The 272,689-nt window shown below is 42.6% G+C and overlaps 40 protein-coding genes and 2 non-coding genes across 75 annotated transcripts; 19 read left to right on the top strand and 23 right to left on the bottom strand.

Annotated features, from left to right (window-relative positions):
• The first annotated feature begins 2,476 nt into the window (after nucleotides 1–2,476).
• LOC108038291 (modular serine protease) lies at nucleotides 2,477–6,562 on the top strand. The gene is made up of 6 exons (XM_044456948.1): nucleotides 2,477–2,700; nucleotides 3,968–4,271; nucleotides 4,713–5,188; nucleotides 5,256–5,559; nucleotides 5,616–5,837; nucleotides 5,895–6,562. The coding sequence occupies exons 1-6, from the start codon at nucleotides 2,634–2,636 to the stop codon at nucleotides 6,400–6,402; spliced, it is 1,881 nt and encodes a 626-aa protein (XP_044312883.1). The 5' UTR covers nucleotides 2,477–2,633; the 3' UTR covers nucleotides 6,403–6,562.
• A 294-nt stretch (nucleotides 6,563–6,856) lies between these two features.
• Nucleotides 6,857–8,867, bottom strand: LOC108043546 (coiled-coil domain-containing protein 63). The gene is made up of 5 exons (XM_044457070.1): nucleotides 8,614–8,867; nucleotides 8,262–8,557; nucleotides 7,368–7,876; nucleotides 7,129–7,303; nucleotides 6,857–7,073 (listed from the first exon to the last, which is right to left on the bottom strand). Exons 1-5 carry the CDS (start codon nucleotides 8,836–8,838, stop codon nucleotides 6,857–6,859), a joined length of 1,422 nt encoding a protein of 473 aa, XP_044313005.1. The 5' UTR covers nucleotides 8,839–8,867.
• A 1,154-nt stretch (nucleotides 8,868–10,021) lies between these two features.
• Nucleotides 10,022–11,453, top strand: LOC108043548 (N(6)-adenine-specific methyltransferase METTL4). The gene has a single exon (XM_044457198.1). The coding sequence runs from the start codon at nucleotides 10,022–10,024 to the stop codon at nucleotides 11,099–11,101; it is 1,080 nt and encodes a 359-aa protein (XP_044313133.1). The 3' UTR covers nucleotides 11,102–11,453.
• Nucleotides 11,454–11,522: 69 nt separating this feature from the next.
• Nucleotides 11,523–14,232, bottom strand: LOC108043557 (T-complex protein 1 subunit gamma). Its single transcript, XM_017122319.2, has 5 exons — nucleotides 14,214–14,232; nucleotides 13,982–14,075; nucleotides 13,862–13,923; nucleotides 13,282–13,781; nucleotides 11,523–12,804 (listed from the first exon to the last, which is right to left on the bottom strand). The coding sequence occupies exons 2-5, from the start codon at nucleotides 14,013–14,015 to the stop codon at nucleotides 11,766–11,768; spliced, it is 1,635 nt and encodes a 544-aa protein (XP_016977808.1). The 5' UTR covers nucleotides 14,016–14,075; nucleotides 14,214–14,232; the 3' UTR covers nucleotides 11,523–11,765.
• A 524-nt stretch (nucleotides 14,233–14,756) lies between these two features.
• LOC108043558 (splicing regulatory glutamine/lysine-rich protein 1) lies at nucleotides 14,757–16,760 on the top strand. The gene is made up of 3 exons (XM_017122320.2): nucleotides 14,757–14,976; nucleotides 15,040–15,761; nucleotides 15,828–16,760. The coding sequence occupies exons 1-3, from the start codon at nucleotides 14,840–14,842 to the stop codon at nucleotides 16,745–16,747; spliced, it is 1,779 nt and encodes a 592-aa protein (XP_016977809.2). The 5' UTR covers nucleotides 14,757–14,839; the 3' UTR covers nucleotides 16,748–16,760.
• A 2-nt stretch (nucleotides 16,761–16,762) lies between these two features.
• Nucleotides 16,763–18,472, bottom strand: LOC108043559 (ADP-ribosylation factor-like protein 6-interacting protein 1). Its single transcript, XM_017122321.2, has 3 exons — nucleotides 18,264–18,472; nucleotides 17,796–18,161; nucleotides 16,763–17,408 (listed from the first exon to the last, which is right to left on the bottom strand). Exons 1-3 carry the CDS (start codon nucleotides 18,285–18,287, stop codon nucleotides 17,205–17,207), a joined length of 594 nt encoding a protein of 197 aa, XP_016977810.1. The 5' UTR covers nucleotides 18,288–18,472; the 3' UTR covers nucleotides 16,763–17,204.
• Nucleotides 18,473–19,461: 989 nt separating this feature from the next.
• LOC108043556 (protein no-on-transient A) lies at nucleotides 19,462–22,278 on the bottom strand. The gene has a single exon (XM_017122318.2). It carries the CDS (start codon nucleotides 22,187–22,189, stop codon nucleotides 19,904–19,906), a length of 2,286 nt encoding a protein of 761 aa, XP_016977807.1. The 5' UTR covers nucleotides 22,190–22,278; the 3' UTR covers nucleotides 19,462–19,903.
• Nucleotides 22,279–23,222: 944 nt separating this feature from the next.
• LOC108043554 (fasciclin-1) lies at nucleotides 23,223–38,611 on the bottom strand. 11 transcript variants are annotated; one of them, XM_017122315.2, is made up of 17 exons: nucleotides 38,471–38,582; nucleotides 37,673–37,913; nucleotides 31,317–31,449; nucleotides 31,073–31,239; nucleotides 30,775–31,005; nucleotides 30,550–30,718; nucleotides 30,120–30,280; nucleotides 28,525–28,533; nucleotides 27,718–27,726; nucleotides 27,102–27,256; nucleotides 26,948–27,038; nucleotides 26,662–26,882; nucleotides 26,440–26,602; nucleotides 26,233–26,380; nucleotides 26,001–26,036; nucleotides 25,694–25,819; nucleotides 23,223–24,198 (listed from the first exon to the last, which is right to left on the bottom strand). In XM_017122315.2, exons 2-17 carry the CDS (start codon nucleotides 37,772–37,774, stop codon nucleotides 24,194–24,196), a joined length of 1,926 nt encoding a protein of 641 aa, XP_016977804.1. In that variant the 5' UTR covers nucleotides 37,775–37,913; nucleotides 38,471–38,582; the 3' UTR covers nucleotides 23,223–24,193. The 11 variants fall into 11 exon arrangements, with proteins under 11 accessions (XP_016977804.1, XP_016977796.1, XP_016977795.1 ...); XM_017122307.2 differs by lacking the exon at nucleotides 23,223–24,198 and having other exon boundaries at nucleotides 24,774–25,819; nucleotides 38,510–38,611; XM_017122306.2 differs by lacking the exon at nucleotides 23,223–24,198 and having other exon boundaries at nucleotides 24,774–25,819.
• Nucleotides 38,612–41,257: 2,646 nt separating this feature from the next.
• Nucleotides 41,258–43,211, bottom strand: LOC108043552 (fatty acyl-CoA reductase wat). The gene is made up of 5 exons (XM_017122301.2): nucleotides 43,017–43,211; nucleotides 42,829–42,941; nucleotides 42,259–42,769; nucleotides 41,484–42,195; nucleotides 41,258–41,422 (listed from the first exon to the last, which is right to left on the bottom strand). The coding sequence occupies exons 1-5, from the start codon at nucleotides 43,087–43,089 to the stop codon at nucleotides 41,335–41,337; spliced, it is 1,497 nt and encodes a 498-aa protein (XP_016977790.2). The 5' UTR covers nucleotides 43,090–43,211; the 3' UTR covers nucleotides 41,258–41,334.
• A 2,459-nt stretch (nucleotides 43,212–45,670) lies between these two features.
• On the bottom strand, nucleotides 45,671–47,521 carry LOC108043553 (fatty acyl-CoA reductase wat). Of its 3 annotated transcripts, XM_017122303.2 has the most exons (5): nucleotides 47,422–47,521; nucleotides 47,255–47,367; nucleotides 46,686–47,196; nucleotides 45,920–46,631; nucleotides 45,671–45,864 (listed from the first exon to the last, which is right to left on the bottom strand). In XM_017122303.2, exons 1-5 carry the CDS (start codon nucleotides 47,495–47,497, stop codon nucleotides 45,777–45,779), a joined length of 1,500 nt encoding a protein of 499 aa, XP_016977792.2. In that variant the 5' UTR covers nucleotides 47,498–47,521; the 3' UTR covers nucleotides 45,671–45,776. The 3 variants fall into 3 exon arrangements, with proteins under 3 accessions (XP_016977792.2, XP_016977794.2, XP_016977793.2); XM_017122304.2 differs by lacking the exon at nucleotides 45,671–45,864 and having other exon boundaries at nucleotides 46,400–46,614; nucleotides 47,422–47,514; XM_017122305.2 differs by lacking the exons at nucleotides 47,255–47,367; nucleotides 47,422–47,521 and having other exon boundaries at nucleotides 45,920–46,614; nucleotides 46,686–46,748.
• Nucleotides 47,522–48,492: 971 nt separating this feature from the next.
• LOC108043549 (fatty acyl-CoA reductase wat) lies at nucleotides 48,493–50,435 on the bottom strand. Its single transcript, XM_017122298.2, has 5 exons — nucleotides 50,274–50,435; nucleotides 50,077–50,189; nucleotides 49,506–50,016; nucleotides 48,734–49,445; nucleotides 48,493–48,676 (listed from the first exon to the last, which is right to left on the bottom strand). Exons 1-5 carry the CDS (start codon nucleotides 50,347–50,349, stop codon nucleotides 48,589–48,591), a joined length of 1,500 nt encoding a protein of 499 aa, XP_016977787.2. The 5' UTR covers nucleotides 50,350–50,435; the 3' UTR covers nucleotides 48,493–48,588.
• A 1,454-nt stretch (nucleotides 50,436–51,889) lies between these two features.
• LOC108043551 (ATP synthase mitochondrial F1 complex assembly factor 1) lies at nucleotides 51,890–52,915 on the top strand. The gene is made up of 2 exons (XM_017122299.2): nucleotides 51,890–52,191; nucleotides 52,254–52,915. The coding sequence occupies exons 1-2, from the start codon at nucleotides 51,947–51,949 to the stop codon at nucleotides 52,843–52,845; spliced, it is 837 nt and encodes a 278-aa protein (XP_016977788.2). The 5' UTR covers nucleotides 51,890–51,946; the 3' UTR covers nucleotides 52,846–52,915.
• On the top strand, nucleotides 52,860–55,106 carry LOC108043479 (synaptic vesicle glycoprotein 2A). Its single transcript, XM_044456957.1, has 6 exons — nucleotides 52,860–52,981; nucleotides 53,040–53,364; nucleotides 53,762–54,298; nucleotides 54,354–54,498; nucleotides 54,549–54,954; nucleotides 55,020–55,106. The coding sequence occupies exons 1-6, from the start codon at nucleotides 52,948–52,950 to the stop codon at nucleotides 55,052–55,054; spliced, it is 1,482 nt and encodes a 493-aa protein (XP_044312892.1). The 5' UTR covers nucleotides 52,860–52,947; the 3' UTR covers nucleotides 55,055–55,106.
• Nucleotides 55,107–55,807: 701 nt separating this feature from the next.
• On the bottom strand, nucleotides 55,808–58,890 carry LOC108043480 (neuropeptide F). Of its 2 annotated transcripts, none has more exons than XM_017122206.2 (3): nucleotides 58,788–58,890; nucleotides 56,126–56,405; nucleotides 55,808–56,073 (listed from the first exon to the last, which is right to left on the bottom strand). In XM_017122206.2, exons 2-3 carry the CDS (start codon nucleotides 56,399–56,401, stop codon nucleotides 56,041–56,043), a joined length of 309 nt encoding a protein of 102 aa, XP_016977695.1. In that variant the 5' UTR covers nucleotides 56,402–56,405; nucleotides 58,788–58,890; the 3' UTR covers nucleotides 55,808–56,040. The 2 variants fall into 2 exon arrangements, with proteins under 2 accessions (XP_016977695.1, XP_016977696.1); XM_017122207.2 differs by having other exon boundaries at nucleotides 55,808–56,052.
• Nucleotides 58,891–63,659: 4,769 nt separating this feature from the next.
• Nucleotides 63,660–72,225, top strand: LOC108043481 (lysosome membrane protein 2). The gene is made up of 7 exons (XM_017122208.2): nucleotides 63,660–64,159; nucleotides 68,691–68,782; nucleotides 69,518–70,030; nucleotides 70,792–70,952; nucleotides 71,015–71,295; nucleotides 71,359–71,477; nucleotides 71,537–72,225. The coding sequence occupies exons 1-7, from the start codon at nucleotides 64,123–64,125 to the stop codon at nucleotides 71,990–71,992; spliced, it is 1,659 nt and encodes a 552-aa protein (XP_016977697.1). The 5' UTR covers nucleotides 63,660–64,122; the 3' UTR covers nucleotides 71,993–72,225.
• On the bottom strand, nucleotides 72,047–75,422 carry LOC108043482 (transmembrane protease serine 3). Its single transcript, XM_017122210.2, has 4 exons — nucleotides 74,623–75,422; nucleotides 73,780–73,966; nucleotides 73,036–73,719; nucleotides 72,047–72,489 (listed from the first exon to the last, which is right to left on the bottom strand). Exons 1-4 carry the CDS (start codon nucleotides 74,789–74,791, stop codon nucleotides 72,234–72,236), a joined length of 1,296 nt encoding a protein of 431 aa, XP_016977699.2. The 5' UTR covers nucleotides 74,792–75,422; the 3' UTR covers nucleotides 72,047–72,233.
• Nucleotides 75,423–86,507: 11,085 nt separating this feature from the next.
• On the top strand, nucleotides 86,508–96,607 carry LOC108053538 (calexcitin-2). Its single transcript, XM_017136233.2, has 5 exons — nucleotides 86,508–86,608; nucleotides 92,299–92,437; nucleotides 93,907–93,959; nucleotides 94,172–94,291; nucleotides 95,752–96,607. The coding sequence occupies exons 2-5, from the start codon at nucleotides 92,380–92,382 to the stop codon at nucleotides 96,073–96,075; spliced, it is 555 nt and encodes a 184-aa protein (XP_016991722.1). The 5' UTR covers nucleotides 86,508–86,608; nucleotides 92,299–92,379; the 3' UTR covers nucleotides 96,076–96,607.
• Nucleotides 96,608–97,900: 1,293 nt separating this feature from the next.
• Nucleotides 97,901–98,636, top strand: LOC108053537 (putative peptidyl-tRNA hydrolase PTRHD1). Its single transcript, XM_017136232.2, has 2 exons — nucleotides 97,901–98,158; nucleotides 98,351–98,636. The coding sequence occupies exons 1-2, from the start codon at nucleotides 97,973–97,975 to the stop codon at nucleotides 98,522–98,524; spliced, it is 360 nt and encodes a 119-aa protein (XP_016991721.1). The 5' UTR covers nucleotides 97,901–97,972; the 3' UTR covers nucleotides 98,525–98,636.
• Nucleotides 98,637–98,746: 110 nt separating this feature from the next.
• Nucleotides 98,747–100,434, bottom strand: LOC108053535. The gene is given in 3 exon segments (XM_017136230.2): nucleotides 98,747–99,871; nucleotides 99,874–100,355; nucleotides 100,413–100,434. Coding segments are annotated over 2 exon segments (1,545 nt in total). The 5' UTR covers nucleotides 100,307–100,355; nucleotides 100,413–100,434; the 3' UTR covers nucleotides 98,747–98,759.
• Nucleotides 100,435–100,575: 141 nt separating this feature from the next.
• On the bottom strand, nucleotides 100,576–174,300 carry LOC108053534 (collagen alpha chain CG42342). 10 transcript variants are annotated; one of them, XM_044457328.1, is made up of 18 exons: nucleotides 173,768–174,300; nucleotides 161,999–163,171; nucleotides 122,501–122,580; nucleotides 121,859–121,966; nucleotides 121,686–121,754; nucleotides 120,977–121,030; nucleotides 120,677–120,847; nucleotides 120,209–120,314; nucleotides 115,795–115,892; nucleotides 106,620–106,982; nucleotides 106,410–106,478; nucleotides 106,249–106,344; nucleotides 106,131–106,175; nucleotides 106,011–106,073; nucleotides 103,009–103,035; nucleotides 102,883–102,936; nucleotides 102,404–102,601; nucleotides 100,948–101,702 (listed from the first exon to the last, which is right to left on the bottom strand). In XM_044457328.1, exons 2-18 carry the CDS (start codon nucleotides 162,690–162,692, stop codon nucleotides 101,535–101,537), a joined length of 2,463 nt encoding a protein of 820 aa, XP_044313263.1. In that variant the 5' UTR covers nucleotides 162,693–163,171; nucleotides 173,768–174,300; the 3' UTR covers nucleotides 100,948–101,534. The 10 variants fall into 10 exon arrangements, with proteins under 10 accessions (XP_044313269.1, XP_044313270.1, XP_044313263.1 ...); XM_044457329.1 differs by lacking the exon at nucleotides 103,009–103,035; XM_044457330.1 differs by lacking the exon at nucleotides 120,977–121,030.
• Nucleotides 174,301–177,787: 3,487 nt separating this feature from the next.
• LOC108047069 (caspase-3) lies at nucleotides 177,788–180,157 on the top strand. The gene is made up of 3 exons (XM_044456984.1): nucleotides 177,788–178,142; nucleotides 178,742–179,074; nucleotides 179,748–180,157. Exons 1-3 carry the CDS (start codon nucleotides 177,812–177,814, stop codon nucleotides 180,008–180,010), a joined length of 927 nt encoding a protein of 308 aa, XP_044312919.1. The 5' UTR covers nucleotides 177,788–177,811; the 3' UTR covers nucleotides 180,011–180,157.
• A 91-nt stretch (nucleotides 180,158–180,248) lies between these two features.
• LOC108047070 (putative gustatory receptor 89a) lies at nucleotides 180,249–181,396 on the top strand. The gene is made up of 2 exons (XM_017127128.2): nucleotides 180,249–181,157; nucleotides 181,217–181,396. The coding sequence occupies exons 1-2, from the start codon at nucleotides 180,249–180,251 to the stop codon at nucleotides 181,394–181,396; spliced, it is 1,089 nt and encodes a 362-aa protein (XP_016982617.2).
• Nucleotides 181,397–184,757: 3,361 nt separating this feature from the next.
• LOC108040434 (cadherin-89D) lies at nucleotides 184,758–197,952 on the top strand. Its single transcript, XM_044457220.1, has 12 exons — nucleotides 184,758–184,992; nucleotides 187,529–187,848; nucleotides 188,662–189,371; nucleotides 189,438–190,398; nucleotides 190,464–190,630; nucleotides 190,890–194,006; nucleotides 194,913–194,981; nucleotides 195,098–195,334; nucleotides 196,134–196,442; nucleotides 196,531–196,698; nucleotides 197,258–197,467; nucleotides 197,534–197,952. Exons 1-12 carry the CDS (start codon nucleotides 184,905–184,907, stop codon nucleotides 197,856–197,858), a joined length of 6,681 nt encoding a protein of 2,226 aa, XP_044313155.1. The 5' UTR covers nucleotides 184,758–184,904; the 3' UTR covers nucleotides 197,859–197,952.
• A 462-nt stretch (nucleotides 197,953–198,414) lies between these two features.
• Nucleotides 198,415–199,959, top strand: LOC108040435 (derlin-2). Its single transcript, XM_017117915.2, is given in 4 exon segments — nucleotides 198,415–198,780; nucleotides 198,861–199,381; nucleotides 199,438–199,499; nucleotides 199,502–199,959. Coding segments are annotated over 4 exon segments (783 nt in total). The 5' UTR covers nucleotides 198,415–198,693; the 3' UTR covers nucleotides 199,615–199,959.
• Nucleotides 199,960–200,221: 262 nt separating this feature from the next.
• On the top strand, nucleotides 200,222–200,869 carry LOC108040450 (succinate dehydrogenase assembly factor 3, mitochondrial). The gene is made up of 3 exons (XM_017117932.2): nucleotides 200,222–200,437; nucleotides 200,494–200,603; nucleotides 200,658–200,869. The coding sequence occupies exons 1-3, from the start codon at nucleotides 200,356–200,358 to the stop codon at nucleotides 200,847–200,849; spliced, it is 384 nt and encodes a 127-aa protein (XP_016973421.1). The 5' UTR covers nucleotides 200,222–200,355; the 3' UTR covers nucleotides 200,850–200,869.
• LOC108040449 (dihydrofolate reductase) lies at nucleotides 200,847–201,551 on the bottom strand. Its single transcript, XM_017117931.2, has 2 exons — nucleotides 201,388–201,551; nucleotides 200,847–201,335 (listed from the first exon to the last, which is right to left on the bottom strand). The coding sequence occupies exons 1-2, from the start codon at nucleotides 201,465–201,467 to the stop codon at nucleotides 200,867–200,869; spliced, it is 549 nt and encodes a 182-aa protein (XP_016973420.1). The 5' UTR covers nucleotides 201,468–201,551; the 3' UTR covers nucleotides 200,847–200,866.
• A 102-nt stretch (nucleotides 201,552–201,653) lies between these two features.
• On the bottom strand, nucleotides 201,654–205,623 carry LOC108040446 (soluble guanylate cyclase 89Db). The gene is made up of 2 exons (XM_017117927.2): nucleotides 205,369–205,623; nucleotides 201,654–204,136 (listed from the first exon to the last, which is right to left on the bottom strand). The coding sequence occupies exon 2, from the start codon at nucleotides 204,057–204,059 to the stop codon at nucleotides 202,050–202,052; it is 2,010 nt and encodes a 669-aa protein (XP_016973416.1). The 5' UTR covers nucleotides 204,060–204,136; nucleotides 205,369–205,623; the 3' UTR covers nucleotides 201,654–202,049.
• A 2,449-nt stretch (nucleotides 205,624–208,072) lies between these two features.
• On the bottom strand, nucleotides 208,073–210,881 carry LOC108040447 (soluble guanylate cyclase 89Da). The gene is made up of 2 exons (XM_017117928.2): nucleotides 210,527–210,881; nucleotides 208,073–210,115 (listed from the first exon to the last, which is right to left on the bottom strand). The coding sequence occupies exon 2, from the start codon at nucleotides 210,102–210,104 to the stop codon at nucleotides 208,101–208,103; it is 2,004 nt and encodes a 667-aa protein (XP_016973417.1). The 5' UTR covers nucleotides 210,105–210,115; nucleotides 210,527–210,881; the 3' UTR covers nucleotides 208,073–208,100.
• A 1,807-nt stretch (nucleotides 210,882–212,688) lies between these two features.
• LOC108040448 (COP9 signalosome complex subunit 5) lies at nucleotides 212,689–214,019 on the bottom strand. Of its 2 annotated transcripts, none has more exons than XM_017117930.2 (3): nucleotides 213,655–214,019; nucleotides 213,031–213,601; nucleotides 212,689–212,965 (listed from the first exon to the last, which is right to left on the bottom strand). In XM_017117930.2, exons 1-3 carry the CDS (start codon nucleotides 213,913–213,915, stop codon nucleotides 212,820–212,822), a joined length of 978 nt encoding a protein of 325 aa, XP_016973419.1. In that variant the 5' UTR covers nucleotides 213,916–214,019; the 3' UTR covers nucleotides 212,689–212,819. The 2 variants fall into 2 exon arrangements, with proteins under 2 accessions (XP_016973419.1, XP_016973418.1); XM_017117929.2 differs by having other exon boundaries at nucleotides 213,025–213,601; nucleotides 213,655–214,016.
• A 707-nt stretch (nucleotides 214,020–214,726) lies between these two features.
• LOC108040443 lies at nucleotides 214,727–230,361 on the top strand. Its single transcript, XM_044457327.1, has 7 exons — nucleotides 214,727–215,155; nucleotides 215,222–215,449; nucleotides 215,529–215,572; nucleotides 215,738–217,350; nucleotides 217,433–217,495; nucleotides 217,555–217,929; nucleotides 220,092–230,361. Exons 1-7 carry the CDS (start codon nucleotides 214,982–214,984, stop codon nucleotides 230,054–230,056), a joined length of 12,462 nt encoding a protein of 4,153 aa, XP_044313262.1. The 5' UTR covers nucleotides 214,727–214,981; the 3' UTR covers nucleotides 230,057–230,361.
• Nucleotides 230,362–230,395: 34 nt separating this feature from the next.
• Nucleotides 230,396–232,936, bottom strand: LOC108040442 (glycerophosphodiester phosphodiesterase 1). The gene is made up of 6 exons (XM_017117923.2): nucleotides 232,689–232,936; nucleotides 232,295–232,614; nucleotides 232,072–232,220; nucleotides 231,807–232,011; nucleotides 231,565–231,740; nucleotides 230,396–231,128 (listed from the first exon to the last, which is right to left on the bottom strand). The coding sequence occupies exons 2-6, from the start codon at nucleotides 232,601–232,603 to the stop codon at nucleotides 230,975–230,977; spliced, it is 993 nt and encodes a 330-aa protein (XP_016973412.2). The 5' UTR covers nucleotides 232,604–232,614; nucleotides 232,689–232,936; the 3' UTR covers nucleotides 230,396–230,974.
• Nucleotides 232,937–233,442: 506 nt separating this feature from the next.
• Nucleotides 233,443–234,919, bottom strand: LOC108040440 (trypsin-4). Of its 2 annotated transcripts, XM_017117921.2 has the most exons (3): nucleotides 233,986–234,919; nucleotides 233,779–233,819; nucleotides 233,443–233,713 (listed from the first exon to the last, which is right to left on the bottom strand). In XM_017117921.2, exons 1-3 carry the CDS (start codon nucleotides 234,597–234,599, stop codon nucleotides 233,562–233,564), a joined length of 807 nt encoding a protein of 268 aa, XP_016973410.2. In that variant the 5' UTR covers nucleotides 234,600–234,919; the 3' UTR covers nucleotides 233,443–233,561. The 2 variants fall into 2 exon arrangements, with proteins under 2 accessions (XP_016973410.2, XP_044312969.1); XM_044457034.1 differs by lacking the exon at nucleotides 233,443–233,713 and having other exon boundaries at nucleotides 233,807–233,916.
• Nucleotides 234,920–235,698: 779 nt separating this feature from the next.
• LOC108040444 (serine/threonine-protein kinase PAK 2) lies at nucleotides 235,699–244,912 on the top strand. Its single transcript, XM_017117925.2, has 2 exons — nucleotides 235,699–238,533; nucleotides 242,761–244,912. The coding sequence occupies exon 1, from the start codon at nucleotides 236,611–236,613 to the stop codon at nucleotides 238,309–238,311; it is 1,701 nt and encodes a 566-aa protein (XP_016973414.1). The 5' UTR covers nucleotides 235,699–236,610; the 3' UTR covers nucleotides 238,312–238,533; nucleotides 242,761–244,912.
• Nucleotides 244,842–246,736, bottom strand: LOC108040445 (methionine synthase reductase). Its single transcript, XM_017117926.2, has 2 exons — nucleotides 246,580–246,736; nucleotides 244,842–246,530 (listed from the first exon to the last, which is right to left on the bottom strand). Exons 1-2 carry the CDS (start codon nucleotides 246,667–246,669, stop codon nucleotides 245,256–245,258), a joined length of 1,365 nt encoding a protein of 454 aa, XP_016973415.2. The 5' UTR covers nucleotides 246,670–246,736; the 3' UTR covers nucleotides 244,842–245,255.
• A 404-nt stretch (nucleotides 246,737–247,140) lies between these two features.
• LOC108040439 (tetratricopeptide repeat protein 1) lies at nucleotides 247,141–248,424 on the top strand. The gene is made up of 2 exons (XM_017117920.2): nucleotides 247,141–247,769; nucleotides 247,831–248,424. Exons 1-2 carry the CDS (start codon nucleotides 247,255–247,257, stop codon nucleotides 248,117–248,119), a joined length of 804 nt encoding a protein of 267 aa, XP_016973409.2. The 5' UTR covers nucleotides 247,141–247,254; the 3' UTR covers nucleotides 248,120–248,424.
• A 143-nt stretch (nucleotides 248,425–248,567) lies between these two features.
• LOC108040451 (protein CLEC16A homolog) lies at nucleotides 248,568–253,522 on the top strand. Of its 4 annotated transcripts, XM_017117933.2 has the most exons (12): nucleotides 248,568–249,023; nucleotides 249,083–249,222; nucleotides 249,282–249,430; nucleotides 249,489–249,631; nucleotides 249,691–249,777; nucleotides 249,840–250,630; nucleotides 250,797–250,799; nucleotides 250,890–251,006; nucleotides 251,096–251,557; nucleotides 251,617–252,199; nucleotides 252,265–252,471; nucleotides 253,058–253,522. In XM_017117933.2, exons 1-12 carry the CDS (start codon nucleotides 248,818–248,820, stop codon nucleotides 253,371–253,373), a joined length of 3,204 nt encoding a protein of 1,067 aa, XP_016973422.2. In that variant the 5' UTR covers nucleotides 248,568–248,817; the 3' UTR covers nucleotides 253,374–253,522. The 4 variants fall into 4 exon arrangements, with proteins under 4 accessions (XP_016973422.2, XP_016973423.2, XP_016973424.2 ...); XM_017117934.2 differs by lacking the exon at nucleotides 250,797–250,799; XM_017117935.2 differs by lacking the exon at nucleotides 252,265–252,471.
• A 396-nt stretch (nucleotides 253,523–253,918) lies between these two features.
• LOC108040438 (28S ribosomal protein S33, mitochondrial) lies at nucleotides 253,919–254,458 on the top strand. The gene is made up of 2 exons (XM_017117919.2): nucleotides 253,919–254,139; nucleotides 254,199–254,458. The coding sequence occupies exons 1-2, from the start codon at nucleotides 254,020–254,022 to the stop codon at nucleotides 254,418–254,420; spliced, it is 342 nt and encodes a 113-aa protein (XP_016973408.1). The 5' UTR covers nucleotides 253,919–254,019; the 3' UTR covers nucleotides 254,421–254,458.
• On the bottom strand, nucleotides 254,430–255,560 carry LOC108040437 (armadillo repeat-containing protein 7). Of its 2 annotated transcripts, XM_017117918.2 has the most exons (4): nucleotides 255,420–255,560; nucleotides 255,194–255,361; nucleotides 254,929–255,137; nucleotides 254,430–254,840 (listed from the first exon to the last, which is right to left on the bottom strand). In XM_017117918.2, exons 1-4 carry the CDS (start codon nucleotides 255,526–255,528, stop codon nucleotides 254,469–254,471), a joined length of 858 nt encoding a protein of 285 aa, XP_016973407.2. In that variant the 5' UTR covers nucleotides 255,529–255,560; the 3' UTR covers nucleotides 254,430–254,468. The 2 variants fall into 2 exon arrangements, with proteins under 2 accessions (XP_016973407.2, XP_016973406.2); XM_017117917.2 differs by having other exon boundaries at nucleotides 254,679–255,125.
• Nucleotides 255,561–255,819: 259 nt separating this feature from the next.
• Nucleotides 255,820–257,536, bottom strand: LOC108040436 (protein farnesyltransferase subunit beta). Its single transcript, XM_017117916.2, has 4 exons — nucleotides 257,335–257,536; nucleotides 257,025–257,281; nucleotides 256,287–256,958; nucleotides 255,820–256,227 (listed from the first exon to the last, which is right to left on the bottom strand). The coding sequence occupies exons 1-4, from the start codon at nucleotides 257,431–257,433 to the stop codon at nucleotides 255,999–256,001; spliced, it is 1,257 nt and encodes a 418-aa protein (XP_016973405.2). The 5' UTR covers nucleotides 257,434–257,536; the 3' UTR covers nucleotides 255,820–255,998.
• A 369-nt stretch (nucleotides 257,537–257,905) lies between these two features.
• LOC108040441 lies at nucleotides 257,906–260,482 on the bottom strand. Of its 6 annotated transcripts, none has more exons than XM_044457096.1 (5): nucleotides 260,353–260,482; nucleotides 260,106–260,299; nucleotides 259,399–259,827; nucleotides 258,183–258,605; nucleotides 257,906–258,123 (listed from the first exon to the last, which is right to left on the bottom strand). In XM_044457096.1, exons 1-5 carry the CDS (start codon nucleotides 260,471–260,473, stop codon nucleotides 257,926–257,928), a joined length of 1,365 nt encoding a protein of 454 aa, XP_044313031.1. In that variant the 5' UTR covers nucleotides 260,474–260,482; the 3' UTR covers nucleotides 257,906–257,925. The 6 variants fall into 6 exon arrangements, with proteins under 6 accessions (XP_044313031.1, XP_044313027.1, XP_044313029.1 ...); XM_044457092.1 differs by having other exon boundaries at nucleotides 257,906–258,099; nucleotides 260,353–260,473; XM_044457094.1 differs by having other exon boundaries at nucleotides 260,365–260,420.
• On the bottom strand, nucleotides 258,892–258,965 carry Trnat-agu. The gene has a single exon. It is a non-coding gene; the product is annotated as a tRNA-Thr (tRNA).
• A 7,121-nt stretch (nucleotides 260,483–267,603) lies between the features above and the next one.
• On the top strand, nucleotides 267,604–267,677 carry Trnat-agu. The gene has a single exon. It is a non-coding gene; the product is annotated as a tRNA-Thr (tRNA).
• Nucleotides 267,678–272,689: the final 5,012 nt, after the last annotated feature.

Genomic DNA, 272,689 nt, shown 5'->3' with positions numbered 1-272,689 from the left:
TCAGATATACGTAAATAGAGACCGATTCGGAGGAGTCTTGCATATAGTACTGCATCCTACCACTTACCTACTACTAACTTACGTAATACCAGTGCATTCGTAGTAATAATAATCGCTACATACGTGTACATTGCTAGTGGCTTTTACTTTAAGCTCTGCGACCCGCTCCAGATCGAGACTACTACTTTTCCTAACTACATACGTATTTCCATCAGATCAGTCAGACCTACAGATACTTTGCAGCTACATTTTCTACTCGTACTTCCCTCCCCGCGATCGCCGATTGGACCCGCAGGCTCCGTTTATACTTAATCTATGTAACTCTAATTTAAAGCCATTCTATGTTAGCTCCGTAAGTTGTAAATTATCAATATAAACTATACGTAAAAAGAACAAACACAAAACAAACAGCAACCAGTGAGAATGTGGAAAATGAAACAAATAAATTAAACAAAACGATTTAAACAAATTATGAAACGCCCTTGGGTTTTTATTGACAAGCAGTGGGATTAATTTTGGCAATGAATTTGGAAAATTACATAAAATCCCTTATAGGAAAAAATAATGGAACAAACTTTCGGTTGCTCAGGGATTGGATAGCCACCAACTCGATTTCTTGCTCATCCACTTTCTGGTTCTTCATCCATCAGCGTTAACTTGGTAGGGATAAAAAGGTTTATATCGTCCCGTTCTATCCAGGGATTCCTCGATGGTCAGAATGGGCTTAATGGCCAGACTGGTCAACTGGGCATCTAGCCCGGCCATTGACAACTTGATTGGAATCGCCTACATTGGCTCCTTGCAAGATTAAATTACATTTAATAAGAATACTACAAGACTTTAAAATAACCTACCTTAAGTTCTTCTTCTGATCTGGACCTCCAAAGAACTTCTTTTATGGAAAATAACGGTTTATCTCTTATAGCATTACCTCCTCTATTTACCTGGTGTCCCGAAATTTTCAAAAATGTCTTTAATTTAAACAATTTTGGTTTTTGCAAGCTTTACAGTAAAGTGTTTAGTCACGCCCCTCTTGGACTGCCAGGAAAGTGGCTCGTCCAGGTCCAGCGGTTGGTTGCCACGTCGGCACGCTGGTGCAGCAAGGCAAAATACTACAGCTTCACAAGGTCCCTAGTTAAACAAAAAAGACAATTAAAAGAAAAACTTTAAAAATGAGTAGTATTATCGATTTCGAGAAGACTTCTACATTTGCGTTCAGTCCAAAGGTGGTAGCACTGCCCCTATCTGAACCCTGTGTGTCGCAAAATTCCCGTTCCGCACATTTTCCGCGAAATCGTTTCGCGGTTTTTCCCAAATTTGTCAGTTTTTCGACCTCGCCCCCCGCTGACAGACCCCTCATAAGTTGCATCCCGATCCCCCGCTGACGCCACGATCCTGGGCCCCGTGCAAAAGTGCGTAGGAGGAGCTCCCAAGCCGCAAGACCGCTTTCATACCCTCACGACTGCCAGCATTGCCAACCTCAACAGATCAACATGTTATGCGTGTGAGTATAGTGTGGACTACAACCAATTTGGGAACACTGTAGCTAAGTCACCAACCACCGATAAGTGGTGTACAAAACTAAAAAATACCATCATAATGTTCAAAATTAATATTCTAGCCATGTTCGCAACCACGTACTTAAATGCATCACGGACTCAGCCCATTTAACGCCAAACGTCTCCAGCGCAAAATTAAAAAAAAAATTGCTCATCACGATATATTTTATTTGTTAAACATAAGTTATAATATTGCAAAAATACCTTAGACTAATGGTTATAAACGTTTTTTTCCAATAAATCGGTCTTGTCTCATACTGTCACTAATTTATTCGAAATCAGGACTCCAAAATCGGATGTCGGAGCTTTTTGTAAATATACAACTCCGCATTTAATTGTTATAGCTGAAACATATATTTAATCTATTTGGATAGACTTATGACGATCCTTTTGATTTTATTCGATTTGCATTAATAAAATGACTTAAATTATGGAAAAGAAGATAAACATGTGTACATGGAATAGCATGGTATAAACATGTGTATGGGTCAAAAAAAGAAGCCTATTTAATATATTCAATAATTTTTGAGATTTTAAAAGAACATCCATGTCGCTGGCCCACAAGATATCGATTCAACTTGAAAACTATTCGTCTTTCCAAATTAAATGTAAAAATAATAATTTTAATTATATGTTACTTGAAAAAATTTAAAGAAATTAATTCATTTGAATATAGTTAAGTAAAAAGTTTAAAAGCACCTAGTTTAAAATCAAATTAGCTTTTTTTATGCCATATTGACTGATAAGCTCAAACATTAATTTTCAAAAGACACTATTCATTTGGCCATCAGTGTGGAATCAGGCACATTAGACTCTTTGCAGTCAAATCGATTTTGATGGGGTGCTCTTAAAACGTGTTTTGTGATTATTATTATAAGATTCAGCTTGAACATACCTCAGATCAGTTCCCTTTGTGAGCTCGGTCGCACTCGTTCTAAGCTCGGCGGCACGTGCCCCTCCAATCGACACTATCAGTACGCACTTATTTTAACCAAACCCAATTCCTATGTGAGTGTTTTGTGCTCGCGAGTGCATTACTAGTGCATCAGAAAGATATATTTAAACCCCGAGACTATGCATCTTAAATCGATCCTATCAAATCTACTGTTCTTTTGCGCCGTCTCTTTGAGGCTCAAACCAAGTGAGTAAAGTTCAAAATGATAATACAAACCGAACGGCAATAAACCTTTTCCGTACATATATGCGAGCGTGTGCTGTACAGTGTACACATACTGGCGTGTACAAATTGGTTTACAAAACAAAGTTCTCTCGGAGAGAAAGTCTCAAAACAAGATTTCAGCCGGTTCATCTTGAAATCGCGCGTTGCATTCCCATCAGTCATCTTTGTTTATCTCATATTTTTAATTTGTTCAGTATAGACCAGAGAGTACTTTGAATTTGAATCAAAAGAGAGTTTTTGCGGAAATATGTAATACCAAAAACCGGATATTTAAGCTAATGCCGGCAGTTTTATAGTTTTAACGAGAAATTCGCGATTAAAATATCATATTCTTAAGAACAGTTCAAGTAATCACAGTTAGGTTGATTTATTTATATATAATATTACAATTGACTACAAATTTATAGAAAATTATTTATTTCTAGGTACATAGGCTTATTAGTTACTTATATAATTATTACAATCTATTTTTATACCCGTTACTCGTAGAGTAAAAGGGTATATTGTATTCGTGCAAAAGTATGTAACAGCTAGAAGGAAGCGTTTCCGACCCTATAAAGTATATATATTCTTGATCAGGGTCACTAGCCGAGTCGATATAGCCATGTCCGTCTGTCCGTCTGTCCGTCTGTCCGTCTGTCTGTCCGTCTGTCTGTCTGTCTGTCTGTCCGTATGAACGCTGAGATCTCGGAAACTATAAAAGCTAGAAGATTGGCATTTTGCATGTAGATTTTAGAAGTTCCTACGCAGCGCAAGTTTGTTTCAAAATGGTGCCACGCCCCCTTTAACGCCCACAATCGCTTATATACGATTTAAAAAATTTAAATATTTCGGAAAAGTAAAAATGCAGTTTTATTGTGTTTATCAATACCTATCGAAATGTAGAAGAAATTTTTCAAATCGGACCATTCGTTAAAAAGTTATGCGTGATCAAAGTTTCTATCTCCATCTCCCTCACACTTCCTTTACGTGAGTAACGGGTATCTGATAGTCGTGGCTCCCGACTATAGCGTTCTCTCTTGTTTTATTTAAATATTTGCACATACTGATGTTGATTATAATGATTGATTTCAAACTCTTTAATATTCGTTAAAAATTGCTGAAAATATTTGATTTAAGTTATTGTTAACACCATTTAAAATTTAAATTTGTGTTATTTAAAACCGAAGCATAAAGGCAGGTCTCATAATATAGTTAGGTACAAAATAATTGACGATCTTTATTGCAGTATTTGCGGAATGTGAGAACTCCCAGTTTGAGTGCGACAACGGCAGCTGCATATCGCAGTTTGATGTCTGCAATGGCGACAAGAACTGCCCGGATGGCTCTGATGAGACGGCCCTGACTTGCGTCTCCCAGAGGAGGCACTGCTCCAAGCCCTACTTCCAGTGCACCTACGGGGCATGTGTGATCGGGACGGCGGCCTGCAATAAAATAAATGAATGCGCCGATGGCTCGGACGAAACCAAGTTGCGTTGTGGAAACGAGGACGATATACGGCAGCACGATCGGCTTCTTCAGGGAAATTGCCAGTAAGTACTACAGCATAGAGAATAGCTAAAAAGAAATAGACATTCATTTAGAAGGTTTGTCTTTTAGAGCGAGGATAAAATTAATAATAAATTAATAATTAAGTATCTAACGACAGTATCCCAGCCGCACAAATTACTTACTAAATAAAATCCAAGAAGGAGTCTAATATGAGGTTATTTCAAGATGTACCACCAGAATGATATTGTCTTAAAATCAAAAGCTTTTGTATATAACTTTCTTAATAAGGTTAATTTGGATTACGACCTCCTAAATAAACCTAACATTACATTAATCGAATTTGTTCTGTCCGATGTTTATTTTTAAGAAGACTTTAAAAACTCCATAAAAATACCCATTGTTTCTTTCCTAAGCTTCTTGGAGATCAGAGATCTTTAGCTGTTTTCGATATTTCTCTCTTTTAAACAAATTAATTTTTCTAGGGATAATGAGTTCAAGTGTCCCTCCGGAATTTGCCTGGACAAGGGGAAATTCCTGTGCGATGGCAAGGACGACTGTGCGGATGGCTTCGACGAGTCGGTGAATCTGTGCGGTCACATGGAGTGTCCGGCGTACTCCTTCAAGTGCGGGACGGGTGGCTGCATCTCGGGAACCCTGTCCTGCAACGGGGCGAACGACTGCTTCGATGGTTCGGACGAGGCCCCGTTGCTCTGTAACACGACCAAGAAGGTGACCACTCCCGCCGTGGTTGAGACTCCGCTGGAGCTGGTGGGCTGCCCCCTGCCCTTGAGCGACGAACGGCCCATCGTGACGGGCGCTGGCAGCCGCATCCTGACCGGACCCATTACCCGCGGAACCGTGCGCTTCTCCTGCAAGCAGGGCTTTGTGCTGGAGGGCGAGGAGACCAGCTACTGCGCCAACACTAAATGGGGTACTTCTACGATCCCGAAATGCGTGAGTGAGTGGCTCAGTCATGGCTGTTTGCCCTGCATCATTTTTGATTCGCGCTCCTTGTTTTTTCGTAGAATACTGCAGCAGCTCCGGCGAGTTCGATGGGTACTCCACCAAGGCGCTGTGCACCCACAACGGGCAGCAGGTGGACTGCCGCAAGCCGTTCCATCCGCCCGGCACCGAGGTGAAGTTCGTCTGCGCCACCGGGTTTAAGACTCTGAGCAGCCTGCCGGAAATGAGGTGCATGAAGGGCGGCTACTGGAACCGCGGACGTCAGCGGTGCGAGCAGGACTGCGGCCAGATAGCCACGCCCACCAAGAGCTTCTCGGCCAACGGCTATACGATCAACAACACGGTGGTGCCCTGGCATGTGGGCCTGTAAGTGTGTCCCATCCGGACGGTATTAACCAGAGGTGCTAAAGATCCCTTTGTAGGTACGTGTGGCACAACGAGAAGGACTACCACTTCCAGTGCGGAGGATCGCTGCTCACCCCAGACCTCGTCATCACGGCCGCCCATTGCGTATACGACGAGGGCACCCGGCTGGCCTACAGCTACGACACATTCCGGGTGATTGCGGCCAAGTTCTACCGCAACTACGGGGAGACCACGCCGGATGACAAGCAGCGAGATGTGAGGCTCATCGAAATAGCGCCGTAAGTTGGGAAAAACAAAGCTATACATATTCCAAGCCATTTGTTTATCCTCCGCAGTGACTACAAGGGTCGAACGGAGAACTACTACCAGGATCTGGCCCTGCTGACACTCGACGAACCCTTCGAGCTGAGCCACGTGATCCGGCCCATTTGTGTGAGCTTCGAGAGCTTCGCGGAGAAGGAGAGCGTCACGGATGGGGTGGAGGGCCAGTTCGCGGGATGGAGCATCGAGAACAAGCACGAGCTGCAATTCGTGCCGGCTGTGTCCAAGTCGAACTCCGTGTGCCGGCCGAAACTGCGCGACATCCAGTCGGACAAGTTCTGCATCTTCACGCAGGGCAAATCGCTGGCCTGCCAGGGCGACAGTGGCGGAGGATTCACCGGCAAGCGCGAGACCGATGCCAACTCCGCCCGGAAAATCCAACGCCACTTCCTCTACGGGGTGATCAGCAACGCGCCCAACGCAGACCAGTGCGCCCACAGCCTGACCGTGATGACCAACATCCAGTACTTCGAGGACATGATCCTGAACGCGATGCACAGAAGCGTGGAGACCAGGTCCTAAATACGGAAACTTATTAAGCCCCTTTGTGATTAGAATAGATTTAAATGCAGAGATTCGGCGGCCATAGTCTTTTGTTCCCCAGACAATGCGAACTTAAACTAAGTAAAAAATAAATATCGAATAAAACTAGTCTCAAGTAGAGCAGACTGTATCAATGTAAGCCAAATAACAACTGAGAAAGTCTAACGATTAACTCATTCATGAAAGTGGATTGGTTAACTATTAAATAGCGTTACTCTTATTTCATAATACCAAATATATCTTCAGATATGTAGTATATTTGAAGAACTTCAAAACTAGTTAGGTTTAATTTATGAATGTATTTTTTTAAACATTTTAGAAGAAAAACTATTATTTTGGGTATATTCCTTTATTTATTTGAATACGAATAGGTAAAGCGACGCCCACAAAATTCGGTTAAAGCTTATTAATGTCGAGCAAGCCGTTGTTATCTTCAAGTTTTAGTCTTGGCCGATTCCCGTATGTTAAACTTGGGAACTCGATCTTTTCTGGCCAGTATTTTATTGGAATTATCCTCGATATTAATGGCACTGATGATTAGATTGACGCGTCGCTCAATAACGCCAATAAATAGCTTCACGTTGTGCACCGTTAAAAAAGTCTTCGTGCTAAGCACATTCAGGATTGGGGCATCGTCGCAGGCTAGTTGTCTGTAAAGCATTTAGCCATTAGTTTATACAAAAGTCAAATCCTACAAGGTCTCACCTGAATATATCCTCGATGCCCTTGAGAAGCTGGTCTAGTCTGATGATCAGGGTGCGCTTCTTTTCCCTAGTCTCTTCAGCAAGTTGCTCGATCCGCTCCTTTTCGGCATTCAAATAGTCCAGCGCCTCAGTCTTGAGCTTCAACTCCTTTTCTGTCTGCTCCGATTTCTGACGTTCTGTGGATTAGAGTTTCTATAAATCGGTTCTATGATATCCAGGATATCCCTTCTGTAAGCCCACCAATTTCATCCTGGAGCTCTTGTGTGGAATCGTTCAACACCTCCACCTCGTGGCTCAGTTCGTTCACATAATTGAAGAGGGCAAAGTTTTCGTCCTCCTGGCGCTTGAACTGGGCCACCAGTCGCTCCGCATCCTCCTCGCCGTAGAGCAGCTTGATCTTCTCGATAATCTCCTTGTATTCCAGGAGCTGCCGCTCGTAGGTCTCCTTCTGGCTCTGCTTTTTGTCCAGCTCTCGCTGTTCCAGCTCTGGATTGAGTCGCTTCTGGCCTTTTATGTCGAAGAACTTCTGCAACTTGGCATCGTGCTCCAGGCGACGCTGCATCTCGCGCATCTCCTGGATGTGCATCACCTTGTCGTTCTCGTTGCGGTCCTTCAGTACGGACAGCTTGTTGCAGAGTTCCTCCCGCTGGTCAAAGGCCAGCGTCGACTGGTCGATAAGGTCCATAATGAACTTCTTTCCCTCGTTGAACTGAGTGACCATCAGCTGCCACATGTCATTAAAGTTTGCCCTGGAGTTGTGCAATATAGGGTTAATTAAAATACTTTATAGCAGTTGATAAATATATTCATATTTAAGTAACAATTAAAATAACAGTAAACTAAGGGAAGTTACGCAAGAACATTAATGGTAAACCAGTTCAGATTGCGTTTGGTGACCCTATTTTCATACCTCGCAACACCTATAACTATAATATTTATGGAGTGTACCGAGAAACATATTAGGAAACAATCAAAACAAAGCACCCTAGTGGTAGACCAGACCAGTTTTCGTTTGGTGACCCCGTTTACATACCTACCAACAACTATAACATATTCGTTTATAGAGAATAACTTGAAATCCTTACAAATGAAAATTGTTAAGCCCGATTTCTTCGTATTCTGAATCTTTCTCACCGATCCTGCAGCATGTGGTTAATTGCGTCACGCATCTTGCTGTTTTCTGTCAGGACATCGCTGCACTTTTTGTTTACCACATCCAAGCGATTCTCCAATTTAACCACACTCTTCTGGACCTTGCAAATGGTGTCCTTGTAGCAGTTGTCTGGAACTTCATTGCGACGCAGGGCATCGATCTCCTTCTCCATTTTTCGGATGTGCCCCTCAAGCTCCCAAAGATTGGTGCGCTCATTTTGGAGCACTCTTTGAAGGTCCGCCTGTTGTCCCTGCAATGCTCCCAGGTGCTTCTCCCTCTGAAAATGTTTTAGACTATGGATTAAACTTGTCAAAATCCTAAATGGCCACCCACATTTGTGTTCTTGCGGGCGTGGGTGCCTCCCTCAAGGGTCTTTATCTCGTCCTTTAGCTTCTGGTGTTCCACTTGCAGAACGTTAATCATGTGGTTTTGCTTCTTTAGTCGCTTGGCCTTCTCCTCGAGGAGGCCTCGAAGGTCCAGTTGGAGACCCCGATGTTGGCGTTGGAGCCTCAGAAGCTCGGCAGTGGCCAATTGGTCAAGCTCGCTTTGGTCAGCCATTATGGTAGTTAAGTGATTTCAATCCAGGAATGAAGCTCTTTTATTAAGATATTTTATTGATTTCACGTATAAACAACGTTGCTGGTGACAGGTTGCTTGGTAACGGACTTTTGGAATTCGAATGAGTCTTTTTTGATCTTCATCTATAGCAGGGTAAAAATTAATTAAATTGATCATAATGTTACGAATTTTTATAAGCCATAGATTAACTAGTAATTTATTAGTATAGAAAGTAATGTCAAATGCATGCCTTTATTTTATATCTGCTTTTGCAATAAATATATTCCAATTTAACGTTTCAATTCTGTTTTGTATCGATATTTTAGCAAATGGAGCCCACAGCTATTTATATAGAATTACTATCACTAACCAACTGTTGAATCGTCGGTTCATTTTACTTGCCAGTGCAATCGAATTTAGTAAACATGTCCTGGGAAGAGGAGCCTTCCAACTTCAAGACCTTTTTTCCGGAGAAGTATAAGGACCGACTGAAGCGTTTTCCCTAGATAACCACACACAGAAAGCCCAAAGTGGAGGATATTGACTTGTCCAGCTGGAACGAACTAATATACGCCTCCGTTTAAGATATACTAGTCTAATGATAAATTTAGATCGGGTGGCCGAAAAACGGAAGTAGAAGTCAGTATATCTATACAAAATGGACACTCTTGGAGTGTTTCAGTAGTTTCTGTACCCGCATTTTTCGTCCTGCAAGAAGCCCAAAAATATAATCCACTGCGATGCAAATATGAGCTGCGATTATGGACAGTGGTTCGATTTGTAACCGAAAATTCAAGCGTGTAGCTGAACTACTATAAGCGTCGGGGACATTGAAGCTGCATGCGAAATTACTTACCCAAATGAAGGATTTCTTCAGTTTGAGCAACAACAAGTGAAAGTAAAAAATGTTTATAATTATTTAAACTGTAGTAGAAGGATTTATTATGGATGATTTGTTTCGCAGTGGAAAGTTAATTGTTCATATTATTATTAAAATTAAGATCTTACAAAATAAAAAAAATAGTGTTAGTCAATTTATTTCTGAATTTGATTTCATCTCTTTTAATTAAAAACAATGTATAGTAGTTGTACTACCTTTTTTAATTTGGCGTCTTAGACCACTATCGATAAATGCAGGGATGATTTTTTAGCTATGGAATATCTAATGTTTCAATTCTGGAATATGTTGAGATTGCAAAGCAAAACAGACGATAAGCAATCAGCGGTTTTCTTGAATCACAGGAAACTAATAAACGAGGCATATGGCGAATTCCAGCTCAAGTCTGAGCTCTTCCAGTTTCAAGCCAAGAAGACGCCTCAGGAGAATGGTGGAAAGCAGCCCAAGAAGCGGAAGAAGAATGCCGGCGATGGGGGGACATCCTCCTCGGAAGATTTGCATATGGTGAATGGATATCTCGAGCTTCTGACCAAGCCCAACGCATCGGCTGATACTCCTCCAATAGCCAGGCACTGGGAGGACGCCTACATCGTGCCCCAACTTTATGGAGCCAACGAAAGCGGTCGGATGCAGAAGTTCCAGAGTCAGGATGACGCGCCCAGCGTATACTTAATTCCCAATCGATGCAAGTTCTTCAACCACAACGTGGACAATTTGACAGCACTGCTCCACCAACTCCTGCCCGCCTACGATCTCATCGTGCTGGATCCTCCCTGGCGCAACAAGTACATCCGTAGGTTGAAGCGTGCCAAGCAGGAGCTGGGATACTCCATGCTCAGCAATGACCAACTGTCGCTCATCTCGCTCTCCAGGCTCACACACCCACGATCCATAGTGGCCATCTGGTGCACCAATTCAACGCAGCACCAGGTGGCGCTGGAGCAGCAGTTGCTGCCCAGCTGGCAACTCCGGTTGGTCCACAAACTGAGGTGGTACAAACTCAACACGGACCACCAACTGATTGCTCCTCCTCTGGGGGACCTTACCCAGAAGCAGCCCTACGAGATGCTCTACGTGGCCTGTCGCTCAGATGCTCGTGAGGATTACGGGAAGGACATCTTGAACACCGATCTGCTTCTCAGCGTGCCCAGCATTGTTCACTCCCACAAGCCACCACTGCTGTCGTGGCTCAGGGATTACTTGCAGCTGGAGAATGACCAGAAGGAACCGAAATGCCTGGAGCTGTTTGCCCGATATCTGCAGCCCAACTTCACTTCCATTGGCTTGGAGGTGCTCAAATTGATGGACGAAAGGTTATATGATGTGGGCCAAGAAGGCAACCACTCCAAATTGGAAAATACGTAACCCTGGTCGCCAAGTAATATTTGGAAAACTTTTGTTTTATTTAAGACCCTTTATACAATAAGTAGAAAACCCTGAGCCTATTTGTTATTTACTTCTGAGTAATTGTTATTGACATACTCATCAAATAGTCACTCGTATAATTGTCAAATGAATTTAAATATTGGGCTTTGATTTCGTAAATTACACTGAATTCGTTTCCAATACTATAGATAAATGCTTATTTAATTTATATTGAGTGTATTTAATATTAGAAAGACTGGCATGGAATACAAAAAAATTAAAAAAGCTTTATTAATTATGTAAAAGGAATATTATTGTTTTATTCTGTAAGTTAGCAACGTTGCAATAGGTAAAATTTGTGTTTATTTTAAAAACGTACTAAATCAACCTCCACAAATATCCAAACTGTAAACAAAACAACTATGAGTTTTAACAATTTTATTTGTGTTCTGTTAATGAGAGCAAATGCAGCAGAATTTGTGTGTAGACGGCCTGCGGATGCGTTTCCTCCATCCAGAGAAGACTGCATCGCCTGGCCCAAACTAAATGTTAAACATTTGGGGTGGCGTGTGTGTGGATTTTGTGTTTTTTTTTTCTTTTGAGTGTTAAATTAAGTATTAAAGGATAGTAAGCATTATTAATACACGTGGTTGATCGCAGGCTACTACTCCTGGCCCTGGGCCATGGCGGCCGGGTTGGTGGGCTCGTTGCCGCCGCGCTTCTTGGATCCAGACACGATGTCGTCGATGCGCAGCAGCAGGATGGCCGTCTCCACGGCGGTCTTGTAGGTCTGCAGCTTGACGGCCAGTGGCTCCCAGATGTTCTTCACGTTCATGTCCACGATCTCGCCGGACTCGCCGTCGATGCCCCAGGCGCAGACGCCCTCGCCGGTGTGGGAGGCGTGCTTGGCGCGCAGGGCAGTCAGGGCGCGGATTGTATTGGCTCCACAGTTCTGGGCCAGCGTGCGCGGTATGATCTCCAGGGCGTGGGCCACCGCTGTGTATGGTCCCTTGACCTGTTTGCGCGTTAGCAGTTGGGAGGCAGCCATCTCCACGGCTCCGCCACCGGCAACCACACGCGGCTCCAAAACCAAGTTGCGGGCCACATGCAGGGCGTCCTGCAAGTTACGCTCCGTCTCGTTCAAGATGTCCTTGCTGGCGCCACGCAGCAGGATGGTGCAGGCCTTGGGCTCCTTGCACTCTGTCACAAAGGTAAAGTACTCATCGCCAATCTTCTTGACCTCGAACAGGCCAGCTCCCGTGCCCACATCCTTCTCTGTCAGCTCCTCAGTGCGGTTCACAATGGTGGCACCGCAGGCGCGAGCAATGCGCAGATTGTCAGTCTTGCGCAGCCGGCGGATGGCAGTGATGCCAGCCTTCAGCAGATAGTGCTGCGCCAGATCGGAGACACCCTTTTCGGTGAAGACCAGGTCCGGCTTCACAGCAATGATATCAGCGCAGATGCGCTCAACAAACTCCTCCTCGATCTGCAACATGCGGGTGAAGTCCTGCTCCCCGATGATCTCCACGTTGGTCTGGCTCTCGCCCTTCTTGTATTCCAGCGAGCAGTCCAGCAGCACGATGCGGGGATTCTCGATGTGGCGGCGCATCTTGGCGTGCGTCACGTCCTTGTTGATCATAACGCCCTTCAGCACGCACGACTCCTCAATGGCACCGCCGGGAATCTTCTCCACTTTGGCATAGCTATGGAAATATAAAAAGAATTGCATTTAAATACCAATCTAGTTTGAAATCTTATTAAAATAGTAGTGATATAATATAAATCCCTACTCTAAGCTGCAATAAGTTAAAAATATATATATAAAAGAAGTTACGGTTTTACAGTCTAATAAAAATGTTTCACTTGTTTTCAAAAATTATATATTTTTAACTATAATATAGATAAGCTGCAAATGTTGAACCTACATTATTTTTGTATAATTAAAAAACTTTAATAACTAAACAGTGTTTAAAGCAACAACAATTATTCTATCAACAGATTGAATCATCTTAAATTAGAATAAAATAAATTAAATTAAAGGAAAACAGTCTACACAATGATTGTAAAAAGTTATAAAACCCTCGGAGGCCATTCAATTAATTCCTACCTAAATCATCATTTGATTTGGCAAAGATAATAAAACTACGTGAAATCGGACTAAAAAGGTCCACAAATCTTACCGCTTGATGTCCACCTCCAGACGGCCATTCTCGCTCAGCGTCACCGTCTCGACGGCGTCCAGGGCGATCTTGACGGCCAGGTCCGACCACTTGCCGATGAATTTGGTGCCCACGCAGGCTTTGACCACCTCGGCCATCTTGACCTTGTCCTTGACGTCCAGTTGGACACTCAGCTGCGACTGCAGGTGGCCGACAATGTCCTCGAGTGCCTCGCGGTAGGCGCGGATGATCACAGTGGGGTGGATCTGTTGCTGGAGGAAGGGCTCGGCGGCGGCCAGCATCTCTCCGGCCAGGACGATGACCGACGTGGTTCCGTCGCCAACCTCCTCGTCCTGTGTGCGGGCGATTTCAATCATGCTTTTGGCCGCCGGGTGCTGCACAGTGATCTCGCGCAGGATGGCGTTACCGTCGTTGGTCATCACGATGCCGCCCATCGGGTCCATCAGCATCTTCAGCATGGCCTGAGGCCCCAGGCAGGTGCGGATTACATCGGCGATGGCCTGAAAAAGGAGTTTCAATCAGCAGATGGCCGGGAAAACGCGAAAAACCGAGACCCAAGTCCCAGACATGTGAGTCATACCTTTCCGGCTTGGATATTCTCCAACTGCACTTTGCGGCCCGATTCTCTCTTTGTGTTTTGACCTGCCGGCGGGTAAATTGATTGCTATGGGGCTCTACGAGGCGCAAATTTCATACTCACTCAACACGAGTATTGGCTGCTGTCCACCGAACATGTTTCTGGATTTTTAATTTATTTCTGCGTGAAAACAATTGAACTCGTGCTGGCGCTGCCGCTGTTTGAAAGAGAATGATTGAGGTTAGACCCGCCGATGACACACTATTCCAGAAGGTTCGAAAAAAAACTGAGCGGACCAGCTTGATAATTACTTCTGGCAATCCCTGTAGCTAATTTATACTAACTTTTCACTTACTTTGAGTTAATTTTCTTTAAATTTGAATAGTTTAATTCAAATTTTGTACAATTCGAAGCAGCAGCACTTTTAAATATCGATAGCTTTAAACATTATGTTTACACCGGACGGCATTTCTTATCAATGGGAAGCTTTCAGTAGAATACAGTGACAGTGATCACCGAATTTGTATTGTACAATTTTCAACGCTCTATTCAGCTGGAACTTTTCTACTTGTCTTGCATCTATATGTTATTATTTTTTTGTCTTAATGGAAAAACCTTAAAAATTAAATAATCCTTCGGCATTTACATTTAATTATTCGTTTTAAAACAAAACATAAAACTTTTAACTTATAATAAACAATTGTATGGTTTTAATATTATAAAACATTTTGTTATTTTTAACAATCCTTTAAAACAAAAAAAATATATATAATTGTATCAAAATTTATCAAAATCACTGTTGCATCCAAACAATACATACTTTTTATTAGTGTGGCGATACCAATAACAAATCAAAATACACCCCTTTTCGAAACAGCTGTTGCGTTTTGTTTACAAACGATTCCAGGCGGCATTCTTCATATTTCATCATAAATTAGGTTTTAATTTATTAATTAGTTAGAAAGAACCCTGGTAAGAGCCATGGATGCCAAGAAGATATCTTTTGGCTTCAGTAAGGTGGCCAAAAAACCGAATATTCTGCCCAGCAAGCAGGCAAAAGAGGAAACCAAAGTAGAGCTGATCAAATGTTTGGAGGGAAAGGAAATCATGCTGGTGGCGTAAGTTTAAATATCAATATTTTGTTAAATTCGTACATTATTAGGGTTATTTCGTGTCTACAGAGAAAAAGTGGAAGATGCCCCTCTGGTCATCGAAATGCAGGGCAGCCAGAAGACTTCCTCCGCTCTGGCCAGCCTGATGAAGCGGCGGGCAGTTCTGCTAGGCGAGGAGGAGCCAGATCCGGAGGAGGTGACTCCAGCAGCACAGTCCATTGCAGAGGTCACTGCATGTGGTCCAAAGGAAAGTCTGGAACAGCGTGCTGCTCGGGAATTGCTGGCTGCAAGTGAAAATAATGGTACCGAAGGGCTAGATGGTCAAAAACTCGTCCTGCCTGCTGTCAAAGCAGACGAGCTGCCTCTCGATGGAGCCAAGGAGGCTACCCTTGATGACTACGACAACATACCAATCCAGCAATTTGGCCTGGCTATGCTGCGCGGCATGGGTTGGAAGGATCCGCCACCCAAAAAGAAGGGTTCGGGGCCCATTGACGATGCTCCCTTTCTACGACCCAAGGGCATGGGTCTGGGAGCTGATAAGGCACTCAAACCTAAGGCACTGCTGGTGCAGCCAGAAAAGAACGAGGTGCTGGAGATTAAGAAGCAGGCGTACGTTCGTATCCTGGGTGGCAAGCAGAAGGATCAGTACGGGCAAATCGAGGGATTTGACGATCATGCTGGGCGAGTTATTGTCAAAATGGCCATTGGGGGTTCCAAGGAGGCGTTCAACGAGTTTCTCTGTCAGCCTGTATCCCGAAAGGAGTACGCTCAGTACGGAAAGTGCATAAGTAAGTCGGGAATCGGAAAAGTTATTGTCTGCTATACTAAATTATGAACTAATTTCCTATTTTCAGACTCCGCGAAGTATGAAGAGTTTAAAAAACAGGAAAACGAGCACGGTCAAATTATTGTAAAGCAGGATAAGTCAACCGACAGAAGAGACAGAGACCGCAGGGACGATGATCGAGAACGCAAGAGTTATATAGCGGAGGAACCGAGATCGGGCAAAGACGAAAATCGAAGGCGGCACAAAGATGAAGATAAAAAGCAATACAAAGTTGAAGATAAAAAATCGTACAAGGATGAAGATAAAAGATCTTACAAGGATGAAGACAATAGATCTTATAAGAATGAACATAAAAGATCTTACAAGGATGAAGACAATAGATCTTATAAGCATGAAGACAAAAAATCCTACAGAGATGAAAATCACATATCATACATAGACGAGAACCGAAAAGCACATAAAACAGAGCACCGCAGCGAAAGGACTTTCAAAGAAGAGTCGCATTCCCTCAAGGAAGAGGACCGTGATAGAAGAAGGTATGTACAGGATTCTCGCAGTAATAGCTCCTCCACATCTAAACGCGAGGAGCGTGATCGGAGGCGTTCGCCAAGTCCGAGGAGCAACAGCTCTTCCTTATCCAAGCGCGAGGAGCGTGACCGGCGCCGATCGCCGAGTCCCAGGAGCAGCAGGAGGGCAAAGAGCAGTTCAGACGAGGCGGACGATACGGGAGAGTCCACCGAGAGTGACTCGGACTCAGCATATGAGCGCAGAAAGCACAAGAAAAAATCATCCAGCCGAAAGTCCAGAAAACACTCGAAAAGGTCCAAAGGTAAATCGAAGCGGGCGGACAACGACTCTAGCATGGAGAGCGATGACAGCCTGGATGAGCAGCATCGACGGCACCCCAGCAAGCACAAAAAGAAGACCAAGAAGAGCAAGCACGCCAGATCCCGCACGCGATCCAGATCAAGGGGAAGGGGCAGATAGATAGGGTCGCAATTATTTGATCTATTCAGTTGAAATCTTTATTTAAATATAGTTTATTAGACGCTTAAGTTCTTTTGTATCTTACTCGGGATTATCATAAATTTCAATTTAACTCACAAAATAATCACAAAAATGTCTTGTCTTGTCTTTTGTTGCGCGTTCTTTTTCTCTCTCCGTACGCCTTGCTTCGAGATTCCTTCGCTCTTACATGTTACAAACTTATAGTGATGTGATGGGGCGAAGACCACGACGGGATTTGCTAGTTATCCGATGACAATACTTTCATTATGCTGCTGCACTTATCTATTAAGATATTTATAGTTCAAATTCAATGCTCGATGGTGTAGTTAGTGACAGTTGCGATGTGTGCATGATGGCAAGTAGATGACTTAGGCTTGTTTAATATTTTTGGTCAAATGGTGATGAGTGTATCTGCTTGTTTGAGATGAGATTTTCTTTACTGCAGCTTCCTCTTTCCGCACTGGATCTTATCGTTGAAAATCTTCGAGGCCTTCTGGGTGATGCCTTTGAAGACGTCCTTGTCTTGTAGCCCAGGCCACATGGCAATGAGCAGGGTGGCTAGGTACATTAGAAGAAGATTGTTGATTATGGCCCCAATCCAAGCAAGAGCCAGGAGTCCCAGACTGATGATGATTACGAACTGGAAGAAGAAAAATTGTGAGCAAAATTGTCAAATTAAATTTTGTTTTGCTATCGCATTTAAAACATAACACGTAAGTTGTAATATGTTTGTGAAAATAAAAATTAGTTTAAAAAGAGGTAGTTGTAATTACAATTCATTTAATTAGAATAATTACCAAAACAGAAATAAATAAGAATGCATTTTATGACGTGACCAACTTCATATGTACAGTTGCGAACCAAACCACTATCCTTTAAAGTTACCGTGCAAGTTTTCAGTAGTGTTTTTAAGAATGGTTTTCATTTTAAAAACTTTTTCTGAATTTTGCGTAAACTAAATAACTATGAATACTTATGTTTCCAGATTAAAATCTTGATGTTTTAGAATCTTGCTAGTGGTACTCACCACTGTGGACTTTCGCTCCTTAAATAAGTACTCGTACCAGAGCACCAGGTTGCCCTTGACGGCGCACACCTGGCCGCAGACGTCCTCGAACTTGGCCTCCTGGTCGCCGTCCCAGTTGGCGCCCCCGAAAAGGAGGCGCGAGACCGTGGGGAATACGTAGTCCAGTACTAGGCTAAGCAGACCCAGCAGTGACAACAGAGTGATCAGCGAGAGGTCCAGATACCAGAGCACCAGGAACAGGACGCTGATGGCGCCGAACACCACTCCGGCGTAGTATTGCTTCTCCCAGGTGAGGACGCCGTAGGCTCCCACGATGGCCGTCCGGAAGGGCTCCAAGTCGTGCTTCAGCTTGTTAAGGGCACGTTTCTGCGGGGAGAAAAGGCAAATCTCACAGTCCTCGAGTTTTCCTTACAATGGCGACGCCGTTTTCCGGCCGGAAAGCTTTCGCGAATTCCGCCCTCTGCTCACCTGGTCAACCTGCGATGCTGTCATCTTGGCTTTTCTTTGTCTCTATTTATCCGCCAGACGAAGTTAGTTTCCGAGAAATGTAATTGTAGACCAAGGTGTTGCTTTCCGTTTGAGCGAAAAATCAATTTTCCTAGGTGTTGGGTTTTTTAAGCCAACGCCAAAGTTTAAGTGTGACCGTGGTTCACTGTTAAAAAAGGGAAAAATTAGAGGTGGATGTTTTTTGTATTTTAAAACATCGGTTGTTGCGATTGTCGATATTTAGCTGACACTGTCTTGAAATAATGGAGCTTACAAAAGCGTTTCAAACATTTTCTTGAAATCCGCCTACTTTAGAAACTTTAATATTAATTCAAATTAAGTAAATATTACATAATATTAGCAGAGCACATTTTTTTAAAATCTAGTCAAGTCAAATCATTGTGCTTTTTTATACGTTATTTTTTAGGCAAAGAACCCGAATTTTTAGAAAAGTTAGTTATGTTTTCTTTATTCCAGAAAGGAATCAATAAATCTGCATAATTTTAAGTTTTTTTTTTTGGTCTAGATGACATTTAGATTTAATATTTTTGAATGTAGAAAGAAGCGTAGACTGCAAACTATCTTGAGAAAGATAATGTGTGATTGGCGAATTATTTTTCGTTTGGGGGATAGCAGTATGAAAATTTATTGTGATTTCGACTAAACTTGAACAAACAACAAATGGATGTCGTTCATATAATTGAGTAATCTTCGAGGTAGGAGGAGAGGAAGACAAATGATTACTCCTGCGAACCAAATGAATTTTTGTTTGAACAATTGATTACATGTTGACGTAATATATGGACAGCCCCTTGGGTCTAAAGACACAAGCAGACATGCTGGTTTTATTTTTATGTTCTTGGTCTTTTCCCTTTTCAGCTTTGAATGAATAATACCAATAAATAAATAAAACCATTTCAAAGCAATTAAAGCTAATGAGAGATGCTGTAATTTTACAACTAATGCTGCTTCAACAAATATCTATCGAAAATTGAAAAAAGGCAATAAAATCATTGAGTATCAGAGCCGTTTTTATTAAAATTAATTCAGTAGGCATAGGTATAGATAAAATTACACTGAAATGTGGGAGGTAAAATAATCAAAGCCAAATAAACTTTGCCTACCCCCTATTCTTGTTAATACCCCTTATTTTAATTCTGCACCGAATAGACATTTATAATTTCAGTCATATCTTCATATATTTAATTTGAATGATAGACAAAAAGTAATCATGTTACTGGAGATAGTTACTACATATATCTAAAATTATCGTTATGATTAAATTGATGTAGGTAATGGTTAAAAGATGATTGGAAATTTTGTTTTTCTTTGCAATACTGCACAATATGTTAGCATGCCATTTTGCGTTTGGATTGTTTATTTCTTAAGGTTTTTGTCCGTTCCTTATTTTTACTTCATGGTGGATTTCTTGTTGAGACCGATAGGCGAATACATATTTTAAAATATTAATTCAAATGATATTATAAATGTGGATGGATCGCTCACACGATCCCTTTGTATTATTTCATGTTGTTTACTCGAAACCGAGCAAAAAGTCAAATGTGGAGCGTAACCAATAAGATTACGTTATGATTTATCATTACGTATAGTGTCTTTAGGGTCTAAAAGCGTCGGCGTCCCCATGGGGCATTATTTCCGCCGGCATTATTGCCGCGTTGATTTCCGCCTGCTCCGAATTCGAAGGCGTCCAGCTTATCCTGTCCTCCAGGTCCAGAATTGTTTCCAACCATTGTGGAATTGTTGCTGTTATTGTTTCTAAAAACTTCAAATGGTGAGTCTGGCCCGAAATTGTCAAAGCCGGAGTTGCTGCCGCCTCCGAATCCCTCTTGCTGATCGATCAGCGAGTTGAGCTGCGAGTTGAGGTGCTGTGCCTGCCTAAGCATCTCCTCCTCCTGGCGAATCATGTGGTTCTGGATCTCGCCCTGGTGCCGTCGCATAGTCTCCTCGTCGCGCTTGCGCATCTCCTCGGCCTGCTTCTCGCGCATCTCCCACTCCATTTTCTTGCGCTCGTTGTCCACCTCACGCTTCCTCAACTCCTGACGCAACAGTTCGGTTTCCTGTTCATAGCGAGCATACTCCATCTGGGCCTCCAGCTTGTCCTCCTCCATTTTCAGCTCACGCTTGAGGGCGTCCTGTTTGCTCTTGAACAGGCCGTGCAACTGCTTCCAGCGCGATCCATACTCGTGCTCGAAAGAATTAATGTCGGCGAATCGCGGCCCGATGCTGCGCTCCTGGCAGAAGTCCGGCATTTTCTTGTTTAACGCCTTCTCCGGCAGGCCGTCATTGTCGTCGTTCACCTCCATCGGCTCCACCAGGCACGGACGCAACGAAGAAGTCAGGAAAAAGCATTTTTCATTGCAAAGGCGCAAGCAGGCGCTGGCAGAGGACTTCTTGGCGAACTCCACTACGCCCTCGCCGGTATGCTTGCCGCGGTCGTCCACGACAATGCTGGCCCGCTCGATGGGTCCGAAGATCTCGAAGGACTGGTACAGCAGCTCGTTGGACACGAACTGGTTGAGATTGCTCACGCGCAGAATGGTGGCATTCGGAGCAAAGCGGACGCGCAACTGGCGTCCCTTGCGCATCGAGCCATCTAAGGCGCGCTTGGCCTTTTCGGCATTAGGATGGTAGTCGACCTTCAGGAATGTAAAGTTCTTCTCCAGGTTCGAGAAGATCTCCCCGATCTCGCCGTACGGCTTGAACATTTCGCGCAGCTCATCGTCGGTGATGTCCCCAGTCAGGTTGCCCACGTACAGACGGTTGCGGCCAGAAAACTTGGTCTCGGTGGGCACCTCAACGGGCTGCAGTTCATGGGTGGGCCCACCAATGCTGCGGAGGCGTTGGGCAATGAAGAAGTCTTCGCCGCCGCGTTGCCCTCCACCGCCGCCGCCCATCATGGTATTGTTCATGCCTCCTTGTCCTCCAGGGCGGTTGCCGCGGTTGCCACGTTGCTGCTGACCACCACCACCTCCTCCTCCTCCACCGCCGCCGCCAGTTTGGTTGTGGCCTCCGCCTGCACCACCGCCGCGTCCTCTAAAGCCTTGCCCTCCTTGGTTTCCTTGATTGCCTAGGCCTCCTTGGTTGCCCAGTCCTCCTTGGTCTCTTTGATTTCCTTGGCCTTGTCCTTGTCCCTGGTTAGCATTTTGGTTCTGGGCACCGCCGCGTCCTCTGAAGCCCTGTCCTCCCTGATTGCCTGGTCCTCCTTGATCGCCTTGATTTACCTGGCTAGCATTCTGGTTCGGCTGGTTCTGGCCGCCACCACGTCCTCTGAAGCCTTGCCCACCTTGATTTCCGGGACCTCCTTGGTTACCTTGGCCTCCCTGATTGCCGGGACCCGGACCTCCTTGATCGCCCTGGCCTCCTTGATTTCCCTGGCCAGTATTCTGGTTCGGCTGGTTCTGACCGCGACCTCTGAAGCCCTGTCCGCCTTGGTTGCCCTGTCCTCCTTGGTTTCCCTGGCCTCCTTGATTTCCCGAACCTTGGCTGGCATTTTGAATCGGCTGACTTGGATTGGCGGCTGCAGGTTCATTGTTCTTTGCGGGTACATTGCCCGCAGCCGGCTTCGGCGATTCATTAGTCTGCTTCTGATTAGCATTATTTGCACCCTGGAAACTCTGCCGGTTCTGGTTGCCTCCACGGTTGCGATTCCCTGTGAATCCGCCGCGGCCACCACCGCCACCGCCACCACCACCACCAACTCCTCCGCCATTCTGGGTGTTCGGCGGACCAAATCGTGGTTTTTTTTCAACAGGATTACCATCGGCGGCGGCGTTTTGCTTCGGGGCAGTATGCTTGCCGAGATTCTTATTAGCTAGATTGCCCCTCTGCTGGCGTTGAGGCAATGGCGAGGCGTTATTAGAATTATTGAGTTTAACTGCACCTTCCATTGCAAAAAAAATGTTCTTTTTCAGATAAAATGCTCTATAGCGAAAACACCGATGGAAGTGTTGCCAGGTAGAAAAAAGTAAGGGGAGGTAGAGACGAAACAAATCACGATAACTTTGAGATATCGATGTTTTCAGAACATTGGAAACATCGATGTTTTCCGGGCAACTATTATTTTTTTAAAAGAGAAAACCCAAAAACCAGTGTTGAGAAAGGTACTATTTCTTGGACCTAGGTAGGGTACAAGGTATTTACGGAAATAAATACATAGCTAGGTATCAAAAGAAAATTAAATAATAATATTGCTCATTTATAACAACAAGCCTAAGTAAGGTAAAATGTATGCACATACTTGCTTACATATGCATTGTAGAAGGTAGCACATTTTGTTACCTAGGAAAAATTATCTCGGTACTCCCCTACACTGCTGGCAACGGGTCCATTCCGAAAATAACTGCATCAAAACAGAGTAGATGGGTCAAAAGTAAAAATTGGAGCTTTAAATAAAGGAACTGAAACCTCATTTATTTAGGTGTTTTTAACATATGAATACACTGAGGTATTCCTATTTGTGGAGAGGGGGTACGATATACATATTTCCCATTGGTCCAAAAACTGAATTTAATGCTCCCAACCGCCCATTTCTATCCGATATTTAGCCGAGTGTTTTCCCCGCAACACTAAATTCTTAACGGAAAACAATTTAAACTTACAAGTCAGCTTTTCTGATTTCTGTTAAGCAGAGGAGTTGGGGTTTAGGAGGCTATCACTCCTCCATGCTGGAGTCATGACCACAAATTATTACTTACCATCCCGAATTTTTAGGCAACCCTTTAAAAAACACCCAGAATTTAAATAATGTAATTTAGAACATAGAATACCTTTAAACAAACGTCTTCATTTATTTATAGTTAGTTTTAAAGTTTTATTATTCGTTCAAGCTTGCTGAAGATTCTCTGTTGACATTCGGTTTTCTAATACATGTATTAATTAGTTTACCTAATGCTAAATATAATCTTGCTGTTCATTTACGATTAATTGAAATGGATTCGGTTTATTTGTAAAAAGCGCTTGTCGTAAAATAAAATGGAATAATATTCTTTTGCACTGCAGTTTTCCATAGTTTGCTTGGTTTCGCATATTGTTGTATATATATTTATTCATATATTCCCGTGTCTAACGCTTGCTTCGAAAATCAATGGCTAAATATACATCAATATTTGTGATTTAATTTCCTTTTTTTAAGATTTTTGAGTTTTACAGTAAATAAACTACATATACGTTATATTATTCTGACAATTAAATATATGAAAAATATGCATTTCTCGATTTGTTTGGTGTATTTTGGTGTAAATAGCGTGTGGCGCAATATCATTTGTAGTTATACTTGTATTGTTGGGTGTACCTCCTTATATATCTGGATATCTTTCGAAGCGGAACGTATGTTTGGGGTACAAGTATGTTTCGAGTAAATTTGTATAAAGGTTAAGGTAATGCGTTTTTTATCTTTAGTAAGGCACTAGTTACACGTTAAGACGCCGCTTAACGTGTAACTACTGACTACGGACACATATTGCGATTGCAATGCGGTTCTTCCTCCTATATCCTCCGATCCGCGCTCCTCCAGCGATTCTTTAAAGCTTACGTGTACATTTCATTAGCGTATTCATTTCTACATTATCGATTTTATATTCATTTTCGATCTCATATTCATTTTCACTTAGCTGCTACGGCACTGCACTGCACCAAACGAAACTATACCACCTACTAAAGATAAGACTGCCGGAAAGTTCCGATCGTATCGGGAAATAGCAACTACGTGAAGCGACTGCCACAACTGGGTTTTCGCTCTCGACTGAGTTCCTAAGTGGGTGGTGGTGAAAGTTGAGACAGTGTGTACTGCTGATAGGAATGCAAGTTCGCTTGGTTTTCTTTTGGGGATAGTACATTTCTGTGTGTGTTCGACTTAACGCTCGGGTTTTGGTTGGTTACGCTAGTTACAATGTCTAACCTATAAGTACATAGCATTAGGGGGAGAGACAGAGAGAAATAGAAAGAGAGTTGGTATATAGTTAGCGATTGGGTTGTTCTAAGTCCGATTAAAAACTAGTTTTAAACTACATACAAAGTTTAAAATGCAACTGCTCGGGCGAGGGAGAATTTAGTTCGGTTTCTCATTTTGTTGTTCTGGTTTTGGTTTTGTTTGTATGCAAGATAAAATCGGTATCAAAATCCATTCAGTGATGACATGTAGTAGTGTCCTGTGAGTGATTTAGATTACAGGGATTGTATGTATGCTGTATAGTTTGTAGTTGGCGGCAGTTTCGAAACTTGTTTTACATTGGACTAACCTAGTTGCAGTGGCTACTCTCGCTCCAAGTGGCTGGTGTGTGTGGGCGAATGGGTTAATCTGGGGGGTTCACATGCATAGCGGGCTAATAACTAAGTGCAGGGCAGGATGGTATTTTATATAATTGAATTTGTTGGTTGCTTGCTTGCACATTTCTTGTCCGATTTTGATATAGTTCTGAGCTTACAGAGGTCACTCGATGTGATTCGTGACAAGAATGCTGGCGTTCTTAATAGTTAAGTTCAAATAAAACTTTCAGTTTATTATCAAATTTCACACATTTCAAATCTTACAATGACTTTGTTTCGTTACATGTTCGTATGTATTTATGGATAGGGGAATGTGTGGGTGTTCGAGTATGAGAGTGTGATGCGCTTATTGCTTCTGCTTCGACATGTACAATGAGATTCGCATTCTTCTTAAGATAACTCATTTCATAAATCATAAATTAGACCTTTAACTAAAACAAGCAATTCACAAAAAAATGTACACTTAAAATCATAAACACAATCGGATGTTCTATGGTACGATACCAATGTCAATGCGTGGGCAGACAGATCGACGTGGGTCTAAACTTAAATCTTAGCGAGCTGATGAACGTAAGCTATAGGTCGAACATAAAATTAAAATGTTTTACAGAGTTTCATATTTCATATAATACATAAGGCCGTTGAAGGGGAATCGAGTTGAATTCTTAAAAGTAAGGGCTTCGTCGCCATCCTAATTTTGTTGCCAGCTATTTGTGGAAAAAGCTGTCTTCGCTAAAGCAAATTCAGCAGGCAGTTTTCTGCATGCGTGTCTTTCTGTGTGGGGCTGTGTGTATGTGGGTGGCATGGGCGTGGCATGTTGGAATGATGATCGTTCCTTGTGACGCATATATATTACAGATACAGTTTGGGTTGCTTGTGGATTTCAATCGGTATCAACAAACTAGTGCTGATTATTTACATCCGTGGTGGATGTCACAATAGTCTGATACTGAGTGTTGTTGTTTCTTGTTCTGTAGACGACTGTTGTTGTAGTGTTTGATTTGCATTTGCATTTGCTTTGGATTGGTTTATACATATCGGATGCGTTTAGTTCAAGAACTTTGCTACTGTTATCATTATGAGGTTGGCCAAGATAATGCAAATGCTTGATTCTGGCAAATAGCTACCTCCGGCCACAACCACGTCCTTCTCCTCTAGAAGCGGATAGTCGATGACGTGGATGATTCCGTTGGTGCACTCCACATCGGGCCGGTAAACATTAATCTTCTTGTAGTTCCAGATGATCACATAGCCTGCAAGAGGAAGTAATCGTTTTTAGAAATTTGTTCGGATAAGAAGCCAATTGTATGCACTCGATGGGTGGCTAATGCTAGTGGATTGCCCGATGAGAGAGCTATGGGTGGGCATGGTTATGGCCAGGTCGGGTTTTTTTGTGGGCGGTGCGGTGTGGGTTTGACAAACGACAGCACTCACCAGTCCATTCGTGACTAGCATACTCATCATGGAGATCTTTCGATTGGACAACGATTAGATTTAGTTAAGCAGAAAGCGAAAAATTTAGTTCGAGAGTTGTAGAAAAATAGGTTCGGTTAGTAATGCAGCACGGTAGGGGAGGACCAATATAATCAAATCAAATATGAATCGAATCGACTTGAATTGAAAGGAGAAGCAGTTGAGCCCTTGGCTTTCAATGTGGTGTACTTACGTCCAGCCTCCTCCTCCACACGGATACTCAGTGAATCACGGAATGTGGGTAGAACAACGCTGCCTGATTCGTGCGAGAGCTTGACCAGATCCTTCATGGTGTACTCTTTATCCGAGATAGCCAAATGGCGTTCCAGAATGGACTTGGACTGCGATTACATTTGAATATGAGTATTACAAGTTACAAAATGGCTGGCAAGCAACTTACATGATAGGCAAAGTCTTGCATGAACAGTTTCTTGTGAGCTGATGGGTAATCCAGCTCGGTCTTCTGCCAGCCCTTGTCCCTGGGCACGAAGTAGGTGAATCGGCGTTGAGTGTTGTTCAGCTGGTCGTTGAAGTGGGAGAACTTGCCCATCTTGTAGGTGTCACTTGAAGAATATGTTTGATATTTAAACTATGTTTATTAATGCTCCACAATCAATCTTACCTCATCATGGGATCGGACTCCAATTTGCCAAGCACTGTTGTGTACGGCACGCCCAGGACATGGTCGATAATGTGAACAAATCCATTGGTCTGGGCTACGTCAGCCTGGATAACGGTAGCATTAACGCCGCCACCTTCAACTGTGATTAAGGTATCCGATCCCTCACCGCGGACATTGAAGTAGAGAAAGGTATTGTTGTTGACAGTGGGCACCTGGGCAATCTGTTGATACAGATGGTTCAGTTAGAAAATATCAGACCTAATTAAATACTTAAGTAGATCCTCACCAAGTTGGCATTCTTCTGTCTGATCTTATCCACATTCAAGCGGTCCTTGATTATGTGCATGTTTAAGATCTGTCTCATCTTATTGCGGTCTCTGTAAAGTTAATATTTTCAATTATTAAATGGGTTATAATGTTGCCAATATGAGTGATCTTACCGCAGAACATTGTTGATATTGGAAGAGTTCCATGCTTCATTGCTGGGGGCCAAAATGGTCACTTCCGACAGATTGTTAATGTCGTCCAAAACTGCTCCTCCATTGTCCATGATAACTTCGTAGAACTTCCGCAGGGGCCCGTTATCAGCATTCTCCTTTAAAATATATAACGAAATTATTAATGTGGATCGTATAAAGAAAATTCAGTTCCAAGCTAAAAATATAACTATAATATTTGTTGCATGAAGGGAGGGATGTGAAACGTATTAGCTTTCAGGGTTTGTTTTTGTGTTCTTTTGGAGACGTACAAACAATTACAAAAATAATACAACATTAAGGGAATTATGTGATTATAAGATTAGCCAATTATACACATATTGAGTAAGGGTTTGGATAGCTGGTCAATTGAGTCGTGAATCAATGGAGATAACGAAAAATGATTCACTTCCAACATCTAAATGAATGAGTTTCATGGAAACCAAATCTACCATGTAATTAAGTTATTCGTTTGAATGGTGGAACGATTGTGCGATGGTAGGGTTGGATTGCAATTTAATAGCAAGGCGTTGCACTGATGACTGTTGTGGTTTTTGTTCTGCTGGTGTTATTTACTTACGTTCATGAACTAAGTCAGTTTTTTAAACGGAGTATCAGAAGAAGAAATATTCATTTTTTCATTCGGGGTGATTAAGTTAAGATAAAGTTCGAATAAAATTGAATTGAAACATTTAAATTTATATTAATTTATTTTGGTTTTGGGTTCCACGCAGATTGCCCGAGTTGTTCCGCCACAGAAGAACGTTTGAAATGAAGCACAAGGGAAATATATTTAATTTTCGTTGTTCTTAGGCATTTTACAGTAAGCAGGCAAACGGTATGGTTCCTTTATGTACATTATTATTGAACGGCGTGCACTTGTCAAACGCTTACAGCGAACTAAGCATTATAAACAAAACATTGTATATTGCTTTCAACATTATTTAAGTTTCTTATTGGGATTTAGGCTAAAAACGTAAAAACAAAATTCAAACGAAAATCAAAAAATATTAAATTTGAATAACTGTTAAAATATAAATTTTTAAAGCTAATAAACCCTTCTATTTAAATACACCTTGTTCTCTTATTTTCCCTTGTAAAATTAGTTCTTCTTAGAATATATAAAAGCTTTATGTGCATTTGCTAAACTAAACTAGAATTGTACATTAACTATGTGCCGTATAAACAATAGATTCACATTTATATTCTGGATCTGATGTTGTTTTTTTAAACATTAATAAACCTACACAAGTTTTAGAGCCAATTAATTGTTTTTAAAAAAGGGTAAATCATGCAAACCGTAATATAGCAGGGGATGCAACACAAAATGCAACTTATAAAAAAATTATTAAACAAAATTTAAGGATCGGATCTTGGTTTTGTTTACCTTGAACGACTGATTGCGTTAACGCATTTGGTTTTGATTCAATTATTCGGTGCATCGATTCAATTTTAGAGCGATATGTGGTTGGATTGGGTTTGTTTGTAGTTTTAGATACAAATATTCGGCATGTTGCGAGAAACAAAGGATAGAGGTATGGATCAGTAAATAGCCAAAGGATCGTATCACAAGTAATTACAACAGAACTAGATTTAAAATTTCGAAAACGATAGCACGATATGGGGCGCTGACGATTTGAGCGTTCGAATGACTTTTCCATTCTACAGTCCGTTTCACAACTATAGGTTTAACTAAAGGATAACTATGTTACTATATTAAAAGCTTCGATCTTATGTGATTGGTACATTTCCTTGAATTCTTTATCATAGTTTTGAAACGCACTGTATAAAATGTATATGCCTATGAGAAAGCTATTTATCGGACGGGGTAATGGTTTCGGATTAGTCTTAGAGGAAACATATACAGCTACAGTTACGATTATGATCAAAGCATGCCGGCTGATAGCGAGCGATCGATGATTGACCATTGATATGCACGGCGATTGAGGGATCGAAGGGCGGAAGCCAATAAATGATATAGATAAATTTATACATTATTTTATTATATGACGCCATTAAATTACCAATACATTCAATGTAGAACAATGGGGTTTTTGGTGATGAAGCTTTTGTCGATTTCGGTCAGATCGAGCAAAGCGCCTTTTCAGCCATATTTCTTAGTGTTCGCCAATTTGTGAATAAATCACGTATCAAATTTCGAGGCCAATTTAAAGCGCCTTGCCTAACTGAGGCAGTTTTTAGCAGTTTGAATGCAATAACTGCCAGTGAAATGCATTTTGGTACGGAAATCTGATTCATAGAAAAATTTACATGGAATACATTGCGTTTAGATATTTTTTTTTTGGTTTTTCAGTTTTTGGCAATACTTACATTACACCCAAAATTTTTTTAAAATAAAATTTATATTTTAAAAATTATTTTAAAATAAAATTTTGCTTTTGATTTTACATAGAGCCGAATTAGAATACTGACTTTTGAGCAAAATTCTTTATTGGAGGATTTTGCATCAATTTTGGGCAAAAATTCAGCTCTAGATAAAATCAGTCTTTTGGGTTTTCATTTGTATCTAAGGGATTCTCAGAACTAGTGTTTGCATTTATCTATTCTAAATTGTATGTGTTTAAGCTGTGGTTTCTGGGGGCAAATTTTTTTGGATTTGTCTTTGCCCTGTGTTGAGCTCTTAGGAAACTTTAACCATGGGAATTTTCTCCCCTTGGCGACTTTTATATTAAGGAGCAGCTCAATTAAGGTCAAAGAAAAGCCGAGTGCTTGACGTGTGTGTTTAAATGTGTTTAGCTCATGTATTGTAGCATTTGCTGGGGCAACTGGCAAGCGATTTAATTGGTTTCCCAGTCTCTTCGGAGCTGCCGCCAGCGCTATCTTTCAGTGCGTGCCGAGCCAATCAAAATGCCAAGCCTTATCACAAGCCGCAGGCACAATCATTGTTTCTGGGTGTCTGTGTCTTGCACTGTCTGTGTGGCTACAATTGCACTATATGCGTTTCTCCAACACCTCACATACCTGCAGGAATTGGGTGACCGTCGTGTCGATGATCATCAGCGGTCGGTGGATCAAATGGATGACCCCGTTGCTCACTGGAATATTAGCCTTGACGATTTCGGCGAGAACCACTCCGTTGCGGTGCTTGGCATCACCCACAATAGTGTTAGACTTTACGTACACTGCAAACAAATTATAAACAGTATTAAAACATATAAAGCGGATAAATTATCAATTTAAAATGTTCATATTCATATATCATATTATTTTGAAAATGCACTATGCACTTATCTGAACAAATCAGTATAATGATCTCATAGGGGTAATCTAATTTCCTAAAAATTGCACGTTTTCGAATTTATTTTCTTATAAAGATTTTCTTCTTAAAAACAGAAAATTAACTGAAATACAAATTTTTGGTTCAAATTGATTGCATTCTTGGTTTTCTTACTTTTGCCGTTCTTCTGTTTGAAGAAACTGACGGTGACCTTGAGCAAATCCTCATAGGCGGCGGAAGTCTTGGGATCATCGTGCTGGGCAGCGGCAGTAAAGATGACAGTGTTGGGTATCACGTGGCCATCGATGACCTTGGCGTCCACCAGGCTACTGCGAGCCGAAAGCTGCAATCATGGGGAGCTGGTAAAATTAAGAAAACCTAAAACGCTAACTACCCAACCTTAAAGCCCTCATCAACGGGAACCAAGAAGGTGTGCTGTCCGGCGGCCTCAAACATTGACTCCTTTTTTTCCAACGACACCTGGTTGCGGTAAGTACGCACGCCGATGTTGTCTACGTTGAACTCCTCGGCATTCTTCAGGAAATTGTAAGCACTCGGATTTTTCGGAGTATCCGAATGGCCAGCCTTCACCGTGAGCGGCTCCAGCACCTCGTCGATAATGTGCATGATCTGTAAGGGGAGTTCAATAGGTTGCTTTGTGGCTCTATAGAATGTAACATGTGCGGGGGCCACTGACCTGTCGCTTGCCATTGCTGTTCCTCTCCTCACTGAGCGAGGGTATGATCCGAGCATTGTTCACAAATATGTCGCCATTCGTGTTCCTTGTGATGTACAGCGGCGGATTGCCGGCCATGTCCGATGACACGGTATTCGGCAGTGATTTCTGGTTGTACGCCTCAGTGGCTGCAAAGAGGGGTTTCAGAGGTTACAGTCATGTTATTTTGATTATATTTAATCAGCCTGATTGAAACTGAACTCACTTATGTGATAGAGCACATGGGCGGTTTTGCTCTTGTAGCGCTGGAAGGCTTCATTGGTGGGCACAAAGATCGTGCAGCTGCGCAGCGAAAGCGTCGAGTTGGCAATGGGATCGCTCTCCAGCAGGCTGTAGAACTGCAAAGATAAACTGGTTCGTTACACTCATTCGCGTCGCTCTATTGCCAATATCTTATCGAACCGAGTGGGGAGTAGTGGGTGGTGGTTCTGGGGTGGAGTGGGTGTTTTTCAGGGTGGTTCATAGTCGGTTGCTGGGCGGTTTTGGCAAAACGGCAAGCGCCCAGCACCATGGCAACGCCAAACAAACTAATAAAATGAAGAACAACATTATGCATGTCCTGGTTGGGATGGCAGGGCGGCGTACCAGAAAAAAGGTTTATTGAACCAATTACGTAAGCCTCGGGGTGGCTTACGCCGCCCAAGTGGATTGTGTGTCATTCGATTGAGAGCGGGATGTGAAAATGCATTTTCCAGCCACCCCAAAAAGGCAGCCACTGACCCTAAATAAGGCCCAGAGTCAGTTGCCCAAGCGGACCACCTGCCCCTGCCACATGAGGCCACATGCAACCGCACACTCTGCGGCTTCCCGGCGGAGAACCACTGGCCGCCACGCCCCGCTGCACATTCCCAATCGGGTTTATGAGGTCCTGTGAACATATATGTGTCTGAGTGTATCTGTGTGGGTGCGTGTCCTGCCGGGGACAACACCTTTTTCCGTGCCCTCCTTTAAAACGGTCGTGTGACTCTCGTGTTTTCGTTACTGCCCAGCATGAGTCATGGCAATTTGGCTTAAAAATTCCCTCCTTTCCCTTTTACATTTCCATTTTCCCTGCCTGCTGCACATATCTATGCTCTGGCATCGCCAACACACACGCATATACACAGAGGAAAATGGGATAAGTTAAGGAATAGGTTCTCGAATTACAACTATCCATATTCATTATTAACCGTATATATTTCTAAATAAACAAAGCCTAATATTACATTAGATTCCTTATTCCATTTCTTCAAATTGGCAACTTTACACTTTGTTATTTTAATAAATGTAATTTGAAGGAATAACCAGATCACAATTTCATCAAAATTAAGATGAAAGCGTATTCCAGAAACCTTGTGTAGTATATTGGGGAAATAGATTATACGCTATTATTGTGCAATCCAAAATAAAACAGACTTGACTTAAGCCATTTTATGTATATTCTGAATTTGTTAATGAATAAAATAAGATTGTAATTCGAGAACTTTTAAAACCTAAAAATTGTAATGTACTTCGATGAGTTCAATAACTTTTCCAAACAAACACTTTACGATTTTAGTTCTGCTACAATGACTTTTTGTTCTTTTTTCCCGAGTGTAAATACTTTGCAGTCTTGCTCTCCATTCATTTTATTTTTTGGTAATTTGAGACCGTCAGTTGTCGGGGCCGTTAGCGTTGTTGTTGTCCTGGTCGTGGACATTCGAGTCGCCGCTGGCTTTGTTCTTAGCCCGTCTCCTGTTTTGGCCAGAACTGCTTAGACGGTTTCTATTTCGCTCTCGAAATGTTTTCGCTTATCTGCCAAGAGAGTGACCTGCTGTTAAGTGGGGTATTATTGACTGGCTGTGGCATATGTCACAGGTTGATATAGGATACGCTCAGGTACAATAGCCAATAGATTCGAGAGAAGTTTTATTGAATAGATATTGTTTGCCCGAAAACTGTGACACTTTCACTTGGCGGCCATTTTCCACTGCCCATCTGTCAGCATCTTTTCCAATTTCAACCCCCTTGGGTTCTGACTAGAAGCCTTTGACAATTAGATGCAATTACTTTCATAAATTTCCGTTATCGAATGTTTTGCATTTGATGAAAGAACAGGGCGGAAGGGAACGCATCTTAATGAGTTTCCGGCTCTTTTGGCACATCATCGCGATAAGGCCGCCGGCCTTTCCCCGGGGAGTCTTTTTCAGAAGCCCGAAAATTTGCAGCAATTGTAAGAGTATTATCCTGTCATCGATAAACAGTTTCCCTTTCGGGCTGGGGCGTCTCATTTACTATGCAAACATCTCTCGTCTCGCAACCGCCAAAAGTGCTCCCAAAGGGGAGGGTTTTAAATAGCGCATTTTGATTTTCCCGAGTGCCAAGCCAATGACCCTGGGGCCACAGACGCACCCCAAAATCAAGGGTAAGAGTCAGACGGCGGGGCAAACAATAATTTGGCCAATGGCTCGATGACTACTGGTTAACTAAATTAAGTCGAAAACATGTGTGTTGTAAATGATTTCTTTTGTTTTATCAAATTTTACAATAGCTTTAATTGTGTTCGTGTTGTTTCTGTTTTTTTTGGAATTGCAGCTTACCCTAACTTGCATAAGGCGGCTCAAGGATTTGGCAGTGCTCTGAAAGAGATAGAGAGAGAGAAAGAAAGAAAGAGAGAGAGAGAACCGCTGGCAGTTCAAACTTGTTTTGTTTTCTTTCGATTTGTAGCAAAAATTGTACTAATTCCTATACCAAAACAACTACAATCGTTAAAGGAAAAGCGCTGTGTTTTTCGGGGGGCGAGGCACTTGAGGAAATTCAATTTTCATTATTTAATGGAATCATTAAAACTAATTAGCCAAGAGCGCGAGTCAAGCTTCGTATTTTGGAATAGGGACAGAAATCGGAACAGGAGCAGGGGGCTGACGGATGTTTTCCTTCTGTGCGAGTGCATGTTGTATAAATAAATTTAATTGGTACAAATTATGTATGCATATGTCGGTTGTACAGTATTTTCTTTTTGATAATTGCAGCGGCAGCAGAAACAGAAAACAGAAGCGAAAGCAGTCTCAACCCCCGACTTGGAACTTGAGATTGAGGCACAACATTTCTCTTTTAATTGGCAGGGCAGTGGAAAGGGGCTTGAAAGGGGGCCTACTGGGGCATCACTCCGAGGCCGTTTCGCCTCCACGCCACGGATCTCAAATGTAGCTCTGACGGACGGAGATCCGTCTATGAGCATGTGGATCCATTAAGGTCAGTCGTGGCTCATTCATCGCCCCGCCTGTAATGGAGCTCGTCGCATATCAAATAACGCGCCTTGGCATCGCATTGAATTCTTAAATTAAATTTAATTGAATTCGATGATGCTGCAAGTGAGAGTGTGGACTGTTCGGTACAGTGAGTGTTCCTAGACAGAGTTCAGCCAGCAGTTGACAACCCAAGCTGCCCACACCCTCACTTGGCCGACTGCAATTGCATCAGTCAAAGGTTAAAAATTAAAATTAATAAAAGGCAGAAGACGTTGACGCACGACAGGAAGTGGGGGTTAGTCGCAGGAGGTCATCTCGTTCCTCGGACCCGCACATCAGTAATTTTTTATCACATCTACGCAAGCATGAACTTAAGCAATGTATGTAAATTAATTTCGGCTGAAATTATACTCTTAAAGATTAAAAAATGCTCGGCTCAGATATGCTGAGTTTCCGCCAGTGCGCTAAATAAAGTCTAAGTAATTTACTGGGACTAGCAGGGAATGCGGTATCAGCTCATTCAAAAACTCTCGCCAGGTGATTTGCCAAGCAAAACCACAAGGCGTAAGCTGCAAACGAAGAAATACCCAACCTATATTTATCTAACCCATAATAAGAAGTGCAGGCACAATAAGAAAATGAATAAAACTTCGACTTCTGAACACTGGAATACTCTTGCAGACCAATTTTGTATAGTATAGCCCAAAAAACTTTTAATTTGTCTTTCAAAATTACATTTTTAAGTTGTATTTCTGTATTATTACCTATAGGAAAAGTAGAAAAAATATCATATATAAAAAAAAGAGAAATTAACATAATGCCTAGTATTTCTTTCCAGTTGATCTTTATACCCGTTACTCGTAGAGTAAAAGGGTATATTGTATTCGTGCAAAAGTATGTAACAGCTAGAAGGAAGCGTTTCCGACCCTATAAAGTATATATATTCTTGATCAGGATCACTAGCCGAGTCGATCTAGCCATGTCCGTCTGTCCGTCTGTCTGTCCGTCTGTCCGTCTCTCCGTCTGTCCGTCTGTCTGTCCGTATGAACGCTGAGATCTCGGAAACTATAAAAGCTAGAAGATTGGCATTTTGCATGTAGATTTTAGGAGTTCCTACGCAGCGCAAGTTTGTTTCAAAAAGGTACCACGCCCCCTTTAACGCCCACAATCGCTTATATACGATTTTAAAAATTTAAATATTTCGGAAAAGTAAAAATGCAGTTTTATTGTGTTTATCAATACCTATCGAAATGTAGAAGAAATTTTTTAAATCGGACCATTCGTTAAAAAGTTATGCGTGATCAAAGTTTCTATCTCCATCTCCCTGGCACTCCCTTTACCTGAGTAACGGGTATCTGATAGTCGGGGCACCCGACTATAGCGTTCTCTCTTGTTTTTAACTTAATAAGAAAACAACTTGGAAAAACGATTGTTAGAGTTGACTTTAATCCTTCAGTTTTACAGCATGAAATTTACATAAGTGACCAAAGATTACTTTCCGCCCCTACGTTTTTATGACCAACCCTCATGTAAACAGAACACTATATGAGGCCGGAAATTTTCTCCTCTAAAAGAGGCAAACTGCTAGGCGAAGTAACAATACCCTAAACCAAGGGTGCAAATGAGCAAGCCGAAACCCCCTTCTCGATTTTTTTTTATTTTTCGCTGTACGCTCTGTTTCGTCTATAGCGACTCAAAAAGGTTGTGTTGGCTGGTGGATGCAACTACTTCCCTGAGACCCTGAGTTCAGAGACACTTGCTGCAACAATTACACCAGTATTTTTCTTGCCTTCTGTCGCACGCTTTCTTTTTACTTGGAATAGTATTTATTTTTCGCTCACTCAACGCGTATTTTGGGCGTTAAATGTTAAGCAGACTGGAAAAGTAAGCAGGGGCTAAGATGGGGTTTTTCCGAAAGGGTACCTTAGTAAAGCAAAATATCCTAAATTTAATACTGCTGAGCTACAAAAATTTGAAATTTTATCTGGCACAATAATTAGGTTTAATAGCAGTATCATGGTAGTCTTTAGATACTTTTTTCCTAGTGTATAATTGTTAACTCTTGTGCTGGAATAACCACCGTGTGTGTGTTGGCCTGTGAAGGTGTAAAAAGGCAAAACTAAATATAAAACTGTTATGCTCAGTGGACGTCAACGGCCGGCATTTGTCTGATGGGCTCTCAGTCGGCGGACTTCTGCTTAATTTATGTATGTGGCTTTTCATTTTTACTTAACATAATCCGCCATGCATACGAAATGTGGCCAAGTGGAGTTTAGTGGTCGGCTGGACTTTCCGCCAGGGATTTCAGGCAGCATCATCGATTTTCCACAGCCCCAACAACAAGTGAGATGGCGTTGGCTAAAGGTCAAGGACGATGCTGCCGGAATAAAGCTACCTGTGCCCAAATGCGAGCGCCTAAGCCATCTGTCCGTCCCTCTTGCGCAGGCTCCTTTTTCCGCCTCGCCCCGTCCCCTTCGCACACACTATCAAGGCTTTTCCTTTCAAGGCCAGCGAAATGTGGCGTCTTTGGTGGGAGGCGGCACAATTACAGCCAAACTTTGAAAATTTGAACTATTAGTTGGTAAAGACTATGAATTGGGTTAACATCGGCAAAGTCTATGCTGGATACAACAAAAATTTATTGGTCAATACATTTATTTAATCAGATAGTTTTCCGATTTTGATAAATCATTAAAAAACATTCAGACATAAATATATATGGCTACATTTAGATACCTATGCTATTAGTATTCCCTTTTTAAACAAGGTAGCATAGATTCACAATTCGATTCCCCCGATATTCTTATAAGGAGTATTTATAACTTTCTTCTGTTCAATATTATTATAAACATGCGACAGGAATAAAAATGTTGGCATAACCCTAACCCAATTTTTCTTTTCTTAACTTTTTGACTTTTTTCATATTGGAAAATTTACCATAATTTAAACTCTTTTATGATCGTTTTCTAATCCACATGGAAAGCTAAAATTTGTTGGTTTAAAGCTACCAAATTCCACAAATGTATTAATTTAGCTTACAATAAGACCGAATAAACGAACCCTAGTCTGACTGTTGTCTAAAAAGACTAATTTTGTTGTTCTGAAACATTGGGGTTATTAAACAGCAAAGCTTTCCATTTTTGTTCTGTTTTATTTAACACTATTAAGGGTTAAAAGTAATTTAATTGAGGAAATGGATTTTTTACGGCTATACAAAATTCATCGTAGTTAGTGCCGACTGTACCAAGGGATAAGCCAAGGTGAGCGAAGGGGGTGCTTGGGAGCTTAGTCAAATCATCTACCACCTCTTTCTCCTCCTCCTCCTTCTCTTGTTCTTCTTCTTCTGACTCACCTGAGAGAGTTCCGAGTCATTGCGTAATTTGTCCGCCAAATCGGGTTCGGCTGCATTCGCGGCGCAGAGCAGCGCCAACAAAAGCGCTGCAGCGTTCAGCATTTTAGCGGTCGAGCAACAACAAGAACGGTGATGCGGCAACAACACTTGTTTGGGATCTCTGTTGGCAGTGTGTTGGTGTGTGTGTGTGTTATTTTGCGGGGGGCGTGTGCGAGTGTGAGTGCTGCTCTACGATTAAGATCTGCAATTCAAAGGCAAACAACAGTTAGCCGACATCCTCGCAAAGAAAATATTAATTCACAGATATGTATGTAGCTGAAAAAATGCGGGGCTTAGCTGTTTTTTGTTATTGCAAGGTTATCTGAGCTTCCTGTTCTACTAAGCCTTTGCCGCCCTCTCGCTCTCGCTATCCAAATACCGTTATGTCACATAGAACAACAAGCAAAAAACGGACCACCGAGGAATCGGCAAGCACAACACAGATAAAACAAAGCTGCGCTTATTGTGTATTATTTTTTCTCCGGTCTGCTGTGTTTAATTATTATGCGCACATTCCCATTCCACTGCAGCGGCACTTTTTTTATAGTTTCTTCCCGCAGCTTTTTTTTCGGTCTCTGCGAAATTCTTGGAAAGTCGGTCCGCAGGAATTAATGACAGCCACAGAACTTATGCAATGTGCAGGGCAACTCGGCGGTTGAGAAAAATATATATCTTTAATTGGCACACAAACGAACTCAGCGCGGTGGTAAATCAATAACGAGAATGCTTGCACCTATTTCAGAGTTAGATCTAACGCACAGTATAGATTTTCCACAGGGTTCGACGGGGAGTACACACCAGTCGGAGGAATCGCAACGTGCGCCACGCTCAAACGTTTTTTTTCGAATAAAACGAATAACGAAGAACAGGTTTAAGCCGAGCGTTTCAGTTGGGGGTGGCACTTTGAGGGAGAAATAATTATGTCATCGATGTAATATCGATGTTTGCATATGATATCGATGTTTTCCCATCTCTAACTAGTGCAGAAAATCCCACTTCAGTTCTTGCACACTGTTAACTCCAGTTCCTACGCACTCTGTTAGTTGCAGTCCATTTGTGGCTCTGTTAGCCCCACACACAATCCACTTTAATCATAGCACTGTAAGAAATGTCTGCTTACTCAAATGTCTACATATACAGCTGTGCTCAAAGAAATAGCAGTGCGACAGAAGAACAATTATAAAACGGTTTTTTGGAATATTCCTTTTTGTTAGTTGATCTATTGCACATTGATTTTGTAAAATGGAACATAGAGATAAGAAATAAGCAAAAGTTTCGTTAGATTCGCTTTACGTACCAATAGTTTTGGCTATTCACTGAAATAGCAGTTTTTGATTTTGTTTCGCGAAAAGTGCAGAAATTGTTTGTCATGTTGTGAAAAGGGAGTTTAATTGAGTTCATTATTATAGTTAATACGACAATATACTTTTACATTGCAAAAAATTTCACTTTAGTGGGTTAAGGACCTCAATGCTCCAAGCGAGAAAGGGAAGAGATCATTCGGCTTAGAAAGGAGGGCAGAACATATAAAATTATTCTAAGCCTATTGAAATGTTCTGCCAAGATGTTGTCCGATGCCATAAAATATGAACCGAAACCAAAAAAACGAGGTGGGATTCGCAAAATCACAATTGGAGAGGACCGACGCATAGTACGCTTCAGCAAAGCTAATCCTTTTGCTTCCTCTAGGGATATAAATATTGGCTTGGGGATCAGTGATGTGACCATTTGCCGGCGACTTTTTGAGAAAAATTTGAATGAGCGAAGTTCACGGAAGGTGCCATTACTTAAAATCATGGTATGGGCATGCTTTTCATACAACGGTGTAGGTCCCATACATATGATCGATGGGATCATGGAGTAATATACATATGCACAAATACTTAATGCTGAGAAAGATTTGCCTTTAATTTGGACATTTCAGCAAGACAATGATCCTAAACATACCAGTAAAGTGGCCAGGGAGTGGTTTATTAAAGAAAAAGATTATGAAATGCTATGGCCAGCACAGTCCCCGGATTTAAATCCTATTGAAAACTTGTTGGGAGACATCGAGCGCTACGTATCGAAGAAGTCCCCGACTTCTAAGCCGCAGCTTTGGCAATTTGTGCAGGAGGCATGGAGCCAGATTCCCCTCAAGCGTTGTCAAGGATTGGTGGACTCCGTGCCACGTAGGTGTGAGGCTGTGATAGCTAGTAAAGGCTATTTAACAAAATATTAGATCATAGACGAATTGTATTTCAGTAGGATTAGGTTATTTATAAGATATTTTGAAGTTTATTACATTTTTTGTTAATTGTTTACTTTGACTGCTATTTCAATGAACAGCATAATATATACTTTTTTGTTGTTATTAGTTATATCTTCTAAAGTGTTTAAGTTACCCAAATGAAATAATTGTTTTATTATTAATAATTAAATACAATAAGACTTTATGAAAAATCTTGTTAACAAAGTAGTGTTTGTAATAGTATTTTTATACCCTTGCAGAGTGTATTATAATTTCAGTCAAAAGTTTGCAACGCAGTGAAGGAGACATTTCCGACCCTATAAAGTATATATATTCTTGATCAACATCACCAGGAGAGTCGATCTAGCCATGTCCGTCTGTCCGTCTGTCCGTCTGTCCGTCTGTCCGTCCGTCTGTCCGTCCGTCCGTCCGTTTCTACGCAAACTAGTCCCTCAGTTTTAAAGCTATCTGCTTGAAACTTTCCCAAAAGTTTTCTTTCTATTGCAGGTAGTATATAAGTCGGAACGAGCCAGATCGGGCGACTATATCATATAGCTGCCATATAACTGAACGATCGGAAAAGCCATAACTTTGGTGTTTTTAAAGTTACGAAGTTGGGATTTTCTAGGGGTTTTAATTTTGGCCAATCAATCCGACCTACCAAATTTCATAAGGATCGGCCGACTATATCTTATAGCTGCCATATAACTGAACGATTGGAAATGTCATAACTTTGGTGTTTTTTAAGTTAGGAAGTTGGGACTTTTATGAGTATTAAGAATGCATCATATGAATCATTTTGGAGAATATAATTTATAGAATATTCTGCAAGGGTATATCAACTTCGGCTTCGCCCGAAGTTAGCTTTCCTTTCTTGTTTAATCTTAAACGTGCAGGTCGTAAGCACTGCTATTTCGGTGAACACAGCTGTATAAAGTAAAAACAGAGGAAATTTTAAAAAATACAACTATTTATAAATTGCATATAAATTAGATATTACAATGACTATATGCCGTACATCTCTTTTTAAACTTCGAAAACATAAATGTTTACTTTTTCTATCTCTTAGAATAAAAAAAATAAATACATTTGAAAATATTAAATTTTTAGAGTGTTCAAAAATTCCATTTTTTGAAACTAATTGAAAAAAAATAACTCGTTGGGAAATAATGGGCACGCGATTAAGCTTTTAATATTACAAACATTCGATTTTAATCGACCCAACTTTTTTGAGCTATATATGTAGGGTTCATAGGGTTAAAAATGTCACCTCCACTGCGTAGCAAACTTTTGACAGAAATTATAATACCGTCGGCAAGGGGATTCCAATTTTATTTTATTGCCTTAAACTAAGAATGACCTTCGATACGGTAGACACCCCCGATGTTTTGAATCAAATTATTAATTTGACCAGTGACCACAAAATGATTCCAGCAATGCCACACAGTATGGCCATTAGGCCAAAGTGTAGGATCTTCAATCTGTCGAGGTAAGCGAAGATTTAACATGGAGAAAGTTGGCGTATTTTCGATTAGAACTTACATCTTTAGCAGTCGCCGGGCTTGGTCGACGGATTCCTGGGTTGGGGGCTCTTTGCAAAGGTAAAGTCGCATGCCGAAAAGGGACTTTTGGAAGTACTTCTTCCAGTCCAGGGCCTCCATGTCGAAGTTGTACATGTTCCGATCCTCCGGAGACATTAAAGCCTTTAGCCGATCTGTGCTCTTCGTCTCAAAGAACCAACTGTTGTGCAAAAAGTACTGGAGAAGTGCATAGTTGACATGTATACTTCGGTAGAGCTTCACCAGGCGAGGTTTTCTTCCCGTAAGTCTTAGTGCCAGATCACAGAAAAAGCCGGGTATTGTGTGATAGAAGATCGTGGCCAGCCGATACAGCCACAGAGTGGAGATGCACTGCAAAAACGGGTACCAGATCATCTTGTTCAGCGGAAACTCATCTCGACAGCTCAAAGAAAGTTTTACAAAGTCCATTGTCTTCAGAGGATTCCTTTCACTGGGTGCTAGAGTGTAAATGGAGGGCTGTTCTTTCGGATCCCGTGGGCCTTTTTGCTTGGATGTCTGCCAGAGGCTGGCCAGGGCCACATTTGCACAGTAGTCAACAGGCACCATGCTGATATAGCCCTTTTTGTCGAAAGAGGTCACACGCAGAACTCCATGGCCCACGCCGTAAATCAGAGCATTGGGTCCATATAGATTGTCAATCCAGCCGGATACAGGCTCCTTATGCGTGGCCAATACTGTCATTCCAAGGAAATACAAATATCTATCAGGAGTTCTGCTGGCTCTCAAAATGTACTTACTAATGGACGGTCGAAAGACGCACAAGGGCAGGTCCCCCGCCTCTCGTAGGATGACATCCTCCGCCAGGGCCTTGGTGTAGGTATACGAATTGGGGTAGGATCCCACCAGAGTGGGTGTCAGAGTGTCCATCATCTGGTCACTCAAAAGCTCACTCATTGCCAGGACCTTTTCCGAATCGCAGGTCAAGTGCTCGGGATAGAACTTCTCCTCGACCCGAAAGATCACGCAGTTGGAGAAGGCCGTGGAGATGTGCAAATAGGCCTCCAGTTGTTTCATCTCCTTGGCCAGTTGGAGCATCAGTTTTGTGGCCCGCGTGTTGATGGCCAGAGCCACGTGAAGCGGCTCATTGAAGCGCACGGTGGCTGCTCCATGGATGACGATCTGCACCTCGGAGGCCAGGAGATTGCGATCCGCATCACTGATGCCAAGGTCGGGCTCCAGGCAATCGCCTGCGATCGGGACGACCCGCTTAAGTGCCTCGGGCCTCGACTGCAGCAGGACTTCAAAGAGCTTGGGGGTAAAGCTATAGCCTAACATTAATCCTAGTGTTAAATTAACTTTTTACTCACCAAATCCTTTTGCCATATCTCAATGCGCTCCTGAATATCCTGACCCCGTTTGGGTCTAATCAATGAGTAGATCCGTTTGACATCTGTAGTTCGCAAAAGCTTCTCAATTATTACTGAAAATATATCAGAACAACGGGAGACGAATCTCCATTACTTTTATTTTCTGGACCCTTTCACTTGGCGTATACCTTTTCCCAAAAATCCTGTTGCGCCTGTGAGGAATACCACCTTGTCTTTATAGAATCCTTGGATACCCTCCATTTCGGAACTTGAGATTGGTACCTATCCAGAGAAATTCCCCCGAAGCTTGCAAGTTGAAAATACAGTTCGATAGAAAATCGATTGGGTATGGTCGCGCTATTTATATACATGCTGCATCGACAGACGTGGTGTCATATGTACAGTGACCCCGCCAATTGTATGCAAAGCAAATACACATGGACTGACACCTAATGAATAGTCACAGCTACGGTTTCATTGCATTTTACGCTTCCGAATAAGCGTTGAAAGATTCGCTACTTGCTCCATAATATATTTCTGTATTAAAAACATGTTACTTCTATATTTTGCATTTTGTATAATGTCATATCGGTAGCCCTTATTGTATTATAAGCGCTGGCGACTTATAATTGTTTAGCGTAGATGTTAAAGAATTTTAATATATTAATCGAGGATGGCGAATTGAGAAAATTCGGCCAAGATAAGAAGAGTTATATAAAGGGTGCTGCAAGTAATTTACTCGACCCCTACTGCTTTCTGCACTCCAGGGTAAGCTTAAGGACTCTGGAGTAAGTGCCTCCTTCCCATTTTGAATTGTATTTCCGGAAAATCCTTTCGGAAATACTCCTCTCAGTTGTGAAGTTCCTTTTCGAAGTAGTCGACATGGTCTTCCGTAAGGAGTCTGTGTTGCTCATGTCTTAGTAAAGATAGTTGTTTATGAAGAAAAGCCCCTTATGGTATTTTTTTATTTCTCGGTACAGCTAAACGAAGTGTGATTCCCGAATGCTTAGTCGCAAGCTAAACCAATGATAAAGCTGTACACAAAGAGATAGAAAAGGAGAGCTACTTTATATAGTCGGACATTTATTAAAGGAACTGACATACTATTTGGACCTTCAACCTTGTAGCTCGGGTGCTAATGACCAATAAGACCCCCATTATGAAGCCTTCGACCTTTCTCACTGATTCCCAAATCAGATGAAATATACCCATTCTAAAGCCTTCGGGTTGGCCTTCTAGTGACTAAATACCTTAGGAATTTTAAATAATACTTTTAAGGAGCGTTATCATTACATTCTTAATCGGCGTGATGAGCGTCACGTCTGTTGACCTCAACAGTTTTCCTAGTATTTCTTAAAAATAAACTTAAATGAAAATATAAATAACTAAGTCTTTTAGCAACAGCCTTTTCCCAAAAATCATGTACACATCTCAAGGTGGTTCGTCTTTCGAATGAAGTACTATTGGAAAAAGATTTAACCATTTTAGTGTTCAAATCACTACAGCGCATTAACATTCTTTTAACAGCCCCAATACGGAGAAAAAACATACAACAGGCAAAATAAGTTGCTCACACTGAAGAGAGTGAGCAAACCCATGTACTTTTTCACTCATATTGATAGTTGTTTACTTGATTAATTTAATTTTAACCTCATTTTTATACCCTGGCAGAGGGTGTTATAATTTTGGTCAAAAGTGTGCAACGCAGTCAAGAAGACATCTCCGACCCTATAAAGTATATATATTCTTGATCAGGATCGCGTCCTGAGTTGATATAAGCATGTCCGTCTGTCCGTCTGTCTGTTTCTACGCGAACTAGTCCCTCACTTTTAAAAATATCGAATTGAATCTTTGCACACAAACTTCGTTCCTTTGCACGCACTATATAAGTCGAAACGGGGATCGGCTAACTATATCCTATAGCCGCCATATAACTGAACGATCGGGAATGCCATAACTTTGGTGTTTTTAAAGTTAGAAAGTTGGGCCTTTTTATGAGTATTAAGAATGCATCATATAAATTATTTTGGAGAATATAATTTACAGAATATTCTGCAAGGCTATATCAACTTCGGCTCCGCCCGAAGTTAGCTTTCCTTTCTTGTTTATTTTCGTTCTTTAGACGGAGTGTCAGTCTAACTCTTTAAGTTTAGAACTTATGATTAAGTATGCACAACAGAACAAAAGAAAACTTAACCAAGCTTTTCATCCACGGTTCTTTAACGGTTTCCGAATTTTACCCCGATTGCTCCTATAGGAGCTATAGGATATATACGTCCGATTATTAACTTGATCTGGGTACACAAATAAAAGTACGATTGTGAAGCATTGAAGTCTGTAGCTTTTAAACTGAGCCCGCAAACGGTGTAATAACAGACGGACATGGCTATAACAACTCGCTTAGTTATGGTGATCAAGAATATTCTACATTAAGGTATCGGTAATGTCTCCCTTAAACTCTTTGCAATGAACAATAGTTGTGAGCTTCCTATTTAGACATTCGGGTAAAATCCATGTTCTGATTATTTATTAAACTATCTCTTATGCGACACAATTTTTTCTAAAATCATCATTATAATTTCATAGTTGATTTTAAGTCGCTTGAAATCCTGATGCTGGGAATATGATTTCACATAAAATCCGACGTAGAGATTAAATATTGGGAAATTATGTTATGTTTCATATCGGCAATCAAATTGATTATTTATGGACTATCAGGTTCTAAGAGGGTATTGCTTAGCCCTTGACATTTTTGATTGGGCGTTATGACACACATTTTTGTAATCGTTATGACACGATCCTTATTTATCTATTGAAAAACGGTTCGTTTGTGTAGTGGCAGTGTAATTTTCATTTCTCTTGTAGGACTAAAACGGAATTGTTATATAACGAAACAAAGCGAAAATATTTAAATTAACTTGCAAGATCCAATAGATTTGTTTGGGAAACTAAGTTACCAGCTTGGCCAGCGACCACAGAGCGAAACCAGCTGCAGAGATCAACGAGGACTTGATTGCATAGTGAAGGATCTTTAGGCTGTAAGAATATGCTAAGAATCAGAACGAATGGCAGATCTCCTGCTGAAACTCACCGTATCGCCAGCTTTGTGCCCTTGGCAATAGACTCTGGGGTGGGCGGCTCCTTTGCAATGTATTGCCGCATTCCATACATGATGGACTTAAAATAGTCGTCCCAATCCAGTCGAGCCATGTCAAAGTCATACAAGTTGAGGTCCTGCTTCGACATCGAGTTCCGCAGTCCCTTCGTGTTGACCGTGTCGAAGTGCCAAGTGGAGGTGGAGAATGGCCCGAGGACAGCAATGTTCTTGTGAATCTTCCGGTAGAGATCCGCGAGGATGGGCTTGCGGCCCATGAGGCGCAGCAACAGGTCGATGAAGTAGCCCGGTATGGTGTGAAGGAAAAAGGCAGCCAGCGGAAATAGGAATGGGCTGGAGATGCACAGGACAAACGGGTACCACAGCATCTTGGTCAGCGGAATGCGGTCGCGATACGAAATCGATCTCTTGATAAAGGAGCCGTAGCTCAGCAAGTTATTCTCGCTTGGCGCAAACGTGTAAATGGGGGGCTTCTTGGCCTTCTCCCTTTGGCCGGATGTCTCCGCCGTTTTCCAGGCAGAGGCCAAGGCAACGTTCACGCAGAAGTCGACTGGGACCATACTAATCGTGGAGTCGGTGTCCACAGTGATGACCCTCACTATGCCCCGAGCTATGCCGAAGCAGAGGGCCAGCGGTCCGAACATGTTGTCCACCCACCCGTCGAAAGGCTCCTTGTAGGTGGACATTACTGTGAATATTTAAGTTGCAGCGTTTAAGGTCCACCCCAATCTGGTGCACTTACTGATTGCCGGTCGGAAGATGCACAAGGGCAGGTCGCCCGCCTCCCTCAGGATCACGTCCTCGGCCAGGGCCTTGGTGTAGGTGTAGGTATTGGGAAAGGACCCCAGCAGGGCAGGCGTCATTTTGTCCAGCACCTCCCCGCCCACCAGCTCGCCCAGGGCCAGGATCTTATCCGAACTGCAGGTCAGGAGTTCCGGATAGAACCGCTCTGCGATGTCTGCCACCACGCAGTTGGAGTAGGCAGTGGACACGTGGACATAGGACTCCAGGCGGGTCATCTGCTTGGCCAGCTGAAGCATCAGCCGGGTGGAGCGCGCGTTGATGGCCAGGGCCAGGTGCAAGGCCTCGTCGAATCGCACCGTGGCAGCTCCATGGATGACCACCTGCACCTCGGCGGCCAGAAGCCTGCGATCCGACTCACCTATGCCCAGATCCGCATCCAGGCAGTCGCCCGCGATGGGCCACACCCGCTGCAGGGCGTCTGGCTTGGCCTTCAGAAGCACCTCGAACACCTTTGGATTTCGAGGGGACTGGTCAGATATGCTTTCCTGAACGTACACAACCACTCACCGAGTCCTTTTCCCAGGTGGAGATGCGTTCTTGGATGGGCACACCACGCTTGGGTCTGATCAGCGAGTATATGCGATTCACCTCCGTCGTCCTCAGAAGCTTCTCAATGATAACTGAAAATCATTATCCATGAGTTTGTGACTACATTTGTTATATTTCTGGGGTACCTTTTCCCAAAAACCCAGTGCCACCCGTTAGGAAAACGGTCTTGTTCTTAAAGAATTCCTGTATCCCTTTATCCATTTTGATCCGGTTGACGCTTCGCGAGCCACTGAACTGAAAAGTGATTCCAAACTAGCACTTCTATTTATTTGGGTTTATTTAAGTTACACCCTACGAAAGGTCGAGTTCAGCATATTCAAGGCAGTCGTCGGACTACCGGTATAGAGAGGAGCGCGGGCTTTTATTGCAGCGTACGGGTAGAAACATATCTGCATGTATATACATATATAGGAAAAATAAAATCTAAGCATTTACATTTTTCAACAATTTCTTTTATTTTTTCGATTTAATTATTGCTGCGTGCGGTGCAGGAATTACATGCATGTATATAGAAAAATATAAAGTCGTCATTAAAGTCTAATTTATTAAAATGTTTCTTTGTTTTTCTTCGGCTTTATTATTTTATAAGTTTTGTTTATCATTTTGATAATTTTGGTTTCAATACATTCTATATTTACGTTATTTTTTCAAGCTCGTGCCGATTCAAGAATTCTCTAGCGCTTAACTCAAATGAGTTTATGAATAGCATAAAAAGTGTGCGAATTTACATTCTTATATCACAGAATTAAGTGAGGTAAGGTATGCGGATATATGTTTTAACTTTTGTAGGCACTGCAGACCTGCACGTTTAAAGAACTTAGTAACCTAGTGCCGGGTAATTGTGACATTGACACCCTGTAATTATTAGAGCGGGTTTATTTACATCTACCATTATGATTTTGCACTTTAAAAACATTTGATTGTTTTATTTTGATGCTCTGTTTATATACCCATGACTAGTAATTTAGCTTAGTGGACGAATTGCCAAACGAACAGTATTGAATTGAAATAATAAGTATTCCGACTATGATATAGCCTCCTTAAATGGTAAATTTCTGTTTATATGTACATATTTATAGGACCGGTTCTACCAATTACCATCATTTCAACGATTAAAGTGTACCCTTTTTAATACGTCGTGAAACGGGGATAAAAACTTTCCAATTACCATCCACGCAAACAAAAGCAAAGGCACGTTTTCCACAAAGAACATATATATTTGATCAGTGACGCACTTACAGGCTTGTTAAGTTTCAATTAAAATTTAAGTCGGTGAGTGACTTATATCGGAATTACAATGCAAGTTTAACCAGCGACCAAACAGCGAATCCGGCCACTAAACAGAGGAAGGACTGTAGGAGGTGATGGAGCAGCTTGAGGCTAAAATGGGTTAAATAAATATATTATTAAGTAACGAAGATGTTAATGGGTAATTACCGCTGGATCAGCTTCATGCCCTGAGCTATGGACTCCGGAGTAGGGGCCTCATTGCCCAGAAATTGTCTGATGCCGCGAAGGGCGTGTAGGAAGTACTCCTTCCAGTTGAGCCTGGCCATGTCGAAGTAGTACATCCTTTGATCCTCCTCCGACATTAGCTGCCTCAGGCGATCCGTGTTGCGCATGTCGAAGCGCCAGCTCTGGCAGGCGAAAGGACCCAGCATGCCCAGGGTCCTGTGAATCTTCTGGTATACCTTCACCAGTCGCGGTTTCCGGCCACTCAGCCAAAGAGCCAGGTCGAAGAAGTAGGCCGGCAGGGTGTGGTAGAAAAAGGCTGCCAGAGGAAAGAGCCACGGCAATGTGACGCAGTGGATGAAGGGGTACCAGATCATCTTCGTTAGCGGGCAATTGACGCGTCCATCGAGAGCATGCCGAATGAACTGTCCGTGGGTGATTCTGTTTTCCTCGTTCGGGGCCAATTGGTAGATGACAGGACTCTCCGGCGACTCGCTCCTGCCTCGATCCTCGATGGTTCTCCAGGCGCAGGCCAGAGCCAAATTGGCGCAGTAGTCCACGGGCACCAGGCTCGCCTCGGCCTTGTCATCGATGGTCGCGATGCGCAGGACACCGCGAGCCACCCCGAAGAGAATGGCCATTGGTCCGTACATGTTGTCGATCCAGCCGGAGATGGGCTCCTTGTGGGCCGCAATGACTGGTTTGTGGAAAGACCAATGTTGAGAGAGACGGAGTTAGCCAATTAGAGATCACTTACTGACTGCCGGCCGAAAGATGCAAAGGGGCAAGCCAGCCGCCTCCTTCAGGATCACATCCTCGGCCAGGGCCTTGGTGTAGGTGTAGGTGTTGGGGAACGAGCCAAGCAGAGCAGACTCCATGTTGTCCAGCACTCCGTCACTCAGCAGCTCACTCATGCCCAGAACCTTGTCCGAAGCGCAGTTCAGATGCTCGGGGTAGAAACGCTCCTTGACGTCATAGATAACGCAGTTGGAGAAGGCAGTGGAGATGTGAACAAAGGCCTCCAGTTGGCCCATTTCCCTGCCCAACTGGAGCATGAGCCTCGTTGCTCGGGTGTTGATGGCCAAGGCCACGTGAAGCGGTTCATTGAATCTCACGGTGGCCGCTCCGTGGATGACAATCTGAACCTCAGAGGCCAGAACCCTTCGATCTTTCTCGCTGATTCCCAGATCGGACTCGAGGCAATCGCCTGCGATGGGCCAAACCCTTTGAAGGGCCTCAGGCTTCGACTTGTACAGCAACTCAAATACCTTTTCGCAATTTTATGGAGTGAGTTCTTATGTTAGGGGGCTCTGTTCCTCTCCACTTACCGCGTCCTTTGACCATGAGATAATCCGCTCCTGAATCTCAACCCCACGCTTTGGCCTGACCAAGATATAAATGCGTTTCACATCTGTGGTTCGCAAAAGCTTTTCAATCACGACTGAAACGCAGATCGAGGAAAATAAAATTTAACTTTAACTGCTTAGATTTTCTTTTGTTTCCACGTTTTAATCCGTGTGAATACCTTTTCCCAGGAAGCCTGTTGCTCCAGTTAGGAAAACAGTTTTGCTCCTGAAACATCTCTGAATATCGGTCTCCATTTCAGCAAGTAAAATCCAAAATGTTTGCACTTCCAAGTGTCGGCGAAGAGTCCATGCGATTGATACAAACGTTTACTCCGTGTTTATCAAAGAACAGTCTTAATGTAAATCACTTTAAATTTGGTTCGGATATTTATACAAAATTTGCGTTCGTTCGGTGAACTCAAGACCCAGGGCTGGTAATTACGAATAATATTATAGACCTTCAGAATTTCATTTTCAAATTTACTTTTCTTTAGATTACTGCTTGGACAAAGGACTGAAGTTGGCCTAACTCCAAACTTAATGTCTAACTTTTAATTTAATTACTGCATCCCTGTTATATTTCCATTTTCCTATAAATCGAGTACAACTGATTTGCTAACCAAATGTGCTCTGAAAAAGGTCTAAGTACGGCTTATAAATAAATATATAAAATTCAAACAAGTAATTTGTATGTAATATTTTATAGCTCCCTGGGTAATTATTAGTGTAATAGGCACTCAGCATGGAGCTTGAAAATAATTTCCATGACCCAAGTTTATTACATGATATTACGACATGATATAACGATTAACATGATATTACGACACGATTTAACGATATCGCAACTTTCGAAACAACTTATTTGTATTCTTGCAAAGCCAATCTTAACAACACAATTCGCCACTATAGATTTTCCAGCTTTTGCTCGGATTCGGTCCAAATTTATTTCTATAATTTGTTGTATGTTTTCGACTGTTTAATGCACATTTCACCGGAGTGCGTCAGTTTTTTGTACTTTATGCAATTTCTTTTTTAAGGCCATAAAAGTTAAGCCTCAAGAGTTAAATAAAAATAAATTAACCACTATAATTACATCCCATAAAAAAATCTGTATGGTTTCATGGCAGTTACTCAGGTAAGCAAGCATGATTTTAAATTCCAAACTAAAATACTAAAAGTTGACTTTTAATAAAACAAGAAAGTTGTAGATATTTGTTAATATCTGTGTTGGCTAATATGATGTTTTACACACAAACCGGTGTTTTTAAATGACGAATAGTGTTGCTAAGGTTATTGTTAGACTAATAGTTTATTCGCCAATATTGGTTAGATTTTCTTAAAAGATTTCAAATAAGTTGTTTCGAGAGTTGTGATATTGTTATATCATGTCGTAATATCATGTAATAAACTTAGGTCAATACAATTATTTTCAAACTCCATGTTAAGTGCCAATTCCACTAATAATTACACAGGCATCTATAAAATATATCTCATACTAATTATTTGAATCTTATATATGTATTTATTTTTAAGCCGCATTTTGACATTCTTTAGAGCAACTCAGTCGTCTAGGTGGTACCTCGAAAGTCAACTATATATTTTAAGAAGCTTCGCTTCTTAGAGCAAACACAAATTAGGGCTTTCATTTAATACTTCTTTTTTTTGAATAGGAAACTAAAAATGAACATCCTCCAACTGGCCGCCAAGCTAATATAAATAATATTCGGGAGTCCCCCTACTAAAATTCAACCTGACAGCGTTGCCACATCAAAGAAAATGGTTGCTTTCTTCATTTCAAGTGACAACTGCTCCAAAAACAGCTGTCGAGTTGTATAATTTTTGATGTGCGGAAATGGCATGCGCCCGAAATTTGCTTTTTCGCGTTTTCCTGAATAACTCCGTGTCGCTCAGCCGCACCATCACCATGTCAGCCACGCGCCGCGCCGAGGAGGCCATCGAAAAGCTGAAGGAGGGCAATCCCTACTACTCCAAGTACGCGAGCAAGATCGCCCAGCTGCAGCAGACGTCGGCGGAGGAGTTCCTGGATCGCGTGGAGCGTGTGGTGAATCCCATCAAGGATGGCCAGAGCCAGGCCAGGTGAGTCCAGAGCTCGGAGTCCGCAGATGGAGCACCCCAGGCTAACCCCTGCCCGATTTCAGGACCTACTCCGAGCTGCTGAACCCCAAGCAAAAGTTGCAGAGCCAGGAGGATGCTGAACTGCCGCACAAGAAGCTCACCGACATCATGAAGCTGGAGCTGATTGCCGACAAGAGCGCCGAGGAGGTCTCGCAGATCTGGCTGGAGTACCACAAGACCAAGGAGGTCCTGGCCGCCACTCTCTCCACTTCTCAGTACGAAACCCTCATGACTCGGGCCAAGGAGCACCCCGTCTTCCTGCTGCCTCTGCCCCGCAGCGAGGGATTCGAGTTCGTGATGCTGCAGTTCGCCGCCAATACGGTGCACTTCACCCCGTTGCTCGCTTACCAGGTGCACCAGGAGAACGCCCCCGAGTGCCTCACTCTGGTGCACTACACCGAGGTCGAGGACAAGGGAGTGGTCCTGATGCGCGGCGAATACGACACCAAGGTCCTCACCGCCCAGGAGGCTCAGTGCCTGGCCAACGAACTACAGATGTTCTACCTAAAGCCCGACGAGGGCAAGCTGAGCCTGCTGGAGACCTTCACCCGCAAACCGGACGAGTTCAAGCACATGGATCTGATCAAGGAGGTGGAGAACATCCAGTTGGTCTAGGCCCTGCGATTATAGTCAAAATAAACTAAACAAAACTCGACACCGACACCCACAACACTTAAAACCAAAATTGCCAACTTGAAGTATTAATGAACACAAGAGATGGAGCACTTTGATTTGGTCATGGAGGAGATTGGTAAATGCCCATGGCCTCAGCCCCGATTTCCATGCACATCCGTAGCCACCGCCTACAGGTTTTGGGAAGGTACACGTGTTTGCCACCCTGACGCTCGGTCTCCTCCAGATGCTCACCATCCACGAAACAATGGGCATGGGCATCCTCGGTCCGGCCTCCGTCTGCGATCTGCACATGAATCAGGCGCAGTTGGCCGCGCTGACGGGGGCTGGGTTTATGGGCATTATCTGCTCCTCGTATTTCTGGGGCTACATCACCGACAAGAAGGGCCGACGCTGGACCCTGCTGCGCACCATAACGATAAGCAATTTCTGTTCACTCGTGTCCATGTTCATGATCAACTTCACCGGCTTCTTTGTGATGCGCTTTATCACATGTATTTTGTGAGTATCACGTGGAGCTTTACATCTTAGGACCAATAAGTGAAGGGAAACATAATTGATCAATAGGAGGATTTTGTACACAACTGTGAGCTTTTAGTTCCTAGTATCACAGATATTTCTTTACTTCAGAAATTCAGTGGCTATAACTTAAATTTTAGCTAAAGAATGGGTTCTATTGAGTATTTTTTTTACCATTCTAATAAATCTAGTTGAGTTAAAGTACTCTTGCGATATTGACTTGAAAACCTTAGTTAGAATACTGATCATTTGAGGAACTCAAATAAGCGTTTCTAAAAATCATTAGGGACTTGATAAAAATACATACAAGGCATTTTTTACCTATTTGAGCGTCCCTAACAAAGGATTCAACATTGATCTCATCTCCCCTTTCGATTAGCGTGGCAGGTCCTAGCTTCGTAGCCGCAACCTACCTGAGTGAGTTCTGCTCGCATCGAATCTTGATCCGCACCATCACCCACATGTACATGTTCACCGGGTTCGCCATGATCTACTGCCCAGGCTGGGCCACGCTTTTTCTGAGCTCGGGCTTGATTGAGTTTGAGGTGGATCTGGTGGGCAGCCTGACGCTGAGACCCTGGCGCTTGTTGGGCTTCTTGAACATACTCCCTGGCGTGGTCGCCTTCTTCCTGCTGCTGCACTTGCCGGAGAGCCCCAAGTTTCTGCTAATGATCGGCGACACTCAGCGGGGCTTGGCTACGATGGAGTGGATATGCCGGAACAACACCGGGCTCCCGCTGAGCGCCGAGCAGGTGGAACACCTGCGCGTCTATCAGGACCACGTCGCGGTGAAGCGGCGGAAGGGCAAGCAGAACTTCCTGCGCTCGATGCTCAACGATGCGATGCCCCTGTTCCGGCCACCCTTTGTCGGCTACTTCGTGTGCGCCTGCCTGGTTATGTTCGTCCTAGGCCTGTTGTGAGTGTGCTGGCTGCCTTGGGGATTCCCCTTTATCTACTCCTCCAATCCGCAGGGCGAACGGCCTGGGTATTTGGTACACTGCCATGCGGAATCGGTGCAACATGCGGCAGGGCAACAAGGAGGGCATGACCTTCTGCCGGGTACTTTTCGTTCCCGAAATAGGACCGATTGTGGAAACTGAAAGTGACCTGGAGGCGGTAAGCTAAAGTTAGTTTGAGAGTCTGTTACGTATCCTTTTCCCGGTCAGGCTTGCAACGACTCGTTTCTGGGCTTCAACGACTCCTTTATCCTGGGATCCGTCTATATCGTGCTGTATAATCTTTGCTGGCTGTCGCTCTTTTGCGTGCATAAGAAGGTGATGTTCGTCTTCTCCCTGGTGGCCTCCTCGACATTTGGTTTTCTCCTGATCTTTGTCACCAATTACACTTTCCAACTCTTTTCGCTGGTGTTCCTGATCGCCTTTCCCGGCATTATCGTTGGCCTGCTCGGGGGTTCACTTCTGGGGTTCGTGCCCACCTACATGCGGGCCAAGGCTCTGTGCATCAGCTTGATGTGGTGCCGCTGTGGCGCGGCCATTGGCGCCATTGTGGTGGGCTCCAGTATCCAGGACAATTGCGAACTGTTCCTACTGGCCATCGCCATCCTTCCTCTGAGTAAGACCCAATTTAAGTCATTCCAGGAACTACTTTTTTTTAATTCCTATTTATTTTTTCCGCAGTTGCCGCTTGTATGGAGGGATACTTGCCATTGTAATTTCTGTGATTTTATTTGTATACCATAAATCACCATGTATATTCGTCACAAATGGTTTCGTATTATTTCCGGTTAAAAAATGTCAAGAGCGCATCTTTAATTATATGACATTTTAGAAAAATAGGGTCATCAAATCAGAACCACCTTATTATAATTATTTTCATTTTTTTGTTGCATGGACCTATAAAACAAGTCTAGGGGTACTACTAAATGTAAATGGAACAATTGTTTTATGCAAGTCTCATTTCTCAGGGGAAAGCATTATTTGAAGGCCTTTTTTAACGAGTTTTCATTTGTTTTTTGTTCATTATAATAATAATTATTTGGAATTTTCCCTCAAAAATAATAACATTTCTTGATTGGGATTAAAAAAATTAAAAATAGAATCCTATTTGATTTTAAAAATGAAACTTAATCACATTTGGGCGATGAGTTTTAATACTTAATCCCAAAATACCAAAGCCCAAAACTATGCAGCAAAAACAATTCTTTAGTGTCTAGAAAAATACCTTTCCGTAGTATACTTAAAGTAGAACATTTAATATTTGGACTTGAGACGCGTAGTCTCGGGTAAAAAGTTAACGGGATCCCCAAATTGAACTAATGTGATCTCTACTTTTGGATAAGAGTCAAACGTCTGACACACCTATATAAAATTGTACAAAAATGTTTTGTGAAATAAAGTTTCTATAATTAAATTTTTAATTATTCAGCTTTTAGTCTAGAGGAATAATGATGGAATAAAAACCACAATTTGATCATTGCACTGTTTATTTAAATTTGAACATCACGAAGACGATTATTTTGGTAAGTCATTTATTTAATCGACATCAAGACTAGAGTAAATACTTAATACCGTAGCTGCAACTACTATTCCTCTCCCAACACGTTAAACTATTGCCCCGAAAAACAATCTAAACAAAAATGCGTATGCTAATAACTTTAATCATGAGTTAGTGACGTTGCCATGGTTGCCTCGAGTGGGTTTAGTACACCTCCTCCTCATCCAAAGCGCGGACCTGCAGGACAATACTATATTATTCCGTCTCAAGTGGAATCATCCCTGGTTACCAATTCTCCTCCGTTGTTAGCATTTTTTCCCAGATTTAGGTTGTCCAGTTCGCGGTTCCTCAGGATTTCCATCAGCGCCCCGCGCTTTCCGAACCGAACTCGAGCTCTGTCCCCGTAGAAGGTGTCCAGATCCTGCAGGAACTTGTAGGCATCAGCCATAGTGTTGACATCGTTCTTTCGCGGCGGTCTGGAGTTCGAAGCCTCCACACGGCAGCCGGCGGCAAGTAGAGCGAGGGCCACGCAGACAATCAGGATGCAACGCATTGTTTGGCACATAGTTCTGAGGAGGAATCAGGTGGGATTAGGTTGCAACAAGAATGGGAGCAAACTTCGGCAAGCCGAAGTTTATATACCCTTGCATCTGTTAAATTAAGGAAAGCCGTAATTCTGAAATAGTTAAAACTGACTATGTCTCGGAGTATATGTAAAGCAAAAAGAAGTAAATATTTTATTTCCTTTTTCCTGATTGTTCCCATGGCAGCCATAAAATAAAGTCATCCGATTTTTAGAACACTAAAACCGTATTTCTGAAATTGCTAAAAAACACTCTTGACTTATATGCTACCTTTCATCCAAACACCTTTAAAAATGTAGGACTAGTTTGCGTATAATTGGACAGACGGACATAGGTGATGCTGATCTAGAATATATATACTTTATAGCGTCGGAAATGTGCTCTTTACTGCTCTGCAAACTTCTGAAATACACTCTGCATGGGTATTGAAATTATCATCACTTTTCAGAAGAGTAGTATAGTCTTCAAATTGAACGTTTCTAGTTCCTTTTATTATAATAAAAAAATTAACGTTTTCTAAATAATATTAAGGATCAAGACGAATTTATTAGACAAAAATGTTTACCATTAAAAAAAAACTAAAAAAGTATCTCACTACTCGCCAATGCACTATGGGGTTTTTGACCTGTTTTTGTGGCATTAATTAATAACTCGGTCAGTTTTGGAGATATCGACATGAAACTTTACCAATCGTCATTATTTGTCCCTAGGCACATATAGTGTGAAAATCGTTTGGATCAGGAAACAATACCCTATAGCTCCCATAGGAACGATCGGTTAAAACTAAAAAAAAATTAATGAAATTTAAAGAGCTGAAATTTGTTGGTCCATGCCTTTAAAAGATGATGATAATAAGTGCAACAAAAGCAAAAAGAAAAAATTTCGTCAAACTCAAAACTCATCGGCAGCCACGGATACATATCGACTAACAATTCGCCAGTTTGTAGGCAAAATGATTCGAATTTGTCCAAATTGACGGGCAACTGACAGGACAAACATTTAAAAATGATCCTCATATTATAAATAATTTGTTCATCAAACATTGTATAGCCTTTTCTTGCTCAAGCCGGCCCTTCCTGCTATTCCAAACAGCAACCAGGTCGGCGTTGGAGAAAGTGAGGTTATCTAAGAAAAATTCAAATTGCACCAATAGTGCGGAAAAGTGCACAATAAGACTAACATATTTTTGCTCAGAATTGACAAGGCTACAACATACACTTGGACGCATTGAAAACTAATGCAAACTTCTATTTCAAAACTCTTCCCAAAGTTGAAATTTGTTCCTCAAAATTCAGCTTAAGGTGCATTTATAAAGTGACAAAATATTACTATAAACACGCATAATTTAAACAATTAATACATTTAACATATAGTACAAGCCTGTGAGATCAGTTTACATTTATTTTTTTCTTTTCAAATGGTGTTTTACACGAATAAATTAATTTCAAAGAACGCCTTGAAAAAATTGCAAACTTAGCGCTGGTACTTTCGCATGCAACAGCTGACTTTACAGCTGTTATGTGCACATATGCTGTTAAGTATTAACATTTTGAGTATGAGGCATAACAGTTTGATGTTCTGTTAATGCATTCCCATTTTTTTTTTTTAATTAGAGCACTTTTAAAAAATGACTAAATGCCACATAAAGTGGTCAAAAACCCCATAGTGCAATGTTAGGGAAGGTAGTAAAATAGAAGCATCGCTTAAATTGTAATTTTTTATGATATTTGCGTGTCTTTTTAGCTTAACAGCTTTTAGTATGCGTTTTTTTTCCATAATAGTTTGTTAAAGAATTTATTAAAAAACCATTTAGTAAAGTAACATGAAGTTTAAATATAATTGATGGTGTTTTTCCATAAAGAATAATCGTTTTCAGAGTAAAAATACTTTGACCTAACTACCCATGATAAGTAATTTAGATCTCGTATAGCTCGGGGACCTATTTAGGGGTCTTAGGAGGGCCTTAGTAATAGCTGGCAATCAAGTATGCTAATTGGAAAACTTGGCTAAATGATCAATAAGCTAGCTGAATGCTGTCGTTTATGATCAATACTCAATGATTTTGGGCGGGACTGACGCAAGTTGTTAATACTTGAGCCCAGCTAAGTGCAAATAAAGCCGATAATTACGAGTATTATAAAGCAGTTAGCTTCTAGCTAGGGCCCCCTTGAACCGAACGAAAGGATGCAGATATGAATCATTGTTTTACGACCCATCATCCGGGCTAAAGAGCACACATAATAGTTCTGAGAAAGCGCATTTACGTGATGTACTTGCTTTAAATGAGTAAAAATGGTTCAACTGAACTAACTTAAGTGGTTTAGTGGAAGTGGAATTGGGAAGATGGTTCCGTTTTGAAGCACTTACCTGGTCCGAAGTGGGAATATGAGTATTTGAGAACGCAAACGATATCACAATGCGATTGTTTGGCGGACTGTGTAATCAGCGGACGCGACCGTGAATAAATGTTGGCCAAAAGCCATTGGCAACAGGTATTTATAGGAGTCGCCGGCTGGAGGATGTGCCCGTCTTATCACGACCCATCCCACCCTCGTCCAGATCCCGAGCAGAAGCGAACGGAAGTTGGCAAAACGATTCGAAACGAACACCGGGCGAAACCTCTAAAATGTTTTCATATGCAGGCTAATTATGTGGCCGCTACTGCTGTGTTTGAACTTTTGCAGCAGCTGGAACGGAAGAGCCACCGGGAGTGGGAATACGAGTCGCGATTCGGAGCGGTGGGTGGGCGGTATGGAAATGCGAACGGAGATTGGCGGGCGCTAACAAATAGTGACAGTTGGCTAACGAGATATCTGGAAACGGGGCTATCGGGAGCAGAATTACGCATAACTGAATAAATGACAAATTTTCGATAAGAAGGATTAGTGCCTGCTGCCGCCCCACCTGAAATCAGTTCTCTGATTTATGTGCTCATAGCCTCACGTAGCTGCACTCCTCCTTCCGCCTTCGCTGGCGTCAGAGCTGCGGCTCTGGGTCATTAATTATAGTATTTTGATTATTGTTTAATAACTGTTGGCTTAGACGGCGACGCTGATTGCGATACGCGACCCGTTGAGGTATTAAGTGCGCTGCCCGACTTCCCATTGCTGTTTAATTTGGGGTCAGGCGGTTAACTAATTTCAATAGCGATTGCGGCTGCAGTGCTGTAATCCGCTTCTCAGAGGCTGCAGTGCGTATACGTAATATGCTTTCCCTTGTGGGCTACCATAACAACATGACATCAGAGAGCGGGTTCTTGTGAACGGTTATTAAATTAATATTTGTTATAAGCGTTCTGTCTAATTAACGCTAGAGCCATTACTTATTTTCCAGTTTTTCCTTTTTTTTTGTCATCGTCTCCGTTCTCTGGCCCAGTGTTGTTGCGATTATCGCTCCAATTAACTCGTTAGATATTCATTTGCGACGGGCGGTAGCGTTTCATATTTAAATCTAATTGCCATCCAACATTGTTGGTTCCTCATTGTTCGGCTTAGAGTTTAGCTCCAGTTCCAGTTCCATTAACAGCCGTCGATATAGAGCACTTGCCTTTGCTAATAATTGGAGCTAAGATAGACGATTACATGCTGTGGCTACTGGCAGCAGCACTCCCATATGTTTACCTTGCGATCGACATTCATTACAGCATCCGCGAATCGGACAATGTCTGGCCGAAGTCCCCTGAACTTTCATGCGCCTTATATATTATTGTGTATTTCACAAATATGATCAACTTACATAATCAAACATGAGAATTACCCTCCCAAGACAATTAGAATGATTTATGCAACAAAAGGGAAATCAGAGTAAATAAACCAATTTCAAGAATATCTTATCAAAGGATAATTGTATATTATTTTCATTTGGTTCTTAAAATGCGTTGGTTTTGAAAATGCTCTTAACATACACGTCATTTGTACTTGTTTTCATGACCTCGCGCCAGCAATAAACCTCATATTTGATCAAAATCTAAAAGGTCGCCATCCACAGCAACAACCAATTAATTTTTATTTCGTTCTGTAAATAACAAATTCGGCTATGATTTCAGTTTTTGTGACTCAGCCTACTATTGAGCTATTTTTAAAACGCTTTCGAGATGGTTAAAAATAGTTTGCGGTTTTAAGGAAATGAAAAGAGGTTTGTAAATTTACAAAATTATTTCCTTATATAAACAAATAACTGTTTTAACGAAAAAGTACTTAGCCAACGGGTCGAATGAGTTATTTTTTTGGGAAGAGTTTTAAAAATTATACCTTTTGCTAAACCAGCAACTTTAAATGATATTATTTTTAGCCTTTATAGTTTACTACGTTTCAGTTAAATAGTTAAACGGGGAACTCCCTGAACTGGTTCAAGGACATCTGCGGTGGAGTGTTCCGCCATGAAAGCTGCTGGAGCTGGTCAAGTCGGGCTACATTTCGGTTTTTCCCAGCACCTCGTATATGCACTTCATTGTTCTGCTGGCTGCGACTTTGCAGGGCTTTTGTCACCTTTCATGTGCTAAATCGCCAACGTCATCGTGCTAGACGAATGCCTCAGACAATACTTTGGGTTGATGCGGCGCTGCAATTACGACAAAGTGCCTTGTTTTATACAGTTAACATTTATAAGCTACGACCTGCGTTTTCCGGAACTCATGACGGGGGTTACCCTCTTTCCCAGGCCCATATCGTGTCAGTCTTGCGATGGGCATAATATTTATATTTTTGCATGCCAGCCCCCAATTTTTGGAGAACAGCTTTGAGAACCCTGACGCGCTGTTTGCGTAGATGTTAATAATTTCGATTCGGTGACCCGCTGCCCCTTTCAGCTTGTTAAAAACTACTTGGGATTATTGAGCGTTTAATGTATGCGAAATAGTTTCAGCAAATATACCCCTTGCTCGCCGACCAGATCTGTTGGGGCTCCGAATTCGCTCCTCGGACTTTTGGGGCTTTCCTCGCCTTGAGGATGGACGCCAATTGGGCGATTGCCATTTAGACGGTCGCCAAACAACAGACTCATTGGCAGCCAACTGATAATTGTACCTAAAAATTTCGCAGCTTAATAACAAAGTTTGCATCTATTTGTCTGTGTTTTTGTTTGGTTTTCTAAATCTGGCAAATATTGATCTACATCCAAAGGGTTAGTCAGATCCGTGGTATTCCACGTGAATTCGCCACTTGGGAAGAGACGTGTGTGAGGGGTCAGTTGCAGTACGTCAGAGATTATTCTTGGAAAATAAAATAGACCTGGTTTTTACCATTTCTAATTTGTTTTGATCAGGCTAGGGGATTTCAAAGCTAGAAACTACAAAAAATTGATTACCCTAATCAAACATTTCAGTTAACTTCCCAAAACGTCTTTTGTACCTTAATATATACAAACGCCAGAGACTTTGCTTTTGGTTCTAAGAATACAAGTTGATAATGAAATTATTTCATTTTATTCATAAAACCTATTTACATTTATGATATACAAAGCATAATAATTTAAATTTCGATGGTAGTTAAATGTTTTAAATTTTTCTATAACTTTCATAAATAAAATAAAATAGAAAACTTCCCTAAACGTCTTTTATATATACTTTAACATATACAAATTAATGTATTATAGTTAATTAAGCAAAAGACTTTTGTTTTGATTCTAAGCTTACAGGTTGATAATGAAATGATTTTAAGAATTGTTCATGCTAAACATTATTTAAATTTCCGTGGAAGATGTATGTTTTAAATTCAAGTTAAACTTTTATTTATAAAACAAAATAGGTCTTTTTTATGTTCTTTTAATTTATTAACTGTTTCTTATGAAAATGTATATGTTAAAAGTTTATAGTGCCTAAGACGGTAATTCTATTGAACATTAATGGATTAAAAAAATTTACTTCGCACCTAATTTGAGGATAAATGTATTTAACAGGTTGGCTTAAAAACTGGTTTCTTTTTATTACATATTAATGGGCCATTCCATTTTAAACTTATGAGAGATGCTAATGGAGTAAATCCCAAAATAGAAAATATGCCAATAGCTTTTATATGTGCTTTTATTGAATGTCGGTGAATCCTTCTCTCAAGGATTTGTTGGTCTAACCAACTTCTCAGTGGAAAGCTTTTACTATGTTCACAACCTTAGAACCCTTGCAAACTTTCGGAGAAAGCATAAAAGCGACTATCAAAAAGTGGGACTTTGGGATGCCATAATTACGTCCCATAAACACAAACAACAATTAGCCCGGTAACAACAGCCGCCCGATGGCAAATTGCGGCTCACATGCCATATGGTAGTTAGGAGGGGGCTCATTGTCTATTCGGGATCAGATCACCCGTGCGGTTGGGTTGGCGTTGTGGCAATAGTCCACGAACAATGCGGGCAATAAAAAGCACACAAAATGTCATTTCTCAGACAAATGTCTGGCGGGCAGAACAACAAGTGAAGATGATATTTACTGGACAGCCCGAGTCAGGGACTACGATAGAGCGAAATAGGTCACTGACTAAAGGCTTTATACTATAGCCCACTATTCTTAGTCAGCGTGATCAGATCAATCGCATGGGCACGCCACAGATCTGTCATAAATATCGAGCTAAATAGCCGAGGGGCAATTATCAGAACAGCCAGTTAATAGCTAATCGTTATTGGCTGCTAAGAATCAGAACTGGATGTAATTTAGTCAAGAAGTGGCTTTTAATTGCGGCAAAACTTCATGCATATTTATGGCCGGGCCGCAGAAAGGGCAGCGGCACGTGTGCGTGTCTGCTGTGGCGAAGATAGAAGTCGGTGGATTAAATAGAGTCATTTGAGCCATTAAATCTATGGGAAGGCAATTGCGGCTAAGCGATCCGCGAGACAATGGCTAACCCATCCCACTTCACCCTGCGTTCTATGCTAACCCAGACCCAGGGGTTTGTTGGGTTGGATTGGGCTGGGTGCTCGGCCGGGGGGTCCATAGCCCCGGACCAGAAAGTGACTTAATGCTGCTCGGGGTTTTTGTTTTGGCCAACGACTGCGAGTGCGAGTGTGAGTGCCAGCGCCAGTGCGAACGTGCGCGGTTTTAGCCGAGTGAAGCCCGAGCAGAGGCTTGAATGTGGACCGGTTGTAGAAAGGTTGAGATGCTAGTGCTAGCTGCTAGCCGCTAGCTAGCTGCTAGCCGATCCGATCTCCGCCTGAGACTCGGAACTCGGAACTCGGCACTCGGTCGTCCGAGAGATCGGGGAATCGGCCCAAGAGTCCATATAAAGGTCCCCGCTGCAGTCGAGATCGGCGCATTAAGTTGTCAAAATTTGTGAGAATAGGAAGTGCGTGACAGTTCAGTTCGATTCGAGACAAAGCAGCGAGATTCTAGCCCAGCCACCAGAATCAGGCAACAGTATCAGCTAAAACCCTGATCGGATCTCGTCGGAGCGGGACTCTCGGGTGGACAATCGCCAGGAACCAACCACTCAGTCGACCTATTCAGACCCACGCCAAGTCAAAACAAATTAAACCATGCAAATTCCCCGATCGTAATCGGAATTTCAATCACAATCACAATCCGTAACGCGGCCGACCTGTTAATAGTTTAATTAGCGGTCATAAATAATAACACAAGAATTAATTGATTTTCGTTATAAATCAATAAATAACTAACCAACCAGACTGCCAGCCAAGCTGTTCAATCAAGTGCAGCCCGTTAAAAAGGAGGGGAAAAATCAGATCGCGCCGGAGCTAAATATTTTTAGGTGCTGAAATGAAACTATTTACCAACAAAAACCAGCGCAATGCAAGTGAGTATACTCGGCCCAAAAAAGCCAAAGCGGCCAGCGCTTAATTAAGCCATGCGGACCATTGTCCGCATTGGTCAAAGCCAAAGGCCCATAAAAGTTAATTCGAGCCGCGGTTTCCAGCCAAGGGAGCTGCCCCCACGCGATCGTAAAATGTCAACAAAGATCTCTTGCACAAACTGCTAAAATCGCCTAAACTGCTAAGATCGCTGAAATGTAGTAGGAATGGTGCAATGGATTTTTAAACGCTCGTGCATGCTAATCAAGCCGATATAAAACGGTTTCCAAATTTCGAAATATCACATTCCCGGCGAAAATTAGAATGCTAATTACCGAAATACCGACAGCTGGCAGCAGGTATAAATATCTGCTATTTTATTTATTGCAAATACCTGGATAGCGGACCAGTTGTCGGAGCCCGGTTCTAAAGTCCACTTATTTTGGCAGCACGACAGCTATAAGCTAATAATAGCAGCACAAACTTGAGACGAACAAAAATGTATTTGAAATTGTATTAATTAGTGCTTTCTAGGGTTATCTCTTTTATTTCGGCTCTCGGCCAAAGCTGTTAACATATGCTCAAAGCCAAATAAAAGGGGCAAGACATCGGGCTATTTGCATAACAACAAATGAGCTGCCAAGGGCGTAGGGTTCTATACTTTGTAGGCCAGCTGTGTAGGGTCACTTCAGATTAATTGTAAGCGGCTTGTATCTGAACAAACATGTGTACACATGTAGATCTCCGGATCGTTTTGGCGAAGTCATTCGCTATCAACTCATTCCGACACTAAGTCTTCGGAAGCGTACGTGTGTGTGTATTAACGGATCTGGACGGTAGTGCAATTAAGTTTGCATAAATTAAGATTTGAAATGAAATCGGTTGTGACTGAAAATGTCACGTATTACCTTACCATGAAGTTCGATGATTTCAATCAGCATAAATGCGCTGGGAAAACTGAAGGTGAGCGCGATGATTGCCCAGCCCGGGTCGGCCCCATGATATGATATGATATGCTCAGCTAAAGCCCGACAAGATGATGACAGATCCCAGATCTAGTATCCCATACCCTATATTCCATATCCCATATCCCATCCCCCGAAACGCAGGCGTGACTTGCAGAGAACTGAGAGTGCCGAGAACGATCCAACTAATTTGCCGCAGTGCGCCATAAATCAATACGATCTACAGCTCAATGCCCGCTAAACAATGCAAATAACAGCTATTGTCCGGGCATTAGCAATAACAATATCATCGCAAGTGTAAAGTATCCGTTTCAAAGGCGAACAAATCGGATCAGCATCAGCATCAGTATCAGCATCAGGCTGCGAATCGGGGAAGTTGTAAACTTGGCGCGCTACATACATATTTACTTTTCCTTATTGGCGGGCGTCTAATTGCCGCGAGACTTTGACTGCGACTATTTAAGGGTTTTGGGTTTTTCGGTTTTGGCGATGATTAAAAGCAAATAGCAACGGATCTGGGATTAATCACTAGCCAAACAGAGCCAAACAGGCAGGCGGCAAACAAATATCGTCATAACAGAGACGACTATTAGGCGATCGAATCGCATCGGCACTTGCTAACAGAGTATCTGTATCTTGCGGATACCCGAGCGCGAATCTCGGCGTTGCACTATAGAGCTATGGAGCTGTAGCTACGGCTATTTGCCTAATTTATTGTCGTTTGACGGAAGTCGCACACACACCTGCCAGCCCGCGAAGGTGTTCCATCAGAAAAAAAACTTATTCATTCTTGACTTCAGTGGGTCAGCACTGGTGACGCTTTGACTGGTCAAAATCATATTATTTCCAGCACTTGGAGTCGGTTTAATTTTCAGGTTTTTTTTGTGTTTAACACGACTCTAGCCGGCGAACTGCACCGAACTTGAACTTCAGACCGCTGCAGAGGCAGCCGTCGGTAATGCCTAGTAACTGATATACCGATCCCGCCCGATATTGAGCTGCCTGCCGACTGCCGACTGGCTGCTGTTTTGCTGTTTTGCTGTCGCAAACAAGTTCACAGCTCACTGAATCAGCTGCTGCGATCGAGACAAGCGTCTTTCATTCATGATGCGATGCCGTGTCTTGTGTGTTTTGGCCCGCCAATCTTCCTATCGTCATCGCCGATTTTGCTTCGGACTTTGCTTGGCCGGTGCAACTGTTGCGCAATGCACAACAGCTCCACTTTTTGCCAGCCCGTGGAGATTTTCGTGTGGTTTTGCCACTTTGCGTGTCGATTTTGGCATTGGTCATTCCATTGCAGCAGAATAATTTGGGCCGCTTTGTGTGCGGCCTAATTTATGGGTGGGCCCCATAGTTCGGGAATTTCGGCTGTCACACTCAAGGCAAGGATATACATGAGCATCTAAGTCTACACGGAGAAAAAAATGTTTATTGTCTTGGCAAACCTTTCGAATTTTTAAAGATGTTTAAAAAATATGATCAAAAATTACAAATGTTAAATTTAACCTCTAAGTCGAATTTTTTCGACTTTAACGCCCATTTAAGGAATATTTATTTATTTATTTTTAATAACAAATATGTACATAAATTGGTTTAAAAAATTACTCAAAATTAGATGCTTTCCAAGAACTCGTAAAACAAAAGTAAAGAAAGGTTAAGTCTTGGCAAACCTTTCATATTTTCACTTTGTTAAAAAGTTTAAAAAAGTGATCAACACTTCTTCATCATATGTACATGCATTTGTTTAACAAAAATTCCTTACAAGTAAATCCTTTCCAAGAACTCATAAAACAAAAGTAAAGAAAGGTTGTATCCTAAAGATAATCTTCATATGTTTGCGTAGCTAAAAGCTTTTGCTGTGAATATACACAAAAGTAATTAGTATTTTATGCATTTTTTATTGCCCACATAATTATGAATATAATATCTTTTGGACTTTGGTCTCAAAACTTTATTTTGGACTGTAGTCTCTAAGCGCTTCAGAAAATTTAAAACCTGAAAGATTTTAATAATATTTATCAGTGTAATTATTTTAGGAAATTAAAAAAATCCAACCAAATTCTAATGAAAGCTATTAAATTTCTTAGATAAATCAATTGTATGGATCATTTTTCGCTGTGCATACTCATAACTCCTATCAATATAATATGTTTGGATTTCTGGTTTCATCGGCGCCATGCATAATTTGTCATGTATCATCGCCGTTTGTTTTGATTGTGAAGTCTTGAACCTATTTATGACACCAAAGTTGACACCGAAGCGAAATTGTTAATGAGTTTATGCTGTTTGCTTTTCGATCTCAGCCGCAGTTGCTGTGGGATCGTGCCATTTTGGAGCGAGTTAGGGGCGTGCTAGGCTCTAGTCAGTTCATTGATCTTGGCAGGTGTATCGGTCGCCGCTTTCGGTTTCTAGTTCCATGGAAACATCTATTATTTGGGCAAACAATTGGGGTTTTTCTGCTTTTGTTTTTATTGCGAGCACTCGCAAACCGATTTCTACCGATAAATGGGCCAAGATTGTGCGTTTGATTTACGAGCGGCCCACCGAAAGTGATCTTCATGGAACGGCCATGATCGCTGTAAATCGGTCACAGGATGGGGTGAACTGGGTGCGCCCACGCTCTGGATTAGCAGACTTCTGGCCAATTTCCGGCCAGACTTCGAGTGCGGAAGTGGAACACAGCTTGGGCAAAGACAATAATCTTCGCGGAAGGTGAGAACAAACGAGTTTCGGTCGTAAAGTGAGTGATTTCACTTCAAGTAAATGTGAGGCGAAGTGCAGCCTAGATTGATATGCTTCGATTGCCTTGCCCATCTTCCGTGCTTTTAATTAATATTCCAAACAAGGTCAGTGGAACTGGATTTTTACGACTTTTCTAGGAGCGGCAGTCTTATCCAATTGGTGTAAGCAAACACACAACATCAGTCGCAATTCACTTTTCAGCCCAGTAAATGCTCTTCATTTAAAAAGAAAACAAACAGTGCCAGTGGGGAAATAAACTATTTAAGGTGTAATCATAAATTAAACAAATACGTTTTGTTTACCTTTATGCTAAAAAGGTGGCGATATGCTAAAACCAGTTGGCAGCTGTACGAATATTTTAATGCCGCCTAAAAACGAATAATATGGCTTTTAAATTTTAGACAATATATTTAAATTGCCGGAAAAAATGTCTGAGAGCAAGGGCAGTAAACTAGAATTATGGGAATTTTATTTTTTGGATTGCACGCATCACCTTCCCCCGCTTTTGTGATTAAAAAATCGAAGAACGTTCATTGAACCTCCACCGTTTTTGGGCATCGTCATCGTCTGCCGTCTGCCGTCTGCCACTCGTCATCGTTTTGTTTATATTTTGGCCTGGAGCTGCCGTTCCTGCTCCTGCCATTGAGGTAGGTCGCAGATCTCGGCCGACCCGATCCGATGCGATCCGATCCGCCGCCAAGGTCAATGGCATGATGGGCATGATGGGGGGCGCACGCTATCGCCAAACTGGAACCGCGGAAAACCAGTTCAACTTCAGCTGACGGCGCTCGCATGACCATAACTCACCCGCTGATCTATTTTATTGCAGAGCTGCTGCGCTGCGCTGCCCTCGGGATGACCCTGCTGTTCTTCGGCTCGCTGGTGCTCATCGCGGACCCTTTGCAGAGCATCCTGGATGCGGTAAGAATATATATCTTCTTAACACAGTAAAATATTGCTGGGACTGTGGTCAGGAAATATGAGTAATATATGGCATGGCATCGTCATGTCAATTAGCAACTTTAATCACTAAATTATAAGCGATGTGACGATAAGATAAAATGTGTATTTGTCAACCAATCTGGAAACTTATAACAAATGCAAGGCAAAAGCATCTTAGATTCATTTAAACCAAGTGACGTTTATAGATAGCTGTTTCGAGTCAAGATTTAATAAACATCTTGGATTTTAATAACTTAATTCCCGTTCACCGATTTAAAAACTTGTGACTAGTATAAGTCCAAAGCATCAAAGACTTATATAAGCCAATTTAAGTCAATAGATACCTGTAACTAACCAAGTTTAAATTGTTATGAAAATGTGTTGGGGTTATTATTTGTAATATCTTCTATTATTATAATTTAGTTCCTCATTCCGATGATATTCTAAATTTTCCCAATATATTAATTCTTTTGAAATGTAAACTACTTGAAATGATCATGATAAATACATAGCTCAGTTTAACAATAGAAAATGGTGTTCATGGACATTTTAAACAAATTTATTAACCCAATTCGAACTAAACAATTTAAACAAAGGTTTTTCTGAGAGCCAATGTTTGGCATTCAACGGAAATTAAGTTAGACTATGGTTCTGTGAATTTGTTGAAATGTCACAGATATAAAAACTAATCTTTGTAATATGTTTTCTCTACAGCAACTGAGCTTGAAGCCCGGTGCCTTGCTCCATCGACTGTGGCTTCTGCCGCCGATCGACGTGTACATCAACGTGTACATGTTCAACTACACTAATGTGGACGATTTCACAGCTGGCAGGGCATCCAAGTTGCAGGTCCAGGAGGTGGGCCCTTATGTTTACAAGGAGATTCTGAGCAACCACAACATCACCTACAACGAGTCAAACAACACCATAACCTATACGCCGAGACGCGAATATGTCTTTGCACCGGAGCGATCTGTGGGCGATCCCAAGGTCGACCGCATCCGGGCTCCCAATATCCCACTCATGGGTGTGACCACTCTGGCCTCCAGTCTATCGATGTTCGCCGCCCTGGGACTGAGTGCCCTTACCAGGCGACTCAACTCACAGCCAATGCTGGAGATGAGTGTCCACGACTACATGTGGGGCTACGAAGATGACCTGGTGGAACTGGCCTCTCGATTCGTGCCCAACTGGATTGACTTCACCAGCTTTGGCATCATGGAGAAGGTAGGGTTCTTTACGGATTTCTTTTCTTAAGTTATGTAGCATTATTTTAAAACCCATGATTATAAAGGTCTTTTTTGCGGCTCAAAGTCTTAAACTCAACAATTAAAACGGCTATCAATTAATGTTGGCAATGGGTCTAATAAATATAGCAATTATATTTATAAGTCGCTCACGTTTTAAGATCCCCTTTGTTAAATATATATGTCTCACTTCAGCTTTTTATACCCGTTACTCGTAGAAGGAAGCGTTTCCGACCCTATAAAGTATATATATTCTTGTTCAGGATCACTAGCCGAGTCGATCTAGCCATGTCCGTCTGTCCGTCTGTCTGTCCGTCTGTTTGTCCGTCTGTCTGTCCGTCTGTCTGTCTGTCCGTATGAACGCTGAGATCTCGGAAACTATAAAAGCTAGAAGTTTGGCATTTTGCATGCAGATTCTAGGAGTTCCTACGCAGCGCAAGTTTGTTTCAAAAAGGTGCCACGCCCCCTTTAACGCCCACAATCGCTTATATACGATTTTAAAAATTTTAATATTTCGGAAAAGTAAAAATGCAGTTTTATTGTGTTTATAAATACCTATCGAAATGTAGAAAAAATTTTTCAAATCGGACCATTCGTTAAAAAGTTATGCGTGATCAAAGTTTCTATCTCCATCTCCCTCGCACTCCCTTTACCTGAGTAACGGGTATCTGATAGTCGGGGCACCCGACTATAGCGTTCTCTCTTGTTAATAATTAAATATTATAATTAATCCTATTGCAGCTTTTTCGGGAGGGAAATGAGAGCAATGTGTTCAACATGAACCTGCGGGAAGGCAAGGACAAATACGGAGTGAGGCTGCCCGATGCTCCTCGTGGTTACACCGTGAACAGCATCAATGGAGAGCGCGGATTCAAGCGTTGGCAGTACGACGAGGAGACCAAGTAAGAGCCTTCTTTTAGCCCCTCCCTCAAGTGGAAGACTAACAATGGCATTCTTCTGTTAGTGGCACCATGTGCAATAGGATCTGGGGCAGCCATGATGCCACCCTCTTCCCACAGGACATGGATGAGAACGACGAGTTCTACCTGTACAGGCGCACCTTCTGCCGGCGCCTGCCCGTGAAGTTCAACCGCACCACCAGCTACAATGGTCTGGATGCCTTCGAGTTCGTGATGGAGCCGGACTCCTTCGACAGCGAGCTGGGCGACGCCAACTCCTCGTGCTACTGCAAGAACAACCGCTGCCTCAAGAAGGGTGTTGGCAGCGTCTCACCCTGCTACTACAGTGAGTACTCCTGACCTAGAACCCGTACCATAGACCTACTTACTTACTCGGCTTTCTTTGCAGACATTCCTCTAGCCATTACGTATCCGCACTTCATGCACGCCGATCCCAGTCTTCTGGAGCCTTTTGAGGGCCTCCAACCCAACGAGTCGCGCTTCACCTCCACCTTCGTGGTGCAACCGGTGAGTTCACTTGAGACCAACCCAAATCCGCTTTACTAACAATGCTTTTTGGGTTCCAGCAACTGGGATCTCCGATGCAGGGCACCCACCTGCGGCTGCAGGCCAACCAGGTGGTCGGAAAGGTCAACTTCAACCGGATGATGGAGCCCTTCGAGAACATGATATTGCCGCTTCTGTGGGTGGACCTGAACATCGATGTCCTGTGCCTGAGCCTGCGGGTGCTCATCCACGGCATCAAGTGGGGCTTCCCGCTGCTGCAGTGGAGCGCCGCCGCGGGAATGCTGCTGGCCGGCGTTTACCAGCTGTGCAGCGCCCTGATGCTCTGCCTTTGGCCCGCCGCCAAGCAGTTCCAGAAGGTGGACCAGGCGGAGCGGGGCACGGCGGTGCAGATGATCGGGGCTGGCCTCAGCTTGGCCAGCGGGCTGCGGAAGCCGTCGGTTCAGCTGGAACCGGAGGAGCAGCACCACCTGCTCCTCGGCGGAGGTGGCTTTTTGCCCAAGTTGGCCAAGGCGTAACCCAGCGGCGGACCGGAATGCCTACCTCAACTCAAGAAGAGGAACACTGTGATATTTAGGCTTAAGATTCGGTGTAAATTATTGTGCTCATCGGAAACAACTTAGGGAACGTCCGTGCCTACGTACTAGTTAACGATAACGATAAGTTTGGGCTACACTTAAAGTAGAGTGGTAACAGTAAGCAATGTACAGCTGAGCTTGCACTCGATAAATACAGGTCGATAGCAATGTAATCCTTGATTCAGTGGGCGGCGATCGTGTCCTCGATCCACTTCATGTAGTACGAGGTGCGGGTGTAGACGTCCGGGAAGCCCTCCAGGGCACACCCCGAGCCGAAGGAGGTGACCCCCACCAGGATCCAGGGTCCGTCGCGGCTCAGGCGGCACTGCAGCGGTCCGCCGGAGTCGCCCACGCAGGTGCCGCCCTCGCCGTTCAGCTTGCCGGCGCACAGGTGTCCTCCGTGGATGTTCACGAAGCTGCCGTAGGCATCCTTGCACCTGCCGAGAGGTAAGATTCAGTTTAGACAGCAATTGTCAATATTATACAGCAACATGGCCAAGTCCAACTATTTTACTTTAGATTTTACATTAAGTTTCGGTGTGGGAAATTCGAGTTGGAACACGGAAGTTCAGTAAATGGATCTCAAATTAAAAAAAAGAGATTTTCATTATCATTGAACATTAATAACATTAGAACTATAGCTTGCTGTCAATATTATTTATCATCATGGCCAAGTTTAACTACTTTACTTTTTCCAAACAATTAAGTGATTTTTACCCAAAGGACATACATTTCTTTAGACAATATTTGTTATAATTCAGGTTCATAAATCAATAATTTTTTAATTTTAAAAATTGTGGAGGCGTAAAAAGTTAATGGCCAAATTAAGCATCTATACACCGAAATCTATTACAAAATTATTTATTGATTAATGTAAAAAAGTAAAGGCAAAGCGTATACTAACTATTTATGTACATTTTAAAACAAGTTTATAAAATGAAAGCTTAAACATATTTTGGTGTAGTATTCCATAGGTCACTCACCTGCCGTTCTGGTGCAGTGGCACCTGAGTTTTCAGCAGTTGATTGGACAGATCCCCACTGATGTTGGCCTTGCCCCAGCCCGTGGCCACGCAGTCCACAAAGGCCATCTCCTTTGGCTCCTCATTGACTTTAAGGTGCTTCTGCTCTGCGGAGTCCTCCGAATCCCTCCGAGGACCCAGCTTCATCAACTTGTCGTTGCGTCTTCGCGAGCGTTTCACGCTGCGCGGGGAGCGTTGCGCCAGCGCCTGACGCATCCTGCTGAGAATCTTCATGTTCATCAGCTCCTTCATGCTGGGAGCCGTGACATTCCTGTAGCGCCGGCGGCTCTGGACACTGCGCAGGAAGTTGTCTATCTTCTCGGGCACATCCTCCAGCTCCAACTGCTGGAGGAGCACGTCCACGTCAGCTGGTGCGACAGTTGGGGACGCTGCCTCCGAAAGTGCCGCATCCTGCGACTCGGCCAGCAGGAAGGGCAGGCAGATCCTCCGGATGTTGGAGGCCCTGGCGAGATCCGCCGGCTTTGAGAGCTTCATCAGCACCACGTCGTGCCGGAAGTTGTGGTAGCGGTGGTGCATCACGATCTTCTCGACGGGAATGCGCTGCTCGTTGCCCGATTCCACGCCGCGGTCGTGTTCGCCCAGTACCACAGTCCACAGCGGAGGGATGGGCAGGTTAAAGAGATCGCTGGAATGGGAATTTAACTTATCATAATCCCGGCTTTGCAGTCTCAGCTGATGGACCTACTTGTGAACACAGTGGGCGGCGGAGAGTATCCAATACTGGTGGATCAGCACCGCCCCGCACCAATGGCCCAGGAATCCGAGCGATGGGTGCAGTAGCTCCAGGGAGGCTTGCCAGGGGAACTGGCCCTCGTTTGTGGCAGCTCCTGCAATTATCCGCGGTCCTCTACGCGCTGGCCGACAGCCACAGTCTGAAATAAAAATTACGATTATAAACTTGGTAGGTAGCACTTTTTAGTTTACAATGGGATTGCTTTTTCTTAACATTGTTATAATATTAATTTCATTATGTCCCGTATCAACTAATTTACATATTAGCTGATTAATAGTTTCGTCACCTCCCGTAGTAGTAATTAAATTTTGAGGTGTTGAAATACCAAATGCGATCGATCAATCTTGCCAATGATTTTCGCTTCGTTAACGTGTTAATTTTCCTAATTCAAACAAATAATTATACGACACAAAGCATAAGTTATTAGTTATTATTACAGTAAATAATTTTCTGTAAATGTAATTTTAAACACTGTTCTACTAAAATCTGGTAATCTGGTTTCATTAAATTTAACAGAAAATAATCATATGTGGATATAGATATTAAAAGCCAAATGAAATAAGTTATAATAGTTGTAATCCAAATTTTTCAATCTGGTTTAAATTTATGGTAAAATTATTTTATTTAAGTTATGATGGTTGAGATTGGTATATATAAATATATTAAAATAGTATCCAGTGTGTTTCAAAGTTAACTGAGTTATTTGATGTTTGACTTTCTTTGCTATTAATTTCTGGTGGATTTGTTACTGTTTTATTGTGTAACACTCGTTTCTTTCCATAGTTTTGGACCTACCCGTCTCAAACTGCCTGGAAGAGGGCAGCAGTAGCAGGAGGCACAGCCAGCTCAAGGTCGCTGAGTTAGCCACTGGAGGCTGCCAGTGGCCTTGCGAGTGTGACCGCGAGTGTGACTGCGAGTGTGACCGTGACTGTGACCGTGACTGTGTCTGTGATGGCTTCATCATCTTGGCGGCCGCTCCTCGGGCAGCTGGCGCAGCTCAGCTGCTCATCGCGCGCATGACTGACCCACAGAGGCCGTTTACGGAGATGTCTCTTCAGATAGATATAGTATCTGTATCTGTGGCTTTGTCCTGCTGGCGATGACCAGATGCTTTTCACTTTCACGCTGTCAGTCGAATGGGCGGTCGAGGGTTTTTTTCCGGGGGACTGTTTCGGGTACGGGGTACCGGGAACTGGGAACGGAGGCGGATCGCGCTTTTTCCCGGCTTTAAGTATTATAATTAACGAGGTCTCCCAGCTTCGCTTTGCTTTTCTTTCCACGACCGCGCATTAATTAGTCCGCTGGCTGGGCGGCGTCGACATGGCGATTTGTGCGCAGAAGCTGGCGTTTCAGTTTTTGGCCAGAAAGAAGCCCGTTTCTGCAGTTTCCACTCTCGATTATATAACGACTTTAGATGCTGGTCGGGCCTAAGGGGCTCTACGATAATAACGGTCACTTCTCGGCTGCTTTTCGTTTTCGTTTCGATTTCTTTGAGCGCGTGCGCATGCGCGACCAGCGGAGTTTGGTGTTTTGACGGCTTTTGATTTGGCTTTTTATTTGGCGCCAGGTGCGAGTGCGAATCGCTGGGGACGAGCGCCAAAATGCAACTGTGCTCTGCTCGGGTTTGCCAGCAAACATTTACCGTTTCGATGGCGGAGCGGCGCGGCAGACGTCGACGGCGACGTCGACTGCGGCGGCGTGGCGGTGTGGCATGCCCCCGCGCCAGCAGCAACAAAAGCGGAGCCATGCCAACGAAAGTGAAAAGATGGCGGGACGGGAGGGGACGGGGCAATCAAAAGACACACAGATGATGGCCAGCTGAGATGGCGATGGAAAAGGGTAAGTTGGCCCGGCTCAACCCACGGAAATCATTTACCGTGGAAAGTGGCATTACAAGAGAATAAATTAGGCAGCAAATAGTGATTATTTCGCTTTGTTTGGGCTTTAAATGAAGCCCAATGCTTGGCTAGGCCCTGAATACCCTAGATGATTTTATAACTTCAAGTTTATTTGCATATTCATCAATGATGAACGCATAAGTAATACTTTGTTTTGACATTTATTTCCTGATTAAAATTTAACAAAATTATCATTTAAAACGTTCTACTTTCGAGTGAGTGATTAATGTGTGAGTTGGGGTTTCACTAAGAAACTAACCTTAGGTGATTATTGAGAAATTCTTGAAAAAAGGTGTAGAGGAAGTTGATAATTAAAAAAAATAAAAAGACAGTTAATTATATGTGACTTACATTAAACTAAACATAAGTTTGAAGTTTAAGGCTAGGGCCGTTGTGAAACTAGTAAATTAGTCATACATAATTTATTTATTTTCTTGTATTTATATCGTAGAAAACAAGATATACAAATATTTCCAGAAACTAAAATAAATTTGTTCAAAAATATTAATAATCGAAAACAAAAAGCAAATTATAATTCAGCACTTTATAAGAGCTATTCAATTAACCCATAGTTGTTTTGTAATTCTTCTATTACGATCCTTTGAATAAATGACAGTTTAACCCCATTTCACAAACAAGTTGTGAGTTTAAAGTGCTGATTGCATGCGAGCAGGGCATTGTATCTGCCAAGTAAATGTAAAACTGTAGTAATTGTCATTCAAGTGGGTCATTACCATAATTATTTATTTGTTTCTATTTTCGTTTGAGAAAACTATTGATGACTGCGAATTCGATTTTGACATTAGAATAAGCTAGCTGACCGTAAACGATATAGTTAGATAAGAGAGCACATCCATTTGATCTTACATTCGTGACGCCGTTCGATCGATTCCACCAATTATCTAATCTCATTTAAATGCGAACGGCTGCATAGGTCGTGCAACATTGGATTGCCTCGTATGTTATATATAGCATCCGATCCGATCGATCGGTTTGCTACCCATTAATTGCCGCCCGAATGCCAGTTTGTGTCATTGCGGCATTCGGAGTGCATTTTTTCCCTATTCCACGCTGGTTATGTGTGCCATTTAAGTGAGTAATTAGCGGGCAGCTATTCAACGCCTGTTTCAATGTAAGATGTCAAGTGATTAGTTTAATTGCGATTAGTTTAAAATATGCGCATAATTCCGGACTGCCCCCAACCGAGAGTGAATGATGTGGCGTGTGGCTGCCCGATCCGATGGTTTAAGTGAGTGTCTGTATGTGAGTGCGAGTTACTTTCGTTTTCATTACGCGACGAAGGCAGCAGCAGCAGCAGCAACATCAGCAGCAGCAACAGCAGCAACTACCACGACTCGAATTCCGTGTTGATGCACAAACTCATAAGTCATGTTGCTTGTTGCTGCACCACAGCAACATACACAAAGCCAATGGGGAAGTTGTTAATGCAACACCACCAAGAGCAACAGCAACAGCAGCAACAGCAACAGCCAACAGCAACTGCATCGGCTGGGGAAGTTTTATTTGTGCAGTCGATTGATCATTTAAGCCAAGACGTAGCCTGTCAATTTGTTGTGGTGGGCGTTGGCATTTGTACGGCATTTGCCGTTGTTGTTCAATTAACAGGCGCCTTTGACGATGACTGACGAACTTGTAGTGCCCATACCCCATACCCCTTACCCATACCCACCGGATAATCAAAATCAGAAACTTGAAATCCGAAAATCGCTTGCCCAATCGAAGACAATTTGAAGAAAAGTTCCCCGCTCGTCGGCGACTGATGGGAACTTTCCCGCTGCGTTGCGAAAATAATAACAATAATGGCTGTGTGCTTTGGCATTTAATTGAAATCGTAAAACAGCCAGTAGAAAAATAAGTTTTTACGCATGCCTCTGAGCCGCGATGCGATGACAATCGACGGAAGCATTGCGGGTCAAGACGGCAACGTACCAATTGGTCAGGCCAGACAAACTGGGCACGTAGATCAGCCGGAGTCGGGAGAAATCGAAGTTCGGGACCTTGAATGTGTCCGAGTGCAGGGGCTGCAGTTTCTCTGCTGCAGTTGCCGTCGCAGTTATCCAATGGACATTGCATCATAGCGGCAGCAACATGTGCCTGTGCCTGTGCCTGTGGCTCTGCCCGTCGATCGGCGGATGCTCTGCTAGAGTTCGAGAAACTCGACAATTAGACAAATGGTAGGCTGGAAAACTCCACTACCACGCAGCTGATCGATATCGGGCAGCATTTGCATGCCAGCAGCGCAACAGCAGCAACTACAATCCTAAAGATGCGCGCATTACATTACCAACAACAACCCATGGTGGTAACAACAACAACGGGCGCTTTCCACCCGACTGGCGATCAGATGAAAACGAAAGTGCTTCAAGTGGTTAGCCAGCTGCTGCTGCTGTTGCTGCTGATGTTGCTCCTACCGCTGTTGCTGCACAGCAGCAACTCGAGTCGCACGTTTCCAAGCTGATGCTGCTGCGGCTGCTGCTCAAATTTATCTACCGCCTCGGCTGTTGTGTGTTTCCTGTATCTCCAAGTTTATGTTTGCTGCTCTTGTGTTGCTGTGTTGCTGTTGCATTGCCTTTGTGTTGCTGTTGCTGTTGCCACTGACAGTGGCAATGGCAATTTCAATGGCAATGGCAACGGCAACGCTTGCCACATCCATTTGCCGCCCATGCGAACTGTTTTGCTTGGCTTTTGTCAAACAAAGAGACTCTTGCAGACAGGCAATTTGACTTTGCCGATGCCCATATAATTAATTGTTTTATTGTTATTTCATCTCGAGTTGAGTAACTGCCAGGGGATACAGATACAGCTATCGACGTCTATATCGGCGGCATTTTCGCTGGCGATTGCGTAACAACTTGTGACAGCACAGAAGCTCAAGGGTAATTAGTTTGACAAACTCTGAAAGCAAATCTTGTTGCTTTGGCGTCTGTCTAGGGTTAATGTACTTGTCATGCGGGTCTTACTTTGGCCACCCGACTGGAACCGAAAGTTCTCTGAAGTTTTTGCTACATTCTGAGCCAGCTTACCTTTTCGCCTTTGCATATTTCTCTGGGTAATTCATGTTTGCGGTGGGTACTTTAATATTTGTTTTTACATTTTAATGTATACTTTATAATTGTTGGCTAATTACCACGTTTATGAGGCTATTACGCCTTAAAATCCAAAGTATACATTATGATTTATACAATGATACTTAAATAAAATTTAGCATACAACTAATCATTGACTTTCCTTTTTAATATAAAATATTAGCTACAAATCAATAACTTCGCTGGAAAAGTAAGAAGAAAATACAGATGCAAGTCTATTAAAGTCATCTTAAATTAATGATTGTCATTACATTTAGTTCGACTGAGTTTAGTGCATGCTGTTTTTATAGGGGACCAATTAAAATTAAAATTTTATGATTTTATCAAAAACTGAAGTTTTGCATAAGTAAGATATTTAAGACGTCAAAATATTTATGATTTATTTTCTAACAATAAATGTATTAATAGTCAATAAAAGAGGAATTACAAACGTATAGTCTTTCACGAATAGACTTAAGTTGCATACCATATGCAAAAATAGATTCATCCTCTTTGTTAGGGTATTTGCCTTTCGTCAAACTCAAACACCATTTTATGAGTTTGCGCTGTACGTATTTGAGCGTGTTTAATTGCAGGCAACTCAAACAATTAGTGGCTGTTAATGCAATAAATTTGAATTAACGTGCATCTGTATATTGGTTTTGCGGCGCCGAGTCGTGCGGAGTTTGCCCCGCGGAATTCCGAATTCCGAATTCCGAACCCCGATCAACAGGTGTGGGAAGCCCCATAAAAACATAATCACAGATGAGCTACCATTTGGCTAACCAGCTTTCCTCTCTTTTCGCCAGACAATGGGACTCGGACTGGATTGGGCTGACTTTCCACATCTGGGCTAACAAGAGTGCACAGTTTAGGTGGTATGGCAAGGGCCCATTGTGTACGGGCATTTGGCCATTCCGATCGGCCGGAGAGCTTTCCATCCAGCGGGCCACACAAGATGCCGCCTAATAGCGTCTCACCTGCTGCAGTCGCGCTGGAAGCTGTTTCTTTTTATTAATAGCAATTAGTTGGATGGCGAAAAAAAGGCAACAAATATATGTGCCCGCTGCCTGGAAGTTGCGGCCTCTTGTTTGTTTTCGTTTTCGTATTTTTCGATTTGGTTTATCCGCGTTTTTCCTCGCTTTTCTTCTAGCGCTTGTTTTATGTGGCGCAAAATTTGCGGTTTCCATGTGGCGCTGATGCGAAATCGCGGTAAATGAACAGCTCGTCGAGTGGCTGTGTGAGCGGAGATATATGCTTGTCAAGTGGCAAATTATTCGGCCCGGCATTTAGGCGACTTGAACTCGATTGAACCCGGCCGAAGCGGCGACTCCCCCGGGAGACCGTCTAATCAAGGTGAGTTCGAATTAAATACGAAAATTATGTCATGCCGTCCGAGATTGTGGCGCAGTGCAGAGATGGCACAGTCAGATAAAGCCAATTACCCAACACAAACAAGTACGAGCGAGATGCAGACGGCAAAGAAAAGCAATAACAGTGAGCCTGCACAATTACTAATTGCATTTTAGATTGAGGCCTGTCAAAAGCCAAGGCAATTGGATAAATTTGATTTTCAAATGAGCCAGCCCGCAATCAGCGGATCGGCCTAAGGTCGCGAGGTGGGGGGGCCGTGATAAGGAAAAGCCCCTTGGACTTATCAGGAAGATCCCCTTGCTCGCCAGCATTTACTCTTATCTGGGCAAACATTTCGCAGTGAAAGTGACGCAGTCTCAGATACAAATGCGGCAATTGCCCTGCCAAGCAGGGGGAAAAAGCCGCAGTAGTTGTTTACCCAACATTTCCTGGCAATGTTTGGCCCGGCCATGTCATAACCTTAGCCTAGACCTCACACATCACCCACTCATTCAACCCGTTTACACGCCTTACATCGCATATCCCACATCCCCATCCAGTGGCAGGCGAGGTCGTCGAAGATATAAATTACCATAGTCAAGTGGCCCGGTCTGGTTTGGGCTGCCCAAATTTTTGGCCCAGAAGTCGACTCCTACTGCTGACTGCTGGCTTTTTCATGGCTTACGTCGCCACAGTCGCTGCCAAAATCAATGAAATTTTCAGCTTCCGCTGTCACTGCGCCCTTCCCGCCCAAAATCCAAGCCAAGTGGGGATTGCAAAATTGGGCCGGCGAGGCAATAATTGTTATTATACCATCCGTTTGTCTGGTATTTATTTTGCATATGTGTTTGCATACGGGCATGGGCCAAATTTGGTCTTGATTCGGGTCTTTTCAACATTCTACACTTTTTGTTCCAAATTAAGCAATTAGACCACACATCAAATTTAAAAGCGTTAGCTTAAGCTTAAAGCAAACGACAGTTTTACTACAATTGCTCACAACTTATAAATTATAACTGTTAAAAAAATATTAAGATAAAATGTATTTATTTATTTCATTAAAATATTTGAAATTACATTAGCACTTAATCAATAGATAGTACTGGCATTCACATAAAACATTTGTGTAATGATTGATTATAAGATATTATTATTATTAAGAAAAGCAATTATATATCTGGTAATTGTGAATAGAAAATAAAGAAAGAATTTTTCCTCTGTGGCTTGAACAATTTATTGCATACTTTTACAAAAACCAAAACAAAAGATTTATTGCCAAATTTGCTATCCGGTAAAAATAAACAAAAAAAATTACAGGATAAATTATTATAGAATTATAATTTCCTTTGGTTGCCTTAAATTGTGTATGCCCAGAAAATATAAATATATTTTTGTTATATCCAAAAGTATAATTTTAATTTTTTTACTACCTTGATACATTAGCTTTTTAAGTTGTTAAAGTCTATTTTATTTAACAATTTCTGCTTGATGATGATAATTAAATTACTATCACTAACACATATTTGATCTTTAAATAGCTTCTCAAACATAAGATTAACCCCCTGATATGGGCCGAATATCTTATCAACCTTTAGCGTTATCTTTGCAAATAGCATATCACATCAGCTGACTGAGGGATTGCAGATCTGCTTTAGTATTTAATAGGATATCCTATTTCTTAATTACAATTATTATTTGCGTTTGAAATAATAGAGCATTGTCGCTGCACCTAAGTCTAATTTTCTAATTTCTTATTTAGTATTTTGTTTGCAGTGCTTCCTGGGTGTAAACAAAAAAGAATTCCGAATTTTTTCGGAAGGTCAGTTCGGGCCAAAGGTGGGCCGCCCACAGGCTGTTGGCGTTTGGCGAGTCAAATTAAAATTCAGTTTATGGGGCCTGAAGAGTGGAAAGCTGAGGGCGTTATGTAAGCCTTTGTTTTGTGGGTGGGAAATGTAATAATTCCGAAATGACCCTCAAAGCACGTGGAAATAATTACGCAAGCGTTTCCACCGGGCCAGCGGTAAATTCAATTTGGCCTGGCTAAAGGGAAATCTGCCACTGCAGCGAAAATCTCGGGTCATCAATTTGCTATTCGGCATGGCTGCAAGGATGCGAAGGGTTGCAGCGACTCAACTACGCGAGACAAATTCCGTTTGGCAAAACATAAATCTGGCAGCCAAAACACACAGCTACCAGGTCGAAAAAAAGCAGCAAGAAAAGAAAAACAAACAAACAACGATATGAGAGAACAAACAAATAGTCAGAGATACGAGTGCGACTACAGATGCAGATACAGATACGGATCCGGATCCAGATACTCCTGCTGCAATCGCATGCAGGCATTCCGAAAACATTGGAGGACATGTGTAATTTCTCACGTGCAACTGCGGGGTATCCACCCGCGCCCTCCTGTAGATTCACCTCCTTTTTCACACAATGGGGAGGCGGAAGGACGCCAGCTGAAAACAAACAAAATGCCAAATGAAACAAACAATAAAAATGCTTGTATGTAGCAGCGAGCATAAAAGGAGAGTGCTTAAAAAATAATAGTAAATTACACAGACAAGCACCGGGCCAGGCCACGCCCCCCTGCTCTGCCCCTGCCCCCTGCCCCCGTCCGCTGGCATGCATGACAAGCTTGCGTTATTTTTGGGGCAAGCTGATTTAATCCCAGGCTGCAGAAGAAGCAAGGACGAGGGCAGGACGAGGTCCAGACGGGGGGCGTTGAAGGGTTAACGGTTTACTCACCTGTCCTGGCCCGAGCGCCACAATTTGCCACGCCACGCCCCACCTGCACCTGGCCGGGAATCCCAGGCTCATGGGCGGAGGTCTGGCTGGGAGATGGAAACTAGAAGGAGTCGACGGATTGCCCTACCGTTTCTCGGCTGCTCGCCTTTCTCGGCGTATTTAAATTCAAAGGGAATCCCTCTTTTGGCGGATTATATGCAATTTGCCCCAGAACTCAAATTGTTTTACTCGCCATTTGCGATATGGGAACTCGTGGCACAAGTGTTCCGTTTCTGATTATGCTAAATGAGATGATTTCGCCAAAGGAGGAGAGTGTGCTGTGCTGTGTGTCGTAGAGGTAAATGCAATTTGGCTGAAGTTGCTCATGACACACGAGTTTGGCATTCACTTTCAGCCAGCTTGCTGGAGCGTCTGCTCCATTATTATAAAATACTACAGAGCGTGTGCTCGATTTTTTCCAGCTTATCTCAGTGGCTTCGACGGGTGCAAATGGAATTTTATATGGTTCCAAAAATGTACCTCCCCCAGATTATATTATTTATTTCCTCCTATTTTCCTTTCTATCTCCCGGTTCGGTGAGTGTCCAGGGCCGGAGACTTATCCTCGACTGGGATACAAATGTTTTCATTAAGTTCGGTTTGTTTGGTGGTTTCCTTTGTGACTCGCTTTGTTCTCGGTCGCCATTGTGGTGTCCGTTGCCGCTTGCCCCACGGCCCCTGCAACGGCCCCTGCCACAGCCACCACCCACTCTTGTTGCCAAGCTGGAACACTAAACAATACAGCAAAATTACTTAATTTCATGTTGGTCTAATCAAGTTGCCATTGCCGAGTAGGTAAGCGACGAGTGTGTGGCTGGCACGGAACGTCCTCCGCACAAAGGTGGCCACCAGGAGCAGGAGCAGCAGCAGCAGCGGCTCGAGGGGAACGTATTCCTAGGGTGGGTGGGGGCAGCGGATGGCTGCCGGCTACCCTCAAAAATTGCGCCGTTGCCGAGCACCTTTAGCACGCCTACACTTCGAAAGAATTTTAAACGTTTTTTTGAAGAGTTTATGAAGTATAAGGGATAATTTCTTGATATTTCCTTCAGGGAACGTAGTTAAGAATAACTTGAGACTTTTATTTTGTAAACTGCTGTAATTCGTATTCTCAAACGTCAAAAAATAATAAATTACTTAAATGTTAAATCAGGTACCTTATTAAATCTCACCTTTTTATCTTTGCTTTTTTGCAATGTTAGCTTGACTGGGTTTTTAGAGCAAGCCTTCGCGTTAACTAGTTTTGCAACATATACAACTTTTTTGCTATAATACCATACAAATTTAAAAAAAGGACACTAGGGAAAAATATATTATTTAAAAGTTAAAACCGGTACAATATTAAATCTAACCTTTTTATCTCTGCTTTTTTCCAATGTTAGCTTGACTGGGTTTTTAGAGCAAGCCTCCGCGTTTTATCAGTGTACTCTGTCCGCTCGTGTGTGAGCCACAACGGAACGTTTAGTGGCCCCACTTATGCGGCAGAGCAAAAGGGAGAAAGAGCAGACGCAGACGTGGAATGGAAAGCCAAAAACAACATGAAATAGGTGGACAGCTAAACGCTGAGAAATGGGGCCAAACGCTAGAAGGCATTCAAGATTTTAGTGGGTCTTCAGCCAGGCTCATGTTAATTTCAAACTGTGTCAATGTCGGCTTCCGTTTCCTGCACACACACACTTGGACACACAGGACATAGCCCTTGGCCACTTGAGATGCAAACAGGTAAAAAGGCCACAAATTTAAACATTTGCCTACTCCAACACGCACCGTCGCTCCCACACACACCGGCACACCCGCACACACACAGGCAAAAAACAGGGCAGGCGGAACGAAACATTGGTAAAACGGTCATCTGCAATGAGCATCAGCTGCTGCCGGTGGAACAGCGAGAAAGTGGAACATGTCCTGGCTGCAGGACACCCGCTGAGTGTACCCAGCCGAAAAGCAGCAGGTTGTGGGCCAGAGAGCCAGGCAGCAGGACGAATGGACTGCTCCGGAGGCGCCTGATAAATTGGCAACGACATTTCAGCCAAAACTTGACAATTAACAGCTGAAATACATGAGCTGAATGTGTCTGCTTTGTGTAATTAAAAGCCGGGCAGACAGCCTGGAAATTGCTCGGCTTAAATGCTTTTTTCTAGCTGCTGTCGGTTGGTGGTCCACTCTTGGCCAAGATTGAATGCGCCACCAGAAATTATGCCGCCAAGTGCCGTCCTGCTGCCTTGATATTGCTGCAGCAGCAGCAGCAGCTGTTCCGGCTGCCTTCTTTGGGCCAAATTAACTTTAGCCAAGTTTAGCTCGCAGCCTATGTGTGTGTGTGTCTGGGTAGCCCTTTTGAGTGAGTGTGTGTTTGCGCTTTGGTTTATTGTGTGTGTGTCAAGGCTATGCTAAAAATTTGTCCACAACATTTGCACATTTTGATTTGTTATGTTGTGGTGCACTGCGAGAAAGACATTTATTTGGACGGCTGCCATAAAATATTTAGATTTATTGGGCTTGCTCGTGATGATGGTCGTGGAGGAGGCATTCCATAATACGGCTTTAATCCTTTTAATTAGTAAACTAAAATTAGATATCTATTTAAATTAAATATTAATAACTATTAAATTCAATATATGAGAATTATAAATGTGATGTTTTTAACAAAAAAACGTAAACGAAATCAATGTAAATAATCATATTCAACCATAATAATTTACTTTAAATACAACTTTTTTAAAACTGTGGCATTTGTGGATTTTTAAAAAAAATGTTGCATACAACTTTAAAACGATTCTAGAATGTTTACAACAAAAAAATGGTATTAAAAGTAAAAGTATATTATGAGTTATTTCATTTTTAAAAAATTTGTTTGAGAAGATATTAATCTTCTTCAAAGACGACGCAATCTTCAAATATTTCGAAAGGTAAAATGGTAAAAAACAAATCGAAATAGTGGTTCTTTGTATAAACCATTTCACTTTTAAGTGTTAACTTGAAGCAAGAACGGGAGAAGGGTGATAAACTTTTAATGTGAGCTTAGTGAAACATAGAGGACATTCCTTTCTCCCGACAATAACCCGGTAAGCCAGCAGCACATCCCTCAGTGTTTTTGACAGCCCAACCCAGGGCCTGGTAACCGTAACCCCCGGGCCCCTACATTGTATGCCGGCCGATAAGAAGCGTCATTTAATTACCAAAATAAAGTGCAGTCTGCGAGGGCAAGTGGCATAGCCCAGCATGGAGTTTTCTGCGAGTGTCAAATCCCAAAACAAACCCACGAGCAAATATGCCGCATGCTGATGCTGATGCTGATGCCTCTGCTCGTAACAGTGCACGTGGTGGCCAAAAAGCACACTGCACGCACACTGCTGCAGTCCCTGCACATACACACACACACGCACACACCATGACGGGGGCAGCGAAGTCGACTGCGACGGCGATAAGATAAAGCCCTGCGATGACATAGAGCACCCAGAGCACCAGCTTCTGCCGGCGCCGACTGCGACCACGACTGCGACTGCGACGTCGGCGCAGACGGGGAGCCCATATAAAAGCCGCTGGCTCGATGGCAACGAGCATCACAAGACGGCCAACCGCGTTGCCGAGCAGACGAGTGAGTCCAGGGTTCCGAAATCCGACGTCCGACAACCGACAACCGAAATCCAAGCCAGAACCAACGGTAAAGTTCCAACGTCCAGAAAGTGAGCGAGTGCACCTGTGTTTGTGTTAAGAGTTTCCGTTACAAGAATAATAATGCCGCAGAATTTTTCGAAAAACATACATTTCGAAAACCACCGACAAAAGAACAAGCCAAAGTAACGAGCACAAGTGGGCGCTGCTGGCTCAACAGGAACCAGAGCCCCAGTTTCCCTCGAGTGGGCAGATAGTTTGTGAAAGAGGTTTCTCGGGGTGGTGCTGTTGAACAGGGGGGAGGGAGGGGGTGCGAAAAACACAACCAGCCTCTCGACAATTTAACAACTGAAGAATATTCTTACTTGCCCACCTTGGGCTGCCATAATGAATTCATTGAAAGCCTGGCCAAAGTTTTGCGGGCCAAGCCAAGCCAAGGAAAAACGAGAGCCCGCTCCAAGGATCCTCGTCCTGTCAGTCAGCCAGTCTGTTTTTGGTCCTGCTGTTTGGCCAGGCATGCGTCGCTGGCCTTAGGCCGCGCATTGTCTGCTCCTTGGCTCCTCCGCGGCTGCAAATTAAATGTAAATTAATGCAAATTACACAAAATTACTGCGAGCCGGACGATGCAACAAAGGCAAGTGGGCACCGGGCAGATAGTGGACAACGGACAACGGAGAATTCCCGGAGCTGCATCAGCAGATAAAGAGCAAACGACGACGACGCCACTTGCATTGTCTATTATTTTAAATTGGCTGCGCAAATTTACGGCAGCACAAAAGTAATTAGCGACCGTTGAAAACTGTGCCAACTCGAATTGTGCATGAAGATGGGTGAGAATTGGAAAAGCGATTGGGATTGGGTCATTTGGTCGCTCGCATCATCGGGGGATTAGCAATCCGAATTCCGAGATATACTGCCCATGGCAGCCCAAATAAATATTTCTCCTAACCCGATTTGCATGCTGATGCAATCAAAACAATTACAATTAGTCCGCAAATCGACTGGCAAATCGATCAATCCCGAGTGTCGGCGTGTAGCATACTTTTCAGCACTGCTTCACAACTGTCAACTATGCGAAAGCCATGAATTGTCCCGCATTTTATTCAGTAATAATTTATGAGTACCCCCACCTGCCCTTGCCTCCCCCCCTGGGGATTTTGCATAACAAACATTGCAGGCCAAACAAAAAGAGTCAGTTTATGCAAATCAAATTGTGTTGATAAACGGCCAGAGGGGCGTTCTCTAATTTGATTGCCCAATAAATTGTCGAATCGAATCAGCCCGTTCCACATCTCGTGCGCCACTAAAAGTGCAATTAAAACACTGATGTCTTCATATTGAAATTTATAACTTCGCAGATGGCGATTTATGGCCGGAAAGGCGCATATAAAGCGCGAAAATATTTCCGCCATATTTCCATTATTAGAAACGCGTTGCAGACTCAAACAGAACCCAATTAACGAGCCTTCGGTGATGTTGGTTAATGTGGTCGCCTCGTGCCACAAAAGCCGACGCTGTTTTGCGGCTGGCAGCGCGTGGCTTTTATGCATTGGCGCATGAGTATTGGTAATTAATGGGAGGGCGGCGGCATAAATGCCCATGCGGCGGCACACGGCGTATGCGTAATGTGCTCGCGCGCCGAACGGAAACGGGAAAAACTGAGCTACAAATGGCATCGATGAATTCAATTTGCGCGCGTATTTAATTATTAATTTCGAGGATAAATAATCCGCACATCAGGCTATTAAAAGGCTTTAAATTTCCAGGGCCATTTCCAATTGCAAGTCGTAAGTGTCAGCAAAATGAGATTCCGGTGCATTGGCTTAAATTACATCTGCCAGCAGGTATTCAGGATTCCATATCGGTTGTGAAAAAAGCTATTATAACTTGGCTTTATAGGGCTATATTGTGAAATGGTTTTGCTACAGGGGGGCAGTTATTGAGTATTTAAGAATATTTATGCAAAAGAGGCCGTTCAAATTTTAAAACTTTTTGAAATTACTTGCAAGGTAGAAAGCCCTTCACACATAAAAAATCGAAAAAAGGGGAAATATTTATGATTAACATGTCCCTTAATATAAGGAATGCAAAATTTTAATCGAGGTTACCAATTTTTTTTCAAGTACAAATCCCTTTTTCATCCCTAAAATAGCTTTAAAATTAAAAACAATTGTGGAGACCTAAAGTAAAAAAACTTTGTTGTATTTAAAAATATGTCTTAAGTTTTGATTAAATTTACTTGCCCTTACCTCCTCGCTACGTGCCTGTATTTCAGGTGGAAAGGTCCTTGTAAAAAAGAGAGTCACGCAGTTTCAATTGGACATAAAATTGAAAAGGGCGAAAAATTGAATTTCACACTTTTTGTGTACTTTTATCCAGCTGAAGTGTGGATTATTTTTTTCATACATTTTTTATTTCGGTCCATGCACGCCCACTCCGAATTCACCTGATGTTAATTGACGCGCACGTAGGAAATTAATGAACTGTGACAGTCTGATTTATACGTAAATGTGTGTGCATTAAATGCTAAATGAACTTGACATCGGCTGCCGCAATGTGTGCAACCATCACAAAATCCCAATTATTAATAAATTAATTAAACAAGCGATTTACCTAGAAAAATAATTGTCAAAATTAATTTGTATTACAGCGAAATTTGTAAATTTAATTAACTTTACCATGGTGGCTTAAAACGAAGTCAGTTTTTGATAAGATTAATCGTTGCAACGGAAAATGTGTGGGAAGCTTAGTAGCTTATGCTTGTCAGATAAAGTTGTAAATATTATAAACTTTGCCCTTTTTTAATTGCCACAGTTTGTATCTATTACCATAATTTATAATGTTAATAAATATAACTTAATTGTTTAACTTTTTATACGTAACCCCATCATTTTTATACCCTTGCAGAGGGTATTATAATTTTGGTCAAAAGTGTGCAACGCAGTGAAGGAGACATCTCCGATCCTATAAAGTATATATATTCTTGATCAGGATCACCTCCTGAGTTGATATAGCCATGTCCGTCTGTCCGTCTGTCTGTTTCTACGCGAACTAGTCTCTCAGTTTTAAAGCTATCGGATTGAAACTTTGCACACACCCTTCTTTCCTTTGCACGAAGTATATAAGTCGGAACGGCCGGGATCGGCCGACTATATCCTATAGCTGCCATATAACTGATTGATCGGAAATGCCATAACTTTCGTGTTTGTAAAGTTAGGAAGTTGGGATTTTCTATGGGTTTTATATTTGGCCAATCAATCCGACCTACCAAATTTCATAAGGATCGGCCGACTATATCCTATAGCTGCCATATAACTGATTGATCGGAAATGCCATAACTTTGGTGTTTGTAAAGTTAGAAAGTTGGGATTTTCTATGGATTTTATTTTTGGCCAATCAATCCGACCTACCAAATTTCATAAGGATCGGCCGACTATATCCTATAGCTGCCATATAACTGAACGATTGGAAATGCCATAACTTTGTTGTTGTTAAAGTTAGGAAGTTCGGATTTTTTATGAGTATTAAGAATGCATCATATGAATAATTTTGGAGAATATAATTTACAGAGTATTCTGCAAGGGTATATCAACTTCGGCTCCGCCCGAAGTTAGCTTTCCTTTCTTGTTAATTGAACAGTTCGTTATATTTAACCCACTCACCTTCATCTAAATTGCCGAAGGCATTAAAACAATATTGATAATGTCCCTCAACCTCAAGTGGAATTACAATTTCAAGCCATCGCTTTCTTGGGTGGAGCAGCCTTGACTGCTAACAAAAACCAACCTTTCCGCCGTAATAATATAATAATATTAGCTCTAGTAAGAGCAAAATTTACCTGCACTTGACCGAATTCCTTTACGCCGTTTTGGATCGGATGCCTTATTTCAATTTGCCGCTCAGCAGCATATCCAATTGGCGACTCGGAGATATTCCATTTAATTTCATTTCCCAGGCAAACTGCATTTTTGCCAAAAGGAAGTGCTCCGCTTTTAGCCATCCGCCATCAGCCATCAGCCGTTGGCCATCGGCGCTTTTTTGGCCAACGGTATCCTTGTTGCCGTTGTCATGTTCATTGCATTCCACTTTCCACTTGACATCCTCGCAGCAATTTCCCTCTGTTGCGAAATTATGCTTTGGCAACCATAGTCGCTTCGAGCTGAGCTAAACAAATGGCAGTTTTTGGAGCGAGGGCTCGAGTGGATGCCGTCCCCGAAAGAAAACTAGGCAAATATTTACTATGTTTATGCGAAGACAATTTCAAAGATTGAAACTGCATTAGGAACAAGTGAAATCAACTGTTGAGGGTCATCAATTTACAATTTTATTTCGCAATTGTGATGTACATTTTCATTTTTGAAGTCTTTCATTGCTTTATGAATCAATATTCATATGGAACATTTCTAACTTTATGGAGTATTTATTTGTCAAAAATTAATTGACTGTTTTCCATTAAACAACAGGATTAATCAGAAATTCTATTAAGTCAAGATACCAAAATATATTTATATATGTTTTAGAGTATTAAAAAGTATATCGGAGACTTTGAAAAGTATGTAGCAAGTCGAAGGAGGCTTTTTTTGATCTCGATCGTTTGTCGAGTTGATCTTGCCACGTCCATTTGACTGTCAGTATGGACGTCGAGATCTAAAAAATTATACGGGGTAGTGATTTTTGTCTTAGCATGCGCAAATTCATTTTAAATTCCGAAACTATGTGACACATTGTAAAGTCCAGTTGTTAGATGGTATTTGTTTATTCGGCCATATCTCCTAACACATAAAATATTCTGCCAATCGACTAATAACATATGATTATACCATAATGACAGATGGCACCACATTCTTTTTTGTTTGCTGCGCCAAAATAATTTCAAATTGCGCCAGGGGCATATACGTTTTGACACTGTTAATAGAGTAAAGGGTATTTAATGGTCGTGGCACTCTTCCCAGATAAGCCCATTCATTAGACTTAACGAATAAATAAAATACTTTTTGCAGCTTAAAGAGCAATCTCGAATCATTTGAGATTCACGAAATAGCAGCCATAAACGTGGTAAATATGACGTTCTCGTTTAGAGGCAGTTAATGCAAACACGAATGCTTTCTGGCTTTCAGCGCTGGCAATGGCCTGGTCTGGTCTTTTGATGTTTGGGGCCTGTTTAGTGCGTCTGCTGCCGCCGAGATACATTCCACAATGCTTGCATATATGGTTCTGTCTAATTTAGCACATGGCCCTGCCTTGCAACTGGCTTCTGATTGAAGGTTAAATGAGCCATGAGCACCGTTCTCGGGGGGCGTGGTTGGGGGCAGTCTGAGCCAAAGCCATTGCCTGCATTTGTGTCGCTCTTAGCTCGGCATTCGAGCCACCCCTCTCCCCCAGGATGCATTTGCATTGCGCACAGCTCCTTCGCTCTCCCCGCATCCTTAGACGGTCCTGTTTTATTTCCTTTGGCTGAATTAGCTGGCATAAACTAAGCCAGTCAACTAGAGCAAACCCAATCCGTTTTCCTGCTGCTTCTGCCGGTTCTATTCTGCTGGCTTTGGTTTTAGTTCCATTCCTTTCCTTTCGCTTGCTTTCCTTGACTGTTATTTTTACGAGGCGACCTCCCCGGCAGCACCGCCCCTAATTGAGAGAAAACTTTAAACTTGAACGCAGTTTCGTTTCGAAATACACTTCATTTGCCATTTTATGCCATTCACGATGCTTGTGTAATTGTGTTTTTCGTTGTCATTGCAGTTTCCCATTTCCGGCTGCAACTGTGGAGAGCCAATAAAAGCGCAATAAAGAAAACAACCAGCGGCGAAAAAAAACACAATAATGTCGATCTCCGATTTCCGCAAAAAGAAGCTGCTCTTCCTGTTCAACGTGTTCTTCGGTGAGTATTTATCGGAATGATGAATGGCCGCAGCGAAAATGGAGTTGTTAAATGCAAACCGAACGAGCTGTCCATTTCAGGGGAGGAACGCCAGATTTATTGCCACTTCTGGGGCCCATTGCTGGAAAACTTTGATTAGCTTGCACTCCAAGTGCCAGAAGTTCTTTGATAGGATTAAAAAACACAAAACACGGCTGCTGCTGCTTCTGCTGGCCAGAGATAGGGAAATGGGGCATCCAGTAATAAAGTCGTAAAGCGAATGGCAGATATTAGCATGCAGTTCCGCTTTCGATTTAATCTCCTCCATCTGTTCCGTGCAGACAGCGCGTATACGTAATGTGGTGTTCCGACATCGCGTATACGTAAGTGCACGAAATCCACTCGAATACGTCGAGTGTATTACGCTCCATGTTTAATGCACAGAAGTGTTTGCTTGTCAGCGAAGTCAAACAAAACTTGCCAATTTAAAATTGAATTAAATGCAATGCAAATGCCAAAAGGAGCAACTTTTGAGGACAGTGCTCGCAAGTAGGCAACGCTGTGTGTGCTAAGGTTAAGTGCTTTTCAATTATGACTAATTCACCGGTGTGGTTGGCTCATCCCAGCCATATATCCTCCCACCAACTTGGCCCGTTGCCCGCCTTTCGACGGCAGCTGGTCAGGCAATAACAAAGGAGTAGCGCCGGAAAAAGGGTCATAAAACGCAAGCGCCAAACACTTGACACTGGCACTGAAGTGGCCATTTGCACACCGTTGCAAATGATTATGGTACGCCCGCATTGCCAAAAGCCAAATGCAGGGCTCGTGGGTGGGGGCACTTAGAAAAATGAACCCTAAAATATAGAAATTCGCCATTCGCTTATTTTAGTGTGCACCTCGCACACTTTTAAGTTCCTTTGCTAAAAGCTATGAAAGCGTTTTGAAAATGGGGTAATAACTGATAGGATCAAACATTTTAAAGACACTATTGATTTTATGTTGGAGTGGGGAAGCGGAAATAAAATATTAAAAACTTTTTTATTTACTATATATATTTTGATTGGATAGTATTGAGACAGAAGTGTAGCAGAATTATAAAAAACAATTTTCAATTACTATTAGTTCATTCAGTTTTTGATCCTTCTGAATTCAGTTCAAATCGGGCGCATTTATATGCATAATTTTTGAAATTTAACAGAGATTTTTCTGAGTGTGGTAGAGATATCCACGAGGTAGAGTAGTGACAGTTAGGCTGTGCAATTCCGTTGATGTTCGCACTACCATCACCGCCGACCGGAACTGTGTCGCAGCCTGCCAAAATATCCGTACATTGTTCATCGCCCTATTCGTTATTTTTTGGCTCTTTTTCGCCTTCTCTGTTTGGTTTTGTGGCCCCGACTGACCAATGCAAACAATGCGGGACAACAACATGCAATTTACGCCGACTGCCTCCAAAATAACAACAATGCCCATAATGCGTGTCGCAACAGATGTGAACCAAAGCGGCGAAATCGACGTTAAGGACTTCGAGCTGGCCATCGAGGTAAGTGGAGCGGAAATGGTGCTAGCAAAAAAGCAAGCAGAAATTTGAATATATTTTTGAGGAGTGCATGCGAGAAATGCTGGCAACTATATCAACAAAAGCGCTGCGCAAATGCTGCAAATGTTTTTGCCCGCTTTGCATGAAGTTTTTTGCCAACCGATAACTCAATTTGCGAGTGCCGCGCTGACTGTTATTGTTTCTGCCAATTGCAGCGCGTCTGCCAACTGCGCGGCTGGCAGAAGGACACGCCGAAGAACAAGGAGACGTACGACCTGATGATGGAAATCTGGACTGGCCTGCGCTCCAAGGCGGACAAGGACAACGACGGACAGGTGAGTTCCACACGTCGCCCTCCCCCTTCCCCCGTCGAGTTGCAAAGGCAACTACATGTCAAGTGATTCGGTTTTTGTCTGGCTCCATTGTCAGTGCCAAAAGTGCTGAAATCCATGGACTGCACTCGATGCCATTGTGGCAGCAGCTGACAAGTGTGCAGGACACCCCACATCCGACACCCACACCCACACCAACACTAACACACTCACACACACATTACGACGTCCTTCGCTGGCACAGACAACGCAAAAAACGGAAGAGAAATTCCGTTCATAAATTTCCCTTTTTATTGGTGCGGAATGCCGAGAGGGGTAAACAAATTCCCTGCCAGCGGGCGGAAATTGAATTGTGAATTATTTGAGCAGTGCATTCAGAATTCCGGCCGGGTACTCCTTGCCACCAACTTTCTTCTCATTACGAGCGAAGACCAACTTTGTCCCAGACTGCAGGTCTCCCTTTGCCTGGGATAATCGCATTGCAAGTGCAGCAAATTAAATTATAATCCGGCCCAGCACATAGTTCAATATCAACAAACGGCGACCAAAACCCGCAACAATGCGATACAAAGCGAACAGAAATTGAAATGTCAGACCGACAAAACCTCGGCTTAATTCTATTGGCGCGTTCCAAGGGTTACGGGTTTGCTGGTTTACTGGTTTACTGGTCTACTGGTATTTTGTGCGCAACTAAGCCCGATGAGGTAGTGGAACTTCGGCTGCCACAAAGCCACAAAAGTTCTGGCCACCGGCCAAGGAACTTGATGGAGTTTGCTGCCAAAATATGCCAAATACCCGCTATTGTTAGCCCGCCTTTGTGGCAGTCGGCTTAAGATTTATTGTTCACTTTGCGCAGCAATCCAAGTCGGAGAACGTGCCGTGACACGGGCCCAAATTAGACGGAAAGGAGCTGCAGCTCGATAGACTACGCATCCGAGGGTCACGGATCTGGGCCAACTTTCGATTGAGTCTGCGGCCATAAACATAAAAGTGTGCAGTTAGTTCGAATTGCTGTTTAGAGTTCCCGGCGGGGTGGACTGCCAATTGGCATTACAAGTGGTCCCGGCCAGATACAACCCTCGCACTTATTTATGGCCGTATTAAAACATGCCAAAACGTAACGGCTGGCCACAATTAATGGGATGGGGTGCTGGTACTGGTGCTGGACTGGAACTGGTGCCTCGTGAAAGGCGGTCAGCCAAGTTGGTCAAGGCGATGTTGCGGTAATTGCCTTGTTTGGTATTGGCAGCCAGAAAATGTTAATATCGCATCACTAGATAGCATAAATTACACACCCAAAAGCAGCGTAGTCATGGACATGGGCTGTTTTATGGGGAATCTCCGCCCGAGGCGGCACCTACTAATGGGCTTTTCAGCACGGGGCGGGATGCATAAATGCATAAATCTGGGGCTACGGCTTCTAATCCGCAATCTCGACGCTCCATCCTTTATGGCCGTTCCAGGTCAGCGTCGACGAGTGGTGCAACATGTGGGACGCCTACGCGAAGGACCCCAGCAGCGTGATGGACTGGCAGAACGCCTACATGAACTTCATGTTCGACCTGGAGGACGCCTCGCACGACGGCGGCATCGACGTGACCGAGTTCACGCTGGTCTGCTCCAGCTACGGCCTGGAGAAGACCGAGTGCGAGGAGGCGTTCGGGAAGATGGCCCAGGGGCAGGGCGAGGTCACCCGGGAGCAGTTCGCCGCCTTGTGGAAGGAGTACTTCGCCGCCGAGGACGTGAACGCGCCGGGCAACTTCATCTTCGGCAAGACCAGCTTCTAAGACCCAGCCAAGAGCTCCGACACTGGCCATACTGAACAAATGCAACAAGTGAAATTATTATTAAACTAAATATAATATATCTATTATCGACACGGGAGGCGGGCGATCGGACCTCGATCCTCCCGACTTGATGCTCCCTCGTTGTTAGTTGAGTGTTGTTTTCTCTCCAAGAATCTCAAGTTTTGCCCAATTCAATGTTCTAATTTAGTAGCGTAATCTGTCTGTAACCTATTTATACTTTATATACCAAGGCTTCGAGTAACGTGCAAGCCGGAGTATCTCTACACATACATATATATGCAAAAGTGTACCTTTACGAACTACGACTATATCTAGCAATGATATCAATTACGAGGTAGGATCCCGCACAGATCCGTATCAATGTGGTGCGTAAATTAAATCAATTAAACTGTCAAATTGTTATGTGTGTGTAGTCGTCGTTTATCGTCTCGCATCTATGGCGTATAAATTTAAATGTAAATGTAAAGTGTTCCAAGAAATTACAATAATAAAATCAAAGTATCTACACGAATCTCGTCCCTCACTTGTTGCTGGCCTGGTAATTTCGATTTATAATGGCGCTCAATGGTTGGGGAAGGGTGGGAGACGCATCAGGTGCGATTTAATCAACGTGTGTCCGGCAATTTATGAACATTAAGGATAAAGTGGTTCTTGCTGGTCGATGTCTAGCAAACTAACTTTGCAGCTCTTGGGATCTCTTAGTTTACGCCCTCCCCCACTCATGCAACACTTAAATGGAAAATACCGTGTGAATTAGCTGTGACCGTCAACTGTTTTCCAGTAAAGGGATATTTTTCCAGTATCTTAACTCCTGTGGCACTGTGTTAAATGTTTGCGAAAGGAACATTACAAAATAAAGATTTTTAATTGTGTCCACGATCGAATAAGTTTTTCCAAACGAATTTTCTGTTGACCCTCCAAATATAAATTATTTTTGTTAGTATATGTATATTCAGGATAAAACTATAAATATGGACCAAAAAACAAAACATTTTCACGGGTTTTTTGAAGTGATTTTTAGCTATATGTACCCTAATGGTATGGCCATGGCTTGCCCAAGTTTTTGTTTTTTAAATAAATGTTTTCTGAAACCACCTCAAATTATGCAACAAGAGAACAGAGGAATGTTTTTGTTGACCAATAAATTTAAATTATGGAAGTTCAACTGTATTAAGCAGAATTTAAACTTGGCAGGAACTGAGAAAGCTTGGATGAAACAGTAGCTAAAATGAGTAAATGTGCCAGTTTTTTATGGACTTTCTAGTTTTGGTTGTAAAGAATAATAAGCAGACTTTTCTGTAGGTGTAATGCCATAAGTACACGATTTTGATTGTAATTAGGAGAATCCAGTTGTTCTCCGGGAAAACTTGCAGTCGATTGTAAACCCAAGACTGAAAATCGATTCCTCATGACTTAAAATTTCAATTGTTTCCGAAAAAACGCCAGAAAAACCTCAAAAGAGCCGTTACCCCCACAGCGCAAGTGGCGACATCTAGCTCTGAAGTTTGAAATTATACATGACATGCGTGTTACATACATGGCTTCAAAACGAAGCGTTCACACTGCTGTTGCAATAAAAGATAGCTTAGCACCGATAAAATAAAATTAAATAATATATTTCTATTTATTTATTTTCTTATGAATCAAAATGTAGTTAAAAAATATATAGTTACTAGATACCGCAAGCATAATTTAATAAATGCGGTCACCCTGATCGCTGTGCGACTTATGCGTCCCCAGTGTAAACACAGTTTACACATCTTTTTAAACCAATCTGGCAACTCCCATTGCAAACATCTGGTTCTCTTCTTCCTTACCGGCATTAAGTTCACAACATTTTTAGTAAACATTTACAAATTCATATATTTTATAAAACATGACCAATATTGTGCAGTATATTGTCGTCCGGAGTGATTTGCGTTCAGCGCTTAGTTGGCCAATGGGCGCGGTCATCGCCCAGTGCTGCCATGCAACAGCGGCCGTTATACACTTAAATTCAGAAGATGCGGACACCGTGGCCTATTTGAAAGATCTGGACAACATGCATAAGGTGGTACTGGAGGTAAGACATTACGTTTATTCCCTAACAATCTTCATAAACATATCAAAAGTATTTCATTTTCCTGCTATTTGCCAAAAAAAAGAAACAAAAGATTTTGGATAATCTGTTTTTATCCAAATATAAGCTCAAAAATAATTATTGCATTAAATGGATATCAGTCTAAAAATATTAAATTAATCTCCATATTTCCAGGCAAAAGATGAGGCAGCCCTAGTGAAGCTGAGTGAAAAGTTGAAGGAAAATGAGATTAAGCACAAGTTGTGGATCGAACAACCCGAGAATATTCCAACCTGCATCGCATTGAAACCCTATGTAAAGGATACAGTTCATAAATATGTTAAACACTTTAAGCTCTTAAAGGAATAAGGAGTGCTAAAAAATAGTGCCTTTGATTAGATTAAGCCTCATACTTTTATATTCTATCAAAGTCGTACATAACTTTTTGGTACATTTTTCTAATAAACTACATGTATACTGATCCAGCTAGTCATGATTTCCTTCCCCAAGACCAGTAAATACATCGTCAGATTAACAAAAATATAATTTAAACAAATAAATAAAAAATAATACCTAAAAAAAAGGAACGTAACAAGGTCGAACTCTAAAGGTCTACTTTAAGCATGGTCTTCTCCTTCAGGATCGTTGTTAACCGCCTTGAGATGAGCGGACATCGCTTAACTTTTAACTGACGCAGCCCGCAAAGCGTTTTGGCCAACTCGACGACGATCTCGTCGGAGAGATGTGGCGAATCGCTGAGGTCCAGCAGCTCCAAGGCGTTAAGCTTTCGCAACTGCCTCAGTTCATTCGCCTCAAAGTCCTGATTGCGTAAAATCAAAGTTCGCAGTTCCTTGAGCTGGGTAATGATCGTCAACCCGCGCGCATCCACGAAACTAGGTCCAGCCTGCCGGAACTCGAGATGCCGCAGTGAATCCAATTCCACGAGGGCTAACAGCAGCGAGTTGTTCACCTGGTAGGGTGCGGGCTCCAAGGGCACGGCGCGAAGGACCAAGGTGCGCAGACGGGACAGCCCGCCCAGCTGCGGCTCGTCCATGTACGGACACACCGTAACCTCGAGCACCTCCAGCAGCGGACAGCTCTCAACCAGATCGCGGTAGACATGCTCATCCGTGGCCTGGAAATCATCTACAAACTCATCCATCCACTCGAGATTGAAGTTGCGCTGCCGAATCTGCGGGCAGCGCAGCTCGCGGAGAAGGGGCAGAGCTCCTAGATAGCGAAGACGGGAGGGCTCTAGGTTTTCGCAGCCCGACAGGTTTAAGACCTCCACTGAAACTGGCAGATCCCCCAAGGTATTTCCCTGAAAACCCTGATTCTCTCGGAGATCTAAAACTTTTAGCTCTGTGAGCGATTGCAAGTCGATAAGATCCCGATCTATAAGGTCGCAACGGCGTAGAGAGAGATCGGTGATTTTATGCAAGCCATTGCGACCTTTGAAAAGGGCACTCATTTGCGGGGGGGTAATTGGAATGCGATAGAAAGAAAGCTCGGTCAGATTCGGGCAGCTCACGCCTAGGAGCTGGACAAATAATTTGAAATGCGGCCAACGCGGGTGCAGTGGGCCACCTTCCAAGCGATGAACGTGCTCTCCGGAAAGGCGCATCAATTGCTTGATGTTCCATTCCGTCAACTGGCAGACCTCCTCCATATGGATAACATGACACGTACGCTGCGATTCTAGTTCGTAAATCGCCTAAACCTCTGGCAACTGGAGGCAAAGTTGAGACGAGAATCCAGAGGCAGATAGTCGAGCACCTTACGCCAAACGTCGTCGACGATGGGCAGATAGTCAGCACTCACCATGCCCGGTTCCTCTTTCTCCGGCGGTTGATCCCAGGTGCTACTGGCCTGCAAGAACAACTCATTGCCATCCAGATTGTGTTTCAGGCAGTACAAAGCTTTGGATGCTTGGGTGGCCTCTTCAAAGAGCACCGATCCGCGCAGCTCAACCACATCCCACTGGATCTCCTGTACAGATCCGAAACTCGAGAAATGCCTTACAAGACGCTGCGTTGTGAGTCGCGAGTTCGCAGAGATTTTCACCCGTCGCACTGCTTTTCGATCCTCGGTGTATGCCACACCATTCTCGACGTAAAAGTTCCTGAGACGTGGCTTTGAAATGCGCCACATCCTGTTTGCTTTCGTTTGTGTATTCAACTTATTTGTTTGTATTATTTATCTAAAGGTATTAATGGCTTGTTCATGTGGGTTGTACTGAATTGAGTCCCGGACTTACGTAAGAGTTTGTTTTCTTTGAGTGCTATTTCCCATTTTTTAGATAATTGTCAAGTTTACACTTGTTCTTTAAAAGTATCTGAAAATAGGAATATTAGGATGCATTAAATAACTATAATTTCATATCCTTTCTGGCTAAATATTCTGATTAAGAAACACACATCTTAGTTTTTATCGACTTTTATTTTTTTTTAGTTTTTTCCTTTTAATAGTGTTTTCTTGTAAAAAATAGCTGGGTTCTTGCTTATGGTATTCGAAATCGCCGTAGAAGTAGCTGCAGTAGATACAATTTATATAGTAGTAGGTAAAGTAGAACTATAATTAGAGGTTGCGACGTCAGGGAGCCGGCATCGCCGAACTGGAGGCAACCTGGAGCAATTTGGCACAGATGCAGGTACAGATTATACAGTGTTTATGGTAGGATGTTTCTATGCGATGTGTGTGGTAGCTATAGTGCTGTCCGATGTCTACAGTTAACAATAACAAGTTACTAAAATTAAGACCAAGCGCTTAGATTCGTCTGGGTATTGCGGGACCACGCCTCCGTGCTGCAGTCGCTGAGGGGCGTTCGGCGGCAATTAGTGTTTGGAGCGCGGATGCTGCAGCGCATTAAGCTCGTCCTTGAGCCACGCCTGCCAGTTTTCCTGCGAGGGGCGAGAGAGAAGTTCAGCCGGAAACGGCCGGAGTTGGATGAGAGAATTCGATAGAGAGCCAGGAGGACCCGTCACCAAGCTAAGCCAGTGTGTGTGTGTGTTAGCCAAGGATAATTGTGTGCGTGTGCGTGTGCTTGTGCGTGGAAGAGAGGGGTGAGCAGAGGGTTAAGGACAGAGATAGAGTATGCTAATAGCATCTACTTTGCAAAACCGTTAGAAGCAGCAGCCACTTGGCATTTGTTAGCGCTAATTGCAAATGTCAACAGAGCGAAACAGATCCAGGATTCGCAGCGGAAATCGGAAATGCTTAACTAGTCCTGTGCCCGTGTCTGTGTCTGTATGTGTGTGTGTGTGTTGGTGTGGGTGGTAGGTGGTGGGTGTTCGCTGGTTGGGGATTGAGAGTTTGGGGGGTTGGAAGGTTCTTAGGTTCTTGTGTTCGCCATTTGCTCGGCTGGCTGCCTGCTTCCTTTTCACTCATTGTTATGCAAATTATCCTGATATTCATCATATTCGTTTTCATTATCCTCCGCCTGCTCGTCCTCCTCCTCCTCCTCCTGCTCGTAATCGCTGGCGTTGCTTTCCGGCTGCGTTACATCGGGCAAATAATCCTTGTGCACGGGCGTCGAGATGATTGGCTCCTGTGTTTGGTGTTCGTGTGTTCGTGTTTTGTTTGCCAGTGTGTTAGTGTTAGTGTTAGTGTGTATGTGTGTGTGTGTGCGAAAGCAAAAGTTAGTTAACCAACTTGGACAACAACAAGATACTACCAAGTAGATGGAGGCCACGAGTGGCGCATGCAAAGTACCAACGATCAACTTTCCGACAGCCAATTGGGGATGCACAGAAAAAAAACAATGTCAGCTCTTTAAAGAGACTTTTGATCTTAGTTTACATATATTTTGGAGGAGAGAAAAAGGGTTAACTCTCTCCAAGAAATAATATTATTACGACTTAGTTGTGATAATGTTAAGTTAAAAAGAAGTCAAATTAAGGAATGTTTAAATTGCCTAACATTTCAGAGGTCCTCATTGGGAAAATGCAAATGTATAATGGTTGATATAATAATAACAAATAAATTCAGGTATGACTAAGAAATGTATGAAATTCTATTACCGAATGGATCTATTTTTTGCTGAAGTGAAGACCAATAGTAAGTGGAAAGTAAAGTACTTAATTCCTTAAGATCAAAAGTGTTAATTTAAAAGTAAGTATAATAAGTATCAGCTCTTTTCTGATATGATGTAATGGCTGGTTAACCCTCAATCAACATTATTTTTTTCTGTGCACTTAAGGGGGTGGGGGGTGTGTGGCTTTTAGTCGATAACGAATAACGCATGCTAACCTTTGGCGGCCGCCATCCGCAGCCGGGCAGCGGCAGCCCGTCGGCGCCGAGGGGGCAGGGGGCGTCCAGTCCGGGCACGCCCTGCTCGCCCTTGTCGCCACGATCTCCTTTGCGTCCCCGCTTGCCGGGCGGGCCGGCATCCCCTCTGGAGCCCTGCTCCCCGCGCGGCCCCTCCTGCCCGGGAATGCCATCCGTGCCCTTTTGTTTGGTGGGTCAGTTATCCGTAGGTGTGGTGCAGTGGGGGTGAGTGGGTGGGTGTCAGGGGTCAGGGGTCACGGGTCAGAGGTGGTTGGGGATGTTCGAGAGATGTGCATATAGGTAGTGAACGACGCCAAGAAAGAAAGATACGCATGCAAACAGAGGTAAAAACAATGAAAAGGAGAGAGAGAGAGAAGACACGAATTATTTAAAATTAGCAACCACACGGAGTTGAAGAGCTGTTCTACGGAAATGTCCTAGGGAATGCTGCAGATGCTTACCGGCAGACCCGGATCTCCGCGCTCCCCCTTGTGGCCCGTCTCGCCCTGGGCGCCCTGCGAACACAGAAAACAGATCGGTTATTACCATATTGTTTTCACATCGGCGGTTGATTTTGGGGAAAATACCTTCATGCCATCCAAGCCCGGAGGACCCTGCAGCAAATGAAAGAGAAACAAAGAATGGGAAAGCGTGTGGTTAGCAGAGCGGCGGGAAATCGAAAACCTGCCTCGCAAATGAGGGTTAGTGTCCTGCTGCGGACTTTGTTTGTTTAGTAAAAAACCATCACTTTATTGGAAATGCATAATTAATTCGAAAATTATGTTAGTTTCATTTAGCCATTTTACAATTCGGTCATTCTGCCGTTTTAATTCGCACATGCTACGGCAAATAATTACCAGAATTCACATTCATATTTATTTTATTCGAATCATACATTTGAAATGCAGCAGCACGGATAAAAATATTGTATTTCGTGGTTGTGATGGCATAATGCACTCGCACATCGGCATTTGGTATATGCATGTATGTATATAGACATAAATACACGTAAATATATATATATATTTGTATATTTTTTCGTTTGCAAACTCTTCTTGTTTATTGGGTAATTAACAAATTTACACTTACAATTATTGTTAGCGGCTTATTAGGGGCTTAACCTTTTTACGTCTCCTCAATTATAGTTATTTATAGGTTAATGTTAGGGTTTAATCGCGAAAACACAATTAATTATTCTAGCCTATGAATCGAGAAAGTTGAGTTCGTAGTTAGTTAGTGAAGAAATCTAGAGCGTACAGAGTAAGTATTAGAGAGCGAGATGCAAGTAAACACGTTGAGAGGTAAAAACAGCTAGAAAAATTAATAATTATTTATGTTTAAGTTCCGTTCTTTACCGAAGCGTATGTACACGTTGGGGTTGTTTGACATTTAGTGGATTAAATGAAAATTGACATGCAAATTGCCTGTGTATTCTGTTTTCCATTTGGGGATTATTACAACAACGAGACACATCTAATTGAAAACAAATTGACATATTCTTTCTGATTTTCGATGCCGTTTGCTGTTCGAGTAAACTTTAAAGCTGCAAACATTGCCATTTGCCGTTTGCCATTTGCATATTCAATAATTCCCATTCAATTTTTATGGGCCTTGTTGTCGATGCGGAAGTATTCTGGGCTGGGGCTGTCAAATGGCAGTATATACTTTTATTATCATATTTCCATGGCATTATTTCATTTGCATTGATTATGTTTGATTTTCAGGCCGATTTACTCGTTCTTTGCCTAGTTTGAGCGTTGAAATTGAAAATGCTGCATACATGCTCGTTAATGTTAATTTATGCTTGCATTTCTTTTGTATAAATAGAGTGGTTTGCGTTACTTTGTTTGAGATGTCCATGAAACCAATAGGATACATACTCGTGGTAAGATTATGTATTTATTGTTGATATTTCGCATTTCAGGAGAGAATACTCCAGTTTCACAGCTTTTCCGAGCTGGTTTTAAATTTGAAAGCATTGATTTTTCGACCATAGAATTCAACTTTAGCCTAACTAGTTTCTGCTCTTTCGCTTGATTTATTAAAGTTTTTATTAACACTGAAACATATGCACAATTGGGTTGGATAGCTCTTTGTTATGAATATACGAGTACATTGCCTTGTATGTATGTATAAATCTCTTTAATATGGGCTGTGTATACATAAGTAACTAAACAATATCTATGACTTGTAGACACTAGTGCACTTTGCATTTGTGGAAATCGAGAGAGATCTGGATGAAAATATCTTACAATTCTGTTGTGTTGCCACCTTAATTAGCACAATTCCCTATTTAAACACACACTAACTGGGTTCTTGCGCTCAGCTTTGTGTTTCACATTGCAGCTTCGGCAATAATGCTTTGTATGAACGAGTACTTTTTAAATATTCAGACAAAGCCAATGGACGGCACCTTAGACAATGCAGGATGCAGCAGGAGCAAAAAAGGCGATTGTTGCGATTGATCTGATTAAGCAGGTAATTAAGTCACTTATGGCCAATTGCAAGCGATTGCGACTTGGTTTCGGCATAATCCAGCAATTAGTGCTTCGCACTCAGCGAAACACTTGATATCCATGCGAAATCCCACCCACCGCACGCTGTTTTCACGTACCACGGTGCGTATGATTTATGCATTTTCAAGCGGCTTTTATGCTCCTCCTGCAATTGCTTCCCACAGAGCGGCGGCGAATGAAATGCAATTAAAATATTTGCATTGCATATTTGCTAGTTGGTTTGTTGTGCGGATGTGTGTTGTGTGACATGTGGATGTGGATGTGGGTGTATGTTCAAAGTGTGTTAGTTGATTCGATTGATTGATGTTTGTAAATACGCTTCTATAGACACACACGTTTGTTTGCGCTATTTGATTGTATACATAAATACTTATTTGACTCTTGGGGCATTTTAAATGATATGAATATTAATTTTTTCTCATGCGGGTGGAGGGGGTTCGGTTCCTTGCCTTGTGCAATTAATTGATTTGCTTACTCGGCACTGACATGCTGCTATTTCGAATTTGATTTTCTGTACATGGGTGCGTGTTTGTACAAATTGAGATACATATACACTGCCATATACACATTTAAATATATATATATATATAGACGATAACTGAGCACATTTGACAAGCGTTGCGCGGCTTCTTAACTTTGAACATTGTTTTGCTTTGATTAAATTGGATTTCCCTTCTTCAAATGTTTCTTTAGGACTTTCTGTTCGAGTGTGTGTGTGTGAGAGTGTCGGTGTGGGTGGTGTGCGTGTGTTTTGGATGGTTTTATTTTTAAGTCGCATTTCATTTAGACTTTGGCGCAATGTGTGCTGGTTATTATTTAATAGAGACTGCCTTTAACTAGTTGTGGTATTAGTAGTCGCCCCACACCTGTTCCAAGTAGAAAGAAAGAAAGATGAGAACACACAATAAGGTTAGTTAAACGTTTAGTAACGTGATTCACAACAACGAAAAGTAACGAAAGTAAGGAAAGCCGGGAGGGTTACGACTAGCTAAGCGGGATAATAACTCCAATTTCGTGTGGTAACAAATTAAAAGCCAAACATTTGGGGTTTCCCCGTTTCAACTGAAATTTACCGGTATGCCAGCCTTTCCCGAGGGTCCAAAAGGTCCTGACTCGCCTCGCATGCCCATCGGACCCTGCAATTACATTCCCATATAATTATGGGGAAAACTTCGGGCTATTTCGCCACTTACCGGCAGTCCCATGGGTCCCTGATCCCCCTTGTGGCCCTTTTCGCCCTGCAAAAGCGATTGGAAACAGATTTAGAGCAGGATACTTTGAGATATTAGTCGGTGGCCTATTGACTCTTACCGAATCTCCCTTGCGTCCGTCCATGCCGCGCTCCCCCTGACTGCCGGTGTGTCCTGGCGGACCCATGGGTCCCGGTGGTCCCGGCGGACCATATAGCTGCGAAGGAAATCACATCAGTTAGGACTAATCCGCTGCGCGGTGGGTCACATAGCTTGGCTTACGTATTCGATTGTGGGCATGTGCGGGGCGTCGGACATCCCGTCATCCTGGCGACGACGCATCTTGCGGTACTGAAAGGGAAATAAGGATTATTCACGCTCGAAATGGGGTTTAATTCATGGTATACGGGAAAGCCAATTAAGACCAAAGATTATTAAGTCTTATCAAAGGAAAAGAAACGGTTTAGCCGTGTAAGAACAAGGGGTACTCACCGAATCGCCACGATCGCCCTTGTCTCCCTTGACGCCAGGATAACCAGGAGGTCCTGGCAGTCCCGGAGGACCCATCAATCCGGGCGGACCGATATCGCCCCGATCGCCCTTCTCTCCTGGCGGACCCTGGTATCCCGGCAGGCCGGGAGGTCCTTCGATGCCCGGCTCACCGGGCAGGCCATCCAGTCCGCGTGGACCCAAGGATCCGGGCTCTCCCGGCTCACCGGCGTCTCCCTTGCTGCCGTCCCGTCCATCGCGTCCGTCCTTGCCGGAGGTGCCGGGTGGTCCTGGAGGACCTCGCAGCAATGTGACCGGCGGATCGTCGTAGTCCTCGTCTATTTTGGTGCCTCCGGGTCCGAATATCTGCCCGAATTACGAGTGTGAGCGGGGGGGTGGGAGAAGAGAATATGCCAAATTTAGTGGGAGGATTAATTTATGCCACGTGGCACCGCCCGAGGCGTTGCACGCGCTCGTTCCACACGCTTTAATGGGGAATACAAAAGCGGCGCGTAATTCGCAGCTAAGGAAAAAAGTTCGCCCACAGGAGAGGGGTGGTTGGTGCGGCGTGTTCTGGTGGTTGTGCCGCAGCGAAAGTCTTTTGTGTGCCACGAAATTGTGTTAAGTGCAGGTTGGAGCATCCCCGCCATCGCACCACCCACTCCGCGCCCCGTTGAGACAATGGCTGCATAGAAAATCTTTAAACCGAACCCGGTGCCGTGGAGCTCTGGCGGATGTGGGGGCAGTACGGTTTTCACGGGGTCTACCGGGGGAGTACCAGAGTCGAAAATAAAGTCAAGTCAGCGACGCCGACTTCTCTACGTGCTTCGAGTGCCTGTGTGTGTGTGTGGCAGTGTGTGTGGGAGTGTGTATGCAAGTGCCCCCGTTTGAGTGTGTGTTGGTGCTCTTTGGCTCCTGCCATTGTGCGCGCGTGTGTGTGCAAGTGAGTGAGTGCATTGCGAAAGACAATTAATTCTTTTTTTTTTTTGTTTTTTCGTGCTTTTTTGGTGGGTTAATGTGCGCGCTTCGAGGCAAATTTCCAAGGCACTGACAACCCAGCACTCCAGCCACAAAAGGTCCAAAGTTTCAATGGGGCTTAAGTGAGCTCACATCCACACGTGCACTGCCACAGGAAAAGCCATCTAAAATCAATGTTTTAAATCGAGATTTGGCTTGCAGGATTTCAAACTGACCCTACAATTCGAGCTTGCTATGGCTTTCCCGGAAAATATAGTTCGGATAAATATAAAGTTTCCCATGGCAACAAACGATTTTTATCTAAGGGATTTCTGAATTCAACATATTTTTCCACAATTTATTTTATCATTAAAGTTTAATGCTTACTTTACTTCAGAGACTTACTTAAGATTTCTGAAATCTGATGTCAATAATATTTTCTGCAATTCCTTTAATACTTTAAACATTGAAAATTATTATTGTCAAAACATGTAGTCTTGGTAAAATAATAACAGCAAACTTCTAGACTTATAAAGTGGTTTGCCACTAAAGTAATAGTATATTCATAATAGTAGTATGATAAATTTTGGATTTCTTATTTACAAAATTTATATTTATTTCAGTGCAGTGTGGTTGACGGGAAATTACCGAAAGTTGTTGAGGGCGGGGAGCTTTCAGACCGCAATGCACCCAAACAAAAACCTCTATTAGGCGAATGCTGAGCGACATAAAAGGCATTTCAACCAAAAACAACGACTGCACCGGGATATGCTAAGGAGCCATGGAAAATGGCTAGAATAAAGGCAAATAGGGAAAACCATTTACACATGTGGCTCAAGTAAATAGAGACACTCGACGCCTGCTGGAATATTCAATCGCATTCTGGCAAATCGAGTTGGGAATTTAAATGGGTCTCGGCTGGGCATTAAAGCCGAGTCCTTCGTGGAATTAAAGGCAAGAGCTCATTGGGCAGCACTCACACCTCAGAATGGCAGGAAATCTGATTGAATGTATCAGTTTAGTCCTTTGATTATGCATACGCATATATCAGCCGTTCACCTCTATCCGGGCATTACTTAATTGATCCTGTTTCAGTTTCTGTTTCTGAGCTTGTGTCTGGGCCTGTGGAAGTGTAATTTCCTTGCGGCATGCCCATGTGCAACAATTACATTTTCTTCTGTCACAGGAAGTGGCGTACTTACAGTTATTAAAACCCGGCAACAACAGCAACCATACGCACAACGGCATCAGCGAGAAGGCATAACAATGTAAGCGCTTAACGCACACTTATACGGACAGGATGTGGCTTGGCATATGCACAAGTTGTTGGTCCTGCGAAATGGCGACAGACAAAAGGACGAGGCGGCAAAGACAACTGCAGAAGAAGGAGGTTGAGGAGGAGCAGCATAAGTCCTTGCCTCACCACAAATGCACTTCCCAATTTCAACTTTTTCCCTCTTGGCATTTTCTTTTTGCCCGAGAGCTCATCTGCATGTGGCTCCCGAGCAGGTGTGTGCACGGAAGGATGCCAGCTCCTGCCTCAGTTGGCGCTTTGTTAGCAACTTTTGCACATTGTTCCTAATGCGGAATGGGGAATGCTGCCTTGGCCATTTGTAGAGCAATTAAAGCGATTTGAATTAAAGCCGAGTGCTTAACGTTTGCCTTCTGCTGTAATTAAGGGACACTTTGAGGGCTTACGTGCCCACATTTTGCCCGCCGGCCAGTCGATGATCGCAGAACCCGAGGTTTAAAGGCTTTTAAAGCCAACTGCCGGCAGATGCGATAAATAACGTAAATAAAAGATACAGATACAGAAACAGCAAGTGAATCGGGCAAATGTTTGTGGGACTCGCAAGGACGATTGTTGTCCCAGCTGCCTAACTACGATAAAAAAGCACTGTTTCAGCCTCTGCCTTTTCGGCAGCCCAAAAACCAATCGGCTTGCGGGGGCGTATGTGTGTGGGTTTGTAAGGAAATCCATTAGAATGTATCAATATTTGTGCGAGCGAACGCCTCGGGTTGAATTTAATTTTCAAAGTATCCAAATACAGTCACATGCGTGGGAGGGTCCTCTTAAATTATGCGTAAATATTGAAAATATTTGTGCACAAACGCCTTTCGATTTAACGCACAAATGACGAGGCAAATGAATTTTTCACATTCACAATCGCTCCCTTTTTTCATTGCATACTTTCGGGCGCACCTTTTTTCCGATTTTAGTTGTCAATGTAAATTGTAATTGTAAATTAATTGCCCCGACTGACTGTCTGTGTGTGTGTGTGTGTGTGTCGTTACGCTAACGTCCGGATTTCTTTCAGTATGCATCCGGCGAAGTTTCCATTTAAAGCTGGCCTGGCAGGAACCGGAGGACCGGAATGGGAAAACAGACAAATGGCCGCACGTAAACGCGTTAAATTGAAAATCATTTTGATCTCGACGCGACCTTTTGCGGATGTCGCTGGGCGGGAACCAGATAGAGAAACGACCAGGAGGAGCAGGACGAGGCCACCTCCGACCACTCGCCTTCAAGTACAGCATGTGCCGCTGGTTCGTCGTCCTGCGTGCGCGCATATTTTTCACAATTTTTCATTTTCCCCGGCAGTTTCCTCTTTTGAAATTTCATATTTTTCTCGGGCCATAACAACAGTCAGCAGGAGCAGGAGAAAGCGCACAGAACAACCATCTCCCACCGCCTAAGGTGAAAGTTTTGCAGCCCGTTTCCGGCTCACACACCCATGTACACCCACATACACCTAGCCGAAATCCCGCCACTTCATGGCGTGTAATGCGCTGCGCGTTTGCCGCAAAAGTTTACAAAACATTCGAGGGTGGCCGGGAAGTTCCTCGCAAGTACGCGAGCGCATTAAATTCGTAATATGTTCCGCCTCGCATTGATACCGATTACAATGGGCGATTCGGGCCATAAAAGGCGGAACTATAAACAATACGGGAATGCACACGTTATGCAACTTGGTCTTCCTGGAGGTAACAATCTAAGAGCATATCGTAAAAATTATAAACACGGAAGCGATTGAATTTTTTGAACTCATAACAACATCTGCCGTTGTGTAGTTTTTCGTTTACGAAAGAAAATTAATTAAAAACTTGTTTGCCAGCTTTGACATTAATATAAAGCTTTTAAATTAAGTGTGTTTACTAGCTTAAATAAAGTAATTTATGATCCATTAACAGGCAACCTGTACGAATTTTGTTAAACTCATCATTTAAGTTTCTGTTACAGAAACAATTTTATTAAAGTTATGGTTTCGTTAGACATTTTGTGTACGATTTTTGTGAAAGCAACCACTGTGCCGAGCGCAAAAGAAGAAAGCGAGTCAAGTCGCGTTGTAAAAATTTCGCGTGATTTCGTTTCGCCCCCAACAATGTAGCTGCGGTTGCTCCGGCTGCCGTGATATTGTAATATGTATGAAATTCGGAAGTATTTAGGGAAATCGTTGTTAAAGATTTCGTCGTTTTGCCTCCGCTGCCTTTTGGTAACCAACAAGGAGGACAGTTTCGCATCAATGCCAAGATGGCAGCAGTTGGCATTTGTGCGGTTGGCTGTTGGTTTTTGGGTTGGCAAAGCGCGTTGGTTTTGTATAATTTAGCTACTTTTGCATGCACAGCCCTCCCCCTCCATCTCATTCCGTATTCCCCATTTCCTGACCTCCGGTCCCCCATCCACCCCCCCGCAGAAACATCCCCCTTCTCGAGTTCCCAGCGTTGGCAACCTCAGCCTCAAACCCACGTCAATGTAACACGCGTGCCTATAAATTTCTATGAGGCGACTAACTGGGTGGGGGAATTGGGTGGAATGGGTGTTCTGTGGGTGGGGGATTGGGGGTGGCTTGGCGGTTGGGGTCAGGACATTGTCGCCAAGTCTGCGTGGGTAAGCCCGGATTTCTTTATTCAATCGTTTTTGCGACTCCCACAGCGCTCTCATCATCAGCGGCCATAAAATAAAAGTTACGAACACCCTTGGGGCCAGGACATTACCCCCCACTCGCACCCACATGTGTGTTGTGTACCCACGCATGTCCTGCGGCGTGTTCCATGCTTGACCGGTTACTTTTTTTCTGTCGGCTTTTCAGCCCCGACAATCTGGCCCATCTTGCCATTCGCCATTCAATATAAGATATATGGACGCTGACCGCAAATAATTGCCGCAGACGAGGAAAATTGGAAAATTGCGCACAAAGAAAGCCGTATGTTATGGGTTGGGGGTTGGGGTGCTTGGAGAATTTGCATGATGCGCATTTTTCAATGAACAATGACGTAACACACAAGCCATAAGCTCACATTTTGGCCATTTCGTGGCGCTTATCAAATTGGAAAATCAGTAAATGGGAAAAGGAAAAGAGAAAGTCCTCTCCACTCAAGCTGAAGCAATGAAAATCCAGGCAATGAGCCTGGGATCCGGGGTCGGTGGTGGAAGTGCTAAGCTTATTGCGTCGTTTAGGCAACACCCGAGTTGTCTGAGCCAACGAATTGGCCAAGTGGCAGCCACAGCAATGAACCCTTTGAGTGGCAGACATGGAGATACACTCGGATACACACACACTCGCACACACTCGCACGAAAAGGTCCTGGCACATTTGGATTTCCGTGTAAGCAACCTTAAGTCTTTGATTTGCCGAGCAAAGTGTGCCAGCCAAGCTCTCACTCTGCGAGTTCCCGGGATCGCATTTCCATTGGGGGCGAGACCGTGTGACGTGTAGCGAATTGACAAGTTTTTTGCGACTTTCGCAATTTTTATGACTCCATTTACTTAGACGCAGGCGGCACCGGAAAACTTTTCGTTGATAAGCAAAGCGAACTGGGAGCGGCGGGAAATTTATGCTGATGTGAAGGGCCCGAAAGACAACAAACTTGACATGGGCCCTGGCCGGGCTGAGCAACGATTGTAAAATACATTTGCATAAATTTGACGTAAACGCTTCACAAAACAGTTTCTTCGGGCTGAGATTGCTCAGCTATCCAGCATCCCCATGTGACTTATCGTTTCAACTTTATTAAACCGGCATATAGATGTGGAAATTGCAAATCTGCAACTGCTAAAACGAGCCATGACATAGGAAATTCCATGCGACACAAGCGCTTTGAAATTAATTTAAATTTTTAATATGATGCCCGCTCGTAAATTTCATGTTTGTGCTGCGGGCCAAAAATCATATTAATACCCTGTAGCCCAGGGGTACTTTGCTTTTCAGCGAGAGTTTGTTGATGCCTGGGATATTTATGGGATTTTTGACAGCTGATTTAGTTTGCATTTGTCACTGGGCTTAGTGCGTCCAGAGATTTTATTGGTGATGACTGTGTATATAGGGCACAGAGTCATCGGCTGGCTCCTTGCGAAAGTCTGCCTCACGCCTCACTACACACATCAAATTCATTTCATATGCTAACCCGTCATCAGACATCGCCCCACTCCTCCGCTGGAATGTGGCAATCTATATGAGCATTTTATTCTGACGAGGCGACGAAAATAACATGTCAAATTTATAATGCCAGCAATTGCGCTATGCTTTTTTTATGACGCCGACGGCTAGGCAATAACCCCAAAAACAGGAGGAAAAAATGGGAAATGGTTTTGGCCAGAGCCAGATGCCGTTGGCGAGAAATGGATAAATGTTTTTCAAAATAGCTGGGGCATTTTTTACGATTTGCCGAACTAATTATGGCACAATGTTTTTACCCCGCAGTGAGCTAATTTCGGGGGTCTACTGTAGATGCAATGTTTCCCACCGATGCAGCTCTCCACATCATTATCATTTAATAACAATACCCTGCAAAAGTGACATCGCGTTGGGGGTTCCTTTTCAGAGGGAAATCGATGCCGCATTGGAAAATCAAATGGCTGCCTGGCAGGCATCACGTTTCCACAGAAGATGACGGCAATTGTTGCAAATCATTTTTTATGCCTTGCACTGCCTGCGGTGCGGCGCATGAGTGCGAATATAGTTATATAGTTATATCTGCTGTTGCCGAAAGTTTTGTTTGTTTGTTTGCCCAAGAAGTCGGCCCAGAGGCAGAAGCCGTTGCTTATGACTTTCATTTGTTTTGACATCACGTTGCTGCAGTGCTGTGCATTGGGGATTTCGGGGGGCAGTATAATCGGCTCATTGAAACTGGCAAGCAAACACGAAAGGCTGTCTGCCTGGTGGCTAGATCGAAAAGTTTTATGGAATGCTTAATAACTGTTTCCTCTATTCGAAAACTATTCACTTCCTTTGGCAAAAAAGCATGCCAAATTCTTTGCCACAAAAATGTATATTTCGCAACTCGAGGCAAATTTAAATATTGTTATGAAGGTATGTGCTCAACTCTTTAATTGGTTTTACTGGAAATGTGCCTGTGAAATATTTTGTTTTTATTTGAAAGAATGCATTTTGGACTTTTACTTTTTACATGTTCTAAATTCCCATTGGAATTGAGTCCAAAGGAGTGAACAATTTTAATTATTGATTTTAAAATGTATATAAAATCATTTTTATCCTTCATCCTTACCCTTAAATTTTAAATTGGACCAGATTCTTGTGAAATATTTACAATTTTAAGTAATATTTTTAAAGGGGAATAGAAATTCCTTTTCTTCAGCTATGGCTTATTTTTCTTGGTTTGCTTCATTTAAGTCTATTTTAATGAACAAAATGCGTAATTATCTTCTTTAAATGCAGTGCTTATCTGCCTTTACTTAAAGGAAAGCTCCTCAAGCTTTTTATGCATTATAACATTTTTAAATGGGAGTAAAATTTCACCTTAATCTGGTAATGCATTGCTGCCTATTCTCATGACTACTTTAATAATTCACACGTACTCATCGAAAACTTGAGTGTGGAAAAAACATAAAGCTCACAGTCGCATTTGAAAGGTTATCTTTTTGGGCACCTATGAATTTGTTTCTCTTCTCAATTTCATTATCTGCAAACTTTCCTAGTCACTAAGAGCTCGATCTGCCCTCGCTGGCTTTGAAGGAGAATCCACGAGGAACTCATAAAAGAAGTTCAGCACGTTGGTGCCGCCGCGTTTTCTGTTTGTTGTTTCGCTGCTGGGCGTATTGGAAGTCGCTTCGTATTGGCCAATGCCAATGCCTGCCGTTTCTTTCGGCATTACGCGTTATTGCAAAAACAGCGGCAACAGCGGCAACAGCGGCTGCCGTGACTTTGACTTTGCTGCACAATAATCAGAATGTTTTCCTTGGCAAGCCCCCACCCCGCCGACCACCCGGTGGCTACGTGAAAATGGGCGAAATGCGCAAATGTTTGCGCACTGGTTGAGCAGCATAATACATAAACACGAGAGCCAGAACCCCTGGCCAAAAGCGGGATCTGAATGCGAGGAAACTCATCCGTGGCGTAGCAGCTTCGCCGGCGGCGCTTATGCATTTTTCATAGAGCACACAAACACGTGCTGGATTCCACATATTCATGTATGCGCAAAAAGAAACGAAATGAAATGAAAATTTAACCGAACTCCCATCACCCTCCGCCTCATCTATCTATAGATCGCGCATCCATCAACACGTCAGAGGGCGGCAGCAGCTGCCGACACTTGGAGTGCCAATAAAAATGTTAAGTATCTTTGCACTGTTGACATTCCGGCGGGGCAGAAACATAATGGCGAGATACTAGATAAATGCCTCCGATATGGAACAAGTATTTCGGAGGAGGCGCCAGCGTCGTAATTTAAGCACCAGATTAGAGGGCGAAAACATTTTCGACAACTTCGATGGGCGGGGGCATAGTTTCTCCCGGCTGCCAAGTATCTGCGATATACTTTGGCGCTGTTTTTTTTATCTCCTTGGCAGCTTGTCAAAGTTCGGCAAACTGTAAACCGTATCTCGGGTTTCGCACTGGCTGTAATGAGTTAAGTAGCACGTTTCCCGCAGCCGTGTAAACATGCTCATTACACCGACTGCCAACATGCAGGTGAGCCCATGCGGAAGGACAAGTTTCGGGCTTGTCCTCGTATAAAGATATCTATATGTGTGCATGTTTATGTATGTGTATGTACACCCGCGGCGTCACTAGTATTTACAGATTAGCATAAATTAACGCACACGCCCACGCATTTGTACAAAAGTAATTTACATGATAATACACTTCTTGTTTTCAAACTCAATTTACGGCCTGCGCCGTCAAGTTTCTAATTAAAAATCGAGTGGAATCAGGTTCTTTTTTTTCCATTCTGTTCATCATATTGTATTCGGTTGATTACTCACCCGCTTGCCGCGTTTGCCGCGCGGTCCCTTCTCGCCGGGCGGTCCTGCAGGTCCAATGGGTCCCGCTTCTCCGCGAACTCCCGGTTCTCCAGGCGGACCTGTGCAAAATGTTAATTTCAGCGAATCGCTTCTAGTGACAGATTTCAAAATGCGAGCAAACAATGCCACCGATATACCTATATTCGGCACACAGATACGGCAGATACACAGATACAGATACGCCCGCAAGTGTTGTGCAAACAGTGGGCGTGGCCTTTGTAATTATAGAGCACTGAGAGCTCAATAAAGCCCCTCCCCCTCCACTGGATTGTTGGTTTTGGTCAGCAATTTGTTCAACTGGTTGATGATAAGGGACGGACAGGCTCTTGATGGTTTAACGATGGTCGGGCTTAGTTGGCAATGCAAATTGTTTATTTGCCTGCGAATGAACTGCCTGAATTCACAGTGGTCTGCAAGCGATGGTAAATGGTTCAAGGCCCCAGCTTCTTCATCTATGTTAATGACAGCAACGACTTGACCCAGATGGGGCATTCTATATAAGCATACACACAGAAAAACAATACCGCAAAAAAATAAGAAGGCAATTCTTAATTTTTTAAATTTAGATTATTAGTTCATAAATAAAGAGAACTCAACCATTTGTGTAAAAAATAATACCTTTTTAAAATAAAATTTTTATAACATTTTTTCTTGAATAATGTAAAACATTTAATTCTTCAAACAAGAAAAAAGTTCTGTTGTTAAATTTAGAAAATTAGAATTAAAATTAAATGAAGATCAAGCGCTATAAGGCATTTTAGGACAGAAAAAAACAACGTTTTCGGTACGCTTGCAAAACTATTTTTCTGAGTGTATGTAACGTTGCATACCTTTCCCTTTCGACGCTACTCGACGCAATTGGAATGCAAACAGATGCGGAATAATAATTTAATATGCAAAAGCTGCACTTTCGCTGGCAGCTGCAAAAGCAGTCGATATTTATCAAGGATGTCCGATGAACTGGGGCAGGAATTGGATTTGTGTGTGGAGGAAATAGTGCAGCTTAAATCCAATGTGTGGCCATCATTAGATTGCATACTAAACGCTGGCGCTTCACCCAATTTGCGTGCTTTGTGCTTAAGCCGCGATATTGAAGTGCCCCATAAATCCATCAGTGGCAAATTGACTTTGCCCCACTGTTCACCCGACGAGCAACCTGTTTAGTTAGAATAATGAGAAATTGCGTTTTTTTTGCGGGTTGTTTGCCATGGCCATTAAACGAGACAATTTGCACAACCAACAAGGGCGAAAGGGGGGTGCTCATATCACAGATAAATCCAATTGTGCGGCAAGTCAAAACGGGCCAGGCCAGGGCAAAAAGATATGGAGAATTTATTAAGTTCGTTAAATTGCGTTTTACGTAAAGGACCTCGTCCTGCGGAGAGCATAAATTTTCGGACCTGCCAGGAGAGATCCTGTGATGTCGCCTCCCATTTGTTTATGAAGGCATTTGTTAGTCCGCCAGCTCCATTGTCTGGCCCGAAGTTTTCTATTTATGTTTGCATAATTCACCGTTAAGCATTTTAGTCGACAATTGCAAAACAGTATAAAAACTATATGCACAGCCAACGGGAAAGAGTAGGGTCCTCGTCCAAAGAGGATTGTGGATTTATAGTGTCCAGGATATTGGATTGCCGGCCAGCTCAGTGTTTATTTTGTTTGCTGGCAGTTGAAATGGCCGAGATAAGTTTTAATTTCATAGAACGGATGCTGCCCGAAGACGCAATGCAATCAACCAAAAACCAAATGAAATGAAATTCAAATAAATCATGGAATAAATTGAATTTTTTGATATTACAGCTGGGACTGCCATTGTTTTGTGCCAGTCCGACTGTGCTGAGATTTTCATTTCTGGGTCGGACCGGCATTTTCCGCCCTTCTGCCGGACTGAAAGCGACACATCCAATTGCTCAGGGCTGCCAAGCCCACACACAAAGGAAGCTTAACTAATTACGGGTCCGATAAGATAAGCCGTCGAGAGCAGACCCAGGGAATCCCGGAAACAAATGACGTTCCATTTATTCAAATCAAGCTTGGGAATTGTCCCCTGGGTCGGTTCCTGTCGCTGAATTTGGGGAAAAGTAAATTGCGATTTCATGTCAATCAACGCACCAGGGAAAAGTGGGCGGGGCTCGGCCCACAACTCGGCGGAAGTAATCGAATGCAGCATTAGTGCAACAGCAGCTGAAGCTGAAGCTGAAACTGAAACTGGGACTCGAACTACAAATGCCGCCAGATATCGCCGCAGTAGATCTTGTGCCGAACGAACAGGAAGACATCCAGAAACAATGGCCAGCAACAAGAGCATCGTCATCGCAATCACATCGAAATGCCACTGCGACATCGAAGCACTTTGATGCCAGCCAACTGATAAGTCAAGAGGTGAAAGAGGGGTGGGGGAGTGGCAGGGGAGGTGGCACGTCGTGGGGCAGAGGGGCAAAGGGGGCGTGTACCCTCGTAATGATGCGGGCTGCACAAACCGCAGCAAAGCGCTTAATTGATGGCGTTGCTTGCCAGCCTAACGAACGGTCAACTGTACTAGGGGTACTCAGTCAAGGAAATCTTAAGAAATGAAAATAAATCGTTTATAAATCATTTAGCTTGATGAGGCTTACATTCCATTTTTATTAATTTAAGTCTGCACCAGGACTTAATAAAGGGTCAATTTAGAGTTGGATTGGATATTAAGCCTTTAAAATAATGAAGAGCAGGGTAAATGTAACTACATTTTATAAAAAAAAACCATTCCCATTAGTTTTATTCAGGCTAGGCCTTTTCGAAAATGTTCTTCTTTGATAATTAGGCGCCAAAAAGCCATTTTCTACGAACTGCCATTTTTAAAAAAATGAAATGAATTTCATCATTGACAAATAAAACTACTTAAACGGGAGTATTTTAAAATATTCGGACGAACTGTAGTCACTTTAAAAATATCTAAATGTTAAATGAAGTACTAAATTTTTAGTAATTTGAAAATTTAAATATTTAAATCGAAGATCGGTTAATTATTGTGATTAAGTTTTAATATTTTTTTTATCAAAACTCTTGCTACAGAAAAAAAAGTTATAAAATCTTAAGTTACAAAAAAGTAATAAATTATTTCAATAAAAATGTAATTGCCCAAAGCACCAATGGTCATTACACTTTTTAAAGCCAATTATGTTAATGGATATTCTATGTTGTGTTTAACGTTATTTGAAGTGGGCGTAATTCCGAAGCATAAAAAACAAATTACTAGAACCAAAATTAAATTAAAATACTGTTTTTCCAATAAAACTTCAACCACGGATCGTCAACACCATTAATCCGCAATCCATCAATTGGTTAAAAAGTGTTCAGTGTCATCGAGCCGACTTTTATGGGCCATCAATCCATCTACTATATCCATCAGTTCCCTCTGGCGATTGCCCATTTATTGCTCCCACTGAGTGCCCCTAGTAAAACAATAGTACAAGCTGCCCCACTGAGGTCGGTGTCTAACCATCACATCCCATCCCATCTCATCCAATAGTGTTGTACTCCAACTCGATGGTAGTTCATGCTAATGAGCCGCTAAAAGCAACATAAATGACATAAAGTTGCATTTTTACGACTGCGGCCAGTGCCACAAGTTCTCGGGGTCTACAAATTTTTATGAGAATCACTGGATTTGTATTTGATTCTCGGGCGTTTCAACTATTTTGGAACGGCATGTTTTTGGGGCTATTTTCGTGTATTAAATTCGAATAAAGTGCAGAAATGTGTTGGGGCCGGCTCATAAAACCGAGCCGAATGGAAATTCTATTGTTGGTGTGGGCGCACCATTCAAGTGGGCGTGGCCCAGGGCGCGATGCCGAAGTCCCGACATTTCTATGCGCGTTTAATTGACGTTGAAGTCCGAACTAGGCAAACAACAAAGGTCGTAAAAGTTATCGCAAAATGCAGCAGTGAAAAATGAAATTTGAAAATTTCCAAATATGGCAGAGGGAACAAATAAAATATTTAAAATATGTGTGATGCCATAAAAACCGGGGAAGAGCATGAAAAGCGCGCGCTGGCACCCTGATTTCCATTTAAACTAGCCGGCCAAAAATAAAAAGGCCCAAATTAAAGGCCAAACTAATGGGACACAGTGCTAGTCGATGACTCAATTATACGGGGATGGGGGCAGTTTGAGGGCTGTGAGAGCACTCCCAGATGCGGATGACCATAAATTAGGCGACCCGCAGCCGCGTGGCAGCACTTGAAAAACTCATCGATCGATCGATGCCCAAACTGCAGATGTATCCGTATCCGTATCTGTGTCTGTGTATCTGTAAATCTGAATGCGTTAAGTGGCTGTTGGATGATGCAAGCACAAACAAACACTCGAGGAGTCAAATCAGCCGGCACTTACCAGGTGGTCCCGCCGGTCCCGGCGGACCCTCGATGATGCCCGTGGGGAACTCGTCACCCTTGATGGTCGTGGTTAGTCCGCGATCGCCTCGATCGCCCTTGTCGCCCTGCAAAGTCGAGAGTGAGTCATTGTGGAAATTAAGTGGAAAACCCATAGACAGGCTGGGGGCAGCCTTAATGCATAAATAAACGATAAATAGTGTGGAAAAGCCGAGACCCGCACGGGCAGGCCATGGAGAAAATGGGAAAGTCAGGAGAACAAAAGGGACGACCCGACAGGATGACAGCGAATCACTGGCAGTCACTTAAGCCGTCGCCGTGTTTATCCAACAGATACAAATAATGCATTAATCCTGGTGACATCTTCCTCCCCAGATTCTCTTCATTGTTATTATGTGTGTGTGTCCTTATCTGCGCCTTTGTTTCGGATTTCTTTGTGGGATTTTCGGTGAATCACCGGTCAACTCACCTTGGTGCCAGGTGCACCGGCCACGCCGGGCGGTCCGGCGATTCCTGGCTGCCCGGCCTCGCCCTGCACGCCCTGCGCTCCGGTTTCGCCCGGGGGTCCTCGCTCGCCCGCCACTCCCGGCTGTCCCGCCTCGCCCGGAGGTCCTGGCGGACCCGGCTCACCGGGCTCTCCCTGTGGCGACAAGGAAACATGTTTATTAGCTCCGGATCTCCCGTGGAGTTGACCCAGTGAGGGACACGTGCAGGACATAAACTAAACACACAGGACATGCGGGGACAAAAGAGGTGCAAGACAACTCACCTTCAGCTGTATGACTGTGGAAGCGGATACATTGACGCCTGCTTCTTGCAAGTCCTTACAGCATCAACAATAACCAAAACAACAAGTTTAAACGTACCGTAAAAAAAACATTAAAAAATCAAATGGGTTAATCAACAGAATGTTCCAACGAAAATGGTTAATAAATCATCAAAATAAAGTTAGTTTCAGCTGCTGCAAAAGCGGGATTAGCCAAATTAAAAGCAAATAAACCAAATTAAATGTTCTTAAAGGGTAACTCAAAACTACGAAACAAATAGGATGGAAATTCTATTAAAAACTACCAGGGGATCTGTCCGAAAAGTTGTCACTGCCCAAGAAAGGAAAAGGGGGAAGTCGAGACGTCGACCAAACTACGATGTTGCAACGAATTTATGGCGCAGTTTAAACAAAAGAGCCAAGGCAGCAGGACAACAGACAGGAGACAACTTAAAAGCATTACAAACGAGAATGAAGCGAGACAATAAACACAACTACGAAACCAAGTAAAAGGACCAGAAGGACAAATCCAGAGACCGAGCGACTGAGCCAAGGACAACAAGTTGCGAATAATTTGTTGTACGCCGGCTGCCATCTCTTGGCCATCTGCATTTGGCCCCTGAAAAATGGTCTTGACCATGTCTACGTCTAACGAAGAAGGGGGAGGGGGAAGTGGTAAAGAGATTGGTTGATGAGTGGGTGGTGGCAATACCTTAACAGCAACTATCTCCGCATAGCCCAGCGTGCCGCCATGCAGCGTTGTCACCGATCTCTTCAGCCCCTAGGAATGCAAAGCAATTTGGATCCGGTTAGACTCTATTTAATTTGTAGCCAAGAATTGCAGCAGCCTTTCGGAGGATTTGGAGCACTGAGGCGCGGACTTACCTTCACCGTTTGGAACACATCCATGCCGGGGTGGCCCACATCGCCCTTCTGGCCCTTGTCTCCGGGCTTACCCGCCGAGCCCTTCTCCCCGCTGATGCCATTCAGGCCCTGAACGGAGAAAAATTTATTAAGTTTTAGGATTTAAGGTGGGACTTGTTCTGGCTTTCGATCTTCCACCTGAAACTTCCCTATGCAATCCCGGGCTTAAATAAAATCATTTTCATTAATATGGTTAAGTACTCTCAACACACATAGTATAAGTAACTTTAAATAATCTATGTTTTCTATGAGAAAATCTTACTTAAATCATTTTTACATAAAGGATGATACCTTCTTTAAAACATTATTAAATTTATTACAGAATTTTAAGCAAGTTACCAAAATATTTAAGTGAGTTAATTCATTTACTATTAAAAGTTATACTCTTATGCAGTTTGATTTAAATAGTATTTTAAAGTTTCCAAAATTCTTAAGATTTCTGTGACATAATTGGAAATTTATACCCTTTGAAATTAGCACTACCTTTAAATTTCTTCTTGAAATTTAAAATGTTTAACACATTTTTTTGTGTGTGTATAACACTTCCTATTGGAAGTTCGCCTAGCATATGGATTTTATTTCCCGTGCTCAGCTGCCACTTACCGGATCCCCCTTTTCGCCGCCGTCTCCTTTTTTGCCGCGCTTCCCTCGCTTTCCCTGCGGACCGGGCGGACCTGGAGGACCTGCAATGAAAAGTTTCGCGAGTTAGTTGTGAAAAAGCAATCTTAAGGTCGCCTCATTAGTTGCCCATTGAACTTGCCGCTGACCCACAGGATACCGGACCAGTGGCAAGCCATTTCCTTGGGCTACATCATCATCCCCCCACCCGAATTCCCATGCCCCAGTTGAGATTCGTTTTTTGGGGCGTCGTTTTTTGCGCAGTTGGCGCAAATTCATTTAGCTGAAAAATGACTTTTCGCAGCATTTTGTCACGCTGCGGACAGAGAAGCGAAGCTGCTGGCGATTGGCGACTGGCGAATGGCGGGCACAAAATATTTACAACCACTTTGGCTGCTATTATTTCGGTGCTGCGAGGAAACTTTATCTACCCAAAGGAGTCGGCAAGGAGCTGCAGGACAAAAGCTGCAGTCGATGCTTTTCAATTATTTCGCATGCAATTTTCCATGGCATAAAACTCCGGGCGAGGTCCTTCGTGTCTTGTAATTTTCCACTGCTGTTGCTTCTGCTGCCTGTCTGCCCATGGTAATTATTTTTATTAGAGCCGACTCGCTGCACTTGTTGTTTTTTGCATCTACGGGACAGGAAATTAACACCTTAAATTCCAAGACAAAGGCCCTGAACGGCTTTTGTATAGTCCAATGTATCGGTCGGAAGGTGTGAAAATATTTAATTAAATTAACAGACAACAGCAACAGCAGGGCTGCTACAGGAAACCCCCTCCTCTGCGCTGAGAAGTTTCGGGGCCGTTCCATATAATAATTGTTGTAATTAAGTAATTTCGTTTTTCTACTTCTCCGCTGGAGCAGAAGAAAACGACCAAGTAGCACCAGCACCAGAAGAAGCCAGTGGGTTGGGCCTTCGAAAGGAAGCTGCCCTTAATGCAGGAAACGCCGGCAAACAATTTAAATTCATTTCGCGCTAAAATGGCGCCGCAAACTACCAAAGGCACGCGCGCCTCCTGGTAAAGTGGGCGGTTGACGGTGGGCGTGGCCGTGGCCGTGATGCAGACTGTGTAGGTGCGAAGTGAGGCAGCCAGCATGACTCCGGCCAAGGGCCACCGATGCCGTGCCGGTGCCGGTGCCGGTGTCGCCCCTTCCTCCTAATCTACGGATGCTTATTTAATTAAAAAAAGATTTCTCGGTTCACGCACCAAGGAACAAGAAAGTATGGAGGCAAACAGAAAGCAAAATAACCCAGACTAGTAGACTATATTTACAAGAAATTGTATCGTTGTTTGAAAACTTCGAGATTACCTGTTGGAATTTCCCAAAAACAAAAGATTGTATATTTGGCATACAGAAATGCTACAACAAAATAAACCAAAAAATTCGTAGCATAAATGAATTTGTATACTAACTCTATCTAAGACTCCTTTAAAAAATAATAAAACTATATTAATATTTACCTATAAGATTTGTTTGAAGTAAGCGAGCGAAGATTTTTATTACGAAAAACATTTTACATAGTGAATTTTATAATCGGTAAAGTAATGGCTTTGTGGATAGCTATTAGACAATGAACAATATCAAAAATGCTTGACTATAAAAATCAATTTTTTTCTTCGTAACATCCTTAAAATATGTTTCAAATAATATATTTTTTTGAGACATATCTTAAGGACGGAACGTACTTTATCATTTAATGATGTTTTAATAGGTAATAAGTTTAAATTTCATTATCGTCAATAAAGGCAATTTTTATCGAGCTTCTGCCCCATGGGCTTAAGCTAATCAATAGATCTGCCAAGGGACCCCTCGAAAAGGGCTTCGTTAAGTCATCCGTGAAATTTCCGTAATCTTGAAGCTGGCCCACTGTTCGTGGTGGTCGCAAATTATGCGCTTGCAGCACTTGCCAAGTAATAAAAGCCAACCAATTAAGCGTGGCTAAGACCCGGGCTAGAAACAATGAAGGAGTAACTCTGCCCGGCGGGGAGTACAAAGGAAAGTTGGGAGGACAAAAGCAGGGACTTGAGCGTCAAGTGTCGTAAGCCAAAGCCAAACGGAAAGCGTTGACGCACGAAAAAAGAAAGTTAAGGAGGGAAAATAAGGGAGTACGAGGAAAGCGGAAAGCGGATGGCCTTTGTGAGCGAGCGGAAAAAGTTAAAATTGCTCTTAATCTAATAGCAACATAATAATCATAATCATAACATCGTTTGCCTTCACATGGGTGCCCTCTGTCTCTACCCCTCCCCCCACCCGGTTTTTCCCCCGCCTCTCCTCGTTGCCATTAACGCCGCATTTTCCGTATTATTTTCGCGTTGATGGCGCCATTTTGGCTTACAGTTTGTTGGCTGCTAATGGCATTTATTTGTTGTTCTTCCCGCTCCTGTTGATACTGCCGCCTAATGCGCTAAGAAATCTTATTGTGAACACATATATGTGTATACACTTGCTCATGGGATATACGTATATATAGGCTGTCAGCCAAACTAAGTGCGCTGCCAGCTGATGAAGTTGTTAAGTCACAACTTGTTTTTTTCCGCCCAACTTGATGGCAGTCCTGTCGCCTTCAATGTACTTTCCCGCTGCTGATGATGATGATGCTCATGGTGATGGCGATGGTGCAGGCAATTGAACGTACTCGCACATACGTGCCAGCGGAGCTATAAATCTATATCGATGGCATTAGTTCAACTGCTGCATCAGCTCAGCCAGCCCCGCCCCGCAGGAATCAGTTTGCCTCCTCCGGAAAAAAGGGAATTATGTCAAGTTGTGAGCGTAATAAATACTCGACTTGGCATCGTTTACGTGCGTACAACACCACGACAACACGTACTACAAACAACGGCTAAACAAGTTGGCAAACACCCGGGAGAGTTGGGCAGACTACATCCCCATTCCCATTCCCATTTCCATCCCCAATCCCATCCCGGAGGTGGCCAGGACAACCAGGAAAGGGTCTGCACCTGTTCGGGGAATTGAAGTTTCGCTGGCTGCAACATCAACTAACTTTGCCGCCACACTTGGGGCTTGTTCATTCTCCCAGAGAATCATCTAATTTGCCAAGTTGCCGGCACTGCAGACTAAAAAACAGCAGGGCAGCAGGCAATTCGGGGTTCAAAGACTTAGCTCGGTTCAATTTGTGGTCAAAGCTCAATTGATTTTTCACTGAACGGATAACTCTTTTGGGCTCGATTTGAATGGAATTCTGATTGGTTCTCCAATGGAAAAGGGGTAAGCTAAATGATTTCCTTGCAATTTGGTCAAACGTTTTTATTGGGCTTGCAGGTTGGTCTTTAAATGGCTAAAAATCAATCAACATTGTGAGGAAAATGTATTAAAGTCCTTTAAAATAACACAAAAGTCTTTTACGGTAGCAATGTAGGGATTTTAATTTACTTTATTTTAATGCACTTGCCTGTATTGCAATGAAATGGAACAATTAAAATGAATTCGACTTCATATTTATTGATCGTCTTACATAACTTAAGTGCAGTTCTGTTCACCTTTTCCTTTTTTACATAACTTTAAATCTTATTTTATTATTAATGTTGTGATGCTAAAGAAAAAGTTTGGTCTATAAGTGCACCTTGCTTGTCTTTGAGCTATGCTAAAAGTTTTGTTGGCATAAAACGGATTCTTGAGCTTAAAGGCAGCCACTCAGCATTTTCATTAGCTGTGCTTAAAACGAAACTATAAGAGGTAAATTAAATTTTTATTTAAAGTAGGGGCAGAAAGTGCGGAAGCACTCGCAGCTGCTCCGCAATCCAGGATCGCTGTCATCCTGTCAAGGACGTCTGTGCGCTGCGCAAAATGAACTGCCAGCCAGGAGTGAAACTTGCAATGCAAACATTGATGGCAAACTTTTAACTTTTGCCGTGACGTGTGTCGTCCTTGTGCGCTCCCCGGTGTCCTTCGTACGTGCGTCAGCGGCAGGCAAATGCAGGATGCAGGATGCAGAATGCAACCAAATACAAAATGGTAAGCATACTTAAAGCATTTGCTGCTGCGGACATAACTGCAAAAGTTTTGCCTGCCTGCCAGCCCCAAAGGAGTCACGCATTTCACCCTTTTCCCAATGCAAATGAAATTATGTAGCCAGCGGGGCTGCGTTGAGTGGAAAACAAAGGACGGGGAAAATATGCGAGTTGCTCAAATGCCAAAAGGCGCTCCGAATGTTGTGTTGCTGGCTGTTTGTCTGCAAGTTGCCGCTGTAAATCTTCAATAAATGCGCAGTGGAGGGACAATTGCGGATGGGAAGCCCAGGAAAATGCGGCGCTACATTACATCCAAACAAAAGGCGGGGACTCTCGTCCTGGCTCTCGGCGCTGTCCTTGTCCTTGTCGTCTGCTGATATGCGATACTTTCCATACAAAATAACTCTTTTCTTGTCTCCTTATTCCTTTTTTTTCCAGCAACAGCAGCAGCAGCCTGTCTTCTTCTTTTGCCAGCGGTGTTTTGTTCGCAAAAGTGTCTCATGTTTTCCCTGGGATTCGGGAGCACACACTCCGTTTCTGGGAGATTGTAATTGTAGAGCGATTCGGTTACTTCCTGGAAACCAGCTTAATGCCCCAACAACTGGCACACAGTAAAGATAAGAATCCCTGCCTGAATATGATTTGGTGATTATCAGATGTGCGAACCCGTTTCTGTTTCCCTGAATTATGCCTGCTCATTAGGACAGAAACCTGTTCTTTATGTGTATCCCTAGCCATTAAATCAGTAAACAGAGACAGGTCAAACACTGCGATTTAGGTCACAAATTAAATTTGGACAGCCAATTCAAGGGGCAATCTTAATTCCGAACTATAATTCAATTCAAGCGGTTACTATGGCCATAACTAATTATTGCACTCGATTGAACACAAATGCCCTCTAATTGACTTATGTATGTCTTATGTGCAACATGCGTAACTCCATAAATGGCAGCATCAGATAGTCAGATCATTATGGCAATGGTCCGGGCCAAATTAGTGCTCCTCGGGCGGTGTCTGGATGTCTGGCAAATGCATTTTGACAAACTTTTATTGGCTGTGAGGGGGGGAAAGGGAAACGGATACAGAATCATGGGAAGTCTCGCACACAGGCTGAGTAACTCGGTTCCTTGGCGAACATTTGCACGAGGTAAATGCCTGGCGGTTGGCAATGAGAAAACCCAGACACGCACACAGATGACAAGTGCAAATGTTTGGCAGCTGGTTGTGGGTATATGTGTGTTTGCTGCCAAGGCCAGAAGGCAAATGTCTGACAAATCTGTTGCATTATGGAAGCAATATGCTGCCGTTGATGATCCTGCATATCGATTTGTCGACACGTCCTCGCCATTATTTCCTCTAATTAAAAGCTCGAAATGCGGATTAGTTCCAAATCCCCCGGTGGTATCGTGGTGATACTTATGAAGGGGTTTTCTAATGACCGACATTGCGTATACGTAATTAGAGTGTACTCCAACAGGTTGCTCTTGTGGGGCAATTTATTAGCACAAATGCGTCACGCCCACCAACTTGTTCGCCCCGCCAATTACACATGTAAATGCAGCGCTTGACAAATGTTTTGCGGTCTGGCCATAAATATTATAGGTAATTGCCTCCGGAGCGGCTGGAAAAAACCATTCTTCGGTTAATTGTAAATTGCATTCACTAGCCGCACACGGATTTCAATTCGCTTTTGCTATCTGATTGAGTGACGGCTTCATGGCTTTGTGGTCTCGTTGGCATCTGGTTGACCCAATCCCAATCACAATCCCGATCCCAATCCCAGTTCCAGTCCCCTCTCCATCGAAATCAACAAGCTGACAAATTAGCTTCACATTTGTTTGGCATTTCACTTCTGTTTGTTGTTGTCTCCCGGAATATGGTTATTGCTCCTTTTTGTTTTCATTTGTTTGTTATTTATATTTTGGTTTTAAATGCAAATTGCATAATTTATTGCAGTTCCTGCTTTGATTTATGCGTCCAGCACATTATTTTTTATTTGCTTAAAATTAATGCTTTATTGTTATATGAATTTATGAGAAATTTTTATGATTTAAATGGCATTTTATGATGGGTAATGTGATTTTAATAGAGCAGCGGGGAATTGAATTCACTTTGATATTTATGAGCGCAGTGTTTTTCGGTTCTGCTTTTGTTAAGCGTTAATAAAATAATTCATTTTCTCCGCCGTTCGCGTTTTCATTTTCCAACCAGAGATTTGCATTTCGCCTTTCTTTGCTGGGCTTGGCTGCTCCCCGGTTTGCATTTTAAATGCAATTTGATTAAGCCACAATTTGAGTGGGTGTCGTGGTAAAATTTGCATTGTGATAACTAGAACAGCCGACATTCAGTTTGCTTTGAATCACATAACAGCATTGAAGTGGGAATTTCCGATTAAACATGGTTTACACAAATACCAAGGAGTAAATCATTTTTAGGCCTTTCTCGATGAAATCACTCAAGTTGAAAACTTTGTCGCATTGTTTCGGAAACTTAAAGCCATTTGATTTAATGGTAATGTTGTCACTTATTTTCGAAAGTCCTTAACGTCCAGTTTATTAAAACGCCTGTCTCCTGATGCGGACAGCAAACAGAAAGAACGCCGAAACAAAAAGGAGAAAACGGTGGAAAACACTTGTAAATCCCCCGGGGCTTTACCTTATGTTTAAGTAATTGGTAAACAGCTTTGGCCGGTGTTTGGGATAAGGCAACTTGTATATGCATACCCTTTTTTTTGCCGCCATCAGTGGCCTCGAAGTTTTAATGCTTTTGTTTTCGTGCGTTTATTTTTTGCTTTCGCTTACAAATAAATAGAAAACAAATACGGGACTAATATAAAATCCCAAGGATAATCCCTGGGAAGTTGTTGCTTTGTTTTTTCTGTGGTCCAAAATAAGCAATGGAGTATCTGCAAAATGCGTTCCAATGAACAAAGGAAAAATCTAAAACAATTTGAGCGAACACCCCCCATGGAAAAAAAGCAGAAATGGAAGAACGATAATCCCCTAGAAAAACAACTGGTGGAACGGGGGAGATGCTGGGGGTAAAGCCCTCTCAACAATAGAAAGTGTTTGGCGCTTAGAAGTGAAAATAAGAATTTCATTTCACTTTCCGCGCGTCTGACACGCTGTTGACTGATGGCCATCCCCTCCTCCAGCGTCCCGCTGATCGAATGGCATTAGCATATTTTCCACGGCACTCGCTTTCGATACGCTCCCACACAATTGCACAGTAGGAAATAGAACGGCAAGACCACAGCGAAATTGGAGCCATCTTGGTGGCAACTGCTGCCTGGGACAACGGCGAAAGAACAAAGCAACACTCTGGAGTCTGGAGTACGCATGTAAATATATGCCTTGGGTAAATCAAGAAATTAATCCCTTCAGCAGCTGCGACAGCGGCAAACAAATAATAAAAGATATTTTTTGTGCGCCCTACAAACACAACAATGAATGGGGAATCAAGCTGATGAAGAATGATATAATAACAATAATAATAATAGCGGATCCGAATCCCCCGCCAAATCCCTGGCCCGGCTGCAGACGAGCCATAAAAAATCACAGCACCCACAGCGGGCAATGACAATAAAAAATGTGACAAGTGATACAAAGTAAATACATGCGAATATGAAGCCGGCAGAGGGGCAATGAATGGCAATATGTATCCGCATCTGCATGTATATGCATGGGCAGCCGTATCGTATCTGTATCCGAATCTGCATCTGCATCATTCCCCGCGCCAGCTGCTCTTTTTTTTCGATCTGTCCACCGCCTCCGAATGGTTTATTTGGTCTGCCGCCGCCTTTTGCTGTCGCAGTTCGTGTGTGGCATTCGCAGGGATTTCTCCGTTCTGTGCCCCTTTTTTCGGCATCCATCGCCGGTGGTAAGCCTCTTTTTACGGCCGTAATGGAATGTAACCGAGCCACTGACACAATTCAAAATGCAGCTCACATATTGCCATTGCCCGATGAGTTATGGCTTAATTGTGATGTCAGCGTCGGTGGATGAGGTGGCTGACCAGCCAGCCGTACAACTTGTTTGACAGTGTCCATCCAGAAGCGCAAATTGGAGTTCCTTTGCCGTGGCTCACCACCGATCCCTATATACCCTTCGCTCCATAGGGTTTTGTGAGATTCGGCAGCAAAAAAAAATGAGTGAATAATTTCTCATCTATATTCCCACATGCATTGCATGGTGAAATTTTCACTGTAGATAAGCAGCCAACGGGTATCACCCACTCAGAAAAAACCTCAAACCTTGAGTAAATTGGATTTATTCATATTTATTTGGTTGTCTTCTTTAAATATGGTTCAAGCAAGTGCGATATCATATTTCCATATTTAAATAATAAGAAACTAACATGTATATGTAAATTGAAGACATTAAACACTGACAAGTTAATATTATGTGGCTCCGAAATAAAATCCAATTTACATTTATATGAGTTTAAGCCCGGAAGAACTCCACAATTCAATGTACTAATATGCAAATATTTAAATATATAATCAGTGTTTCGCGTAGTTACATTTTTTGCAAATGTTCTTAATTTTTTTACAATCGAAAGAAATTTTACTTTTAATATTTATTTATTTCCTTATTTTTTCTGAGTGGATAAGCAAACTAGCAGATCACGCTTCAGTAGTTACTTCTTTCTGACGAGCAATATCCGCCGTATGTGCCATATTCCCAATAAATAAAAGGGAGAGCTAACAGTCGCTCCTGCTGACACCTCAGCATCCCGCTTGGGGATGGGATGAAGTGACATTTACACAATGGTTATGTTGCCGATATGCGCGATATGTTGGAGCCATCACTCATCTGGCGATGTCTCCGCCGTAGCGCGAACACTGATGATATGAATGAATTATGTGGGTGGTGTTCCGTTGCAGGAAATGTGTGTGGGGGGAGGGGAGGGGGGTTGTGGGAGGATGTGGGCTGGGGGGTGTTTAAGGATGGGTTTGTGTCGACATGCGTTTAACTTGCGGCCGTTTTGTAACATGGAATCTGCAGACGAGCAGATGACGATGGGCGACAATGTTGGAAACAATGTTGCACTGGCAACATCAGCCACAACAACAACAACAACAACCACTGTAACAACTGTAGGAGCAACCTGCAGCTGACGCTTTCGGTGGCATATGCCCCTCCTTGAAGCTTTTGTGGCATTGTTCGTGTGGCATAATTTAAATAATTGAAAGTTTTACGCTTACGCGCATAATGCGATGTGCAGTTGTTGCTGCTGCTGCAGCAACAGCTGAATGGCCGGATGCCGATGCCTGATGGCTGAGGCATCCACATCCACATCCACACCACATCCATCGTCCTGCATCCTGCATCCGTTTGGCAGCTGTCCCGTCGCTTTAATGAGCAAATTACAGGCGAGCCACCCGATTCTGCGGCCAGCTACATGGGAATGAAATTAACCAATTTCACTGGCAAATGCAAATGAGCGGCGGCTAAAATATATATCGCCCATACATACATACATATATATATAGAAAAAGCACAGCCTTTTCGCATCCTGCGTTGTTTAATTTTCTACCCGGCGGCCATGTCAGACGCGAATCCAAATTAAATGATCACACTGCGCCCAGCACAAGTTCAAATAGACAAATGCGCCGCTGCCTGGGGCACAAATACAGATAGACAGACACAGATGCGGATACCGGCAACCCTTTGTGCCACCACTTCCAGTTCACCATCCTGCTCCCCATTTGCCGCGAATATATGTAGCTGCCCCCCTTGTACGTGAGTGCAAACTGCTTACGTTCGTATCATACAAATCATGCAGCTGCCATAAATTCTAAATTGCCAGCCATTTCAGCGGACACACAGTTCCAGGCCAGACAGAAGAGGAGATGGATTCCCGGGGAGACGGGGCCAATGGCTTGGACAATGCCGCAGGGCGGAAGAGGGGCAGGTTGGCTGATAAAAACGACGGTCCGGCCACAGTGGTCCTACGGGTGATTAAAGGCCAATTTATAATAATGCCTTCATATTTGCTGATAAGCACGCAAATAATTGCCATCACAAGACCGTAAACTTGTTCTAGAGTGCTTTTTATACTCCTTCTGAAGGTCTTGTATTGTGAATGTAAGCTTTTTTAATACACTGACGCAAACATAGCATACATTGAAATTTATTTTTAAGCTGCTTACTTCACTTAAGTCTCAATTCTTAGGCACTGCAGCCCACACGCATTGCATATGTTTTTACACTTTGGAAATTTTGATGTTTAAAAGAACTAACGAAATAATTAAAAAATATTCTTAAAAATTATTTTAAAAAACCATTAGGCTTGGCAAATTTTAAATATGTATATCGAAAACCAGGGTAGGAAAATAATATCTTTTTATAATGACTACTGAAATTTTCATTTGTAAACATCAGAAATAAAACTTGTTTAACTCTTGTACATAAAATGTATAAAAACCAGCCAATATGGAAAACAAATAGAAATGTATTTACTCTCGCTCACAAAGTGGTATAACAATCAGTCAAGTTAAAATCAAAATAGTGCACAAACCACCGTAGGCTTTTAAAAATCCGTAAAAATCAGAGGTTTTTGTGATAAAAAATTCAATTATTGTGATTCTTGCTTAAAGCTGAACACTGAAGTCCCTTAATTGTTTTTAAGAACGAGGCTTTCCATATATCTGTGGTTTAAGCTACTGTTGCTCCACTGTTCCACTGAATGTGGTTACTCGAATTGTGAAACATAATGAGACCTGACATGTTATTTGCCCATTGAACGGTCACCGAGTGTGTGATTGAGTGTGAATGGGATGTTGAGGGAGTCTGTCTCTGTTCCCATTTCCCCTTGGGATGTTTGATGTTTTCGGTTCTGAGTTCCGCAGAGCAACACTGATTGCTTAAATGCAGAACTCAGCTGGCCAAAAATGCCAGGAACAGGACGTTGGAGAGCCACGCCCTTGGGTTGACTCCTCGTAGTTTATATGTTTCGCTGCAACTGCCACAGAGCGAAGCTGTGACTGAGGGTCCCGCTTTGTAAATAAATTGGGAATGTGCCACATACACACGCATTCCCCGTCCCCCGTCCCCCGTCTCGTATGCAAAAGTCTATTTATTCTGGAGTCAAAATATGCAGCACACAAAGTAGCAGCAGCAGCAGTAGCAGCAGCTTTCTATTATTTTAACTTTTTATATTTTTCATACGCTGCTCAGCTCCTTTTTTATGGCACACTCTGCTGCTGCTTCTTGCACCAGTCGTCGCCATTGTTGTTGCTGGCCTGTCTCGGGCTTCATTATTTTTATTGGATTTTCCTCGGGCCCTCAGACGGGGGAATATGATAATGTGGGCACTTCAAACGGGTTCAATAGAACCGTTCCCGGACTCGCTCCAAAAAGAGAGGAGAATCTCGTGGCTAATCCGGACTTTTCCGCACCCACACGAGCTCTTGAAGATTGCTAGTCATGTTGTAACCACGGGCTAGAACACACAGCCAACACACACACTCTCTCTCTCTCTCTGGGGCTGTCATGTTGGATTGGAATGCATCTAATGGCATAGCATGGCATATTACACATACGCCCCGTGGCGCATTGTCTAATAAATACAAATTTAGACAGCATGATTTGCCAGCAGGCACGGGTATCGGATCTCGAGTGCAATGCACTTGGGTGCGACTGGGAAACATGAACCTGGACCTGAATGGGCGCCCAGTATATATAATCTATGAACTTTCGACCTCAGCCTACGTCCTTCCAGATGGCCAGAACATCCGACTGGCCCTAATGTGATGTGGCCGTGTCTAACAGGGTCATTAGGCACAAGTGCCTGTGCGCTAATTATGCAGCTGGAAGAGGCATTCCAGTAGCCGGTGGAGCACCATCTGCATAAATCTCCGACTGGGCCAACATGGCCAATTATGCACTTTATGGTATGTGCGGCCATAACTGGCCGGAACTCTTGCCCCACAAAACGGGTCACATAAATCCCGACCGTGGCCACGACATGACCTCAAGCCACTGCAAGTCGCATTATGACAGGGCCTGCCAAGTCGAATAAAAGTGCGCCAACTTTGCCGTAATGGTTGCAGCTGAAAGATAACCGATCGCTTTAGACCGGGCCACAGAACACCAATTTAAGGAAAAATAAATATGCACGACCACCATGATTGCAGTTTATGTAGCTTAGGAAAATCCTGACTTTTTAAACAAATTGAATTCCTTTGGTTTCATTTATATATCCCCAACTAACATAATAATTACAAATAAATAAGAAATCTTAGGCAATGTTTGAACTAACTAGTCTGCATAGCAAAAGTGCTCTATTATTTAATGCCAAATAATTGTAAAAGCAAATAAAATTTCACACCCATGCGTTGATTAAACATCTTCTGCTCAGCTTATTGCTTATGAATATTTTAGCTGTCTTTGATTGCTCGTCTAAGAGAAATTCATTTAACCACTGACAAAACAATTAAAAACATATTTTCGGAATCAAAGGAATTTAAGTCTTTGGCTTAAAGAGGTAGTTTAAATTCCTTATTTGGTTGTAAATGCATCAACACAAGAGATTAAGACGTAATCAAAATAGTTTATTTAACAATGTAATTTAAGTGTTGACTCGTTCGGAGTTCTTTTAAAAATAAAACACTGACTTAATAATGGTTTTTGCTACCCCAAAATTTGTACAAAAAAAAAAAAGACTCCCAAAAATATATTTATCGACCGTCTGTATTTAAATGATGTCTAGTCTTAGGCCCCAGGCAATAATTTCCATTATTTTATGTACCGCATCAACACGTTGTAAGATAAATGTGGTCCTGGTCCTGGTCTGCTGATGCCTGGGCCACCGTAGAGTGGCCAAATTTCAAATTAAAATTAACATTATGCAAATTCGCCAGTTGCCATTATACTTGACATTGTCGCGGGTCGCTGCCGCAGTCAAACAATCCCAACGCCCACAAAGGATCGGCGGACCTAAGACGACAGGCTGAGTCCCTTGATTCCCGCGGCAAGGATGCGGATTCAGGAGTAGTTGACGGCGGGTGGCAAACTTTTTATGCAAATTAAATGTCTGCGACTGACGCGCGTGCGTTTTGTTTGCTCCAAGGCGGCTAGGCGAAACACAGCGAGCCCAAAGCAATTCACAGCGTTTTCCTCGCTCTTTTAGAAAACTTTGTTTTAATACATTTTTTAGCCGCAACGCCGAGCATTCTCAATGTTTGCTTAATTAAAGCGAATGTGTGTACGCGTGTGTGAAGAAACATCTGCAGCTCCACCGCTGTTTATTTGACTTTCAACATGCTGCGCTTCATCATCATTAACAAAATACTAGCGCCGCCAACAAAAGAACCCGCTAAATCAAAATAAATACAAGTCAGACCAGCGACGACAACAGAAACTACTCGAAGCTGTCGGCTGATGTGGCGACCGAGAAGTTCAAGACTCTAGAGCGGAAGAATATATTGTTTTAGAGATGGTACACACTTCTTCTTTTAAAAATATATATTTTACTTAGGCATATTCTTAAAGCTGACTGACTCTCTTTCAGCCAACATAGCTCTAACCAATCCTAAAGAAAATTGAAAATATACTTAAATAAGTTATTCAATTTATCTTTCATTGAATTCTTATTATCCAATATATAATAACCATTAGAAGAAACCGTCCGTATGTTAAATATGTCTTTTACTTTATCAATCTTTTAAAATTTCTTATAAAATTGGCTTTGTTATTTTACTTAAATACATGCACTTTAATTGATCCACAAGAAATTCTTCATGCCCCTGAAAAGGGTGATACAACTATAAAAACTTTAACCACGACAGCGAACTGAGATTATAATTTCTTTAGTCCAGCTTTTGTATTTTTTCCGCTCCTTCTTGCCGTTTTTGTTTGTTGTTGCTGCGGTGGCTGATGAAATTTATGCGCCTTGTTGTTATTATTTTTCCTGCTTCCGCTGCGCCTACCAAACAAAACACCAAGTCTAGAGTAACTACAACAATGTTGCACCATGCTGAGGCACCGAGGAGCAACAGGCTGAAAGGAGGGGGATTTGCTGGATTATGGTGGGAGTTGGGAGTTGGGCCCAGAGAAGTGGTCTTTACTTGGACTCAACTAGCGCCAGAGCTCGCCAATCCCCAAACTTCTGGCCCTGTTCTCAAGTGCACTCGCATTTGTTGCTGCTGCTGAAGTTGCTGCCACTTCAGTTGCTGCTGCTGCTGCTGCTTCTGTTGCCGCGCTGCTGAAGTTAGTGTTGGTGTGGCTGCTGTGTTTGTGCTGCATTTAATTTGATTGCATTTTATTTACTTTTTCCATATCTATATAAAAGATGCTGAAAGAGGCGCCTCGGCTGCGGCTGTGGGCCGTGAGTTAAATTAATTCCACTTGATACACAATTTCATCCCGACTGCAGTTTGCAACATTCTGTGCGCCAGCTGGTGCATGTGGCCAGTGTTTGTTTTGTTTTTCGCTTGGCCCCAGAAGTTGATTAAGCGCCAATTTATTAGTTATTCCATAGCAGGACTAGGCCAGTCTTTGCTTTCATCGCAGCCATGAAATATTTTTCATTTCTCGCTGGCTCTCTATTTCCATCCTGAAAAAAGGCGAAAAAGGCTAAGGAAAAACAAACAGCATTTGGCACACTCATGAATCGCTCCGCTCGAATTGTGAGTTATTCACCAGTCCACAATACAGAATGGTGGAGATCGGGAATCGGGAATCGGCAATTGGGGGCTGTGCAGCCATTTGCAATGGCGCGGAAAGTTATGGGACCGTTTTGTGGGCATATATATGGCTCATATAATTCCTAGTTTCGGTTTCAATTGATTTACGGCAGCTATTTGTTATAGCAGCTTTGGTTGTTCTTTGGGGGAAATGCCAGAAACTAATTAGTGGGAATTTCTCGCACACAAGTTGGCTGAATTTATGATTAAAGCGAGCATTTTGAGTTGTTAGCCAAAGAGAATAAATATCTCATTGATACAATAATGGCAGATATCTGCCAATGATTTCTATGTGAGCTGATTCATTCCGAATTTCCTCTTATTTGCATTCCCCAGCTTGCGTTTCTGACTCTGACATTTTCTCAACGTGCTCAGGATAAATGCTGTAATGCAAATTCAGTGGCAGAAGCAAATCTATTTGAGCTGGTAACTCTATCTGTTTGAGCTAAAATATTTTACGGCAAGCACACATCCTCCTTTCGCTTTGCAACATGGGATCCGTATTTTAACCTCATTTGACTTCGACAGCCAAATAAATCTTTCAGAACCAGCAAAAAATGAATCCAAACAGTTTGCTTCAAATGAAAAAAGTTGGGTAAATAATTACTGAAATGGGATGAGCTTTTCTTTACGGAAAATCAAAGCCAGAGAAACGGAAAAAAGGTTGCGAGTAAGCATTTAGCAGTAGTTAATCACTTGACAAACAAAGCAACCAGGAAGGAAGTAAAAAAGTAAACAAAACAGAGGAAGCCAAAGAAAAATGAGAGTTGCCTCGGGATTTGAGATTTCCCATTGACCCTGGAGGTCACTTGGCAGAATAAATAGGGAAGGAGTCGGAAATGTGTACTTAGCACATATCGAAAATGCAGCAGCTCAGTGCACTAATTTCAGCCGTAAAAGAGAAAGAGACAGCGAGCGAGCAAGCGAGAAGGAGGGGCAGACCCATCAATGTTATTCGACGACCGGCGTCAAAATCAATTAAATGGGCAACAGGCGAACGGTATTTGCAGCTTACAAATTCCCATCGGTGTTGCCCACTTAGATTATTTTTTTTTGCCGCAAAATAGTAATTAAATGGGAAGTATTATAAATTATGTTTAAAAAAAAATGTTTTTTGGTGAGTTCCAAGATGGGAAAGTCCTGGATTTATAATCTCAGAAAGGAGGATTTTGACGAGGTGAGTCAAGTTCTGGGAGTAGAACTTGAGGGCTCAGCGAGTCGATGGACAAGACCCTGGGTGACTTCGTTGACCAGACAGCAGAGGAGCCGGATATCACCGACTTGGTAACGGCCCTGAAAAGGAAATTACGGAAGATGCCCACACCAAAGTTCAAGCTCACAACCCGAGTGCAATTAACTAATTGTAACAAAAAAAAAAAAAAATTGTAACAAAAAAATATATTAACATCCAGATAAATTTTCAAATATGAAAGAATTATTCGAAATAATAATAATTATTGATTTGCAAATTAAAGACCTCAAAAACATCTTATTAAGATTGTGCTTTAAATTCTTCTTCAGTTATCAAAAATGTATAAAAAATAATTAAGTTAATAAAAAAAAAGTTTTTTATTTATAAAAGTGCCCCTAGCTACTTTTAAATTGATTTATTTGTCATCACTGACACCCATTTCGATTCTCTCCTGCTTACACCCACGTTATCGAAGTACAGTGAAGCACTTTGCGTTAATTGCACGCAGACCTCTTCATCCACATTCGATGTTCGCTGCTGAGTGGCCCGGCGAATGGCAAATAAAAACACAAATTAAACAAAGTAAATAGAAATTCATCAGCGTCATCGGCGACGCTTGGCCTTCGTCTCGGCCTTCTTCTTGGGGTTTCGGATGCAGTCTCAGACTGAGTCTCAGCATCCCACTCCGCCATTCCGCCATCCAGCCATCCCGCCACAATAAAATCCACAAACATTGCCGTACTTAAAGTACGCCGACGTCGTCGCTGGTTTGTGTTATTCTTGCGCTACAATTCCTTCACGGAAGATGGGTGTGTGTTTTTTGCGGGGCAGACATGAAAGCAAACAAAACAATTGCAGTCGGGTCAGCAGACGAGATGGATGGCTGGACAAATGGATGGATGGATGGATGGCCGGATGGATGGACGAATGGACGAAGGGACTGCTGCCGACGCCAGCGCATTCAATGCAATGCCGTTGTGGATCATTTTTAGTGTGCAATAAAAAGCAACCGCAAGTCGGTTTATGTGCACGCACAGTTATGGCTGAGCTTTAAATACTTTGGGTATTTCAAGCCATATTTAAGTAGATTTATTTTTAACAGATTTGGGAGTGTTTTTCTGATTTTGATAGAACCAATCTATATACAAGTTTGTTTTCGACATTTCAAAAAGTAACGGGGATGAGCTTTTTGATACCATCCTTTCTAAGTAAGCCAATAAAATATTTTACATTTAGTGAACTCAGTTAACAGTTTAAAGATCCCAAGAGAGATACCCGTTAAGGTATACTTATATAATTTGAATATATTTTTATTAGGACTTGCAGTTTTCTGTACTCTTAAAATTGTGATAGCAGAATTTTTTAGACTCTCAAATACATTCCAATAGTTTAGCAATCTTAATAGCAATCCTATTTTGTTGTCCACCATTGTCTGAAGCTGATTGCAAGGCCTATTCAATTGATTGGCAACCAAATTGATGTTCTTTTTTGGATTGTATTTTTTGGGGTCACCACCTCCACGAGCCACATGGCGCGTGGCGTGCACCTCAACTTTGATGTTCCCTGCCACAGATCGGTTCGCCCCCACCTTTAGCACCCACCCCTTCGCCCACCTTCTTCCCCATCAACCAGCTTTGATTCTGTTGTTTTTGTTTTTGTCGTTTTTCAATCGTTTGCATCCATTAATCAATTTTGGCTTTTCCCCCATCCATCTGTCTATTCGTGTTTCTTTCCTTTTGGCCTGCCAGCTTCTTGAGCTGTTTGTGGCCCTCTTCTCCATTATCTTTGCCCACTTTTGTATCTTTTTCAGCTCTGTGTATCTTAAGTGGACGCCAAGTAGCCCCAATCTATACGGATCGGCCAAGTGGTCAATGCAACGGAGCTTATCTAGTGCCGAACAGTTGCCACTTTGTTGTGTTTCCCAGTCCGTCCACATTTTCCTGGCCGCCCTATTAGCCGAATCGTATCTCAGCTCCCATCGTTCGCTTCCTTTGGCGCTGCGGACGTTCCATTGGCCCAGTTCCCCCGAGGGCAGCACGGACCCTTTGTCCATTCTCCGTACTTCCACTTCCACTCCCATCCTGCACTGAGCGAAAAATTTATCGGAGGGCCCCCGCTGCCGCCCATTCCTGTGTAGCCGTTTACTGCGGCTGGAAGTTTTACATAGTTCATTGTCTTGTTGTTCATCAACTTTTTGTGTTGTTTCGTTATTCCTAGCCAATATAACCCAATGGGATCGGAAAGCCAACACCACCGACCCACATGAAGGCAACTGCGCAAAAATTGGCAGGAAAATAATTTTATTCCAATGTTAGGTTGCCAGAGGGATTGATAACCCTACGGGTGGATATTTGTTATATCAATAAGGGAAGGAAGTTAAATGGTAGCCCAAGAAAACTTTTGTTCCAACTTACTTATTTAAATAGGAGTACTTTAAAAGTCATTAGAGGGTCATTCAACATACCTGGAATGAAAAGAGTGAACGATTTATTTAAAGTAAAAATAACTTTAAAAATAATTATTTCAAATTTAAAGAAGTTTTCTGAAAAAACTTTTGCATTTGTCATAGTCGCTTGTCAATTTTGATCCATTTCTGGTAGCGCGTATAGCAGCCATCTCTGGCGAAACTTTGGCTTATGCCTCGGCTTTTGTACATAAACCTACTTATTTATCCAAACACACTGATTACTGCGACTGGTAATTAAACTTTTGAACCCTCCACGGGGCTGTCATTGACGTGTCATTCCCGGCGAGACCCCGGCGGAGATGCTGGATCCGCAGTCCCGAGTCCCGAGTCCGGACTATGGACTACGGACCCAGCCATCCGCATAATCAGATAAGCAATAACAAAAACAGCAGTGGCTACGAAACGAAACGGCCACGCCCACAACCGCCCCGCAATGAGATTCATGACAGGCATAGACAAAGTTGAAGAAGGGCAGACATCTCCGGGGTTCCGGGCCCCTTGGCCATAAGCAGTGGCCACTTAATTGTATAAGAAATGAGCCAAATGGTCCCACAAAACCCGAACTGAGGGGAGGAAACTCGCAAAAGAAAACACAGCCGCAGCCCGGCCCCACTTACACTTTGTCTATGGCCTGGGCGTTAATTACATTTTTATTATTTTCATTCAGTTTTTGGCGCAAACGGCACGCCCTCCGATCTCCTAACCCCAAGTCAATTTCAATTCGAATTTCCCAAATTTCGGTTGAAGTGAATTAATGATGCACAGCAGCCCAAAAGTCAATTCGGGTCGTGATTGAGCTGGAGGTTGTGGTGCACTAGTACTGATGCTTGGCGATGGGGGCAGCAGGATAAGGAGGATGAGGCGGATGCTAAGGCGCCTGCAGCGACTGCTTCGACTTCATTTTTCATGCCACTGAGTGCTCGCCTTGGGTTGCAGGTCACGTGATGCTGTTAATTGCACGCCCAAAGCCGCAGAAACCCGATGCTGTCTCTGCAGTTCCCAGTATTTCAGTAATTCCTCGACCCAAGTCTTAGTAAGTTTGCCCTACCTGCTGCCGGCTAATTGACAAATATCTTGCATTTGCCACTAATTGAAGCTACTTCAGGTAGAGCCAAGTTGAGGGATTGCTTCGGGCAGAAAAAAGGTGCTGTAGTGAAACACTACACCGAATGGTAATTGAAAACTTTCACACCCGAGCCTTGGAGAGCACTTCACAGTGCACACATATTCCATCTTCATCAGCATTCATTCTCGGCACTTTCCATCATCATTATTCCACGGTAGCCTATCCATATATCTTGATGGTCTCTTTTGTGGCCACTGACACTCGAAACTCGGGCTGTAAAAACCCGGTCGGCCCATGATTATAATTATTATTATTGTTGGCACAGCACAAAAAGCAGGGGAACATAAAACCATTAGCAATTCATCTTCCCGACTGCCTGCAATTAGAGGAGGCGAACATACTCCAATTGGGGCGGAGTTGCTCTGCCCGAGTTCATTGCGGTCCCTTTGGCCTCGAACCGAGTCAACTTCCTTAACACTTTGACAGCAATTTGCGAAATATGTTGCCGGCAATCAGCAGGGAAGTGAGAAAATAACAACAAAACACAAACACGGCCAGCCAGAAGACCAAGTTTACAAGTCGCATAAACAGAGGCGCGCACAAAAGTATGCTACAAAACGGCAACAGCTTTCGTTGTGTGGGTGCGTGGGCTGTCTCTGTGTGGGTGCGGATCCTTCTGCTAGCTGTGTGTGTGTGTGTGAGAGTGTATTTGGGCCTTTTGTGCACAATCTTACTGACTTCCTTCCGGTCGAACGGACTGTGGGCCCGGGCCACAAGTGTTCTCGTTTTTTGCCCGACTCACTTTTTGGCAATTAATTAAAGAGGCCAAAACGAAAAGGGACCTCCGGGCTGTTTTTCTCAAATGTAAAGCATGCCACTTTTGTAGCATTTTCCACAATTCGTGTTATATCGTCGGTGTCGGCGTTGTTTATCCTATATACGTTTGTCTGCCCGTCCAATTTCTGTGCTGCTTTTTCGGCCAGCTAAAAGTTATTTTTCCTCTTTCGCTTTCTTGCCCAAATAAAACCTGCAGGCGCAGCAGTTTGTTGTTTAACTACAGCAACAACAATAATAGACACGGCCCAGAAAAGAGCAGCGGCAACAACAATGACATCGGCAACAGCAACAACAACAACAACGAAAGCAACAGCAACAAAGGATAGACCAACAAAAACAACAAGCCGCCACAACAATGGGCTGGCAAGTTGATATTCGTGGGGTTTTCCGGCGAATGTTTCCCTTTTTCAATTCCGTTTTTTTTCTGCTTGGTTGCGACTTACAATTTCGTTATTTATGACCGTGTCTTGTGATTGTTGCTGTTGCTGTTGACTGTCTTCATTTCTAGGTTACACGTGCAATAACAACAATAACTATGTGCAAACAAATTGCAGAGAGCAAATCAATAAGGACATCGTTTTTTTTCTGCAACTGCCCCAGGCAGTTAAATTTGGTTTACCGTTGGGCGATATTTAACTAGTTTTCCGAATTTTCTATGCCACGTGGTTGCTGAAAAAGTCCACAAAGTACGTTAAATATTTATCTGCTTGTTGTTCTACCAAAAAAAAAAAATACAACAGAGTACACATTTTGTTGGCCAACTTTTTGTCAACTTTTTGTGTGTGATTTTGTGTGGTTTTCTGGGTTCTTTCCCTAAAGAGCGCCCTTATCCGCCAGGTAATTGCTCTATTATAGTTATTAACTTAATTTGCTATGTACTCAGTCAGGGAAAGTTTAAGTGGGGCCTGCTTTAAAACAATACTTTACCCCTTTTTGAACGGATCGACTTGCAATCGTTTCCACTCGTTCGTGCTTTTCCACTTCAATTATTCAGACATTTTCCAATCAAACCACCATCGAGCCCGCAGCAAACAAACAATATTGAAATATAGTTTCACCTTGATGTCGGCGAAATTTATTTTCGTTAATTGGTAGCAAAAAGTTTTTCGGTGAAAAAGTTACCAAAGCAAACAGAACAGAGAAACGCTGCCACACCCACAAATAACACACTCGTATAAAAAGCAGCTACCATTTTTTCTATAAATTTCTTGTAGAAATTAATATACCAAACGAATAGTTTAAATCAAATCAATTAAAATTTATATTCACCAAATATAATATTTCAACGATATCAAGCTCTATTAATAGGCACAGTATAAATGGCACAGCCTTCTTTGATTATTTTCCTTCTTATTTTAATAGATTTTTTAGTTGAAAATTCGTCAGCATAAAATAGTCAAATCAATATTATCTGTCACCTTATACATATCATTTTCCAATCGATTTTAAAGTAATTTTGGGACGTCTTTTAGCTAATAAGTCTCATCGATATGAATTAAATCGGCACCATTAAGTTTGTATGTGTATTAATTCTGCACAATGCTAACTTCACAGGTTACAAAATATATTTCGTTCAAATGTTGCATTAAGACTACCTGATTTTTCCCCTTTTTTTCGCAGTGCCCACACATGAGCAGGTTACAAGTTCAAAGGCGCCACAAGGGCGTGTCGGGAGTCGGGAAGAAGTTTGCTTTGCCGTGAACTCTGCTTTAATTAGGGATCGCTAATCAGTGGCGAGGAGTAGGGGCCTCAAAGTTTCGGCAGCTCTTGTCGATGGAGCAGTCATTAATTAGCATCAGCTGGAGCTGTGCAACTCTGGCTGGCATTTGCATTTAGCAGACGGAAAACCGCGGGCATTTGCATATATCGTACATACGCCTGGCATGTCTAATGGGCCGTCAGTGCGTGCAGATTGATATATTGGCTCGCTTGAGCGCATGACTCATTGAAGGAGCCGCCGACAGCGCGGCGCACAACACGCCTAATTACGCTCAACGGGTTTTTATGACAGCCTCCGGCCGTCGAGCCGCCATCCTGCCCGGTTGCTTCTGTTTTCTTGGTAAGCCGACACCTTCGGTTCCGTCACACTCGACCTGATGCAGATGCATTTTCCATTCGCCTGGGACACTTCGCAGCATTCGGCTGATCGCACTAATGGACGGTCCACGGTCCACAGTCCATAGTCCGCCGGCTGAAATGCCAAACGCTCCTTCGAATGACAACAAAACGCCCGAGGCCGTTAGTCAAACAAAAACTCTGATAACAATGAGGTACGGGAGGGATGGAGGCGGGATATTCGAGGGAACTGAAGGGAAAATATTTACAATGGCCCGGAGTACCAAACTGGAAAATCTGCTTCAACAGTGACTGCACCCGTTATGCAATTTCACGCAATTAGCTACGGTTAATTTCGAATAATACTGGTAATTTAAAGCTTCCCCAAAATATATGTTTGTGCTGCATGATAAATTAACCAAATCAAAGTAAACTAAATCATTATTTTTCATTTATAAATACAACAATGAGCGCACGCACTATAATTTCACGCTATTAGCTAAGGTAATTATACCCGTTACTCGTAGAGTAAAAGGGTATATTGTATTCGTGCAAAAGTATGTAACAGATAGAAGGATGCGTTTCCGACCCTACAAAGTATATATATTCTTGATCAGGGTCACTAGCCGAGTCGATATAGCCATGTCCGTCTGTCCGTCTGTCCGTCTGTCCGTCTGTCTGTCCGTCTGTCTGTCTGTCCGTATGAACGCTGAGATCTCGAAAACTATAAAAGCTAGAAGATTGGCATTTTGCATGCAGATTCTAGGAGTTCCTACGCAGCGCAAGTTTGTTTCAAAAGGGTGCCACGCCCCCTTTAACGCCCACAATCGCTTATATACGATTTTAAACATTTTAATTTTTCGGAAAAGTAAAAATGCAGTTTTATTGTGCTTATCAATACCTATCGAAATGTAGAAGAAATTTTTCAAATCGGACCATTCGTTAAAAAGTTATGCGTGATCAAAGTTTCTATCTCCATCTCCCTCGCACTCCCTTTACCTGAGTAACGGGTATCTGATAGTCGGGGCACCCGACTATAGCGTTCTCTCTTGTTTTAAAATAATATACCTAATTTAAAGCTGCCTAGAAATATACGTATTTTTTGTGGGATTAATTAACACATTCATAGTATTAACCAATCTGCATAAACTTAAATCAATATATATTTTATTATAAATATTTTAAGGGGATTTTTAATCGTATACACACAAATTAATCGGCTAATCAAGCTTGAAATTGTGTTTTAGAAATTTGAGTAGTAATTATGAAATTTCATGCTATTGAATACGGGTTGATATTATCTTGATTAATAGCCCCGGTTTTCACGCACCCTAAATTTATGTTATGGTCATAGCTATTATACAACCTTATCTATATTAAGCCGGTAAAATAGAATGGTAGCACTTTTAGGTGATTTCTTATATTTTTGATGTTTTCATTTCAGTTTTGCATCTTTTAAATCTCGTAGAAAGAACTAGTTAAGTTTTAAAGTAGACTTAAAACATTTTGAGTTTGCATACACCCATGCAATAAAATCGGCTTTACATTTTTAATCCATTTTATATTGCAAAAATTGATAGCCTTGAAATTGATTCAGTGAAAAAAGGCAAACTTTCATTATGTTTGAACAGCAAAAATCTGGATGTTCTTTCTAGATTTGTAATCCACATATTTTCGCCTCCCTCCTCCCCCTGACAGAAAATATGATTGACAAAAATATTCACTGAGTAGATACTACTTATATACCAATCGATATTTGCTTCCTTTCTGGATTACACCCTGCAGTCAGACATGCGGAATTCGAAAAACCAAAACCGACACATGTGCCCGTGGGAGGGGGAAGGGAATCGGAGGTCACAAATGGCAAATGTTTGCTGCTAGGCAGCCCGGCTTAGACCTCATAACAATGCAGCTTAATAATACAATAAATGCAATCAAAATAACAATAAAACATGCAGCATTGCCCACAAATGGCAACAAAATAAAAGAGAATGACTGAACCCGGAGCTGAGCCGCCTAAACGGATGAGTGTGTGTGCTTGGGCAGAAATTATGACAATATGCAAACGAGTTTCACAAAGGCGGCGGTAAAAGAGAACAGACAGGAGGCGATGGCGATGGAGGGACACAAATCGCAGACAAAAGGCGAAAGGCGAAGCCACGATAAAAGCGGTGGGCTGGCCGGAAAGGAGCTATGAGGCGCTACCAGGGAACGGCAGATAGTGCACAGAAAAAACAACACTCAAAATCTAGATATTGCCGCCGAAAATGAGAAAAAAGACTAAAGAAATATTGCAAAATTATTATAAATATATACCGGTAACTACCACACCTTTTCTTTTCGATGGCTTGGGATGATACGAAAAGTTAGTTGGCAGAACCACTTACTACAGGAAAAAAGGTCGCAAAAAGCGTTGGCTATCCTTATTTTAAAATATTGTATTTTTCAACAACATATATTTTGAAAAATATTAGACAATAAAAAAAAGAGTTCATATTTTTAGAAAATTTTCTTTAAGTTAAGTAAATAATTTCTTATGAATGGTATATCTAGCTTAGCTTTGATTAAACACGAGTTATATAATTGTGATATTTAACTATAAATTCTTCTAATCATTATCATTTAAACAAAATGATGGTGATGATTTTATTTTTTAAACTAAAATAATTTTGTTAAGATCAGAGACTTTGACGTCGAATATATTAAAGTTGTTCTCTTCATGGGATCGTTTGTTCCAGGAAAATACATTTTCTCAAATATTTGAATTTAGGTGGAGTTTTATTCAAGTGCAAACAATGCAGACGCAGACTGGAGATGCCGGGCGGTCGTCTGCTCACAGCTTAGAGCCGCTGACATGTAAAGAGCATCGACAAAGACTGGCGAAAAAGCCGGGACAGGTAAGCCGGAGGGTTTGGGCGATGAGGGAAATGTGGAGAGCCGGCTTAGCAGGAAAGGCAAACAGAGTTAATGCCTCGCCAAAGCGATTCCGATAGAGATCGAACAAGGTTCTAATAACCATCCGAGGAATAGAGGCCAGATGAGGAGTTGGGCCTGAGGAGCTTGTTACTGGGAACAAGCGGCAATTAGGAGCAGGGCCATGCAGTTTCCAGTGCGAAAACGTGTTTACACGTGGGATTAGTCATGTGATGAGGGTTGCAGCCAGGCAAATATTTTCCGGTCAGTTGCTCAACTGTCAACGGGTCGATTAACTTAACTCTTTTTCAAACTGGATTAAGTTGAACGTGGAATTAAAATAAGTAGACCGTGCAGTCGGTCTTTAAATTACAGGCTTGTCATACAAATTCAGTTTATTTGATATGTGTTTGGCTCCCTCATAATATAATTTGTCTTACCGTGGAAACACACTGGAAAACTTCATTATTTGCTGTTATTTTAATCGAGCTTGTGAGAAATTAAACACACTGTAAGAATATGGATTTAAGGCTGCCAAAGGTGTGACTAATACTTGAAATCTTAATTAACATGTGTATGAATTCCAAAAAGTCAGCTGAAAGATAAAATCCGTTCATATAAATTATATTCAAGATAATCATGTGATGACGGAACAGAATTTCCCACCCAAAACTTCAAAATTCCAGCTAATTATAAATGTTCTTGATCCCTACTTTAAATCTTATAGCTTCTTATAACTGTATTAATCAGCCAGTAGTAGGGTCAACACCCTGCAAGATTTAATCAACTGATATCGATTCTACCCGAACTGTTCTGATTTATCTGCTAATCACGATCGGCCCACGCATAAACATAGTGTTTACTCAATCCCAGAGCTTAGCGGCCACTTGGCAGCTTGCGCAACTCGTTTGCCCCCGGCCAAATACAAATTATCTGGATTTTGAGTGGGTTTGATGCTTGCAAAGCAGCAATAGAGATGCAGATGCTGATGCAGTTGCAGTTGCAGTTTCCGACCAAAGCCGTCGTTGATGTCGATGCTGAGCCGCATCGCAGAGTCTTAAGTCTGAAAAAGGTGCGAGGCTTATGGTGGAAACGTTTTGTTAACAACGGCCTGCCACAAAAGCCAACTGAATGGAGGAGTGAGAAAAATTACAATAAATTATATAAAGTGTTAAATGTGTCTAGCAGCTGGCGGGAGATCAGTGAACTGCTGGGCAACAAAACGTTTTCGAAAGATCGCCCATTTTCGGGACAAACCCTTAAGATTTATGGCGCTTAATCAAGCCGGGCATGTGAATAGGACCCCGAGTAGAGTGGAACCTGCGCTAGCAGCCCCGACCAATTTGTAGTGACAACTTTAAGCCGCATTTCGTAGCGCCATAAAAACGTATCTTTGTATCTGTATCTGAATCTGTAACTCGGCATTCACGGCTCTTCGCTCGGGTTGAAGGTGTTGGAGCATTGACGCCATCGGGGTCTGTTAAACATAATAAATGTGATTCTCAGTGTTTGTTTTCAGGTTCTCGCTTGTCTTTCTCTACTATTTTCCCCTGTTTTTCCCTGTTTTCCTCCGCTCTCCCCTCCAGATGCGTCAGCTCTGTTTTCTTGATAAGGAGGCAATCGTTGTCGTCGTCGTTATGGCTCCATAATCATCGTTGTTGCAGCTCCGTTCTGGTGTTGACTTTAATTGACAACTCTTTGGTGTTGTTGGTACAGTGGGACTAGCCAACTTCGCCCCGCACAGTGGGACGCGGATCAAGATCGCCCGCTCTTTGTTGTTCTTACTGTTTGCATAAACATTTCACTTACACGAAATGCATTTGCTGACGCTTAATGTGTTTAACTATGTAAATGCTGCCCTGTTTATGCCCCGCAAGTGTGCTCAGCTCTTGAGAGATGCTAAAACGCTTCACACAGCCCGCGAGGTGAAAAGGCCAAAAATAAATAAATATGAGAGCGCCATGCATGAGTGCACTGAGCAGAGGTGTTAAGTGAATGGGGCGACCAGCGGCACAAAGAGCGCATCCCATTGACTTGAGCATATTCAAATGGGCCCCACTGTGCCACTCTTCACACTCTTCACTCTTACCACTGTGCAGCTATAAGATGCTCCAGAATGCAGCGGTCGTCTTGCATACGAAATGAGTGGATAACTGGAATCCGAAAGCGATGCGTAGTTATGAATGGTCTACCCGCTGGCAACAACGTCACAATGTCTCCGTCAAGTGGAGCATAGAAAATTTCACACTCAGCGAAAAAATGGGCATTCGATTTGGAATTTTTGTCAAATAAGCTTAAAATTTCATGATTTGATTTTTCTGCTTAATCTAAATATAATGTTTAAATAAGAATGATATACATTTAAGGGTATTTTTTTTTTTAGTCTAAACATTTTAAAACTGAATTAGCTTTTAATTGGATTTTTTAATGAACCTTTAATTTATTATTTATATTATTAGTTAAGATATCATATAGGACACAAATTCCATTTGAATACAAAAAACACATTTTTGGGGTATACCGTAAGTCTTAACCTCGTATCATTTTGGTTTCATATATTTGTTGTCACAGACTTTTGAGTGGTCTTTGTTTAATTTTCCCAGTGTTTCTTTTTCGAGTTTATTAACAAAGCACTATTAAATATGCTCATTGATTTTAGCTGGAATTCAGTTTAAGGCGATTTAAATATGATTTCTTTTTTTTTGCTGTGCAAGACCCAAGCCTCAAGACCCGCCGCTTAAAGCTGATTAAATTTGTAAGCTGCTCCAGGGACTGGTTGACAAACTGGTCGTATTATCGATGGTTACTACAGCAGCGGTCGAGGGACCCAAAAACCTCAGACCGCACTACCTCCGCCGACCCACCTTGCAATAGCGTTGCGCATGCGTTCTGCGTCGACCATGTACGTCTGTCGCCCAAAATGCAATTCCAATGAAATTGACGTGACATCGGCCGACGAAGATGAGTGTGACAAAAGGCCAGACAGGCGGACGCGAAACCGCAAAGCCCCAGCAAAGGCAACGACTCTGCCCGAGCCTTACCAAACCAACCGGCCCAAAAAGCCAGAAGCCCAGTCGCAGTTTTAGCCGCAGTCACTGTCGCAGTCACCGCTAGGCAAATGAAATGAAAACAAGAATGCTTGGTTTGATTTATCCAAGTCGAGGCAATAAATACCCTGACCGTATGTTTCCTAGTATTTCATTATAAAATAGTAAACTGCATTTTAACTTCAAGTGTACTTACTAATCGGGGCATACAAATGTTTTGTATCACGTTAACCTCTTAACCTCTTTAAATTCGTTTGCTAATTATTCCATTAATAGTTGAGTGGGGGGTAAATGCTACCACCAAAACTTATATTCTAACCTTCTTAAATATGCAGCTGAAGTTTGAGAACTTGGAAAACTGTTTGCTTATTCAACTAGTCGGCTATAAAATCTTTGAAAATGTATAATAATTCATTATGTCTAATTCTCAACTGTTTTTTTTTTAAATTTGATGCTAGCGATTTCTTTGGCATAACAAATAAATTTAAGCTTTACTGTAGTCAGCTTTTTATTTTCACTTACAAATTTAGGGTCTTACATTTATTTCCTACTACATTTCTGGATTCCATTTGTAGAAAATCAAATCAACTCCTCCACTCCCGTGTTAAAGGGTATTACTGTACGGTGGTCACCGCAGACACGGATGACAGAGTCCCCAGCGACTAGTGGCAGCAACGAGCATGTCAAAAGGTGTTGTCCGCCATGCACTTGAAAAACGTGTTGCTGCAGTTGTTTCTGCTGTTGCTGTTGGTAATTTGAATGGCGAAATGGCGATGCCGATCGGCCTACGTACACACTGCACTCGCAACTGAGGTGTGAGTCCATGGAAAAGAGCTTAAGCGAGTGGGCAACGCGGGCTGAGTGCGAAAGAAAGGCGTCAGTGATTGGTAAACAGGCGACAACCGACAAACGACATGCGACAACAGCAACATGGCAACAGCGACGGCAACCGAGGCGCACTTTGATTAGATTTAGGAACGCTTTGGAAGCGCTCCAATTGTGCGGCAGAGGCAGAGGCCGCGGATGCGGTGGTCTAACCGCGTTGCATGCCTGGCAGAAACGCGTTTTGGGCCAAAATGCAAATGCGACTGCGAGGGCCCAGACAAGGCGCGCCAGCTAGACAGTCAAAAAGGAAAAACCCACAGAACCAAGCTCGACTTAATTGCACAGCCGGCGAAGAGGGCGCGGCAGTGGGAAATGGATGGGCCAACACTTTGACAAACGGCGACACTTTTGATTGAGTTTTGGCACGAATCCTTCGGCCGGGAAGCGATGACAAAAGAACCCCCCCAAAGGTAATTGTTGCCACTCCATTAGAAAATCCGAAAAGGGTTGAAGTGCGATTGGAAAACGGTCGCTTTGATGCGGTTCACCCAGGCGAAAGAGGCAGCAGATAATTGAGTTTCCCATCGATTCGATTCCAGCAGCAAAGTCTTATTTCTCTGCTTTCACCCCAGAAATTAGATCCCACCGGGGTCTTATCTGGCCGAGATTGCCCGGATCGAATTTCAATTGAAGCCAAAGCAACCATAAAAATTTGAGATAAAGGACCGGGACACCTTGGGAGTTAGGTTCCCAGCATATGCAAAAACCTCGTCCCCGTAGCTCCCTATTTATAGACCATAATTTATCAACATCAACTGCAAGAAACCAGTTCGCCTTGTCCACTGCGGTGCAGTACAGCTCCTTTCGGCTGTCACCCTATTCCAGAGTCCAATCCCCATCCCTTCGCCGATGGCCAATTACTCATGCCCTGGCCATCACCATCACCATCACGCACAGTAGCATTGAAATGGTTATTGACTTGAGCTCCCCACTCCAAATCGCCGGGGAATCGATGCCCAGCCAATGCTCTGCGCACAGAAATTTTATTGAATTTTCTGGGAAAAGATGTAAAAATTCAAGAACAGAGGAAATTTAATTATAACCAACAAGCAATCGAGCATAAACAAGGAAGGCGAACCCCAGCCGAGCGAGTTTCTTTTCTCTAACGATTAATATATATATAGGTTTTTGTGTTGGCCATTCGACAATGATCGATTGTGATTTGTAAGAATGTCGACGCCGTCAAATCGGTCTGAGCAATTAATTTCTAAGCAGGCGATTCACCAAAGAAGAAAAGCCAAGCCAACCAGTGTCCGAAAAGAAGCCCAGAGAAAACGTCTGAAATGGATATGGATGACTGAGAAGCGGTCAAGATTGATTTTGGCTTTCGCTGGGACTGTTGGAAGGAGGAGAGGGGGTCATTACAAGCAGATTGTGTTACCAGATTGTAAAACACTCCAAATGGGCCAGCAAAGGCAAACGACTTGCCGGCGACCCCGTGACATTGATGGGGGTTTTGATTTTCCTTTTCATTTCTCATCTGATTGAAACATTAAAAATATCAAAACGAACGACAACATCGCAGATAAACGAGACGAGGCCAATGCGGCGTGGAAATCTCTTGCGGCCTAATGAGCCGTACTTGGCCCTCGCCATGGGGCGTATGAGTGATATTTTGCGCTTCGACGGGCATAAAAAAAAAGGAAAATGATGACATTTTCGGCTTTTATGCATACAGCTCGGTTCATTTGCATAAATAGTCGAAAATTGAAAATGAATAACTCGGTTGCTGGCTGTCTGGGAAAAATGTTAATGAATGCCGCATAAAAGGCAACAAAATTATTTAGCCATAAAATCCACAGGGACAACACATGAAATTCGGGGTGTGCCTATCATTATTTGGGTGGCATATTCAAATTTCAAATGATGCAATAAACTTTCCGTTTAACATTATTGCCAGCGGATTTTCAGTCGATTTAAGCGCGGAACCAAATGCCAAACAAAAAAATGCCTGATAAATTGAGGGAAATTCTATTTATAAACGTAATTGCTAATCCCGAACTGAAAACATAATCCACCCACTTGGCCACGCGAACTTGAAGAGTGAAGATTGCCAGCCCGAAACCGTCATATATCATCTTTATCGGCGCCCCGCCCACTTTCTGACCCGATTTTCCGGCTCCACCTCGGGCGGAAGCCGGGGCTTCATCAACAGCGGCAGCAGCGGGCAAGAAAAAGGAAAAGCGGAAAAACGTAAACAAAGACAAAGCCAGAGCAGACAATGGCAGTGGGAAAAACAAATGAAGGCAGACTATTTGTCAACGCGAATGAAGCCATTTATTATCCATCATAAAACTTGTATTTATCGCTAAATGTGAGGACTGAGGACATGTCACTGCAGTGGAATGTCCCAGCAAATCCTGGGCGACGAATAGTGCCACTTCCCCGTCCCCCCGTGTATGTTTGTATTGTGGATAGTCAGTCGAGCAAACAAAGAGATGGCTTAAATAAACGGTGGCCAGAGGAGGTTGGCTGCCGGAACAGAGGCAGCATCACGCAGGCAGTGTCAAGGCAATAAATCATAAAGCAGCCACAGCCACTGTCCCAATCCCCAGTCCCCAGTCCCCATTCTCCAGTCTTCCAGCGTGGAGTTTTTGCCATCGGACTCTGCGTACGTGAGTTTGGGCTGAAATTGGAGCATGTGCGTCGTCATCGCTGTTGTCGTTGTCGCCGTACTCGCTGAATTGCCGCTGAAAATCACGTAAATGTATAAAAATGAAATCTGTCTGCCGGTCCGGGTGCTCCACTGTATCGCTGGCGAGCCAAAAGTCGAATAAATTTCAGATTGCCGCTGAAATATTTACGCAGCAGCTCTCAATTGGGTTTCAGGAATGGGTTTTCGGCGGCGGCAGCAAGGCAGCAAGGAAAATCCAAGCATATGCGGCTAATAAACCAAACCAAACCAAACTGAATTGAAGCCAAAAGCAATGAGCACACTTGCCGATCCGGTCGCAGCTGCAGAGGCATACAACCTATATTTCGGTGGAAGTATCTATATCTGTGTCCCGGTATCTCTACCTGAACCCTCAGCATTTTGGATGGTTGATTGAACTCCATCATCACACACAGACTCGCACACAGATAGATGGCAGGAAGACAGACAAGGACATGGACTGTCAGATTGGACGGCGCTGGGATTCCACTTGATTGATGATATATCCCAGCAGCCTCGCCCCTCGAATCGCTCTTTTTCCGAAGTTTTCTTAGCTAATTAGCAAGTTATTTTTTGGCCAACAGCTAACGGTGTTGCAGCCAACGCAAAAAAGTCGCCGAATGACTGGCAGTGGCAGCTTTACTCGAAGACTAATTTGCGTTGCTAAAAGTGGCTTGCTAATGGGAAAATTAGAGTGTGGATATTGACAATTAGTGAGGAAATTTAAGCTAAGTGGTTGGATAATGAAAAACCTCATGGTTGTTTGTGATACTTGTGTGTGCTTTTACTGAATTACATGGTAAATTATCTTAATTTTCCATCCACACATTCCCATTTTATAAATTAGTTTATCGCCTCGTTAATTAAGTTATGACCAATTTGAAAATAGACAGAAAAAGTCTCAAATAAATTAATTCGTTTTCAAATGTATAATTTCCTCTGACAGATGTGGGGCAAATGCCCACAGTGTGTTTAAAAGCCATAAAATTGATATGGGGATAATCCAACTCCGAATCGTATTTTAATTTTGGTAAAAAATGTCAGTGCTGAAAGCTTCTTAAGGTACGACATAGTTATCTTATTCATTTTGCAACCGAACAATTTTTTGAATAGTATTAATAAAGTGTAGTCTAAGTATATTAATTTTAGAACCTTAAAAAACTACCGTGTAAAATTATTATTCTATGCTGCTTTTTATACCCTTGCAGAGGGTATTATAATTTTGGTCAAAAGTGTGCAACGCAGTGAAGGAGACATCTCCGACCCTATAAAGTATATATATTCGTGATCAGGATCACCTCCTGAGTTGATATAGCCATGTCCGTCTGTCCGTCTGTCCGTCTGTCTGTCCGTCTGTCTGTCCGTCTGTCTGTCCGTCTGTCTGTTTCTACGCGAACTAGTCTCTCAGTTTTAAAGATATCGAATTGAAACTTTGCACACAACCTTCTTTCCTTTGCACGCAGTATATAAGTCGGAACGGCCGGGATCGGCCGACTATATCCTATAGCTGCCATATAACTGATTGATCGGAAATGCAATAACTTTGGTGTTTGTAAAGTTAGGAAGTTGGGATTTTCTATGGGTTTTATATTTGGCCAATCAATCTGACCTACCAAATTTCATAAGGATCGGCCGACTATATCCTATAGCCGCCATATAACTGATTGATCGGAAATGCCATAACTTTGGTGTTTGTAAAGTTAGGAAGTTGGGATTTTCTATGGGTTTTATATTTGGCCAATCAATCTGACCTACCAAATTTCATAAGGATCGGCCGACTATATCTTATAGCTGCCATATAACTGAACGATTGGAAATGTTATAACTTTGGTGTTTTTAAAGTTAGAAAGTTGGGACTTTTTATGAGTATTAAGAATGCATCATATGAATAATTTTGGAGAATATAATTTACAGAATATTCTGCAAGGGTATATCAACTTCGGCTCCGCCCGAAGTTAGCTTTCCTTTCTTGTTAAAAATGCAGCAGCCATTTACCAATTTTGTTGTCCAGAAACAAAAAAACAACAAAGTGTAAAACATGTTATATTAAATCCAATAAAAATCACTCTTTAACTCTTCCCCACAGGTGGATTGGCTTTTCATAATTTAACGTCAATTTCCACACTCTTTTACATCCCATTGGACACTGCCTCCAATTGCAATATTCCCAGTCGCGTTCGCCATAAAAATATAACTTTCGAGCGCTCTTGAATTTAAATGAACTCAGCCAGCTAACAGGCTTAAAAGATTCCATTCAGACAAATTACATTTTTGGGCTCATTAAAATGATCTCAGTACCGTGGAAAAAATAGCTTTACGTGCCAAAAATAAAAGTCAGAGGCACACACACACGTCCTCGTAAATCTGCAACGCAATCAGATGAAATTTATGAAATTCCTTTTTCTGGGTAATTCATTCCTGGTCTTTCTTTTTGTGTGTTGTGTGGTTTTGCCAATGAATTTACTTTGCTTTTGCCTTACTTTATTTCTCTTTTAGTTTGTTCGCCTGGGCTCTGGTGATATTTTTAATAGCATTTTTTCCCCACCAAGGAATGCCGAGCAACGCACATCGATGAGATGGCTGGAACCGCAAATAAAACAAAGTGGAGGAGCTGGGCGCGGAGGGGGCGTGTCAGCATGGCACACGACAAATAAATTTGTCAACAAATGTGGCATCCGCTGGCCAGCGTTGTTGTAGTTGTGTGTGTGTGGGTGTTCGGGCGTTTGGGCGGGGAAACAACAAACCATATCCGCCACCAGTGGACACAGATCCTTTGGATGGGGCAGGAGTAATGATGACAGTTGCGCATTAATTTTTTCTCACTAATTAATAAATGTTGCTGTTGTTGGCGCTGGTTTCGGTTGCTGTTGTTTCTGATATCTTTTGTGCAGCGAAATGGTTTATTGGCCTATTAGCGCAGCATTTAAATGGCAATCAAGGCGTGGTGGCACACGCAGGTAAGCCAAAAGTCACGCAAAGTCACAAATTACCAGCCAGCCGGCCAGCCAGAGGAGCAACAAACAAAGCAAACACAATCGCAAACACAACTAACGACCGGCAGGCCAAGGAAGGAACACAAGCCAAAATGTCCCTGCAAATTGAAAACGAAAACGAAGGAAATCAATTGATGTGCAGCGACAATCGATACTGGACGAAACCCATTCAAGGTGTGGTGCGGTGGTTCGGTGGTTCGGTGACTCGGTGGTCCGAAAACCACACAAGCCTCTGTGGGCACGCTCGAAGGACCAAGCAATGGGTGGTTTTGTCACTCTGCCGCTTCGACACGCCCTAAACAACCACAACCAAATGTGCAGAGAAAAAATGAGACACAACTTGACTTCATAAAAAATCGCACTACTTATGAAATAAAGAACTGCTCCTTAAAGCTTATTTTTCTTCATACCCATCAGCAATAAGAGATATTTGCTTTCCAGAATTTTGTGTTTTTGCTATCATTTTATATTAACAATAATAGCTTTGTTTAAGTTAGTATAATTTCTATGAAAAATTATGATTTTTATTTAAATCATTACACTCCATTTGCGTTTTAGCCGCTGTTGGAAACTATTAACACTTCCCAAGTTCACTAGATAGAACCGAGAAGACTTCTGATTTAAATGCAAACAATATATGCATTGTTGATAAAATTTTATAATTTAATTTACTTTTACATAATCTAAAGATGTTATCAAACATTTCACACTCTTTTAGCTTAACACACTTCATATGTCTTTAGTAAGTCTTTTTCTAGGCACAGTTTTGTTTGTGCCTGCAAACCATGATTTATCATTTAATATCTTTTTTTTCTGTGCACTGACAGCCAAAAAAAGGCGATGAGGGGTTGGCAGGTGCTACAATACGGCATATGCAGAGAAAGGCCGAGAATCCGGAAAGCATAGCTGATATATGGAGTATATCCACTCGGTGCTATACTCGGCAACGTGATTGAAATTTATGACTGGCAAATAAACGCAACAGACACACAGGGGATGTTGCTGCCGAGTTGCTACCCCGAATCGTGAGTTGAATTCCAGGAGAACAAACTCGTCCTTCCCTTTTTGTGGCCGTCTGGGGTCCTGTGAGAAATTGCAGTGAATAAAAAGCACTTGTACGCATTAAAACCTAATTGGGAATTTCCATAGTTCATATGCCATTTTCCTAACTGCTGCTCTGAGTGAGTGCTACGTGTGAGCGACTGTTTCTGGCTGAGTTTGTGTTTCAGAGTCCTCGACTATCTGGATGTGTCTCTGTGGCATGTTCTACATATTTTGGCTTTGCAAAATGTCACACGCAGCCAACGATGTCGCTGCCCCAGCTGCTAAAGTGGATTTTGCGCTCGGCTATGATAAATTGAGGGTTTTCAGCTGGACAACGAGAGTGGCAGCATACTGAACCGGACCGTAGACCGGTGTATCGTTACCTAAACTCCGATGCTTCAACCCTTAACCCCCGGAACCCGGAGCACGAAGCACGAAGCACGGAGTCCGGTGCTCATCCCCATCCCTTCCAAGCGGATGCAACAGCAGTTTTTGGAGTGGGAAGCGAGCTGAGGATGCGAGTAGATGAGAAGTGGCCAAATGTCATTTGCAGTCTGACAAGCCCAGCCAGCCATGTCCCTGTGTGTTTGTGGCTGCACCATGGGACCCTCATAAATTTTGAATGGTAAAATTTAGAATGCTCATAAAAAATTAAATGTGCAAGGCAGGCAACTTTAAGTTGGCTTCGCTGCAGCTCCCACAGGAAAATCACATCCCTCTGGGAAATAAATGTTAATGCTATCTAGTTAATCAATTGAATTAGCTATTTAAAGTAGACTATGAAACGAAATTAGCTTTAAGCTGGCTCTGTTACATTCTTTAATGGCATTCATATTCACAGCGAAATAAATATTGTTGTTAACTCATTTGTAGCTCTTTAACACACATTTATACAAAGCCTCCTAATTTATTCAAACTCCTATCTTTGTTATTAATGCAATTTAAATCGATACAAATTTGGCTGCCATACCCTAAATGTTTTATCAAATTAAAAAAAAATGTTTGCATTTAAAATGCATATGTAAAGTAGATTCGCAGTTTTCATGCATTAAGTGCATTGTTAAAAAAGTATAAGGATTGTAAAGCATTTTAATACACATTTATATTCGCCTACCAATTTAAATTGTTATTTTCATTTTTATGCAATTTAAATTGATACATATTACTATTTCATAATTAAATACTCATTTAAAGCCCATAAAGCTCTTGAGAGAACTTCTATGAATTGTGTGATAAGTGCACCGTACCACTGTTCACTACTTTCCGTTTCGCTTACCAAAATGTGGGATTGCTTTTAATGCTCCCTCCAATGCCATGGCACTCCGCTCGAAACTGCTGTCGCACTAATTTTATCAATTTTCCTGCAAAGCTGAGGGAAAACGTCGATAAAACCCAAAACTAATCGACTTAATCGGAATGCGGCAGTCCCTTGCTTTATCCCTTTGCCAGCTACTGCAATGTCCTTGACGTGAACTTCGCAGCCAATCGAGATCCTGAATGGAAGATTGGAAGGGGGCGGAGCAGGGGTGGCATGAAAAATTTGTAGCCGTAGCCTGCATATATGCAGGGAAGGAACTTGGCTTAACCGATGATGACTTTGCCGCATCGACTACGCCTCAGATAAGCAAGTGACAAGTCCTTCGGCCGCCCCCGCAGCTGCTTTGATTTATTGTGCGGGGCTTAGAGTTGTGAAAAGGCTGTGTCCTGGCGCCTGGCACGCGCATATCAAGGATCCTTCGGGGACAACCACTGCGGGGGGGTGGGGGGTGTGGAGTGTCTCTTTGAGTGGGAGAAATTTATTTATATGCAGTGACTTTGAAAAGAAACTTCGACCGTTGCCAGGCGGGCGAAACTTTCGACCTGCGAGCGCATCGATTATAAAACTTTTTGTCCTATCTCGTCTGCAGCTTCCTTCGCTGGAATTGGCAAAGTTGTTAAATAATTGCGCCGAGCGTTTACTGGGCCCTGCTGCCCGGTCCACGGTGCGTATGCGTCATATGCTCAATGCATGGCAGCCGGAATCAGCGGGATTAGCCGCAAAGTTTGTCCGGCAGCTTAGCGGGTGAGTTAATTGTGCGAATGTCAAGACAAATTGCGTTAATACGAGGCAAGCGGTGGCAGGCAGCATGGGAAAGGAAACTCCTTGTTTCACAACTCCCATTGGCAAAAGGTCAGGGGCGAAAGAGAGCTTCTGCAGCCGCGTGAGTGTCGCAAAAGTTTTCAAAAAGTATTTTAAGCGAAATTTATGCAAACCACAAGGCAAACTGGCAGCCGAGTGCTTATTTATGCAAGTGTGTGTCAGTGTGTGTGTGTGTATGTGCGAGTGTGTGCCGGGGAGTGCTCGTGCTCTGCTAATCCCAGAGTAATCAAAGTTTCCGTAATGTCACCAGAGACAGGCAGCCAAAGGAAAATGGTGGGGAAAACCAAGCCAGAAAAATTGGGAAAAACTCAATGAGGGCGTGGTGGCCAACCCGCCTCAGCCACGATTTTCCTTTTCCCCTCCTACATATATATACGTCTTTCGGGCGGTTGGGAAAACACTTTTCCAATTAATGAAATCTCTAAACTGCCATAAATTTGGGCCCGGACGCAAATAATTAAATTTCGTGGCCCACACGCAACGCTTACACACACACAATAGGGCCACACAGACGGCCACAACGACTTGTTGACTTATGGGTGTATGGGTGTAGCTGCGAGAGTGTGCGTGTGTGCGGCTGCGTCTGACATTTCTGACCAATTGCGCGCTGACCGCAAATGTAGGCGGTTCATGGCCAACATTGTGGCTGTCAAATTGACAAGATATCCCAATATGAGGGAAAGGAAATCGCTCGTCCTTTATTAAAGAGGAAAAACATTTCGGGTTCGATAAACGCTTGCAGAAATTAGGCTTCGGTTAACCAAACATCAAATTCACAAAGGGAGTTGTCATTCTTGATTAGGATTGACATCGGGTCTCAGTCCCATAAAATCTGGACAGTCTAATTATAATGTAGCCATCATTTAGCCTACCTTGCATGGATAGACAATTACTTCGATTTATTATGGTAAATATATTAAATTTCATTTGTTTTTCTCCTTGCCAAAGTGCTGTAGGCATTTTGTTTTCCATTTAAGTAGCAAAGACGTTTACAAATCATTTTAATATTTTCTTGTTGATGAAGCTCAACATTATATATCCGTTTAGAAATTCCATAAATTGTTAACATTTCTAGACTTAAATTTGTGCAAATTGTAAAAATGTAAAATAAGAATTAAATTCAATTTAAAAATGTACAAAATTAGCTACCTTCTATTCTATAAAATGTTTCAATAAAATGTTAGATTACGTTGCAAGTTTTTTGGCATCAGACTTTTAATAAGATTAAACATTTCTTAAGGAAAAGAGAAAAGATATTTAAACATTATATAGAACTGCTATGAGAGTATTTTAGTTGAGGTCTAATATTGACGCTGACAAAACTGCACGAAAACAAAAATACATCATACAAAATATATGTATGTTTATGGTATTAAATACCAAAAGTGTGGTTCCCTTTTTTCTTTCTGTTGAATATCTTTTTTACAATTTTATCATTGTAAATTAAGCGTCTTATGCCCAGACGGGTAAAGTTAACATATATTGTATTCACCGCTCAAGGTATATTTGAATTGAAACTCACCTGCTTGACACTGACACTGGCCGCCACCGGATCCTCCTTCGCCGCTGGCTGCCGCTGCCGCCGCCTCGGCCGCCTGGCGTCGCTGCTGGCGCCTCGTGAGCTGGAGGTGCGAGACGTCGCGGCGCAGGCGGTGCAGCTCCCGCCGCACGTGCAACGCGAGGTGCTGGCTGCCGTTGTTGCTGCCGCTGTCGCTGGGAGTGCTGGCCAGGATCTGCGTCTGGTCGGCGGGCCAGTGGAGCAGCTGCTGCTGCTCCAGCCGCAGCTCCAGCTCCACGATGCGGGCGTCCAGCTGCTGGAGGCGCTGCATCCGCTGCTCCAGCCGCGTCTGCCGCACGTTGCCGTACAACGCGAAGCTGAAGGCGCACAGGCACAGCACGTAGCTGGCCACGTGCAGCAGGGATAGGAATCGGACAGTGGGGCGAGGTCGCTCCTTGGCACCGATGCTGCTGCTGATGGGGGGCTGACAGGGGGGCGGGGCCAGGCGACTAGCTGCTGCTGCTGCTGTTGCTGCTGCGGAGGAGTCCGCTGGATTGTGGCCCAGCAGCAGGCTCTGCTGCGGGGTTTCCACTGCTGCTGGGGATTGGGATTCCCCTCCCGCTCCCGATCCCGATTCCAATCCCAATGGCTCCGATTGTGAAATGTCCTGGGGCATTGTCCTTGGACTGCCGCTGGGCGGCGCTTTGTGCTTGCGCATTCTGCTGCGTCTTAGATGGAAGGCTCTCTACGAACGAAAAACTCGCGTATGTTGCTGTCACTTGAAGTGTCCTTGTGTCCTTGTGGCATCACAGAAAAAGCACAGCGAAGACACATATGCTGCACCGCAGTGTTTGCTCGCTTTTTCGTATTCCTCGTTGTTTTTTCTTTGTGCTTGTGTCCTTTTTTTGGGCAAGGCCTTCGAGTGATTTTCTATTCTTCGACTGCGGTAGTTGGCCAGCACATTGCGCCCCGTTGCTGCAGTTTTCCGGGGGCCATGGAACGGAAAAACAACGTTAAACTTTTGCTGCTCGTGGCACTCGAGCGGGAAGTCCTCGTCCTCTCTTTGTTTTTGTCCTGTCAATCGCTGCAGTGGCAGCTGCTCCTGCTAGTCGTTGACAAGTCCTGTTCCTTGGTTCGCACTTGTGCTTTCAGGGCTCTTCACATTGCAACTTATTTAGCTCTGCGTTCACTTTTCAACTGCAACGACACAGAGAGAGAAGAAAAGTGAAAAATAAAGTTGGGCGAAACTTTTGCTAAAGGGTGCCACTGCTGTTCGTATATATTTTCCCCATGAATTATGTGCAAACTGGACCGTCGGCGGTGTCGCCACATTTTCAATAATCAGCCGGGCTCGGCGGCCGGATGATGTGCCGCCGCCGAAGACTCGGCTTCAAAGTTCAGCCAGGCGTGCTCAACCCGCAGCCAAGGCAACTGGGCTGAGCACCGAGCACCGAGCACCTCGCAAGAATCGGGCAACCGAAACTTTTTCGCACAAAACTTTTTTCTAGCTCAAGTAGCAGTCGCAGTCACTGACAAAAAAAAAGTATAAAAAAAAGAAAAAATACGCAAAAAAAAATAAGAAACAAATAAAAAACATCTAAAGAGCAGCAACAAGACGGGGGAAAGGCATTTGACCCATGGACTTGTCGTGTCAAAAACATTTGTTGCCTTCAACTCTGCCCCACATGCCACCGCCAGAATAATGCGAGGAATGGGGGCGTTTGGCAATACAAAAGTCATAAAGTGGAAATTATAGCGATGGGGAAAGATGGAGGGTAAGACAACGAAACTGTAATGCCCTTCAGAGAAATGAAATGAGCTCGAGAACTTTTTACAAGTTTCCCAGAAAAAAAACAACAGCTTTAAAAGTACCCAAAAGTTGACCAATATGGGAACCCTTGGCAGAAGTTGTTGAACAAGTTTTAAACTATTACTCAAGTATAATTAAAAGGATTGCTTAATAATTCATAAGTGGAATTAGAAGGGGGACGTCGCATTTATAAACTATGGTCACTTTCAATTAAATATACTATCTAAAACTCTTAATGGCTTTTCCTAATACTTTGAGCTAAATATTCAAAAGATAATAAAACTAAATTATTTTTTAATTATTTAAAATTAATATTTTAAAACCTTTACTCTTTTTGCTATTGATTTTGAATCCAATTAAGTGCCAAATATTCATTTTTTGGTGTTAAGTCAAGAGTGTTTCAATTTGCTGATTCATTATGCGGCCTAAATTGCTGATTAAACATTACCACACGCACACAAGCCAATCTATCGCATATATAGATTTATACATCTAATATTACTTATTTTCGGTGCGTTGGCATTGCGCAATCATGCGCCTAACAACCAAAACAACAATAAGAGGAGCCCCAATAAAACTCAAAAAAGCATCGCGCCATTGAAAAGCCCCCCCCCCCCAAAACCACCAAAACGCAGGAGCCGCAACCGCAAAAAGCGAAAATTGCGCCAAACCCGAAAAAAGCATAAAAGTCAAAAGGCCAATATCAAACGGAAGCAGCATAAGCATCGGCATCGGGCCGAAAACAACAATGGAGGCCACCGCCTCACCCCTTGATTCCAAGTCAATGGAATGTTTGGAACACCCTAATAAAACTAATTGAAAGTCTTGTGCGCTCTGGAGCCAATAATGGCAAATGAAGACGATGATGATGATGATGGGCATGCCGATGATGACGCCGATGTCGGGGCAACAATAACAAATGCAAGGAGGTGGAGAAGCTTTTAATTTAACAAATAAGAGCATGTATGGGGAGCGGAGGTTCGTTCACTGAGTTTTGAGCTGACACTGCAATTGGCTGGCTACCAACGAACACCCGATTCCCGATTCCCATTCCCCGGCATATCGATTTCGATTTTACACAATGTAGCTGGCAAAGGTTAATGCTATTCCGGTGGTCTGGGGACAGCTAACTCAATATAAAATAAATTGATTTCAAATTTCGAGGAGCGCTTGGAGCGCAGCTTTTGTCAATTACATGGGGAGTCGGAGTCCAAAGAATCGACTCGGTCAAGCAGCGCTACAAAGTATGCTATGAATTTGTTCGCCTTTCCATCCCAAATTGAATTAAACCGGTGTGTGTGTGTGGGTGTGGGAGTTTGTGTGTGCGGCCACTTAGCACACACATCGATAGGCGTATATGTGTGTGTGGGTGGGTGAGTGCGTCCAGCTGGCAATTGAAAAATTTGATTTGGAATTGAAATGCAAATCAAGCCAGAATTGAATGGCATTAGCCGGACGCCGAAAACGGAATGGAATCCTGCCCAAGAGGCAAAAGCTTTCTAAGCCATCCAACAATGTAGAGTTAAGTGCCACACGTACATGTGTGTGTGTGTGTGTGGCCCTTAGTCTGTATGGGTGTGCACACTCGTGTGTGTATTGGTGGGCGGTCGGGTTACAGTCAATGGCTGTAAAAAGCTCAATTGCAATGCATTCAAAGGGATTATTGTCCTTATTTATTTTGCTAAATTTATTCGTTACGCACAAATGCGCAAACCAAACCCAAATAACCCGAATAAGAACATGGCCACGGGTCCGGTCGTGGCAAATAAAAACAAGAACATGATGGCAACAGCACACAAAGAGCAAAGAGGGCCAAATCAAAGTAAATAAACAATAAAAATAATCGGCCCGTTAGCAACACATGTGCATTTTTCATCATCACTAAAGCTAGCACCATCAGCAACCCCAATATCTAACGTCATCATCATGGTAGTCAACTTCAGAAATCGTTGTTTTACACTCAAAAAAAAGTGCAGATAAATAGGTTCAACCATATAAACATAAAAAGGATAAATTTTTTATTTTATCTATGATATATTATAGGATCTAATAATACAAAATTTATTTGGAAAATTAATGTTACCATATATAAATCTCTTTTAACTAAATTGTCTAGGCTTTCGGTTGGAATTCGTTTCAAAGAGATAATTGCTTTAAGCTATAGTTTAAATTTGAATGCATAACAAACACACTAATTTATTGGTTAATAATCAAAATCTAAATATTCAGTATTAAAAACTAAAGCAAATATTTAAAAATAAAGATTTGAAAACACTTTCCACTAAGTCAAAACATCGCACATTTTCGAAATTCAACAAATATTCCGGTGAATGCTAATTTAAGGTAAAGTTAATTTTTCAGGTGTAAGTTGTTCCTGCCGCTGGCGATATCAAAGAACTTTGTTGCTGCCACTACAAAAGTAAACAGCAGCAACAACAATGGCAGCTACGAGCCCAACAACAACGGGGCATCCTCGACAGCTTCGTCTGGGCGAGGCAATAAATAGTTGTCGTGCCATAAGAAAAATGCAAGAAGTGTTTAAGTTCCCTCGCTTCCCTTTCCCAGTTTTCACTCACATTTTCGGCAGTCAGGACCCGTAACCCCCAGCCCCAAACTCACTAGTGTGAAGCGTCATTTCCTTCTCTCGACCCCGTTCCCCTCCTCTTCCCTGCTCCATCATTTAAATTGAAAAATATTGAGGAAGCTGAAGTAGAAGTTGCTCGAAGTTAACTGAAACAGGGCCACGAAAGGGCGACAATGTTACAAAGAAAAACGGGCTGTGGGTGGTGACGGAATGAATTGGCAAACTTTCGATTTTGGAAGACAGCAGCCATTGAAAGTGTTGAGCCATTTCGATTTTGATTAAGGATCCGCTGGAGTAACCTAAAAAAGAAAGTTTCACTCAAGAAAGGCAAAAAAGGGCTTGCCGTTGGTTAAGGATTCGGATATTCTTTGGATTGCATTTGCAGCGGAGGACTTTGAAAGCGGATAAGTAGCGGTTTATGAATTTTCGAATAAAAAATGGTTCCAGTAGAAATCCTTTTTTTTTGTAGCAGACACAATATCTTGTTATATAAGTTTAACTGCAGAAGATACTCAAATCATTTTATTACCGTAAGTTGAAAGAGCTTAAAAACGGCTTTAAAATCACACGAGAACCAATCCTATGAGAACCTACAAGATAAAAATAGGACTTCGTAGATTCCCATAAAAAATATCCTAAGATACTTTATAACATTTTACGCCCTGCCTACATCCATAACTTTCAGCTCGTTCCATTCAGCTGGTCTTGAGAGATATTCCTGCACTTTTATGTCAGCTTCCTAGTTTAGGATTAAACGATGCGAGTCACTGGATACAACCAATCTTGGCGTTAGCTTTAATGTCCGTAACAAAATACTTATGTGTGCGGCATTTGCTATTTCCCTATAATTTTTACAGCTTGTTTTCATGTAGATGCGGTTGCTGCTACTCTCATAGTTGGGGATTTTCTTTTTATGTGCCTTCTTTTACAGGCAGCTTCTTCACACAAACTATTAGTGCAACTCATTGCCAAGCCTTGTTGTTGCTATTGTTTATTTTACTGTTTGCCCTGTTGCTGTGTGTGTGTATGTGGGTGTTCTTTTGCAACACTGATGACCACGCCCACTCTGGAGGGTGTGTGTCCGTATTTGGTAAAGATTTCCAGCAGAAGTTGCCCTTGGGAGAAATTACTTAATTTTGGAATTTCAATTTAGCACTTAGACAGGAAACATGGCACTAAGGAATGGAACCAGACGGATGATGATGGAGGGGGAGTTGTAGGTTGATGTTGTTCAAGAGCTGAGAGTGTAGTGGTGTGGTCTAGGGTGTGTTTGTGTGTGTCTGCTTGTAAAAATTCAGCTTACACATGCTGTGACTCTTAAAAATTTCCGGAATTTTGGCACGCAATGTTTGCTTTTGTTTACTTGGCTACTCGACTTCCATTTACCTCTTTTTTTTTTGCAGTCAGCATCCGCTATGCGCTTTCAGGATTTTTTTAACCCCATCTATGCTGGCTCTTACACATTCTGTTGCCTAGGTATTTCCTTTTTTATGGCCACCATTCACTTTATTTGATTTCAATTGGGGTAGCAAGGTGCTTAACAGTCTAAAGAGGAATCGTAATTAACTCTTAGCTTACACACACCTGCAAAAGGTTGGTTTAACCAACTCTAATAAATGTCCTAATGTGCAGTGGAAAAAAGTTCGTAATCAAACTTAAAAGGCGTTGTGAACATAAAAACTGAAATGCAAAGTGAATTTTGACCAGAACATTTGCATTATTAATGCAACTCCTTTTTCCAATGTACAATCCATTAAAGAAGATTAAAGCTTAGAGATTTGTAACGTTAGAGTAAACCAACAGAGATTTAAGTTGGTCTTTACTAATATACGATTACTCTAAATTGTAGTGCCGTCAAAATTTTACAGCGACTTTGGTAGTTACTCGAAGTGCAAGTCTCTAGATTTTGTATATAGAATACTCATAACAACCGTAGTTTAAAGTTTTTCTGTGTAGCTCTTTCTATTTGCAGCTGGCACACACGACAAAGTCACACTTACTCTGTGAGCTAAAATCCGGCTACTGCAAGCCAGTGATCCCTCCCATTTTCACTCGCCATCCACCCCCTCCAACACTCTTTTCAGAAACTCCTTTGACTCACTGTGCGGTGAGTGAGTGAGTTTGTTAAACAGTGTAAAGTTACACGCAACTAAGCACTTAACTGCATAAAAGCTTGAGCACCGAAGGCGAGTGCAAGGTGGGAATTGACGGGGGTGGTGGTGGTGGGTGAATGAGGGAAAACCACAGGCGGGGCAACCTTCAACTTGCAACGCTTGACTTTGCGTGCGTTTTTATGAATGAGCTGGCGCCGAGGCGAGCAACAAATGTAAATCCGCGACCCCGTTGAAAGGTCGTCCAACGGGCTGACCAAACCCGCAGGGCCACCTCCACCCCCCCTAGCCATTTTCCACCCCCCTCGCCCGTCTGAGGCGAAAATTGAAGCGCAGACCCGACCAGAAGAACATAAAACGATGTCCAGACGGGTTGCTAAAGAGCTGTGGCTATGTAAACAGACACAGCTGGACATTCGACAGGGGCCGGTTCTTGGTTTCCGTCTGGCCAACTCCCAACTCCTCCTCAGCTACCCAAGCCCCCTCCTTCCCCCATTTCATTCCCTGTGTGGCATTGTCATGTTGCGGCTAAGGCGGGTTAAAGGCTCTGGGCAGTTGGCCATCAATTGCGCCCTGATCTGGCAGTGAAGGCATAGAAAAGCGCTTAACTTCTGCACTGGAAGCGCACGAGTTGGTTGTCAGTTGCCAATGAAACTGCAACCTGAGCTGGAAATGGCCCCACATCGTGGGAAATGGCAGAGAGACACAGGAAACACGAAGGTGAATGAGATGTGATAAGCTGGATGCATAGTCGATAAATCTAGCTACCTTCTGGTACACAGAGAAAAAGTGTCACTTAAATGGGCCAAGGATTTCAGTGATCTTTTAATTGCAAATTTCAAACTGCATCAATTCATGTAAGCCTTACAAACATTACATAGTTATGATAAAATATGTAAAATACAAAACAACGTTGAACAAATGTTTGCATAATCCGTTAAAACCCGCAATAATCATTGCTCATCAAGCAAGAGTAATCTCACCACAAAGCCCCTTTGGGCGTAGAAATTATTGGAAATCCGGGGATTAAGTTGACCACTTTGGACAACGGATGAGCTGAGAAAAAGGACAGTTTTCATTTTCTATGGGCTGCACAAAACAACCCTAAACAAATAGTTCTATCTTTGTCATTTATAAATTTAAGTATATTTAAGACGTGCCTGAAACAAAAACTGCTCTTAAAATCTTCCTCACAACATAGTCACAAATTTTAATGAAAACTGCTGGAGGTCCATAAAATGTTGTCTCATTTCTCACTCAGCTCGTCTGTGCCCCCGTTTTGTTGCGGCCAAAAGTGCAAGGTAACCGCAGAGAGAGAGCTCCCAACAGTCCTCCGTTCGCCCCTCGCCAATTTAAATTTTCACATAAGCTTTTGCCGGGACTTTTCGGCTTGGCATTTAAGTAATTTGCTGCCTGCAACCTGTGGGCTTCCTTCCACCAGTTTTCCACCGCCCACCGCCCATCAAGTCCCTTTTTCCCGTCCATCTCCGTCTGCACACATCTGCCGTCGCCGTCGCCGTCATTGGTTGGTAATTTTTCACCGGCTGACAAGATGTCGCCTTTCCGTCGACGTTGTCGCTGCCGTTTTGTTGCCCGGGTCGCTCGTCTGTCGCCTTGCGCTGCATAATTGCTTTGTGGTTAAAGGATTATTTACTTTTTTCCAGCAACGCCCATTAACGAAGCCGGTGGGTTTCGTCCTGCTCCCGGATGCCTGCTGACTCCACTTAAGACACAGTTTGTCCTCGTCACTAAGCCGACGGCTTGCGCTGATTTGGGCTTGAATGCATTCAGCTCATTTAATTTGCAAGGCCCCCAAAAAACCTACCAAGCCCGCTTTTTTATACCCTATGCAACCCAAAAGTCTATGTGCTTCGTTAATGAGTTTTTATAGTTTTCCACTGTGTCTTCTCCTATCCTGTGTAAACCCGTTGCTAAAATAAGAGCATTTTAATTTAACCGAAATTAGTTTTCTTTATTAAACCGCATTTTTAATGAAGTTGTGCCTTTTTTAAATCCAGATTTTCTACGTCATATTTCATATTTGGTCAAAAAAATGTTTGACTATTTGCATTGACAATAATTTTTACACCTCAGCTTCTATGCTGAGGTAATAGCCCTGAACTACTTTTCAAACCGGTTTACAAACTTTATGTGTTGTAAATTGCTCCTCTGCAAACAGAAATGCAATGAGTGATGAAAAAATAAGTTGTTATCGTAAAATCAATTATAATGATTAAGTTCTGCATACTATAGTATAAAAGTGTATAAATGCAAATTTTAAAATGTATAAACAAAAATGAAAATTTAAAAATGTTCAATATTTTACTGTCAATAACCATGTAATTTCCCGTTGTATCCTGGCAAAAAAAATTTCTATTAAAATTCTGTCTAACCAGACTTAATTTTCAATAAAAACTTCAAAAGAAATATACGGTTTTCCCAGGGTATATAAACTTCAGTACTTAAGGTCTAACATTTTTTGTCAAGTTTCCTTTTTTCGTTGGTCGTTTGGTCTCCCTTTTCCAGCTCTGCTGCCTCACAAATTATATAATTAAGTTAAAGTGAGCGGCGGCGGGCAATTTACGAGCAGCTCCATCGGCTCCCATCTGGCAGCTCCAACTCGCGACTGGATGGGGCATCGGCGTCCAACTGGGTAATGGGTACTGGGTCGTGGGTAGTGGGTACTGGGTACTAGGTACTGGGTACTACCGACTGCGACTGCGACTGGGTGTACGCTAATTTCTTAATTCTCACCTTCCGCTCGCAGGGCGGACGTGGACCATTCCCGTGTGAAGGCAGCGGCAGCCCCAAAAATAGCATTTCCGTATTGCCGTGTCTATCATGACTTTTATTGTTGAATGAACCCTCCGGGCAGGCAACACACCACGGCTCAACCAGTTATAGTCCGAGTGCCCATCCGATTCCCGGTCGGTCCAGAGCCATGCCCACAGTCCCTTTTCCCGCCCCCCTTTTGTTGGATCCCCCATTTGGGCTGATTGCTGTTCATTCGCGCGTTAAATGTGGACGAGTCGAAGCGGAGTGGATGCTGTGCTGATGCTTTTGAAAACGAAACCCCCATTCCCATTCCGATTCCCACTTCCACTTCCACAACCCCTTCGGCCTCAACTATATTTTCCTGGACTATTCTTTGACTCTATATCATCTGTCTCACCCTGTCTCACTGGGCGTTTTGTGTTCAATTTAGCGTCATAATTTCGTTTATTGCACGGCCGCCCTGCCTTTCGGTCAGCTCCCCCATTCCTCCCCTCAAATCTTCGGCGCTGCTGTCAAGTGTTTTTGTTGAGTTCATCAAAATTGTCGCTGGCCAACGATGACATCCACTTAACGCAATTTTCAGTGCTGAAAGAGCTGGGAGCATCACTGCCACTGGCAGCCAGCTCCACTCGAGAGTCATCCATTCAGTGGTTCAAGCTGCTGCTAAGCATCCATTCATTCCGTCATTCATCCATTCAGTCACTCGCTCATTTCACACCATTTACAGTTACAATTAATGTTTGTTTGCCTGTCTCCCGCATTTTTAGACTTTAGAACCCCAGCCCCCACATAGCAAACATCAAAGGGCCCACCGAAAAAAGGAGGATAACCCACCCACCGAATGCCGCCCGGGCTTATCTTGAAGCTGCAAAAAGCTTGCATATTTAATAATTGCTCAGCTGAAGTTCATAAAACCGGGCAAGAAGCCCCCGGAGGAAAGGAGCAGGCCCCCAGGGGAAACCCCCAATGAAAAGGGTCGAGGGATAGCGGCAAAAAGCGCAGCCCTAGCCCGCTCATAAATGAATGTTTCTGCTACAGAATTTACACCTTGATGGAGGATGGGGCACAGCCTGCGGCATGACTGGCATGCTTCTGGCCCAGCTGCGGCATGCCCATAAAGTATCTTGAATATTTCAGGTGTGCCGGCAATTTAAGGGTCTCCCTCTCATTCAGGCACGGGTTCATTAGATGTCCACTGCAACTTCATTTTCAGGAGCGTAAAAGAAACAGCAATCTTCGCGGCTGGTTTCACTGCCAGCTGGTCAGTTGCCAACTGGTTGTCCGTATACCCAGTTTTTTAGGGTATATCAAATTGGAAAGAATAGATTGTTCAATCATTCAAGCTCTTTAAAAGTTATAGGGGAATATAAATCATAAAACCTTTTAGATGTTTAAAAAAGAAGATTCGTTATCGGATCCGCATATAAAAGGCATAAAACATGGTATTCTTAATTTTAAGCATTTTCCTGTCTGGATGTTAAATAACTTTAAAGCTTACTCCTTGATTCTATAGAATTCAAGTTTATTATGAAATGGTGCTATTAATTCCAATATTTAATGTTACCAACAGCCCAAACTCGTAAGTAAAGAAACTTAACCGTTTATGGAAACACTTATTTTCAGTTCATTATGGCTTAGTATCTTTGAATCCAAAAGGGTAAAATAATACTATTTTATTTACATGAATAAATTATAAAAAACTGTAGTCTGGGGTGATGTTGGAATATAAAAAGAACAAAAATATGACTACATAAGAGTTATCTTAATACTTTCTATTGTAATAATTTATATTCTAATAATCATATTCAACAAATTTGGATAGTTCAATTTTAGTCAATATTTCTGCATGTCTGTATGGTATGTAGTAACCTATGCTCAAAGATTATATATTTAGAGATAATTATAAATTTATAAGGAAAATATTTGACCACATAATTTTAATTGCCAATTATGTTCAAACATGTTTTATGTGTTTTATGAGGGAAAATGGAATCCAAGTGCCCGGTACCATAGAATCGTAAGACTCGACTTTTGTGTCCCTACTTGTTGTTTTGGTTTTTATGCTGCTGTTATTTTTGCTGCAGAGGCTTAGCCGGCGACGACGTTAGAATTTTAATGTTTTTTTTTCCTGCCTAGCCCGTTAATCTATTTTTTTATGCGCTTTGCCAGGGCATTCGCCTAAAAGCTAGCTGAGGATTTTTTGTTCCTTTTCGGCGGGCTGTTGGCCTGTGGGTTTCTGCTTTTGATTCGATTTCGTTTTCGTTTCGCATTGTGGGTTCTGTTTCCCTCTACGAATATGGGTTGTTTTTGGGAACGGCCCAAAAAAGAGACCGCATCTCGTTGTTTGCCTTTTGTTTTCTTTTGTCATCTGGACCAGCCACCCTAATTTGTTGTTGTTTTTTGTCAACGTTTTTGCATACAAAGCACACGCTCTCGCACATTCATCTTAAATGAGTTTGTATGCACCCCGCTTATAATAATCAAACAGTTTGTTTGGTTCACCTCTTACGTACTTTTTTACTTTTTGATGGCACCGACTTTGCTTCTTTTATGTACTTATTTCTTTTCCCCTTCCACGGATGCTGTTTCTTGCCGCTTGCTTTTCACTGCACCTTCTTACTGATTTGGGGCACTTAACATAATTTAATTTCGGCAACTATAAATTACAACTCCTTGCACTTGGCACACACCAACACTGATGTTGTTTTTGTTGTCACAGCTCAAAACATTCTCCTTCTGCTTTCTCTTCGCCCGTTCGTCCTTAATCTAAGGACAACAAAGAGGTGGGGAAAAACACACGCCCGGAGGTTGGGATCCCGCGACCCCACAAAAATGCGAATTTTTCCGAATACGAATATTTCTCCGACACACACACCTACAGCTCCACAGTTAGCAACACAAACCAAGCTTTTGGCTTCGCTGTTTTGGTTTTAAATTTGGTTTTTGGTTCGAACCGAATTCGATTTGTCGTCGTGCAAGTTCGAAATTCCCGATTTCCAGTTTTTCTATTCCTTCGATTCCGGAGCTGTGCAACCGCGCGATTCGAGCCGTCGAGACAGATTGAAGCGAACATCGGAAAGTTGGGTGTTTTTGTTCCTACGCGGCCAACATTTCTCTCTCGAACTCGAATCTCTGATGCAACGCCTCTCCTCTCGAACGGACCATCTTTTAAGGTCCACCCACATGGCATGGGCGTAGCCACAATTATTTTTCAGCCAAATTACTTTCTGTATGAATGAAAAAAGGATAATATAATTCCTTAGTACTAAGAAATATTAAATTCGATTTTTTAAATATTTTTGAACAAAATTCAATGAAAATGGAAGCCTTACCTGTGCATTTATGAATGTACAAAAATATGTGAAATATTTCTTTAAAAAAACTGTTTGGTAGATAGATTTATTTAATTTTTACATTCGGGAGAAAACAGATTTAAAGCTTTATGCACTGGAAAATTTATTAATGAGATCGAACTCTTGAATCAATATATGTAACTTTGTTAGTTTTGATCCGACCTTATTCAAATTTTTCAACATTTTCATATTGTTCATTCAGGAAAACAATATGTGATAAATACTAGCATAATACACTAAATAATAATAGTTGGTTGCCCTGCTTGGGAAGTAAAAAACAAATTTTTTTTCGAAATTTTTGTTTGACATCTACACAACAGTAAGTACATTTATTATAAACTTGTGGGAGGTGCTTTTCCACCTGGGCGCGCAGGTGCGGCATGGCAAAGAATTTAAGCCTGAAAAGGTCCATTATATAAAAAATATTGTCACTTAATGAGTTTGAACAACGGCGTCAAAACTGTATGACCACATTGGAGAAAACGCAGAAAGTCCCGTAACGCCATGCGAAAGTGGCCAGAAAGCGCTTATATTTGCGTTGAACCCAAAGGTGGTCACACTGCCTGGACCTGAGATCTGTGTGTCGCGAAATTCTCCGTTCCGCCGCATTTTCCGCGAGAAAAAAGTGACGTCGACGGGAGCCGTGGAAAGTGATCGAATACACCAGTTTTCCCGTCGCGTGTGTTACCCGTGTGCAAAATACAGTGCTGCCAGACCGTCAAACTGAAATTTACCGGTTTTTCCCCAATTTCTCAGTTTTCCGAACTCGGCCCCCAACGTGAGACCCCCCAAAAGTTGCGCCCCGCTAACAGTGGAATCAGAACACCCGCACTCTTGGAGAGAGTCACATCAAACTCATACCTGTAGTTGCGTTCAGGTTGGAGCTCGACGGTTGCGGTTCGAAGAGCGCGTCTTACAGGAGATGTTGCAAGGTAAATAAGCACGGATAACGGAGAAAGCAGCAACAAAAACATGATCAACCGGTGGGAGCTACTTATTGCATCTAAAGTAATGCCCTCTGAACTATGTAACAATTAATTTAAAAAAAACTTTTCAAAGTATAAAGATATGATAAGTATCGAGTATTAACCATATCTTAACATGTAGTTATTTAGTTTCGCACTCGACCTTATATTAATGTACGGACTTTGATAATGATGTTTTTGAAATTTACAATCGATTAATAAACACTATTATAATTTTAGACTACTATATTATCTATAAAAAATTTTTAAATAAAATGAATAAGATACTTATAAATTTATAGTGAGAAATAATCTAAATAAATCAATGTGTTCAAAACCGTGAATTTATAATGATAAGAACTAAGACATACATACATTTCAGGTGAAACTTTGCATTGAAATTCCAAAACAGTGCGATCAATAAATCATTTTGTATTGGACATTCAGCAAGTGAATTTTTCGAATCCAAACTCAATAAATCTCTCCTTTCTCTGCTCTTTATCGAAGTCATAAGATAAGAGCAGATTTCAGGTCACTGAAGAGGGAGAACAACTGCTGGCAGTGGTCAAGGCCCGTTGAGAACCCAGTGCGATGCGATTGTTGTCAAAATAGCCGGCTAAACTACTTACTGCTGCCCACCTACCGTTTTTTAGCTCTTTAATTGACAGAGTGATTGATCTCGCTAATTACAATTACATATCAATTATAATTGGCACCCAATCAGAGGTCGTGGGAGCAGCATTATTAATTAGCCGCAATTGTTATTATGTGTTCCACTTGCCACGCGTTTCCAAAACTCTCTCTTACTTGGCTCTCTTCAGTGCGATCAATAAATCATTTTGTATTGGACATTCAGCAAGTGAATTTTTCGAATCCAAACTCAATAAATCTCTCCTTTCTCTGCTCTTTATCGAAGTCATAAGATAAGAGCAGATTTCAGGTCACTGAAGAGGGAGAACAACTGCTGGCAGTGGTCAAGGCCCCTTGAGAACCCAGTGCGATGTGATTGTTGTCAAAAAAGCCGGTAAAACTACTTACTGCTGCCCACCTACCGTTTTTTAGCTCTTCAATTGATAGAGTGATTGATCTCGCTAATTACAATTACATATCAATTATAATTGGCACCCAATCAGAGGTCGTGGGAGCAGCATTATTAATTAGCCGCAATTGTTATTATGTGTTCCACTTGCCACGCGTTTCCAAAACTCTCTCTTACTTGGCTCTCTTCAGCGCCCACGCAGCTCTCTCTTTCGTGCGGTACACTTTTCAGGCACACTTAAAAAAACCCGTTGCGATGGTAAATGACAAAAATAAACAAACAAGTATTATAATATTTGAATTTGAAATAATTTTTGGTATTTGAATACTGTTAGGTCAAATTTGTAAGTGTAGTAGTATAAGGGATAAATGAGTTATGCCTATTTTCTACACCCATTAAAAAAATTCATATTAAAATTTGGGAATAATTACAAGATGAGAGCTTGGCTTATCTTTCAAGTAAATCCTAAGCCTTATGTTATTTTGACAATTTTTTAAGTCATTTTGTTATTTGGAGAAGGTTTGAATCACCTCTACTGACCAATTAAGTTTAATGTTTTTGTCAGCTGTATACATTTATTTGAAACAATTTTAAGTTGAATAATATGTTTTGTCATAACACTTTTTACAATTTGTACACATCAAAGTCCTATTTCACAAGCGCTTTTCTTTCTGTGTGCGGTACATGTAAGAATGGTACTCCTTGAACTTTAGGGCGCCATACTCATTTCCGGTTTCCGTTACTTTGTGTGCGTGCGAAATTTGAATTGCGTGGCAAAGTTTTGCCGCCCAGCGCTTTTTTGCGCATCTGAATTTTATTGAAAACACATTAAGACATCCCAGCACCAGCGGCACTTTCGCCGGAAGTTGCCAATTTCCCTGACGAGCGCCCCCTTTTTTGTGGGCGTGACCCGTCGAGGGAAATCAAATTGTCTGGTGCAATGGCAAAGCGAATTGTATTTTGCCGCCAATAAACATAGCTTCCTCTGGAGCAGGCTAATCAACGTTGGGCAAGAGCCGAAAAATGTAATGTCGCGAAGAGCGGGAGAGTTTCTATTCCACCCCAGCAGGCTGATAAGACGCCTGCATTGCATTGATTAGATAAGACCTGGGAGCGGGAGCTTTTTCCCATTTGATAGCATATGCGGAGACACCTAATCGCGCTTAGTCACAGGTTGCCAAGGCGCGCAGACGGTCAGAAATGGACGACACCGACTTCTCGCTCTTCGGCCAGAAGAACAAGCACAAGAAGGACAAGGCGGATGCCACGCAGATCGCGAGGACGCCCACCTCGGAGCTGGACCTCAAGAGGATCATAATCTCGCGCTCCACCACCGAGGACACATACGAGAACTGCGCCAGGGCGGGCATCGCGCTGATCTTCAATCACAAGGACGTCAAGGGGCAGAAGCAGCGAGTGGGCACCGAACGGGATCGCGATGATATGCAGGCCACGCTCAAGGGATTCGGATTCGATGTGCGGACCTACGACGATCTGACCTTCTCCGACATCAACGACAAGCTCAAGGAAGGTGAGTTTCCACTGTTACATATAGCGCCGTAGCGCACTCATAAATCACTAAAACCGCTTTATCAAGTCTATTTTTGTCTTGCATGGTAAAATGCTAGGTAATGAATTGCTTAAAGAAGACAATTTATAGAATAAGGCGTGTTTATTCCCCTGAAAGTATTTTTATATTCAAAATAGAGCTAGCAATTAAAATTCTTTAATTCTACTTTGTACAATCACTATTATTGTTATACAAATTAAATTTTTGGCCGATTCTAGTTCATCGGAATCGGTAACACATTTCAAACTCAGATATCTTATCTTTATCAAAACAAAGTCACTACTATTATGACTGCAACAATTATGAGATAACGACAGTAATCGGATTTTCTGATCGATCTTTATTTTATATTCAAATGAAAACTAAACAGTGTTCCATATGTAATGAATATTCGTGTAGATAATAATTACCCTTCGATGAGTGTTAAACGGATAAGATTATATTTTCTATTGACTTTGTAGAGAATGCGGATTTCCAGCTGATTCAAGGTCTAAATAAATCATCAATGCCAATACAAACTGAACTTGAATGATATTATATTTTACGCTGACTAATTCCAGTTGCTCGCGAGGATCACAGTGAAAACGATTGCTTTGTGTTGGCGGTGATGTCGCACGGTACCGAGGGCAAGGTGTTTGCCAAGGACATGTCATATCCTGTGGAGCGTTTGTGGAATCCCTTCCTCGGCGACAACTGCAAGACGCTGAAGAACAAGCCAAAGCTCTTCTTCATCCAGGCCTGCCGCGGCGAGAATCTGGAGAAGGCCGTCGAGTTCACAAGTTTCGCGGTGATGACCCGGGAACTGGTCCCGGATACCGCCGCCCCCGTTCAGCCCATTACGTATGCCATCCCCAGCACGGCGGACATGCTCGTCTTCTATTCCACCTTCGACAGTGAGTGTTGACAAATGTAATCTCCTTTTCATAGTTTCACAATGGAATGAAAGTGTTCGTGCCTTACAAAGCTCTTAACATCAATCAACTATGCGTTTCTTGCGGATCGAGAGTATTAAATATTATTCAGCTTATTCAGTGCGTTTAAATTAAAGCGGAAATACCTGTTGTAGTAAGATGTTAATACGTAAAAAAAAAGGTGTGGGTTCATGAAATTATTAACGATACAGTTTTTAAAGGTCGGCCTTTGTAAAACATTATTTAAATTAATATGAAGTTACACAGAAAAACCTTTTTTAAACCGTATTACATATTATTATTTCAAAACTAAAGCTTTAGTATAGTTTTGATTCATGCAAAGTTATATGTAAATAACATATTTTTAAAGCAATGTTATTTCTTGTTTTCCATTTTTAGCAAGTTTTTAAAAATTTGTTCAACAATCTATTTAACAACGTAAATATTTAAATTGGTTAGTTTTGAAACTCCTTAAAAAGCTTTACTTTTTTTTTCTTTTTTTTGTCTTTCAGTAAATTTTATTAATAAATGTATTTACGAGTTTTACTTCTGAAAGAATACACTTTAATTTCTTAACTTATGAGAATTTTCTAAAAATTTTCTTCTGATATCCGTGAATTCCTTGGATCTAATTGAGCCTTCTTATTGCTTCCAGAATTCTTCTCGTTCCGCAACGTAGACGATGGCTCCTGGTTCATCCAGAGCCTGTGCCGGGTGCTGGACGTGGCCGCCGCCAACGAGGCTTCCCAGCCGGAGGGCGCCGAGCTGCTCCGCCTGCTGACCGCTGTGAACCGCAAGGTGGCCTACGAGTACCAGTCGAATACGAAGAACGAGGCCCTCAACCAGATGAAGGAAATGCCCAACTTCATGTCCACGCTGACGAAAACCTTCAATCTGCGTGTGAAGCCCAAGACCTGAAAACCCGACGAGGAATCAGCGCCAATCCATGGGGACTGGGACTGAGTGAGTCAGTGTCAGTCCGGGTCGAACGAGGGACACCGCAGCTCTTTCACTTAATCGTAATGTTTGCAATTTGTTGATAGAAATACATATCGAGGGCACTTATCTGAAATTGGCTTAATACCGGTGGGGACGCGATAGCGATTTCTAGGCTGGCCACGGAAGTGTGATAGATAGAAGCTCAGTTTCCCGGAAAATGTCGCGATTGCCGCATGTCTGTGGTCTGTGTTTGCTGCTGAGGATTTGGCAGCTTTTGGCCTTGGCCCCGTTCAGAATGAGTGGGCGAGTGGGTGCCAGGTGTCAGAGATGGGTGACCTTGAGTGCGGCCTTGCGGTGGGTTCTGCTAACCTCACTGGCCCCGGTTATTCTGTGGAAAACTGCCGCCATGTATGAGGCCACAAATGTCCGGCATTCGGCGATCTTCAAGATAATTGCAGTGGCCACAATGGTGGGCGATGTCTGCATTTCCCTGGCTCTTCTGGGCACCAACCTTTGGAACCGCAAGGAGTTGGCCAAGCTGGTGAGTGGCCTGGCCAGATTGCATCGCCGCCGGAGACTGAGTTGGTGGTCCACGTTGTTCCTGTGGCTCAAGTTGTTCCTATCCCTCTACCAACTCCTCTGCAATGTGCCCTTTCTCGAGGGAGCTGGAAGTCGTCTGCCGTGGTACCAACTTCTGGCCTATGGAGTCCAGCTCTATGTTGAACATGTGAGCAGTGTCTATGCGAATGGAATCTTCGGGGGTATGCTGCTCATCCTGGAGTGTTACAACCAGCTGGAAAGAGAGGAACCTCCTCCAGATCGTCTTTTGCAAAGGGAACGCAGCTGGCTGAAATTGGTCCAGAGATTTGTTGACGTCTTTCAGCTGGGCATCTTTCTCCTGGTTTTTGGTAGTTTCATCAACATTCTGGCCAACATGTACGCCTTCATGTCCTACTTTGTGTCGCTGCATGGGGTTCCCCTGACCATTTCCAATAACTGCCTTATTATGGCAGTCCAGCTTTACGCAATGATTTTAGCAGCTCACCTTTGCCAGGTTAGGTCGGCTCAATTGCGAAAAGTCTGCTTGAACTTGGAATATGTGCCCGCAGGACTGACTCTGGAAAAGGTAGGTTAATCGCACATCATTCTGGATTCAGGGGTAATTTCACTTTGATATCTTCCCAGGCCATGACGACTTCAACACCATTTCCTTTGGTCTCACCCACCGGCAGTGTCAAGTTTCGTATTATAGGTCTCTTCACCTTGGACAACTCGTTTTGGCTTTTCCTGGTCTCATATGCCATGAACTTTATTGTGGTTATCCTGCAGTTTAGCTTGGAGAATATGAAACAAGCTCAAACTTAAAACATGCAACTTAGTTACTTAAACCTATCTCAAATATTTAATTGACTTAAATGAAACTCAAATAGTTTTTGCAATCTATAAAATATTTTAATACAATTTCTTTACTCAAACATTACGAATAAGATTGATGATAATGATTGCTAACGATTATAAGGGATAAATGAGAGGTTCGATCCAAAAAACCTTTTACGACTATAGCGCTTAGAAATTACTTGATATGATTGGATTTCAATAAAATAAATCACCACCTTTATTTTCCGTTAAAAACAGTAATCAATTAATATTTATTTTTAAATTTTTAAACATTTTGGATTTTTTATTAGACGGGAAAACAAGGCGTTCGTCCAAAACTGCACAGTGTCGCCAAAAAGTCAGCTAGTTAAAACGCGTTGGTTTTTACAACTAACTTTCTTCGCTAGATGGCGCTGTTTTAGTTCCAAAAACTGACAACAATCGCCATCGTGGCCTAAATAATTTAACCGCGCTGTTCAAAATTTCATTTACAACAAAGCGGAAAGTATAGTAGTTAATTAGATCTTAGATCTATTTTTCCTGATTACTACAGGTAAAATAATGTATACGTAATCCCTATAGTAATGGTTATTGTCGCTCCTGGGAAGTATATCGTTTTTCTTATTTTATACTTAAAAACGATTTATATTGCCTCTAATAATGGAAGATAAATTAGTCAATAAATGTATATCCAGTGAGTATTTAATATATATAATATACATAAAGTTAGTTTTATGTATAATACATTTTTATTTACGAAACCAAAAACTTGAGAAAACCTTTTTCATTTTTATTGTCTTATTATTAAATTTATACAATTACATAGATCACATACAATGTCTTTTTTTTAACTATTGTTTAAAAGAAAATGAAATAACACATTGCAAAAAAACGACAAAACAATATAACATATATTAACATTTCTTTTGTTTTTTGACCATTAACATAATTTTTAGCCAAAACAAATATAAATCAGAGCGTCGATATGTAAATGAGGAGGTAAATTACACAATTTTTGAAGTTGCGTGTGAGTTGCGGCATTGTTGCTACCTCTCATTATTTTTAAATCAATCAATGTAAGTAGAGCAGATGGACTAAGTTAAGCCTGGGCTGTAATCTTGGTTTTATCATCAAAGATTGATAAACAAAAACTCCATTCAATACATATTTCTCGCTTTTGCCCGCGCAGCTCGATCGTTTTCGCGAATTTTTGATATGATTTTTGTGAAATGCTTTTGTCACTTGACTGGCCATTGCGTAAACTGGAAATGAAAGTGGCAGCCAGCAAATCCCAAAAACTAGTTGAAATAGATTTGCAGTCAAAAAAACACGAAATCGTTAAACTCTGCCACCAAACTGCAACATATGATGGCTATAATTGATCATTAATTGCTATGGCATATTTTTGACATAGGCCAAAAGACTGAAAGTTACATAAAGATTATATTGTAAGAAATGTGTTTAGAGGGAGAGAAGAAGGAATGTAGTAGGCAAATGTTCAATTTAATTAGTTATGTTTTGAAATCCCCTCAGCCCAACGATGCATACCCAATTTGTGGCTTGCCTCACTTCGAATCCAATGACTGATGTGTAATCTGATCTGGCAGCTGAGTTGTACGATTAGCATATCGACTTACCCACAGTCTTCCTGCTTTCACTTGCCGACTTCTCGACCAGCCCTCGCTGATTAGCATTGATTCTTCCAGCGAAGAGCAGTGGCTAACCACAAGCGCGCTCCGGCGTCAGGAGCATTCGCACGCGCCAATTTTCCAAGCCGCTGACTCGATCGGTTCGGCTCTTCAAGACGCCGCCGACTGCTATACACACACTGGGAAAAAAATTTAAATTATTTTGTAAAATGTTTCATTATTATCATTGCTTTATCATTTCTGAACATAAAACTTCTTTTAAAATGTTTAATGCAATTTTAAACATATAAATATGTACACTCACAAAACACCAATAAAAACATAAATAGTATCAAAAACACTAGACAATAAAAGTTAAAAAAAAATTGTAATCCAATTTTAAACATATAAATTCATACACACACAAAACACCAATAAAAACCTAAATAGTGTTAAAATACTAGATAATAAAAGTTAAGAAAAAAAATAGTTTTAAAAGAAAGAATATTAAAAATAAGTCAATGTTATATAATAGATTTCTATACAACATTACTTTTTTCTAAAAGTAGGCTTACACAAAATTGGTACCACAAAAACCACTAGAGATTTTAAATCATATAAAGAGCTTGTTAAAAAATAAGAAATTATTTAGGCATTTATTTATATAATATTATTTATTATTCGTTGTAATTTCGTAAGAATACCTTTTCTAGATATGTTAAATAACTCATAGAAAATTATGAAAGCTAATTATTATAGTTCTTGCAAATTATTTTCAAGCTTATTCTCGAAAGCAAAGCATTTTTCATACAATAATAAATATTAGCAGCCAATCAGCAATATTAGGCAATCACTTTGTTTTTTGCAGTGGATACCTTTGCGTAGGTTGTTGTGGGCTGTCGGTCAGTCGCAGCCAGTGCTTTTGCTCCGACTTCGTCTCCAGTCAGGTGTTATGTAAAAGCTATTAAACCGCATAATGCAAACGCTGCTCAGTCTTTTTCAGCCTCTGTCTTTCTTGGCTCTTTCTCCGCGGCGGTCTTGTTAGCATTTTCCACTGCCTATGGGAGCTCCCTTGGTTCTTTTCTTTTCATTTCATTTCATTTCATTTCATTTCAGCAGCAGGCTATCTACGACTTGGCCACAACCGAGAACCGTTAAGACGCCTTTATTGCAACTGCAGCGGTTCCCCACTCGATTCATATTGGATCCACTGGATTATCGCTATATTGTCTGGCCGTGTTTTGTCTGATTTTTGACTTGCTGACTCGGCTTTCCATTGCGGCATCTTCGTCGCCATCGCCATCGCCATTATCATCACATCAAGGGGCATCATCAGCAGCAAAAGTGCCTAGGGCTCCGGCCCCAGCGAACTGCATGTTTATGCTTATGTTAATCACTTTTGTTGTTTATACTTTTACGACTGGCTATTGCTCTGCCAGCGCTTTTGGGCCTTCCTTCCTTGTTTCTCGCTTTCTGGCTGGCTTTCATTCATCCACTGGGCCTGGCTTTTGTCTTTCTGCGAGCACGCAACGTACTAAAAAATAAATAATAGTAGCGCAACGGTTTCTGAGCCGTCTGAAAGTCTGTATAGCAAAGGATACGCAGTGCTCAGTGCTCAGTACTCAGCACCCCACTCCACTGGCAGCGCTTTTCCTCAGTCACTTGTCGTGGCTTTTCTTGTTTTCTTCTGTGTGTGAAAAACTAGTCTCATCGCAGTCGGCTCAGCCTGCAGTTGGGAAGATAGCTTCAGTTGGTCGCGAGGTGTTTGCGTTGTCGGTTGATTTGTTGGAAGCGCGATGCGAGCGTTTTGGATAGTGCTATAATATCAGAGGAAAAGTACAGTGAAAATCTCAAGATCCTGCCAGGATATGGCAGCCATGTGTTTTTGGGTTCTGCCCGTTGCTGTTTTTGGCCTAATCGTTATAGGCCAAGCTGCGAAAACGGGACAAGTGCAAGGCAAGTTGCAAGTGGCCGAAAGCCGAAAGCCGTTATAGCCTTTTAAGCTGGCGGGATCAGTTCATATATCTCTCGGCTAATGTGTGTGTCTCCATCTCAATCTCTCTAGCCGAGTGCTAATGTGTTGGTTCGCGTAAATCAAGTGCTGGACGCAGTTTGTCGCCTAAGTCTTTCGTTTTTTGCTGCCCCCTGCGTCTCGCATGCAACTCGTTTGGCTCGTTTCCAGACCGTTAAATAACCCAAATTTCAAATTTAAATGCTGGTGCGACAGCTTTTCCTCAGGGGCTGGCGAAAAATGTGCAAGGAAATCGATTTGTTTAGAGACCACTATCTAAATGCGGCAACCTGCCGATGTGTTTATGCAATGACTGACAGCTGACCCACTTAGTTGGCCTTACCCCACCCTCTCCACGGTCTGACCCATTTCGGTAACCTGCTCCTGCACCTTCCACCGCCCAAACTTGGTAATTCTGCCACCGCGACCGCCCCATCGTGAACTCGAAAACCCGACCTGGGAACCCAAGTGTCGCCGCCGTAGTGAGTGTGGCAATGTTCTAATTAAAACTTAATTTGTTTGTGTTACTTGGAATGACCGCCTGAGCTTAATGTTCTATATGATGGCTAAACCCGAAGCCAAGTATGAATGAGTTAATTGTTGCTAGACAACGTATTACCAACAAGTGCTAAAGCGTTCAGCCCGCATGTGAATGGTGCATATGAATTACAAATAATTTCTGTTTTATGAGAACAATGAGAATGACATTTATGTTGTGGGAAATGAGTTGAAGAACCGTTACGAAAAGTCTTCAATCTTGAAAGTGTTAAGTGCAATCGGAATAGAACTGCATAATTATTTGAATGTGGCCCCACAAAATGATTGGGAAACATTTGCACTAAAATAAATTTGGAATAGAATAGTGAAACCAACGAATGGATAAGAAAGAGGTGAAACTTCTTCAATATTTTATGGCTTTGCCTAAGAAAATCAATTTCGATTATCTAATGCCTACTAAATAAGTTGAATGTGTAGGTTTTTGACAATGGAATACAAATTAATAACGGAAGAAAACTATTTGGATTTAAGTGTTAAATTATTATTGTTTTCAATTCAGTGGTATCGAAGAAATAAATTGTATGCAACTTTAAAGCATTTAATATCCAACAAACAAAATAACAAAATACTTTTGTTGCTAATGCTTTTCCGTATAATTATTATGATATTCGTGAAGAGACATTTTTTTTATTTATCTAACGAATAATTTGATTTGGGAAAAAACTTACCTTAAACTTTACTTAAAAAGCAGAATAATTTTAAAATAACCATTTTTTGTTAATAAAAGAACGAAGTGAAACAGTCGTACACAGTAAACACATAAAACTTTAATCCATTTAGAAATATGGAATAATTATCTTCTTAGTGAACTCTCTAATTTACAAAATATTGTTTAAAATCTTGACACAAAATTGTTTTTTTAATTTGTTGTGACACAAATTTAGAAAGCATTAAAATCTTAAGCCATCTAAAAGTAAATAGTAATTGTCTTTATATCAAAGTCAATACCATGAAATCTGTAGGCATATAAAATAATTCTGCTGCATGAAACCCTTCAAAGTCAAAACTTCACACCGAAGTAAGCCAGAAACTGCAAGTAAATAATAGAAATTGCAACTCAAATTACAACTGCGGCAATAACAAGAAGCAGCAGCAGTCACTACAGCGAAAATGGAATTAAGCTAAGCCAGAAATAAAACAATAAACCAGCTATGCCTGCGATGACAAGGGGCCACAGACAAAGTCTCTGGCTGCAGAAGATACTTGACGATGGCCAAGATTTCACTGCATCTGCATCTGCATCTGAAAGCAACAATGATGATTTCCCGCTGCAGGAGATCTTCCGAAAAAAAAGAAAGAAAATGAAGCTCGGAGAAATGTCAGCGAGTCAGACGATGCGGTGTGTCTTCTTGTCTTGTTGTCTTCTTGTCACTCGGAACGCATTCGGCTGGGCTGGTTGCCTTTTGGGCCAAAAGCCAGTCGAGCCGTGGGCAAACAAAAAATGCTTAATTATGTCATGAGGGTGGGAACTGAGGCAGCAGAAAATAATTTGCAAAAGCTGATTGCAGCCAGGCCAGCAGCAACATGGGGCTGCAGATTGAGATTGAGAGAATCCGAGACAGGGAGACAGTTGAATGCATGTGGAAAAGTGTTGCAACTGCACATGAAAATCGCAGTCGAATGGGCCACGCGACAAACGTAGAAAGTTTTTGGTTAGTTGGCGCCAGTTCTGCCACGCCCCCTTGCCACCAAACAGCCCCTTCCCTCCCCTCGCATCCACCATCCATCCATTCCACAATTTACTCCGCACGTCGCAGCGCAGTGATTTTCCAATTGTCTGCGGCGCTTTTCCGTTTTCGGTTCTCAGAGTGCGCGAAAATTTGCATGCCCAAATAAACAACAACGACGACAATTTGTCAAAGTTTTACTTTTCTTCTACATGCCACATATATAGTAATCTGTAATCTCGTGCCCCACTTTCAGCCAGCTCCGGCAGCTGTGCGTTTCACACGCTCGATGGCGTCGCCGCGGAAAGCGAAGGTGTGCGCTTCATTCGGCTGCGCGAAGACGCCCAGGTGGGCAAGGAGATCCTCCGGCTGCAGGCCTATCCGCGGTCCACCGCGGCCCTGAAGGGCGCCGATGCCAGCGGAGACCACAAGTACTTCAACCTCACCGAGCACAATGCCACCACCCTGGTGGTCAGCCTGGCACGCTCCCTGGAACGCCTGGTGGACCGGGATGTGCCCAGGAATCTGCTCAAGTTCCGCATCCTGTGCGCGGGCAAGCAGGAGAAACTCGAGGAGGTGCGTTTCAGAATCTGTAACAATTATATTAAATATTTGTTGTATATTTTGTATACACATGATGTACATGTTTAAATCTGAAAATGTATGATATACATAATTCAAAAACTATACTAATATAATAACAATATTTATTGAAATAATAATAGCCAGCATTTCTATTTAAAGCCAATTTAAAAGAACAACTAAATTGATGATATCATTGCAAACAGAAGTTCAGTTTTTCAAACTCAATATTATTTGATTCGCTTTGATTTGGTATAAATTAAAATCACATTAATGAAATTCAAAAGAATTAGAATATACTTATGAGATTGTACTGTCAATGTATAATATAAGTATATTTACCTCAGAAATATAACATTTAATTTAGAATCCCAAAAATTCTTGAATATCAATTACTAGGTTTATAAAAACGCTTTATTTGCAAATAAAAAGGATTCGACAGGCAAATTTTTCTGTATAAACTAGATATAACAAAAAAGGAAGCAAACTTCGTCCAGACGAAGTTTATATACCCTTTCAATTATTAAAATCGACTGCATTTCGATTTGTATGCCTATATTACTAAAAACAATGAAATTATAATACCCTCAGCAAGGGTATAAAAAGCAAAGAGATAAAAAGCAGCGCAACCTTGTTCAAGAAATTGTATGGTTGTAATTTTTTACAGGCTTAAAAAATATTTGAGATATAATCCTTTAATAACGTAAATATAATAATATAATTAATTTACGAAATTCAAATAAATTATTATTATTTTATACATTTTACAATAAACACATAACATAAATGCTCTTCTGAAATTTCCAGGGTAGCTACCTGTCCATCACCGTGTACATTGAAGATGTGAACGACAATGCGCCGGAGTTTCTTAATGTTCCCTACATAGTCGATGTGGATGAGAACACCTCCGTTGAGAGCATAATCTTCGAGGGGGTTCAGGCATTCGATCGGGATAAGCCCAATACGCCGAACTCCGAGGTGCACTTCAGCATGTCCACGGTGCCAGAGCAACTCTCCGCGGACGGAAGTCCATACTTTGCCCTCAAAAGTCCGCATCGACCACTGCTCATTTTGAAGCGGGAACTGGACTTTGACAATGGCATCAGGCAATTTAAGCTGCCGATCTTCGCCTGGGATCGCGGCACTCCTGCGAACCAAGCAAACACCACAATCATTATCAATGTGAAGGATGTGGATGATCTCCCGCCGAAATTCACCGAGGGCGTGTATCGCACCAGGATGAATGAGTTTTACCCGATGACTGGGGTGCCCATAAGGATACCCCTCTACTTTGCCCCACCCATAATGGCCTTCGATCAGGACTCGCTGAACGCTTCGCTTGTGTATGACATCATTTCGGGCAACGAACGGCAGCTGTTTCGGGTTAATCCCCACAATGGAGTCATGTATCTGCAGAAGGAAATCGATCTGGAGGAGGAGAGTCTGCCGGGCAACACTTTTGTCCTTCAGTTGGAGGCACGCCAGAAGGATAATCCCCTCAAGAAAGCTTTAGCACGGTGAGTACACAAAATTAGAAAATTTCCTTAAATCACTTGCCGTTTCATCTTATATTATATCAACAGCATCGAAGTGGAGATTTTGGATCTAAATGACAATATTCCCGAGTTTGAGGCTGATTTCTATAACATTTCTATTGTGGAGAACCTTCCGACGGGTTTCAGTGTCCTACAGGTCAATGCAGTTGATCGTGATCAGGGTGAAAACTCCGAGTTCCTTTACAATCTGGTGGAGACCAAGGATGCTGCTGGTGCTTTTCGCATTGATTCCCGAACTGGTTGGATAACTGTGCGGGATGATCGCTTACTAGATCGCGAACAGCGTAGGTCCATCCAATTAAATGTGGAGGCCCTGGAACGGAATCCATCGTATCTGGATGACAAGCATTTGAAGAAGCCAGGACCCAGCAAAGTTCAAGTGGAGATCACGCTGCTGGACACGAACGACAATACGCCAAAGTTCGAGCACGGAAATCTGTACGAATTCAAGGTGCCCATCAATGCTCCCACGGGCTATGTGATAGGTCAGGTGGCTGCCCATGATCCAGATGAGGGTCCCAATGGTCGATTGCTATACGAACTGCAGCGGCCAAAAGGCAGTGGTTATATACCTTTCCGACTGGATAACAAGAATGGCACTATTTACGTGGGTGGACCACTTCGAAGGGGACGCATCGCTGTCTTCGTGGAGGCCAGTGATCAACCCACTAATCCCTCAGAGCGGCGATTCTCCTTGGCAGTGATCACCATTGAGGTGTATGCCACCATAGATGACCAGGCTATAGATTTTGTGGGTGCTCCTTACGAGTTTTGGGTGGGGGCGAATACGCCGTTGGGAACCTCGGTGGGTCAAGTACGCACCACTCTGATCTACGACGGAGAGGATGAGATAATGTACGATCTCCTGCACACTTATTCGGAGGGTGTGCCCTTCGCCATCGAAGAGCGATCGGGCATTATCACAGTCATTCGGGAGCTATCGGAGTTTAAGCGAAAAGTCTACCAGTTTGAAGCGGTGGCCAATTATGTAAGTACACCTTATGTCAAACTTTGCTTTCGGTAAGTTCCCATAATTGTGTTGACATTCCCCAGCTCTTTGCCAACTCTTCGCAATCACTGGTCATGTCGCGAAGTTCATCTCCATTGACCACAATAGCCTCGCCGGGTGAACTCAGCGATGAAGGGGTACTCATCACCAATCTCACCATCCATATTGTCAACAAACCAGAGCAAAAGGTGCCTCTAAGACCTGTCATAGAGTAAGTATCGTTTTCACTTTCTAAAACTCATTTACCAAATTGGATTAATGGCTTCAAAAGGTTTAATGTACGTTGACAAAAATTAAGTACATATAGTTTCCCCATCAACAAATAAAATCCAAATATAATCTAAAATATGTTATAATTGGGCTTCTATTTAAAACCATTTGAGAACCTATCCCTATAACCTATTTTTTAACTAATTAAGTGTGCAGATGTTCCTTAATATATGATTAAAAACTTCGTATATTAATTTCAGGGAGATCAACATGAACGTGATAAACTTCCATGTGGAGGAGAACGTCGTGGGTGGCATTATTGGACAGTTACTGTACAAGAATGGCGTCAATCTGGTGAACAACGAGCTGGGAACATTCCGTGAAATGCCGACGGAGGCAACTGGACGTAATCTCACCATGGGCAGTAGGTTCCGCAGTCGAAATCGGAGTCGCAGCTCCAAGTCGAAGCGCCGATTGCCGAGACGATTGGTGGGGGATACGAATCTGAAACTCCGGTATATCATCGCCAACCAGCAGGAGGTAGTGAACAAGATCTCCATAACGGAGGACGGAACTCTGCTCACCTTGATTGGCCTGGATCGTGAGCAGCAGCCCAGCTACGAGCTAACTGTGATAGTTGAGTACAGCACTGGATTGGTGAGTGGAGCTGGGATTTACCAGGTCAATATCAAGGTGGACGATGTCAACGACAATGCTCCTAAGTTCAATGCGCTCACTTATGTGGGCCTGATCAACGAAAACTGCGCCGCGGGAACGGAGCTATCGATGAACAACGCGATTCTAATCCAGGATGCGGATGAGGGACCCAATGCAGAGTTCAGAGTGCAACTGCAAGGGGATTATAGCGAGGAGTTCAGCATAGAGTACGTGAATGGTAGCTCCAAGGGAAATACCACTCAACATAAAATGCCACCCACAACAGGAGCGTTTAATATTTTTAACCTAACGGATCAGTGGAACGATGAGTTCAAGTACCAGGAGCTGCACACCACCTTTATGCAGACTAACTTTAAGCTCAGTTCGGGTCCCTATTTCCGCATTTCCTATACAGGAAAAAGAGGCTTGGATCGTGAGAAGCAGCAGTTGTACAACCTGAAGATCATAGCCGCCGATACTGGAGGTCTCTCCGGATACGCCCATCTCACAGTTCTCGTGGCAGATGTTAATGACAATGCTCCAATGTTTGAGCGCATCTCTGTGTTCAAGGACTCGCGCTTGGAGATCCGTGAGTACACCACGGATATGGAGATTTACTTTGTAGAGAGCTCGAGTGGTTTGGCGGCACCTCAGGCAACGGCGGCCATGATGCTGGCACCACCGCCGTATCACATTCCAGGATCACCCAGGCTTCATGTGGATCGGGAGAGATCCGTGGGAGTGGGTGCAGGATTGGGCGTGGTAGCCAGAGCCAAGTCGCGTCGTAGGATGATCCGTGCCGTGTCCATTAAGTGCCCTTTATTTGCCATCTACGAGGACACCCCGGTGGGTACAAAAGTCCTTCAGCTGAGTGCCAGTGATGAGGACTACGGAAAGAATGCCCAACTTCACTATGAACTCCGGGGAGAGCAGGTGGAACGGACACTCGGAATGCCCTTGTTGCGGGTTCAGGGAGTGCGGTACTTCACCATCGACAAACTCAGTGGTGAGCTATCGGTCAATTATCCTCTGTCGGCCAACATCGAGATATGGTTGAATCTGACAGTGACAGATATCGATGGTCTAAAGGACTCGACCTGCCTGCGATTCACCGTGATGGATGTGAACAATCATGCGCCGACATTTAAGAAGTCCTGGTACAGCTTCGATACCCCCGAAGGGGAGTACAAAGATAGTGTCCTGGGTCAACTGACAGCCATAGACATGGACTTTGGCGAGAATGCCAACATCACGTATACGCTCAATGACTTGCAGCTGCCGTTTACCATTAAACCAGCCTCTGGGGTTCTGAAGATCAGCGGGCAGCTCGATCGTGAGGTTAAGGACAAGTACAGCTTTCAGGTGATAGCCACGGATAATGCCCCTCTAATGCAGCGAATGTCCAGCAGCGTGGATGTGGAAGTAAATGTCCTGGACATCAACGACAATCATCCTGAGTTTATTGGCTACGATGATCAAACCAAGGCAGTCAAGTTTATACCGAATGTGGCGGATCGCACGATGATGTTGCCGGTGTATAAAGCATATCTGGATCGCAGCACCCAACCGGGCACTTTTGTTAGACAACTCACGGCCATAGACAAAGACAATGTGGGCAATGGCAATGGTCTGGTGTTGTACTCAATTCGCCATCAGGAAATGCAGGCACCACTCTTCCAAATCGACTCCAGGGACGGCACCATCTCTACAATATCCCGCATCAATGGCTACAATGATTACGAACATCTGAATGTATCTGTGATAGCCTCGGATGTGGGCAGTCCCACTCTATCCGCCACAGCTGTAGTGATCGTTAACCTCCAGGGACAGGCAGTTACGGATCCTCCGAAATCCACCCCCAAGCCAGAACCTCCAGCGAATGTAACCGTATTCCAGCACGCCTACTATGAAGTTAAGCTCACTGAAAACAATGAGGCACCCATTGAGGTGATGCGCTTGAATCTTAGCGCTGGCCTCAATCCCGAAAACTATAGGTGGTCCCTGTGGTTGGAGGAGGGTCTGGATGAAACGGACGCTCATCCGCCCTTCGAATATGATGCCAAAAATATGCTGTTGTATGCCCTGAAACCCTTCGATAGGGAGCACATATCCCGCTATCAATTAAGGATTCGAGCAGATCGGTTGAGTCGGGAAGCTAGAAACTATGCCCGGGTCTCATATCCAGTGGTGGACGAACGAATAGAGGGCCTCTCGCTCAACGAGTGTCGTATCCTGGTCCACATTGCGGATGAAAATGACAATGCACCCAAGTTCCGCGGAAATGGACAACCGATCGTGGCGGTTTTGCCGCAGAGTGCCAGCTTTGGATACCCCGTAACCCGAGTGGTGGCCAACGATTTGGACGAGGGACTGAACGCGGAGATACGCTACCGTCTGCTGAACGAGCCCACCCGACTATTTGGCATCGATGAGTTGTCGGGTAACATTCGCCTGCTGGGGGATCTGTCCCACGACGAACGCATCTACGGATTCGATGTGAAGGCCACGGATCGAATGGGTGCCGATGACGGACGAAGTGGCATCGTCAACGTGTTCGTCTACATCATCGATGAGGCCAAGCAGGTGCGTCTGGTGGTGGCTGGAATGCCAGTGGAGGTGGAACGCCGGATTGAAGGACTAATGGAGGCGCTCAGCGATGCCATCGGCAAGGATGTGCGTGTCCGGTTGCTGGAGCCATACTCGGGAGGACTAGAGGCAGCGTAAGTTCGATTATATATTACTTTTTAATAATCTATTATTTTAAGCTTATATTAAGTATCAGTTTTAATAAAAATCAGCTTAAATTAATATTTATAAAAATTTTTTGTTTGTTGGCGACCTTTGATGTATGTTTAATTTTTTGAGTTTTTCCGGCTCGAGGTCAACAATTGAAAAATGTTTTAAATAAAAGTTTTTAAATTTTATTTTTTATTTTTTCCAATATATTTCGGTTGCACTTCGGCAACCGTCTTCAGGGCAAATAATTTTACACGTCTGCACCGTCGGACGGAGTCGGAGATTAATCTCCACGTCCGACGGTGCAGACGTGTAAAATTATTTGCTCTGAAGATGGTTGCTGAAGTGCAACCGAAATATATTGGAAAAACATTTTTTAATTGTTGACCTCGAGCCGAAAAAAAAAAAAAAAAAATAAAAATTTAAAATAAATATTAAAAACAATTCTGTATTTTTGTACACAGGGTTCATAGCTAGAATCAATAACTTTCTTTTTCTGAAAATGGTCACAATTCGAGCTTTTTTTAATCGAAGACCAATTAAAATTAACTTTCATAGGAATATAGAAAAGTAACTTATTTTAATATAAATCGCAATCGCAGTCTTGATAATTGAAAAATAGAGATAAGTAAGACAATAACATTTTATACAATTAATTTTATAATATTATTTTATATCATAATATTATGAATGATTTATCCTATAAAATTTAAAAAAATTCGACATGCTAATGCTGTTAAGAATAAATTCTTCACTTAGGATCCCAAGCTGTTACATAAATTTGAATAAAATGTGCAGTTTGACCGCATTACATAACATAATTGGCCATTAGTTGCAATCAAAACACAGCAGATCCACCTAACAGGTTCTTCTCTACTCTCCATTTACAGCACCAATGCCTATGTCTATGCCGTCGATCCGCACACGAATTCCATTATGGAAATGGAGCAACTGCAGGAGTAAGTGTTGCATCTTCCCCGCCGACTCCCTTCCTTCCACCATCCCCACCGAAATCAATTGACCCAGAATTGTCATGCGAATTAATGGTCTTCAATGCCTTCCTCTTCTTCTCCAGCTCCCTGGCCGGCCTCCAACTGGATGCACTGCAGCTGCAGCAGCAGAAGCTCGACGGCGGGAAGCCAATGCCTCGCATTATCGAGCTGGCCGAGTTCGGACAAGCGGCCCGACCCACCCACGCCTCCGCATCCAGTTTCATGGGAGGATTGGAGTTTGTGACGGTGGTCCTACTGGCGCTGATCAGCCTGGGGGCACTGATGGCCGCCTGTTGCTACCTGTGCATGCGACAAAAACGGTATGAATGAGGTGCACAAGTGGCGAGTGCAAGTGCAACTGCAACCGAAAGACTGCTTACTGGGCGCTCTAATGTAGCTCATAGATGCATTTCATGTTAGCCATAGTGTTAGCTTAAGCTGAAGGCCCCATAATAAATCTTAAGTCAATTGCAATTGTTGTTGTTGCTGCTGCTGCTGCTGCTGTCGTCGGTATATTGTTGCTGTTGCTAATGGCCATGGCCGTGGTTGATGTATCCAAGCCTCTGAATAAACCGGCTGGCATTGGGCCTCTCCTGTCCGATTAAATTATAACGGTAAATAGCAACAAACACAACATCAGATGTAGCAATGCGGCAACTGCAACATCAGGCAATTAGACGAAGATCTGGTGACATCTGTGCAACAGCATCCCAAATGGGAATGCCAATCAAATCGCCTTTCATCTCATCAGCCCAGCTCATCCTGCACAGAGAAAATTTGTGTGGTTTCACTTATATGATATTTTCTCCAAATCAGCACTCAGAAATAAATGGACATGAAATAAACATTTTTTGTTCTATAATTTTAAGAAGAAGATGGTGTTAAGCACACATATTTTCGACATTCGTAAAAAAAAACATACATGCCACCCATAATAATTATCACGGACATATAAAATGTCAAAATGTATAAAACAAATATTAAATTCACAAATCTAAAAACTTTTAATAGGTTCTCTTTATGGGCACCTATGTTTTAAGTCATTAATTTCTAATCTTGTTATTTAAGTTATCCAAATCAATTAAATTTTTTAATGTTTTTTTCCATGTCCGATTGCAGTCGTCTCTGGTCTCAGCGTGATTTTTCCGCCTCGGATGGCGGTGTCACCTATACCATCGCGGGGATCGGGTCCGCTCGTGGTCAGAAGCAGCGCCGCCATCGGCAGCAGCGGCACACACAGCGCTGCAGCAAGGGCAGCAGCAACGGCAGCCAGCGACCCACCAGCGCCTTCATGCCCGAGTCCGTCTGCTCCTCGGCCCAGACCCAGTCGACGGCCACCGCCACCGAGAAACTGGAGCAGCAGTTGCACCAGCACCACCAGCAACAGGCGATGGCCACGCAACAGCAACACCACCAGTACCTGAACGAGTGAGTGAATGGCCGGGTCTGGCTAAACGTGTTTCCATTCTGGACTGTATCCAACTGACCATCTAACCATCTAACCATCCTCGACCAGGCAACAGCAGCGCCAGCAGCAGCGCGAATATATAGACGTACCTCTTCCCAAGTCCATTGCCAAGGCAGCGGCGGCGGCGGCGAATGGGGGCGATGGAAATGGAAATGTGGGCGGCGGCAGCACTCCATTCGTGCTCAAGTACAATGCCTGTCAGCCAGTGAACAATCTGTAAGTGCAACTAACTTATAAATTATTAAACTGCATTTCTTTAACTAAGTCAAAATTGTATTTAAAACACGCTATTTATCTTCAAAAATATTTAAATATTCTGCCGCACTTAAAATGTAGACTTAGATGGAAAGAGTTTTAACTATTAAACATTATACTTGTGGAATATTTTTGGAAAAAAAGTTGCATAACAATTTTGAAATATTAAAAATAGTTACTTAAAAGTTTTATTTTGAAACAATAACGAAGAAGTCTTTAAGGTAAAACAAGAATTTCCAGCACTTCGACTGAAATTTTGGGTTTTATGTGAAATAAACTTGTTGAAAACCATACAAATATTATATTAAGTTTAAATTTCAAATATTTAGATGGGTTTCTTATGCGGCATTTTATTCACTTATAATTTTGTTTAAATAATTGTTACCAATCCAAACATTGAATTTAAAAATTAAGAAAAACATGTGAAAATACATTTATATATATACATATATGGTTAATGTTTGTTGCAATGTGCCCTTTAAAAACTTAACGTGTTATCTTTCTAATATTTTCTAAACAGTAATAACTATGAAACCTCGCTGTTCTCGCTGCACTCGACGGGTCAGGACTCGGGGGTGGAGTTCCTGAGCAGTCGGGAGCTGTACGAGACCTCGCCGGACTCCTTCCAGCTCGGTGGCTCCAAGCGCAGCAACAATCCGGAAGTACTCTGCCCCAGACATGCCAAGGCTCACTTGGAGCTGCGCCAGCCTCATCCAAATACAGACAGTAGGTGAGTAACTCCTCGCTTTAAGTTTTTAAATATTGAATGATAATCACTTTTCACCTCTTCTACCAGCGACACCTACGAGGACTCGCTCAAGACCGATGAGCCACTGGTGGCTCACAACTGCCGCAGCGCAAACTGCGAGCACCGCCAGCATCAGCTCCACCCCAACCACCACCCCCACTACCAGAACACGCGGTTCGAGAAGCGCTCCTGCGTGCGGCACTCCTTCTCCGGGGTCAAGGACGACCTCATGCAGCACTCGCCCCAGATCTCGCTGCGCCCCCGGGGCCACGCCCTCCGGAACTCGATGAACGACCTGGAGCAACGGTTGCACAACCTGGAGCAGTCCTTTCGTCGCCCTCTCGAATTTAGCAAATCGAATTCTTTGTTTTAGTTTTTTTAGCTAGACAGAAACGCAGTGCAATTTTTAGTTTAGTCAGCTTAGCTTAGATCTTAGATAATAAGAAACAAGTGCAATAAATCGAAGAGTTTTTAAAGATCAAATGTTAAGGACTTTTTTTTTACTTTTTTTGTTTCAAATTTTCGAGTAATAATTAAATCGAAATTGACGAGCATCCCCATTTGTTGGTTTTGCCCGTCGAAGCGCAAAAGTTGTTTGTTTTTTTCTTTTTAAATTTTTCACTTTTCCCAATAAATGTAAACATATAGCTTTTTGAAAAAAGTCTTATTCTGTGTTTTTCCAATAAATTGCCGAATTCGACCAAATTATCTGTAACCGGGACCCAAAACTACACCCTTAATTATTTAAAATTAAAAAAGGCATTTGGGGAAAAACGGATAAAGGAACTAAGGGATTAGGAATTAAGGAACCAAATAAAATAACTATTTAAATCATAAGACTTTAAAACGTATGAACCGTGTAATCCGCCTATAAATCACTTTCACGAATCCCCCTACTTTGTTTTTATGGATTTCCCAAAAACATTTGGTATTGTTTAAAAGGTCTAGCTGCGGTCACACTGGCCGGGATGCATAAAAATAAAAACTAGCGTTCCATTTATTTTTCCATTGGACTTAGCGCTGCCCCAAATCCATTTCCTCTTGTCAAACCCGCAGATCCGAACACCCAGGTGGGGCGACTTCTGAAAACAGCTCGACCGCAGGTGGATGTGAGCGAAACGACGGGGAAGAGCCGAAAAGTCCAAAGGATACGATCGCAAACCACTTGCCAAACTGCAGATTCCGAACACATCGGAGGAGGAGCCGCCATGAATGCCCTGCGGCAGTTCTACCTGGAGATCCCAGTGGTCACACGGGCCTACACCACGGTCTGCGTGCTGACCACTCTGGCAGTGGTAAGTGTCCGACCCGGATCGGGTTCTTTATCGAGGGTGACGTGTACGTGTGTAATCGGCGACCTTTGCCAACTTTTCAGCACCTGGACCTGGTATCGCCACTACAGCTCTACTTCAATCCCACGCTGATCGTGCGCAAGTTCCAGATCTGGCGCCTGGCCACCACATTCCTGTACTTCGGCACAATAGGCATTAGCTTTTTCTTCAATATGGTCTTCACCTACCGCTATTGTCGCATGCTTGAGGACGGATCTTTCCGCGGACGCAGCTCGGACTTTGTCATGATGTTCATTTTTGGCGGCGTGTTGATGACCTTCTTCGGTATCTTCGTCAATCTGCTGTTCCTGGGACAGGCCTTCACATTGATGCTGGTCTACGTGTGGTCCCGTCGCAACCCGTTGGTGCCAATGAACTTCTTCGGCGTGCTCAACTTCCAGGCACCCTACCTGCCGTGGGTGCTCCTCTGCTGCTCCATGATCCTGGGCAACACCGTGTGGGTGGACGTCATCGGCATGGGCGTTGGCCATATCTACTACGTGCTGGAGGATGTATTTCCCACCCTTTCCAACGGCTATAGACTGATCAAAACCCCCTACTTTCTGTAAGCTCACCTCGCAATCTAGTTGTACATGTACAATAACAACTTTTTGTCCTCAGGAAACGCCTCTTTAATGAGCACATCGAGCGCAACTACCAGGCGGCCGCCGAGGACCGTCCTGGCGGTTTCCCTGGGGCGGCGAAGGTCAGCCGCTGCTGCCGGATCAGAACGATGGCGACGGACAGGAACGGGAACGGGCGGATCCAGCGGCGCCCGCTGCTGCGGCGCCGCAATAACAAAACTAGAAAACTTGATTGTTAAAACGTCTTTCTGTTCAAAACGACGACGATGACAACAACTATGTTGTGTACCCCTCCGCCACCTTCCGTTCGGTGCTTGGTGTAATTAGGCGTATAGTATTGAGAGAGAGGTGTGCAATAGTTAGCCAAAGTTGGTGCAGAGCGTGTGTGTATATCATCCATTGGTTTGTTTTCTGATGCAGAGCCCAATTTCCACGCCTTATGTTCTTTAAATTTAAATTTACCCCAAGGGATGCATCCACGACAGATTGAACCTACACTGCACATGTGATTATATATATACAAACATGCTACAAATAAACCATGATGTATAAAGCTCTATTGGGAGTTTTTAAAACCTTGACGTCGCTTTGGGTATTGATGGCGTACACATGTGTCTCACTTTATAAATGAACTGGCTTTGCGCTTGTAAGCCAGTTCGTTCTTAAGAATTTAAAACATTTTTTTAAATCACTCTCATCATTGATATAAGCTGACTTTAATTCGTTTTCAAAACATTTGTGTGCACAAGTCAAATTCAAATGCGCGCCCAACCTGCTTGCGTTGCCAACTGTCATATTTTAATAAACCAGTGTTGCCTTATGCTGTTTTCAATCTGGCCTTTGCCAACATTGGTCATCGCACTACAATTATTCGTTGTTATTTTTCGTTCATATTTAATTTTTAGCCGGCTAGGACTGAATAGTATTATAATGTTGTATAGAAAATAGACTCAGGATGTCGAGAATTGTGATGAACCAACTGACCCACCCGCAGCGAGTTCGCCTGCTGTACAAAACCATTCTGCGACTTCACAGAGGTGAGACTACTTTCTCAAAAATAGCTCCAATTCACTTGGTTTGTTGTATTCTAAAGGACTTCCCGCGGAACTCCGTGCTCTAGGCGACAACTATGTGCGGGACGAGTTCCGGCGGCACCTCACCTGCAATCCCATGGAGGCACAGCTCTTTATGACAGAGTGGGCCGTGAGTTTTACGTAATTAAAATAGGTGCTCTTCTAAAGAATTGTTATACTGCAGCGATATGCCTCCACGATCACCCAGCAACTAGGCATTCGAGGCAAGCCAAAGGGGGAGCTGGGCGAGCAGATCGATCCAGACGCCGTGGACATGCTTAAGGACGACCAGGTGGTCCAACTGTACGAGCTCATGCTGGCGGCCAAAGGCTTAGGTGATGATACAAGCACGGTGAACGACATAAGAGGCAAATAAATTAGAGAATTCCTTTATTACGACTGTTTCTCCAAGACCTTGTACTCAAACTTGATGTTATTCTCCTCCTGAACGCCCAGTGGCATGTCAGAGTCTGGAGCCACCTCTTTAAAGCTGTCGGGGATCGCTGGAAAAAAGGTATCGCACTCGAACTGTTGCTGGATTTTAGTAATATACAGCTTGTGACATCTTGGTGAAGCCATGGCCTCCGCATACACCCCACTTCCGCCCACGATCCAAATGTTCTCCACTTCGCCCTTAGCCTCCAGGAGCTTCATAGCCTCCTCTAGACTGGAACATAGGAGGACTCCGTCGGGCAGATCCTCCTTCTGGAGCGTGCTGCTCAGCACTATGTTTAGACGATCGGGTAGAGGTCTCTTGCTTTCCGGCACACCGAAATACGTTTTTCTGCCCATCACGACGGCATTATGCTTGGTGGGATCACTTGTCCGCTTGGTGGTGCGACTAAAATACTTCAGCTCTGATCTGTGGGAGTGGACTGTTTATAATTCAAAGATGTTAATTAGCACCTACTCACTTGATGCGCCATGGCAGATCCCCCTTAATGCCGATGCCGAAATTCTCGCAAACTGCCACGATTAAATTGAAAAGCAGCATCTTCCTTCGGATAAACTTAAAATTCAGTTTGGGAGCCGATCTTGATCAGCTGATTGAGTCTGCGCGGCAACCGATTTCGATTACAAATAATCGATATTTAAAAGAGACATTCGCGTGAAGTTTCAAATAACGGACACTAAGTCAGTTTCGCCCCGACCTCCCTTTCAAAATCAAAAATAATAGAAGTTGGAATTCTGGGTATTTATTTATTGTTAGCTTTTTCACATTTATTTTACAATTGCTTGGAAAAGCGTTTGCCAACATTTGGTCAAGGCTCGGTTTAAATTTAAGCTTTAAACAAAGCTATTCAGAACAGAAGTTTTCAAAAGTATTTTTTTCATAGTTCCAATAATTTTTACTTGAAGATTATACCCTATAGCCGTTTTATGACTTTAACAATTGATTTGTGGATGTTAGTACTTCTGGTGTATACCGATTTCGGTAGATTACTTGCAAATGATCGGTTTATCCTTGATCCTTTTAAAAGTATGTGTATTATATTCTTATACATTATTAAAGTGTTCCCGCTGCTTTATGCAGTATGTATTATATTAAACTACAAATATTGTGAACTCCGGAATATTATTCCGGTCCCTCCAGTAGCCAGTAGGTCTCCATCTCGCCCTTTCCCTTGACCTTGACGAACCCCCTCGCTTCCACCTTGTAACCGACCTTCCGCACCTTAAGGGCAGTATAGTTGGATAGCTGGATCATCCAGGGATCGCTGCTGCTCTCCATCCGTGAGGCGGTGTTAACGGTATCCCCAAAGAGGCAGTATCGCGGAACCTTCATTCCAACCACTCCGGCTACTACGGGTCCTGAGTTAATGCCCACCCGAATGGCTACTCCGGGAAGAGCGTGTGCCTTGACTTTCTTCATCACCCTCAAGGCCAGATCACAGGCGTGCTCCGCATGGAGGGGATTTATATCAGGAGCACCAGAGACTGCCATGTAAACCATACCCACGGTCTCCACTTTGTATACAAAAGGCGAAATGATTTCCTCGTCCAGTGCCGAAAATACTTTGTTCAAGGTGGTCACCGCCTGCATGGCATCCTGAATATTGTTGGACCCACTGTCATAGACATTCAGCACCTCGATAAAGATGACCGACACCTCTTCAAAGCTCTGGCACACGTGCTCCTCGCTCTTTCTCATTCTTTCGGCAATGGGTCGTGGGATCATGGAGTAGAGGAGTTCATCCCCTTGCCGTTTCCAGGAATCAGCCAGCTCTAAGGACTTTTCCAGTTCATCCGATCGCTGCTCTTCCTTTTCAAACATGATCTCCAGCTTCGAGCAGTGCTGCCATCCGGCCATCACCAACTCTCGACTCAAACCGTGAGGATTGAGATCGTTCAGGTACAGACCAATCCCGTGCAGCTCATCAAGATTCTCGATCAGTGGACTACAGAGAAAGATTAGCGAGTCCACATCCTTGATGTAGAACATCTGACCCTTCAGCAGGATGGATCGAAGACCCACCGAGTGCCGACGCTGACCCGTGGCTGGATCGATTTCGTCCTTGGAGGTGGTGAGGGCAGATGCCTCTTCCTTGGCGTGCTCCACACTGAACTCCTTCGCACTGGCCAGGGCCATAGCCTGAGCCTCGTTCAGACTGCTGGCTTCGTCGAATGTGTCGAAGTCAAAGTTCAATGCCGCATCGTAGGCGGCACGGTTGTGACCCGTGCGGATGAGCTCGAACTCGAAGAGCACCGTCCTCATCTGCAGAATGGTCTCCCATTCGACCTGAGTGTCCTTGGGCCGCCGGCACTTGAACCGATCCATAATATGGCTGCCAATGAAGCTCTTTGGGTTTACGCCTGGGTTATGAAGGATCCACGTCTCTACAATCTTCTCGCCCGCGAGAGTTATTTTCATGTCGTGATCCAGCACAATGGTGAAGGGGAACAGCTCCAGAAACACGTTCAGGTCCACTGAAGGCATCTTGAGCTGAGACGGATGAGCGATGACGTTCACCCGCTTGGCCATGTAGTCACGGTTGTCAAAGTCGAGTCGGTACTTAACTATCACGGTCAAAGGACCATCCGTAAGCTTAATAGGTCCCGCCGTGCCCCCGCAGATGTCGTTCTGGCTTTCCAGAACGTAGGCCGTCATGTCCAGGCCGTAAAACTCCTTGGCGACCTCCGTCATCTGGCCGATCAGGTACTTGGACATGCCAGTTCGTCCACTGCGATAAAGGATCACGGCCCCGTCGTCGTCCATGTTAGTCAGCTGCATACTGGGCGACTTCATCTTGGGATAGGTGAAGCGCATCTGCACGTGGATGTTGTCGATGGACTGCAGGAAATCGCAGAAATAGCGTCCTGTGGATCGGATCATCTTGTCGTAGCCGAAGTTACTGAAGAAGCGGACGAAACAGCGCCCAAAGAAGTTCATGCAGAAGTCAAAGGACTCGCCCGTGCTGGCGGATAAGGCCGCTGCAAAGTCCGGCATGAGCTTGTCCGGGTAGATCTGGTGCGTCTTGAAGCTCTGGTGTTTGCAGTCGACTATCTGGCAGACCTTCCTCCAGGTCTCCATGCCGTACTCCTGCTGAATGTAGTGCTGCACGCTCTCGTACAGCATTCCGTACATGGTGGCTGTGGGTTCGGGTGTCTTTTTGGTCCTTTTGGGTCCTGTCTATCGTCCAAATTGCTTTCGCAAAAGTTTTTCTGTAACGACGAACAGTTAGAGGGCACATAATCAGGGTGAGGCTAAACAAACTTTTTCCATCGCTCACAACTGGTAATTAGGTAAACTGTGTTCGTACCCCGGAGGATTTAAGTCAATTTCGTTGTGTTGGGTCAGGGATTAGCCCATATATAAATCAAGTGATTGATGGTAGCCAAGAAGGTTACTGACTAGGGTCCTGCACAAATGAACTTGTTAGTAAGAACTTGGGAATTGATGATTACTCAATTAAAAATTTATTAGGCGCGGAAATTTTAATCGTTTGCGAATATACAACTCTTAATTTAAAAATAATAATAAATAATTTTTATTCTTCTTACTGCGATTTTTCTCTTTTTTTCCCTTTGAGGAATAAACTCGAAATAACTGACTTAAATTTTAATTATTTGTTAAAAGTAAATAAAACGCGATTACATATGCCAGTTACATTGAGAGATTTTCTCTTATCTAGCCTTCAACAACACTCAAGGAAAGACTGTTTTTTTCTCCTTGGCATTTGATTTATTGCCCCGACAGTTTAATTTGAGTTCATGTGGCAGACCCACGCAGGGAGTCTTAAGCTTGTCACGTTCTCGGCGGAAGGAACATAGCTCATTGTACTCTTGACTTATTTCCGTTTGCTGTTGGCGGTAATTCGCTGGTGGCAGTGCCTGCTTTTCAATTTTTCCCACAAACGTTAACTAACTAAGCCATAAATTCTCAAACATCTTTCAGGAGTTTGTGTATATTTAATTTCGACCAAAAACATGCAAATTTCTGTCAAAACCCAAGGTCGTAAAAGAGGATATAATGCTGTTGTTTGTATGCCTAGAATAAAATGATTACGTTTGATTAATGTTCAGTGAATGTGAACTGTCAAATAAAATATAAAAGGCAAGTACTCGGTTTCTTTTCCCATTTATCAATGATAATATAGATTTAATCGCTCATAATTTATGTTTGCCAAAAAGAGTATACTGCAATTTACACAATTTATTTTAAAATAGATTTTATGCCAACAGTTAAATGGTTTATTCATTAAAGTATGATCAAATCATAAAGAAGGCAGAATACATACGAATCAATAATTCATTTATTTATATTTTACTACTTATTGTGTTACCAAATGTGTCATAATCCTTTGACGATTTACCCTTTTTTTTAATTTCCAAGACTCCAAATATCTTTGATTAGCAGACCGTGAAATTAGCTTATAATATCGTAACCCGCTTACTTTTTTTTGCTTTCCGCCTCGTTCCAATCCACTAACTTAATCGCCTCAAGTTCTCCAGCATTGAATCGTGCTGGTGTGCACCTCTTAAAGAGTTTTAATTTTATCCACGCGGCATTTGCTTCTCGCTTATTTATAATTTAAGGAAGGCATACGCTTACACACACAGCTTCCCCGGATGCGTAAACTCGGTGTATATATACGCGTACACTTTTCGGGAGCTCTCACTTTTCCGGACTCTGTGTTGCGTCGTCGGCAGTTGCTATTGTTACACTAAATTTGTTTTGCCGCCTGTCGCTGCTTCCTTGGCTTCTGGCTGTCTGATTTGTTTCATGATTTCCTCTGACGAGCTTCGTGAGTCTGTCGGTTCCGTCGGTTCCGTCGGGCGGAGCTTTCCCTTTTAGCCGGGCCGATGTTGGTCGAATGAAGCGAGCCTCTTTTGCGGCCGGGCCTTTTATAGCCCACCCACTGCCAAGTTGCAGTTGGAGCAATACTTTCGGCCCACTTAGGACCTACGTGCCTGCGCCTCGACACGCACTTCTCTGTTTGACCATCGTGATCATCATCATCATTATTACCAGGAACAGTCGCCAGTCAATGCTCTTTGCCACATTCTCTCCTTCCGATACAGTATAAACATTGACACACAACCGAAGGAGTCATTTTTCTCTCGGTTGATTCCTTTTATGGCCCCTTACTCCCACACATTGCTGTATGTGTGTTTGGGGTATTGGCATTCCGTGCAAGGAATTGTCCTTTGGGTCTTCCTGATAAAACGCTGCTCCAGGGATGGATAAGAAGCATATAACTGTTGACTTAGGTAACGCTATATGATTGGGAGGGTTACCTAGTAAAAGGTAACAAATTAATTTGTCATAATTTTCTCAAATTTGATTGCAATTTTGTTCTTAATAACAAAACTCTTATAACGCTATGCTTTTTATGATAGCAAAAATTGTATTTCGTTATTAATTTATTGCAATGTATTTTTAAACCAATAGAAGTTAGTAGATAGGCTTAAATACTTTATTCTTTAAAAGTTTGAAATTCTATTTTAGAGTCGAAATTCTACATTTCTTTTTGCCTTTCAGAGAATATTATACAAAAAGTGATGTGATTCTAGTTTAGAATGGAAATAATTTCTAGAATATAGTATAAAAAGTTAAATGATCTGCAATTTCCTGCCTGTTTATTCTACTATATATATTGAGTTATAATTCTATTCTTTTACCTTATGGATCCATCAATAATAATAACAATATATCTTGAGTTCGTCCGAATTCTATCCCAAAGCCCTGGAAACTTTTTAACAGTCTGTCAAATGTATCATTGTTGTAGAGTTTTTCTCTTCGGCCCTTACCCATTTTCCATTTTCCGAAATGGAGGAATGGCTTTAGGGTATCTGTACTTAATGCCTTTCCATTTTCACGCATACCTCTGCAATAAATACACACATAAGTCCGCTTCAATAAATGTGCGCTTGTGTCCTGTCAATATTTGATGCGTTGTTTTAAAGCAATTTAAAAAGGATTTCACAGCATCGAACAAAAAGCCTTCGTCTCACTTAACCAAAACGTACTTTCGGGTGAGCCTATTAAATAAACGTAGACCCTTTTATGGCCAGTGCATGAATCGGCCAAAAGGACGATAATATGCCTGCTCGAATACACAAAAGAGATATTTCGAGCACTCTTAAAAACCACTCATAATGTCATTAATAACACAAGCGACAGGCGGGCTTACAAAGACGTATTGAGCAAAAACTACGAAAATATTTTGTTTTGTCTTTCGTTTTCCAAGAAAAACTCGTAATTAGTGTGGTAACAATAATTACACAGAAAGAAATTATGAAGTTTTATTTACACAAAATTAATAAAATAATATTCAGTGAATAAAACTATATGTCCCAAAGGAAGTCAATATTTTAGTAACTACACAAAGCAAGTTTGTGACATTGGATTGCATTTCTTTTTGTGTGGTCATTGTCAGTATTGTACTGAAATTAATTGCCCGACGTCCAGAAATTTGAGCACACGCAGAATTACTTAATTTAATTTCTATAGGGAGCAGGAGGAAAGAGCCTGGACCCAACTCTGCTGGAGGATTCTATGGGCTTATGGTCGTCCTTCGTGGGTGGCGTAGCTGATGGTGTGCAAAGTGACACGCAAACTGTCCATAAAAGTTATTAAAAATGGATTTTCGGAAATGGGGGTTGTCTGTTGGTAATGGCTGAGGCGGGTAGTGAATTAAGCATTTGATTGAGGCAAAAGGGGGAGGATGTCTCAGGAAATAGTGTTCTATAAGAAAGACACTGCTTCTATACTCTTTACATTAGTTTTTATAACAAATCTTTCGAAATTAATACTCAGCTAACAAAGTACACGGTTTTACGTTATATGTCTATAGTTCCCAAAAGTATTGAATTTTCTTTATTCATAACAGGAGGTTCTAAAAAAGATTTTTTCAAAAGTAAAAATATTTTTACTAATGCGTTTTCTTAATCTAGCATGAACAATATTAAAACTATGACTATTTTTCACTAATAGTCTTCGACCGTAAATTATTAGTAACTATTCCCTTTTCCAGTTTTGTATTATAAATTTACCCATAGTTAAAACACAAATCGGAAAGAGGTAAATTCTCTTTTATTGCAACGAATTACTAAAGCGTCAAGTGTCGTACAATTTTTCAGTGCTTAGTGCTCAACATTAAGATGAATTAAATATTATCAATCCCTAACCCTCTGGACCCTCCAGCAGCCAGAAAGTCTCCATCTCGCCCTTGCCTTTGACCTTCACTGTGCCGCGGGACTCTACTTTATAGCCCACTTGGCGGACTTTCTCGCCGGTGAACTTTGAAAGCTGCGTCTTCCAGGGATCACTGCTGCTCTCCATCCGCGAGGCGGTGTTAACGGTGTCCCCAAACAGGCAGTATCGGGGAACCTTTTGGCCCACCACCCCGGCCACCACAGGTCCCGAATGGATGCCAACCCGAATGGCCACGTCTTCCATGTCGTGAGCCTTGAACTTTTTCATCACACGCAGGGCCAAGTCACAGGCGTGCTCGGCATGGAGGGGATTCACGTCTGGAGCACCTGAGACTGCCATGTAAACCATGCCCACGGTCTCGACTTTGTACACGAACGGGGATATGATCTCCTCGTCCAGGGCCGAAAACACCTTGTTTAAGGTGTTCACCGCCTGCATGGCTCCCTGAATGCTGTTCAAGCCTTCATTATAAACGTTCAACACCTCGAGGAAGATTACAGACACTTCCTCGAAACTCTGGCACACCTGCTCCTGGCTGAGACGCATCCTCTCAGCAATGGGACGAGGTATCATGGAGTAGAGGAGCTCATCTCCCTGCCGTTTCCAGGAATCTGCCAACTCAAGGGACTTCTCCAGCTCATCCGATCGCTGCTCTTCCTTTTCGAACATGATCTCCAGCTTGGAGCAGTGCTGCCATCCGGCCATCACCAACTCTCGACTGAGACCATGGGGATTGAGATCGTTGAGGTACAGACCAATCCCATGCAGCTCATCCAGATTTTCAATTAGGGGGCTACATAGAAAGATCAGTGAGTCCACGTCCTTGATGTAGAACATTTGACCCTTCAACAAGATAGACCGCAGGCCCTGGGAAGATCGACGTTCTCCAGTGGCTGGATCGATCTCATCCTCCCCCGAAGCTTCGTTAGCATCCACCGGGTGCGCTTCGTTGAACTCCTTGGCCTTGGCCAGCGCCATTGTTTGTGCTTCGTTCAGGTCCATCTCGTCGTAGTTCTCAAAGTCCATGTTCAGAACGGCATCGTAGGCGGCTCGGTTGTGGCCTGTGCGGATCAACTCGAACTCGAAGAGCACCGCTCTCATCTGGATCAGGGTATCCCAGTCGATGGTGGTGTCCTTCGGACGACGGCAGTGGAACAGGTCCATGACATGGGTGCCGATGAAACCCTTCGGATTAGCTCCGGGGTTGTGCATGATCCACGTCTCCACGATCTTCTCTCCGGCATGTGTGATTTTCATGTCGTGGTTTAGCACAAAGGTGAAGGGAAAGAGGTCGAGAAACACGTCCAGTTTCACAGTAGGCATCTTAAGCTGCGAAGGATGGGCGTCCGTATTGACGCGCTTAGCCATATACTCCCGGTTATCAAAGTCGAGCCGGTACTTTACGATCACGGTCAGTGGGCCTTCCGTCAGTTTGATTGGTCCAGCTGTGCCCCCGCTGATGTCGTTCTGGCTCTCGATTACGTAAGCTTTTATATTTAGACCGTAAAACTCCTGGGCAACCTCGGTCATCTGACCAATGAGGTACTTGGACATGCCTGTGCGACTGCTCCTATAGAGAATAACAGCTCCGTTGTCATCCATATTAGTCAGCTGCATGCTGGGCGACTTCATCTTCGGGTAAGTAAACCGCATAATCAGATGGATGTTGTCTATGGACTGCAGGAAATCGCAGAAGTAGCGACCTGTGGATCGAATCATCTTGTCGTACCCAAAGTTACTGAAAAAGCGGACAAAACAACGGCCAAAGAAGTTCATGCAGAAGTCAAAGGACTCGCCCGTGCATGCGGACAAAGCCTCGGCGATATCCGGCATCAGCTTGTCCGGATATATCTGGTGCGTCTTGAAGCTGTTGTGCTTGCAGTCAATGATGTGACACACTTTTTTCCAAATCTCCACTCCGTACTCTTCCTGCACGTAGTGCTGAACGCTCTCGTAAAGCATTCCGTACATGGTTGAAAATTCTGCAAAAAGTATATTAAGTACTATTAATTATTTTTTTAAAATTAGTTTACCGCAGAATTCTACTAAAGCGTTTTTTAAGGATAGTAAGATTTTTTTTCTTTTTGGTTTTGAATATTTGTAACCCAAAGACGAATAAGTTCCTGACCCCAAATAGGTAGGTTCTTGTTTAAAATAAATAAATAAATTTAAAATATTCCTGTTTCTAATTAGGAAACCAAAATTTTGTGGTTTTTGATCAAGTATTTTATATTTTTTAGCAACCGGAAAGGTCGTGATGGAATGTCAAGATTTCAGCTAAAAGCTTAGGACGTTGATTCTTTATTTTCAGGGATAATACATTTAAATAGCTTTAAACTTCTCCTGCATATAAATATATTTATTTTTTATATATATCTTTAAGTTTTACATACTTTGTTCAACAGGTCCCAATGGAATTGTGTCAGTTTAGTTATCCGTTTTGTATTCACTCTGAGCTTAATTGCTTGCGTTGCTTTTAGTCCATTTTTAGTTAGCAATTTTCTGTGGCTAATTTATTTATACCACCACGCACATTCAATATATGTATGAACACACAATCCGGGGCATATGCTGACTACAGTTCCCAAGGCAATATACACACGCACTAGCACTCAGAGAACACTTTGCCTTTTGTTGTTACTTTGATTTTTATTGGATGGGTGCTCACGAATGTGAGGAGGAAGCTGTGGATGCCATGATACCCCTAACCAGATTGAACTTTGTGGATCGTAAATTCCAAGCTTCACAGTTCGCATCCAGTACGCGAATGAAGCGCCTGTCGTTTGTCGCCAGGACTTTTATAGTCCCCGGCATTCGCTTTAGACTCCTCCTCCCCGTTGCTAAATGGTGGCTTCAGCCCCCTTTGGCAGTGTTACATTTCATGTCATTGCTCCTTGTTGATGCCAGTTGACGGTTACTTTTCGATAAAATATCAAAAAATGAAAGTTTTATTGCTTTTATACCAATAACTTACACGCACAAACGGAGAGTTAGTCACGTAAATCTTTATACAGGCTTTCGTTGCCGTCGTCTTACATTCTTGTAATTTTGTTTATTCTCCCTTTTGATGTGCGATTGTTTGGCTTGTATTGCACCACAATTTACATTTACTTTTAAGAGGATTTAAAAATTCCACAGGATAAATCTTGGGACGCACAAACATAAAAACAGCTACACATGTAACAAAATGTGGACATTTTAATGGGCATTCCTGGCAGAAGTGATGATAGCGGTTAAACAGGACCTGTATTTGCATTAACACCCCTCTTTCGGTACCTTACAGCGACCATAAACGTGACAACGTATTTAATTAATGCCCTTCTACACCGCCCCCGTGTCCATACAAATTGATTGGGCCACGTGCAGGAAGGGCGTTGACATCTCACTTGTAGCTTATGCTCCCAGGGGCAGACACTAGACTACGGGTCTACTCGGGATCCCCACCCGCCCATCGACAGACACGCAATCGAGGAATAAAAGTTGTAAAATACGCCAAACGACATAAAGATGAAACCATTTGATTGATGAGGAGGTCTCCTTTACAGCTGAACCAATGTGCTAACCAGGCTCTTGAACATTAACTTCAATACATACTCAAGCAATTAAAACAATACCGATGGCATTCAGTTGCTCCTTTGAGTCTGCCACGGCTTTAATATACTCAAATTGTGTGTTTTTAGTGACGTATTAAAATTACATTTTGAGAGTGTAGCGAACAACAAATCCATATTAATATAGATGTATACGATATAAAATCATAAATAATTAATAATAAAACTGTTATGACATTAACATTCTTTAACAAATATACATTATTTTGACTGTAGACCTACAATACAATTGGTTTGCAAAGCAATTAAAGCAACATTCGAATCAATGGCATTCAGTTGCACCTTTGAGGACGGCTCGGTTTACCGAATGGTTAACCATTTAAAATACTCAAATTGTGTGACGTATTAAGGGGTTTTATACCTTTTATTGTCGAAAAAAAGAGGAAAGTTTGGATTTTTATGTATGGAGCAATTTTTTTTATTACATGAATGATTATATTTTCTGTTCAGTTTGTTGTCAATGTTTGTGCAAAAATTTGTGATAAACGAGGAAAAGTCGCTCGGCTAGGAGCGCTATAACTTTCTTTCTACTGCTCAAATCTCAATGAAAATTTCGGGAAATGTTCTTACAAAGTTGTTCTTCAAGATAAAGCCATAAAAAAATTTTCGATTTTGAAAAAGGTATATAACCTCTTAAAAAACATTTTGAGAATGTATCTCCGTATGGCAACTCCTTATTGAAATTGATTTTTAAAATATAATAAACATAAATAAATAATAATTTAAATTTAAATCACTTAAAATGCAACTAGAGTTTCTTTAAAAAGAAGATACATTAATTATTTTTGTATTAAAATAAAATTCGTTTGCAAGGCGTTAAAGTTAGCGAATCAGATTTAGCTAATCTTCTATTTTTACATGGAAGAAAATTAAATTTGTGAAATTTATATTTTCTGATAAGTAATATTAAATCTTAATAGTACCCAAATTAAATGCTAATGCAGTTTTCAGTACTTTTATCCGCCTGAAAGGCGCTTTTATATTTTTTTGGATAAGGTTGACTTATTTAATAAATTTCTTCTGCACGGGATATTTTAAAACTCAATAGGAATAAGCAATTTTAAAAGTCTTTCATCTATTTTCCCAGTCCAACCTTGTTGAAGAGTTTGTCCTTTACGATCTGGGCCATCAGACCGTGTATCAGTTCGATGGTTGAGCGGCTGCAGTCCCGCGTGGCTTTCGACAACTTGTCCTCGGAGCGCTTCTCGTTTACATCGGTGCCTGTGGGGTAAAAAACTGGTAGTTATGTGCACAATTCTCGATCTCGACTCGTTATGTACCGCGACCTAAAAAGTTCTCACTCTGCTCCAGCTTCTCAGAGAGGTCCATTATCTGGCCGGTGGTGTACTCCGTATTGGTCAGCAGTCCCGAGCTGCCCAGCGTGTTTACCCAGTACTTGTTCCACAGGGAGTCAAGCAGCTTGCGGTCCAGTGCCGACTTGAAGTAGCTAATTTCCAGGGGATAGTACTGCTTGCAGTGAACACCAAAATCCTCGATCTTGTTTAGCGGGATTGTCTGGTACTCCGAGGGCTCCTCGTTTGGCGGCTTATATCCCTTTGGATAGGTGCGGAATGCCCCCAAACAGACCTTGCCAGCGGAAACAGTGCGCACCGGATCGACAACGATGGCCACGAAGGGCTCCTGGTACGTCTGGTTAAGCATCTGGGTGGACACATCGATGCCGGACAGCCAGCAACCGTATCCGGGATGGCTGTGGTACCAGCCCACGGCGTGTTCCATGCGGCCCACCTCCTTAGCCGCCTCCATGTAGGCGGTCATGTACTCGTAGGCCTGCGCCTGTGCATTCACGCGGGTCTCCGTGCCCTCCACGGGCAGTGCAAATGCATCCATGACAATCTGCGGTAACGAGCTGTAGTAGAGGAAATTTTTCATCTCTTTTGGTCACTCACCATCGTGTTGTCCTCCACCTTACCCAACATCAGTCCCATTACCTCCAGAGTGCCGCCCGAGCGGGCGTGCATTACCATCTTGAGCAGCGCCAGAGCCGAGATCTTGATGTCCTTGAAGAAGTGCGGATCCTTCTCCCAGGGCTTTGCGTCGATGATCTGGCGCTGCTGCTCCGCGTCGTAGCGGAAGATCTCGTCGCAGCTGGGCAGGGTTTGGATGTTGTTCTCCAACTCCCAGGTTTTCTGTGCGGCGTCAGTGTCCATTGCGATTATACTTTTGCCTAAATTTCTTGCCTTTTGTTGCGAACTTTTGTTTTATTCCGGCTCTAATCTAGGGATGACACTTGCAAGAGGTGGCACTATCGAAAGCTTAGTTCTCGTTCCCCAATTCAATTGTATACAAAGCCAGTGTTAAAAAAGGTACTTGTTAATTGCATTGTACCTAGTTCAGATGAATTAATATAATTTAGAAAAACGATTTTATATAATTTCGCAAATAATCTAGTAATATCTTAATCTAGATCATACTTATATATAGTACGACTGTTATTGTTATTATTTTTTCTCTTCACTGGAAAATAATGTATAATTAGGTTAACAACGTTACTGAACACAAAATTAAGATTTTACACGGGCTAAGCTAAATAACATTTTTTGTAATTAGATTAGAAAAATTTTCAAAAATAATTTAAGAGTATTTATAATTATGACGAACCGTTTATGAGCAAACAGACTTCTAGTTGTTTTTTGTTTGGCGTCTTTTTATTTTTCCGCCATCGTCAGCAGTATTCATAATTAACTGTATTATGTCCGCAGTCCTGCAACACTGTTTGAGGTTCTCTCTACCAGGGCTGAATTATATTCTCGATACAGAAAGTAACTTCATATCTTGCGAGTGTGCTTAAAGATTATGTTTGATCCTACAAAATAATGCTAATATAATAAAATTTTAACATCACCACGATTTGATGCATTGGTTTACAAAATTCTTTAACCTAAATCGAGTTGCCAGTTCCCGCGCCCTATATTTTAAATGTAACGCCTATACCGGCGCATTCGCATCAAGTTGGCATGACTTGCGCGTCCATTGCAAAAAAAAAATTCCTGCACAGAGTTTTCGGTACAAATTAACTACTTCGAAGCTCGTAATGTAGGCGGAAAAAGCGTTTTGTGGATACTGAGATTAGTGTAATAGATTAGTGTTCAATTTAATCGCGTTGTCGTCCTTCAAGATACTCAATAGATTTGATCGCTTTGCGGTTTTTCTAAGTATTCACATTGGTATTCGTTTTCCCCGCACCCAAGCCGCATTTGCGACGCCGCTGGGAAAATGTCGCTGGACGGAGCCAGGTTGCGCTATGAGGACGAAAATGGCAAAGTCGTGGTCCTGGCGGCCAAGGGACGCACCTTCCAGGTGGGCTCCTACTTCAACTGCGACCTGACTATAGAGGATCCGCAGGAGGAGCGGCTGCTTTGCGAGATAAAGTGCGACGCATTCGGCAGGGTGAGTCCAAATTGAAGGAAACCCGTTTACCCAGACGTCTCAACATACAGGGCTTTCATCATTTAGGTCAACATATACAACAAGTCCAGCCAGGAGCCCATCCACTTGAACGACCAGGTTTTCCATTCTTGCAATGGCAAGCGTCCCCTGCTCCACGGCTGTCGCATCACCATTCGGGACAAAGTCTACATCTGGGAGTTCCCCAAGACGTCAGAGGCGCAGGATGAACCAAGCACCCCAAAGAGCACCACATCGACCGTCGAGCAGGCCTCGAACTCCTGCCCTGCGCCGAAGGTAAGTGCCCACGATCTCCACCAGCAAGTACAGTCTTTCAACACCAAAATGTTTTTTTATATTTTCTATTTGCTTTCAGCAATCGCATCGTCTGCAGATCGACAAACGCCTGACGGTTCACAAGTAAGCAAAAGGCAGCAGGCAGAAGCCAGGCCGCCTACCTGGCCAACCCCTAAAATGTCTTGAATGTTTTCGACAGCAACAACAATAGGAAAACCCTGTTGCAAGCATGTGTTGCCTGCCTGTTAATAGTCCTCATAAAGTCTTATTTTTCTGATTCCCTTTCAGCTTTCACTACAGCATTAATTCGGATGACGAGGGAAATACTTCCATAGAATCGCGCGATCAGAACGAATCCCTCTTGGAGGAAGACAGCCTTGATTTCTCCACTCCATCCAGTTCAAATACAACAGCCTGTGAGACTCCCAAAGTGAATCTGCTTGAAGCCACGCAAAACAAGGAGAACACGGCCACCCCGCCGGGCAGCCACCAGAAGCTGCTGCAATTGTGCGCCCTCTCCGATGTCGTCATCACATCGTTCTCGCCGCGCGAGACAGGCGTCAAGGTGGAGAAGTCTTTCACCTGTGTTCGCAAGCCGGTCAAAGCAGCTAAGACCGTCTCCACGCCAAAGAGCGTTTACAGCACTCCAAAAGGCGGCGTGCTTTCGGAACTAAACGAGGACAGTTGCAGTCGCGATCTAATGGACTTCTGCACGCCTTCCACTTCGAAGAAGGCCAAGCGGGCTTCGTCCATGCATCTGATCGACTTGACCACACCCTCGAAGCTCCGACCTACGCCCAAGCAGACGCCCACGTCCATCACCGTGGACAGCACGGACGAGTCGTCCGATGCCTCTCCGCTGGTCATTGATATAACCAACTCTGCCACGCCGCCCTCATCAGGCCCTTTGCATCGGAACAACACTCCCCGGCGCCCTGGTGGCACCACTGGCGCTACACCCAAACGAACGCCCCAGTCCCTGATGAAACGGGCGTTGCTTACCAGCACCAAGAAACAGATCACCGCCAACCAGACCGATAAGACTACACCTGTGGCTAACGCCAAGCGGACAACACCGCCGGAGGCTCGTCGCCAGTGCCTAACCACTCCCCGACGTTTGCCTTTCCATCCGGTTAGGCGGACACCATTGCAGCGGCCGGAGGAAAAGGCAAGAGGCAAAGCACCCAATACCTCGCCCCGCAAGCGAAAAACACTCTTGGAAAGTCCCAGGGATAACAAAGTCTCCCAGCTCAGAAAGTCCTTTGCAGCGGCGAAGCGCAGTCCCGGCGTTGACAAGAGCAATAAGCTCGTAGCCAAGGCACGGCGATCGCTCAACTCGCCCAAGAGCGGATCTCCTAAACCTGCATCGCCATGTCCAAGAAAAACGTTTAATTTGCCACGGAACAAGTGCTCCACACCAGAGAAACTTGACGACTCAAAGGATGAACTAAGCCGCACTTTCACTATCATGGATGAAACCGAAGGAAGAGAACAGAGTGAGCGAGGATCGGTAATCGAAGCGGTGGCTGCCCTTATAACTGGAGATATGGAGAATGATGTATCCATTAAGCTCGCACCCGAAGTATTTGACAGCAAAATTTCTTCTGTCGAAGAGCAAGTCAAATCGATTAGCCCAGCCAACGAAAAGACAAATGAGTTACAATCTGAAGTGGAAAAAGTAAATTCTAAGAAAGATGATGTCATACTCGAGAATGAGCCAAATGATGTGGAAACTGCTCATATTGAGGAGTTATCTAAAAGTCCGTCAGATGCCAATCTTCAAGACGAGGAGAAAATCGAAACTTTGTCTATTCAAGTCAAAGAAAAAACAGAACTAGCTATTATCGAGGATAGCATTTGTGACGAGGTTCATGCAAATATTCCAAAGCAAACCAATGCTGGTAAGGAAAATTTATAATTTATATTATTTGTAAATAGTATTTTTTTCTAATTTTTATGAATTTACTTTTAAAACCATTGCAGCTAATCCTGATAAAATATTTGAGGATAACATTTGCGAAGAGGTGCTATTGGAGACTAAATTGGGTTAGTTACAACCTTTATTATTTTCAAAACCCAAGCTCAATTTTCAAATTATGGCACAGGCGATACATCAACAAAAAGAAAAGAACAAACTGCAAATGTAGATACACCCTCGATACGAAGAAGTTTACGCAAACTCTCTGTTGATCAAAGAGCAGTGACCACAACGCCCCGGAGGAGCAGTCGGAGATCCTCTGTGGACGCCAACAAGAAGGTGGTTTCGGAGGACAACAGTAAGCGCACACGCCGTGCTTCCTGTTCGGCGTTGGAAAGCCAAGAAGTGAGTACTCCACGACGCAAGCGTCGATTTACACAGGAAATGTCAACGCCAACGCGTCAATCGAAACGACTAATGAATACACCCAAGCGGGAAAACCAAGTGGATGAATCTGTTGGCGACATGGGCGTCATTTTGGAGGAAGGTGGTCCAGTAGACGGTGAGTGGACAATAATTAAATTTTAATTTAGTATACTATTCTGGACTAACATTACAATACTATTAGATATTTTTATACCCGTTACTCGTAGAGTAAAAGGGTATATTGTATTCGTGCAAAAGTATGTAACAGGTAGAAGGAAGCGTTTCCGACCCTATAAAGTATATATATTCTTGATCAGGATCACTAGCCGAGTCGATCTAGCCATGTCCGTCTGTCCGTCTGTCTGTCCGTATGAACGCTGAGATCTCGGAAACTATAAAAGCTAGAAGATTGGCATTTTGCATGTAGATTTTAGGAGTTCCTACGCACCGCAAGTTTGTTTCAAAATGGTGCCACGCCCCCTCTGACGCCCACAAGCCACAAGCTGTGGCCACAGTTTTGATGATATTATGAAAATTTTAATTGATATGTATTTGTTTCGTCAATAAATATCGATTGGCCTAATAAAAGTTTGCCACGCCCACTCTAACGCCCAAAACGCTTAAGCCTGGCTAGCGCCTACATTTCCGCCTTTCATGGCGCCATCTAACGGATGACTTTGGAACAGCTGGCCAGGGTGCTCAACAAAGTCAACGTTAATTCTCGATAATTTCTATTAAAGGAAATTGCGATGGTTTTCATTTGTCAATACATCATTTGCAATTGCCCGGCAAAGATAACTCCTTTCAAAGAAAGCTATTCGCTATACCCGTTACTCGTGTTGTGCAAACATTTAGACTTTAATATACATAATACTATTTAAGAATGTATGTGTTTAGCCAATATAAGTATGTATGTTTAATATTTCTAGTCAATTTATTGCACTCAAAAACATAAACATAAACACAAAAGCTGCCTGCGCTAAAGCAGCGCAGTGCTCGTGCTGTAAAGCTGCCGGCACTAAGAGATCGCCGAATTCAAATTGATAATTTGAACTTTTTGTCTTTTTTTCCTGTGGTCACTACAATTCACATTATGTTAAAAAAAAAACAAAAAAAAACACAAGAAGGCATATTTATATAAAGTTGTTTAGCTGAGTAACGGGTATCTAATAGTCGAGGCACTCGACTATAGCGTTCTCTCTTGTTTATATTGTTCAATACATTTTTATACCGAGACAAATTTTAGTAAAAAGTTTGCAACGCAGCATCATAAGGAGAGTCGATCTAGCCATGACCGCAATCTAACGAACGAAAAATATTTTAACCAAAAAATGAAAGCTAACTTCGGGCGGAGCCGAAGTTGATATACCCTTTCAGAATATTCTGTAAATTATATTGGTTGGCCAAAAATAAAACCCATAAAAAATCCCAACATTCTAACTTCAAAAATATCAAAGTTATGGCATTTTCAAGCGTTCAGTTATATGGCAGCTATAGCATATAGTCGGCCGATCCTTATAAAATTTGGTAGGTCGGATTATAACCCATAGAAAATCCCAGCTTCCTAACTTTGCAAACACAAAACTTATGGCATTTCCGATCAATCAGTTATATGGCAGCTATAGGATATAGTCGGCCGATTCTCATGAAATTCTGTAGGTCAGATTGATTGGCCAAAAATAAAACCTATAGCAAATCTTAACTTCCTAACTTTACAAACACCAAAGTTATGGCATTTCCGATCGTTCAGTTATATGACAGCTATAGGATATAGTCGGGCGATCCTTATGAAATTTGGTAAGTCGGATTGATTGGCCAAAAATAAAACCTATAGGCCGATCCCGGCCGTTCCGACTTATATACTGCGTGGGTGTGCGCGAAGTTTCAATCCGATATCTTTAAAACTGAGAGACTAGTTTTCGTAGAAACAGACAGACGGACAGACGGACATGGCTATATCAACTCAGGAGGTGATCCTGATCAAGAATATATATACTTTATAGGGTCGGAGATGTCTCCTTCACTGCGTTGCACACTTTTGACCAAAATTATAATACCCCCAGTAATCTGAATCAGTTGAGAAATTAATACAAATGAACATACCTTAAGTTTTTTAAAAATACATAAATTAAAATCATATATTTACAGCTATTTTGTGCATTAAAAAGCAAAAATAAAATATAGTAGTACAATTAAAATAATTTGAAATAATTTTACAAAAAGATTAATGTGTGTAGCTCTTGCACTAGGGTTGTTCAAGAAGAAGGATATATTTTAATAAGATTGTTTGCGTTACAGAAGAGAACTCTGCCATCGCTGACGACGAGAATTACGGCAACGAACTCATCGTCGATAATACAGATAATGTGGATTACCACGGCCTGAAGGATCTACTAAAAACACCCAAAAACTGTAGCACGCCACGCTTCAAAGGATTGAGGGAAATGATGCGCACGCCGAAGAATCCCGCCTCACCAATTTTGGGCAACTTAGCAGAGCTGTTAGAAACCTCTGCTGGTAGCACACCTTACCACAAAGGCAGGAGCAGCACAGCGGCTGACGTGGAGCAAGGAAAGACACTGGAGGGAATTCTAAAGACACCCAGCGCCAGAAATATTATGGTTCCAATTGAGCCAGCTAGTGCGGTGTTGAAATCACGCGAGGGTTCCTTGGCGGCGACCACGGAATACGATCTGAACATGACGAATACCACGTTGCATCTGGACAAAATCTTTGATGACGTTCCTGAAACGACTGGGCCCAACATGGAGGACACCGAAGCCGAGATAAATGTGACTGCTCTGAGCACAGCGACGGGTGTTGATCCACTGGGTTCCTCAAAGCTGAACGAATCCGTGCCATCAGAGGCTTTAATGACTGACTGTAATACAGCTACAGGCGCTTCCTTTAAGGATCCTTTGACCAGCACTACTTACAAGGCTTCGATGCAGACCGACCACAACCTAAGCGCCTTTACAGATACTGGCTCTAGGACCGCCTCGCCTAACCCAAACGAGATGAGCGGCATACAGTTGCTGGATCAGACATCGGACTCTATGTTTTTCGAACCTCTTATAGTGACGGGTGTGGAGTCAAGCGACGTCACTGTCGACGAGACGAGGGCTTCGAGTCAGACCATCCCACCTGCGGATAACATTGAGGATCGGTCAGACACAGATTCGAACGTTGGTTTAACTGAGCCCCTTGTATTCAGTGATGACGAAGAAGAATCAGAGAAGTCCGAAACGACTCCCAAAAAGCATACCTGTTTCGGGGAAACATCTACAGCCTACAAGCTTCAAGAATCTGGCGATTTGCGTGGCAACAAATCTGTTACTGAGACATCAGTTAATGATAAAAAGATGGATTCAGTTTCTGAAGTCTCTCTTATTGAAGTGGAAGATACCACAATAGAAGGCAGTAGTATTAGCGTATCAAACCCAATAGACGACGTAACTCAAGATGAAAAATCTCTTGTAATCGAACTAGACAAATTTAGGGATAAGGGAGAACCAGGTCAAGAAAACAATGAATCTGCGGTCGTGGAATTGACGATCTTAGAGTCCGAGATTTTTCCCCTGGACTCAACCGCAGGCTGTTCGGTCATTTCTTCGAATGTTTCTAACTGCAGTGAGGTGGACTTACCTAACGTTGATTTGAAACCACTCGATTCTAAGACGACAAATCTTGGCGATGTTAAAACTACGGAAGTTTCAATTGAAGGAACTAAAGAGGATGACGTTTCTCATTTGGATCTACCTCAATCTGAACATGAAAAGACCACTGATGTAAAAACTGATCAACCAGTCACAGAAAAATTATTTACCGAACGGGTTGCAAAAGAATGCAAAGATTTGTCTCTGGGAAATACAGCTGAAACTAATGAATCAAAGTTAACTTCTGAAAAACGTCCAGGAGAAAATAAACCTGATGAGGGGGCTTGTGATGCTGCAACCGATCAACTAGTCATTAAAACTTCACCTGTCCATGAACATCCAGAAGAACACATAGATGCAGACCAACCGATCATTGAAACATCAATTTCCGAAAAACATTCAGAAAACACCCAATCTGATGAAGTGTCCACTGACGTAATGACAGCACCTGCCGATAAACTTCCGGAGAAAAGCCAGTCTTATCTCCCTCTTGAAAAACAAACTAATGCGGAAACCGATCAACTAGTCATCAAAACAACTCCACCAGCCGAAGAATTTCCGGAGGAAAGCAAACCTGAAAAGACCACTGATTCAGAAACCGATCAACTGGTCATCGAAACATTACCTGCCGATGAACTTCCAGAAGAAAGCACATCTGATCTACTTCTTGAAAAGAAACCTGATGGAGAAAATGAATCGACACATACCGAAGTACTTCTAGAAGAAAGTACCACTAGTGCAGCAGCTGGTGATAGCGAAGTGCTTGGTCAAACACAAGAGCTACTTCCAAAAGATGTAATTCAAAATTGTGGGTCATGTCCCATTGGCGATACAAGCATCAGTAAAGCTATCGATGAAGATTCCGCTATCGATCGAAATGAATCTGTAGTTGATTCTGCCGAAGATTCTGGAGCCCTAAGCAAATCGCAAGAAAAACAAGAAAATTCAGCTAAGGAAGAAACTTCTATTGACGAAACAGCAAAGTATACATCATCTCCCAGCTCTACAGTTGAGATCGAACACTCGGAAGTTGTGGATTCGCCAGAAAACTCGACAGGAGTAGATAATGCAACTGCAACCAAAGGTGCTACCCCAACACCCAGAGACTTTAGTGTTACCGACAAAAATAACGATGACCAGCTGAATGGAGCAACTGTGTCGGATGCTGCCGATCAATCGTCTGATAAACAGGAACATCTAAATGAAAAGGATAAGGATATAATCGAAGGAGTTCCAAAAGATTCAATTTCGGTCGAAACATCCAGAAATGTAAATTCAACTGAAAATCTTCAGGTCGGCATCCAGGAGCCATCATCTCCTAAGTCTGAACCAGATAGTAAAGCGTTTAAGTCAACTCCTCTGGATAAAAATGTTCCCATTGAAGAAGAAGAGGAACCATCAAAAGAAGTTAAGTCGGCACAGGAAGCTGAAAAATCGTATCAAAACCGACCTAAGGAGGAAATTCACATGGCTGAATCGACTACAGATTATCAAACTTCAAAAGATGAATGTTCGCAAATTGATGAACGCATTACTGATCAGGCCAATGAGGATTCTATTCTTGAAGAAGCATGTGGTCAACCTAAAGTGCCCTCTGATCAAGAAGAAACTGATAGTGTGGTTGTTCAATTGGATGCAACGAAGAGCGTTTTTGAGCAAACTACATTAAATGAATGTTCATTAATGGAAGAAGCCGGAGAAAATCAGTCAAATGAAGATTCTTATATGGAGAAATCATCTGGATCCGACAGAACAAACGGTGATCAAGGGGAAGCTGAGAAATGCGAACAAAAGGAGGCTCTAAACAAAACTGAAGACGAAGTGATTTTGGATGGAAGTTCTCTAACTGAAGTCTCCGCGTCTGATCAACCCAAAGATGTCTCTATTCTATCGGAACCTTCTTGTTTTGAAAAAACTAAGGAAGATAAGGAGCTGAACAAAGAGGAAGTCAAGAAATATGGACCTGACGATGAGGTGATTCAGCTGGATGCCTCTAGCATTGTAAACCAAACTCCGCTTGATGGAAGTTTACTAGCTTCTAATCAATTCAACGAAGAATGTATTCTGGAGGACAAACCAAAAATGTCTGGGACTATGAATAAAGAGGAAGCTGAAAAATGTGTGCCAAAAGAGTCACCAAACCAAAATGGTCCTGACGATGAGGTGATTGAATTAGATACTTCGAGAGTAGTTGAGGAATCTATACTGGTTGAAAATTCTTTAATTGAATGTTCCGTCACTGAGGAGCACAATAAAGATTTTACTTCAGTGGAATCATCTAATTTCAACAAAACAAAGCCAATTTCAGTCACGGATCAAAAGGAATCTGAGACTTCAACAGGTAAATCCTATACAGATCACGGAGTTGAGGTAGTGGTGCAAAATGTTGAAATAAAAGATATCGAAAAGCCAGCAGATTTGCACAAGTCTACTGATACTGAAAGTCATAAAGAAACTGATGAGCAATTGTCGTTTGTAAAAAAGTCCTCCGTGAACGAATGTTATCAAGATGTCTTATCTGTGACCGCCGAAGTTTCTACGTCTGCACCAGAAATAGCGCTAAATGTTTCCAATTCCAATATCCAAGTTATAATTGCAGCACAAGCTGATAATTCCAAAAGAGCAGCGAATTATTTTGTACGCCAAACTGAAGGAGACGTACCTAGTGCAAAAGCTGAGGAGCAGGAAGCATTAGTACAGGAAACCGAAAAAGATGAAGGGGAAATTATTGGCGAACTCAAGGAAATACCAAAAGCACAAGCACAGTCAGATGACCAACAGATAGATGAAAAACTGTCCCTACAGAAGAAGATTTCAGAAGTTATACAAAGCGAAAAGTATGAAGTCATTGATTTGGATGATTCCAGTTCTAGCGCACAAGGACATGAAACAATGCCACAAGAAGCTTTTGAAAACAAAGAATCTGATGCACCAAAAGCAAGATCGGCTGCACTGCTAGATACGGAGCCTCAGGTATCAGATAAGCTGGCGCAACCAAAGCTGGTAGAAGAATTTGTCACTGCCGCTAAAAAGAATGATGAGAGAGTTACAACTTATGACACCACTTTGAATGAACTAAAGGAAGAAGGTGTTGCACCTCCTACACTCACAACTTTACAAAAATATGACGTCATTGATTTGGATGATTCCAGTTCTAGCGCACAAGGACCTGAAACATCGTCGATCGAAAATATTGATGAAATAGAATTTGTTGCATCAAAAGAAAGTACTTCTGCCTCAGTGGAACTGGCAACAGAGGAGCCCGAGGAGCCAAATAATCTAACTGATCCAGCGTTTGCAAAAGAGTCTGTCACTTTCACAACATCTAAAGACAATTTGGGTAATCTTCAGAAAAACGACTTTGCACCTTCCGAACCTAGAACAAAACCAATAATCATTGATGACAAAGTTGCACTTACCGAACAATTAGATGTAATTGATTTAGATGATTCCAGTTCTAGCGCCCAAGGACCTGAAACAAGGCCAATCGAAGCCATTAAAGAAAAAGAATCTTTTGCATCAAATACAAGTACTTCAACTGGAGTGCCAACAGAGAAGCCTCAGGGATCACAACAGGTGGCTAAACCACTGCTTGCAGAAGAGTTTGTTACAGTCACTGCCACTGATCCAGTGCCAGCAAAAGAGTCTGTCACTATGACTTCCGCTAAAAAGATTGAAGTAAAAGCAACAACATCTGAAGACCATTTCGATAATATTGAGAAAACCGATTTTGCACCTTCCGAACCTAAAACAAAAACAATAATCACTGATGAAAAAGTTGCACTTACCGAACAATTGGATGTAATTGATTTAGATGATTCCAGTTCTAGCGCCCAAGGACCTGAAACAACGCCAATCGAAGACATCAAAGAAAAAGAATCTTTTGCATCAAATGCACATACTTCAACTGGACAACTGCCAACAGAGAATCCTCAGGTATCAGAACAGGTGGCTAAGCCAGTGCTAGCAGAAGAGTTTAATACAGTCACTGCCACTAAAAACAGTGATCTGACTGATCCAGCGCCTGCAAAAGAGTCTGACACTTTGACTTCCGCTAAAAGGATTGCAGTAAAAGCAACAACATCTGAAGACCATTTCGATAATATTGAGAAAGACAACTTTGCAGCCTTCGAACCTAAAACAAAACCAATAATCACTGATGAAAAAGTTGCACTTACCGAAAAATTGGATGTAATTGACTTAGATGATTCTAGTTCTAGCGCCCAAGGAGCTGAAACAAAGCCAATCGAAGCCATTAAAGAAAAAGAATCTGAACTGCCAATAGAGAAGCCCCAGGTATCAAAACAGGTAGCTAAACCAGTGCTTGCAGAAGAGTTTGTTACAGTCACTGCCACTAAAGAGAGTGATGAAATATTAACATCTTCTGAAGCCACTTTGGATACTCTTGAGGAAGACGGCAATGCTGCAGAAACTGAAACAGTGCCGCCCAAAGACATCGATGAAGAAGTTGCACTTACTGAAAAATATGATATCATCGATTTGGATGATTCCAGTTCCAGCGCACAAGCACCTGAAACAAAGCCACTCGACACCGTTGATAAAAAAGAATTTGTTGCATCAAACTCGAATACTTTTGTTAATGTTTCAGTTGCACTGCCAACAGAGGAGCCTCAAGCATCAGATGAGCTGGCTAATGCAGCGCCTGTAGCAGAGAGTAAAAGGAGAATAAAAACTTCTGAGGGCACTTTAGATAACCTTAAAAAAGAACGCATTGCATCTCCTGAACCAGATACTGTTCAAGAAATACAAGACCAAGAAAAACTTGATAAGCCAGTGGTTGACGATCACACTGCAGAAGAGTTATCAGCTCAATCAAAATCGGAACATGGAAATATTAATCTTATTTCAGAAACGGCAAATTATGCAGTCCTGCTTACACAGGAAGCTCTATCCTCAAATGATAATGCTGAGCAAAGCCAAATCAATACTGAGAAAAAATCAAGTGAGGAGCTTGATCATAGTACTTCAACCGGTTTAAATACAGGAAATAAAGACAACATCTTAAAAATTTCAAACCCATCCATATCAAGTGATAAAACGAATGTGCCTCGACAAGTTCGCAAGCCATTGAACGACGAAGTTATATCTTCGGATGAAAGTGAGGCAAGGCCAGCAAAACGAGCGACTAGAAAGGGATCGGCTTCCTCTGATAGACCTGCAGAAGCTACCGGATCTGAAAGGATGAAGAGGAGGGCGCGAAAACCATCTGCTGAAGTTGAAGACCATGAAAAGGATAATAAGCAAGAAGATTATGTCCACCTTAAGACTAGGGGACGAGCTAGAAAGCCTTCATCGGAAGTAGATGAGTCCCAGGGAGACGATAAAACCGAAAAGAGAGAAGGACGAGGACATACTCCATCAGCAGAAGCTTCTGAGCTGATCCAAAAAGAGGAAAATGTTGAAGAGCATAAAGCGGAAGAAAACCTGGAACCGATCTTTGAAGAAGGCGAGCCAGAAGTTGAGAGGGAAGAGTCAACAGAAGGTGAGGATAACAACAAGAAGGAGCCAACCAATGAAAAAACAAAAAAGCGTGGGAGGAAACCATTAGCAAAAGAGCCAGATGCCACAATGGGCAAGAAAGTAAACACTGGAGATGTTCTGGAAGGCGTCCATGAATTTGAAAATCCGCATGAAGATCTATCGGATCAAGCAGAACAACAGGAACATCCAAAGCCTGTACCAGTTGTGTCACCGAATGTGTTAATGAAGGAAGAGGATGATCCCAACCAGAAGGCGACCACCATAGAAAATTCTAAAAGGCGAGGAAGAAAGGCATCTGCAAAAGAAACAGATACCACGTCAGGCAAAAAAGGAAAGACTGAACATGTTCTAGAGTCGGTCAATGAAGATGGTACTTCGCATTCCAATCGAGAACGAGAACCTGTGCCAGTATTATCGCCTGCATCCAATGAGGAGGAGGAAGCAAAGTCGGAAGTTAAGAGCAAGCAAGACCCAAGGGAAGACGAAAATATAAATCAAAAGAATCCTATCATAGAAAAGCCTAAAAGACGGGGCCGGAAACCATCGGCCAAAGAAACGGTAACGTCATTGGACAGGAATGAAAAAGCTAAAGACAACCTGAAAACCGCCAATCAATATCATTTGGATGACTCTGTACAAGAGGAGCCTCAAGAGCCTATGCCAGTCGAGGCTTTAAATTTATTTAAGGAAGATCAGGAAACGAAGACAGAAGTTGGTCCTAATGCTTATCCAGAAAAGCCAAGTAGGAGGGCCCGCAAGGCCTCAGAAGATGTAAGCATAGTACCCGACAAGAAGCACAAATCAGAAGAACTGCCTTCTATTGAAAAGCACAATAATAAGTCCAAGGAGTCAGTTAAAGAAGACCTTACAGAAGTTCGCGTGGAGAGATCGAAGCGCAGAGGACGTAAACCATCAGCAGAGGAGGTGAAAGCCACCGGAAGTAATCAGCAGAATGATGGCATAGAGGAGATCAAAGTGGATGATGCGATTGCCTCTATTCAAGAGGAAAATAAGCTCCATTCGGGAGCACGGAAATCAGCTGAATTTATTCCCGCAAATGTCCAGGAGCCGGTTAAGGAAGACCACATTGAAAGACCCAAGCGTCGGGGACGGAAGCCTTCAGTGGATATTGATAATGTAGCTCAGCAGAATCACCAGACTGATGACGTAGAGGAGATCAAAGTGGAGAATGCGCTTACCTCTATTCAAGAGGAAAATAAGCCCCATTCGCGAGCACGAAAATCAGATGAATTTATTCCCGCAAATGTCCAGGAGCCGGCTAAGGAAGACCACATTGAAAGACCTAAGCGTCGAGGACGCAAGCCTTCAGTGGATATTGATCATGTAGCTCGAGAAGTTGTGGAAAAACCCAAACGAAGGGGTAGGACACCAGCAGAGCACGAGAAGCAACTGAATGAGGACGAAAAGCAGGAGCCGGCGTTGCAAATTGTGGAGCCTGAGAAAAAAACCAGGCGCAATACACGCAAAGCTTCCGCTGAAACTGCTGAAGCCGTTCCGACAAGCGGTGAAGATCATCTTCAACAAATCAAAGAGGCAACTGAGCCGGGTTCAGAATCAGAGCCGACACCAACTAAAACAAAGGAGAAGGAGGAGCACAAAACCCGGCGTCGCGGTCATAAGCCAACGGCGGAGACGATTGAGGAACCGATAAAAAAGAACTCGCCCGAAATCCCATCTCACTCACGCAGGCGTGGACGAAAGACTTCCGAAGATGAGACCCTAACAACCGCAGATATTGCTGAACCGAAGACAAAACTTCGTGGAGGCAGGGTGTCCTTAGATCAGGAGAAGGAGGAAATCCAATTAGAAGTCGTAGAACTGCCACCGGCGAAAACAACACGGCGCGGTCGGAAGCCAAGCGCAGATGTGGCAACCCCAGAGAAGAAACCTCCCTCAAGACGCGTCCGAAACGCCTCAGCGAATATCGACGAAGGGACGCCAGTGGCCAAAAAGACGACTAACCGACGTGGTCGAAAAGAAGATGCGCTTGATGAAGAGCCCATAAATCAGATTGATTTACAGGATCTCCCAACGGACAGTGTGCCGGCAACGGTGGTCACATCGAGCTCTCCGGCCAAGACTAGCGATGGAGAAGAACTTACGCCTCGGCGCCGCGAGGGCCGCAACCTGCCGCGTAAAAACTACGAAGAGGCACCAGACGACGAGAAGCCGCACTCCGCCTCGCGACGGGCACGCAAGCCAGCGGCCAGCAAGGGATTGGCCAACACGGCGCCAGAGCCAGATGCACTTACAGCTACACCCGTATCCAAACAACCACCCATCGAGGAAGATGTCACTCCGGCCAACACGGGTGCCATGCCGGAGCCCACGACTTCTCAGCGACGCGAGGGACGCAACCTGCCGCGCAAGAACTACACGGAGGCGCCGGACGACGACAAGCCCACAACGGCTCGCGGTCGCAGAGTGCGCAATCTGACTGCGAAGGCCCTGGAGTTGATTGTGGACTCCTCGCCGCGTCCGGCGACTCCAAAGAGACCCAAGGGCAAGGCGATCGAGGATGAGGGCGCCCCCGCAAAGGCTACACAAGAAATTCTACCAGCAGCAGAGGGGACTACGCCGGAAGATGAACCGGTGCCCGCTGCCAAAGGTCGTGGTACACGTCGTAAAGCAGACGAAGTCGGCGATGTATTGGCGCCAGCCAGTAAGCGAGGAGGTCGCGGAAATCATAGTGGGACGGATGAGTCAGACCAGAAGCCGGCAAAAAAGAATGTACGCGCAACGGCACGCAAAGCTAAAGTCGAGACTGACCCGGAGGAACATCCGCCCACCAAAAAGGCGCGAGGCGGAGCACGTGCCAAAACACCTGTGGCAGTAACAGAGGAGTCTGCCTCTAACCAGGAGGGGGAGCCACTCAAGAAACCCGCTGCTCGCAGCAGAGCACGAGGCGCGAAGGCAGCAGAGCCCGAGCAGCCCCACCAGGATTCCCAAGTCGAAGTCGCCGCCTCCACATCCGCGACGACAGTGCGCGGTGGGCGAGGCAGAAAGGTGCACTTCGAAGCAGCGCCGGAGGTATCTACCAGTGAGGATGCGCCCAAGCGGGCAACTCGATCCCGCCGGAAGTAAAACCTATATTTTTTATTCACAATCTTGCACCACTTTGTATAATTTTTTGATTATTTTATAATGTTTACCTATCAATTTACGTTACTAACTTCTGTATAAAAAATTTGCATTTATAATTTAATCATGGAACAATATTATATTCTATTGTTAATCCCCACATTTCGGTGGGATATGAAAGGGATGGCTCCCCTCGCTCAAAAATCCTTAATAGATTTAAGGCATTACACATTATTAATACATATACATAGTTTACCTGTAAGACACTATCAAAAACCCCCAAAAATAATAAAGATTCGTAAACCTTATGGCTAAAAACTTATTATTGAAGAGGCAAGAATATGAACTTAAACCAATCGTTGCAGTCATCTTTATTATCTATTATCATAATAAAAGGTATATTTTATTAAATCTGGTTTTTGGTATAGACATATATCTAATGCTGGGCAAACATTTATAGACTTTTGATTACATTCGGGATTTAAGTAACAAGGGAATCATATAAAAGCTGGGTGTATGTATACATATATAGCACATCCAAAAATCATACGCCATATAGGGCATAGGATTGTGTGTAGAGTATGTAAGTAGAAATATTGTACATCGCGTAAGCCTATACAAACGTAGAGAATATTTTCTTATATAACAAAGCAGTATTGCGTAAACAAAATAATTCCATAAATAACAAAATAAATAAATCAGACCGTCAATAAAATAAATAGCTGAACCTAGGTAAATAAATCATATTCTCAATCTCACTGGTGCTGGAAAAGTGGGGATAATACTTTCTAAAGCTTCTAAAAAACATGCTTACATAAGTTCTTCTTAAAGTCTAAGCTCTGCTAGCTAAATGCAAACAGTTTGTGTAAGTGTGTGCGTCGATCTGAATCGTTTTCGTTCGTTTAAATTTCGAAGATCCTCTTAGGCCTTCATAAGGAGGTGCGGTTCGGACCGTAGCGAATCCGTTAGATACTGGATCTTCATGGTCTTTTGAAAGTAGCGCTTTTCGTTCGGTGAATTTACCATGTAGACTATTGGACGGACGCCCACGTTGCGCCATAGATCGGCAATGTGTCTGAAAAAAACAAATTGTATATTTATTGTTGAACAAGGAACAGAAAATTGAAGATTAAAATGTTCTGAATACCTGCAGTGGCAACTTTAGAATCTCAACAATGTTAATTAATATCATCTTTTTACAAATTTAAATGGTTCTCTAAAACGCTTTGTAAAAAGTTGTAGTTTCTTTAGTGCTTACGAAAAAATGTTTTATAAAAACTAAAGAAAACTTTTTGAAAAATAATTTATATTTAAAAATTATATGGATGTTCTTTTTGCTAAGTGGATTGGGTAGCACTGTACAATTTAAAGTCATTTTAAAAGCACAAAAGTACACATGCCCGAAGTTATATTTGTTCAAGCGAGTGCTGTATTAATAATTCAATTTACTAGAAAATAACAGGTTACGATTTCAAGACCTAATTATATTCGAAAAAAATCTAACGACTTACAAGTTAATCTCTTCTTTGCTGAGAAAGACCACGCTTATTCCGATAACGGGGGCAATAATGTTGCGCAAAATAGCACCATAGATTGAGGTAATAAGAGTAGAGGATTTGAGGATGGCCAGTGACAAGTAGGTCTCGTGCCAAAGGCCGCAAATGATTTCTGGCTTCAGCTTTCGCAGCTGCAAAAGCAAATAAAGTTTGGGTTACAAACTAATTTAAAGTGAATTAGAGGATTCCCGGCTCACCTGATAAATTGCAAGTGGTGAGCGACTGATAACAACGGTGCGCTGGGTGAACGTCTCGTCGGTGGTCATAAACTTCTGCAGCTGGTCAATCATACGGGCGCTGTTGTCGTGCAAGCGCAGAAAAACCGTTGCCTGGGCTGCCTCCGTATCGAGGAAATCGGAAAGCTGTCTGAGTGAGGGCACCGATTCCGCCTCGTACTGGGACCTGTGTGCGACGACATGTAAAAGTAACTTACGAACGTTTTCAGTTGATTGATTGGCTTACCCCATCGGATGCTGCTCCGTGATGTTTAGCTTTTGCAACTCGGCCAGCGGTTGAGCCACATTCAGGCGTTGAGGGTTAGCCACGACTATTTCGCCGCAGGACGAAAGGCCGGCATCCAGAAGCACGTTCCGATATCCACGTGCGAGACACTGTTTTTAAGGGGTGGAAAAGGGGATGTTATTGATTTTTGTGCTGCCAACCACCGGCTCGTGACGTCACCTACCTTTTTAATGCCTGCCTTGGAGTTTTCGGGTGCATCAAAGCCGGCCGCCCGGTTTGCGATGGCCCAGTAACTGGGCCAGTCCTCCTCCGTGCTCAGTAGGCTGAGCAGGCGCTTCTCATTAGGACTGCGCTGCAGCTTCACGAACTTGGAGGCGATGCAGACGACGAGCAGAGTCAGTGTGCACCACGGGATGGCCAGGTTGCAGAACAACCAGAACACGTTGAAGCAGAACAGGATTAGGCTCACCGAGCAGCAGAGCAGCTGGTAGATCATTTTGAAGGCCAGCCACAACCAGCGCCAGTAGGACATTCAGCACAAAACTATTCGGGGGATATATTATGTATATTGCTGATCTAGGGTATCTTATGCCCGTGCCCTTTTCAGAAGCACTTACTCAAAATAGAATGCGTGCTGCCACCACCCGCTACTGCTCAACCTGCCACTCCCTCGTCCGACCTTTGGGATTATATGCTCCGCCTGAGAGATTGCTGTTTTTTTCTTTCTTTCACAGACGGCTTCCACTTTGCTCCGGTTGAAATGCCACCAATTTAATAGATACTATTAATAATAACCATCGAAAACGCAACTAAAATTTCGCGCAGGAGGAGCATACATTTTCCCATCCAATTGTCTATCGGTGCGTGTTCTCATCGATATCGTCTATTGCCCGCAAACAGCTGTTAGGGTATCGGTGGAGTAACGGTGGTGAAGGCGCGCTTTTTTAAAAGAATAAATATTTGCAATCAATTATATTAACTATGTTTGCAAAATAAATTCAAAATTAAATTTAAAACCCTTTAAAAGAGATAGCTAACCAAAAAGAAACCATGTGTTTTTACAGAGCTCATTTTTAAATATAAATAGCATAATTAAGGATTAATTATTCAATAACAAAAAGCTCATATAAGATTTAAAGCATTTATTTTTTAATCGATGTGCCGATTTTTGGTGTTGTTTCTTTTGCCTATGTTTTTCGATTTCTGAAAGTTTGCCAATCAAGGAACATTCGGCTACATGGTTAAAACTTATTAGATTTCACCTCATTGGCTGCATCTTTTTTAACGACTCCTTTTTACGCCATGTGAAAAGTTAAAAGTATTTTTTTAAGTAATTAAGTAATACACTTTTAAGTTAACACTAGAAAGTCTTCTGGGAATGGTGCTTTCTAAAAGCGGCCTATCACTAATTAAGAGCTAGAATGGAAAGTTAAACTAGTTTATGCAGTAGTATTTTTATGTATTGGTTCAAAATAATAAGTCTTAAAATTCTACAGCTTTGTGAGCAGGCGTATCCAGCGGCGAATAGTGGGATGTGCTAGGCGGGTATAGACTCCCGGATAGTACGGATCCGCGCAGCCCACTCCCCAGGATACAATTCCGATGAGGGTGCCTTGGGAACTAATCGGACCTCCGCTGTCACCTGCAACAACGATCAGGTTCGTTTTTTTCATTATCAACTATGAGATTAATTATTATCTAACTCACCTTGACAAGCATCCGTGTTTCTGGCGGCCGCACAGAACATTCTGGAAGATTGATAATTGCATGTTTTGAGAATTAATTGGCTATGTAGCTCTGTTAATTTGTTGAATTGCGGAATTGTTGAGCTTTTATCAGATCTCGCTTCATTATTAAAGCAAATTTTTAAAGGTTAAATATGTTGGTAACCTGAGTCCCCCTTTCCCTACTTACGCTTCGGTGACGCCTCCATGGTAGCGCAGGTCGTTGTGACACTTCTCCTGATTGACCGTTAGCACAGTGGTGCTCTTAAGAACCGGTGAGAGGACGGGATTTGTGGTGCTCATGTGTCCCCAGCCGGAGACAATGGCTGGCACGCTGTCAGAAAGCTTCTCACCCACGGCGGGCAACCGAATGGGCGCTACTTTACCCAGCGGCGAACTGAGTGCTCCGTCTGCCGTTCTCAAAAGGGCCACGTCGAAGTTCATATCCGCCCGATCGTAGGCCGGATGCTTGTGGATGGCCTTCACCGGCTGGACGGTTCCGCCCGTGGAACGCAGGACGCTGCCCTGGCGCAAGGTGAACTCCCGGGGCTGCTGCTCGTGGCCGTCGATGCAGTGGGCGGCCGTGATGGCCCAGTTGCTGGACAGGACCGAGGCGCCGCATATGTGCACCGTTTGGCGGCGCAGTGAGAGTTGGTATGGGAATTCACCCTCAACAGCTTCGCGACCGTTGACGATCCGACTGTCCGGTGGTCGTTGGGCTGCGGCATCTGCGCGCGATGCCGCCAGGATCAGACTGATCCCAGCCAGAAGTACGAACAAGGTGGGGGCTCGAGGCTTTTGCATGGCTCTGCGGACGAGTGGAAACTAACCAGCACTTGGAATCCGTTAGTCGATATATTTCGCTGGCGCTTTATCAATTGAGGTCGTTATCTAGTCTGGAACACGGTTTCGGAAGAAGCTGTGCCGGTGCCCGTAATTAACCATTGTCAGTTGGGTTTTTTCTTTGCCTATCTTCCAAATTCTGTGATTTTAATACTGTTTACAACGGTGACGGCGGCAATGAACTTCCGCAAGAGCATTGGTTATTTGCCGTAGCGGGTGGATGAAAACTGAAAAGGTTACCACATTTCGGTACTTAATAGAGCTTGAACTTAATCTGGTTTTCCGAAAGATTAGAACCTAACAATCGGTGTAACCTTTACTGTTAGGTAAGAGCGGAGTGTGCATTGTTGCTAAATTTATGGCCACGGTTTGTTCCTTGAATTTGATTGACTAGATTCTTTTGCTGCCATATATCTGTCTCGTCCACTCCGAAACAGTGTATTTACCTAATTTAAAGCCTAAATAAGTCATTAACAAACTTTTGCAATTCAAAAATGACTTTCTTTTTCGTTAAAAAAAAACCGACATTTTAATCATGATTCCAAATTAAAAGTAACACATACATTTTTTATTATTATAAATTATTATTATTATTGTATTTCTACTATATGTCCCAATTTTGTTAAAAATTGTTTTTCGATAAAAAATCTTTAAGAAAATAGTTACTTTTTGTAGAAATCGGTCACAAGTTTTGACCTTTTAATTTATTTGTAATCAAAACTCCAAAATTCAAAAAAATCTCGGAGGTCTCTAATTTAAAGTATTAAGTTCAAGCTTACAATTCAAAAAATATTCATTTTATTTTGATTTGATATCGCCTGGGTCAACATTTTTATTTTAAGACTCTTAAAAAGAATTAAACCAGACTTATGTGTCAAAGTTGTGTTTAATTTTGCAAATTAATTAATTTCGCATATAAAAATCACTTTTGAAACATTTTTAAAAAATATACTAAATAATTTAATAATGGCATAAACTATCAATAAAAATCGATAGGCACAAAAACAAATCGATTTTTTTCGTTAAGCCGTCACACTGGAGTATGGTATATCAGAGCGATTGAGCAGTGGTCACACTTAGTCTGCAATTTTCAAGACGGATTTACACGCGCGCTTGTTTTTCGATCCTTATGAAAAAAACATAAAATTTTAACGCAAAAAGCACCTTTAATGCGGGAAAGAAATTACCAAAGTATTTTTGGCTGCTATTAAAAGAGCATCCAAATCGTGTATGTGTATATGGCATATATCGCCAGAACCCTGGAGCGAGTGCGATAGCAATAGCAGGCCGAGTGCAGCAGTGTAATTGCAACGAAGGGGAAAACCAAAGAAGTAATAGTTTTTGAGTGGAGCTCATAGCTGGGAAGAACAAAATAAACGATAAACTGCCGTATAGTCATGGGCCCCTTAAACAGTTGAGAACGGGAAGGGAGTTTTCGGCCCGCAGCAACCACAACAAAAACAGGCAGTGGAAGAACAAGACAGCGACGGCCACTCCTTTTGTGTCCGACTTCGAGATGTGTGCGTGTTCGTGTCCGCGTCCGCCTTTGTGTGTCGAGCAATTGAAAACTGGTGATTGCTGAATAAATTAAGGTAGCTAAATTAATAATTAGCAAAGCGAGTGGGGCCAATAAAAAGTGAAAATCTTCTGCGTTTTCGTAAGCAAAAGAAACTACAGCTACAGTTAAAGATAAGAAGAGCTCTCGCATACACCCACACACACAGAAGCGCAGGCCGAACAAACGAGTGTGCGTTCGTGTGAATGTGTTTATGACTCACGGCTGGTTCAGTGAGAGGGAGAGAAAGAGAGCGAGAGTGGTGGCTTGAGTAACAGTAACAATAGAGAACGCAAACAACAACAAATCGTCCAACGTTTAGAATTTCCCAAGTCGAGCGTAACTAAACGCATTTGAAGAAAATTCCATACGCACAACATACATATACAAAGGGAAAGAAAGAAAGCCGCTAGCAAGATGAGCTTCACCAAGTGGTTCAAAAAGAAGGAGGTGATCTCCGAGATCGGCGCTCCCACAAACTTCCAGCGGCACTTCCATGTCTCGCGCAACCAGGAGACGGGTGACCTGGAAGGCCTTCCAGCACCCTGGCTGCGACTGATGAACCAGCAGATCACTCGCGATGAACAGGATAAAAATCCAGATGCTGCCTACCATGCCGTCAAGTACTACAACTACTCGATCAAAAAAAAGGAGAATGAGGCCTTCAAGCCCTTTATCACCGAGGATGTTATCCATGAGGAGTCCAAGGAGATCGAGAACTATGTGAATTACAAGAATAAGCACAAGTCGCAGGACCCGGAGAAATCCGACGACGATGGCAGCTCCACGGCCACGGAGACGGAAAGCAGCAGCGGATGCGGCTCCTCGGCGGGCAACAGCAACAGTAGCAGCATCAACGATAGCAGCCAGCAGTCGGCGGTGCGACTGGACGCCTTGGAGGAAGTGTTTAAGGAGCTTAAGTCCAATCTGGAGCACCGCGAAACCCTAAAGGCGGCACCACTGGAGCCGCCTCCAGTGCCGCCCAAAAAATCGCCGCACACCATGCCGCCCAAACCGCAGATAAAGCCAAAACCCCGAGGGGTAACCCAGAAGTTCTCACGCACCTCAGATCTCCGGCGAGAGGAGGACTCCGATAACCAGCACAAGATCAACACAGACACCATCATCATTAAGCCAGCCGGCAGTGTCCAGGATGCCGCAACGGATGACAATCCGGACGAGACGATACTGCGTCGCTCCAAGGAAAAGCGGGCTCAGAAGACTGATGCCGAGATCTACGACGAACTGCGAGCCATTTGCAACCCTGAAGATCCCAGGGAGCGCTACAAGACCACCCAGGAGGTGGGCAAAGGGGCCTCAGGAATCGTGTTCATAGCCGGCGATTTGCAAAACGAGTCGCAGGTGGCCATCAAGACCATCGATATGAAGAACCAGTCCTCCAAGGATCTCATACTCACCGAAATCCGAGTGCTCAAGGACTTTAATCACAAGAACCTGGTAAACTTCCTCGATGCCTACCTTCTGGAGCCGGAGGACCAGCTGTGGGTGGTCATGGAGTACATGGACGGCGGGCCGCTCACCGACGTCGTTACCGAGACTGTGATGAAGGAGCGCCAAATTGCGTGCGTCTGCCGCGAAACGCTCTATGCGATCAGCTTCCTGCATGCCAAGGGCATTATTCACCGGGACATCAAGTCGGACAACGTGCTGCTTGGAATGGATGGCTGCGTCAAAGTGACGGACTTTGGGTTCTGCGCAAACATCGAGGGCGATGAGAAGCGACAGACTATGGTCGGTACACCGTACTGGATGGCGCCCGAGGTGGTCACACGTAAAAAGTACGGCAAGAAGGTTGACATCTGGTCCATCGGCATCATGGCCATCGAAATGATCGAAGGCCAGCCTCCCTACTTGTACGAGACTCCACTCCGCGCCCTCTACCTGATCGCCGCCAATGGTCGGCCGGACATCAAGAGCTGGGACAAGCTTAGTCCCAACTTGCAAGACTTCCTCGACCGCTGCCTCCAAGTGGAGGTGGACAGAAGGGCCACCGCCGACGAGCTCCTAAGCCATCCGTTCCTCAACGACTGCAGCGAGGTCAAGGCTCTGGTGCCCAACATCAAGGCCGCCAAGAAGGTGCTGCGGCGTAACGTATAGTTGCTGTGTAATCACCGGGCGGCCAGGCTGCTCTACGCGTGATCGGAAGCAGGATCGGGATCTGCCCCGTGTGTATAATGAGTTTTCAATGTAAATTTGTTTTGTGTGGACGAAACCGGAACTGGAACTGGAACAGAATGCTGATCATAGTCTTTGTAGTGTGTACAACCGTAGAAATAGCGAGAGCAGGACTAGGACCCGGCAACTCCCCTTCGAAAACAGGTAAGTCCCGCTTACCGCCTGCCCTTCGAATACCCAGGTAGCCCATCTACGAGCTCATTATTCAAGCGAAGCGATATCCATTTCAACGGAAACCTTTTCGCAATCGCACATGTGGAAACAGAGGCTGTCGGTTTATTGGCCGATGGGTTAGTTTCACTGCGTTGTCCAAATTTTGTCAAAGACCTAGACCCAAAACGGCGATAGTTGACTATCTTGACTCTCTTAATCAGTAACTGGCTCCGGTTCGAACAACAGATTAAATTCGATCAAGGTTGAGAAGTGCACGAGGTTTTGTCTCTTGATTATTTTTTGTGCTGTTATACTTAAAAAAGGGAATGCTAAACTGGCAATTGTGTACAACGCCCAAAGTAAAAATATGCTGTCATACATATGTAGCTAAAACTTCGAAAAAATATGTGTCAAACCACAATGACTGATCTAGAAAGATCGCTTCGCCTCTTCCTATATACATAAATTTGAAAAAGAGCTGACTGTAACAAAATTAAAAAGAATTTTTTTTAATTAAAATAAGATTAATATGTTCTTATCCAAAACATTACTAGCGGAACAAACAATTTTATATTTATGATTGCAAATCCGAAAAAAAAACATTTTATCAATACTCAAGTTGTTTTTTAACAAAGGGTTAACCGCGTAAATGTACAATCATCTTACAAAAAAAAACCGTCGCAAATCGTTTTTACATTAAACTTTAATATAATTATTTTTATGTTATAACTCCTTAAGCAAATGCTTTTTAAATTTTTCGTAATAATAAATCATTATAACTTTCTGGTTTTGTCATAATGGTAACCATTTAATAGATTTTATGAAAAATCGGGTTTTTCAAGAAATATTCCTTAAAAATGAATAATGTGTTTATCCTAGTTGTATTTACTCTTTCCCGAGAGCATGTGCCGTTATTCGGCAAGAGCTGATGTTGCATTCGTTTTTGTCTCTTTCATTTACCCACCTATTACGTATACTACATACGTGCAGAGTTTTTTTTGCACAAGACATCCCATTGAAAACTGACAATGGACAAAAAAAGAAAGAAGCTCCGGCAGCAACAACAAAAAACAACTAAGTACGCAATTTAACACGCTCGTTCGCATTTCCTGTTTGGGATATCGCTTTGTCTGGCCAAAAAATATGCATACATCATAATAAAGAAAACTTTAATTCACACACATTCAGCCCAGAAAACACCTACGCGCATCGGAGGGCATTTGTATTGGCCTTATCAGACGAGTACAACACACAGTATAAGTGCTATTGTAATTCCCCATGGCTGTCCAGAAACCAGAGCGGAATTTATCAAATTCTTAGAACAATTTTCGTTCTATTTCGATGTGATAAGCTTAGCAAAAAAAAAAAAGTAGATCGTGAAAGTTCTCCGATAAGAAGAAAGAGAGAGGGCGGTGGGAGAGCGAAAGTGGAGTCAAAGTCACAAAGAATGAGAGTGTGTATAATTGATTCTGATGGCGGTGCTCCTACTCTCTCGGGCTCTTCTGCGTCTTCGGTCGCCCTCCCACTTACTCAACTTAATTGCTTGTGCAGGAACAAGCGAGAGGGGGGATGGCGACGTCGCGACTTGGCTGCGCTATTTATACTCTCTCCCACTCCGGCTTTTGCCTCGGCTCTTCCCCTCCATTGTGATGCACTGGCTCTGCATCTTCCAGGGGCTGATCCAAAGTAAAATGGTGAAGGGGTACAGTTAATAGTGAAACGGGGAACGGATAATAATGACATTTATTTTACGATTTTGTGATATTATTTTTGTAATAGGTGAGGCACGCTATCGCCTATTACCCCCTCTCAATTCGCCCCTGACTTCTTTACAAACTTCTACCGGATCTCTAGGCTCTTTATTTGTTTATATTACTGGCGCATACTTTTGCTTTCCGTTTTTCGTAAGAGGGAGGGAGAGAGTAAGACGGATTTTCTTACTTGCGGATATTGAAATCTTAAATGCTGGATGTACTGGAAAGAGGGGAAAGGGCTGCACAGGAATTTCGCAAAAACTGAAATATTTTTTCGCTTTCCGTTCTGGCTTCTGGGCGTGGAATCCCGATGCTGGGGCCAAAGTACAGCTGGCTACACAGAAAAAATAACCACTTGATATAAAATCCAAATCGAAGTCATCATTCATGTGACTTTGATTTGCAAAATCTGTAATTGTTAACGTACTAGAAAAGCACGAATTCAAATCACACTACCAAATTGATTTTAATCCGGTTCTAATAATTTTATATTAAATTTAAATATCTAAAAACATTGTTTGTAATTTTTTTTACTTATTAAATTAAATTGGAGGTATCTCTGGTCGAAAAAAAAAAAAGGAATTTGAGTGTACCATATCATCTTTCTTTCCGTGTACCCATGTGTGCGATAGTGAGTGAAAGGGCCTCGTGAATCCCAAAGACATTTGGAAATGGCCTAGCGAGCGACGCCCCAAGACCAAGAAATAATGACTAAACCACTCACATATAGTTCGATTTGGAATGGCGCCGTCGAATGATAATTTCACCTTGCTCAAAAGGTTTTTCGGTTGCTTGTCTGCGAGTGTGAGTGTTTCGTTTATTGAACCACACAAGTTGTTGTTTGGTAGCTATGCGGAATTTTAGATGATTCATTCATTACTTTGCGCCAGCGACTTATTTCCCACCCAACGCCGAGTGGGGTGTTTATAAACGACCTCCCCTCCCCCGGACAGATCACGCAAGACAACAATGCAAAATTGTGTATTATACTGAATCCCAATCCACTGGCTTTAGTAACATTTGCGAACGGGTGTTTTGTCAGAGTTTCCAATGCCTGCGACATACTCATCCACACACACACGCTCATGTACTCGCTGCAAGTACACTCGCAATAAAAATATATATTTTTGCGGTGAGAGTCAGTGGATCGGATCGCTATGTAAGTGCATTGGTACACGATTCACAAGTGAACTTCTTTAGGCCCTCTTTTCATCTGGAACGCGCTCTCATTTGCCTGCCAACCAACTATCAGCTACACAAAAAAAAATTAGTTTGTTTGGAGATATTAAAAATGGTTTTGAAACATTTGATATTTAGGAAATGTAAATTTAATATACACATATATTTTAATGTGATATTAAGTTAGTTAGTCAAATGTTAAATGATATTCATTAAAAATATAAAAACTCTATGTATTTTCTTTCTAACACACCCCTCTTGGTATTTTATGAGATCGCAACTCGATTTAACATTATTCATTAGAAATGTGAAAGTCAAGTTATATTTGACCTGCGCATTTTGATAAATGTAAAACCGTTTTTTTTCTGTGTGACTTTTCTACTCGTTTCCGATTTTGTTGGAGGAAAATTGTGTGGAAAACTAGAATTGCTCGCCAGGCCGCATTTCATTGAAATCGAAGCGTGACTTTGGAGCGGGTGCCGTTTCACATGCTGATAAATATAAACAATTATTGTGCTGATAATTGACGCTCTCAGTTCTCCCATGGCATAACAATAGTTCTTCTCAACAACATAGAGAACAAGTGCGGGGAAGTCGAGGGAACGAAATGGGTGAACGACGCCAAAAGATTATGCAGATGCCCCCTGAAATACCTAATCAAAAGGGGCGCCATAAAAATAGGACTGATAATGCATTATTAATTATAAAATGCAGTCCACTTGACCTCAACCCACGCAATCCAAGGCCCACCTACCTGTCGTGAGTGTAGCGTTCTATTTTAACCGTCTTTTTTGGCCAGCTAATCAGCTGGTTGTATCAAACGCTCTGATAAGGGGCCCGCCGATAAAGGAACAGTTGTTTGATTATTTTACTTTGCCTTACGCTTCCCAAACAAATTGTGTTTTCGGCCATATAGACACTCTTCTTTAAAGTTTTAGTTCCACTGTGTTTAGATATGTATAATAAGGAAATCCTTTTAAGAATAGCAGACCAAAGATTTCATCAGTGGATACTTTTTTCTAAAAGGTCATAAACCCATTTTTCAAATTATTTTTTTTTTAATTTTTTACCGGTCTGGTTATAATTTAAATGCTTTGCATTTAGCTATTTATATGCCCGTTATTGTACTTGTCCATAAACGTATTTCAGGGTGATGACAATTATTAAAGGTCAATGTGTTAATTATTCGCTGTCTCATTCTCGTTTTGCTTCTTTTCTTGAATGCGTGTCTGACCTGTACGTTTACCAACAAAAAATAACTAACCATTTTTATCTTTTTTTGCAGCACGAGACAGCAAGGGCAGAGAAATGACTATTTGCCGGAAAATTCGGAGGAAAACGCCGAAAACCGTGGATCCAGATCGCAGCGCTCAAGCAGTTTATCGATGGCTGGGGGAGGGGAGGGTATCGCTTAGATTAGATTGTCCTATGGCAAATTAGCTTACTTCGTACATGGCGCATATATATGTGACCAAGCACACAAACACGCACATATGATATAGATACTGTATTATTTACTGTAGGGACATAAGTTTGATTACTCTTTATATACCCGTATATATACATAATTGTGATTTAAGCGATTTTATCAAATCTGCATAATGCGATTCTTTATAAAATTCGTCGTAGTCAGTAAGTGCAAACGAACCCTAAACAGAGAACATGCAATACTTATTGTAAATTACCAAAAACAAAAAAAATCAACACAAAAAGAAAAACGAAGGCGATAATTATAGCAAGTCGAAATGAGTGTAACAAGTGCCATTAGGACTAGAGCTAGCAGCAGCAAGCAACACATCAGCATCAGCAAAATTATCTCCACAATTTATGCATTTCCCATAGAGTACAGATATCAATGCAACAGATAACTAATTAGAAAGCTAGCCGGAGCATGTATATTAGCTGATATTCACAGTGTTAACGGGATTGAGGGAAAATTGTTTGATATTCCATTTTAATAAGTACAAACTTAAGACTAACCAAAGCGCCACAAAAGAACAGATTAAAATAGACTTCCTTGTTCCTTCCCCCAGAGATTTTGCCATACGCACAAAGAAAATTCTAGTACTAAACAGAACCCTATCACAATAGAGCTGTTATATAACTCGGTAATGTGTGTGTCAAAGCTAAAGTAAAATACCGATACAAAGAATATCCCTAGAGTATATGCATACACAAGTGGTAAACGTACACTAAACCAAGTCCCAACGGGAATGAAAAAAAAAAAAAATTGCTTAAGAGAATATCTTAAAACGGCACTAAACAACATCTTACCCTAAATAGACATACTTTCCTTTTTTTTTAGTTGAATATTTGATGCTATTTCCCACCACAAGATTTATTCAAAAAGTATAAATATAGCTAGTCGCCACTTTCTAAATATTTTACTGAAACACAACGAAGAAGGAACCAAAAGGGTGCATTCGAGGATTTTTAGCCAGCCGTCGTTAGATTTTTTTGACTGTTATATATACACTTACCGATAGCGATTATCTTTTACTTGCAATTCTGAAGTTAGTAGGCAATGGATTGCTGCTGCTGCAGATCGGTTCATAGTTAAATTTTATATACGAAACGAAATCCCAATTTTTGGCCTATAAATATGCATTAATAATTTTTAAAGAGCTTAACCATTAATTGAAAATTTACTTGATTTTCTTAGTTTAGTTTAAATGAGTATTAGGCAAGGCATCGAATGGAGAGTATTTTAGGGGCATTATAAATAGGTTTTGATAGCCTTTTTTGAAACCGAGACATACCCGACATTACATATTCGTAAACGCATTTAAGACGAACGCAAATATTGCAATTAATAACGTAAATGTAAATGAAACTTAAGTCTTCAAACCAAACAAAAAACAACAAAAAGTAGCATAATTTTTTATACGCAACTTTTATTGCAATTGTAAAGGGACGAATAGGAGAAAGAAGAAGCGGACATCAATTTTGATCAATTCGCAATTATATTAATATACACAAAAAGAATTGGCTCTATTTCAATTAAACTTAAATGTAGTAAAAATACAAAATGCATATTAATGTGCAAGGTCAACCAGACTTGCCAAAATAAAATAAACAGTATGATAAATAATACGGCGATATAGCTTTTAGAAGAGCAAAAAATAATAACGATACATTAGCGCATTAACTATCGCTTAAATTCAAAACACCCAATATATTTTATGTTTTATGTGCGCACGTTTAGTTTTGCTTGAAACCTAAGTCGTATTCGTATATTCTACTATTATTTAGATTTATTTTGCAATTTACCATTTAAGTCAACCTTATACACAGACCCAAAACAATTTAGTTCTCGTAGCCCCATCCACTTCGATCATTGAAGATGACCCCTCACAATTGTATGTATTTAGTTTACCTTGCACTGTAATTTTTATTTTGTGTTGTTAAATATATCGTTATTTACTTATTCGACCAAAGCATTCTGTTGAATACATTTATTTGTCAAGCCTGCTGTCAAACCAATAGCAAGAATTGATTGCATAGCTTGAATCTGGGTCACATTTACATTTTTACATTCTTCCACAAATGGATGTCATTAAACTAAACTGGGATTATTCTGCAATATTTATTTTGACATTGGTAAAATAAGCTTGCTTAATTATTCAAAAGATAACTTCAAACAAATTTAAAGTTTAAGGAAGAAGCTTTCTTTCCTTTCGAAAGAAGTGAAGAAATATCGGAAGTAAAACGAAGATTAAACTAATTGTCAGGCTACTTCTACAGGGGGCTGTACTATAGATCGCTTCTGAATGTTTTTCTTTACAGCCAAACATCCTCGCGATATTTTCCATGAGCCTTTAGTTCCATCAGCTGCCTCGAGGCCTCTTCCTCAGTGAGATGTAGAACTTTCTGCAGGCACAGACATAAACCATTGGCAATAGACTGCGAAATCTTGGCGCCATCGGCACATACGTATATCACAGTGTCATGTTTTAATAAAAACTTGACTAGATCCTCGCTATCCTCCGCCATCATTTCTTGCACGTAGCCAGGGGAATCTCCTCGTGAATGGCACATGCGTAGTCGCTCCAAAACCGTTGATTTTTGCCAGGCTTTAAGTTGGTCCCGCTTAAGAATAGCTTCTGGTGTCTTGGCACCAATGTAAAGCCAGGAATGTCCTTTTTCCCGCTGTGGCTGTTGGCTTATAAGCTTTTCTTTGTGAGCCAGAAAGCCGAGAAATGGTGCCAGACCAGTACCCACTGCTATGAGGATTTGGTTGCTGCCCAGATCCTGCTCTGTGTAGCGAAATGCGTTGTTAAGTCGGGGGTAAATAACCACATTAGCGGGCTGCTGCGTATTGATTTGTTTGACAAGCTCCTCCAGCATGCGGGTTGTGACCCCTGGCTTGTGGTTGAGCAGGGAGTAGATAATGCGGAGCTCCTGGCCGCCGGTTTCCAAAGGACTATTGGCTATGGAATAGGGTCGTGGCAGCAGACGTGGCAAGTGCTCTGCCAAGAAGCACAGCGGTGGCCTGCAGTTTTCGCAAAGGTCTAGGATTTCCATGAAGACAAGACCCTTCTCCAGGATAAGGGAATTGTAGTGCTCTGTAGCCTGTTTGGAGGAGAGACAGGCAAGGAAGCCGCGCTCCTGTTCGTTGCTTGTAAATCCGGACAGGGCACTGAGGAGCTGCTTCTGAGGAACGAAGTTAAGAGACAGGCAGTGGGTGAGGATCTCTCGAGGACTTGTCGCTGAAGGAATGTGGGCGGGTAACTTGGCGGTCTTCTTAGCGCAGTTCAGCGACAGCTTCAAATGGCAAGTGGTGTCCGCTTGTTCACTTAGTTGTAACCGGTGGAGCAACCTTTCCACAATTTCCGAATTATTACTGGGCACAACGCCTATGGTGTCCCCGGGTTGGTAACCAAAAGACGACTCCAGGGTCAACTCCACCACGCGTTTCGTCTCCGTTTCCTTATCTGCACCCACGAGCACCTTACTTCCCTTTATCACCACTGACCTCGGCTTGGAATCGGTTCGGGCGAATGGGAACTTCAAAACCTCGCCACATCTTAACTGAGCACTTGCATCAATTTGTGTCTGCAAATTGGGTGTTTATAAACTTATAAACCAGTTGCACCGGACTTACATGTTCTTCTCCGGTAAAGCACAGCTCCAGATTACCGACCAGCGGTTTGGCGGGAATATATTCACTCAGAATATAAGCTCCAATGCTCATTTTATTAGGATTCAGTAATTCGCATGTCTACAAGAGTGACAGCAGAGAGAGAGCCCCAAAACTGCAGTGTTGGGAAATGCTCTTATCTGTTGTACCTAAATAAAGTACAAGAAAGCTTAGAAACAAACATTTTTCCGTTACCTAGGTAAGTAAAGTCACGAACAATTTTTTTCTTTGAAAATACAAATTAGAGTTAAAAAATTGCTTAAACGAAGTTTAAAAAACAGTTTTTAACCATTTCTTGACAAAAAGCTGTGGCTTACTTATATTTCATATATTAGGCTTTATTTACCAAAAATACGTAGATTTTATTTTAAATAATTGTTGGAAAAAATTCTTAGTACCCGTATATTTGGGACTAAGTGAAAGTTTTTGAATGGATAATTTAAAAGGAAGTATGAACCAAAAATTGTACCTAGATAGACAATGGTGTTTTCCAGCACTGCATCGCTAAAAATATACTAACACATACCAACGGGGGGCTATCATCAATAAGCAGTGTTATCGACAGCATGAGGAGCACTATTTGTTGCTGCACAACAAACTAAAATCTCCAGTGACCCGTTAGGATTAATTACCAACAGGATGGCAGACAACGCCAACAGTGACGACGAATTCCAAGACGCGATCGGCGAGGAGATCACCGAGAAGGAGGCAACCAGCACGCGGCTGAGCGAGAAGGATGTGGACGAAATCGTGGAGAAGCAGAGCCAACTGGCACTGGATGACGAAGCGGAGCAGGGTGCGGCTGGCGGGGATTGCTTAGTGACACCGCCGAGCGTGGACTCAGAACTGTCCATCGAGGAGCTGCGCGAACGGGAAAAGAATTTAAGCCCCGAGCAGCTGACGGCGAACAAGGAAAAGGCTGACAAACTGAAGCTGGACGGCAACGAGCTTTTTAAGAACGACGATCCCGAAGGCGCCGCCAGGACCTACACAGAAGCCCTGGACATCTGCCCCTCAGACAGCACCAAGGAGCGAGCTGTGCTCTATGGGAACAGGGCAGCTGCCAAGATAAAGCTGGAGGCCAACAAAGCGGCCATCGACGACTGCACAAAGGCCATAGAACTGTGGCCGGAGTATGTGAGAGTGCTGCTAAGGTGAGCTTAGCTATAACCGCATTGCAGCTTTTTCTCCTAAAACATTAAATTCTTATTATAGGCGCGCCAAGCTCTACGAGCAGGTCGACAAACCCGATGAGGCTTTGGAGGACTATAAAAAAGTGGCTGAAATCGATCCCGGGCAGCAGGAGGCACGAGAGGCTCAGATTCGTCTTCCGCCTATTATTAACGAGCGAAACGAAAAACTCAAGACCGAGATGATGTCCAGCTTGAAGGATTTGGGCAATATGATACTCAAACCCTTCGGCCTGTCCACACAGAATTTCCAAATGCAACAAGATCCCAACACGGGCTCGTATTCCATAAACTTTAACCAAAAACCAAGCTAGTTGAAAGTCAACCCGAATAAAAAATAAAGCTGTTTTCGAGGATGATGTAGAAAATAGCAGTTTAGCCGTAGAAAGTCGTGACCAAGTCACCATACATTTTACACATATTTCAATAGAAAGATACGCATTTTAATCACAATCAGGTTACTACAAATTTGCGCCTAAGATCACCTGATAATATATAATTTTTCTCAGATTTTTGCTTTCATTATTTTACAATGTGCATGTTGTGATATGCAGTAATGTATTAGGTTCCTTTCGGACTTAAACCTGTCTTAATTATTAAATGTTATGGATAATTAAAAGTAGTTTTTTAATTAACATTTCAAGAATTGTTGATAAGTCGTGACCAAGTTTCAGTTCTCGTGCTGTCACAATAATCGCAACATTTCTCATCTCTCTTACTCCGATACCGATAACGATTTACTTGCGTCAAAGCAACAGCTGACTGTGACACTTGTGTTCCCTGCTAGAAGAAGAGCAATTTGTTGGAAAAATCGCAATTTGCCAATTACAAAATTATACTCTTGCAATCGCAGGCATCTTTTGCCCCCGTTTTGTGGGCCAACTCAGTGGCGTGACCGTAAGCAGTGGTGCATGCAAAGATCCGAGGGAACAGAGCCCCGGCAATCCACTGCAACCTGATATGAGATCACCCAGGCGGAGCGTACCCAGTTGATTCCAGCTCAGAAGCCAGCATGTTCCGGAGTCGCAGCTGGTTTGGCGGACCCTGGGGAGGGCGCCCCAAGAACCGCCTTTCGCTGGAGCACCTCAAGTACCTGTACAGCATCCTGGAGAAGAACACCACCGTGTCGGAAAGCAACCGCGGCCTGCTGGTGGAGTCTCTGCGCTGCATCGCAGAGATCCTGATTTGGGGCGACCAGCATGACTCTTTGGTGTTTGAGTGAGTTGCGGAAACATATTTACTTTGTTCCGTAACACAAGATAACTCTATCTCTTCAGCTTCTTTCTGGAAAAGAATATGCTCTCCTACTTTCTGCACATCATGCGGCAGAAGAGCGGCGGCTCCAGCTTCGTGTGCGTCCAGCTGCTGCAAACACTCAACATTCTCTTCGAGAACATACGCAATGAGACATCTCTGTGTTAGTCATATATCGTCATTTGTTTGCCCTACGTACTAAATTGATTTGCCTTGTTCTAGATTATTTGCTGAGCAATAACCATGTTAATTCCATAATGGTGCACAAGTTCGACTTCTCCGACGAGGATGTGATGGGCTACTACATCCTTTTCCTGAAGACGCTCAGTCTAAAGCTGAACACTCATACGATCCACTTTTTCTACAATGAAGTCTGAATTATATAAATCTGTCGTTGAACAGCAATTAATGTGATTTTTCCCTTTGTAGCACACAAATGATTTTCCCTTGTACACGGAGGCAATCAAGTTCTTCAACCATCCTGAGTCTATGGTGAGGATAGCTGTGCGTACCATTTCCTTAAATGTCTACAAGGTTCAAAACTCCAGCATGCTACGTTTTATCCGAGACAAGTATGACCTCTATCTATAGTCCTGTTTGACCTCTTTAAAACCACCAATTTTACTCCCAGAACGGCTGCTCCGTATTTTAGTAATCTGGTCTGGTTCATTGGCAAACACATTCTGGAACTAGATACTTGTGTGCGCACAGATATAGAGTAAGAGTTCATCTAGTAAACCAATCAATAAGCTTACTTACTCTTTTTTTTTCCCCCCGCAGCCACCAGTCAAATCAGAAGCTGTCCAATTTAGTGGCTGAGCATCTCGATCACTTGCATTATTTGAGCGATATTCTTTTGCTTGACATCAAGGATCTTAACGCAGTGCTCACTGAGCACTTGCTGCATAAGCTCTTTGTGCCCTTGTATATATTCTCACTGACGCCAGCGCCGCCCCCGCCCTCGCTGGCGGTAGTAACCCAAAATTTAGCTGCCGTGCTCAATCGTAACGTTGACATCGATATCCAGGAGATGCACAATCCACGAGTGAGTTCCATTGTGGCGCTTTTCTTGCTCTCACTGGTCTTCCTGGTGGTCTCACACGCCCCTCTGGTGCATGCTCTGGCATGGGTTATTCTCAATGGCGACCACAGCGTCTTCAAAGAGGGTGCAGCCGAGATCCTAAATTCTTACGTAGAACACCGCGAGGTTGTTGTGCCAGGTTTCGGAGAGCCCAACGAGAGTCTCGAACAGGCCCTTGACACGGTCACCGGCCAGTCCAGCGCCGCGAGCTATGCCCTCAGCGAGGACAGTGGCGTGGAGTCTTCGTCTCCAGCCGCTACGGAACTGGACTCTCAGGCTGATGCTGTGGAGGATGAGCAGACAAAGCTGCGCAATATAACTGATGAGGAAAAGCAGCTGCTTCAGAAGTCATCTTCTTCGGCTAAGTCAGACTTTGGGGAGGTGGCCAAACCGTTTTTAGACACTGTGCTGCATGCTTTGGACTGCACCGAGAACGATTACCTCGCCTTGTTGTCGCTGTGTCTCATTTATGCCATGTCTCACAATCGTGGTAAGAAATTATGCGGTTTCTTTGTTCTTTAAGCCGTCGCTCTGTTTTTGAGCTAATGCTGTGTAACTTTCCATTCTTCTGATCACCCCATTTGTGCTTCATTTTAATTGCTTTCTATGTGTGTAATGAATATGTCACATTCTGGTACCTGTCCCACTCCGTCCAGATGGTATGTAACACCTTCACTTTCCGTACTAATCTACATTCAACTCCCAGTTTCATTGGTTAAACAAATTTATTTTTAATCCTTCTCCAAAAGGCATCAAGAACGAGTGGTTTGAACAGGTTTTGGCCAAGTCAACTCGTGGCCCCTTCAGCTACAAGACAGCCATTATTGAGCATCTGCTAAATATAATCACACAGTCCAGTCAGCCATGTAAGTATAAAAAGTCTTTTTACTAAGACAAACAATCATAAAAGTGTCCGTGGTTCTCCATGCCTAACTAACATCCCCTGTGCTTTTAGCGTCTCGCATTCGCTTAATTACCGTTGAGATTGCCCTGGAGTTGCTGGTTACATTCACCCGTCCCAGCTCGGATGAGACACGCTGCATCACCGTCGCCCAGCAGGATCTACTCTTCAGCGCCCGCAACCAGTCAATGGCGGTACTGCGGAACTTTTACAAGTCGGAGGACATATTCCTTGACCTTTTTGAGGACGAGTACAATGAGATGCGAAAGGCGCAACTAAACGTGGAGTTTCTGTGCATGGACTCCACCATCCTACTGCCTCCCACGGGTACGCCCCTCACGGGAATTAACTTCACACGCCGTCTGCCCTGCGGGGAGGTGGAAAAGGCCCGCCGAGCCATCCGCGTGTACTTCCTGCTGCGTCGCACGTGCCAAAAGTTTCTGAATGAGAAGGAATCACTGCTGCCGCTGACGAATGTCGTCAATCTGGTGCAGGTGGAGAACGTGTTAGATCTGAGTGAGTATTCGCTTTTGGCAAACCACCGTGGAGGGACTAATTTTAATTGATTCCTACAGACAATAGTGACCTGATTGCCTGCACCGTGGTGGCCAAGGACAGCAGCAAGCAAAGACGTTTTTTGGTCATTGACGCGCTTCAGTTGATCCTCGTGGAGCCGGATGCCAAGCTTCTGGGCTGGGGCGTAGCCAAGTTCGTTGGCTTTTTGCAGGACGTCGAGGTGCAGGGTGATAAGGACGACTCGCGCTGCCTTCACATCACCGTGCACCGCGGCGGAGTCACTCACAACCGCACTCCGTTGCTCTCGGCCAAGTTCCTGTTCGACGATCACATCCGATGCATGGCCGCTAAACAGCGCCTAACCAAGGGACGCAGCAAGGCGCGACAAAAGAAGATGTACCAGATCGCGCAGCTTATAGAGATTCCTGGACAGATGGACTCGCCCGTATTCGCGGTGGGCGGCACCATGGCGACGTCTAGTGGCGGAGGAAGCGGCAACAGCAGTGGCAGCAGCTCGCGGAGCAGCCACCATCGTCCAATGTTTACGGCCAATCGGGTTCCTGGATTTGCGGCCGTGCTGCGTGGAAATAACAGTGCCGGAGTCAGTCGCACCCAGATGGCCCAGAACCGCTCCATCGAGGGGTAAGCCCAAATTGATCTTTCCCCATGCTTCCCATCCCCATCCTCATTTGTGCGTCTTTCTGCAGCATTAGGAATGAAAGCGCAGGCCGCTCCCGACGCCGCAGTCCCAGCTCAACTTCTGGCTCGAATCTGAGGGTAGATCACTCGGATCGGGAGCGATCGCCCAGTGTCAGTGTGGGCAGCCACAGCTCCTCGCAGTCGCGAGAGAACTCCCAACCCAGAAGTTCCGGTAACCGATCGCGTGAAAACAGTCCTAGGATGCCCAGGCCGCGGTAACGAATCAGTCATAATAAGCAGTTTTATTTCCTTGGAATGGTTGTTATAATTGAGATTTAAAAAATTTTTAAGCCAGGGTTGTAGTGTCTTCAACAATTGTGCACGTTAAATTTGACTATTTCGATTAGCAAACCAAAAAGTCCCATTTATTTTGATGTTTCTTTGTTACTTTCCAAATTTGGATGTTTATAAAAAAAGTAAAGTTAACTCATTTTTTTTCCAATTACATATATACTTAACATGTATTGTAAGATTTACCTAGTTTGATTATACTTCCATTTTGTATAAATTCATATGGAAATATCTTTAAAAATCTTTATATATTTTTATTATCTCTTGTAAATAATAAACTCCAAATGGGCATGTATTTATTCTGTGGGAATCAATTTTATCTTTTACGTTTTGAGAATATCTATAAACATTTTATTTTGACAAATTATTACATCTACAGATACCGTTATAATCGTTTTGTCTTGTTTCGATTTGTCATATAACAAATTCACTTTTAATTGCATGCCACTAATCAGCATTAATTAATTATTCGTAGTGAAAAAAGTGTATAACAATTGTTTTGTATTTTAGTTCGGAGGAGATTCCTCTGGAGGATTTCCAGCACTCGCGCAACAACAGTCCTCACTCGCGTGGCAACCCCTCGCCCGCCTCCCGCTCTCACACGCCTATCCGGGTGCTTCACTACGATCAGATATCAGTGCACAGCGGATCCCCCCGAGAAGCGACTTTGGTGGGCACCAACGCCCTGCTGAGCCAGTTAAACGGCCTGGCCCGAGAAGTGATTCCAGTGCAGAGCTCTGAGGAGACATCGTTTATAGGCAGCGACGGGAACGACTCCACAGGCGGCCCGGAAGGCAGACGACGGGGAGCTATTGAGACGGTCTAATTTAGATTAGAAATTTTAGTATTACACGAGAAGAGCCTTAAGCTTAGATTGTTGCTGACATTTTGTTATTCCAATTGACTAATATGGTGGTACATACTAAAATTGCTTTTCATTTTAAATAAAAGTTAATTTATCGAATTTGAATCTAAGTGATGCATATGTTTTTCCCTTGTATACTCTGAATTGAAAATTCAAATAATCCATTTTTTCTTCTCCACTAAGAATAGTTCTTATTAAAGGGCACATCGTTTTCTTACAACCCTAAAAAGTTATCTTTTTTGAGAAAGTTTATAATTTAAACTTAAAAAATTGGTTTTTCACTAAAGAAATTTATTTTCCGAATTGAATTATTCTACATGGTCAAAAGCAGTGGGTAAATACATGTTATTTAATCATCAAAACAAAGATAAGTTAAAAATTGTTCTTAAAATATTAAAAATAATATTCGAAACTATTTCAAGCACATAACGGCCATAATATATGTTTAAAATTTTAAGAATGCCCTAATGACTTCTTTCACTGTGAATGGCAACTAAATCTGGTAATCAGCTGTCGCTTGTTTTGGTTTTGTGACATAACCGCAATTTACTAAAAGCTGAACTTCAAAAATTAATTAATGAAAACCAACGTACACTTATAATAAGACATGTCCCACAAATACACGGAGCTGATTAAGCTCGGCACACAGTATGCCCGACGCATGAACTACCTCTCAAATCGCATTTTTGGCGAAGTTGCGCGCACCACTAACGAAAAGTCAATGAAGGTCTGTTTTTCACTTTAATTTATTAAGTTATTACTAGTTCCTAGTTTTTCGTTTACTAGGTAGTACGCATGTTCTCCGAGGAACCGATTCACAAGCGGGACTACGTGGTCAACTGGTATCCGCGCCACGTGGAGACCCACTTGCTGATGAAGAACCTTCGCGACTATGGTTTGTTCCGCGATGAGCACCAGGATTTCAAGGACGAGATGAAGCGACTGCGCAAGCTGCGTGGAAAGGCGGCGCCCAAGAAGGGCGAGGGCAAGCGTGCCTCCAAGAAATAGTACCATAAATATAAAAAACACATTTTTATTGAACAAAATCTAGTCTGTTTAGCTGCGGGTCAGTAACTTGGCACTGCCGGCGAAGACCACCTCGTCGTTCTGCCGGATGTCGTACTCCACGGTGGAGATTTTACGAGCCTGAAGTAGACGCACAGTGACCAAAGTGTCCGTCTCAATGCGACAAGGTTTAAGAAATTTAAAGCTCTGCTCTAGAACAACGGTGCCAGGTCCTGGCAACTGAGTTCCCATAATGCCCGCCACCACCGCGTTGAGAAGGGCTCCGTGCACGCGTCGCTTCTCCACTGGTGTGTCCAGACCGTGGATATAGTTGTGGTCGCCAGTAAACCGGGCGAACTGCTCCAAATCGCTCTGCGAAAAGCGCTTAACCACTTGAACCTGCTGAGGTGGTCGGCTGCTCAGCTGCCGGCAAAGTAGGCGGAGCATTCTGCAATTCGACAACCTCAGTGCGTGTGGCGAAATCCTGCAGGAGCAATTGACAGAGTTTAACGATGCGCTGATCGTGGGCCTTTATCCGCCACTCCTGTACCGTTCTCAGCAGTGAAGGGCTTAGAAGCAAATCCCTGTCAACGTCACCGGATTCCAGTAGTTGGTAGAACAGTGCAAGGCTGTGGAACACTATTTCCGGGTGATCTGTTCGCACAAACAGGTCGGTGATGGGCTTTAGTTGCTCCCTGATGAATTTGACTGCAGTTTTGTCTTCAAATATATTACAACATATTTAATAGTGTCCTAAAAATATTTGTTTTCCGTACCAAAGCAAATGTTACACAATGCAGCGATTCCGTGCAGTTTTAGAGGCTGATCTTGGGATTCCAGCGATGCCAGGAAGACATCCAGAGCGTCCGTTTCCAACAGATGTGGCCAGTTGATGGGATCATAGGCAAAGTTGGCCAAGTTCGCAGTCACCTGCTCCTGAGCCTCTATAATCGCAAGTTCAAAGTGAGTTTAGGGGCAACTAATTACAAATAGCCAGCTTACCGACGTTTGTCGTTGTGTAATACTCATCGACTAGGTGACCTATGTACTCCCGGCGATCTATGCCCTTGGCAGGAGTCCTCCGCTTCAGAGTCTTGTGGCTGGAGAACATATAAATTAATCAGATGCAACGCCGTGACTTCGAATGAGTGCCATTCACAATGAAAGCTCCTGCATAAACGTTCACACGTAAACGTAGACATTTAATTCAAAACAAATATCCACAGGTTTTTGATCCAAAAAATGTATTTAGAAAAAGTTAAATATTCTTTGGTATCTTAAGTCGGAAAATTTACTGGAAAATTTCAGATTTATTTTTCCATACATTAAGTAAAGAAATATTTGTTTAATATTTTCATTGCACTTACTTTATAATTGCTGAAAAAATATTTTTATTTTAAAATAGTGCAGAAAGGTTGTATATTTTAATCAATTCCTCTTTCAATATACATACATAAATGTTTAGAAGCGAAAAATACTATAATTCAAAGATAATTTTATTAAAGCAAATTTAGTTTTTTTAAGGTAAACCACCATCCAAAAAAAGCTCCCCATATAGGCTCGTACTCCTATCCTGAAGCTTTAACTGTCCTTGTCAGGACTCTCACTGCCCGAGAACTCTGTATCATTGGAATTGCTGAAGTGGCTCCTGGCAGCTGCAACGGACTTCGGTGGGACGTTGAACAGTGGGTGGGTGGGCAGTAGCTCATTAATAGTGTCGCCCAGGACCTGGGGGCTGTTGGCGCACTCCGAGTGTTGGGCGATGGAAACTCCACTTAGCGTATAGCACGTGTGGTAGAGATCTTGTGGTCTGAAAATATAATGTTTTTGATACTATACGAAATCAGCAAAATGGTGTAAGTCCCTCACTTGCCGGGTTTGTCGATAAGCCCACCGTTCTGCTTCTGGCAGCACAGCAGAATGTACTCCTGCAGGGCCTCCACATCGAAAAGTGTGTGCTCCATTTGTTTATCAACGCCGGATAGCGTGGCCTGTGTGATGGGAATGGTGGCGCCCACCCAGAAGGAGTAGCAGCCGTCCACAAGCTTGTTGGTCCGCCCCTGAAAGCCGCCCTCATAGGTCATTTGCCGGCGCAGCGTCCACTTGAGCAGAGCCTGTCTGTCGCACTTGTCCGCCTCGTTGAGCAGCGCCAACCCGGCAATCCCGCAGAATGTGTACCCACCATGGGCCTCCAGATCAGGGGCGCCGCCAAATCCTCCCTCGTATGTCTGACACTGGGCTATCCAATCGCCGGTGCCCGCAAACAGTTCCTTTAGCACCGGCTCGGGAAGATTCAGCAGCTTGGCGCAGGAGATGGCGCAGTAAGCGCCGCGCACGTCCGTCTCCCCATCCACATGCAGGCGGAAGGATCCGTCCGATTCGCGCACGCTGAAAAGGAACTGCACCAAAGTTGGGCGGTCGATGGCGCGGTAAGCCTGCTCAGTGCCGATGATGCACAGGCTGTTGACAGCCGCATAGGTGGGCGCCAGGTGGGCATATTGACCAGGTCCTCCTCCAAAGCCACCCGTTGGCGTTCGGCAGCTGTGTGGATGAGAAAAATGTATAGCTTACTCACTTCTAGCATTAGAATATATTTCGAAGACACACTTTCTAAGGAATTGCACCACATGGTCTAGCGTCTGGTCGTCGAAGTTAAAGCTGAGCAACTGTGCCGCCTGCAGGATCCAGTAGACGCACCACGGTCGACTGCTGTCCAGGCACTCGTAGTTGGAGGGCAGTCGCCTCAGCATCGCATCTAGGTAGTACTGGTGCTCGAGGCGGAAGACCTGGGTAAGGCGCGGGTGGGTAAACATCAGCTGCTCGAATCGATCGAAGCATTTCTCCACCGAACTCTCCGTCTTTTGCTGCAATACTCATTGGTTCTTAATCTGACCGACTTTTTTCTGGGATTACTCACCTGCTCCCGGGACGTGGTCGTGGACACCTTCTCGTCGTCGAACATATAGCTTTTAAGGCGCTGGAAGTTGCGGAACAGCAGTTCCTCCTCGGGTCCCATTTTGGCGCTGGTTAATGTGGTTGATGAAATTAATATTAAATATAATAAACAAAAACTGTTCGCCGAGTGGGAATTTTACTAAAGTAGTGCTGCGAAAGCCCGCTTTACAACACTGTTTTTTGTTTAATTAGGGTATTCCCTAAAAATATAAATTCATATTCGTTGAAGTCGTTATTTTTTAAATGTATTTAATTTGTAAAAAAAACACATTATTATAGACCAATATATATACGTTATTATATACAAATAACTTAGTTTCTTGAAAGATATAATATAAAATTTTTGTTGCTTAAGTATGTTTATTTTTTAACAAATATAGGCATTTTTAGCTATTTTTTATTTCTGAAGCATACGTTTTTTTTTGTAATGGGCATTCTATGTAGGTATTTTTTTGAAATTTGTAAAAATACGTTTGGGTATAAAAACACCAATTTATATTTTAGTCTGTATAAAACTATGATTAAATTCACATTTAAAATTCGTTATACTCAGTTAACGTTGGGACATCAGACTCTCTGTGGTGACAAGAATAAATGTGCTAGTTTGAGAACTGGAATCGCCCATCAAAGTTTCGGCGGCCTCGTCAGAAGTCCAAAAGGTATAAACTTCCATGAAGCCGTAGACAGCGAGGCACACCAGGAAATAGGTCGTCAGAGTGGCAAAAATCTGAAACAGAATTAGCAGTAAGATCTGAAACAACCGCGAAATATAAATTTACACTGTTTTGGGCACCGACATTAGAAACTCACAATGGCGATCCCTTTTAGGATCAGCAACAGCCAACCGCTGCAATCGAGTTTACTAATCCAGTGTATGAGGGGCGGCGATCCTGATGGGGCAGTTTGGGGTATTGGATCGCCTCCGGCACTGAATCCACCACCTTCACCCCAGTTATCGTCCCTCAGTGGCAGATACCAATCGTAATAGAGCTGTGTTAGCAGCGGCACCTCGAAGGGTGACTTTTTCTTAAGCTTCTTCTCAGTTACAGTGTCTTCTAGGGACTGAGCATCTTTTAAGTGCTGAAAGCAATCATTGAAATCAGCCAGGGTAAGTTTTCGGGACTTATCACAATCCTCCGACATTATGGGATTGGACAAGTGAGGCTCTAAGTCATCAAGTAGTCTGCTCTTTTTCCTGAGAGGATATGCCGGACCCTCATTCGGTTCTTCCTGCTGTTTGAAATTTGATATAAATAATCAGTCTTTCTATAATTTTATTAGTATTGCTATAATATACCTATATTATAAAAACCTGATCCATTGATTGCAAATAATATTTAACAGCTGCTTTTAGTCATTAAACCAATGACTAAATTTAAAAGCATCTATGTGAAACCCATACAACAAATTGGAGATATTAAATTTTAAAGAGATTAGTTTTTTACATATTGGTAGTACTAAAAACGAAATAATTATGTAAACAAAAAATTGAATGGAACACTCAAATTGAGCAACCCATAGGCCCCGGCGAGATTCGAACTCACGATCTCCTGTTTACTAGACAGGCGCTTTAACCAACTAAGCCACGGCGCCATTTGCCTCCTCTATAACAAAACATACATATGATAACACTGCTTCTATTAAACTGCCTTATCGATATGTAGGTAAGCAGTGTATATGTAGTTTCACGCTAAAAATTCCAGATGGCGCTTGTGCAGTGTGACCAGCTTGGGGTTGTTCAGCTATTTGAGTGTTTCCTGGCACTACAAGACTGGTTATACTTTCTGGGCGCCTTTATTCAAGTTTGCATTATTGTTTATAGTTTTTGTAATTAAGCATTTAGTTTATTGTGCAGACTTGTTATCGGCTACAAAATATATCCAAAATCCGTTCTGCTTTTCATACATCGAATGAAACAATTTACCCAAACTAATTAAACAACAATTAAGCGCATTGTTAAAGTAAGCCGCAATGTAAAGACTACATTAAGCTTAAAACTAATATACAAGTAAAAAATGCAACTTACCGGTAGAGACCGAAGTTCCAAAAAATTCGAATCGAACTTGCCTTGCTTGATCAGTTCGAGTTCGTCCTCCGACACAAAGTTGCCTGTATCGGCCTCGATGGCCTCGTTGCTGAAAATGTCGTAGTATTCCCCAGGATTCGAGCACTCGGATACCCGTTCGCACCGATCTGTTTCCACGTTGAAGAAGCTGCGCTGCCCGAAGTATCGCTCCTCGCAATTCAGCGGTGTGCAGTTGCGCAGGTAGTCCTTGTCCCAGTTGCGGCAGTCCTTGAAGTCCTTTCGCCTGCGCAGTTTGTTGCTTTGCGGATCGAGGGTCTCGAAGCGGGTGTCAAAGTGCAGCACTTGCCTGGCGGTTGCCACCGCATCCTGGGCGTGGGCACACGTGGCGGAGATCAAAATGGGGCAAGTGCCCACCCGATTGTACAGAGACTGTGCAAATCCAAAGATTGAAATAGGTTTTTAGTTTAAATAGTCATAATATATACAGAACAACGAAGCTAATAAAAACAATTAGCAAGTTAGTTCAAAAATATAATACACATTTTGCGGTATTTTCTCGATCGAGTTGGATTTTAAAACATGGAAATAAATTATTTATTTATTTAAACCAAATGATCAATCGTTCAAATACCTAATATTCAATGGAAAAGGATCGACAGCTGTCAGATGCTATTTAAAATCTGTAGAATAAATATAATTGGACTAACCACCGTTGGCCACACCAGGGAAACAGTTTCACTCTTTCCTGGTTCGACGGACCCAAAGTCGCCGCCAAAGATCCGTCCCATCGAGTGCACCTGCTCTCCACTGGTGGTGTTCACAGTGCATTGCCCGTTGGAGACGACCGTGAAATCCAGTGTTTCCCTCTTGCCACTTCTGATGCGGTTGGTGACGGTCAGATCTGTTGGGGTTGGTCAAACAGGAGGATCGTTTTAGATCGAACTTGGGCCTCACCAAAAATCAAACCAATGTCCTTATCCCGGGGCACCCGCACTATAACCTTTGTGGCGCACAGGCTTCCGTCGGTGCTGCGTCTGCTGAATAAAATGAAGCAAACCAACAGGTATTGTAACATTTTCTGACTGAATTTGCCTGGCTATATTACCCCATGTTGCCTTTTGACCATCTTTATCAATTTCCCTTGATCTACTAGATTTTAGAATATCGCTAGGGCCGACATAATATATTCTTCTAACGCCAGCTCAATTGAATGAACCAATCAGCTTAGCTCTTAACAATTAATGCAAAAAACTTAATAATTCTTAAGATTCTAATAGAAATATCCAACGAGACTTGTTTTTTTTAGTTATTTCATCCCTACCATCCTTTACACATCATACTCATCTGTCAAAATGTATTTGCTCAAAAGTTTTCATAAGAACTAACTTTCACAATTTTTTAGACAGCCCGATACATTTTATGCCCAGGATCAGTTGGTAATTCCTTAGGTTAGCTCGTTTCCCCATATAAAATTCTTTGAATACTGCAACCCCTTGCGTGTCCCTCTTTACTTACTTTTGCAAAGGGGCTCGTCAGGATGGGGATCCTTAATGGGTTGTTGTTTAATTAAGTGTAATTTTAGTGGCTGGCAACCCCTAAGACGGGTCCTGTCCAGTGGCCACGTGGCTTGCATCGTCCTGGGCTTGTAGTCGCTGTATCCATTGCCACGTTTACTGCATCCATTGCAATTTATGTTTTAATCATCAAATGCGACCCAATTAATCAACGTTGCTGGCCTTAATTTATGCGGCGGAACAATGTTTTGAAGTAACCCGACGCGACATCGCACGACAGGTGACATTTTGCGGCGGGGATGGGGATAAGGAGCGCTGAATGCAATGCATATTCATAGCGGCTGAGTCGTAATTTATGCCGAAACTCAAAACTAATTTGACAGGAAATAATTAATTTGGCATCGAAAGAGCCCAAAATAAAAGTGCTGCCAGCCAGTGCCAATTAAAATTATTTCGCTTTCATTACCCAATGGAGCAGCCGTAATAAAAGTCTTACCAGAAACCCAAAAAAACAGAAAGAAATAAGCCCCAACCACACAGCACATCCAATCCCAATCCCAATCCCAGAGACAAAGACAGCGAAATAAAAGGCGAAAACTAAGCAAACAAAAAAAGTTTAAATAATGAAATCACTTCGCACCATCTCGAAATTGCTCATTAACATTTTGTGTTTGCGATATCAACTTGTGAAAATCACAGGGCCCAGCAGACTCCGTTGTGGCTGGAGTCCGGACTCCAGGCCGGGCCAAAACAGACCAGGCCCGACCAGATCAGGCCCGACCAGGCCCAAATGCAACCCAGACTCCGAGGCAGCAGCAGCTACTTGGCTTTTATTTATTATGCCATGTTGTTGTTGTCGCCGCTGAGGTGTTGCAGTTGCTGTTTTGCGAAGCTGACTCTTATTAGTTGGGTCAGTCCGTCTTGCTTTTTCCAGCCTTCTCGCTGTGGAGGAGGTGTGAAATCTGTAGCCCTCCCCGCTGCACTGCCCCCCTCCGCTGAATGTCCTCGCTGGCCGGCTGGTTTCGTCTGCGGGTCGTGATTTGTCTGCAAAAGACACAAACAACTCTCGGACCTCTGCAATTTTTCCAAAGGTCGTTTGCTTTACCTTTACATTTGCCTTTACTCAATGAAATTGGCTCTGCTCCCAAAGACACACAGGGAAAAAATCAAAGGGGCACTAAACTGCAGTAATAGCTTATCAAGCTAATTAGTAAAAAATAATTTGTATATTTAAAAAATAATATCAAACTATATAATACCCAAATCTTAGCTTTTGTCAAACCAACAATTTATTTTTATCTCAAAAGGATTTAATCTTTGTTTTAAAATGGAATCTAATATTTCTCTCTGCGTTGTATCGTTATTATATCGATCTATACAGCTCTTTAAAATTACTAGTTATATATGTATTTCGCTTGCATGTAGTATTAACAAAAGTGACAGATCTAAAAATCTAATTTTGGTATGTTCTAGAATCGAACTACTGACGTATTTGAAACTAGGTTTCGTCACTAAAAAATATAGCTAAAACACTCAGAGTTTAAGTCGATTAAGCTTTCTTTCTAGACCGACTAGCTAATTTCGTCCTGTGTTGTTCTTTTAATATCGTTTTGATACTTTAGAACAATAAATTAATATGAATCTCATTAAGGCATATTTCATGCTCAATAGTTTTAAATGAATGTTACAACAGTTTTATTACCATGACTATTTTTTGTTTGGTGGTATAAGTTTCAATCTGTGAAAATAAAAGTCTTGGGTGATTTGGTGGCCGTTAAAAAATTGTTAAGATAACAGTAAGCCTTTCAAAAGAATAATTGTGCAAACTATTGATATACCTCATTCTCATCTCAGTCTAACATGGCGTATACTTTATTTTTCTATCATGGGCAATAATTAGTGTCAGAACTTTTCTCCGGGTGCATCACACATCCCAGCAGCGAGAACTCCAGTCAAAGTCAGAGATAAGACGACTGGCTGACTGGTCGACTGGGTGTATTTCAGTAGCCATTCGATTTATGTTAAATAAGCTGAACGCAAGCTCTGTTTGTTGTAAAATACCAATTGCCAGGCTCATCCGCGCTGAGGGACAGAGACGGAGACAGATGGAGTGTGAGTGGGAGAGAGATTCCTCTGTGATTCACGTTTCTGCATCATTCCATTCGTTTTCTTATTCCAAGTGTCGTTGTCGCTGCTGCTGGTGTTTTTGTTTTTGTTTTTGTTGGTGATGGTGTTGTTGTCGTTGGCCTGCATCAGATTTCTTAATTTAATTGGCTTTATGCAAGAAGTTCTTGCTCTTCCCCGGCTCGGGCGAACTTTATAGACAAACTGTCTGCAGGTCCTGCTCCTCCTGCTCCCCTGCCCCAGGCCATCTCCAATCTCCAGGCCTGAAGAATCGTGGGAATCGTCTAACTGGGCGCGTGTGGACCCACTGCAAATGCAAAACAGCTTAACCCAATTTTTTGTTTCTGCGCTAAAACAAAAAAAATCAATAAGAAACAAAAGAAAACACTGCACGTAATTGCAAGTTATGAGCAGCAGCCGCCGCAGCAACAACAACGCCTGCTGGCCAGAATAAAATGAAAATCGTTGAGGTTTTCCATCATCGCGTGCAGGCTGGCAGCGTTTTAAGAACAATTGCAGCGCATTTAAGCATAAATGCAAGCAAAAAGTCCGCGTTTCAGCACTCAGAAAAATAATCGAATGAATGTTATAGCAGCCCTGCACTATAGAAATGAAACTATATAGTTTATAGATTAAAAATGTTCCTATACGCATCTAAACTTTCAAAGAGGTAGACATTTTAAACAGACTATGAGTACAAAAGTAGTTTAAAATAATAATACCAAAATTTTATACAACACGAGATTTTATTAAATGGGAAAATATTTAAGTTACATCTAATTTGTTAAGGAATATTAGTTGTGAATATTAAACAACACAATATATGTAGCATACTTAAAAGACGCCTTCGTTAAATCTTAAAAATGATTCGGTTCGTATAATTTTAGCTAGATATTGAAAATTAATTTCAGGATTAGGTAGATTTTGGAAATCTTTCTTCGCGAGAATTCCAATAACATTTAAGACTTGCACTACTTAAAAGTATATACTTTATATACTTTATAATATACATTTGCAGTTATTGACTGTGTTGTTACATATCGGTGTTAGCGGCTGTGAGAGTGTGTGCGACACTTAATCATCAGCGTGAAATGAAGAAAAAGAAATGCCCAAGTCGAGGCCAACTGTGTACTTGGCTCTGCTCTCCTCGCTCCTGAAATTGTACATATATAATTAAGCCATAAATTCTGTTTTTATGATTTTCCACAAAGTTATGAATTTATGGCAGCCCACAAAGCACTCAAAGGCAGACACACACACAACAATTTGCGGCAAAAACGGAAGTGAATTTAAATGCGCGCGCATGCGAAATGGAAGCAGTTCCCCCGACAACCTTTCCGCTAAAAAAAAAGCAGCAGAGTTTCCAAAGAGGAGACCAATCGTAGTTGGCCCGGCCATGTTTGGCCATAAATGTGTCGAGCACTTTGCCCAGACCTCGTAAATTTAACGCTTTTAACTTTTATTTCTTTTTCCTTTTTTCCTTTTACTACGTCTCGCTCTCCATTTCGTTGATGGATGTTGGCCGAGGAGCCCAATAAAATTTAAATATTTATTGCACTCTATATTTTGTTGCCATGCAAATTCGCCGAGGTCCTACAATTTATATAGAGCAGCCTGCTCGGAGGGTGTCCATTTTTGTTGGCTTTTCGGCTACAAAATGCACACACACCGAATTTGCGGCATTAATTGCATAAAATTGTGCCCTGTCGCTGGATATTATATCCCCGACTGAGCGCTACTCCTCACTGGGTCAATTAGCATAATCGCTTTTGAAATTGCAACCCGAACTTAACGTCCATCTCCTCGGGGCGTTGCAAGTGGCGCGTATCTCGAAGTGGCTAATCGCCCTTTGTGCCATCGATCGTCGGGGTTGTCAAGATCGTAGATCGCTCAGAACTTGGGGACCTGTAAAAACGTACGCATTAATACAATAATTGCTGTAATTACGCGAAATGCTCATAACTGTCTGTGTCATGGCTGCTTCCTAATGCGAAAATAACGTTATTAATTTCGAGCTGCCTGCGATGTAAGGGCCACTTGATCTAGACAGCGTTACCAAGTCGAAAGCCACCCCTGGGGAGCTTTTAACTGCATATTACATTGCAATTATTGAAGCCTTGGGAATACACTTTCTAAATTTTAAGTAACTTGGGCTTGAACGCCATCTATAGCATATAGAAATAGCATTTACTGTAAAGAGGTCATACCGGTAAATTTGGAATTAGCCACAAAAATTGTTATTTATACGTTGTTGTTTGTTAAATGGTGATTACTTACTTAATGTATTATGTAACATGTACTGTTGATTACTGTTCCTTTTAGGAAATGTAACTAAAGATGATCAAACTGCCAGTAAATACAAAGAAATTGTTTTCTGTAATATTGGGAATATTGATTTCCTAAATTAATAAATTTTATAAATTTTTAGCCATTGATCAGGCTTTTTTCTGTAATTGTCCAGAAGGTTTTTTATATTTGTAGGTCTTTCAAAATTCCCTATTAATTACTGGAAAAAAACCCTATCAAAACCTGTTGGTATCCAGTGCTTACACTCGACAGTTGTAATTATATATACTATTATATTATTTTGAACAAAAATACTCAAAATCCATTTTGTATTATATTTAACATAACGCTCATATAAACTCAATATACTTGATTAGTTTTTTCACTCTCTGAAAATCTTACGAAAAACCGAAGAACCTGCAAAGTGTATTGAGCAGTCCTCTTTGACCAGTTGCTTGGACCAAGGATCCTTTGAAAGTATCCTTTTCAGGAGGACCCTGGACAGGAATATTCAAAATGACTTGTCACTAGCGCGGCGTGCGCTAAATGGGCAGGTGCAATTGAGGTCGGCGACATGGAGACCCGGCTCTTTCGCCGAGCGATGTTCTTGTTTTCATAAAATTGCAATATTAATGCGGAAAATCTTTGGGCAAGGGGCAGGGACAAGGTGTGCAGCAGGCCATCATTTGGTGCCACTCGGCGTGTTCCCGGGGCTCGTTTTTTGTGCCTCGAAAGCCGCTCCACATGCTTGACATTGATGCAATTTCGTTTGCCGGCAGCTGACTACAAGTAATCCCCCTTCTGGCCACCATATCCGCACTTAGTCGCAGCAATTAAACGAGATTAAATCGCCGGTGCAAAGCTGCTTCAAGTGGAATACCAGAGCAGCCACTTCCACATCCACATCCACTGCGATGCCCATGCCCATGTCCATGCCCATGTCCAAATGTATAGCCAACCCGAGGCGCAATTATATTTGAAAATGCAATAAAATATGGCCAGTGCAGCAACAAAGCGCAGCTTGATTTGCATAAATATTTTTTGTTGCACAAAGAACCAGCGAACAATTTCATTGTTGCCACTCACTTGGTGCGCGGATAAGATGGGGAATGGTGGGGCATAAATTACACTCATGGCGGGGCAACGAGTTTAAGAGAAAGAGTGCTTATCTCGGAGGCGAAATTAGCTGATAATATGCAAAACACGCCGCCAAATTGCAGCCTGAGCCAAATTTCAAATTGTTACCCTGCGCAAATAAACACGAGCATGCCACAAGCAGTGGAACCCATTTAAAACCCATTCTAAAACGCAAAAAATTCTCTTGTTCTTGGCCGTAAGTTGATGTTTATAATTAATTATAGGCCTGTCCTAAGCTGTTCACTTCTTCAAAGGAGAAATAATCGGTACTCAATGACTTTTTTAGGCAACTACGACTGTACTTGCTCCAAATATCCTTGGGTTGCTGAATAATTACACTTCTCGTACATATACGCAAATTAATTTTTGATTTCCCTGAGCTTATGACGTAAATAATGTAAAAGTTAAAAGCATATGAATGGAGGTGTGCATAAATTTAGATGTCTTCATGTGAGATCAGCATTAGTAATTTTTTTCTCGCAGCTTGAGCGATGTTGTGAACTCACGATGTATGTGTATCTATCCAAAATATGAATAATCTAACAGAACCAAACACATTTGCATTAATCCTTGCGAACACAAAACAAACAAAGAGTACTTTACCTGCTTTTAGCAGTTGTCGAAAGTCGAAAGATAAAAACTGTGTACTCAAACCTTATTAAACTGACAATCTGGAATAATATTAATAATTCTTGCTAATAATTTAATTCATTTTTAACTTTGGCCAACCTAAGTGAAAAGTGTACTGTTGTTTAAAAATTATATGTTTGTCAGCGCCTAAAATATTTTTGTACTGGGCTTTCTTCCCTATCATATTTTCAAAATGACTGGTCCCCCAATAATACATATACATATATAAATAAATGTTGATATTTTTAGAATATTATGAACCATATAAAACGCCAGAAACTATTATTACTTTATCAACGTTACCAGGCTAATAAATGATTGTGAGGTTGTTTTTAATCAAGTGAAGTTTTAAGTATCTATTTCCCCCTGATTTCTTTCTTATCATTACCTTCGCCGTCGACGGTAGAAATATCTATTGCAAAATTTAATTATTTTAAGTGCAAATCATTTGAAAAGTTTTGCTTTACGGGAAAGGAGACCTCATGGGACACTTGAAAACAACGTAAGATATGTGGGCGCCGTGGCTTAGTTGGTTAAAGCGCCTGTCTAGTAAACAGGAGATCGTGAGTTCGAATCTCGCCGGGGCCTATCGCAATTAGGTGATTTATATATTTTTTAGACTCTGTTTAATTATAGCCATGACGAATATTTAATGCAAAGCCCTATAAAAATTGAGATCTTTTGGTTTTTGCTGTCTTGAACCACCTAATTCTATTACTGATGGCAGCATAAGTTGTTGTACGTAATTTAATTGCATTATATGTGTACTTAAAAAAGCTTAAATATTCAGACTATTACCAAATACCTGAATGGTTAATTGTGGTTGTTTTTGAAACGAATATCGGGGATGCAACATATTATGTAACGGGCCAGTGAGTATATTAGTATACCTAGTGGTCGAAGCATTGGACTATAGCGTTTAGTCTTGTTTAATATATAGTTTTTCCAACGCAACCCATTGTGAGCATTTAAGCGGCTACAAATTGTCTCATTTAAACATTGAAACGCTTCTGATTTCACAATTGCAACGTCAATGGCAATTTGTTGTGTTGTCAGTTTGTGGAATTGAGATTCTAATGAGTTGATTGAAGGCTGTAGGTACAGACCTGGAGCTCCCAGGCTATTTGATTAGTGGACCCCAACCGACCAGAATCCACTCCGGCAAAATGCAACTGCAACAGCAAACAGAAAACAGAAAACGGCAAACGGCAGCGGCGGCAAATGTCCATCAAATGTCACGATCTGCTGCCTGTGCAGATCAATCGGCCGATCGATCGATCGATCGCTCTGGGTAGGATAATTACCCGGATCACGCAACTGGAATGGAGTGGTGCGATTTCAGCCGTCTAGCCTAGAAGCGTCGGGTGACCTTGCAACCGCATTTCCCACCCCGCCCACCGGGAATTGGAATTGGAATTGGCCTCTTGACCAGCTGTTTGTCGATCCTTCCGTCTCCAGTCTTTATCCCTGGTCCTCCTGTCAGTGTCAAAGGGCGTTGCTTATCCAGGATTAACTTTCCTCTTTTCCAGCACATGACTGAGAGGATCAAGTGCACTAAAGAAAATTTGAGACAGAAAAAATTAAGTACTAATATTTGTTTATATATTGTTTTGTCCTTACACTTTTCTTATGCTTTTAAATTTAGTACTTTGGTTTGTGTTTCTAAGCGGAATAACAATTTAATGGGATATAGACAGAAGCATGATCCCGAGGCCAAAGTTCAACTCCACCAATCAAATGAAATCATATTATTAACATGTAATTTTACAATTCTTGTTAATTTGATACTCTTGAAAAGTTTTACATAAAAAAGTTCCAAAGTGCGAATTTTGTTTTGTTCAATTCAGTCGTAAAGAGTAACGATTTTTTTCCAAGTGCATGGGGCGGAAGCACCTTGAGGGGCTTAACATGTGCATTTCTCGGATGCGAAGATACATTGACAGGTTTGGGCCGCAGAAATTATGTTGCCAGCGATCTGAGCGAAGTCTCCTGCCGATGTCGGCAATTATTTATTATCCTGTGTGTGCCCGCAGCCATTGCCACTCTTGTCCTTCCCCTCCCCCCTGCCAAGCCCCCTCAAAGCCCTAACCCCTTTAAGGCCACCCCCTTCTTTGGTCGTTCAAAATCACTGCCGCCACTTCGTCGTCGTCGTCGCCATTTAAGTTTGCTCTTTGTTTTTTTTTGTATTTTGCTTTTCCCTCCACTTTTGTGTTTCATAAATTTTCGTGGTTGATTTTTTCCCATTGCCCTTGTTGTTTTTGTTGCTCTGGGCGACGCCTTGCCTTTGTTGCTATTGTTGCTTGTTTGTTGTTGCTGCCACCGCCTGCTGTGACTGAGATTCCTTGCCTCCGCAAGAACGAGATGGCCATACGGCCCAGAGCGAGAGGCAGCGAGCTCAGAGGTGTCTCCACCCATATTCCAGATTCCAGTGGCTCACTTCCACTGGCTTAGGTTTGAGTGGCAAGTTGAGTGAGACTGCGACTGCTGCAGTCAGTGGGTCCCATGTGCGGCATTTGATATTTCGGCCGGATAACATGCGAATGAATGGTTCCAATAGATAAGAGATAAAGTGTCTTGATTGCGGTGATTTAATAGTTCAATTATACCAATATCAATTAAAAATAATAGGCAAAGTAGAGGCATACATAAATGGGTAAATACATTTTCTATATTTCGAAGAGTTTTGCTTTAAATTTTAAAACAGAAACTCTTCGAAAACAGCTTTAATACATAGAAAACAAATTTTAAATCAATTAATTCGTATAAATCTTATCAATGTAAAGCGCCTTTAATTTAATTTAATGTTGGTTACTTTTTTAATCCCTTTGAAATCTTTTTTCATCAAATTAAATATTTGTCCTATTTATTCCCATTAAGCTAGTTAAACGTTTCCTATTTTGAGAAAATTGTAAATTCATTTGGCAAATTTTTGTTTGTTTTTCAATTTTTTTTTTATGTTTGGGAAACAAGTATTTCTAGAAGGAGATACGAAACGCATAAATAACAATTGCTTATTACGTTAAAAATAAATTTTGATAATTTATAATTTTTGTATATCCAATTGTCTCCAACTATGATAAATATTGCACGAGCCGAATTCAATTTTGATTTCGTGAGCTTGAAGACAAAACTTTAAGAGCCCGCATATGAAATTTTAACCCCATAATGGGAAAATCTTCAGTCTGAATTACCTCGAGTCTTCTGTTTACCTTACAGCGCTTTTCAACCAAAACTCGCATCATATAACATACGCGGCGACCTGCACCTATTTATTTTCACATAACAGCTCCATAATTTTCTTAATGAACGATTTTCTGTGTGAAGGTTGCCATTGTCATTGTAAAGGGGTCATCAGAGGCTTGGGAAGTGGCGGTGGGGGTTTACTTCCCCACCTTTCATACAGAACCTTTAAACGTTAGTTTGTTGCGTTGATTTCGAAGTAAATGACAGAATATTGCAGTTTTTGCCAATTACTCACGCACACCATCAGACCTGAATGCATTGCAATGCATTGGCCCACACGTATGTATATTCATAAAGCTTAAATGTGCGTGTGGGTTATACCCCGCAGCCCTGCAATCTGCCTTTTGTTGAATGCATTTTCAATGGCATTTGTGATTCGCAATTGGCTTGTAATTGCTATATTTAGCGTAATGGCAGTCAAGAACCCGGCATTATGTATTACGGAAAAAGTATCTGAGGCCAAGCCGCCCACACTCACTTGTGCAAACACACACGAACGGAGGGCCTACCTCTTGGGACTTTCGGTTTCCATATCATTAAAGCGGAAACCCTCGGCGGAACTGGGTTACATTCCAACCATTCGCATGAGGCGACTGCAGCCATTACTACCTTCTAGTTGAAGCCGAAACTCGAGGCCATAAATCGCCACTTATCGACAAATATTTGCGCCCAAAATACATAAATTCATTTCTTTAAACAAATTTTCACAGCGAAAGAGCCAAACAAAGAACCTGTCCCTTAAATGCTGCGCCTTTTTCCGTGACAACAGCTTCTGGGTAAGAACAAAAAAATCGAGGAGTATCTTTGAAATCGCGAAACATGAATATTCTATACTCTACGTTGAAAAAAACTTGAATGAATATTTGCGACTAGAAAGTTTGGCTTGCTTATGTAATATAGAATCCAGGCCAACCCCATAAAATATGCAATGAATTTTCTGAACTAAGGATCGAATATTTCCTATTTATGGCTGTAGTTTTCATACTTGCGTTTTTTGTGTATCAGTTAAATACAATATTATTTATTTATTTTTAACCTAAGAAAGAGTACGATTTTTTTATATTGTCCCCAAAACACACAAGCACACACTACACGAAGTACAACATTTTTGATTTGGATTTTATGAAAGCTCTTAGTAATTAAAAAGTTGGAATTTAAATTTTGTATGTCAGTTTTGTTTTCAATTAATGTGTCCAAATGACCATAATCTTCCGTAATTTAAATAATTCGATCTGAGTTAGTTCAATTCGGTTATCTCTGTGGAGATTGATCAACAGTCCGTACATGTGTACAAAGTGAATTCAAACCGAGCTCAGATGCTCCTTCGCAATGCAAAGGGCATGGCAAACAACAAATACTCAACACATGTCCTATGCCTCCGATCTGTGGGATTGGGATGGGATTACCGGCCGGCAAGCGCCAGTCCCCAGCGGAGTCGCGCTTCGGACTCTGGCGCGGCTTTTCGCCTTGTTTACGCTAAGATGGCGTATTGTATAACATCATTATGTGGACTTCGTTCATGTTCATGTCATAATTTTGCACAGCCCAGGCCGAGAGTCAGCACCAGAGTCAGCAGTGCATTCCAAGCGCCAGTCTCCGTCTCCAGTCCTCAGTTCCAGACCCAGTCTCATCTCCAGCCGCGTCCGTTTTCTTTCTTCGGACCTCGGACTTCGGGCTCCAGGCCACAGGCTACAGGCTTGGAGCCGGGATTCGTGAATAGAAATCGGCATCGCTCTGAGTATTGGCATCAGAATGTGGCGGCCGCTGTTTGTGCCATGTTTGGGGCTGCGTAATTAAAAATAAATTTTCGCGCTCTGAGGTGTCAGGAGCGGATCCACTCTAGGGGAGGCTCCAAAGCCTGATTTTGAGCTTAACTCTATGAACAGAATTTGAACTCCATATCAAAACGGAAAAAACCAAAATGTCTTATTTTTTAATGTATGGGCCAGTAATTAATTGATACTTAAAATTTAAAAATTATATTTTAAGCTGTTTTCAATGTCATTATGTTCCATTTGAAATAATCATATCCATACCATTTATTTAATTTTTGTATTTATTTATTTATTGAATTTTGGACGTTTTAAATAAATTTACGTTCCATTTCAAATAATCATACCTTTTATTTATTACTGGTTAGCGATTTTAAATGAGGTACTGCGTTTCTGAAATTACCAGGACAAAATGTTTATGAAGCTGGCTTAAACCCCCCATTCGACCACCTAGATTTTTTTGTGTAGCAGCCATTTATCTGGGGTTAGGAGATTAAAAACATTTAATTTTTGCCTCCCCTGATCTAGGGCCCAAAAGGATCTCAGGCCCCGCAGCAGCGCACCTGTTTTCCAAAGGCTGGTACA

The sequence above is a fragment of the Drosophila rhopaloa genome, unplaced genomic scaffold, assembly GCF_018152115.1.
Source record: "Drosophila rhopaloa isolate 14029-0021.01 unplaced genomic scaffold, ASM1815211v1 contig_155, whole genome shotgun sequence".
In the NCBI taxonomy this organism is placed as follows: Eukaryota; Metazoa; Arthropoda; class Insecta; order Diptera; family Drosophilidae; genus Drosophila; species Drosophila rhopaloa.
This window is presented reverse-complemented; position numbering and strand designations above follow the sequence as displayed.

Bases quoted from the DNA above. Each gene is read 5' to 3' on its own strand.
- LOC108038291 (XM_044456948.1), top strand. From the start codon at position 2,634: ATGCATCTTAAATCGATCCTATCAAATCTACTGTTCTTTTGCGCCGTC. The intron at 2,701-3,967 runs GTGAGTAAAGTT...TCTTTATTGCAG, and splicing joins CTCTTTGAGGCTCAAACCAA to TATTTGCGGAATGTGAGAAC. The intron at 5,560-5,615 runs GTAAGTGTGTCC...ATCCCTTTGTAG, and splicing joins GTGCCCTGGCATGTGGGCCT to GTACGTGTGGCACAACGAGA.
- LOC108043546 (XM_044457070.1), bottom strand. From the start codon at position 8,838: ATGGCTGACCAAAGCGAGCTTGACCAATTGGCCACTGCCGAGCTTCTG. The intron at 8,558-8,613 runs GTGGGTGGCCAT...AAACATTTTCAG, and splicing joins ACGCCCGCAAGAACACAAAT to AGGGAGAAGCACCTGGGAGC. The intron at 7,304-7,367 runs GTGGGCTTACAG...TCTAATCCACAG, and splicing joins AGAGCTCCAGGATGAAATTG to AACGTCAGAAATCGGAGCAG.
- LOC108043548 (XM_044457198.1), top strand. From the start codon at position 10,022: ATGTTGAGATTGCAAAGCAAAACAGACGATAAGCAATCAGCGGTTTTC.
- LOC108043557 (XM_017122319.2), bottom strand. From the start codon at position 14,015: ATGTTCGGTGGACAGCAGCCAATACTCGTGTTGA. The intron at 13,782-13,861 runs GTATGACTCACA...CTCCTTTTTCAG, and splicing joins AGAATATCCAAGCCGGAAAG to GCCATCGCCGATGTAATCCG. The intron at 12,805-13,281 runs GTAAGATTTGTG...ATATTTCCATAG, and splicing joins CTGGAGGTGGACATCAAGCG to CTATGCCAAAGTGGAGAAGA.
- LOC108043558 (XM_017122320.2), top strand. From the start codon at position 14,840: ATGGATGCCAAGAAGATATCTTTTGGCTTCAGTAAGGTGGCCAAAAAA. The intron at 14,977-15,039 runs GTAAGTTTAAAT...TCGTGTCTACAG, and splicing joins AAGGAAATCATGCTGGTGGC to AGAAAAAGTGGAAGATGCCC. The intron at 15,762-15,827 runs GTAAGTCGGGAA...TCCTATTTTCAG, and splicing joins TCAGTACGGAAAGTGCATAA to ACTCCGCGAAGTATGAAGAG.
- LOC108043559 (XM_017122321.2), bottom strand. From the start codon at position 18,287: ATGACAGCATCGCAGGTTGACCAG. The intron at 18,162-18,263 runs GTGAGCAGAGGG...TTCTCCCCGCAG, and splicing joins CAGCATCGCAGGTTGACCAG to AAACGTGCCCTTAACAAGCT. The intron at 17,409-17,795 runs GTGAGTACCACT...TTCTTCTTCCAG, and splicing joins AGGAGCGAAAGTCCACAGTG to TTCGTAATCATCATCAGTCT.
- LOC108043556 (XM_017122318.2), bottom strand. From the start codon at position 22,189: ATGGAAGGTGCAGTTAAACTCAATAATTCTAATAACGCCTCGCCATTG.
- LOC108043554 (XM_017122307.2), bottom strand. From the start codon at position 37,774: ATGCTGAACGCTGCAGCGCTTTTGTTGGCGCTGCTCTGCGCCGCGAAT. The intron at 31,240-31,316 runs GTGAGTTCAGTT...CCCTCTTTGCAG, and splicing joins CCATGTGCTCTATCACATAA to CCACTGAGGCGTACAACCAG. The intron at 25,820-26,000 runs GTGAGTGCTGTC...TTCCTCTTGCAG, and splicing joins TGCTAGTCACGAATGGACTG to GCTATGTGATCATCTGGAAC.
- LOC108043552 (XM_017122301.2), bottom strand. From the start codon at position 43,089: ATGGAGGGTATCCAAGGATTCTATAAAGACAAGGTGGTATTCCTCACA. The intron at 42,942-43,016 runs GTATACGCCAAG...ATATATTTTCAG, and splicing joins AACAGGATTTTTGGGAAAAG to TAATAATTGAGAAGCTTTTG. The intron at 42,196-42,258 runs GTAAGTACATTT...TTGGAATGACAG, and splicing joins CGTCTTTCGACCGTCCATTA to TATTGGCCACGCATAAGGAG.
- LOC108043553 (XM_017122303.2), bottom strand. From the start codon at position 47,497: ATGGATAAAGGGATACAGGAATTCTTTAAGAACAAGACCGTTTTCCTA. The intron at 47,197-47,254 runs GTGAGTGGTTGT...CGAAATCCAAAG, and splicing joins CCACCTGGGAAAAGGACTCG to GTGTTCGAGGTGCTTCTGAA. The intron at 46,632-46,685 runs GTAAGTGCACCA...AAATATTCACAG, and splicing joins CATCTTCCGACCGGCAATCA to TAATGTCCACCTACAAGGAG.
- LOC108043549 (XM_017122298.2), bottom strand. From the start codon at position 50,349: ATGGAGACCGATATTCAGAGATGTTTCAGGAGCAAAACTGTTTTCCTA. The intron at 50,190-50,273 runs GTATTCACACGG...TCTGCGTTTCAG, and splicing joins AACAGGCTTCCTGGGAAAAG to TCGTGATTGAAAAGCTTTTG. The intron at 50,017-50,076 runs GTAAGTGGAGAG...AATTGCGAAAAG, and splicing joins TCTCATGGTCAAAGGACGCG to GTATTTGAGTTGCTGTACAA.
- LOC108043551 (XM_017122299.2), top strand. From the start codon at position 51,947: ATGGCATGCGCCCGAAATTTGCTTTTTCGCGTTTTCCTGAATAACTCC. The intron at 52,192-52,253 runs GTGAGTCCAGAG...GCCCGATTTCAG, and splicing joins GATGGCCAGAGCCAGGCCAG to GACCTACTCCGAGCTGCTGA.
- LOC108043479 (XM_044456957.1), top strand. From the start codon at position 52,948: ATGGAGCACTTTGATTTGGTCATGGAGGAGATTG. The intron at 53,365-53,761 runs GTGAGTATCACG...CCTTTCGATTAG, and splicing joins CGCTTTATCACATGTATTTT to CGTGGCAGGTCCTAGCTTCG. The intron at 54,955-55,019 runs GTAAGACCCAAT...TTTTTTCCGCAG, and splicing joins CATCGCCATCCTTCCTCTGA to TTGCCGCTTGTATGGAGGGA.
- LOC108043480 (XM_017122206.2), bottom strand. From the start codon at position 56,401: ATGTGCCAAACAATGCGTTGCATCCTGATTGTCTGCGTGGCCCTCGCT. The intron at 56,074-56,125 runs GTAACCAGGGAT...ATTGTCCTGCAG, and splicing joins CTAACAACGGAGGAGAATTG to GTCCGCGCTTTGGATGAGGA.
- LOC108043481 (XM_017122208.2), top strand. From the start codon at position 64,123: ATGAAACTATTTACCAACAAAAACCAGCGCAATGCAA. The intron at 68,783-69,517 runs GTAAGAATATAT...TTTTCTCTACAG, and splicing joins TGCAGAGCATCCTGGATGCG to CAACTGAGCTTGAAGCCCGG. The intron at 70,031-70,791 runs GTAGGGTTCTTT...ATCCTATTGCAG, and splicing joins GCTTTGGCATCATGGAGAAG to CTTTTTCGGGAGGGAAATGA.
- LOC108043482 (XM_017122210.2), bottom strand. From the start codon at position 74,791: ATGATGAAGCCATCACAGACACAGTCACGGTCACAGTCACGGTCACAC. The intron at 73,967-74,622 runs GTAGGTCCAAAA...TTTTTATTTCAG, and splicing joins TTCCAGGCAGTTTGAGACGG to ACTGTGGCTGTCGGCCAGCG. The intron at 72,490-73,035 runs GTGAGTGACCTA...ACCTCTCGGCAG, and splicing joins CCACTGCACCAGAACGGCAG to GTGCAAGGATGCCTACGGCA.
- LOC108053538 (XM_017136233.2), top strand. From the start codon at position 92,380: ATGTCGATCTCCGATTTCCGCAAAAAGAAGCTGCTCTTCCTGTTCAAC. The intron at 93,960-94,171 runs GTAAGTGGAGCG...TGCCAATTGCAG, and splicing joins ACTTCGAGCTGGCCATCGAG to CGCGTCTGCCAACTGCGCGG. The intron at 94,292-95,751 runs GTGAGTTCCACA...TGGCCGTTCCAG, and splicing joins ACAAGGACAACGACGGACAG to GTCAGCGTCGACGAGTGGTG.
- LOC108053537 (XM_017136232.2), top strand. From the start codon at position 97,973: ATGACCAATATTGTGCAGTATATTGTCGTCCGGAGTGATTTGCGTTCA. The intron at 98,159-98,350 runs GTAAGACATTAC...CCATATTTCCAG, and splicing joins TGCATAAGGTGGTACTGGAG to GCAAAAGATGAGGCAGCCCT.
- LOC108053534 (XM_044457328.1), bottom strand. From the start codon at position 162,692: ATGCGCAAGCACAAAGCGCCGCCCAGCGGCAGTCCAAGGACAATGCCC. The intron at 122,581-161,998 runs GTGAGTTTCAAT...TTTTCATTGCAG, and splicing joins CCAGTGTCAGTGTCAAGCAG to GTCCTCCAGGTCCGCCCGGT. The intron at 120,848-120,976 runs GTGAGTTGTCTT...TTGTCGCCACAG, and splicing joins CCACAGTCATACAGCTGAAG to GGAGAGCCCGGTGAGCCGGG.
- LOC108047069 (XM_044456984.1), top strand. From the start codon at position 177,812: ATGGACGACACCGACTTCTCGCTCTTCGGCCAGAAGAACAAGCACAAG. The intron at 178,143-178,741 runs GTGAGTTTCCAC...GACTAATTCCAG, and splicing joins CAACGACAAGCTCAAGGAAG to TTGCTCGCGAGGATCACAGT. The intron at 179,075-179,747 runs GTGAGTGTTGAC...TATTGCTTCCAG, and splicing joins CTTCTATTCCACCTTCGACA to AATTCTTCTCGTTCCGCAAC.
- LOC108047070 (XM_017127128.2), top strand. From the start codon at position 180,249: ATGTCGCGATTGCCGCATGTCTGTGGTCTGTGTTTGCTGCTGAGGATT. The intron at 181,158-181,216 runs GTAGGTTAATCG...ATATCTTCCCAG, and splicing joins CAGGACTGACTCTGGAAAAG to GCCATGACGACTTCAACACC.
- LOC108040434 (XM_044457220.1), top strand. From the start codon at position 184,905: ATGGCAGCCATGTGTTTTTGGGTTCTGCCCGTTGCTGTTTTTGGCCTA. The intron at 190,631-190,889 runs GTAAGTATCGTT...TATTAATTTCAG, and splicing joins CCTCTAAGACCTGTCATAGA to GGAGATCAACATGAACGTGA. The intron at 197,468-197,533 runs GTGAGTAACTCC...CTCTTCTACCAG, and splicing joins CATCCAAATACAGACAGTAG to CGACACCTACGAGGACTCGC.
- LOC108040450 (XM_017117932.2), top strand. From the start codon at position 200,356: ATGTCGAGAATTGTGATGAACCAACTGACCCACCCGCAGCGAGTTCGC. The intron at 200,438-200,493 runs GTGAGACTACTT...TGTATTCTAAAG, and splicing joins CATTCTGCGACTTCACAGAG to GACTTCCCGCGGAACTCCGT. The intron at 200,604-200,657 runs GTGAGTTTTACG...GTTATACTGCAG, and splicing joins TCTTTATGACAGAGTGGGCC to CGATATGCCTCCACGATCAC.
- LOC108040449 (XM_017117931.2), bottom strand. From the start codon at position 201,467: ATGCTGCTTTTCAATTTAATCGTGGCAGTTTGCGAGAATTTCGGCATC. The intron at 201,336-201,387 runs GTGAGTAGGTGC...CCACTCCCACAG, and splicing joins GATCTGCCATGGCGCATCAA to ATCAGAGCTGAAGTATTTTA.
- LOC108040446 (XM_017117927.2), bottom strand. From the start codon at position 204,059: ATGTACGGAATGCTGTACGAGAGCGTGCAGCACTACATTCAGCAGGAG.
- LOC108040447 (XM_017117928.2), bottom strand. From the start codon at position 210,104: ATGTACGGAATGCTTTACGAGAGCGTTCAGCACTACGTGCAGGAAGAG.
- LOC108040448 (XM_017117929.2), bottom strand. From the start codon at position 213,915: ATGGACACTGACGCCGCACAGAAAACCTGGGAGTTGGAGAACAACATC. The intron at 213,602-213,654 runs GTGAGTGACCAA...TCGTTACCGCAG, and splicing joins AGGTGGAGGACAACACGATG to ATTGTCATGGATGCATTTGC. The intron at 212,966-213,024 runs GTACATAACGAG...TTTACCCCACAG, and splicing joins TGAGAACTTTTTAGGTCGCG to GCACCGATGTAAACGAGAAG.
- LOC108040443 (XM_044457327.1), top strand. From the start codon at position 214,982: ATGTCGCTGGACGGAGCCAGGTTGCGCTATGAGGACGAAAATGGCAAA. The intron at 215,156-215,221 runs GTGAGTCCAAAT...TTCATCATTTAG, and splicing joins AGTGCGACGCATTCGGCAGG to GTCAACATATACAACAAGTC. The intron at 215,450-215,528 runs GTAAGTGCCCAC...ATTTGCTTTCAG, and splicing joins ACTCCTGCCCTGCGCCGAAG to CAATCGCATCGTCTGCAGAT.
- LOC108040442 (XM_017117923.2), bottom strand. From the start codon at position 232,603: ATGTCCTACTGGCGCTGGTTGTGGCTGGCCTTCAAAATGATCTACCAG. The intron at 232,221-232,294 runs GTAGGTGACGTC...CCTTAAAAACAG, and splicing joins CCAAGGCAGGCATTAAAAAG to TGTCTCGCACGTGGATATCG. The intron at 232,012-232,071 runs GTAAGCCAATCA...CGTCGCACACAG, and splicing joins ACGGAGCAGCATCCGATGGG to GTCCCAGTACGAGGCGGAAT.
- LOC108040440 (XM_017117921.2), bottom strand. From the start codon at position 234,599: ATGCAAAAGCCTCGAGCCCCCACCTTGTTCGTACTTCTGGCTGGGATC. The intron at 233,820-233,985 runs GTAAGTAGGGAA...TCAATCTTCCAG, and splicing joins CATGGAGGCGTCACCGAAGC to AATGTTCTGTGCGGCCGCCA. The intron at 233,714-233,778 runs GTGAGTTAGATA...TCGTTGTTGCAG, and splicing joins AAACACGGATGCTTGTCAAG to GTGACAGCGGAGGTCCGATT.
- LOC108040444 (XM_017117925.2), top strand. From the start codon at position 236,611: ATGAGCTTCACCAAGTGGTTCAAAAAGAAGGAGGTGATCTCCGAGATC.
- LOC108040445 (XM_017117926.2), bottom strand. From the start codon at position 246,669: ATGAGCATTGGAGCTTATATTCTGAGTGAATATATTCCCGCCAAACCG. The intron at 246,531-246,579 runs GTAAGTCCGGTG...CCCAATTTGCAG, and splicing joins GCTTTACCGGAGAAGAACAT to ACACAAATTGATGCAAGTGC.
- LOC108040439 (XM_017117920.2), top strand. From the start codon at position 247,255: ATGGCAGACAACGCCAACAGTGACGACGAATTCCAAGACGCGATCGGC. The intron at 247,770-247,830 runs GTGAGCTTAGCT...TTCTTATTATAG, and splicing joins TATGTGAGAGTGCTGCTAAG to GCGCGCCAAGCTCTACGAGC.
- LOC108040451 (XM_017117933.2), top strand. From the start codon at position 248,818: ATGTTCCGGAGTCGCAGCTGGTTTGGCGGACCCTGGGGAGGGCGCCCC. The intron at 249,223-249,281 runs GTTAGTCATATA...GCCTTGTTCTAG, and splicing joins ACGCAATGAGACATCTCTGT to ATTATTTGCTGAGCAATAAC. The intron at 252,472-253,057 runs GTAACGAATCAG...TTTGTATTTTAG, and splicing joins CCTAGGATGCCCAGGCCGCG to TTCGGAGGAGATTCCTCTGG.
- LOC108040438 (XM_017117919.2), top strand. From the start codon at position 254,020: ATGTCCCACAAATACACGGAGCTGATTAAGCTCGGCACACAGTATGCC. The intron at 254,140-254,198 runs GTCTGTTTTTCA...TTCGTTTACTAG, and splicing joins CTAACGAAAAGTCAATGAAG to GTAGTACGCATGTTCTCCGA.
- LOC108040437 (XM_017117918.2), bottom strand. From the start codon at position 255,528: ATGTTCTCCAGCCACAAGACTCTGAAGCGGAGGACTCCTGCCAAGGGC. The intron at 255,362-255,419 runs GTAAGCTGGCTA...TTGCGATTATAG, and splicing joins TTACACAACGACAAACGTCG to AGGCTCAGGAGCAGGTGACT. The intron at 255,138-255,193 runs GTACGGAAAACA...ATATATTTGAAG, and splicing joins ATTGTGTAACATTTGCTTTG to ACAAAACTGCAGTCAAATTC.
- LOC108040436 (XM_017117916.2), bottom strand. From the start codon at position 257,433: ATGGGACCCGAGGAGGAACTGCTGTTCCGCAACTTCCAGCGCCTTAAA. The intron at 257,282-257,334 runs GTGAGTAATCCC...TGAGTATTGCAG, and splicing joins CGACCACGTCCCGGGAGCAG to CAAAAGACGGAGAGTTCGGT. The intron at 256,959-257,024 runs GTGTGTCTTCGA...TCATCCACACAG, and splicing joins GTGGTGCAATTCCTTAGAAA to CTGCCGAACGCCAACGGGTG.
- LOC108040441 (XM_044457096.1), bottom strand. From the start codon at position 260,473: ATGTTACAATACCTGTTGGTTTGCTTCATTTTATTCAGCAGACGCAGC. The intron at 259,828-260,105 runs GTTAGTCCAATT...GGATTTGCACAG, and splicing joins CCCTGGTGTGGCCAACGGTG to TCTCTGTACAATCGGGTGGG. The intron at 258,124-258,182 runs GTGAGTTTCTAA...CGGTTGTTTCAG, and splicing joins TCCTAAAAGGGATCGCCATT to ATCTTACTGCTAATTCTGTT.